The sequence below is a fragment of the Nomascus leucogenys genome, chromosome 1a (genome assembly GCF_006542625.1).
Source record: "Nomascus leucogenys isolate Asia chromosome 1a, Asia_NLE_v1, whole genome shotgun sequence".
NCBI classification, from domain to species: Eukaryota; Metazoa; Chordata; class Mammalia; order Primates; family Hylobatidae; genus Nomascus; species Nomascus leucogenys.
Genome location: NC_044381.1, coordinates 87,921,814 through 88,210,171, shown reverse-complemented (window position 1 = coordinate 88,210,171; position 288,358 = coordinate 87,921,814). Strand labels below are relative to the sequence as shown.

The 288,358-nt window shown below is 39.3% G+C and overlaps 2 protein-coding genes and 2 pseudogenes across 5 annotated transcripts; 3 read left to right on the top strand and 1 right to left on the bottom strand.

The window, feature by feature from the left end:
* Positions 1–61,911: 61,911 nt before the first annotated feature.
* PCNX1 (pecanex 1) lies at positions 61,912–268,954 on the bottom strand. Of its 3 annotated transcripts, none has more exons than XM_030812783.1 (36): positions 268,358–268,954; positions 228,492–228,700; positions 216,442–216,547; positions 210,550–210,595; positions 209,687–209,776; positions 199,375–201,081; positions 188,973–189,105; positions 181,599–181,783; positions 167,790–167,880; positions 165,648–165,705; positions 163,993–164,210; positions 157,889–158,042; positions 153,846–153,878; positions 150,677–150,848; positions 150,083–150,193; positions 148,162–148,253; positions 143,446–143,555; positions 142,939–143,044; positions 140,974–141,066; positions 134,032–134,182; positions 132,193–132,334; positions 131,314–131,491; positions 128,658–128,766; positions 127,425–127,554; positions 123,705–123,763; positions 121,495–121,710; positions 105,155–105,408; positions 102,557–102,787; positions 90,419–90,519; positions 89,500–89,650; positions 75,091–75,321; positions 73,647–73,921; positions 71,886–72,091; positions 68,238–68,680; positions 67,693–67,833; positions 61,912–67,490 (listed from the first exon to the last, which is right to left on the bottom strand). In XM_030812783.1, the coding sequence occupies exons 1-36, from the start codon at positions 268,508–268,510 to the stop codon at positions 67,350–67,352; spliced, it is 7,026 nt and encodes a 2,341-aa protein (XP_030668643.1). In that variant the 5' UTR covers positions 268,511–268,954; the 3' UTR covers positions 61,912–67,349. The 3 variants fall into 3 exon arrangements, with proteins under 3 accessions (XP_030668643.1, XP_030668652.1, XP_030668658.1); XM_030812792.1 differs by having other exon boundaries at positions 163,993–164,195; positions 268,358–268,906; XM_030812798.1 differs by lacking the exons at positions 181,599–181,783; positions 188,973–189,105 and having other exon boundaries at positions 163,993–164,195; positions 268,358–268,906.
* LOC100607682 lies at positions 78,575–79,026 on the top strand (annotated as a pseudogene). Its single transcript, XR_001115173.2, has one exon. The product of XR_001115173.2 is annotated as a 60S ribosomal protein L35a pseudogene (transcript).
* Positions 87,850–88,792, top strand: LOC100607337 (60S ribosomal protein L6). Its single transcript, XM_030812804.1, has one exon. The coding sequence runs from the start codon at positions 87,880–87,882 to the stop codon at positions 88,744–88,746; it is 867 nt and encodes a 288-aa protein (XP_030668664.1). The 5' UTR covers positions 87,850–87,879; the 3' UTR covers positions 88,747–88,792.
* LOC115835961 lies at positions 90,600–93,652 on the top strand (annotated as a pseudogene).
* Positions 268,955–288,358: the final 19,404 nt, after the last annotated feature.

Sequence of the window (288,358 nt, the reverse complement as noted above, 5' to 3'; positions counted from 1 at the left end):
CCATGTGCCCGCACTCCTCAGCCCTTGGGTGGTCGATGGGACTGGGCGCCGTGGAGCAGGGGGCTGCACTCGTTGGGGAGGCTCAGGCCGTACAGGAGGCCACGGAGCGGGGTGGAGGCTCAGGCATGGCGAGCTGCAGGTCCCAAGCCCGGCTCCACAGGGAGGCAGCTAAGGCCTGGCGAGAAATTAAGCACAGCAGCTGCTGGCCCAGGTGCTAAGCCCCTCACTGCCCCGGGCTTGCGGACCTGCCGGCCGCTCCAAGTATGGGGCCCGCTGAACCACGCCCACTCGGAAGTTGCTGGCCCACAAGCGCCGTGCGCAGCCCGGGTTCCCGCCTGCGCCTCTCCCTCCACACCTCCCCGTAAGCTGAGGGAGTCGGCTCCGGCCTTGGCCAGCCCAGAAAGGGGCTCCCACAGTGCAGCGGCAGGCTGAAGGGCTCCTCAAGCACGGCCAGTGTGGGCTCCCAGGCAGAGGAGGTGCCGAGAGCGAGCGAGGGCTGTGAGGACTGCCAGCATGCTGTCACCTCTCACCAGCACTTTGGGAGGCCGAGGTGGGTGGATCATTTGAAGTCAGGAGGTCGAGACCAGCCTGGCCAACATGGTGAAACCACATCTCTACTAAAAATGCAAAATTAACCCAGCAGTAGTGGTGCGTGCCTGTGATCCCAGCTACTTGGGAGGCTGAGGCAGGAGAATCGCTTGAGCCTGGGAGACAGAGGTTGCGGTGAGCCGAGATGGTGCCACTGCACTCCAGCCTGGATGAGAGAGTGAGACCCTGTCTCAAAAAAAAAAAAAAAGAACAGAATACTGATACTAGTACGCAGATAGACCTCACAAATATCACACTAAGTAAAAGAAGTCATATGCAACAGGACACCGAGTGAAGTGTATGCTTCCACTTAAATGAAGTGTCCAGAAAAATCAAAACTGCAGAGACAGAAAGTAGATTAATGGTCACCTAGGGTGGGGGTGAGGCTGGCACAGAGTTACTTTAGGGAGTGATGAAAATAGTGTAAGATCTGATTGTAGCTATGGTTGCACAGCTCTGTCAGTATACTAACATTATTAAATGGTACACTTAGAAGCTTAGAAGGAGTGAATTTACAGTATGTAAATTATACCTCAATAGAGCTTAAAATAAAATTCAAAACACAAGTAGAAAACCCTAAGCAGCAGCAAATTCCTTCACCTTCACTTGCCTTTCTGCGTCTCTCTAATGCCCTCTATGTGCAGAGCCTCAGCAGGAAAAGCTTTGCAGCTGGGAAAGCAGAAATTTGTTCATGAAGTTCCAGCCTCCGCCTTCCAGAGTAGGATAGAGCAGGTTAATTTGAAGCAGAAAGACAGTTACTTAATAACTGTTGCAGGAAGGTAAGTGCTGCCCAAAAGAAGGAGGTTTCCTGGAAAAGGGCTGGAAGATTTGCCAGGCAATCTGAACAATAAAATTCCACATCAGAGGGCCTGGCAGGCTGGGGAAAATGGGCAGGAACTCAGACTCAAAATCCTGGAGAAGTGGGAACCTGTAGAGTGCGAGAGAGACTCTGGTGACCCCGGGAGTCAAAGGGCAGGGCAGGTGCTGATAAGCAGGGAGTCAGGGATTGGGGGTGAAATGGTTCTGAATCTGAAGACTTTGTGGACAGGGAGCACCTTGTTCTAAAAGACATGACATCCTCAGAGTCAAGGAACATGCCAGTCTCACCCACGGCAGGGAAAACTCTTCTCAGTGGTGTGGGTTTGTGAGAGCTACTGGGTCTGAAATACTCCCATTTAAGAGCTCATTCATTTGAGATCACCCCTTTCCACCCTTACAAGATGCAAATACTCTTAAAATAGCAGCCCAGGGTTTTTTCAGTCTAAAGTATGTATTGCGTGACTACCATGTGCCAGGCACTGTGCTATGTCCGGGCATTCCTAAATCACTCCTTCCCCTGACAGGAGAAAACACCGGCAGATGAGAGGGATAAGGAAATCGAGATAAGGAAAGTTTCTGAACGCCAAAGCTTCTGGACACTCAGGAAAGACCAGCCTAGAGAGACAGAAAGTGGATCTGTAGTTGCCGGGAGTTGAGGCTCAGGGGGCAGTGACAGGAAGTGGGCATGTGGTTCCTTCCTGGAGTAATGGGAATGTTCCGAAATTAGGTGGTGGGGATGTTGCACAACCCTGACAATAAACTGTATCAGCAATCACAGATACAGTCATTGAACTGTGCACTTAAAATGGGTGAATTTTATAGTATATACATTATACCTCCATAAAGCAATTTAAAAAAAGAAAAGTATCTCAAAAGCAAGTGTTTAGGGACACATGAGTAGATAAGCACAAGACGTCCACTGAGGACTCAGCACTCAGCCAGCACAGGGGCTGCGGCCATGAAAGATCTGTGAAGCCGATTTCTGCTGCCACCCGCTCCCTGTTGCAGCTGTGCTGGGGCTGCCTCTGCCTGGGCCTTCCTGGTGGCCCTGAGGGAGAAGGCATTGTTTATCAGATTGGTCAGTTTCTAGACATTCATCTTCTCCCTTTACTGGTGAGCAGGATCATCGCATGCTCAGTCCCACATTCCTGCCTGTCTCTCCCCAGTATCGCTGTGCCTGTGAAGGATGGTGACTGAGAGTCAGCCCAAGGGCCGGCCCTGGCAGGGAGCTCTGCCCTCAGGTTCCTTTTTCCACGCAGCCTGAGACTGGGATTCAGGTGTAGGATGAGGCTCTACAGCTGTGGACGCCCACCCAGCTTTTACCACCATTCTGCAAAGAGGTTACTGGGTTCTGGCTCAGCTATTAATAAAATGGTATATTCATTCCTACTCTGCACTTGTCACCTTTGTGTGTGTGAAAAATAAGGCAGCATTTGAGCATTTCTAGTCTCTTGCTATAAAACAATCAAACACCATCCAACTCTCAGCTATATTGCCTTAGAGCATTCCAGGTTGAATTAACGATGTGCTTAATTGTAGCTGTTGCAAATTCATACACTGGTTTGCAGCAGTAGGGCTGGACACTTACAGATGAGCCTGGCTATTAACTGACCAGTGCTTCTAACACGTTAATGTGCATTCACATGACTTAGAGGCTCTCCCTAAAATGCAGGTTCTGATTCCGGAGTTTGGAGTGACACCCTGGATTCTGTGGGTCTAATAAGCTTCGTGTGTTGGTGTGCTTGCTGGTGGTTCATGGACCACAAGTTGAGCAGCTTGCATCTAGAGTTTCTCTGCCTACGCTACGAAGCTTCTGCTCCTTCTCCTGGAGCATCCACCTGCACAGGAAAGGCCAGGCCTTTTCCCAGCAGAAGCTCTTGGGACCCACTGGGCTCTCTGGGTGTGCACTGAGGGACTCTAGGCCTCTACGTCAGGTCCTGGCTCCAGATCCTGCAGCGGCTGCAGGTTAGAATCATCACCATAGCAAAAGCAGCAGCTGCCTCATTTACCACCCCACTCTCACCCCCCACCCCGCCTCCCACCAGCAGAGAATGTAAGGAGCAGCTGATTAAGCAGAAAGGGACATGCTCCAGCTGAGATCAGCCATTCACCAAGGACTCCCTTAGTCGGGAGAGGACAAGTGCCATATGTCCCCTGCTCAGCACCTTTGAGGTCTGACTCCTGCAGGTGATGGGCCCTGAAGTGCTGCCAACAGCAAACAAGACAGAATTTGCTGCCGAAGGCAGAAAAAGCCACCTCTGAGCTCACGTTGCCATTGCCTGAGCCAGAGAATATGTGCTTAGCATCACTAGATGCCATGGACACAGACACAGGTGATGAAGACCAGGTTCTTGTCTTTGGGAGCCCACTACCCTGGGCAATGTGAAGTGTAAATACCCGTGGGCCATGGTTGGGTGAAAAGGAGGCCCCAATACGAGAAAAACTGCTTGGGAATAGGGAGACACATGCCAGTAGGGAGAAGAAACTCCCTTGGAGAGGGTGGCATCAGAACTGTGTCTGAAAGTGTGGGTAGGATTGTAGTGGGTGGAGATGAGCGGAGAGAGAGATCACAGTCTATGTGGGAGGAAATGTGGAAGGGGAATGTTGAGCGCACGTCTGAGGAATGGAGGGTTTGTATGTATCTTTGATAAGGAAAGAGATGTGCAGTGCACCATGCCCATTAGCATCTGCTGTGTGCCCATTAGCATCTGCTGTGTGCCCATTAGCATCTGCTGTGTGCCCATTAGCATCTGCTGTGTGGCTAGACACTTGGTGGACATAGCAGAGGCTACAGGAAGTGAAAGAAAAGCAAATCCTCTGAAAATGACAACACATTTGTGCATTCTAAAATATCCAGAGGTCACAGGCAGAAAGGGCCATGAGCAAAAGACACAGCAGTAGAGTTCAGCGAAGTGATTACATTCCTTGGAGCCTGTTTTTGGAGAACTGTGGGTACCTAGGAAGCAGCCAGGCAGGCAGGCAGGCAGACTATCTGATTAACCAGGAACTGGCCTTCCTAGAGAACTAGAAAGTGTGGCCCTTTTCCCTTGGTGTTCTACCTCCACGTTCAGCACCTTCTCCCCACCTGCCTGACACTGAAGGATCTGTTCAGTATATCTGGGCTGTGCCCTGGATAAGCTGCTGTGGCTGTTAAGGGTGACCTGACACGCAATAAGGAAAACTATCCAAAGCCTGGAAATAAGGCCAAGAAGATATTTGTATGTCCTTTCAATGTTGTGCTGAAATATTAACAGGCTTGCCTAACAATTATTAATCTTCTGGGAGAATGTACTATATTGTTTGAGTATCCTGTTTACTATTAACTGAGGGCTCAAACTCTGAAGTTACATGTTAGCCTGCAGAGTTGTGTAGCTGCAAATGATTCCCATCCAGTAGAAAAGATAACCTCAAAGATCAGGGTTAATTGCCCTGTAGCATGTTAACCAGTTTTATATCTAACCTATGTATCCAATATTCTTTCTTTAATAGGACCGTGTAAACTCCAGTGCTTCAAATGCTTTTTGTTTGTTTATGGCTTTTAAAATTTTCTTTCCAACTATGTAGCTCCGGGCACAGTGGCTCGCACCTGTAATCCCAGCACTTTGGGGGTTGAGGGGGGTGGATCATGTGAGGTCAGGAGTTTGAGACCAGCCTGGCCAATATGGTAAAACCCTGTCTCTACTAAAAGCACAAAAATTAGCATGGCGTGGTGGGTGGGTGCCTGTAATCCCAGCTACTCGGGAGGCTAGGCTACAAGAATCTCTTGAACACAGGAGGCGGAGGTTGCATTGAGCCGAAATCTTGCCACTGCACTCCAGCCTAGGCAATAGAGCAAGACTCCATCTCAAAAAAAAAAATAATAATAAAAAATAAATAAGAAAGAAAGTAGTTTTAATAATGTTTTCTTCTTAATTCAAGCTATTATTCTCATTAACATCTGTTTCCTATAGCAATTTCCATTAGAGTTTTTTATTGTTATTGTTAAAATTTTAAATTATATTTTATTTTTTATTGATATATCATATTTATACATGTTTTGGGAGTACATGTAATATTTTGATACATGCATACAATGTGCAATGATCAAATACAAGTAATTGGAATATCCATCACTTCAAATATTTTTCTGTTGGGAACATTATAATTCATCTTTTCTAGCTATTTTGAAATATACAATAAATCATTGACTATAATTTCCCTACTGTGCTATTGAATACTAGAACTTATTTCTTCCATCTAACTGTATTTTAGTCCCCATTAATCAACTTCTCTTTATGCCCCATTCCTCCTTCCCTTCTCAGCCTGTGGTAATTACCATTCTAATCTGTACCTTTGTACGATCCACATTTTTTTTTTTTTTTTAGCTTCCACATAGGAGTGAGAACATGTGATATCTGCCTTTCTGTGTCTGGCCTGTTTCAATTAACAGAATGACCTCCAGTTCCATCTACATTGCTGGAAATACAAGATTTTATTATTTTTTAAGGCTGAATAATATTCTATTGTGTACATGTCCCACATTTTCTTTATCCATTCATCTGTTGATGGACACTTAGGTTAATTCCATGTCTTGGCTATTGTGAATAGTGCTGCAATAAACATGAGACTACAGATACATCTTTGATATACTTAAATCCTTACTTTTGGATATATACCCAGCAATGGGATTCCTGGATCATATACTAGTTTTATTTTTAGTGTTTTTGAAGAACTTCAATACTGTTTTTCATAATGACTGTATTACTTTACATTCTCACCAACAGTGTATGAATATTTCTCTGTATCCTCTCCAGCATTTGTTATGTTTTTTTTTTGTCTTTTTGCTAATAGCCATTTTAATTGTGGTGAGATAATGTTTCATTGCGGCTTTGATTTGCATTCTTCTGATGGTTAGAGATGTTGAGCATTTTTTCATCTGTCTGTTGGCCATTTGTATGTCTTCTTTTGAGAAATGTCTATTCATGTCTTTTGCCTATTTTTAAATTAAATTATTCAATTTTTTGTTATTGACTTGAGATCCTAATATAGTTTAGTGATTAACCCTTTGTTGGATAGATGATTTGAAAACATTTTCTCCCATTCTGTAGGTTGTCTCTTCACTTTGTTAACTGTTTCCTTTGCTGTGCAGAGGCCTTTTTAGCTCGCTGTAATCCCACCTGCCTACTTTTGCTTTTGTTCCCTGTGTTTTTGAGGTCTTCTCCAAAAAATCTTTGCTCAGGCCGATGTCCTGTAGCATTTCACCTATGTTTTCTTCTAGTAGTTTCAGAGTTTCAGGTCTTACATTTAAGTCTTTAATCCCTTTTGAGTTGACTTTTGTAAATGGTTAGAGATGGGAGGTCTGGTTTCATTCTTCTGCATGTGGATATTCAGTTTCCCCAGCACCATTTATTTAAAAGACTGTCCTTGTCCGAATATATGTTCTTGGCACCTTTGTTGAAAATCAGTAGGCTGTAAGTGGGTAGATTTATTTTTGAGTTCTTTATTCTGTTCCATTGGTCTGTGTGTCTGTTTTTATGCCAGTGCCATGCTGTTTTAGTTACTACAGTTTTGTAGTATAATTTGAAGTCAAGTCATGTGATGCCTCTAGCTTTTTTCTTTTTGCTCAGGATTGCTTTAGCTATTCAGGTGTTTGTGGTTCCCTACGAATTTTAAGTTTGTTTTTTCTATTTCTGTGAATAACATCATTGGTATTTTGGTAGGGCGGGCATTGAAAATATAGATTGCTTTTGGTAGGAGAGACATTTTGACAATATTAATTCTTTCAATCCATGAGCATAGGATGTGTTTGCATTTGCGTGTGTGTTCTCTTCAATATCTTTCATCAGTGTTTTACAGTATTCCCTATAGAGATCTTTCACTTCTTTGGTTAAATTTATTCCTAGGTATTTTATTTTTTATTTTTGTAGCTATTGTAAGTGGGATTGCTTTCTTGACTTGTTGTCAGCTAGTTTGTTATTGGTGTATAGAAACACTACTGATGTTTTTAGCTGAGCATGGTGCACACACCTGTAGTCCCAGCTACTGGGGAGACCAAGATGTGAGGATCACTTGAGCCCAGGAATTTGAAACTTCAGTTAACTATAATCACACCACTGTACTCCACTGTACTCCAGCCTGAGTGACAGAGCAAGATCCCATCTCTATTAAAAAAAAAAAAAAAAAAAAAAAAAAAAAAGATGGTCAGGCACGGTGGCTCACATCTGTAATACCAGCACGTTGGGAAGCCAAGGTGGGAGGATTGCTTGAGCCCAGAAGTTTGAGACTAGCCTGGGCAACATAGGGAGACCTCATCTCTACAAATAATTTAAAAAAAAATCTGGGGGTGTGGCGGCATGTGCCTGTGATCCTAGATACTCTGGAGGCTGAAGTGGGAGGATCAACTGAGCCTGGGAGGTCAAGGATGCAGTGAACTGTATTTGTGCCAGTGCACTCTAGCCTGGGCAACACAGCAAGACCCTGTTAAAAAAAAAAAAGGAATTACTGATTTTTGTATGTTGATTCTGTATCTTGCAACTTTGCTAAATTTGTTGATCAGTTCTAAGACTCTTTAGGTTTTTTAAACTTAAGATCATGTTGTCTGCAAACAAGGTTAATTTGACTTCCTCTTTTCTGATTGGATGCCCTTTATTTCTTTCTCCTGTCTTATTGCTCGGACTACGACTTCTGGTACTACGTTGAATAAAAGTGCTAAAAGTGAGCATCTTGTCTTGTTCCAGATCTTAGTGGAAAGGCTTTTAATTTTTCCCCATTCAGTATATTAGCTGTGGGCTTGTCATATATGGTCTTTATCATGTTGAAGTATGTTCCTTCTATACCCAATTTCTTGAGGATTAAAAAAAAATTTTTTTAGGTCCAGGCATGGTGGCTCACATCTGCAATCCCTGCACTTTGGGAGGCCAAGGCAGGCAGATCACTTGAGCTCAAGAGTTCAAGACCAGCCTGGGCAACATGGCAAAACCTCAACTCTACCAAAAAATACAAAAACTAGCTGGGCATGGTGTCATGTGCCTGTAATCCCAGCTACTCAGGAGGCTGAGATGGAAGGATCTCCTGAGCCTGGGAGTTTGAGGCTACAGTGAGCTGTGATCACACCACCGCACTCCAGCCCGACTGACTGAATGAGTGCAGCTGCAAAATCATAGCTCACTGCCTTCTCAAACTCCTGGGCTCAAGCAATCCTCCCACCTGAGCCTCTGGTGTAGCTGGGATTACAGGTGCACATCACCATGCCTGGCTTGTTGAGGATATTTATCATGAAGGGATGTTGGGTTTTGTCAAATGCTTTTTTAGTACCTACTGAAATGATCATATGGCTTTTGTCCTTGATTCTATTGATGTGATGTGTCACGTTTGTTGATTCACATATGTTGAACCATCGTTGCATCCCTGGGATGTATCTCTCTTGATCATGGTGACTGATCTTTTCAATATGTTGTTGAATTTAGTTTGCTAGTATGTTGTTGAGAATTTTGCAGCGATGTTCACCAGGAATATTGGCCTGTAGTTTTTTTTGTTGCATCTTCCAATGCTCTTTGAACCAGCCTTACCATTTCACTGTTTCCGTCATTAATGAATGAGTTGAATAAAGTTTTCAATCTGTGTTCAGTAAGAAAGTCAGCTTTTAGCTGGGTGCAGTGGCTCACACCTGTAATTCCAGCACTTTGGGAGGCCGAGGCGGGCGGATCACCTGAGGTCAGGAGTTTGAGATCAGCCTGGCCAACATGTGAAACCCTGTCTCTACTAAAAGTACAAAAATTAGCCGGGTGTGGTGGTGTGTGCCTGTATTCCCAGCTACTTGAGAGGCTGAGGCAGGAGAATCACTTGAACCTGAAAGGCAGAGGTTGAAGTGAGCTGAGATCTCGCCATTGCACTCTAGCCTGGGTGTCAAGAGTGAAACTCCATCTCAAAAAAAAAAAAAGAAGAAGAAAGTCGTGCTTTTAACTTTTGAACATTATACTTACCCAGTTAGAAATTGGGGGTTCTAAGTATTATGAGAGAAAAAACTGTGAATTGACATTACAACTTTATGATAGAGAGTCATTACTCAGTTCCACTGTTAACAAAAGGAACCAGAGATCCCAAGGGGGGATCTATCAGAAGGAAGAGCTCAGATAGACTAATTCAGTATGTTCACAGGTGAGGTTTGAGATTGCCTTGCTCATGATGTGTGGCTCAAGCTGTAAGCGCTCCCCAGACTTGGAAACCTTAGGAAACAACAGCAAAATATGTGAGTGTAACATTTAAAGGGCAGTCGCCTTGGTGCCCCCATGTGCAGGCGTCTGGACCAGGTTGAGCGTCATTCCAGCAGGGCAGGGCACTGGTCACACTGGTCTGTGTAGGACTAGTTTTCATCAAGGCACCATTAGCAGCAATGACAACGGAGACCTAGGTCCCATGCGTGTCTGATCAGATATTCCCACTCCAGTCCCTCTCTGCCTGATATTTGTACTCCAAACTGGTAAACTTGGTCACACCCATTATATATATATATATATATATATATATGCATGCAAGAGATTTCCTTTCAAATAAGAATTCCTGGCCGGGTGTGGTGGCTCACACCTGCAATCCCAGAACTTTGGGAGGCCAAGCAGGGTGGATCATCTGAGGTCAGGAGTTCAAGACCAGCCTGGCCAACATGGTGAAACCCCATCTCTACTAAAAATACAAAAATTAGCCGGGTGTGGTGGCATGTGCCTGTAATCCCAGCTACTCAGGAGCCTGAGGCAGGAGAATCACTTGAACCCAGGAGGTGGAGGTTGCAATGAGCCGAGATTGTGCCACTGCATTCCAGCCTGGGTGACAGAGCAAGACTCCATCTCAAAAAAAAAAAAAAGAGAATTCCTCAGCTAAAAAGGAAAAATTTGGAAAAGTCTTCTCTGGATCTGTAGGCAAGCATGAATAAACAACCAACCCCATGAAGGAGGAAAGGAAAACCCCAGAGAGCATGAGCGTCCTCCAGAGGTCACTTGGATCGGTCTGTGGGGCAGACCACAGCAGCCAGGTTGGGGTTATTTATCAGTTTTGCTATGTAACAAATCATCCCACATTAGTGGCATAACGTAACAATAATCATTACCACTAATCTGTGCATTGGCTAGATGGCTCCACCAGTCTAGGCTGGGCTCTTTTGGGTGGTTCTACTCCTTGCCGCAGACTTGTGGGTTGGCAGGCATTGCTCTGCTCCCTTGCAAGAAGGCAAATGGAAGAACATGAGGCCTCTTAGGCTCAGAACCATGCACCATTTCCTCCAATGGCATCATCGGCTAAAGCAAGTCACACAGCCAAGGTCAATGTCAAATTTTTGCCTATAATCAGGCGATGGCAAGGGTTTGGATGCAAGGAGGGGTGCAGGATTGGGGCCATCGTTCCTAGGAGAGGAAGGATTCATGTGAAACATGTGCTAGTGGCCTATGGAAGCCCCAGCCTCCTATGTGCTTGCCTCCTGCTGGTGCAGCAGGCAGGGCTGGGCTCCCTGTCAGCCGCACCTCCACGTGCCCAGCCAGTCTCCAAGAGAACCAGGGCCAAGTCATACAACTGAATGGCACTGGGCCTGCAACAAAATAATCATCGCCTCACTCTTTTTTTTCTTCTTTCCCTTCCCTCCTCTGATGAATATTTTAATCATTTCAGAGTCGGTTCCTACAGCCCATTAAATTGGTTCTTGTTCCACCTCATTGTGCAGTGGAAGTTTCAAATCAGTTTAATTACCGTGTTGACATCCAGGGACAACGCAACATATCAAGTGGATTCTAATGGAGGCCTTGTGTTTACGTGATGGTGTCTATAATTATCAATAAAATTTCTTGCAGCCCCTGTTGCCTTCTCTCATGAGGATGGAGAAGAATTCTAATGACTAGACTGTGGACTGTGAGTTGGGGCCTCAGGACACAAACAGATAATCACTGAACCAAACAACCACAGTTACTATTTATTGGGTGTGACCCAATGCCCAAGCCATAGTTACTATTTATTGGGTGTGACCCAATTATGTGGTGAGCCTTGGGAGGTATGTAATTGTGTGGGGGTCATGGGCCAGAATTCAGGGAGCTGGAGGGGGTGAGGAATTTCTGGATGTGGCTGAAGTCAGAAACTGTTTCATACGAAATTTACTGGCACTGTAGAAAAGAACTGTGTGTGTGTGTGTGTGCACGTGCATGAGCACACCTGTGTGCAGGTGTGTAAGAAAGAAAGAGAGGCGAGAAACGGTGCAGTGGCTCATGCCTGTAATCCCAATACTTTGGGAGGCCAAGGTGGGTAGATCACTTGAGGTTAGGAGTTTGAGACCAGCTTGGCCAACATGGTGAAACCCTGTCTCTACTAAAAAAAAAAATACAAAAATCAGCCAGGTGGGGTGGCGGGCACCTGTAATCCCAGCTACTGGGGAGGCTGAGGCAGGAGAATCACTTGAACTCGGGAGGTGGAGGTTGCAGTGAGCTGAGATCGTGCCACTGCACTCCAGCCTGGGTGACAGAGCAAGACCCCGTCTCAAAAAAAAAAAAAAAAAGAAAGAGAGAGAGGGAGGAGAGAGAAAGAGGTCAAAAAGCTGAGTAATTAGAGAAAACACTCAAGCCTTGGCACTTACAACCAGCAGCCCCCAGCCAAGGCCACGCAGATGGGGGAGGTGGAGTGGAGGAATGTGAATTCTGCACATTCTGCAGTCATGGCCACCCCGCCCCCATCCTCATTGTCCAGAAGAAACAGAGGCCATGGTGGACAGGGCTTGCAGCAGCCAGCAGGAGCCCTGGCTGCAGCGAGGTGCCTAGCTAGCTCTCCACCAGTCCACAAGGCAGGAGAGGAGGACAGTGCAGGAGCAGCCCAGAGTTCCAGTGCGACTCAAGTGACAGCAACCACCCAGATTCCTACTCTATGGCAAGCTGGTGAGATTCTGCAAGTTCCTCTCTACAAGGAAATTGCAATCAGGACCTGATGCCTTTAGCCGATTCTGACCCTGGGGGTAGTGGATTTATCAGGGAAGGACCCCCCGGGAGCAGAAGGTCATGATAGTGACACAGATGACCAAGCCATTTATTCTGAATAGTAGATGAAATGTGTCCTTACAAATACTGCACACTGGAGACATAGAACATAACAGTTGTACACATACTCTCCCTACTCCTTCACAACCTTGGGAAGTAGATATTATGATTTCTATCACTCCCATTTTACACATGAGGAATCAGAGGTTTAGAGGGGTTAAATAAATTGCCTAAGTCACATTTCTTTGATCCCATAAGGAGTTTTCAGTCCTTCTCCTCTTTGTTCTAATTCTCTGAGGTTAGACCCATTTTCATCCAGCAAGAGCTGTCCAAAGCCTGGTCAGTCCTGTGCATGGACAGAGCAGGGCAGCAGGCTGGGAAGAGAAAGCAGCCTGGAGCGGGGCGGATGAGCTGGCTGGAGATGATGGGGCAGGCTGCATCCCACTGTTCACTGCCTGGGTGACAACAGACACTCAGAGGATCTCTAAAGAGGCTCAAATGTGCTTGAAAGACACAGGGCTTCCTGAAGCTCCCAGGATGCAGGTTTAAATGACAGTTATCCAAATCTCTAAGGAATGATTGGCTCTGAAGGGCTGGGGAAAAGGGGATCTATAGAAACCTGGACTGTATGTGCTGCATCCCAGATATGTGGTAGGTGTCATGGCTTTTACATACATTAACAGGTTTTATCGTTGAATTTTTTTTTTCTTTTGAGACAGAGTCTTGCTCTGTCACCAGGCTGGAGTGCACTGGTGTGATTTTGGCTCACTGCGACCTCTGCCTCTCTGGTTCAAGTGATTCTCCTGCCTCAGCCTCCCGAGTAGCTAGGACTACAGGTGCACACCACCATGCCTAGCTAATTTTTGTGTTTTTTGTAGAGACGGAGTTTCACCGTGTTGGCCAGGATGGTCTGGATCTCCTGACCTTGTGATCCACCCTCCTCAGCCTCCCAATGTGCTGGGATTACAGGCGTGAGCCACCGCACCCAGCCTATCACATTCATTTTTAACTGCTGCATAGTGTTCCACTGAACAAACGTATCTCTCTTTCTTTAATCAGTCCCCTACTGATTAGCTTTTTATCTTTTGTGAGAGGGAAGAAGTAAATGTGGATGTCATTCATACTGTTACTAGGGTTTTTCAGTTACAAAAATGCTGCAGTGAGCATCCTTATGCCTACATCTTTGCCTACATATATGAGTGTCATATAATGTCTCTGAATTTTAGTACATTTATTTGAAATGCTTGAAACTAGAAGTGCTTTGGATTTCCATTTTCTTCTGGATTTTGGAATAGTTGCACACTGGTTGCATATCCCAAATCTGAAAATCTGAAATTCTCCAATGAGCATTTCCTTTGAGTGTAATGTGGGTGCTCAAAAAGTTTCAAATTTGGGGGCATTTCAGATTTCAGATTTTTGGATTTGAGATGCTCAACCTATAGGCACATGGCTCCCAGAATAAAGACTACATTTCTCGGCACTCCTGCATTCAGCTATGACCAGGCAACTAAGAGCTAGTCAATGGGACATAGCAGAAGCGATGCATGTAACTCTGGGATTGCTGCTTTACAGGGAAGAAGTGTGGCTGCATACCTTTCCCCATTGGCCCTGGCTGGAGTGTGGATGTGGAGGGGAGCTCTTTTATATTATGCAGATGAGGGTAGCAGTCTAGGATAGCAGAGCAACAAAATATGAACCCTGGGCCCACAACAACATGGAATCACACACTCCCACACCAACAGCTGTAGATTGATTAAGCTGGGCTACTATGTCCAGAAAGAAATATACCTCTGTTGTGTTTAAGCCACTGTTATTTGGGTTCTCAATTACAGCAATCAATCCAATACTCTAATTAAAATTAATATATTCATAGGATAAATTCAGAGCAGTGGAATTGCTACATCAAAAAGTATATGCATTTAAAAATTTGATTTCTAATGCCAAATTGCCTTTCACAGCTGCTGCACTAATTTATACTCCCACTAAGGGTACATGATGGCACCTGTTTTGCCAGAGCCTTGCCAACACTGCACATTATCAAGCTTCAAATGTTTGCCCATAGTTGAAAAATAGCTAATAATTAAAAATTTTATATTAATGTAATTATGATGGAAAGGCAGAGTCTATGCCTATGTTTATTATTTTTTGCATACATTATCTTCCATCCGTATGCCAATTCTATGGCATGTTATTATTATCACCATTTAGTTTACCTCTAAAATATTAACTGTGCAAGATGGCACAGTGCGTAAGTGATGGAGCCAGCTCTGAATTCAGGTCTGACTCACTCTAAAACCAGAGCTCTTTTATCTGCCTTGCCAGGGTTGCCACCTCCCTATCACCATCTGTATGTGTACTGAACAGGAACATGAGGGCCCAGACAGGCAGATTGGCCTCCATGGCCAGGTCCACCTGGGCCCACTGAAGCATTGATAAATTATGATCATCAGCTCTGACCTCAGGTAGTGGGACTTATGAACTTCTGCTTAAGACAGAGGTAGCTTTGAGGTCTTTTTCTGCTTTTCTCATTGAACGGCTACCAAGCCTGACCAACTTGTAAGCATCTTCAAAAACACTTTTTTCCTTTAGTTGTATTATGTCTAAAACCAGTAGAGAAAATTGCCTTTCAGAATAAAAGTTGTAGCATGATCATCAATAGCCTACATTCTAGGCAGAGAACAGCATCCTGACCGAAAGAAGAGGCCTTGGAGCTTCAATTTCCTCATCTTTATACTGAGAATAATCATTAGCTTTTTATCTTTGTGAGAGAGAAGAAGGAAATGTAAATGTATGCTTTGTATATAGTAGAAACTCCAAAAATTATACGTATTATTTTTTAATTGTTAGGACTTCTTTCCAATACCCCTGCAGCTCACAGGCCTATGAAGTACACACATTTATACTGATGTAACTAGGCCTCATTTACAAATTCATTCAGAAAATATGTATTGCTGAGTCTTGACATCTCTGGGCATGACATGAGGATAAGAGTCGTAACACCAGCTAACACACGCATAGTGCTTACACCAATCCAGGCACTCTTCTGTCCTTTTCATGTACTGACCCACTTAATCATCACAACCACAACCCTAATCTGGAGGATCCCCATCTTACGGATGGGGGAGTCTGAGTTGAGAGGGGCCAGTGAGCCACAACTCTCAGAGCTTTACCCCAGCGGTCTGGTGAATTTCTTACACCTCCTGTAGCTACACCAGGCTTCTCACCATTCTCACTGCTGTTCCCAGGTGTTCCTCCCCTTGGAGAATATCCTAGCCACCTATATGAGTCCATTCTCACACTGCCATAAAGAAATTCCTGAGACTGGGTAATTTATAAAGAAAAGAGCTTTAATTGGCAGGGCTGTGAGCCAATTAAACCTCTTTTCTTTATAAATTACCCAATTAAACAGGAAGCAAAGCAGCTTCTGCTTCTAGGGAAGACTCAGGAAACTTAGAATCATGATGGAAGGTGAAAGGGTAGCAGGCATGTCTTACGTGGATTAAGCAGGAGGAAGAGAGATAGCAGGGAGGTGCTACACACTTTTAAACAACCAGATCTCATGAGAACTCATTATACAGTACCAAGGTGGGGATGCTGCTAAACCATTCATGAGAACTTTGCCCTCATGATCCATCCAATCACCTCCCACCAGGCTCCCCTTCCAACATAGGGGATTACAATTGAATATGAGATTTGGGTGGGGACACAGATCCAAACCATATGATTCTGTCCCTGACCCCTCCCAAATCTCATGTTCTCATATTCCAAAATACAATCATCCCTTCTCAACTGTCCCCAAAGTCTTAACTGTGTCCAGCATTAACTCAAAAGTGCAAAGTCCAAGTCTTATCTGAGACAAAGCTAGTCCCTTCCACCTATGAGCCTGTAAAATAAAAAAAAAGTTAGTTATTCCCAAGGTACAATGAAGGTGCAAGCATTTGGTAAATACTCCCGTACCAAAAGGGGGAAATAAGCCAAAAGAAAGGCGCTGCAGGCCCCAGGCAAGTCTGAAACCCAGCAGGGCAGTCATTAAATCTTAAGCTCCAAAATAATCTCCTTTGGCTCCATGTCCCACATCCAGGACACACTGGATGCAAGGAGTGGGTTCCCAAGATCTCGGGCAGCTCCAGCCCTATGGCTTTGCAGGGAATAGCCCCTGTGGCTGCTGTCATTAACTGTTGTTTAGTGCACGTTGCTTTTCTAGGTGTATGGTGTAAGTTGTCAGTGGATCTACCATTCTGGGGTCTGGAGGATGGTGGCCCTCTTCTCACAGCTCCAGTAGGCAGTGCCCTAATGGGGACTCTGTGTGGGGCCTCCAACCCCACCTTTCCCCTCTGCACTGCCCTAGTAGAAATTCTCCATGAGGGCTCTGCCCCTGCAGCAGGCTTTTGCCTGGACGTTCAGGCTTTTCCATACATCCTCTGAAATCTTGGTGGAGGCTCCCAAACCTCAACTCTAGCACTCTGGCTACCCACAGGCTTAAGACCAAGTGGAAGCTGTGAAGGCTCATAGCTTGCACCTTCCGAAGCAGCAGCCTGAGCTGTACCTGGGCTGCTTTGAGCTAAGGCTGGAGCTAAAGCAGCCAGGATGCAGGGAGCAGTGTCTTGAGGCTGCTCATGGTGGCAGGGCCCTGGGCCTGGTGCACCAAACCATTCTGTCCCGCTAGGCCTTTGGGCCTGTGATGGAAGGGGCTGCCCCTGAAGGTCTGTGAAATGCCTTGGAGGCCCTTCCCCCATTGCCTTGGCTATTGCTCTTGCTTTCCTTTTAGTAATGCAGTTTTTGCACCTGGCTTGAACTGTTCCTTTGGAGATGGGCTTTTCTTTTCTACCACATTGCCAGGCTGAAAATTTTCCAAACTTTTACGTTCTGCTTCCCTTTTAAATATAAATTCCAGCTTCAAGTCATTTCTTCACTTGTGCACATGAGCATAGGTTGTTAGAAGCAGCCAGACCACTTGTTGAACACTTTGCTGCTTAGAAAATTATTCTGCCAGATCCATAAATCATCATTCTCCAGTTCAAAGTTCCACAGATCCGTAGGGCAGAGGCATAATGCAGGCAACCTCTTTACTAATGTATAACAAAAGTGACCTTTGCTCCAGTTTCCAATAAGTTCTTCATCTCCATCTGAGACCTCTTTAGCCTGAACTTCACTGTCCATATGACTATCAGCATATTGGTCACAACCATTCAACAAGTTTCTAGGAAGTTCCAATTTTTCCCTCATTTTCCTGTCTTCTTCTGATCCCTCAACACTCTTCCAGCCTCTGCCCATTATCCAGTTCCAAATCCGCTTCCACATTTTCAGGCATTTTTATAGCAATGTCCCACTTCTCAGTACCAATTTTCTGTATTGCCAAGACCAGCTCAGTCGTGGGGATCCTAACCCAGTGGCGCTAGAGGAATTAAAGACACACACACAGAAATATAGCATGTGGAGTGGGAAATCAGGGGTCTCACAGCCTTCAGAGCTGAGAGCCTTGAACAGAGATTTAGCCACATATTTATTGACAGCAAGCCAATGATAAGCATTATTTCTATAGATTGTAGATTAACTAAAAGCATTCCTTACAGAAAATAAAGGGATGGGCTGAAATAAAGGGAGGGGTCTGGCTAGTTATCTGCAGCAGGAACATGTCCTTAACGCACAGATCGCTCATGCTATTGTTTGTGGTTCAGGAACGCCTTTAAGCAGTTTTCTGCCCTGGGTTGGCCAGGTGTTCCCTGCCCTCATTCTGGTAAACCCACAACCTTCAGCGTGGGCATCATGAACATGTCACGGTGCTGCAGAGATTTTGTTTATGGCCAGTTTTGGGGCCAGTTTATGGCCAGATTTGGGGGCCTGTTCCCAACACTGTATTAGTCCGTTCTCACGTGACTATAAAGAAATAACCGAGACTGGTAATTTATAAAGAAAAGAGGTTTCATTGGCTCACAGTTCTACAGCTTATACAGGAAGCACAGTGGCTTCTGCTTCTGGGGAGGCCTCAGGAAACTTAGAACCATGGCAGAAGGTGAAGGGGAAGCCGACACGTCTTACATGGATGAAGCAGGAGGAAGAGAGAGGGGGGCAGGTGCTGCACACTTTTAAACAACCAGATCTCGTGAGAACTCACTTGCTATACAGTACCAAGGGGGGTGATGGTGCTAAACCATTCTTGAGAATTCTGGCCCCATGATCCAATCACTTCCCATCAAGCCTCACATTGGGCATTACAACTGAACATGAGTTTGGATGGGGACACAGATCCAAATCATATCACTGCCATTTCCTTCCTGGAGCACCTCCAGCATCACTTTCTCCTCCCTCCCTTTGTATTGTGTCCTACCCTGCTCCTGCCTCCCTTCAAGCCTTCTCAATTCCCTGCTCTATTGTAGGTCTTCACTGAGACCTATGACAGCCCTCAAGGGCAGGGATGTGTCTGATTCATCTGTGCATCTTGGGCCTGGTCTATCCAGGCAGAGGCAGCCAGAGAAGAACTAAGGGAACAAGAACTCAAAGGAACAGGCCAGGAGCTCCCTGGTTGAACGGAATTAGGGAGAATTTTATAATAGTGTCTGGATTCTTAGAGTACTAGCCCATCTCTGTACTTCTTAGAGTATAGGAGAGAAGAGTTGACATCCAGAGAGCCATGAGACCTTATTGAAACCGGGGGGAAATCTGCCATTTGGAAGGCATGGCAGGAACATCTCCCGCCCTGACTCCCTTTTCTGAGACAGAGAGAAGCATTCACAGGAACGTCTGCCCACACAGCCTATGGGAGCATCCACTTCCTGTAGACCCTGGTGAGGGCTGGCTGGGGAGAAGGGGAGGGTGGCAGCAGCCCAGCATGTTGCCAGGTGGCTAAACCTCAAGGACAGTATGTGCTCAGTAGATCCCTATGCTGATGTCTCCAGGCTGGGTTTAGGCTGGCCCCTCCTCTTGTGTTTGGGCTTTGTATTCTGGGAGAAATTTCCCATAGATTATGTCCTAAGACAAGAGAGTCAGGTCAGGAGAAAGACTTCCTGAGGCTCCCTGAACCTAAGCACCAGGTGCAGGGGCCCAAGTCTTCATGGCTGTGGGGTGCCATGTGCCCGCTTTGGCATGTCCAGGAGAACTAAAACCCATCCAATACAAAAAGGGAAAAGTCCAGGGGATTTCCATCAGACAAGAAATCATAAAGTTGTACATGTTTTGCCTGACTTGAACCCAGTTAGATTTCTAGGCAGACCTGGGGAAGAAGTCAGTGGGCCAGAAGGGTACTTTCTTATGGGACTTTGCCCTCTGACTATTGCCAGCAGCACTGGACCAGGAATGTCTTGAAGATGGGGATGGAGTGTGACTCTTTTTTGCATCCCTAGCCATTAGCACAATCCATGACATACACTGAGTTATCAATAAGTGTAGGGTCCAGCCCCATAGGGTTGGTGGGTTTTCTCCCCATGTGTGGAGATGAGAGAGTGTAGAAATAAAGACACAAGACAAAGAGATAAAAGAAAAGACATCTGGGCCCGGGGGACCACTACCACCAAGACGCGGAGATTGGTAGTGGCCCCGAATGCCAGGCTGCGCTGATATTTATTGGATACAAGACAAAGGGGCAGGGTAAGGAGTGTGAGCCATCTCCAATGATAGGTAAGGTCACATGGGTCACACATCCACTGGACAGGGGGCCCTTCCCTGCCTGGCAGCCAAGGCAGAGAGAGAGGAGAGAGAGAGAGAGACAGCTTATGCCATTATTTCTGCTTATCAGAGACTTTTAGTACTTTCACTAATTTGCTACTGCTATCTAAAAGGCAGAGCCAGGTGTACAGGATGGAACATGAAGGCGGACTAGGATGGAAGATGAAGGCGGACTAGGAGCGTGACCACTGAAGCACAGTATCACAGGGAGATGGTTAGGCCTCCGGATAACTGCAGGCGGGCCTGACTGATGTCAGGCCCTCCACAAAAGGTGGAGGAGTAGAGTCTTCTCTAAACTCCCCCAGGGAAAGGGAGACTCCCTTTCCCGGTCTGCTAAGTAGTGGGTGTTTTTCCTTGACACTGACGCTACCGCTAGACCACGGTCTGCTTGGCAACAGGCGTCTTCCGAGACGCTGACGTTACCGCTGGACCAAGGAGCCCTCTGGTGGCCCTGTCCGGGCATAACAGAAGGCTCACACTCATCTTCTGGTCACTTCTCACTATGTCCCCTCAGCTCCTATCTCTGTATGGCCTGGTTTTTCCTAGGTTATGATTGTAGAGCGAGGATTATTATAATATTGGAATAAAGAATAATTGCTAAAAACTAATGATTAATGATATTCATATATAATCATATCTAAGATCTATATCTAGTATAACTATTCTTATTTTATATATTTTATTATATTGGAACAGCTCGTGCCCTTGGTCTCTTGCCTTGGCACCTGGGTGGCTTGCCACCCACAAATAAGTTTTTATTGATTGAATTAATGAATAGAAGGATAAATAGATAAAAATGAATGAAATGAAGATTAATAATGGATCTTAATGATTCTAGTTTAAAATGCCAGTCATTAGCTAGACCACCCCTCCCACCACCACCACCCAGTAACTAACATCATCTTCTTTCCCAATAATTGGACATGCTTTATGATAACTTAGGTCGCACCTGCCAAGATGTCCCAAATTTTACCTACTGAGACTAGAGAACAAGAAAATTCCCATGTGTGCTTCTAGGATAAAATTATTAGACCTTATTAGTTGAGAGACTTTGAAGAACACTGTAACTTCAGTTTCCCAATCTGTAAAATGGGGGTAAAAAGCATAACCATCTCCAATTATCTCCTGAATTAAATGAGATAATTCATGTAAAGCACTGAGCTGAGTTCAGGGCATCTATTAAATTCTTAATAAATGCTAGCATCATTATTACCATCATTCCTCATAGTCCAGGATACCTTTTCTTTTCTTTTCTAATTTTTGCTACAGGGTCACCCACTCAGTCTGCTCCCCAGGCTGGAATGCAGTGCACAATCATAGCTCACTGTAACCTTGAACTCCTGGGCTCAAGCAATCCTCCCACCTCCGCCTCCTGAGTAGCTGGGACTACAAGCACGAGCTACCATGCTTGGCTAATTTTTAAATTTTTTTGTAGAGACTGGGTCTCATTTTTGTTGCCCAGGCTGGTCTCAAACTTATGGCCTCAAGCAATCCTCCTCTCTCAGCCTCCCAAAGTGCTAGAATTGCAGGTATCGACACTGCACCCGGTCTCAGGATACTTTTTCAACGGACTTTAATTCCTTCATACTTTCTGTTTTATAATATTTTGGAGAATGGGATTTCCCACCCTCAATGTTATTCTTGCCTGCCAAGTGCAGGTGTTCTGTCTTTGAAAAGGACAGAGGCTTCTCTTTGAAAGACAGAGTCCCAGGACGGTGGTGGCTCCTGCCTCCGGAATATGCTTTCCCCAGAGCAAGCTGGACTGTGAAGTCTGCCAGCCCCAGAGGGACTGAGCAGGAACTAGGTTGAGCAATGGCCTGGTGGCCATTCTGGATTTCCACATCCCCATCCCGCCACCCCCACCTGCAACGGAGGTCACTCCTCACTCCTCTGGGCTGGAGCTCCCCAGGTCAGCTCCAGGGGGAAGGTGCCCTCACTCTGCCCACAAGACTGCTGAACACTGTTAATTTCAGAGGCATAGGGTGGATTCTTTTTCAGGTTGTCAGCACAGCGTCTATCCCCAACACAGATCCCCTGTCGGCTCCTGCAGGCCTCATTCTGTGAAAGGAAATCGGAGACTCAGGGTCAAATCATTTGGAAATACAGGAGTTCAGGCCTTGACAGAGTGAGAAAGAGGTGAAAGCCTGAGTTACTAGCTCTACTGGGCTTAATTTCCACATAGGAAGGTAAGGCAAACACAGCAGTGTAGCATGTTGTTGCTGAACGGAACTCAGGTTGATCTGGTCTGACTTTTCCATTGTTCAGTTGAGGACACCAAGAGGCTCGGTAGTCCTGCCCAAAGTCACAGAGAGAGCTTGGGCTGAGCCTGGACTAGACCCAGGTCTCAGGCCTCAGGCTCGACTACCCTTTTTTGTAAGGTCTAGTTTTTGTCATAAGGGAATGACTACACTTTGTTGAGGCAGCCAGGGACTTATTGCTACTGGCATCTAGTGGGTAGAGGTCAGAGATGCTGCTGAAAACGGCACACATATGACAGCCCCACAATAAAGAACTGTCATGCCCAGAGCGTCAACTCAGCTGGCTCTGTCAGCGAGTGTAGGTAACACTCTAGGCTGATCACCCAAGCTTCCTGGAAGAGTGGAATTGCAAGAGGGGAAAAAATGCAGTGGAAATAGCTTGTAGTTTAGCATTTCCACTGTTTGGTGAGAAAACAGGTGTAGTGTCTTTTTTCTGACACTTCTGATACCAAGTGTGTGGAGAGTGTTCCACACTCGTGACCCGTGACTCTGACATCAACAGGAATCCAACAATCAATTCAGTTGTAACTCCTGGAGTTAGAGCCGACCATGCATGTTCAAGGCTCCGTCCCAGACTGCCCCCGCTTCAGATGCCAGCCACAAGTCCAAGAAGCCGCCCATACTTCTGACTATACATCTGGGAGTTTCTACAACCCCTTCTTCGGTTTTGATAATTCACAGCTCATAAAACTCAGGAAAACACATTAATTAACATTTGCCCATTAATTATAAAGGATACAATTCAGGAACAACCAACTGGAAGAGCTGCATAGGGAGGGTGGCAGCCACCACCATCCTGGGGCTCTGTCTTTCAGATGCACCATCCTTGAAGCACATCAATGTCTTTCTTTTATTTTTTAAACAGGGTCTCACACTGTCACCCAGGCTGGAGTGCAGTGATGAAATTGTAGCTCACTGTAGCCTCGACGTCCTGGGCTCAAGCAATCCTCCGGCCTCAGCCTTCCAAGTAGCTGAGACTACAGACACATGCCACTATATGGCTAAATAAAAAAAAATGTTTGAGGGGCTAGGCACAGTGGGTCACGCCTGTAATCCCAGCACTTTGGGAGGCTTAGGTGGGAGGATTGCTTAAGACCAGGAGTTTGAGATCAGTCTGGGCAACACAGTGAAACCTTATCTCCACTAAAAATAAAAAAAGTTAGCTGGGCATGGTGGCACAGGCCTGTGGTCTCAGCTACTCAGGAGGCTGAGGTAGGAGGATCACCTGAGCCCAGGAGGTCAAGGCTACAGTGAGCTGAGATTGTGCCACTGCACTCCAGCCTGGGCAACAGAGTGAGACCCCCCGTCTCTTAGAGGCTGGTCCTGAACTCCTGGCCTCAGGTGATTCTCTCACCTTGGCCTCTTAAAGCAATGTTTTTCTCAACCCAGAAGTTCTCTGAATCCCTGTCATTTAGGGTTTGTTCTTGTTTTTATTAAAACAAATTTTTTTAAAGAGATAGGGTCTCTCTATGTTTCCCAGGCTGGCCTCAAATTCCTGGGCTTAAGCAATCCTCCCACCTCAGTCTCCCCAGTAGCTGGGATTACAGGTTTCAGCCACTGCATCTGACTTCACTTAGGATTTTTTTGGGAGATTTTTATCTGACTTCATTTGGGAGCGTTTTTGCAGGGAGTGGGAGGGCGGGGGCGGGGATTTTAAACACAGCTATGCTGCTGTGCTTCTCTTACTTTCCTACGTGGAAATTAAGCTCACTTAAGGTAGTAACTCAGGCTTTGACCTCTTTCTTGCTCAAGGTCTGAATTATGCAGGCATGATTGATGAAATCATTGGCCATTTGGTGACTGGACTTAATCTCCAATCCCTTTCCTCTCCTTGAAGGTCAGGAGTGAGGGGGTGGGGCTGAAAGTTCTAATCCTCTAATCACATGGTTGATTTTTCTAGTGACCAGCCCCCATCCTGAAGCTATCTAGGGCCTCTCCATGACTCATCTCATTAGCATACAGGACTATCAATTCCAAGGATTTTGAGGTGCTGTGTCAGGAACCAGGGACAAAAACCAAATATTTATTTTGTATCATACCACAGCAAGCCTCGGATGGCTCAATGTCTTGGGCTGAAAGGGAGGGGCTGTTTGACTCAGGAGACAAGAGAACAACAGTGGGAGGTGTCCTTTGTGTTCATACTCTCCTGTGTGGTTTGGTGAGCCTCAGGCTTTACACGATGTAGGTGATGTGGGCCCTCCATTACCTCATCTTATACTCAGGCTATGAAATGTGTCAGATGCCAGCCTTCTTGTAAAAGTTGGGGAGAGGCTGCTATGGTCAGAATGTTTTTGTTCCCTCCAAAACTCACGTGTTGGAAACTTAATCCCCAGTGCAAAAGCATTGGGTGGTGGGGTTTACTGGGAGGTGTTCAGGTCATGAGGGTGGAGCATGAGTGGATTAAAGCCAGTCTAAAAAGGGCTTGTGGATGCGGATTCCCTCTCTTCTGCATTTCTGTCCTGTAAGGAACAGTGATTGCCCCTGCTCCGGAGGATATAATGTGTAAGGTACCATCCTGGGGGTGGCCCTCTCCAGACACCAAGCATGTTGGCACCTTGATCTTGGACTTCCCAGCCTCCAGAACTGTGAGAAATAAATTTCTGTTCTTTATTAATTACCCAGCAATTTTTATAGCTGCACAAAATGGTTTAAGACAGAGGTCATTCATAGCAAGCTTCAGTTTTTACTTTTTCCCCTTGCATCTGAACAATTGCAAGCAGAAAGAACAACTGAGTGCTTTATTTCTGCAACCACCATGCTGCTACTGAGTGAAGGGGAAGGAGGGATAAGAGCTTGCCTTCTTTCCTTGTGTTAATTGCAACATCTTCCAAAACCCAGCAAGGAAGGCATGAAGTGAGCCTACCCAGGCCAGTCTCCAGATGAGGGGACTGTAGCTACAGATTGCTATGTTTCCTGTTGGTGGTAGTAGCAAGATTTCATAGGGGCCTTTCTTGCCATTGCTCAAAATGAAATGCATTGACACCAAAGGAAGTGGTGAAACTGTGGGCATTGTATGCTTTAGAAATTTGACATTTGGAAACCTGCAGACCTGAAGAGGCAGTAACTTCTCCTGAAGATCTGATACCCAAGGGCTACCCAGACAAGGAGCTGACTTGTCAGGAAGTGTGGTGGACCTTGACGCAAAAACTCAAACCACAAATGTTTCACTTCCAAATTTTGCAGGCTTTGTTCTATAGACATTTTTGTTAAGCCCTGTATAAAACAATAGGATGACTGGGTTCTTTCCCCACCTCATGGTGACTACGTGCATCTTCTACGAACATTCCCATGTCATGTGGTCAGCTTCCAAGAAAGACTTTACCAATGAGTCTGTTTACAGATTCTCAACCAGAGGACTTACAGGAATGCACAGTATCTATTTGGGATGCAGAGGTCCATGAGCCCCAGACCTCATCCCCAATCAGGCAGTTGGGTAGGAATGGTGTGGTTACTGATGGTGGGAGGGCAGGGATGGCGGGGAGTTTCCTGTGGAGGTCCCACAACTGAAGAAATCTCTCTACCTCCTGATTTGATCCAGGCTTTCCAGGGATAAAATAAGAGGGGGAAACAAAGAAGTAATCATTCCCCAGCCCCCAATATGCCCCATCTCTGACTCAGCTCCCAGAAGAGCAGTAATAGGTCCCTGCTTATCAGATGGCATTGGAAGGGGGTGGGTGCCTGGGTGGGTGCCTTGCTGTGTGCAGTGAGGAGGTCTCAGCAGCAGCCTCTGAAGCCAACTGTTTGGCTGGAATCTAGGTGCGCTACTCACTAGCTGGGGAACTTACAGCAAGTTACTTCACCTCTTGTGCCTCAGTTTTCTCATTCGTCAAAAGGGAGTACTAATAGCAGCATCATTGACAAAAGCTGAAAGGGGGAAGCAAGCCAAGTGTTCATCCACTGAGAAATGCATAAATAAAATGTGGCCTAGACATACACGGAATACTATTCAGCCTCAAAGGAAGAGAATCTGGACACGTACTGCAACATGGATGAACTCTGAAGACATCATGCTGAGTCCAAGGACAAACACTGTATGATTCCACTTAGATGAGGTACTTAGAGCCGTCAAATTCGTAGAGATAGAAAGTAGAATGGTGCAGGTCAGGTGTTCAAGACCAGCCTGGCCAACATGGAAAAACCCTGTCTCTATTAAAAAATACAAAAATTATCCAGGTGTGGTGGTGTGCACTTGTAATCCCAGCTACTCGGGAGGCTGAGGCATGAGAATCACTTGAACCCAGGAGGTGGAGGTTGCAGTGAGCCAAGATCGCACCACTGTACTCCAGCCTGGGCAGCAAGAGCAAGACTCCGTCTCAAAAAAAAAAAAAAAGGAAAGTAGGACGGTGGCTGCCAGGGGCTGGAGGAAGAGGGGAATGGGAAGTTCTTGCTTAATGAGCATAGTTTCAGTTTCGCAAGATAAGGAGTTCTGGAGATGGATGGGAAGATGGATGCACAACAGTATGAATGTACTTAATGCCACTGAACTACACACTTAAAAATGGTTACGATGGTAAACTTTGTGTATGTGTATTTCACCACAATTTTTAAAAATAAATTAAGTAAGGAGAAATATTACCCACCTCAGGGTTGTTCTAGGATTAAATGAGTTAATTGAGTTAATTCACTGGTTCTCTACCAGGGAGCTTTTGTCCCCTCCACTCTGCCCCCCAGGGGACATTTTGTTCCCAGACCAAACTGAGGGTCAGGCTGCTATTTCTCACCACCTAATAATGAGATGCAGATGAACCGGGGAGGAAGAGAGGTTTTATTTTCTGCAATCGGTTATAGGGAGAAGGCCTGGAAATTATCGCCAGACCAACTCAAAATTACAGTTTTCCAGAGCTTATATACCTTCTAAGCTGTATGTCTACATGTAAGTGTGCATTCATTTAAAGACATAAGTGATTAACTTCTTCTAATCTATCACTAAGGTCTCAGTACTGAAGACCTTCCTCTGGGGCCTCAGTAAATTTGCTTAATCTAAATGGGTCCGAGTGCTGGGGTGATCATCCTTATCTTGTCTCCTGTTAAATCACGGAGGTTTGGGGAGTTCCTTTAGACCCCCAATAAACTTATTCGTGGAGGCCTGGGGAGTTTCTTCAGACCTCCAATAAAACTCATCTAATCCTAAAAGGGTCCTGTTAAGAATTCCTTTGTTATTTGGTCGTGCTTTAAGGCCCAGGAAAGGCCTAGGCAAGACTCTAGGGGGGCTTCTGTTACATTCCAGCCTTTGTATAAGGGCACTGGCTTTTTTTTAGCTTTTAATATGTAACTTAACCACTCAGTCAATACTGAAACAGTTGTTATGGAGGCCTGTGTTAGTGAGACCTGGCCTGCCACAATTTGACAAAAGTTGGTTACCACAACTTGTAGAAGGCTGGTTGGTGCTATTGGCATCTGGAGGGTAGAGGCCAAGGATATGGACGGGACAGTGCTCCACATCAACACACCAAAGACCTGTCCTGCCCAGGATGCTGAAGTTAAGAAGTTCCAGTGTAAAGTACCTGGTGCAGAGGCCAGAGGCAGTGGCTCACGTCTGCAATCCCAGCACTTTGGGAGGCCAAGGCGGGCGGATCACCTGAGGTCAGGAGTTCAAGACCAGCCTGGCCAACATGGCGGAACCCCGTCTACTAAAAAATGCAAAAATTAGCCCGGCCTGGTGGCGCAGGCCTGTAGCCCCAGCTACTCCGAAGGCTGAGGCAGGAGAATCGCTTGAACCCGGGAGGCAGAGGCTGCAGTGAGCTGAGACTGCATTGCTACACACCTGCCTGGGTGACAGAGTGAGGCTCTGTCTCCAAAAAAAGAAAACAAAATCTCCCTCGTAATTTCTATCCGTTGTCCTCACTAAGATTGGGTGTGTGCACACATCCCTCACCTGAGTGTGTGTCGGCAGCGGCACTGAGGCCCCTGCACCGAGAGGCTGGCTGCCCGCGATGTCCTCGAAACCCAGGATGCAAACGATCGTTGCGGCATATTAGAACACCAGACGCTAGGCGTCCTTCGCTGTAGCGCAGTCACCTTGTCGCCGTCAGCGGTCCCCCTCTGTGTGGATGGAAGCAGGGCAGTTTGCCCTTTGTTCTCTAGAGGCTGCCCTCACCTGGCTGTCCCCTGAGAGGAACGGGCTGGTGGCCGAAGGCAAATCCAGAGCCATCCTTACAGCCCCGCGTGTAGCCTCTTGTGAGAGCCAGAGCACTTGGCACACAGATTCTGCAACACCCCCGATATTTCCACCGGCGATTGTGATGGTAAGGTTTAGGGTGGCAGCGGTCATATTTAACCAGGAGAAAGAACTTACATGTGGCAAATGCGCAGAAGTATAGGAGTCATGCATAGATGTGTGCACGAGAAACGGCCAGTTGCCAGTAGTGTGCAAAGTCCTGGCTTAAACAGGTCCCAAGAGCCTTTCATCCGTTGATTTGTCCTTCCTCACCTCTCTTTTGGGATGCGTGCATGTCTTGGGGGTCACTTTTCCATTCCCCTGACCCCAGCACCCCACCGTCTCTCGCCAGCATCGGCTGAGCTCCTACTGCCATCTTGTGGCCGTTCACGTAAGGTGCACCAGAGAGACGGAGCCCCTGCTGTCCTTGTCCTAGGACTTGATTTGCAGAGATTTGGGAGCCTTCCTGACTCTGGGGTGCTCATTTCCTTCACGAACAGAAAGAAAAGCCACTCCTGGGCACATTGCTGTCATGTGTGAGGCTGGAAGCACTCCCTACGATGGGATTCTCTCAACTGTCCCTATTTGCATCTCTAGTCCTCACATAGTACAATTCACTGTGTGAGTGTGTGTGTGTGTGTGTGTGAGAGAGAGAGAGTGAGAGTGGGTGTGAGTGTGTGTGTGAGAGTGAGTGTGCGTGTGTGTGTGTGTGTGTGATTATTGGTAAGGGGAAGGTACAAGAAGCAGGGTAGGCACTGATGCTAGTACTGTACTTCAAAGTCCTCAAGGAAGAAGTTGTCTCGTTTTGAGCCAAGGATTTGGGTGTTTCTAGAGAGAGGAAAAACGTTGAGCTCCAGAGCTCATGAAAAGCTCCATCACAATGAAGGATTGTCTTGTCTTTTTAGCCACATCCTCCCATTCACATTGCAGCATATTGAGATCTTGGCACTGTCTCCACTCTTTCTTTGGCATATGGCTTCCAATTTGGGCTCCCTGAGGTGAAGAACCATTCAAGTCCACAACCTGCATCTCACACAGGGCTGAGCCTAGGGAAGGTATTAAATGTTTCTTGAATGAAAGAACCTTATCTTCATTCAGATGCTCTGTGGTCAGCATATCCTGCCAATTCTTCTTCCAGAAATCATTTTCCTATCCCTAGCCCCCTCTCTTTATTCCCAGTGTCAATGTAATGCATGCCATGTGCCATTCGGCCACTCAAATATTCCTTTATGATGAGGAGCTCATTCCCCTTGACTGCACAAAGTTAAGTCCCTCCCCAGGGATTGTCCTCCATCCAAAGGAAACTCATTCACCCAAGGTTAAATCTCCTCCTGGGGGTAGCCCACATCCCATAACTAATCAATGTTGGCGGGGTGGCCCCAGCCCCTGTACCTCAAACCCAGACAACTCTGAAGGACCATCAGAGACCCAGAACTTCCTGTGGGATTGGCTGAGGCCTCTCTGGTGACTGCATTGCAGTTCAGCTTCTCCCTCTGCCCAAAGTGCTTCCTTCATTCCTCACAGGTTGAGGGCTATGGTTGCACTGGAGAAAGACAGCAAAAGGCCGAGGGCAGTTACACTTTGCTGAGGACAAAGTGTCAAAGTCCAACAGGCCTCCTTGGTAGCATATAAAGAGATCCTCATCTTCTTCAACCAGAGGGCAGAAGCAGCTGAGGCTCAGAAGGGAATGGAGCTCCAGAGAAGGCTGGACTCTCCATTTAGATGAGTCCACTATGCCGAGGCCCCAGCTGGGAGGGAGACTTGAGATGGGAATCATGGCAGCTCTAGAGCTATCTGTGAGATTGGCTGAAGCCTCTGTCATAACTGCATCACAGTTCAACTTGAGGTTCTTGAAACCCCAGGTCCTCCAAACACTGGCCTGCAGATGTGACCCATACCCCTCTGCTTGAAGACAACTCAAAGACTCCTCATACCTTTCATAACTTACCCCCACCTTCCTGCGTGGCTAAAAGCTACAGTCAAGCCACAACACAACCAGGCCAGGAATGTACTCTCCCCTGAGGGAGAAGGAGACTATACATCAAAGAAGCTATAGCACCTAGCCAGCATGTACTGGCAGAAGCAGAGAGGATATATATCAGATGGGATCTGGAGGGCACTGAACCTAGAGAAATAGAATATAAAGTTGGATAATAGAGAGTTTATTAATATGAGGACATTCTTCTGATAAAAGATGAATATCCTGTTGATATGACAGGAGACAGGGAAATACTGGGTAGAAGAGGGCAGTTCCCTGGCAAAGGTCCCACCCTCAAGCCTGGATACCCATGGCCCTAAATGGGAACAGGCATTCCTGTTTTCACGTTCAAAAGTTGCCTTTTGGCCTGCCACACCCGTTTATCCTGTACCCACATAAACCCCAAACCCCCAGCTCCAGGAGTAGATGAGCAGATGAACAGAAGAGCAGCAGAGAAGGAGAGAAGAGAAGGAACATTGGGAGGAGTTCAGCTGGGGACATTTGGAGAGGAAATCAGCCTCAGGACAGCCAAACTGCAGGAGAAGATCACCTTCCTACTTCATCCCCTTTCCAGCTCCCTATCCATCCCACTGACAGCCACCTCCACCACCCAATAAAACCCCTGCATTCACCATCCGCCAAGTCTGTGTGTCACCTGATTCTTTCAGGACACAGGACAAGAGCTCAAGATACAGAAAGCTGTCACACTGGCCCTCTGCCCTTGTGAAAAGGCAGAGTCTACTACGCTGTTTAACACTTAAGCCATTGGTGGATGGCAAAACTAAAAGAGCGCACTGTAACACATGCCCACTTGGGCTTCAGGGGTCACAGGCGCCCACCCCTAGGTGCTGCTGTGGGGCCACAGCCCAGAAGCACTCGCCCCGGCTCCTGCACCTGCCTGTCTGTGTGCTCCCCCTCCCATAAGGGGTTTGAGCAGCGGCTGTGGCCAAACAGACAAGCCACACCCCTGTTGCACATCCCGTGAGGGGGGTCAGAGAACTCTCCCCTGTCACTCTCAAAGCTCCTATATGCAAATATGCTGCTAGGTTGATTCCTAGAAGCTGGGAAAAAGCACTAGCCCATACTAAGTGAAGTAGAAATGCCAGAATTGCCATGGCAAGTGATACAGAAAGGGACTGAAGGCCCAGAGAAGTGGGGTTGATAACACAGGCATTTTATATAAGGTGAGAAACCCACCAGCCAATTACATTCCATGGGATGGAGGCCTAGAAAGAATACTTTGACTAGCAAAGTGATCAAAAATGTGTTGATGAGAGGGACATCAGCATTATTGAAGAAGCTCAGTGGTGGCCATCCTTTGTAGACCAGGGCTGAGACTAGCAGATGCTGTTATAGAACTAGCTTTCCCTATAGCCACGGGATGATGGGGTTTCAAATTAACAGAGGCCAGGAAGCACGTGGCATCAGAAACCAGGTGTATGTAATTACTGTAATAAGGAGCAAGGTTGGAGTGGCAGCCAGAGCAGCCTGGCCCAGACAGAATGTGACAATTGTTAATAGAACATGGCATTCTGAAGGTCAAGATAGATATGTGGGCAGCCACCAAGGCTCTCACTCAATCTACACAATCAAGGAGGCTGAGGGAGGCACTCTTATAAAAAGTCACAATCTGTTGTCTAGTTTCTGGACCTGGGCCAGTTTTCAGACCTAGAACTTGGTAGCTGAAATAAGAGCTGGGCCCTCAGCAGAACCTTGCAACGCCACAGCAATGTATATGGTATGATTACCTTTATTTAGCCTTCCCCACAGGACCTATGGGCCAAGGGCAACATCCAGAAAGTTTGAGGACTGGTTGGACGCAGACACAAGGCCTGAGCTAATTGATGTTGGACACCCAAGCCACCACCAGGGAGAATGGAGGGTGAGGAGGCCATATGGGGACCAGCTAAGAAAGTCCTGGTGCAGTTCTCATGGTGGGCTTGCTAGGTCATAGAACTGTCCCGTGGTTATTTCCCATTTCCTTAAGCATATAAGCAGAATGGACATATTTGGCAGTTAGGTGAACCAACTAGTTAGTCAACCACATTGAGGAAGGCCAAGTGGAAATCTATGAAATTTCTCCCCACTTCCAGTCAAAATGGTAAATCACAAACAATACTATTAATATAGCCTGTGGGGACTAGAAGAGACATAAAGGAGAGGGTTGGTGGCCTCCATATTCCAACTGATTCACTAGTCATCCAACCGCCCAACAGGTTCACTGCCTAGACAGAGTGGATTTATCAAGACGGCAATTGCAACAGAGAAAGAGTAATTCACACAGAGCCAGCTGTGCAGGAGACTGGAGTTTTATTATTACTCAAATCAGTTTCTCCGAGCATTTGGGGATAAGAGTTTTTTAAGATAATTTGGCAGGTAGGGTCTCAGGAAGTGGGGAGTGCTGATTGGTCAGGTTGGAGATGGAATCATAGGGGGTGGAAGTAAGTTTTTCCTGCTGTCTTCTGTTTCTGGGTGGGATGGCAGAAATGGTTGAGCCAGATTACTGGTCTGGGTGATGTCAGCTGATCCAGGGAGCACAGAGTCTGCCAAATAATCTTAGGTTTTACAATAGCGATGTTATCCTCAGGAGCAATTTGGGGAGGCTCAGACTCTTGCAGCCAGAGGCTGCATGACCCCTAAACCGTAATTTCTAATCTTGTAGCTGGTTTGTTAGTCCGATAAAGGCAGACTGGTCCCTAGGCAGGAAGTAGGTTTTTTAGGGAAAAGGCTAGTATCAATTTTGTTTCAGAGTCAAATCATAAACTGAATTCCTTCCCAAGATTAGCTTGGTCTACGCCCAGGAATGAACAAGGACAGCTTAAAAGTTAGAAGCAAGATGGAGTCAGTTGGGTCTGATCTCTTTCACTGTCATAATTTCCTCAGTTATAATTTTTGCAAAGGTGGGTTTCAGTCAGGCCCCTGCAAAAAGCATACAAATGTGGTGTCTTTCTAACACTGTGTCAGGTACATGGCACACAGCCACTCTGGCAAGTGTATTCTTATCCACCCCTGTAGAAAATGAGGACCAGAAGTAGTTTGCATTCGTGAGGTGACTAACCCTATGCATTTGTAGGCTTGCCCCAAGGTTATGTTAATTCTCTGCCCTCTGCCAAAATATAGTCTGAAGAAAGCTGAACCTTCTGGACATGCTGCAGAACATTACATTAATCCATGACATTGATGACATTACGTCAGTCAGACTGGATGAGCAAGAATTGGGAAGTCTGGTGGAGATAAACGCTATCAAGACTCAGGAGCCTGCTGGGACATTGCTTTCAAAATAAAAGACCCAAAAGGAATCACATGTCCTGTACAATCAACCTGGGTTCTGAGGTCAGCGTAGTCCATTCATGGGAACATTATTCTGGCCCATTTGCCAAGACACATGGAAAGCTACCAGCATGGAGTGGGACCCAGGGGAGAAAATAGCTCCACAGCCAGTCCACGGTGTGATATAAGCAGCCTTGTCACTTGGTCCATACAATCTGGTATTCAAATTATCTGTGATTGAGAAAAAATGCTATATAGAGTTTATGGTAAACCTAACTGGAGAATCACAATGTAGACCCATAGGGTTCTGAAGTAAGGCAACAGAGAACTATGTGCTACAGTTTATGTATTTGCAGCAGAGAACTACATACTATTTAGAAACAGCTCCTGGTTTGCCCCTCCGGTTTGGTAAAGAGTATTTGATCATACAATTTGTCAGACACTCAGCCACACGTCTGAGGGGGCCTAGTAGGAATCCATCCTAAGGTTGAAGTGGTACAGAGGGCCTACGCAGACTGTATGAGCAGATGATGCAGACCCTCCCATGTCATTCACTACTGTCGCAGAAGAACTTTTCCTCAGCTCACGCAGATGGCCAGTGGGGTGAGGGGTGAATCCCTTATAACCAACTGATGCAGGAGGAAAAAAGCCAAGTTTGGCTCAAGATGGGTTGGTTCAATATGTATATGCAAACCATTAATGGACTGCTGCAGCCATACAGCCCCGTGCTGGTGGTCCTTTAAGACAGTAATGAGGGAAATCATTGTGAGGCAAACGTCAGGCTATTAGGTCATCCACTTTATGTGGAAAGAGAACAGAGGCCAGAAAAAAACATGGACTCACGGGAATAGCAAATGACTTGGCTAGTTGGTCAGGGGCCTAGGAGAAAGAAAATACTGGGGACAGGGGTAGAGGCATATGCACAGATCTCTAGGGAGTGGGCATGGAATGTAAAGATTTTTGAGTGCAAGTTAACTCCTACCAGAGAGCATCTGCTGTGGAGGAGGCACTCAACAACCAAGTAGTCCAAATCATTGGTAGTAGTCCAGCCAAGTAGTAGTCTAGTTGACATCAGCCATCTTCTTCAATGGCCACTCCTGTGCTGGCAAAATTGGGTGCATGAGAGGAATAGCTATGATGGCAGCATGGAAAACGTGTAAAAAGATTCCATTCACCAAGAGTGATCTAGCTACTTACTGATGCTGCCAAATATTTAACCTGAGTGCAACAGAAAGCAATGCTGAGTCCTGATATGATACCCATCCCTTAAGGAGGGCAGCCATCCCTCTGATGGCTGGTTGTTCACGCTGAGCCCCTTCCACTCTAGATGGGAGCAGTTGTTTATCTTGACTAGAATTTACACATGTTCTAGGTATGGGTTTTGCCTTTTCTGCTTGCATAGTTGCAGCCAACAGTACCATCAAGGATTTATAATGTGTCTGATTCACCAAATACATGACCATGGGACCCACTGATCCTATCACATACTGTAGAAGCTGGTGACTTGATAGTGCAATTGGATGGTCCTTTAAAAGTACAGCTGAGATGCCAGTTTGTAAATAATATTTTTTCAGGATGGGTAGCATCCCTTAGGATGTGGGGTACACCCTAAATCAATGAGTATTATTGTGGTTATGTGGCCCCAATGGGTGGAATTCATGAAACTGAGAACTAATAAGTAGAAACAGAAGTGGCCCCGTTTACCATCTTTACCAGTGACTCACTTGGAGAATTTGCTCTTCTTACTCTTGCAACTTTAGACTCTGTAGGTCTAAAGATCCTGGTTTCCACAAGGGAAAAACTTCTATCAGGAGAGACAGCAAGAGTCCCATTCAACTTTAAGCTATTGCTGTTGTAACTGGACCCAGGTTCAGCTGCTCACTGCTAGAAAGCCAGACATGAGAGGTGAGAGTTGCTGGAAAGAAAAGTTGGCTTTGATCAAGTGTTAGCAGGCTTGTGGAGCTGGTCTTTACAACTTGGTTATTTTCCCTTCCACCACCCTCACTTCTCATGTTTGGCTTTCAAGTGGTGAGCAGCCAAACCTGGTTCTGGTTACAAACATGGCACCCTATTAGATACGAACTGACCCCCAGTCCCTGCTCTGCTAGCCATAACTACAGCTTTAATTAGACAAGAGACTGATTTTAGTAACTTTCTCCTGATAAGAGATCATGACTATGCACTAGTTCTGGCCTGTTTAGAGAAATTGTGCACTTGTATGCCTTTGTGTCCTGAAAATAATTTTTTTTTTTTTTTGAGACGGAGTCTTGCTCTGTCACCCAGGCTGGAGTGCAGTGCACAATCTCGGCTCACTGCAACCTCCACCTCCTGGGTTCATGCCATTCTCCTGCCTCAGCCTCCCGAGTAGCTGGGACTACAGGCGCCCGCCACCAAGCCCAGCTAATTTTTTTGTATTTTTTAGTAGAGATGGGGTTTCACCATGTTAGCCAGGATGGTCTCAATCTCCTGACCTCGTGATCCGCCTGCCTCAGCCTCCCAAAGTGCTGGGATTACAGGCGTGAGCCACTGTGCCCAGCTGAAAAGAACTTCTGACATATAGGACCTAATTGTAATAGATTTAAATGTTAAGTCTCCACCCCAAACGGAACATGGGTCATGTTCATGTTGCATGCATATTTGTTTGATACACGTCATGAATACACCTTGATGCATATTAATAGCTCTTCCTATAACCTGTCACATATATATGTTTAGCTAACCTATCATCTTATCCCCACAGAAGCTCTGGGTACAATTGACAGAGGGGAATATGCACTATAATTAAGACTGAATGCTGTGTGTACATTCCAGATAACTCTGGAAATATATCCTCAACCCTACAAGACATGCACAAGCAAATTAATGCTACGTCTGATCCCACAATGGTCCTCTTCATGATCTAGAACAGGCCCCTCCTGGTGAAGAAAAAAAAAGGTTGCTCATAATTTTGTTACCAGAAAGGGGTCTTGATCCAGACCCCAAGAGAGGGTTCTTGGACCTTGCACAAGAAAGAATTCAGGGCGAGTCCATAAAGTGAAAGCAAGTTTATGAAGAAAGTAAAGGAATAAAAGAATGGCTACTTCATAGGCAGAGCAGCAGCATGGGCTGCTCAACTGAGTATACTTACAGTTATTTCTTGATTATATGCTAAACAAAGGGTGGATTATTCATAAGTTTTCTGGGAAAGGGGCGGAGACTTTCTGGAACTGAGGATCCCTCCCCTTTTTACACTATATAGGGTAACTTCCAGATGTTGCCATGGCATTTGTAAACTGTCATGGCTGGTGGGAGTGTCTTTTAGCATGCTAATGCATTATAATTAGCATATAATGAGCGGTGAGGACTACTAGAAGTCACTTTCACTGCCATCTTGGTTTTGGTGGGTTTTAGCTGGCTTCTTTACCACATCCTGTTTGATCGGCAAGGTCTCTATGATCTGTATCTTGTGCTGACCTCCTGTCTCATCCTGTGACTAAGAATGCCTAACTTCCTGGGAATGCAGCCCAGTAGGTCTCAGCCTTATTTTACACAGCCCCTATTCAAGATGGAGTCGCTCTGGTTCAAATGCCTCTGACAACTTTAGCCATGATTATAGGGATAAGTTTATTCTTCTGCTGTGGGCCGTATTGCTGTTACACACCCACTATGATGCTACAGCAGATCTCTTCTGTAAGCCCAGGGACTCACGAATACTTTCAACGCCAGGAAGACAGGTTCCATTCCATGGCCCCCTAACTATGCTGTTTTTCAGCAGGAACTAGCCAGAATGAATACACCATCCCTATTCCATAAAGATGGAATACAATTTGACAGTGGGGGAGTTTGTAACCAGGAACCTGTTTTAAAAAGTGCCCATTTTCTTCTTCCTTCCCTCCCCTCTCACCTCTTCATTCCTTCCCTCTGTAGGTACTCCCCTCTGACAATGCATGCTTATCTGATTATCCTTTTGCTTAAGAAATCCCGGAGGCTAATCTTGAAACAAACCAGGCATGGAGCTTCCATTGTGGAATTCTCCTGCTTAAGGGGAGTCACGAACAGGTGGAGGGCGGGTGGGTTAAGACAATGCCAATTAGATATTGAGAAAAGTGATGATCTAAGAAGGCCCTTCGAACAAGACACACAGATTTTATGCCCTGCGCTCCTCCTGCATGTCTCCCATACCAAGTTTCCCTTTCAAAGCCCTACGGTAAAATTTAAAATTTAAGTTGGTACTTCAGAAAACTAGTTCACCATCTTCTTGGTTTCATGCGCGTCCGTGTGAAGAGACCACTAAACAGGCTTTGTGTGAGCAATAAAGCTTTTAATCACCTGGGTGCAGGCGGGCTGAGTCCAAAAAGAGAGTCAGCGAAAGGAGATAAGGGTAGGACTGTTTTATAGGATTTGGGTGGATAAAGGAAAATTACAGTCAAAGGGGGTTGTTCTCCAGCGGGCGGAGTGGGGGTCACCAGGTGCTCAGTAGGGGAGCTTTTGAGCCAGGATAAGCCAGGAGAAGGAATTTCACGAGACAATGTCATCAGTTAAGGCAGGAACAGGCCATTTTCACTTCTTTTGTGGCAGAATGTCATCAGTTAAGGCAGGAACCGGCCATCTGGATGTGTAGGTGCAGGTCACAGGGGATATGATGGCTTAGCTTGGGCTCAGAGGCCTGACATTCCTGCCTTCTTATATTAATAAGAAAAATAAAACAAAATAGTGGTAAAGTGTTGGGACGGTGGAAATTTTGGGGGGATGGTATGGAGAGATAATGGGCGATGTTTCTCAGGGCTGCTTCGAGCGGGATTAGGGGCGGCGTGGGAACCTAGAGTGGGAGAGATTAAGCTGAAGGAAGATTTTGTGGTAAGGGGTGATATTGTGGGGCTGTTAGAAGAAACATTTGTTGTGTGGAATTATTGGTGATGGCCTGGATATGGTTTTGTATGAATTGAAAAACTAAACGGAATAAGAGAAGGAGAAAAACAGATATTAAAGGTCTAAGAATTGGGAGGACCTAGGACATCTAATTAGAGTGTCTAAGGAGATTCAGCATAGTCCTGCCAGCAAAGATTATTTACTTCAAGAGTTAAGAGTGGCAGTTTGGGGATAGCACTAGGAGATATCAGCTGTGATGGCTTGGAGAAACAGTGTAAACCAGCAGTGTAAACAAGAGCAGGGCATGTATGAGTAGTTGAGAACGGTGAATAGGAGTATGACTAGACAGAAGATAGTAGGGATGACAAGTTTTCTTGGGGCACAGTCTAAGTTGATCTGGTGTCTGGAATGAGACTGGGGCCTAATAAAAAGGAGTGTCTACACAGGAGCTCAAATAGGCTGTACTTTGTAGGATTCTGAGGACAGGTCTGCCTTCTGAGAAGGGAAAGTGGTAAAACTATGGTCCAGTCCTTTTTAAGTTGGTGGCTGAGCTTGGTGAGGTGTGTTTTTAAAAGACTTTTAGTCCGTTCTACTTTTCCTGAAGATGGAGGACTGTAAGGGATATAAAGGTTTCACTGAATACTAAGAGCCTGAAAAACTGCTTGGCTGATTTGACTAATAAAGGCTGGTCTGTTATCAGACTGTATAGAGGTGGGAAGGCTAAACTGAGGAATTATGTCTGAGAGAAGGGAAGAAATGACTGCGGTGGCCTTTTCAGACCTTGTAGGAAAGGCCTGTACCTATCCAACGCAATGTATACCTAGACTAAGAGGTTATTTAGTTATCTGACTCGGGGCATGTTGAGTAAAGCTAATTTGCCAGTCCCGGGTGGAGGCAAATCCTTGAGCTTAATGTGTAGGGAAGGGAGGGGGCCTGAATAATCCCTGAGGAGTAGTAGAATAGCAGATGGAACACTGAGAAGTTATTTCCTTGAGGATAGATTTCCAGGATGGAAAGAAAATGAGAGGTTCCAAGAGGCGGGCTAGTGGCTTGTACTATAGCATAGCCTGCCTTTGCTGGTGTGTGGCGATTAGGTCTGGTGGAACTACCATCAATAAATCAAGTGTGATCAGGGTGAGGAACAGGAAAGAAGTAAATATGGGGAAATGGGGTGTTTCATCCATGTCCGTGTGAAGAGACCACCAAACAGGCTTTGTGTGAGCAATAAAGCTTTTAATCACCTGGGTGCAGGCGGGCTGAGTCCGAAAAGAGAGTCAGCGAAGGGAGATAGGGTGGGGCCGTTTTACAGGATTTGGGTAGATAAAGGAAAAAGGGGGGTTGTTCTCTGGCAGGCAGGAGTGGGGGTCCCAAAGTACTCAGTGGGGGAGCTTTTGAGCCAGGATGAGCCAGGAGAAGGAATTTCACAAGGTAATGTCATCACTTAAGGCAAGGACCAGCCATTTACACTTCTTTTGTGGTGGAATGTCATCAGTTAAGGCGGGGCAGGGCATATTCGCTTCTTTTGTGATTCTTCAGTTACTTCAGGCCATCTGGGCGTATACGTGCAAGTCACAGGGGATGCAATGGCTTGGCTTGGGCTCAGAGGCCTGACATTCCTGCCTTCTTATATTAATAAGAAAAATAAAACAAAATAGTGTTGAAGTGTTGGGGTGGTGAAAATTTTGGGTGGGGTGGTATGGAGAGAGAGAACGGGCAATGTTTCTCAGGGCTGCTTTGAGCGGGATTAGGGGCGGTGTGGGAACCTAGAGTGGGAGAGATTAAGCTGAAGGAAGATTTTGTGGTAAGGGGTGATATTGTGGGGCTGTTAGAAGAAACATTTGTCGTGTGGAATTATTGGTGATGGCCTGGATATGGTTTTGTATGAATTGAAAAACTAAATGGAATAAGAGAAGGAGAAAAACAGGTATTAAAGGTCTAAGAATTGGGAGGACCTAGGACATCTAATTAGAGTGTCTAAGGAGATTCAGCATAGTCCTGCCAGCAAAGATTATTTATTTACTTCAAGAGTTAAGAGTGGCAGTTTGGGGATAGCACCAGGAGATATCAGCTGTGACGGCTTGGAGAAACAGCGTAAACAAGAGCAGGGCGTGTATGAGTACCTGAGAACGGTGAATAGGAGTATGACTAGACAGAAGATAGTAGGGATGACAAGTTTTTTGGGGCACAGTCTAAGTTGGTCTGGTGTCTGGAATGAGACTGGGGCCTAATAAAAAGGAGCGTCTATACAGGAGCTTAAATGGGCTGTACCTTGTAGCATTCCAAGGACAGGCATGAATTCTGAGAAGCGAAAGTGGTACAAGTATTGTCCAGTCCTTTTTAAGTTGGTGGCTGAGCTTGGTGAGGTGTGTTTTTAAAAGACCATTAGTCTGTTCTACTTTTCCTGAAGACTGAGGACTATAAGGGATATAAAGGTTTCACTTGTAGGGACCAGCCCCACAGGGTCGGTGGGTCTCTCCCCATGTGTGGCGATGAGAGAGTGTAGAAATAAAGACACAAGACAAAGAGATAAAAGAAAAGGCAGCTGGGCCCGAGGGACCACTACCACCAATGCGCAGAGACCGGTAGTGGCCCCGAATGTCTGGCTGCGCTGTTATTTATTGTATACAAAGCAAAAGGGGCAGGGTAAAGAATGTGAGTCTTCTCCAATGATAGGTAAGGTCATGTGGGTCACGTGTCCACTGGACAGGGGGCCCTTCCCTGCCTGGCAGCCGAGGCAGAGAGAGAGAAGACAAAGAGAAAGACAGCGTACACCATTATTTCTACATATCAGAGACTTTTAGTACTTTCACTGATTTACTACTGCTATCTAGAAAGCAGAGCCAGGTGTACAGGATGGAACATGAAGGTGGACTAAGAGCGTGACCACTGAAGCACAGCATCACAGGGAGATGGTTAGGCCTCCGGATAACTGCGGGAAAGCCTGACTGGTGTCAGGCCCTCCACAAAAGGTGGAGGAGCAGAGTCTTCTCTAAACTCCCCCGGGGATAAGGTGACTCCCTTTCCCGGTCTGCTAAGTAGCGGGTGTTGTTACTTGACACCTCTTGCTACCACTAAACCACGGTCCGCCTGGCAAAGGGCATCTTCCCAGATGCTGGCGTCACCGCTAGACCAAGGAGCCCTCTGGTGGCCTGTCCAGGCATAACAGAAGGCTCACACTCCTGTCTTCTGGTCACACCTCACTATGTCCCCTCAGCTCCTATCTCTGTATGGCCTGGTTTTTCCTAGGTTATGATTATAGAGCAGGGATTATTATAATATTGGGATAGAGAGTAATTGCTACCAACTAATGATTAATGATATTCATATATAATCATATCTAAGATCTATATCTGGTATGACTATTCTTGTTTTATATTTTATTATACTGGAACAGCTCGTGTCCTCGGTCTCTTGCCTCGGCGCCTGGGTGGCTTGTCACCCACATTCACTGAATACTAAGAGCCTGAAAAACTGCTTGGCTGATTTGACTAATAAAGGCTGGTCTGTTATCAGACTGTATAGAGGTGGGAAGGCTAAACTGAGGAATTATGTCTGGCAGAAGGAAAGAAATGACTGCAGTGGCCTTCTCAGACCCTGTAGGAAAGGCCTCTACCCATCCAGTGAAAGTGTCTACCCAGACTAAGAGATATTTTAGTTTTCTGACTCGAGGCATGTGAGTAAAGTCAATTTGCCAGTCCTGGGCAGGGGCAAATCCCCGAGCTTGATGTGTAGGAAAGGGAGGGGGCCTGAACAATCCATGAGGGGTAGTAGAATAGCAGATGGAACACTGAGAAGTGATCTCCTTGAGGATAGATTTCCATGATGGAAAGGAAATGAGAGGTTCTAAGAGACAGGCTAGCGGCTTGTAACCTACATGGAAGAGGTTATGAAATGACAACAGAATAGAATGGGCCTGTGAGGCTGGAATGAGATATTTTCCTTGGTCTAAGAACCATTTGCCTTGTGTGGGAAGAGACTGATAGGTGGAAGTTTCAGCAGGGGAGTAGGTGAGAGTGACCGATGTGAAGGAGAAAAACTGGCCGTGAGGGACAGAAGCTGGAGAGCTAGCTGCTTGTCTAGCCACCTTATCAGCATAAGCATTGCCTAGAGCAATGGGATCTGACGCCTTTTGATGCCCCTTGCAGTGAATGACCCCAGCTTCCTTTGGAAGTAAAGCGGACTTGAGTAGAGTTTTTATTAAAGAGGCATTAATGATGGAGGACCCTTGTGTAGTGAGAAAACCTTTTTCAGCCCATATGACCGCATGGTGGTGTAGAATATGGAAGGCATATTTAGAGTCAGTATAGATGTTGACACGTAGTGTTTTTGCAAGAGTGAGGGCTTGAGTTAAGGCAGCTAGTTCGGCTTGCTGAAAGGTAGTGGAGATGGGCAGAGCGGTAGCCCCAGTGATAGATGTGGAAGATACTATAGCATAGCCTGCTTTTGCTGGTGTGTGGCGATTAGTCTTGGTGGAACTGCCATCAGTAAACCAAGTGTGATCAGGGTGAGAAACAGGGAAGAAGGAAATGTGGGGAAATGGGGTGAACGTCAGGTAGATCAGAGAGATGCAGTCATGAGGGTCAGGTGTGGTATCCGGAATAATGTGGGAGGCCGGATTGAAGTCCGCGCCAGGAACAACGGTAATTGTGGGAGACTCAACAAAGAGTGAGTATAGCTGGAGGAGCTGGGAAACAGAAAGTATATGCGTCAGGTATGAGGAAGAAAATAGATTTTGGAAGTTATGAGAACTGTAGAGAGTGAGTTGAGCATAGTTTGTGATTTTTAGGGCCTCTAAAAGTATTAAAGCAGCAGCAGCTGCTGCACGCAGACATGAGGGCTAGGCTAAAACAGTAAGGTCAAGTTGTTTGGACAGAAAGGCTACAGGGTGTGGTCCTGGCTCTTGTGTAAGAATTCTGACCACGCTAACCATGCCTAGGAAGGAAAGGAGGAGTTGTTTTGCAGAAGGTGCTGGGGTTTGAGAGATCAGTCGGATACGATTGGCAGGGAGAGCACGTGTGTTTTATGAGAATTATGCTGAGATAGGTTAAAAGACGAGGAAGAAATTTGGGCTTGACTGAAGTAATGGGGGCTGTCTGTGAAGCTCTGAGGCAGTACAGCCCAGGTAATTTGCTGAGCTTGATGGGTGTCAGGGTCAGTCCAAGTGAAAGCGAAGAGAGGCTGGGATTAAGAGTGCAAAGGAATAGTAAAGAAGGCATGTTTGAGATCTAGAACAGAATAATGGGTTGTAGAGGCAGGTATTGAGGATAGGAGAGTATATGGGTTTGGCACCATGGGGTGGATAGGCAAAACAACTTGGTTGATAAGGCACAGATCCTGAACTAACTTGTAAGGCTTGTCTGGTTTTAGGACAGGTAAAATGGGGGAATTGTAAGGAGAGTTTATAGGCTTTAAAAGGCCATGCTGTAGCAGGCGAGTGATAACACGCTTCAATCTTTTTAAAGCGTGCTGCAGGATGGGATATTGGCGTTGAGTGGGGTAAGGGTGATTAGGTTTTAATGAGATGGTAAGGGGTGCATGATCGGTCGCCAAGGAGGGAGTAGAGGTATCTTATACTTGTGGGTTAAGGTTGGGGGATACAAGAGGAGGATGTGAAGGAGGCTTTGAACTGGGGGAAAAGGTGGCAATGAGGTGTGGCTGTAGCCCAGGAATAGTCAGGGAAGCAGATAATTTAGTTAAAGTGTCTCAGCCTAATAAGGGAACTGGGCAGGTGGGGATAACTAAAAAGGAGTGCTTAAAAGAGTATTGTCTAAGTTGGCAGTAGAGTTGGGGAGTTTTAAGAGGTTCAGAAGCCTGGCCGTCAATACCTACAACAGTTATGGAGGCAAGGGAAACAGGCCCTTGAAAAGAAGGTAATGCGGAGTGGGTAGCCTCCGTATTGATTAAGAAGGGGACGGACTTACCTTCCACTGTGAGAGTTACCCAGAGCATCTGTGATGGTCCTGTAGGCTTCCGAGGTGATTGGGTGGTGTCAGTCTTCAGCTGCTAAGCTGAGAAGATCTGGGAAGGAGTCAGTCAGAGAGCCTTGAGCCAGAGTCCCAGGGGCTCTGGAAGTGGCTGCCAGGTGAGTTGAACAGTCCGATTTTCATTGGGGTCCTACACAGATGGGATGCAGCTTAGGAGGAATCCTGGGCTGCGGGCATTCCTTGGCCTGGTGGCCAGATTTCTGGCACTTGTAGCAAGCTCCTGGGGGAGGAGGTTCTGGAGGAACGCCTGGCCGCTGTGGTTCAGGCGTTTGGAAGTTCTTGTGTGCTGGAGATATGGCTGGGGTTTGTCTCACAGTGGAGGCAAGGAATTGCAACTTTTTTCTATTATTGTACACCTTGAAGGCGAGGTTAAGTCCTGTTGTGGAGTTTGAGGGCTGGAATTTAATTTTTGGAGGTTTATTTAATGTCGGGAGCAGATTGGGTAATAAAATGTATATTGAGAATAAGATGGCCTTTTGACTTTTTAGGGTCTAGGGCTGTAAATCGTCTCAGGGTTGCTGCCGAATGAGCCATGAACTGGGCTGGGTTTTTTATATTTTATGAAAAAGAGTCTAAACGCTAACTGATTTGGGATAAGGAAAAAGGAGCATTAACCTTGACTATGCCTTTAGCTCCAGCCACCTTTTTAAGAGTAAATTCCTGGGTAGGTCGGGGAGGGCTAGTCGTGGAACAAAACTGTAAGCCAGACCAGGTGTGAGGAGGGGAGGTGATAAAAGGATTATAGGGTGGAGGAGCGGAGGCTGAGGAAGAATTGGGACCTAGCTCAGCCTGGCGAGGAGGGGAGAGGTCAGATGGGTCTGTAGAAAAGGAAGATTAGAAAGACTCAGCGACACTTGGGGTTGGGACTGAGGGGACAGGCGGGAGGGAAAGAAGGAAGATTTGGGATGAGTTGCATTGGGCACAGAGACGAGGAAGGGACCGATGTGTAAAAGAATGCCTGGATGTCAGGCACCTCAGACCATTTGCCTATTTTACAACAAGAATTATTTAGATCTTGCAGGATGGAAAAATTGAAAGTGCCATTTTCTGGCTATTTGGAACTACTGTCGAGTTTGTATTGAGGTCAGGTGGCATTGCAGAAGAAAGGCATTTAGGTTTTAGGTCAGGTGTGAGTTGAAGAGGTTTTAAGTTTTTGAGAACACAGGCTAAGGGTGAAGGAGGGAATGGAGGGGCGAAGGAGGGATGGAGGGTGGAAGGTTGCCTATAGTGAAGGAGGCAAGTTTAAAGAAAAGAGAGAGTAGAGACATGGAGGGAAGTGGTTCGGGGGTTCTTACCTTCCAGAAAAGAGGGAAAGGGGTCGGGGCATGGAAATAAGGGATAGGGCGCAGAGATATAAGAGGTTGGGGCGCGGAAATCCGAGTCATGGCACCAAACGTCATGCGCGTCAGTGTGAAGAGACCACCAAACAGGCTTTGTGTGAGCAATAAATCTTTTAAATACCTGGGTGCAGGCGGGCTGAGTCCGAAAAGAGAGCGAAGGGAGATGGGGTGGGGCTGTTTTATAGGATTTGGGTAGATAAAGGAAAAAAGGGGGTTCTCTGGCGGGCAGGAGTGGGGGTCACAGGGTACTCAGTGGGAGAGCTTTTGAGCCAGGATGAGCCAGGAGAAGGAATTTCACAAGGTAATGTCATCACTTAAGGCAAGGACCGGTCATTTACACTTCTTTTGTGGTAGGATGTCATCAGTTAAGGCGGGGCAGGGCATATTCGCTTCTTTTGTGATTCTTCAGTTACTTCAGGCCATCTGGGCGTATACGTGCAAGTCACAGGGGATGCAATGGCTTGGCTTGGGCTCGGAACCCTGACAGAGTGAATGTCAGGCGGATCAGAGACATACAGTCATAAGGGCCAGGTGTGGTATCCAGAATAATGTGGGAGGCCGGATTGAAGTCCAGGCCAGAAACAATGGTAATTGTGGGACTTAACAAAGAGTGAGTATAGCTGGAGGAGCTGGGAAGCAGAAAGTATATGCGTCAGGTATGAGGAAGAAAATAGATTTTGGAAGTTATGAGAACTGTAGAGAGTGAGTTGAGCATAGTTTGTGATTTTTAGGGCCTCTAAAAGTATTAAAGCAGCAGCAGCTGCTGCACGCAGACATGAGGGCTAGGCTAAAACAGTAAGGTCAAGTTGTTTGGACAGAAACGCTACAGGGTGTGGTCCTGGCTCTTGTGTAAGAATTCTGATCGCACTAACCATGCCTAGGAAGGAAAGGAGTTGTTGTTTTGTAAGGGATTGAGGTTTGGGAGATTAATCAGACACGATCAGCAGGGAAAGCACGTGTGTTTTTATGAGAATTATGCCGAGATAGGTAACAGGTGAGGATGAAATTTGGGCTTGACTGAAGTAATGGGGGCTGTCTGTGAAGCCTTGCGGCAGTACAGCCCAGGTAATTTGCTGAGCCTAATGGGTGTCAGGGTCAGTCCAAGTGAAAGCAAAGAGAGGCTGGGATGAAGGGTGCAAAGGAATAGTAAAGAAAGCATGTTTGAGATTCAGAACAGAATAATGGGTTGTAGAGGGAGGTATTGAGGATAGGAGAGTATATGGGTTTGGCACCATGGGGTGGATAGGCAAAACAATTTGGTTGATAAGGCGCAGATTCTGAACTAACTTGTAAGCCTTGTCTGGTTTTAGGACAGGTAAAATGCGGGAATTGTAAGAAGAATTTATAGGCTTTAAAAGGCTATGCTGTAACAGGCAAGTGATAACAGGCTTTAATCCTTTCAAAGCATGCTGTGGGATGGGATATTGGCATCGAGCCGGGTAAGAGTGATTAGGTTTTAATGGGATGGTAAGGGGTGCATGATCGGTAAGGAGGGAGTAGAGATGTCTTATACTTGTGGGTTAAGGTGGGGAGATACAAGGAGAGGATGTGAAGGACGCTTTGAACTGGGGGAAAAGGTGGCAATGAGGTGTGGCTGTAGCCCAGGAATAGTCAGGGAAGCAGATAATTTAGTTAAAGTGTCTCGGCCTAATAAGGGAACTGCGCAGGTGGGGATAACTAAAAAGGAGTGCTTAAAAGAGTATTGTCTAAGTTGGCAGTAGAGTTGGGGAGTTTTAAGAGGTTTAGAAGCCTGGCCGTCAATATGCACAACAGTTACGGAAGCAAGGGAAACAGGCCCTTGAAAAGAAGGTAATGCGGAGTGAGTAGCCTCCGTATTGATGAAGAAGGGGATGGACTTACTTTCCACTGTGAGAGTTACCCAGAGCATCTGTGATGGTCTTGTTTTTGTAGGCTTCTGAGGCGATCGGGCAGTGTCTGTCTTCAGCTGTGAAGCTGAGAAGATCTGGGAAGGAGTCAGAGAGCCTTGGGCCAGAGTTCTAGGGGCTCTGGAAGTGGCTGCCAGGTGAGTTGAAGTCCAATTTTCAGTGGGGTCCTGCGCAGATGGGACATGGCTTAGGAGGAATCCTGGGCTGTGGGCATTCTTTGGCCTAGTGGCCAGATTTCTGGCACTTGTAGCAAGCTCCTGGGGGAGGAGGTTCTGGAGGAACCCCTGGCAGCTGTGGTTGAGGAGTTTGGAGTTCTTGTGTGCTGGAGATGTGGCTGGGATTTGTCTCACAGTGGAGGCAAGGAATTGCAACTCAGAAATAACGTTGCTACTTGGCTGCCTCTACTCCATTATTGTACACCTTCAAGGTGTACAATAAGTCCTGTTGTGGGGTTTGAGGGCCGTAATTTAATTTTTGGAGTTTAATGTCGGGAGCAGATTGGCTGTAAAGCATCTCAGGGTTGCTGCCAAACGAGCCATGAACTGGGCTGGGTTTTTCATATTTGATGAAAGAGCTTAAATGCTCACTGATTTGGGAGAGGTCTGGTAAAGAAAAAGGAGCATTAACTTTGACTATGCCTTTAGCTTCAGCCACCTTTTTAAGAGGAAATTGCTGGGCAGGTGGGGGAGGGCTACTCACAGAATGGAACTATATAAACGGGACCAGGTGTGAGGAGGGGAGGTGATAAAAAGATTATAGGGTGGAGGAGTGGAGGCTGAGGAAGAATTGGGACCTGGTGAGGAGCAGCCTGGGGAGGAGGGGAGAGGTCAGATGGGTCTGTAGAAAAGGAAGATTAGAAAGACTCAGCGACACTTGGGGTTGGGACTGAGGGGACAGGTGGGAGGGAAAGAAGGAAGATTTGAGATGAGTCGCACTGGGCACAGAGACTAGGAAGGGATTGATGTGTAAAAGAATGCCTGGATGTCAGGCACTTCAGACCATTTGCCTATTTTTCGACAAAAATTATTTAGGTCTTGTAGGATGGAGAAATCGAAAGTGCCATTTTCTGGCCATTTAGAGCTACTGTCAAGTTTGTATTGGGGTCAAGCGGCATTGTAGAAGAAAATAAGGCATTTAGGTTTTAGGTCAGGCAAGAGTTGAAGAGGTTTTACGTTCTTAAGAACACAGGCTAAGGGTGAAGAAGGAGGAATGGAGGGTGGAAGTTTGCCTATAGTGAAGGAGGCAAGTTTAAAGAAAAGGGAGAGTAGAGACATGGAGGGAAGTGGTTCAGGGGTTCTTACCTTCCAGAAAAGTGGGAAAGGGGTTGGGGCGCAGAGATACGAGGTCGGGGCGTGGAAATAAGGGATCAGGGTGCAGAGATATAAGGGATCAGGGTGCAGAGATATAAGAGGTCAGAGCGCGGAAATAAGAGATCGGGGCACAGAGATACAAAGTTGGGGTACTTGCCTCTCCCCCAGAAAAGTGGGATTTGCTGCTAAGGGTGAAGGAGAAGGGGTTGTGGTACTTGCCCCTCTCCTAGAAAAGCGGGACTTGCTGCTAAGGGTGAAAGACTAAGGCAGGCGTCCTTGCGTGGTCTGACACCTCTGAAACCTGGGTGAATAATCAGAGAGGCGTCCCTGCAATGATTAAACACCAAGGGAAGGCTGCCTTCCCTAGTCTGTGACCGGCGCTGGAGTTTTGGGTCCACGTGTCTCCTTTGTCTCTAACAGAAAATGAAAGGAATTGAAATTAAGAGAAGGGAGAGATTGAAGTGTGGCGCCAAGATTGAAAGGAGAAAGAGGTTGAGGGATAGTGAGGGAGGTTGGAGAAGAGAATAAAAAGAGGCCGCTTACCGGATTTGAAATTGGTGAGATGTTTCTTGGGCTGGTCAGTCTGAGGACTTGAGGTCGTAGGTGGACCTTTCTCACAGAGCAAAGAGCAGGAGGACAGGGGATTGATCTCCCAAGGGAGGTCCCCCGATCCGAGTCAGGGCACTAAATTTCATGCGCATCCTTGTGAAGAGACCACCAAACAGGCTTTGTGTGAGCAATAAAGCTTTTAATCACCTGGGTGCAGGCAGGCTGAGTCCGAAAAGAGAGTCAGCAAGGGAGATAAGGGTGGGGCCGTTTTATAGCATTTGGGTAGATAAAGGAAAATTACAATCAAAGGGGGTTGTTCTCTGGAGGGCGGAGTGGGGGGTCACAAGGTGCTCAGTAGGGTAGCTTTTGAGCCAGGATGAGCCAGGAGAAGAAATTTCACAAGACAATGTCATCAGTTAAGGCAGGAACCGGCCATTTTCACTTCTTTTGTGGCGGAATGTCATCAGTTAAGGCAGGAACCGGCCATCTGGATGTGTAGGTGCAGGTCCCAGGGGATATGATGGCTTAGCTTAGGCTCAGAGGCCTGACACTTGGTTTGCTGGCTCTCCATTTAAACCTGCTTTTCCTCCCACCAACCCTCTGTCTGGCTTTTGCATGGTGAGCAGCTGAACCCGGGTCCGTTTACGCTGTCACCTAGTCACTTGTGCGGAGACAAGCAGGCAAGGAAAGAAGCTACCACCATGGCAGGGGTGACCCATCAGGATCACCAGGAGGAGGCGGGGCTGTCACACAGTGGGGGCAGGAGGGCACACATCTGGCACCCAAGTGATCCACTAGGGTGTCTCATGGCAATCCCCTGCCCAATTTAAATGGAAGACAGTCAGCCATGTAGAGCAGACACTGCCTGAGAATCAGGGCATGGGGACTAGAGGTCCAGAACTCTCAAGGATGAGGCAGCTTGGGTCACACCAGGAGGTAAGCCACCTTGACTAGCAGAGGTGCTGGCTAAGGGGAACTCTCAAAAGGGTAGTAGGGGAGGGAGATATGCAGAGATGAGCAGTGCAAGAACTAAAGGGGATGTGGTGGTGTTCTGCCCAGATTCCACTTCAAGAGGGAGGTCATCGTTCCCCTAGATTCCAGAAGTGATCCCTTCCCAGGTATCACCCTCAGCTCTCTTTTTAAAATCCAGGACATCTTAGAAGGGCCATCTAGCTCCAGGCCTTCCCATAGATTTTGACTAAAGCCTTTGTTGTAACTGCATTGCAGTGCAATTTCTTTCTCTGCCCTGTTTGCTTCTTTTACTCCTTCACACACATTGTTCCTAAAAGCACTCTACCCCAATAAACTTCCTCTGCAAAAATGTCAGGCTCAGTCTGTTTCCACAGAACCTGACCTACTGCAGTCAACATCTTAGTCCAGGCCAACATTGCCTGGCAGCTGAATTACTGTAATAGCCTTTAATGACTTCCTTAGGGTCTCCCTTTCAATGCAAATGCCCTTTAGGTCTGCAGTCTAGCTCCTAAAACTAAAAATTCTGTTCAATTTAGCACTGATAATGTCAATTATAAGCTTATCTTCCCAGGTGCAGAACAAAGACAGATGAGATCAATGTTGCATAATCTATTCTTTAACTCCCTTTTTCTTCTTCAAACACTTTTTTTTTTAGACATGGTCTTGCTCTGTCACCCAGGCTGGAGTGCAGTGGCACAGTCATAGCTCACTGCAGCCTTGACCTTCCCGGCCCAAGCGATCCTCCCACCTCAGCTTCCTGAGAAGCTGGTACTACAGGCACAAGCTACCACACCTAACTAATGTAAAACTTTTTTTTTTTTTTTTTAAGAGACAGGGTCTTCCTATCTTGCTCAAGCCTGGCCTTGAACTCCTGGGCTCCAGTGATCCTCCTAACTCAGCCACCTCAGTAGCTGGGACTACAGGCATATGCCACCATGCTCACCTAATTTTAAAAATTTTTTGTAGAGATGAGGTCTTGCAATGTTTCCCAGGCTGGTGTCAAACTCCTGAGCCCAAGCAATCTTCCCACCTTGGCCTCCCAAAGTACTGGGATTGTACGTGTGAGCCACTGCATCTGGCCTAAACTTTTTTTTTAAAAATTAGACTTTACTTTTAATGTCTTTTAAAGTATTTGCTCATAGTTTAAAAGTTATAAGAAAAAATTATTTGATATAATTCTCCCCCTGCCCCAAATTGATGGTGTATTTGGGAAAAATAATTAAATTATTCTTAGTTAGAAATGTAATAAAGTAGGAGGTCTCGTAAAGTGGTATCCTTTGAACTGTAAGATGAAGGGAATTTCCAAGGCTTAAAACTAGTAAATTTGACACCTAAGGTTAAGATCTATTCTCCCCAGACAAAGCAGGAAGGACAAGGGCTGCAGTAACCTAATTAAAGTGGCTAGGTGGAGGTAGGAGTTGAATATGAAAGCTGCAACATAACTCAGATATATGAGCATAACCAAAGCAAGAATTTGATAATGGAAGAAATGGGGTTGTTCTGCCTGGAGTCTTGCAAAAGGAAGTCAGGCTGGGCGCAGCGGCTCATGCCTATAATCCTGGCACTTTGAGAGGCCGAGGCAGGTGGAAAAGGAAGTCAACCAAAATTTTTGTGTTTGCTGGAGTAAGGAAAAAAAAATAGTTATTCTACTACTAGTGATTCAGTATGTTTCTCAGCCCCTTCATCATACTTGTAACGGGGGTTCCCCATTTACTCGGCCTGCCGCACTCAACCCCTTGTGGGAGGGAGCATGTGAGTGAGTGTGGCTCATGGTTTCTGTGAGACTTGCTGTGTGGCCATGGGCAGATGAGCCAGGAGAAAAGGTGTTATGCCGACCACTCTGGGTGCCAGCAGGAGCAGTCTCCGTGTGGGGGTGCCTGTGACCCCAAAGCCCCAGAAGGAATGTTACAGTGTTCTCTTAGCTACGCAGTCTGCAGACGGCTGTGTGTTAACAGCTCGGTTGGTTCCCTGCCTTGTCTCGGGGGGCGGCTGCCCTCTGCCAGCAAGGGCAAAGGGCCAGTGTGACAGCCTTTTTGGGTGCTTGCACTTGGTGGCTCCCAAGCTCTTGTCCAAGAAGAATGCAATTGCACAGATACTTGAAGGATGGTGAAGGCAGATAATTTTATTGAGTGATGGAAATGGTTCTCAGTCGAGAGGGGAGCTGGAGAGGGGACGGAAAGGGCAGTTAGTCTTTCCTGAAGTCCGGCCACATCTTCCCTGAAGTCAAGCCATCTCTCTTCTCCAAAGTCCAGTGTCTCTCCTCTCTACCAATTGAGTCTGGGGTCTTTATCGGCACAGAATGGGGGTGGGGCAGGCTGTACGTAGTTTTGGAAAACGCAACATTTGATTGGTAAAAAGACATTACTCAGAACCAATCAGGAGATGATAGGCAAACAGGAATATTAGTTCTCACTTTGGGCTGTGAGTTTCAGGCTAATTTGACTTGAAGGTGAGGTTTCTTCAGGACCTACCCAACTGCCTAAAATTTCTCTGTCTCCTGCCTCTATCACTAGAACAGTATTAAAATAGTAAAGCATGTGTTTCCCAACACAGGAAGAAAAAATGCACTTCCCTGTGCTCTGTGTTCATTAACTTCTGATGCCAATGTGGCCTCTCAGTGATCTTCTGACAGAAAGCTGGGAGTGCCCTAAATCTCTAGAACTGTAAATTAATAAACTGGCATTTTGATCAACATATTGATCTACTACTTTCCTTATCATTAGTTGCTTGTGAGGCTAATTTGGGTTCTCAAAAAAATTAAGTTTATAAAACCTTTAGGTTCTGAAAAAATCAAGTTTAAGTACTAACTCCTAACAAACCCTAAAAACAACCATATTTGGATAGTCAATCTGTCCCTCTCCATCCACATTAATTCCAGCTCTTATGTCAGCTTTCTCCTTTATCTAAAACACACCTTGTACTTTTGAGGAGGTAATGTTAATAAAAATTTCCTTATGAAAAAATACATCCCAAATTTGATTTTATTTTCCATGTTATCTAGAAGAGAAGAGACTGAGGATCTTGGATTTTTAAAGGCTTCATGTCCAGTTTCCATGAGGCTTGCTGTGTGGCCAGGAGAAAAGGTGAACCTTGGTGTTATGCCAAGCCATGTAATTACTGGAGACGCCAGTGCTTCCCCTATGTTTCACTAGCCATCATTTTTTTCTTTTTTTCTTTTTTTTTGTGAGATGGAGTTTTGCTTTTGTCACCCAGGCTGGAGTGCAATGGCACAATCTCAGCTCACTGCAACCTCTGCCTCCCAGGTTCAAGTGATTTTCCTGTCTCAGCCTTCCAAGTAGCTGGGATTACAGGCCTGTGCCACCATGCCTTGCTAATTTTTGTATTTTTAGTAGAGATTGGGTTTCACCATGTTGGTCAGGCTGGTGTCGAACTCCCAACCTCTAGTGATCCTCCCGCCTTGACCTCCCAAAGTGCTGGGATTACAGACATGAGCCACCGTGCCCAGCTGCCATCACTTTTTTCATTGGCCCTCTTATCCATGACCCACATTACCTGTAGGTTGCCTTTGTGACCCGAATTTCAAGGGGGTGACTTAATATAGGTAGAGAAACAGTGATGTTAATGAGGAACTTGTTGGAACTTATAGAACTGAATAGTTTTCTGGTTTCCAGAAAGGAAAATATTTGATCCCAGTGAAGCTATTTTTGGCTTCCTATTTTCTGGCCCCAAATCTTCCAAGAAAAAGTCTAAGGTCACACAAAATGAATCATATGCCTGTGAACTGGGTGGTTTTCAGTAGTTAAACCATTTAACTTTTCCAAACACTCATCCCACCAAGCTCAGGAAAAATACATAGTTCACTCACTTCTTTTTTTTTTTTTTTTTTTGAGGCGGAGTCTTGTGTCTTGCTCTTTTGCCCAGGCTGGAGTGCAGTGCCGCAATCTCGGCTCACTGCAAGCTCCGCCTCCCGGGTTCACGCCATTCTCCTGCCTCAGCCTCTCCGAGTAGCTGGGACTACAGGCGCCTGCCACCACGCCCGGCTAATTTTTTGTATTTTTTAGGAGAGATGGGGTTTCACCATGGTCTCGATCTCCTGACCTCGTGATCCGCCCGCCTCGGCCTCCCAAAGTGCTGGGATTACAAGCGTGAGCCACTGCGCCTGGCCCACTCACTTCTTACCTGAAGCCTATTTCAGTCCTTGGGTTACCTGTGGAGATTTTATTTCATTTAGAATGAATGGAAAGGTTAAGCTAGGGCTGGAAAAGCACCCTGCATTGGCTAAATCCTGTCTCTGCTATTGTTGCAGCTATAACTCCACAGGGGGTCATGTCTGAAATGAAGGAGAGTCAATAAGACCTTAGGCAGGCCGGGCGCGGTGGCTCACGCCTATAATCCCAGCACTTTGGGAGGCCGAGGCGGGCGGATCACGAGGTCAGGAGATCGGGACAATCCTGGCTAACATGGTAAATCCCCTCTCTATTAAAAATACAAAAAAATTTGCCAGGCGTAGTGGCACGTGCCTGTAATCCCAGCTACTCAGGAGGCTGAGGCAGGAGAATTGCTTGAGCCTGGGGGGCAGAGGTTGCAGTGAGCCGAGATTGTGCACTGCACTCCAGCCTGGGCGACAAAGCAAGACTCCATCTCAAAAAAAAAAAAAACAACAAAAACCTTAGGCCAGGAAAGTCACTGCCTAGAAAAGTAAACAGGAAAAAACTCACTGTGCTGTAACAAAAAACACTGATCTTGAAATCACGAGTAATGTGACTCTGTCATCTAACCAGAGCCTGCAAGAGTACAAAATGTTGGTCAGATCCTGTGTATGTGTCACTGGTCTAGACATCTGCTTTACCTGAGGTGTCTGGCCTACCTCTATGATACATTTTGGACTAGATGTGACACAGATTTCAGATAGCTGCCACACCCACACCCACTTCTGAGGCCACTGATCTTGTTTTCCCTCAGCTCCTATTATTCAAGTGGATTGGTTTGTACCACAAAACCCTGTGCACTCCTCTCACTACTCTAACCCTCCAATAGTGGCTGGGTACAATCAGTAGGCTAGCTAGCAACTAAGGCATGGCTGAATCTGAAATGAAAGAATATAGCAAGTAAAGTCAAGGCAAAGGCAAGTCAAAGCTTAAGTAATTAGATGTTGTAATAGATGGGTGAAGATGCCAACTGACATCAAGAAAAGACTTGACAAGAGGTTAGCTTGTTTCAGATCAACACTTCAATCAAAAATAATGAGGAAAGCGGTACAAAGCATAAAAATATACTTGAAGGTGTTGGAGCGCTACCACAATAACTAAGACTTTAGGGGCCAAGACCCCAGAGAGAAGGAAGCCCAGAGAGAGAAGATTGGTATTTGGTGTTGTAACAGGACTGCCAGGTTTGTATGCCCACTGGGCGACAACAGATTAATACTACACTGACAACAGGAACTGCAGCAACATCGGAATTTAATAATCCAAGGCTGCTGGATGAGAAAATGGAGGGGAATTCTCAAGCCGTGAATCTGTTCCCTCGAGGGGTTCTGGGCAAGTGTCTTTTAAGGGGATGGTGGAGGACAACAGGCTGGAAAATTGGGGTTGTTGATTGGTCCTGGTAAAGAGATGAAATCATAGGATATGGAAACTATTCTTCCATGAGTAAGCTTCTTATGGGGCCCTTCAGACCAGCTGGTGTCGGTAGTTTCGTTGGTTTGCAAAACCTAAAAGAGAAACTCTTAGATTTTAGCTATAGAACGAAGTCTTGTGACAAGGCCTACATTTTCCTGGGGTAGTAAGCAGTGGCCAGCTACAGGGAAGTAGGCCAAAGGGCAAGCTGGCTTAATGATTACTGCTGATTGTACTGCAAACCTAGTTGAATTTTATTTTCTCCCTTAATTTTTATAAAGTTTTCTTGGGGATGGTTTCAGTGCCACATCTGCCAATTTGAAAGCAGTGGCTGAGAAACTGAGCAGTGATTTTGGACTTTAACAAGGCTGGGGTGTTTGTAATTACAATTCAGGGCCTGCCAAAGATGAAACCCAGTCTTTAAGTTTGTGTAACTAAAGGGCTACACCCTAGGAGTAAAAGAGAAACAGATCAGTTCTCAGAAGGCTGAAGACCATCTTCCAAACAGCTCATTCCCTTATTTCCTACCTTGTTTGCCAAAAGTAAAAGTAGATAATCTTGAGGAAGATTATAACATCTACAGCCTCAATTATGTACAGATTTTCATATACACTGTCTGGCATTCAATCAGAAATACACAGGCAAACAAAAGGCAAAACAGAGAACCAAGAGGGAGAAAAAAAAAAACAAACCAGACAACAAACAGAATCACAGGAGACCCAGATGTTGGAATTATCATATATGAGCTTTAACTGTAGTTAATATGTTTAATAAATTAAATGGTATACAAGAACATCAGCAGGTAACTGGAAATATATTAGAGAATCAAATGCAAATTCTGGAACTGAAATATACACAAATTAAAATTAATAACTCAATAGATCAGTTTAGCAGAATATTAGATATAGATGATGAAAGAAAAAACTGGAGGATATGTAGAATAAAATATTTAAACTAAATATGGAGAGACTAAAGATAGGAAATTCAGAAAAGAACATGAGATAAAGGACATGGTAAAAAGGTGTAATATATGGTATAATTGTGGTGTGAGAGGAAGAGAAAAAAATAATATGGCAGAAGGAATATTTGAAGAGATAATGGCCAAGATTCAAGTGATAATAAAAAACACTTTGGCAAGATAAATACAAAGCAAACTACACACAGGCACTATATGGAAAGCTATTAAAAATCAAAGACAAAAAATAATTGGAGGATTAAAAATACATTGCCCTTAAAAGAGCAACAAGACTAAAAAAATCATGAAAGGTAGAAGACAATGGAATGATTCCTTTGAACTTCAGAAAGAAAATAACTGCCAAGCCAAATCTCTGTATCTCACAAAAACCTTCAAAAATGAAAACAAAAAGACACTTTCACAGTGAGAAAAAGAAAAACACAAGGAATTTGTCACCAGCAGACCAAGAAATGTTAAAGGGAGTTCATCAGGTAGAAGAAATATAATTCCAAAGAAACCACAAAGATACAGAAAGGGTTAAATACCAATGGAAAGAATAGGCCTGGGGCAGTGGCTCATGCCTATAATCTCAGCACTTTGGGAGGCCAAGATGGGCAGAGCACCTGAGGTCAGGAGTTCGAGACCAGCCTGGCCAACATGGTGAAACCCCATCTCTACTAAAAATACAAAAATTACCCAGGTGTGGTGGTGTGCTTGTAATCCCAGCTACTTGGGAGGCTGAGGCAGGAGAATGGCATGAACCCGGGAGGCAGAGTTTGCAGTGAGCTGAGATTTTGCCACTGAACTCCAGCCTGGGTGACAGAGCGAGACTCCATCTCAAAAAAAAAAAAAAAAAAAAGTATACCTTACATATAAAGCATACAAAAGTTGAAAGTAAAATGACAAAGCTATCCTATATAAACCTGATATAGCTATACTAACATCACACAAAGTAACTTTAGGGCAAGAAGTATTACTAGAGAAGAAGAGGGCATTTCATATTAAAGGGGATGCTCTATAAAAAAATCCTCCAAATTTATATGTATCTAATAACATAGCCTCAAATATATAAATCATAAATTAATGAGTAAAAAATGTAGAACTATAGACTTTTCCCAAAAAGTCTATAATATATAGAATCTGAATAACATAACAAAACTGAATTGATATACATATATATAAAATATAGAAGGCTATCATTGCAGAATATGCATTTTTTCCTCAATTGCCAATTGCAACATTTACTAAAATTGACAACATACTGAGCCAAAAAGCAAGGCTAAGTTCCAAAGAATTACTATCAGTTTATCTGACTACAGTTAAGTAATAACTAGAAAACAATATCTAGAAAATCATCCAATATTTGGCAACTAACTAATATGGGTCTAATTAACCCATGGGTCAAAGAAGAATTCATAATGGAAATTAAGTAATAGTTGAACTGATTGGTTTATTTTTTTTTTGAGACGGAATCTTTTTCTGTCCCACTGAGCCACCGCGCCCGGCCAAACTGATTGGTTTAAAAAAGACATATCAAAACTTGTCTAATGCAGCTAAAGCCAATGCTTAAACAGAAATTTGTAACCTTAAAATGTATACTGTAGAAAAGAACAAAGGCGGTCGGGCGCGGTGGCTCACGCCTGTAATCCCAGCACTTTGGGAGGCCGAGGCGGGCGGATCACGAGGTCAGGAGATCGAGACCATCCTGGTTAACACGATGAAACCCCATCTCTACTAAAAATACAAAAAATTAGCCGGGCGCAGTGGCGGGCGCCTGTAGTCCCAGCTACTCGGGGGGGCTGAGGCAGGAGAATGGCGCGAACCCCAGGGGGTGGAGCCTGCAGTGAGCGGAAATCGCGCCGCTGCACTCCAGCCTGGGCGACAGCGAGACTCCGTCTCAAAAAAAAAAAAAAAAAAAAAAAGGCTGAATACCAAAGAACTGAGTGTCCATCTCAAGAAGCTAGAAAAATAACTATATAAGAAAACAGAAGGAATAAATATCAGTGCAAAAATGAATAAAGTAAACAAAACCAAAAATGATCAACATAACCAAAAATTGGTTCTTTGAAAAGGCAAGAGAAGACAAAAATAACCAGTATCAGGAATGAAAAAGGGGACGTATCTATAGCTGTTACAGAAATACTGAGTTACTTTATTTCAATAAATTTGAAAATGAAAATGAGATGGACATATTCTTGTAACAGTGACTCTCACAGCATAGTTTACAGCCCTCTGGGAGTGTTCAAGACTGTCTTAATCAAGGAGGTCAAAATTATTTTCATCATACTACTAAGATATTCCCTTTTATTAACTGTATTAACATTTGTAATAATTGTGCAAAAGCAGCGGTAAAACTGCATAATTTGTCAGAGCCAATCATGGCAAGTCTATTTCTCCTGCCAGTGATTGGTTTAGAAAACCAGGGCATAGGAACAAATTAAGGATCTTGTATATGTCAAATGTTACATTAATGAGATGCAAGAAGAAACACCCTGTGGCTTCGGAGAAATTTTTCCTTTCAAGAAAGGTAACTGGAAGTGGTTTTTTCCTTTCTGCATGATGATGCGCGTGGAATGCAGCCCAGAACTACAGGCAACTGTCTCTTACCTGAAAAGGAAGCGGGCACACAAAGGAAGGTGGAGCTGAGAAAATTACAGATACACAGAGCTGAAGTAACATGAATAAACCCAATCCTGAAAGCTCAGTTTCATTTTGTAGTGAGCGAATTTTCTGTTCCAGCAACTTCAAGTTTTTGCTTTCTTGAAACTGTAAACAACCCAATTAAATTAACATGATAGAATTCACTACTTAAATAAATGCTGTTTCATAGTGCAAATGTAGAAAAGGAGTATCTCAAATTTACAAGCTAGGCAAATCTTTCTCTAAACAGAGGTGCACTTTAGACATTTGTACTACACTGTAGAGTTACCACTGCGACATTTGTGGAATTCTGTATTAATTGGTATACAACTGAGAAGTGGTGTGTGGTGCATTATTAATGAGTAAACTCATTAACTGTACAGCCGACCCTTTAAAATACACAGGTTTGAACTGCATGGGTGAACTTATATGTGAATTTTCTTCTGTCTCTGCGATAGTTGACAGTAACTCCAACTCTTCCTCTTCCTCCTCAGCCTATTCAATGTGAAGGCAATGAGGATGAAGACTTTTATAATGATCCACTTCCTGAATAGTAAATATGATTTTCATATTAACATTTTTTCTCTAGCTCACATTATTGTAAGAATACAGTATATAATACGTACACAATTAATCAACTGTTTATTGGTAAGAGTTCCAATCAACAGTAGGCTATTAGTAGTACGAAAAATATGAACCTGAATGAGCCAGTTCTTCAAGATGAATCCCAAGTGGCTAATTGGCCCTGGATTTAAAATGGAGCTAAGCAGTCAGAAACTCTGAGTTCCCTGAAAACCCATATCTTTTTTTTTTTTTTTTTTTTTTTTTGAGACGGAGTTTTGCTCTTGTTGCCCAGGCTGGAGTGCAGTGGCGTGATCTCGGCTCACCGCAAACTCCGCCTCCCAGGTTCAAGCGATTCTCCTGCCTCACCCTCTCTAGTAGCTGGGATTACAGGCATGTGCCACCGTGCCCGGTTAATTTTGTATTTTTAGTACAGATGGGGTTTCTCCATGTTGGTCAGGCTGGTCTCGAACTCCCGACCTCAGGTGATCTGCCCTCCTTGGCCTCCCAAAGTGCTGGGATTTACAGGCGTGAGCCATCACGCCAGGCCAAACCCATACCTTTTTATCTTTGGAACTATCGGAGCTCACCTGAGCCAACCAATCAAGGCTCCACTGTATTGACCAATCAGAACTAAGCAAGTTTCAATTCTTCATTCACATAAAAAGACCTGATTGGGAACCTTAGGAACTTTTGCTATAAAACCTCAGTCTTGGGCTGGGCGCGGTGGCTCACGCTTGTAATCCCAGCACTCTGTGAGGCCGAGGCGGGCAGATCACCTGAGGTCAGGAGTTCGAGATCAGCCTGACCAACATGGAGAAACCCTGTCTCTAGTAAAAATACAAAAATTAGCCAGGCGTGGTAGTGCAAGCCTGTAATCCCAGCTACTTAGGAGGCTGAGGTAGGAGAATCGCTTGAATCCGGAAGACAGAGGTTGTGGTGAGCCGAGATCACGCCATTGCACTCCAGCCTGGGCAACAAGAGCAAAACTCCATCTCAGAAAATAGAAAATAAATAAATAAAGCCCCAGCCTTCCCTTTTTTCTCTGGAACGTATCTCCATTTTACACCAAACGCTGCATCTCCCTAGTTTGTAAACTGTTCACTGAAATAAAGTCTCTTTCCTCCAAATTCAAGATAACCTTTGTTCACAGGAGTTGACTCAGAGGAATCAAAAGTCATATGCAGATTTTCAACTGTGCCGGGCGTTGGCACCCCTAATCCCTGCGTTGTTCAAGGGTCAACTGTATTACAAACACACAGAGGCACTACTGGGTACCTGGTTAAGTTCAGTGCTATCCTGGAATGTTGACTTTATGAGATAAAGACAGGTCAAGAATATTTGCTTTAAGATGAGGCCAGAGATGTGGAGTATTTTTATATGGGCCAGTTGCTTCTGTGAAACAGACCATCTTTTAACGTGAAGTATGATGTATGCTTTTGATCTATTGCAAGTTGAAGCACATGTTTACAGGCCAAAGCTTGTTTAAAATGATTTCAGAACCAAGTGTGAACATGCCATATAGAACTTAATAGAGTGTACTCTAATTTTTCTCAATTTGACAAAAAATGGACAGAAGGCAAAATGAAAAAAAATTTATTTCCTCAGTGTTTTATCCACTGTCAATACTGTATTTTTGATGCAATATATTTGCCAAAAAAACTCAGCTTTTATTTTCCATTTTAAACAACTACAATATTTACAAGCTGTTCAGAGTAACACTCAGACACACACACACACTCAGAGACACACGTAAGTACATATATCCTTATCTCTGGTTTATACTGAATGCTGGTAAAGGCCATGAATACTTTCCAGAGCCCATGATCAGAAAAGGAAAACCCATTTTCCTTCCTCACGTTCACTTTCCTAGAATCATTTTCAATATTCCTCCTTCCATTTCCTCATGCAGAGCTCACTGCCAGACTTGTATAGGGTTAATCAGTTTTTACATTTTACTTTTACTTAAACTATAACCTTTTAAAAAGCATAAGCAGACATGATCCCCCCCACCCATTTCTATTATTTTGGTTGTAGAATCAAGCTTCATAGATAAAAAATCTTGTTCAATCACAAGTACACTAAACCCAAGAGTCATCTGGAGCAGCCATCTTATGCTCTATCACTACTCTGTTGTGAATTCCAGGGCACCACCTCATTGTGCAGGTAAAACTCAGGAATTCATCCTCATCACAGTGTTAGATGACCTTCGTTCCTTCTAGCTTGGCTCCACTGAATCATAAATTGTCAGGTACAGAGCTGAGGCATAAGAAAAAAGGTATAACCCTATATAATAGGTATAAGTCTTAGAACAGAGTTGTCATATAACCTTGTGGTGACAATCAGCTCTAGTTCCACCAAAGAATGTAAGGCTGATTCCACAAAAGGGCAGATAATGAAGTTCAACTCACAAATATAAGTTATTTATCTTAATTCAGAAAGAGTATGTGGTATGTATGCAATAAAGATAAATTGTTATACATAATTCTTGACAGATGACTCTGGTGAGGTGATTCAAAGTAGAAAATATACTTCTGTTTCAAGCAAACTTACTCCACTCATATCCTACCAGATTTACTTGTATAATAATTAATTCCTTTCCAATCACAGTTCTTCCTAGACATTTAACAAGTAAAAATAAGACGGCCTGGGTGCATATCAATCAAATTAAAAACAAAAAAGATAAATGGAGAAAACGATTGGCTTTTTAATACTTATTTTTAAAAAGCCATATTCAATGTAATATTAGAATTATGCTGTCCCAATGCATGGTAGTATCTAATTTTCTTCTTCCTCAACACCAATGAAACAATATCCATGTAAGACTGAAACAGAATGTCCAACCTCTATTAGCAAGTTCCATGTACCACATTAGCCTTGACTGATGTTACTATCTCCACTAATCTCTGAATTAAAGGAAAAGCCTCTAGAATAAAAAGGGACATTTTATACCTTGTCTAAACCATGTATCCTATCAAAAGAGAAAATTAACTGAGTCTGTGTCCAAAGTAACTTTATATGATTACATCACACAGAAAAAGAATACGAATGAATAATGACGACTTAAAAAAAACACACACCCCCCCCCTCGCCCCCGAAAAGGCTTTGTCCATATTCATGAAAAATTAATTAAAATAAATATAAATGAAATTAACAATCTGGACAGCAGTTTATGGTTAAGTAACTAGTAAATATAAATTCAAAGAATTCTAACAAAATCATTATTACCTTTTTCTCAAGTCACATATTTATTTAGGAGGAAAGATGCTTGAAAGCTAGCTATAAGAAAAGGACAATTTTAGACACTGGGTGAATCTTCAGCTTAAAAGGCCCAGTGCTGGATGAATGACTCACAACAGCAATCCACCAAATGCAGAGCTGCTAGCAGAGGCAGAAGGATGCTGCTCAGAAGCACAGAGGAATTTACCAAGGCTAAGCTAACCTTGCTGAAAAATGTGAGGCTGATTTTTATATTTTGGTATGTGATGGAAAAATAAACTAATTCAGAAAGAAAAACACATCTTCTTAATGGGTTTCCTACACAAAAACTTACATTTTCATTGCCTGACATTTAGTATACAGAGTAATTTTCCATATCTCACTTAGGATACAAATATTGTCTGACTACTTCTGTTTTAAGAATTAGAAGTATTTCAGATATACTTGAAATATTTTCCAAAATACTTCGAATCTAATAGAAATAGATTATCATCCTCCAGTAACAAAGTCAAAGAAGGCAGAACACTGGTTAAGTTTGTTCACTAATTTCCTAAAAGGTAATCTCTTAAAAAATATACATACAGCCTCACCACTTACTCTTCCAAGTTCCTTAAATATCAACATCTTATGTTAATCTAGATTCTTGGAAAAATTAAAGTTCTTTAGCAAAAAGTCAACATTAAAGTTTTATCCAGTGTTGAAAATGGTGTAAAAAGAGAGTTCACACCAAGGTATAAGTTGGAAGATTAACCAAAAGCTTAGAGAGTTATAAAATGTTTTTTTTGCCACTGAATGAAAGAAATAAAGGGAAAAAAGGCAACAATTTATAACTCATTCCACGATTACCTTTCTCTCAAAAGAGGGGGTGGGGGAAGAATTAAACAAGAAAAAACAAATATTTCAATCATACAACCCCACTAAAAGGAAATGAATAAAAAAGCTAGTATTTTAGTTACATCTTTTAACTTTCATATTATGGAAATCAAAGCATTGGCAAATTTATAAACTAAAGACATTAATGTATGCTGAAGTCTTGTACATAACTGAAAAAAGTTGAGCAGAGAATCTAAATGAGTCACTCACTATTCTCTGGGGGGTGAGGGGTGAGGCAGGAACAAGAATTTATGATCAATTTAGTTAACGCAAGTATGTTTATTTCCATATAATAATTTAGATCAAATTATTCTTAAGAAATGGATCTTTCTTCAATTATCACCAATTCCCCGATGCAATTACTAGAAAAGTATTATGATTTTTAAAAGATTGTCAGTTTTAGACTCTTAAGAAAAACAACACGGCTTCTCTCAGGGTTCTTAATTTATAAACTCACTAAAGAATTATATATGTTAACAAAATTCAACTTGTTTTGAGAAAAATATATATCAATTGCTACACAAAATCAAAACCCAACATATATGTTCCATATAAAATCTAGTCTTGCATTTGAAATCTGACGTTTCAGAGTATGTGATGTGTTTAAAATTTTTATTGGAGGAGGGGCTAGAAATTAAAAAATTGTAGCCCTTCAGATTAAATCATGTAAAGGTCAGATTTTTTTCTGTGTGGGAAAATGAATTATCTTCCATCTAAGATTGAAAAGGCTCTACTTTTATCTAGGCAATGACCATGAAAAGATCATATTCACTTCAGAATGGGAACAAGCAGCAGGGAACATAGTTCCTTTCAGAAGATTTTAAAAATATATGTATACAGAGAAATAGATTATAAATTCAGTTTCAGGAAAAAAACCCTCCAAAACCAAAAACAACACTAAACTTTAATGGCATACTGTAGATCTGCCAAAATGAGGCAAATGCAGAATATAATGACAGTATCACAAAAATACATTTTTAAATGGTCAATTTAGAAAGGGTACTTTTGTATAAAGGTTCAGTAAATCATTTGACAAGTATTTTTAAACAGTAAATTTTGTAAAGTGAGAAGTCTATGGAAATGTCAACACAAGGCACATTAGGTTCTGAATGACCACAGAAGTTTAAAATTAGAAAAAGGGAAAATAAATAGGTTTTAAAGTGGAAATGCAGTAAGATCTGTATGTTCACTATTTACTTTCTTAGTTTTCATTCCTTCTACTGTAATGTTATGCTATAATGTGAGATCTACATCAGAATTAGTAGGAAAAACAGCTTCTCTCTTCTGTCACCTCAACAAAAGATACTTTAAATCTGTACTGTCTAATACAGTAGCCACTAAGTACATGTAGCTATTGAGTACTTGAAATATGGCTAGTGACACATGATGAAATAGTAATACTTTGACTATACTGGATTAAACAAAATGTATCATTAAAATTAATTTTACCTGTTTCTTTCAATGATCTATTCACAAGGGGTAGAAAGATGGCTGCTCCTAAATGCTCAGAGGAGATGCACAATTTTCTTTGGAGTTTCACACCAAAACGGAAAATTTTATCAAGGATTTAAAAAATGCTGAAAGTTGCAAATTAAATCTAAATTGAAGTTCCCATATTGCCCAATTGTAAATATGAGTAATATATTTCCCTGAATATGCATTTTTTAAAAAAAAATAAAATTTAAGTTATGAGACAACATATGAATTAAGTCAATTTCACAGTTATAAATATTTCAATTTACAGCTACACACTATAAATTACAGGAAATAAAATTCAAGTAACAGAAAGAGGGGAAAAATATAAAGCAAAATTATTAAAGAGGGATATAATAATAATAACTGCACCACTTGGATACTTTTATTTGAAAAAAATTTTACTTGATTAACTGAACTGCATGTGAATAACTTCAAGAGCTAGAAACTCATAAATAAAAGGCAATCGATCCTTTCTTTAAATTCCTGGACATTCATCTTCTTAAATAAAAGTGTTTTCTTCCCAGAAGCACACCCAGCAGAACTTGCTCTGGTGGAGAGAAGCAGAGCACATGGGCTCCTCTGAGATGTAGACACAGGAGCTGGCAGTGGTGTTCACATGACCGATCCGCTGACTATTGGCTCTGGGAAATGTCAATGATGAAGCTATGTATATCTTGAGATTCCATATTCACTTTAAAGAAAATATCCAATGTCCTGGCATGAAGTACACACTACTAACAGAAAAAATGAGCAGCACAGTTCCTGCTACCTATGTTTATAAGGAAAGGGAAGGGGCTAATCCCAAAGGCAATTTAAATAATGGTATTTTATTTTTATATATAAATAAATGTTCTGAGAAATCTCAGACTTTAGTGCATTGCTGTAAAAAATTAGTGCAGTTTTTTTCATTAAAGTTTTTAGCGCTCAAGGAATAAGATAAATCTATGTCTGTTCATAGTCTCTTTCACTGTACATTAAACTTTTATACTGCTATAAGTCAAACGGAACATTTCTACACTGGTCTGTTCTTAAAAATCAAGGTAAATGAATTTCATGTTCTATGACAAAACATGGCAATTATTTTTGGCAAAGAAATTAGAAAAATATGAGATCATAGTTTAGAAATGAAGAGTTTGTTGATTTAAAGCATAGGCAATGCGTAGGAAAAACTTTTTTTTAAGGATGAATTTTAACAGAACTTTATCCTTCATGCAAAATGTTTTCTTGGCAGCTAACTTAAAAAAATATTTCAGCTTTATTTGGGGATGGAGACAGTGACAGGAGTCAGGGTGAAGGGCAAAGGAGAGGCGCTTAACCAAGCTCATTCTATTTTCAGTCTCTCCCACATAGGATCAAAGTGATACCTGCAGGCATCTTCTGCTCGCTCATCTCTTTTTCCAATGCTTTGGAATTGAGAGGGAAAAAGAAATGTCTTTACAAAACACTGGCTCACACTTCAGCCCCAAGTTCTAGTACCCCAGTTTCAACTACAGTCACATATTTATCATCAATCTGGACCAGAAGCACTGCCTTGTCGATGTGGGATCTAGTACCTGGATCTCTGCTGCAAGGCACCCATCGGTGAATCACCTAATGATTCAGAATAAAACAAGAGGTTAGTACTGGAGACCTGGAATATACTCACAAACTCTTACCCCTACCTAGGATTAGTAGTAGCAATTTTGTCTGAAAATTATACGTTTAAGTATAAATCAGCTAAAACCATGCATCCAAGTGAGGCGGACTTCAAAAAAGGCAGAGCCCCAGACCGCTAGCTTGTAAAAGAACTTACATGGCCTTCCATGCCCTCCTGCGGACTCCAGTCTTTCCAGCTATTTCTCCCAGCTTTTAACCGAATTCCTTCATCAGGCCACTGTAGCTCTTTCCTTTTAGACAGGTTGATCCCTTCCAGAATTTGACTGGGATCCACAATCTACATGGTAAATAAAAACATTTCCAATTCATTTTTTTCTTGATGATGAAAAATTATGTAATCTCAAACAAAATGCTTTTCACAGAGAGGGATTACTTTTTAAATTCCTATAATGGAATAAAAAAAATCTTAAGAGCTACCTCTTGAATTCTTTTCAGCCCTCTGGTAGATCTCACTGCAATGTCCATGAGACAATGGCTGAACAAGGAACATATATCACCATCACAAAAACTGTTTGCTTTCAGTTTTTAAGTTTGAAGAAATTTTTCCCCAACATTCAAAAATATTCTAGTCTTGAGACTAAGTAAGATAAGGGTGTGTTTTCACAACAGTCCTTCATTCAACAAATAAGAAATAAAAACAAGTAACAAAAACAGCACAAGACCACCTCTGGGCTTACTTACTTGGACTCTGTAAATCACTTCTCCCTTTCTGGCGTGTGAATTGTTGGCAGGACTTAAGGTGTTGCCTGGCTGCGCATCAGTGGCACTGCTCTGACCTCCCTCTGTCGCAAGAAAGCCCACGAGAGTGTGATGTTTGCAGGCTGGGATGCTTTGGCTAGAGCTGCTGGAGGAAGGGAGGCCGTGCTGCACACAGGCCAGACCGCTCTGACCTGAGGGTTCCATTTGGTTCACCATCGACAGTCGGGATTGGATGGATGATGGCAAGTTTCGAAGCGATATCTGACTGGTAGAAGAGCGCCGGCAAGGCACAAACCCAGTGGTGGACATCCGGAGGGATGAATGCCGGCTGCTATAGCAGTAGGAAGACTGGCTGGCTACTGAGGCCCGGGCAGGAGACTGTCTGACCAGGCCCGACTGCACAGAGTGAGAGCTGTGGCTAGTGCCTAGGAGGAGAAACAGCAGCACTCACTCAAAGTAGAATGACTCAGACACAATACTTCTGTTTCACAGTTTCTAAGACTTTTTCCCCTAAGCAATTAATTGGTGAACTGATACAACTTAATGTTTATGCCTAAAACTTTTAAAGTTAAGAAAAAGAAATACGTATTTGAGATCTGTTTTCTTTTGTGGTTTTTGTAATGTATTTTTTATTTGCTAAAGTTTTTTAAAGTTCAAATTCTGTGGCATATGAAAGACTTAATAATTAAATATTTTACAGCAAATATCAGGACTTAAGGTTGGGATAAATCCTAAAATATGTTTCACAGAAATATTTTAAAATAACGAGAATACTTCCATAATATATCAGAAATGAAATATCTCACGGAAATGAGACAGTCAGAAGGATTTACTAAGAAACACTGCATGATATCACTTGTGGAATCTGAAAAGCCCGAACTCACAGAAGCGGAGAGTAGAATGGTGGTTGCCAGGGGCTGGGGAAGAGGAGGGGTTGGTCAAAGGGTACAAAGTTCCACTGAGTCAAGAGGAACAAGCTCTGGAGATCTACTGTACAGCCTGGGGACTGGAGTTAATAATAATGTGTTGTATGCTTAAAAATCGTTGAGTAGCTCTAAAACGTTCTTACCACAAAGAAATAAGTATATGAGGTGATGGATAGGCTAACTAGCTTAATTTAATCATTTCACAATATATTCACATATCAAAACATGATGTCGTATACCATAAATATATATAATTTTTGCCAGTTAAAAAAGAGACATATTTATTAAGGCCCTACTATGTGGCAAGCTCTATAACTACTATTTCTCAAAGTATAGTATTACTGCTCTTTCAACTTCTACCAAGGAAAAGCTACACTGCCTATAGAGAGACAGTGAATACCACGCTGTAATTTTCATATACATTTGGGGATCACTACTAAATAGGAATGATCAGTGGCACTGAAAAGCAGGTTCTTCTGCATCCTTTTTCAAGTGGCTTGATACGATTCTTCAGACTTGTCTTTTTCTTGACTTGTAAGAGTAATGTAAAATTAATTACATTGAAAACATAGCTACATGTACTTTTTACCTAAAAATAAAAAGAACTAATCAAGGTAAGAACAAAAAGTACATTTAAAGAACACTGAAAGTTTTAGGTTTTCACCTAAATAAAAAATATTTAATTATTAATTATGTCTTTCATATGCCACAGAATTTGAACTTTAAAAAACTTTAGCAAATAAAAAATATATTACAAAAACCACAAAAGAAAACAGATCTCAGATATGTATTTCTGAACATCCAAAATGTTGATCTATCAGGTCTCTTCACTTGAATCCCACTGGAAATATATATATATTTAAATTTAATAAATGTCTTTAAATTTAAGTAAATGTCTTAGAACTTTATCTGATTCATGTGAAGCAGTCAGGGGGGCAGTTGGGGAGAGGATCAATGTCTCCATATGGCTGGATCAACTGCCCAGCCATACGGAGACAGTTGAGACCTGATTCCTTCTGCATACCAGGTGGATTGTAGATCTCATGTCAAAGGGAAATTAATAAAAGCATACTTTGAGGGCCTAGGGACAGGGAAAATTTTAATTAGGACATAAAAAGTACTAATGATAAATGAATAGTAAGTTGTTCTCACTAAAATTAAGGACTTCTCATCAGAAAAAGGCAAGTAACTCTTCATAGTAAGAATGAAAAGACAAGGGACAGAAAGGGAAAAGATATTTGTGGTACAGAAAACTGAAAGAGCTCAAATCCAGAATATAAAACACAAATCAGTGAGAAAAAGATAACCAAATAGAAAAATAGGCAAATGATGTAACTAGGCACTTTAGAAAGAGGAGCTGCTGATAAATTCATTAAAAACTTCCATTCTTAGGTATCAGAGTAATGCAAATTAAAAGAATAAAATTAAAGACCACCCTTCTCCTGCCCGCGCCCCCCCCACCGGAGCAAGCAAGGAGCAGAGGCAGGAACTGACAATCTTCAAAGCTGGGAAGGTTGATAGGACTGGTGAGAGTACCAACTGCTTTAAAGGAAAAAAAAAAAAAAACAAAACAACCTTTCTGGAAAGATTTTTGCCATTATATATCAAGAGTCTTATTCTCATCTTATTCTCATAAGCTTTGGCCTAGTGATTTCATTTTTAAAGTCTCTAACCTATGAAAATAATAAATGATTACAAAGACTTATATACAAAGATTATTACAACATTATGTTAGAAGAAAAACCAAGTCCTTGTCCAACAGGGGAGAAGTTAATTATAACAGTTAAATATTATTAGCCTTTAAAAATTATATTTTCAGCCGGGCGTGGTGGCTCACGCCTGTAATCTCAGCACTTTGGGAGGCCAAGGTGGGCAGATCACGAGGTCAGGAGATCGAGACCATTCGGGCTAACACGGTGGAAACCTCGTCTCTACTAAAAATACAAAAAAAAAATTAGCTGGGCTTAGTGGCATGCACCTGTAGTCCCAGCTACTCAGGAGGCTGAGGCAGGAGAATGGTGTGAACCCAGGAGGCGGAGCTTGCAGTGAGCTGAGATGGCACCACTGCACTCCAGCCTGAGCAACAGAGTGAGACTCCGTCTCAAAAAATAAAAAAATTATAAAAATAAAGATTATATTTTCAAAGAATCCTTAATATATTAAAATGTTTATGTTGAATTATCAAGTTAAAAAATTATATATACAAATATATAAAATATATATTTGTATATATAAAATAATATGAACAAATGGAATAATGTACAACTTGGAATAAAAAAATTATATTTCTGGGCTGGGTGTGGTGGCTCACGCCTGTAATCCCAGCACTTTGGGAGGCCGAGACGGGCAGATCACGAGGTCAGGAGATCAAGAACATCCTGGCCAACATGGTGAAACCCTGTCTCTACTAAAAATACAAAAAATTAGCCGGGCGTGGTGGCGGGGGCCTGTAGTCCCAGCTACTCGGGAGGCTGAGGCAGGAGAATGGCATGAATCCAGGAGGCAGAGCTTGCAGTGAGCCGAGACTGTGCCACTGCACTCCAGCCAGAGCAAGACTCCATCTCAAAAAAAAAAAAAAAAAAAAAAAAAAATTCTATTTCTGAATTTCCAAGTGGATCACACGTAATCCTCTTTATACACATATACTAACCAGCCTCTATGGCTAAGAAGCTAACATTAGACATACAACTTTGTTTCACATTACCTAGTGTTGGAGGATAAGATGTGACAGGTGGGTGGAGTCCAGTTCCTGATCCCTGCCCAGGATTTCCAGTGCTTCCCTGGGTCACATTGCTGTGGGGATTGTTGGCAGTTGTTGCATTGTTACCAGTGCAGGAAGTCCCACCTCCAGTATCAGAATCTTCAATATTGCCACCACTGTTACATCCAGCTCCGCAACCTTTCCTAAGCCTAGGAACAAATATCAGAGTAGGAAGGATTATTCCAAGATCACTTCAAAATGGGTATCTTATTCTTTTTCCAGCTATTCTGAACTGCAAATGCTACTAATGTTCACCTTTTAAAGTCTTTATGGTGCAATCAATATTAGGAACAAAAAAACTCATTACGTTTTCAAAGAATGGCTTAAGAACTATACCCGTCATATTCCCTGCCTCAAATCTTTCATATACTCTATTATCTCTCCTGCACCATAATAAAGAACTGTATATAACTCAGTTGTACCATTAAGATCACAGCTGGAAATGGAATTTTTTTTTTTTTTTGAGACGGAGTCTCACTGTCACCAGGCTGGAGTGCAGTGGCACAATCTTGGCTCACTGCAACCTCCACCTCCAAGTAAAAACGATTCTCCTGCCTCAGCCTCCTGAGTAGCTGGGACTACAGGTGCCCGCTACCATGTCCAGCTAATGTTGTATTTTTAGTAGACACGGGGTTTCATCATGTTAGCCAGGATGGTCTCAATCTCTTGACCTTGTGATCTGCCCGCCTCAGCCTCCCAAAGTGCTGGGATTACCTAGTGTGAGCCACCGCGCCAGGCCTGGAAACAGAATTCTTACCAGTGCCAATGTCTGTTCAGTGACTCTGAAGTATGTAACCCCTGAAAACCTAATTTATTTATACTGTTAATATAGTGTACTTGAAGAGAGGTGCTGAAATCATTTTTCCTATTTTTAAAAAATGGAGAGTAACTAAGCAAACAAGGACAATTGGGCACTCTATATGCCATTTTTCTTAGGGGGAAAGAATCTCTTTACAGTAATTCCAGCATATTAGATCTTTTTTGGAAAGAAAACTTCTTTGAGCACTCCCCTGACTTATATTGTGCCTTCTGTTTGGGCAGAGATTGAACATTTGAGAGTTTGCTGCTTTAATTGCCAGATTTGGTTTTCTTAAGCTATATTTAAGAATCTGAACAACCCTTATGTTCTGCAATATTTCATCATCCAAACTATGATGTTCCTACACAAGACATAATTTACTAGACAAAAGACAGAGAAAAAAAATCGTGAATATTTGAAAACACTGTAGATTTCAGATCTGAGAATGTACTGTTAAAAAGGCAGTAGTATCTCTGCATTGCCATCAAGTCTCAATGTGTACAGAGTGCTCCCCCTAGTGTTGGAACAGAATGGTAAACTAGAAAAAGTAATCAACTTTCATGTTATGTTTTTCTCTTAACTTCCCGTTTGTACACAACAAATATCCAAATATTCTAATAGTGGCAATATACAATAGAAAGTTAAAAAAAATTAAAGGGAATTTTCCAAGAGTCTACCAAGTAATAGAGCAATGGTTCTTAACCACAGTTATACATCAGATTTATCTAATAAGATTTTGAAGATAAGAATGCTCAGATTCTACTTCTTGAAGTTCAGAAATAATGGGTTCATATTGTACCATGGCACCTGTAATTTTTTCTACAAGCTTCCCAGGTAATGCACACTGCCTAGATTAAGAGTGTCAGGAATACACCAGCACTGAATAATGCAACCCCTTGGCTCACCTGTGCCAGGTTGACACTATGAAGTTCCTGATATTTCCCAAGCTTATAGGACCCCCAAGAATGTCTTTAAGCTGTTCGTGGCTGTCAGAGTAAGAAGTTGTCAGGGGTGAGACAAAGATTGGGTAGCCAATAGGTTGATCACAAGATGAGTTTATCATGTTTCTCAGGGCTTGCTTTGCATTTTGGATGCTACCTCTCTCTGGGTTACGGTTACGTAGAAAAACAAGCTCCTGCTGTTGCCCTGCCCAAAGACCTCGGACACATTCCTTATTCACCTGAAAACCAGAACACAAGGGAATTAGGTTAAGGGGCCAAGAATAAAATTCACAGAAACAGAAGAGCAGAAATGGGAGGAATACAAAAGATATTATGATAACCAGTTGTGAAAAGCAGGGAACAAATATAAGTAGGTCACATTTAAATAGGAGGTAACCAATTTCCCTTTGTCATTAGCAGGTTGCTAAATAATATCTACAGAGCTCTTTCTTCATGCTCTGTATTTAAAGTATCAAGTAAAATGAAGTCAATTTAGTTTTTTAACTTGGCAAAGCACAGATAAATAAGACAATAGACATCTTTTACAGAAATGAGAGATAAATATGGTTGAATGTTTATGACATTTGTGGGTTGATTAATGTGAATTTAAGAAATAACTATAAACTATCAGAATAAAATTTCAGAAATTAAGCCTCTTAAAGCCCTGAGATGTTTAAAAAAACAAACAAGCAAAAGTTAGAATGAACTATATAACTTCTGATCTCTATTAAGTACATGGTATGCTATCATTTTGCAACCTAGAAATCGTATTATATTAGCAATATGGTGCTGACTTTTTAAAAAGAGATGCTGCCCAAATTGCATATATAAAAGATATAAGACCTGCCATTTAATGGATAAAAGACTGTCAAGACTGAAATAACCAAACATTTTAAGGCTTTATGGCACATGAGAAACTTTCAGAGGACAGAATAAAGTACTAAAAAAAAAAAAAAAGTAAAATTAAGTGCTCATAAACAAGAAAGACTAATGTAATATGGTCATCACATTTTTTTTTCTGTGAAAATTTCAATCACTTTTTAAAAGTTTACATCAAGGCTGGGCGTGGTGGCTCACACCTGTAATTGTACAGCTTTGGGAGGCTGAGTCGGGTGGATCACTTGAGGCCAGGAGTGTGAGACCAGCCTGGGCAACATGGCAAAACCCCGTCTCTACAAAAAACACAAAAATTAGCCGGACGTGGTGGTGCATGTCTGTAGTCCCAGCTTCTCGATAGGCTGAGGTGGAGCAAAGGGAGGTCGAGAGCCTGCAGTAAGCCCATGATCATGCCACTGTATTCCAGCCTGGGCCCAAAGTGAGACTCTGTCTCAAAAAAAAAAAAAAAAAGTTTAGATCAAGTTATTCAACTTCTATGTTTTGGACACAAATAAACACCTCAAACACTTACTTTAATGACCCTGAAGCTCAGGTAGCGTCTGTTGAGCATGATGATTTTATATTCATTGGTGCCATCATCCATGACATGCCGCAGAGCAAGCAAGGAGGGAGAGTTGGCAAGTACTGCACTCCGCCATGCAGGGTCCCCTTCATGGGCTATTACGAGGTTTTTCTCATGAGATACTATGGCTTCATAGAGCACAGTAGGGTCATCATATTCATCTGGAGATGTAAAATGATCCTAAATATAAAAATAATATATAAATTTTTAAGGAAAATAAGAGAACTGATAACTTCTACAGTTACAAAGTGAATGTTCTTAAAAACTGGTTTATTATGAATACTTCAACACGTTAATATTATTAGAGATAAATTATAGATTCTCAATCATAACCGGGTTAGGAATTAGCTCATTACTGCTATACTATTTTTGTAAATTCCTCAATCCAACCCTCTCCTCTAAGTTCTAGATGAATAAATATCATTTCTGGTTTTTATGTGTTTTGTTTTTCTCTTTCAAGTTGGTTTTTCATATCTTTATTCATGTTTTTTTTCTGTTGAAGGATTATGTCACTATGAGGTAAGGAAGGCTAAAACTATATAAAAGGTCTCTATGTTGTGTTTCTTTTTAACTAGATACTTTTCACATAAAGTCGTATCTCTAAAATGGGTTCTAATATAACACTTTATCCTGCCTCTCACCTAGTTAAGATACAGCTCAAAGCTAGAAGCTCTGAGCACAGATTTGGGGTCCTAGTCCTAGAGAAGTTGGTAAAGTTTTCTCTGAAAAGTATCTTGGTCTTAATAACTACTTATTCATTTGATAGTTATTCAGTATCTACCATGTACAAGACTGTCTGACAGGCAGCATGGATGAAACAAAGAAGATATGAAATGTATCTCCCTATTATAAACTTACACATTAACAGGGACAGGACATATACTGAAATAACTGTAACACAAATGTGCAGTTTTGAAATGGTATATTAAAGAAATGTAAATATGACAGGCTGCTTTCATATTTATAGTTGGGAGGTTGACAAATTTCTATCCCGGTAAAGTAATCCATTTGCACTCAAGTCAACTGACCAGAATTTGTGCTATGTGAAAGGAGAAGAGGGAGAGTAAGAAGGAATATCCTTAAGGATAGAGCCTGTTAGCTGGGGGGTTGAGATATGTGAGATAATACTGTACACATAAATAATGCTTCATATGTTTTACATTATTTCGCTGGAATCTTACAACAATCTTGTCAAGTAGGTTGAGTTGATAATACCTGCATTTTCCATGTTTAAAAACTGAAGCTTAAAGAGGCTTAATTGCTTCCTAAGTTTAGGAAGTTAGTACATGCCAGGCAGAAGATTTTGGACCTCGAAGACTGGTATTCTGGAATAACTCAGTCAGACAAAATAAAGAAAAAAGAATAAAAGAAAAGAACAGAGTCTCTGAGGAATATGGGATTATGTAAAGCAACTAAACTTACCAATTAATGACATTCCTGAGAGGAGGTGGAAAAGTAAACAACCTGAAAAACATATTTGAGGGAATAACTCAAGAGCATTTCCCTAATCTTGCTAGGTGGACATCCAGATACAAGAAATCTGAGAACAGCTGTGAGATACTATACAAAATGAACATCACCAGGCATACAGTCACCAGGGTGTCCAAGGTCAACACTAAAAAATTCTTAAAGGCAGCTAGAGAAAAAGGTCAGATCACATAAGGGAACCCCATTATAAAGTAAACTTCTCAGAAGAAACTTTATAAGCCAGAAGGGATTGGGGCCTGTTTTCAGCATTCTTAAAGAAATTCCAACCAAGAATTTCATATCCTGCCAAACTAAGCTTCATAAGTGAAAGAGAAATAAAATCTTTTCCAGACAAGCAAGTGCTAAGGAAATTTGTTACCACTTGACCAGCCTTAGGAGAGATTCTTAAGGGAGTTCTAAACATGGAAACAAAAAAATAATACCTGCTACCACAAAAACACACTTAACATAGCCCACAGAACCTATAAAGCAACCATACAGTAGAACTACGAAGCAACCATTCATGATACATGATAGGACCAACAACTTCATGATAGGACCAAAACCTCACATATCAATATTAACCTTAAATGTAAATGGTCTAAACACCCCACTTAAAAGACACAGAGTTGCAAGGTAGATTAAAAAAAAAAAGACTCATTTGTCTGGTCTCTTCAAGAGACCCATCTCACATGCAATGACACTCAGGTGCAAAGTAAAGGGCTGGAGAAAGATTTATCATGCAAACAAACAAAAAAGAACAGGGGTCACTATTGCTATATCAGATAAAATAGACTTTAACAACAGTAAAAATGGAAACAAAAGGTCATTACCTAATGATAGAGGGTTCAATTTAACAAGAAGACATAACTATCCTACATACATATGCACCCAATATTGGAGCACCCAGATTCATAAAACAAGGTTTTACTGGCCTACAAAAAGACTTAGCCACATAGTAATAGTAGGGGACTTCAATACCCCACTGACAGTGTTAGATCATTGAGGCAAAAAACTAACAAAGAAACTCTGGACTTAAGTTTGACACTTGGCCAATTGGATCTAATAGACATCTACAGAATATTCCACCTATCAACCATAGACTATACATTATTTTTATCTGCACACAGAACATACCCTAGGATTGACCACATGCCTGGCCACAAAGCAGGTTTCAATAAATTAAAAAATCAAAATAGGCCGGGTGTGGTGGTTCACGCCTGTAATCCCAGGACTTTGGGAGGCCAAGGCAGGTGGATCACGAGGTCAGGAGATCAAGACCATCCTGGCTAACACGGTGAAACCCTATCTCTACTAAAAATACAAAAAATTAGCCAGACGTGGTGGTGGCCCCAGCTAATCGGGAGGCTGAGGCAGGAGAATGGCGTGAATCCAGGAGGCCAAGCTTGCAGTGAGCCAAGATCACGCCACTGCACTCCAGCCTGGGCAACAGAGTGAGACTCTGTCTCAAAAAAAAAAAAAAAAAAAAAAATCAAAATAATAGTAACCATACTCTTGGACCACAGTGGAATAAAAATGGAAATCAATACCAAGAAGATCTCTCAAAATCACACAATTACATGGGAATTAAACAACTTTATTGTGAATGACTTTTGCGTAAAGAAATGAAGTTAAAGCAGAAATAAAAAAATTATTTGAAATAAATGAAAACAGAGATACAACATGCCAAAATCTCCAGGATGCAGCATCTATGACAAACCCACAGCCATCATACTGAATGGGGAAAAGATGGAAGCATCCCCCTTGAGAACCAGAACAAAACAAGATGTCCACTCTCACCACTCCTATTCAACACAGTACCAGAAATCCTAGCCACAGCAATCAGGCAGGGGGCAAAAAAAAGGCATCCAAATCGGAAAGGAAGTCAAAGTATCTCTCTTTGCTGCTGCTATGATTCTATACCTAGAGAACCCAGAAGACTGCCAAACTCTCTTCCCATCATCTTGGCTCCTGTGGAGGCCTGCTGGGGACAGGACTTCTAAAAGGAACTATGTCTGGAAGGCTGTGGTCCAAGGCCATTTTTGCTGGCTATAAGCGGGGTCTCCGGAACCAAAGGGAGCACACAGCTCTTCTTAAGATTGAAGGTGTTTACGCCCGAGATGAAACAGAATTCTATTTGGGCAAGAGATGCGCTTATGTATACAAAGCAAAGAACACAGTGACTCCTGGCGGCAAACCGAACAAAACCAGAGTCATCTGAGGAAAGGTAACTTGGGCCCATGGAAACAGTGGCATGGTTCGTGCCAAATTCCGAAGCAATCTTCCTGCAAAGGCCATTGGACACAGAATCCGAGTGATGCTGTACCCCTCAAGGATTTAAACTAACGAAAAATCAATAAATAAACGTGGATTTGTGCTCTTGTATTTTTGTTAAGTGGATTAAAAAACTTAATACCTTAAAAAAAAAAAAAAGACTGCCAAAAAGCTCCTGGAACTGATAAATGACTTCAAGTTTCAGCATAAAAATCAGCATACTAAAATCAGTAGCATTTCTATTAACCAATAATATTCAAGCCGAAAACCAAATCAATAATGCAATCCCATCTACAATGCACTCTCTCTCTCTCGCTCTCACACACACACATACACACTAATACATCTAACCAAGGAGGTGAAAGATCTCTACAAAGAGAACTACAAAACACTGCTGAAGGAAATCAGACATGACACAAATGGAAAAACATTCCATGCTTATGGACTGGATGAATCAATACTGTTAAAACAGCCATATTGCCCAAGGCAATCTACAGCTTCAATGCCATTCCTATCAAGCTACCACTGTAATTTTTCACAGAATTAGAAAAAACTCCTAAAATTATATAGAAGCAAAAAAAGAGCTTGAACAGCCAAAACAATTATAAGTAAAAAGAACAAAGCCAGAGGTATCACATTACTTGACTTCAAATTATAAGGCTACAGTGACCAAAATAGCACGGTACTGGTAAAAGACAGACACACAGACCAATGGAACAGAATGAAGAACCCAGAAATAAAGCTGTACACCTATAGCCATCTGAGCTTCAACAAAGTTGTCAAAAAATACACAATGGAGAAAGGACTCCCTATTCAATAAATGGTGCTAGGGTAGCTGGCTAGCCATATGCAGAAGAATGAAACCAGACTCCTATCTTTCACCATATACAAATATTAACTCAAGAAGGAATGGATTAAAGATTTAAATGTAAGACCTTAAAATATAAGAATCCTAGAAGAAAATCTAGGAAACACCATGTTGGACATCAGCCTTGGGAAATAATTCATGACTAAGTCCTAAAAGCAATTGCAACAAAACCGAAAACTGACAAGTGAGACCTAATTAAACTGAAGAGCTTCTGCACAGGAAAAGAAGTTGTCAACAGAGTAAACCAACAACCTACAGGATGGGAGAAACTATTCACAAACTATGCATCCAACAAAGGTCTAGTACCCAGAATCTATAACTTAATTCACTAAGCAAAAAACAACCCCACTAAAAAGTGGGCAAAAGATAAGAACAGATACTCCTCAAAATAAGACATACAAGCAGCAAACAAGTATGAAAAAATGCTCAACATGAATCATCAAAGAAATCCAAGTCAAAACCACTACCTCACACCAGTCAGAATGCCTATTATTAAAAAGTCAAAAAACAAGAGATGCTGGCAAAGCTGAAGAGAAAAGGGAATGCTTACCCACTGTTGAAATGCATGTTAGTTCAGTCACTGTGGAAAGCAGTTGGAGATTTCTCAAAGAAACAGAACTACCATTTGACCTAGCAATCCCATTACTAGGTATAAATCCAAAAGAAAATAAATTGTTCTACCAAAAATACACATACACTCTTACGTTCATTGCAACACTATCCACAATAGCAAAGATGCAAAATCAACCTAGGTGCCCATCAACGGTAAATTGGATAAAGGAAATGAGGTACATATATACCATGGAATACTATGCAGCCATAAAAAAGAATTAAGTCACTTCCTTTTGCAGCAATACGGATGTGGATAAGAGGCCATTATCCTAAGCAAATTAGGATAATTCTTAGAAGGTTCCTCTCTTCTAGGAATTGCCTTTAGCTAATGGAGCTGCCTGGGTAGGAGATGATGGTGCGGGGTGGGGAAGAGGGGGGAGGTACATCCTTCTCTGTATGGGGTGAGAAGTAAGGAAGTACATAGCATAACTTTTGGAGATATTGCTAACTCCACAGCTTCTTCTAGAATCCAGCTAAGGCTAGAATTCAGCTAAAACACACTTTACTGAGCTGCTTCCCTTTTTCCATGCCCCTTCTAACATTTCTTTACAATATAATTCTTGAGTGCACCCAATTAATCTCTTGCACAAGAATCTTGGACTCTAACCTGTTTGTAGACCACTTGATCTAAGATAGCATTCATAATATACTGATAAGCAGTTCTTAACTTCTGTATATCATACACCAACTCTCCTAATTTTTCTTTTAAATACTCAGTTCACATTTTCCTATACAAGCAGACAGCCAGATGTCATATGATGTGCTACCTTCTAGCAAATAGTTCTATTAGGAAAGGGATGCCATCTTTGTAGAGTAGTATTTTTACAATTCCTTGAATGAAAACTGAAAGTCCAGACACAGGCAATAATAATTTATTTTTCTACCTTTTAATTTTTGAGACAGGATCTCACTTTGTCACCCAGGCTGGAGTGCAGTGGTGTGATCATAGCTCACTGCAACCTTGACCTCCTTTGCTCAAGCAATCCTCTCGCTTTAGCCTCCTAAGTACAGACACACGTACCCCATGCCCAGCTCATTTTTTTTTCTTTTGAGACGGAGTCTAGCTCTGTCTCCAGGCTGGAGTGCAGTGGGGCAATTTCAGCTCACTGCAACCTCTGCCTCCCAGGTTCAAGCGATTCTCCTGCCTCAGCCTCCCAAGTAGCTGGGATTACAGGCACACACTGCCACGCCCAGCTAATTATTGTATTTTTAGTAGAGATCAGATTTCACCTTGTTGGCCAGGATGGTATCGCTCTCCCGACCTCGTGATCTGCCCGTCTCAGCCTCCCAAAATGTTGGGATTATAGGCATGAGCCACCACACCTGGCCCAGCTAATTTTTCAAAACTTTTTTGTAGAGACAGGGTCTTGCTATGTTGCCCAGGGTGATCTCAAAGACCTGAGCTCAAGCGATCCTCCTGCCTCGGCCTCTCAAAGTGCTGGGATTACAGGCATAAGCTACTACGCCTGGCCAATAATCATATTCTCAAGAAAATGAACAAAAAGCTGGAAATTATCAGGCATGCCCAAAGTGGAAAATGTTTCATCTTGTTTAAATATCTCTTTTCACTGGCATTAAAATGGTTGAATAAATATGTAAAGTTCTACATACATTTAAAACTGTGAGGTGCCTCTGTATGTGGTGATTTGGAAAGATGTCCATGTCATATTAAATGAAAAAAAAAAATAGCATGTTACAATCAATTCGTATAGCAAAATTACATTTTTAAAAAGGAGCATATCACACACATAGATGAAAACGTATGTGCTTAGAAGAAATCATAAAAGATATATCAAATTACTGGCAGTGATTGCTTTTTGGGGATACTGTACAATAATATGGAGTGATGGAAATATGTTTATTATTGAGCAGTTTACTTTTTAAGAATATTCAAGAGATGTTATCAGTTTTACTGGCAAAAGTTTTCAAAAGAATTTTAGAAATATACTTGAGATGTTATAAGCAGATGCACAGGATGCACTATTTTTTTAGAGCAATGAAACTCATTCATTAAACAAACATTTAAAGTCCACTGCACCAAGCAAGGAGAACATAAAAATTAATATGAAATTATTCCTTCCTCAAGGATATCACAGACTGTAAAATTTTCAGCATATATCATATGTAAACTCATTTGGATTTTGATTGGTTTTAGTTCTAATAACTATGTAATCCTCAGAGTACTAATAAAGGAAAATAAATAAGGAGGAAAGATATTTTACAAACGCAATTAAATAGAGGACAAGAAAGAGAACAGATGAAAAAAGCAATTTGCTTCATCTGAGTTTTGGTTAATCTTCTTCTACAAAATTGGGATTAAAATAACTTTCTGGGTTGTGGTGATCTAATGCATATGAAAGTACTGTGTACATGTAGGACAATATGCAATAATAAATACTGCACAGATCATAACAGTTTCTTATTGGGATTTTTTTAGAGACAAGGTCTTGGTCTGTCGCTCAGGCTGGAGTGCAGTGACGCAATCATAGCTCACTGTAACCTCAAACTCTTGGACTCAAGTGATCTCCCATCTCAGCTTCCCAAGCAACTGGGACTAAAGGCACGCGATACCTTGCCTGGCTAATATTTCTGTTTCTTTTTCGCAGAGACGCAGTCCCACTATGTTGACCAGGCTGGTCTCAAACTCCTGGACTCTAGAGATCCTCCCATCTTGGCCTCCCAACGGTGCTGGGATTACAGGCGTGAGGCACCACATCCAACATAACAGTTTTAATTACCAAAAAGTAAGCACATGTAATACATAAAGTTGGAGGGGGTGGGGAAAGAACTATAAAGAAAAAAGTTCAAAAACACCAATGAAGTACTAAAAGTACATCATCAAAGACTATGTCTGGAAGGAAAAGGTTAATAGAAATTTTATATTTTCAGCTCTCTGGAAACAGAATCTTCTTAAAAGTCAAGTTGGAAATATGATTTACAACAAAATGCACCCATTTTAAGTGTACAGTTAGACGCATCCTGACAAATGTGCCTACCCAGGTAACCACTGCTGCAATCTAGATATACAGCATTTCCATCACCTCAAAAAGTTCCTTCCTGCCTCTGGCATTCACTCTCTAAACTTCAAGTAACCACTCATCTACTGTTTGTTATTAGTTTCTTTTTATTGCTGAGTAATATTCTGTTGTGTAGATATACCATAATTTGTATGCCTGTCTGCTAATGGACATTTGAGTAGTTTCCAGTTGGAGGTTGTTATGAATAAAAACACTATAAACATTTGTGTTTAAGTCTTTGTGTAGACATATACAGTTGACCCTGGAACAATGCAGGGGTTGGGGTGCCTATCCCTATGCACTCTAAAATCCATGTATAACCTTTGACTCCCCCAAAAATGTTAACTACAAATACCTTACTGTTGACTGGAAGCCTTACCAATAACATAGTCAATTAACACATATTTTGTATTTTATACATATTATATACTGTATTCTTATAATAATGTAAGCTAAAGAAAATGTTATTAAGAAAATGATAAGGAAGAGAAAATATATTTACTGTTCATTAAGTAGAAGTGGATCATCATAAAGGTCTTCATCTTTGTCATCTCACATTTGGAACAGGCTGAGAAGGAGGAAGAGGAGGGGTTGGTCTTGCAGTCTCAGAGGTGGCAGAGGTAGAGGAGGTGGAAGGAGAGGGAAGAGAAGCAGGCACACTTGGTGTAACTTTACCAAAAAACATTGTACTTTTCTGACATTTTTCCTTTTTCGTTTCTTTAAAAATGTTTCCATATAGTACCAATTCTTCTTCTATCTTATGCTTTAGTTTTAGTGCCCATATCACAGAAGGGTCCATACTGTAAAAGAAGTCAAAATCAGTCTTGAATAATCCAAACCACTCTGCCAGACTGTGTAAAGTCAACTTGTTTTCTGGCACTGCTTCCTTGTCTTCCTCATCATCTGGCGCTGGTTTGGAAGCACTCATCTCCATCAAGTTATCTTCTGTTAATACTTCTAGTGTGGTGCTTAATACCTCTTGAATTTGTCCAAGAGCCACACCTTGTAATCCTTCATCCCCCCCTCCCTTTTTTTTTTTTTTTTTGCCATATCCACAATCTCATTATTTCCTTGGTTGGCTCTGTCATAAATCCTGTGAAGTCATGTACAACATCTGGACACAGTATTCTCCAGCAGAAATTTATTATTTTGTATTTGATGGCTTTCATGGCTTTTTCTATACAACAATGGCTTTTTCAATGGTGTAATCTTTCTAGACTTTCATGATGTTCTATCAGGGTTCTCTTCCATAGCACTGACAATCCTTTCCATTGAGTACCATGTGTAATGAGCCTTAAAGGTCTTCATTGTACCCTGATCTGGAGGCTGAATTAGAGACGTTGTCTGGAGGCAAACAGACCACCTCCACACCTTCAGTGTTGAACTCATGAGGTACTGGTTGGCCACAGGCATTGTCCAATATCAAAAGAACTTTAAAAGAAGGTCCTTTACTGGCAAGGTACTTCCTGACTTCAGGGACAAAGCATTGGTGGAACCAAACCAGGAAGAGTTCTCTTTGTCTAGGCCTTCTTGTTGTACAATCAAAATAGCAGTTGGTGTTTATCTTTTCCCCTCAAGGCTTAGGGGTCAGAGGCTTTATAGGTAAAGACAGTCCTGATCATAAACCCCTCTCTGCATTTGCACAAAACAGTAAACTTAGCTTACCCATTCTGCCTTAAATTTTGGTGCTTGGTGCTCTTCCTTACTAAAAAATGTCCTTTATGGCTTCCCCATCCCAACCCTCGCTGCAGAATAGGGCACTTTCACCTGCATTAAAGATCTGTTCAGGCAGATATCCTTTTTCCTCAATGATTTTCTTAATGGCATCTGGGAACTCGTCTGCTGCCTTTTGGTTGGCAGAAGCTGCTTCTCCTGTTATCTTGACATTTTTAAAGCCAAAGCTCTTTCTAAAATTATCAAGCCATCCTTTGCTGGCATTAAATTCTCCAGCTTTAGGTCCTTCACCTTCCTTATGCTTTAAGCTGCCATATAATGACTTCGCTTTTTCTTGAATCACATTAGTGTTTATAGGTATGTCTTTCTTATAGCAACCCTGCATCCAACATAAAAGCTATTATTTTCAACATGAGATGAAAAGGTATTTTGTAAAATGTGCAAGGTTTTCCACCTGCTGGTGTAGTAACACTGGAAGCTTCACGAATTTTCTTTTTTTCCACACTGGTCCTTAAGATGGATTCACTTATCTTGGAATGGTGGGCAACCACAGTTGCAGACCTCAATCTATGGTACATATCAAGCAACTCGACCTTTCCTTTTAATGTCATGACTTTTCTCTGTTTTGTGGGGGCCCTTTCAGCATCACTAGTAGCACTTTGTATGGGTCCCATGGTGTTATTTAAGGTTTATGGTACTGCACTAAACACAATAAGAAATACACAAGAACTGCGAGATCACTTTTTATTGAAATACACAATTTACCTGAAAGGAGAACTACTCACACAGAGATGATTAGTGCCACACGGCGTTTTAAGCATACTCCCAACATTTGAGCTCATTGCAATAGCAACAGAAGGTGATTACGAAATTACTGTAGTCTATAATATTAATATGTACCACAGTTGACTTTATGTAGTTACGATTTAATACTGCATCTTTGTTTACATTTCTTTCAAATGCAGATGGTGCCATGTATAGTCTGTGTTTTTGTACGTTTTGATAAATTTTAACTTTTTATAATAGATTTCTGTGTGTTTTATGGTAGCAAACAATAAAATAAACTAGTATCTATGTATATTTTATGCATTCATGACATACCTAAGTTTGTCTTATTTTATTGATATTTCTAGGCTTTGTAGTTCATCTTTTTCAAATTGTTGCAAATTTCCAAAAAAGTTTCCAATACATTTACTGAAAAAAATCTGTGTATAAATGTAGCTATGCAGTTCAAACCTGTGTTGTTCAAGAATCAATTGTACTTTAATTCTCTTGTGTAAACATCTAGAAGTAGAATTGTTGGGTTGTAAGGTAGATGCATATATCCTTTCTTTTAGTATATAAGCCTATTGTTCACTTTTATGGATTTTCATGAGCACATGAACTTTGGCAATGATCAGTACTAATTTACGCATCTAGATTTTCCTGCTTGAGAGATCCTCATAGACAACCTAATGTCTCGCTTAAAGTGATGATCAATATATGGCTGTTGTTTGTGACTTTATAGGTCAATCTCCACCCTCCTAGAAGGTGTATCAGAATTAAGGAACTTCTTCAGGTTGCATTACATTCTCCACTTCCTCTCCTCCCCTCAGCCCTCCATGGCTTCTTGGTTCCAATTCTACATTCTCACCTCCCTGTTTATAAATATTGCCAGTCCAGGCTAATGATGGGAGTGTGCTATATCCAAGTGTGTTGGGCCAGAATATAAAGTAAAGAATCACTGATATCCGCAATAATGCCACAGCCAAAGCAATATTTAAGGAAAGAGACCTGGCAGCAACAGGCAAGAGAGTCCTGTAAGGAGAGACTAGGGGCAGGCACCCAAGGCATCAGAGGCTTTAATTCTGTGCTCAGTTTCGTCTCAGACAAGTTGAGATAAAATATCTGTGATAACATTTAGAATTAATTGAAGAAGTTTGTCAGAAGCTATTACAAAATTATGCTATATGAAAGAGAGTATTTCTTATAAAGCAGATACATACTTGGTACCTTTCCAGAAATGTCTAAGTTTTAAAAACATTTTAATCTGAAGTAATTACCTTTTTTTGAAATGCACTGAATTTTGTCTCAAAACTCTAAAACTAGTCTGAAGATGGACAATTCTATTTGATCCCAAATTAATATTTCCCCAGGGCATCATCCTCAAATAGTATTCCATTTTTCACAGAGATTTTCAAATAATGTGTCCCTTATTAGCAATGTTCCTAAAGAATGTGAGGTTTTTAACTTAATTCTCACACTTTAGATTATATTATAATGACTTGAAGAGTAAGTCACATTTTATTTGGGGGCAAAAGATTCAATTAGATTTGAGCACTGCAGATACACTTTAATGAGTCTTATCACGGGGTCTCTATCATTAGATCTGATAACTACTGTCCAGTGGAATGGAGGAACAAGTGCCAGTACTTAATTTCACAATATATTCTTGCAATCATCTAGGGCTTTAGAAATGCATTGCGGGGCCTCACTTTAATGTTATTACCCTACTAAGATATTTAGCTAAGCCTAAGTCTGTCCTAACCACCTATTATTCTATATAACACATGGAATGAAATTCATCATTCAGTAACAGCAGCACGTTTAACATTCCTGAAGTGTTACTACACTACATTTAGAGTTGGCTAACATTCATACAGGGAATAGGCAGGCATTACAACAATATGAAGTAAATAAGTATTATAGGGGCCAAGGACCTTTACTTACAGCTTGTAAATAATTTTTTTCTTCACATATCATGCCTGTATCAGTCACTCTCTAATGTTAATATTCAAACTTACTATTAGAAATATAGGTTCAGGTTGCTCTTTCCCATCTTGCAAGATGGCGGGTGAAAAAGTTGAGAAGCCAGATACTAAAGAGAAGAAACCCGAAGCCAAGAAGGCTGATGCTGGTGGCAAGGTGAAAAAGGGTAACCTCAAGGCTAAAAAGCCCAAGAAGGGGAAGCCCCATTGCAGCCGCAACCCTGTCCTTGTCAGAGGAATTGGCAGGTATTCCCGATCTGCCATGTATTCCAGAAAGGCCATGTACAAGAGGAAGTACTCAGCCACTAAATCCAAGGTTGAAAAGAAAAAGAAGGAGAAGGTTCTTGCAACTGTTACAAAACCAGTTGGTGGTGACAAGAACGGTGGTACCCGGGTGGTTAAACTTCGCAAAATGCCTAGATATTATCCTACTGAAGATGTGCCTCGAAAGCTGTTGAGCCACGGCAAAAAACCCTTCAGTCAGCACGTGAGAAAACTGCGAGCCAGCATTACCCCTGGGACCATTCTGATCATCCTTACTGGACGCCACAGGGGCAAGAGGGTGGTTTTCCTGAAGCAGCTGGCTAGTGGCTTGTTACTTGTAACTGGACCTCTGGTCCTCAATCGAGTTCCTCTACGAAGAACACACCAGAAATTTGTCATTGCCACCTCAACCAAAATCGATATCAGCAATGTAAAAATCCCAAAACATCTTACTGATGCTTACTTCAAGAAGAAGAAGCTGCGGAAGCCCAGACACCAGGAAGGTGAGATCTTCGACACAGAAAAAGAGAAATACGAGATTACGGAGCAGCGCAAGATTGATCAGAAAGCTGTGGACTCACAAATTTTACCAAAAATCAAAGCTATTCCTCAGCTCCAGGCCTACCTGCGATCTGTGTTTGCCCTGACAAATGGAATTTATCCTCACAAATTGGTGTTCTAAATATCTTAAGAACCTAATTAAATAGCTGACTACAAAAAAAAAAAAAGAAATATAGGTTCAGGTTTTAAACATTTAATATATCTTGTCATGAAATCACATTTTTCTTTTATTCAGATCAGAATATTTCTCAAAAGGTTCCTTTTTTTTTTTTTTTCTTTTTCGGGAGAACGGGGTCTCGCTATATTGCCCAGGCAGGTCTCGAACTCCTGGGCTCAAGCTATCCTCCCGCCTCTTGCCTCCGTGAGAGCTGGGATTACAGGCGTGAGCCACCGCGCCCAGCCTCAAAAGGTTCCTAAGAAACATAACTTGGAAGCTGATATGGTGTGGTTGTGTCCTCACCCAAATTTCATCTTGAATTGTAGTTCCCATAATCCCCACGTGTCCTGGAAGGGAACCAGTGGGAGGTAACTGAATCATCGGAGCAGTTACCCCCATGCTGCTGTTCTCATGATAGCGAGTGAGTTCTCATGAGATCTGATGGTTTTATAAGTGGTTCTCCCCCTTTTGCTTGGTCCTTCTCCTTGTTGCCACCATATGAAGAAGGATGTGTTTGCCTCCCCTTCCGCCATGACTATAAGTTTCCTGAGGCCTCCCCACCCCTGTGGAACTGTGAGTCAATTAAACCTCTTTCCTTTATAAATTACCCAGTCTCCGGTATTCCTTACAGCAGCATGAGAATGGACTAATACTGAAATCATGTGACGAAGGATAAGTAAACACCAGTAATGAATTAGAAAAATCTCATCTTCTTACCTGATGAAGTTTAATGGACATACGGATCCCAGGGACTACTACTTTTCTTAGCAATTCCATGTCAGCAAAGATCCATTCATCTCGAATTGAAGAAATACGGAAATCTCCTTTAAATAGGGCATGCAATCCATAGAGGAATGACTCTAAATTACTGTTAAGATTGGAGATAAAAGTTCACGTTTTGACAAAGGTCTTCCATGACACTGATTCTTACATCTGCGTGTGCATCAGAATCACCTGGGAGTGTTTTGAAAATACAGATTCCAGGAACTAATGTCAGAACCCTGAACCAGAATCACAAGAGATAGGGCCTGTCCAACCTGGGACCCTTATTTATAAACCATTGTAATAGTGAGTCCATGAAAATAACAGGCAAAGAGCCTGTAAGTTAAAATAAATTAAGAAAAGCTTAATGGAAAACATGTAGTTATCACAGAAAAAAATTCAAAATATGTGGTATTTCTTAATTCTGATTCATTTGGATGTATATGTTAGGAAATTCAGTTTAGATTTAGAGTCTCCAAATCTAATATATTACTATATTAGAAATACAAATACCCTGGACAAAGACTGCAAGGAAATATGGAAAAATAGAAATGAATGAATTTATTAGAGAAATAGATGTAAACAGGAGGCCAATCAAAATTCATGGGGTGGTTATATTTTAAAATGTCTTAAATTCGTTATATTCTCATTATCAGTGGCTACCCACACATGTGTGAATTTTAAAAACCAGTTCTGTTAACCAGCAGTTAGGACAGCTCACCTATGTTCAAGAAAATGATATATAGAAATATAAAACCTAAAAAGACTTTACAATAACTTAGCATAGAATACATGCGTCCATGAAAAATGATTTTAGATTTAGGTTATACAGCTTCCCATACTCTCTTCCTCAGAACAGAAATGCCTTCTTTACCTGGACATATGATGGGATGCAGTCCCCAAAGCTCTCCGTCCCAGAACACAGAGTCCATAACAGAGAGTCACTAGGGATGAATCTTTGTCCACATCCACAGGCTTTAAAAAAACAAAAAACATTAGTTATCAGAAAGGTATGTGAGTATTTAACAAACCATAAATCTAAATAATATAGCGAAATGATAAAGAATTCAGAGTACATAAATTTCTCTCTCCTCAAACTTAAAACTGTATGAAATGAAGCATGAATGTGTATGGGGAGTTTCTTTGGAATCCTTAAATAAAATCTAAAATTTCATAATAATGGAACATAATAAAACAAATAAAACTGACTCTATTATAAAATATTAGGATTTTAGCTAAAGATTTCAAAGTACTAATTGGGATTATTGATATTACCCTCTCCTGAAAATACAATAGTTCTATCAGCTACTTATTTCTTTTCTTTTTTTCTTAACTACTTTTTTTTTTTTTTTTTGAGATGGAGTCTCGCTCTGTCGCCCAGGCTGGAGTGCAGTGGCGCAATCTCGGCTCACTGTAAGCTCTGCCTCCCGGGTTCACACCATTCTCCTGCCTCAGCCTCTCTGAGTAGCTGGGACTACAGGCGCCCACCACCACGCCCGGCTAATTTTTTGTATTAACTACTTATTTTTGACCATAATTTGACAAGCAGGCTATTAGTGGCAGGTGAGTTAGCCTATTAGTGACTATAAACATAGTAAAGAAAATCAAGTTGATATTCATAAAATATTGTTTCCCCTCAACCTTTTTATTTTTTAACAATTACATACCTTACAATTGAAAGAAGCTGGTAACTCTCCTCTGTTTCTCCCTCTAAGAAAGCCTAAATAATAATCACTGATTACCTTACATAATACTAAAGAAAATCTTGGTAGTATCTCAGTTACCAAAAAATGATCCAGGGCAGTGCTTCTCAAAGTATAGTCCTAAGACCAGCAGTATCAACATCACCTGGAAACCTGTTAGAAATGCAAATCTCTGGCCACTCCAGATCTCTGAAATAAAACTCTGGAGGTGGGGTCAAGCAATTACTCTCCAGGTGATTCTAATACATGCTAAAGGTGAAGAATCAATGATACAGGCTAATAATTAGCTTAATTATTCTAACCTTGCCAATGGTATTTATTTTTGGCTTTATAAACCATTAACTTATAAATACAATAGGGGAACAGTCTAAGATATTAACTTACTGTTGATAGGTTAATTACCATTAGCTTGATAATTTAGTTAATGGCAACTGTGTTAGAGATATCCTAGTTGCTTGCCAATTAGATTGTTTCTAAAGACATATTACCTCTTACAGCACATACTCTAGTTTCATCAAGTAGGCATTTTGAAAAAAAATTTGGGTCCAGGTTACAAAACAGTAAATAAAGAGTATGAGAGCACTAGTTTAAAGAAATACAAAAGAAAAATAAAGGAGAGTGGGTGCAGACTTGAAGTTGTATAAAGAAAAAATACTAAAGGTAGTTACAATGGGTGATAAAATGACAGGTGATCTTCATTCTTTTTTTCTTCTTCTCTACCTCCCTTCCCCTGTCAACTTTCTAGACTCAAAATGTATTGTTTCTGTGATGAGAAATTGTTTTTTAATTCAGATTTACCTCAGCCAAGATGATTCAATAGAGACCATATTTACCCCCCAGCTGAAACAGCCAAAGACTGGGCAGAATACATGACACAACAGTTTTCAGACACTGGACAATGGTCCCTGAGAGACAGGAAACAAATGAGGTAGCCCTACAACTGACTGAGCTTATTACCTAGAGAGTTTGCAGACCACAGCACAAGAAAGGCAAGCACAAATTGAGCCAGAGGCCTCTGAGTCAGCTGAAGCTCACAGGGCAGAGTGCTAGAGAGAGCTACTGAGAGAGGGAGGCGAGGGAACTTGGAGATCTGCAGCACAGTGCTGATCAGCACACGCAAAGAGGACCCTAGGCTGAGAAAAGAATCATCCAAACGGACTACAAAGGAGCAGCGGAAAATCTTGGGACTGGCTAGAACACTCAGGATGGCACTGTCTTGGTCATGGGGAAGAATTAGCCCCAGACTAACAGCTGCTCTGGTCCCTCCAAAGCAAGCCCTGAAAGGATCAAACTGTCCCCAAAGAATTTAACTGTCTCACAAAACAAAGTTCAAGAATTATTTACAGGAATACAGAAATATCCAGCACCCTTGAGGGTAAAATTCATAAAGACTGGCATCTAATAAAAAATCGACAGGCATGCAAGTAGCAGGAAAATAGGACCCATAATAACAATCAATTAACCACTCAATCAAAACTGACCCACAACTGACACTGATGTTAGGCTTAACCCACAAGGATATTAAAACAACTATTTTACCTATATTCCATAAGCTCAAGAAGGCAGAGGAATGACTGAGCATGTTGAATGAGACATTGGAGATTTGTAGAAAAGACCCAAATCAAACTTCTAGAGATAAAAATGAAGCAATGTCTGAGATAAAAAATATACTGAATGGGATTACTGGTATATTAATTCAGAAGAAAAGATAAATGATCTCAAAAACATAGCAATAGAAACTATGCAAAATGAAATACAGAGAGAAAAAAGACTGAAAATAAATGAACAGGGCGTCAGGGAGCTGTAGGACAATCAAGCAGCCTAATATAAATATAATTGGAGTTCCTGCAAAAGGGGTAGAGGAAAACAGAAAAAACTATTCTTAATAATGGTAGAGGGAGAGTCTTGGAGTAATCCAGAATAACTACTCTGATCCTTGTTGATAAGGAAAACAGAGAACCAGGCACCTGTGTGGCTCCTAAGGATGGGCTGAAGCTGGGGTCTGGGCCTTACGACTGAGAAGACTGTTAAAGCTAAAACCACGTCTATTCCTGCCTTGATGACACCTATCCAGAAGTAGAAAAATGCTCCCCTTTTAATCCTATAGACTTTGAGAATTTTGACTGCCTGAGGAGCATCAGATTGCACACCTCCCCTCGAATGGCATGCCTCTCATGGTTCTGGATGGGAGAGAGAACTGGAAAAGCTGTTACAGCTGGGGTTTCCCCTCACCAGTGAAGATGCCCTCTCCACCATAGGAATCCAATTTGTTGCAGTCTCTTTTGATCATTCTGTCGATCCTGAATGTTTGCTCACGACACAGATATTTATATTTCTTACTCCTTTATAGTTTGTGTGTGTTTGTATTAATAAAGCATGTCTTTAATAGATTTTTTAAATCATGAAAAGTTTCCAAATCTGAAAAAAATTATGTACTTACAGATTTCAAGAATCTCAATGAACTTCAAGAACAAGAAACAGGTGGCTGGCAAGATGGCCGAACATGAACAGCTCCAGTCTGCAGCTCCCAGCAACATCAAGGCAGAAAGCAGGTGATTTCTGCATTTCCAACTGAGGTACCCGGCTCATCCCACTGGGACTGGTTAGATAGTAGGTGCAGCCCACAGAGGGCAAGCCGAAGCAGGGTGGGGCGTTGCCTCACCTGGGAAGCGCAAGAGGTCAGGGAACTTGCTCCCCTAGTCAAGGGAAGCTGTGATGGACCATGCCATGAGGAACAGTGCAATCTGGTCCAGATACTATGCTTTTCCCATGGTCTTCACAACCCACAGACCAAGAGATTCCCTCGTGTGCCTACATCACCAGGGCCCTGGGTTTCAAGCACAACACTGGGCAGCCATTTGGGCAGACACCGAGCTAGCTGCCAGAGTTTTCATACCCCAGTGGCACCTGGAACGCCAGCGAGACACAACCGTTCACTCCCTTGGAAAGGGGGCTGAAGCCAGGGAGCCAAGTGGTCTAGCTCAGTGGATCTCACCCCTACGGAGCCCAGCAAGCTAAGATCTACTGGCTTGAAATTCTTGTTGCCAGCACAGCAGTCTGAAGTTGACCTGGGATGCTCAAGCTTGGTGGGGGAAGGGGCATCTGCCATTACTGAGGCTTCAGTAGGCGGTTTTCCCCTCACAGTGTAAGCAAAGCTGCCAGGAAGTTTGAACCGGGCAGAGCCTACCACAGCTCAGCAAAGCCACTGTAGCCAGACTGCCTCTCTAGATTCCTCCTCTCTGGGCAGGGCATCTCTGAAAGGCAGCAGCCCCAGTCAGGGGCTTATAGATAAAACTCCCATCTCCCTGGGACAGAGCACCTGGGGGAAGGGGTGGCTGTGGGCACAGCTTCAGAAGACTTAAATGTTGCTGCCTGCTGGCTCTGAAGAGAGCAGCGGATCTCCCAGCACAGCACTCGAGCTCTGCTAAGGGACAGACTGCCTCCTTAAGGGGGTCCCTGACCCCCGTGCATCCTGACTGGGAGACACCTACTGGCAGGGGTCGACAGACACCTCATACCGGAGAGCTCTGACTGGCACCTGCTGGCCTCTGGGATGAAGCTTCCAGAGGAAGGAACAGGCAGCAATCTTTGCTGTTCTGCAGCCTCCACTGGTGATACCCAGGCAAACAAGGTCTGAAGTGGACCTCCAGCAAATTCCAGCAGACCTGCAGCAGAGGGGCCTGTTAGAAGGAAAACTAACAAACAGAAAGGAATAGCATCATCATCAACCAAAGGAATGTCCACACAGAAACCCCATCCGAAGGTCACCAGCATCAAAGACCAAAGGTAGATAAATCCACGAAGATGAGGAGAAACCAGTGCAAAAAGGCTGAAAATTCCAAAAACCAGAATGCCTTTTCTCCTCCAAAGGATCACAACTCCTCACCAGCAAGGGAACAAAACTGGATGGAGAATGAGTTTGACAAATTGACAGAAGTAGGCTTCAGAACATGGGTAATAACAAACTCCTCCAAGCTAAAGGAGCATGTTCTAACCCAATGCAAGGAAGCTAAGAACCTTGAAAAAAGGTCAGAGGAATTGCTAACTAGAATAACCAGTTTAGAGAAGAACATAAATGACCTGATGGAGCTGAAAAACAGCATGAGAACTTTGTGAGGCATACAAAAGTATCAATAGCCGAATCGATCAAGCGGAAGAAAGGATACCAGATATTGAAGATCAACTTAATGAAATAAAGCATGAAGACAAGATGAGAGAAAAAAGAATGAAAAGGAACGAACAAAGCCTCCAAGAAATATGGGACTATGTGAAAAGACCAAACCTACATTTGATTGGTGTACCTGAAAGTGATGCGGAGAATGGAATCAACTTGGAAACATTCTTCAGGATTATTATCTAGAACTTCCCCAGCCTAGCAAGATAGGCCAACATTCAAATTCAGGAAATACAGAGAACACCACAAAGATACTCCTCGAGAAGAGCATCCCCAAGACACATAATCATCGGATTCACCAAGGTTGAAATGAAGGAAAAAATGTTAAGGGTAGCCAGAGAGAAAGGTCAGATTACCCACAAAGGGAAGCTCATCAGAATAACAGCGGATCTCTCTGCAGAAACCGCACAAGCCAGAAGACAGTGGGGGCCACTATTCAACATTCTTAAAGAACGTTCAACCCAGAATTGCATATCCAGCCAAACTAAGCTTCATAAGCTAAGGAGTAATAAAATCCTTTACAGACAAGCAAATACTGAGAGATTTTTGTCACCACCAGGCCTCCCTTACAAGAGCTCCTGAAGGAAGCACTAAATATGGAAAGGAAAAACCAGTACCAGCCACTGGTACTGTAAATTTACCAAATTGTAAAGACAATCGACACCATGAAGAAACTGCATCAACTAATGGGCAAAATAACCAGCTAACATCATAATGATAGGATCAAATTCACATATAACAATATTAACCTCAAATGTAAGCGGGCTAAATGCTCCAATTAAAAAACACACATTGGCAAATTGGATAGAGTCAAGACTCATCGGTGTGCTGTATTCAGGAGACCCATCTCATGTGCAAAGACACACACAGGCTCAAAATAAAGGGATGGAGGAATATTTACCAAGTGAATGGAAAGCAAAAAAAAAAGCAGGGGTTGCGATCCTAGTCTCTGATAAAACAGACTTTAAACCAACAAAGATCAAAAAAGACAAAGAAAAGCTATGGTAAAGGGATCAATGTAGCGAGAAGAGCCAACTATCCTAAATATATATGCACCCAATACAGGAGCACCCAGATTCATGAAGCAAGTCCTTAGAGACCTACAAAGAGACTTAGACTCCCACACAATAATAGTGGGAGATTTTAACACTCCACTGTCAATATTAGATCAACGAGACAGAAAATTAACAAGGATATTCAGGACTTGAACTCCACTCTGGACCAAGCAGACCTAATAGACATCTACAGAACTCTCCACCCCAAATCAACAGAATATACATTCTTCTCAGTACCACACTGCACTTATTCTAAAATTGACCACATAACTGGAAGTAAAACACTCCTCAGCAAATGCAAAAGAACAGAAATCAAAACAAACGGTCTCTCAGACCACAGTGCAATCAAATTAGAACTCAGGATTAAGAAAATCACTCAAAACCACACAACTACATGGAAACTGAAAAATCTGCCCCTGAATGACTACTGGGTAAATAACGAAATCAAGGCAGAAGTAAATAAGTGCTTTGAAACCAATGAGAACAAAGACACAACGTACCAGAATCTCTGAGACACAGCTAAAACAGTGTTTAGAGAGAAATTTATAGCACTAAATGCCCACAGAAAAAAGTGGGAAAGATCTAAAATCAACACCCTAACATCACAATTAAAAGAATTAGAAAAGCAAGAGCAAACAAATTCAAAAGGTAGCAGAAGACAAGAAATAACTAAGATCAGAGCAGAACTGAAAGAGATAGAGACACAACAAAACCCTTCAAAAAATGAATCCAGGAGCTGGTTTTTTGAAAAGATCAACAAATAGATAGACTGCTAGTTAGACTAATAAAGAAGAAAAGAGAGAAGAATCAAATAGACACAATAAAAATGATAAAGGGGATATCACCACTAATCCCACAGAAATACAAACTACCATCGGAGAATACTATAAACACCTCTATGCAAATAAACTAGAAGATCTAGAAGAAATGGACAGATTTCTGGACACACACACCCTCCCAAATATAAACCAAGAAGTAGTCGAATCCCTGAATAGATCAATAACAAGTTCTGAAATTGAGGCAGTAATTAATAGCCTACCAACCAAAAAAAGCCCAGGACCAGACAGACTGACAGCTGAATTCTACCAGAGGTACAAAGAAGAGCTGGTACCATTCCTTCTGAAACTATTCCAAACAACAGAAAAAGAGGGACTCCTCCCTAATCATTTTATGAGACCAGCATCATCTTGATACCAAAACCTGGCAGAGACACAACAAAAAAAGAAAATTTCAGGCCAATATATCTGATGAATATCAATGAGAAAATCCTCAATAAGATACTGGCAAACCAAATCCAGCAGCACATCAAAAAGCTTATCCACCATAATCAAGTTGGCTTCATCACTGGGATGCAAGGCTGGTTCAACATATGCAAATCAATAAACGTAATCCATCACATAAACAAAACCAATGACAAAAACCACATGATTATCTCAATAGATGCAGAAAAGGCCTTCAATAAAATTCAACAGCCCTTCATGCTAAAAACTCTCCATAAACTAGGTATTGATGGAACCTATCTCAAAACAATAAGAGCTATTTATGACAAACCCACAGCTAATATCATACTGAATGGGCAAAAATTGGAAGCATTCCCTTTGAAAACCGGCACAAGACAAGGATGCCCTCTCTCACCACTCCTATTCAACACAGTATTGGAAGTTCTAGACAGGGCAATCAGCCAAGAGAAAGAAATAAAGGGTATTTAAATAGGAAGAGAGGAAGTCAAATTGTCTCTGTTTGCAGATGACATGACTGTATATTTAGAAAACCCCATTGTCTCAGCCCAAAATCTCCTTAAGCTGATAAGCAACTTCAGCAAAGTCTCAGGATACAAATCAGTGTGCAAAAATCACAAGCATTCCTATACAGCAATAACAGCGAAATCATGAGTGAACTCCCATTCACAATTGCTACAAAGAGAATAAAATACCTAGGAATACAGCTTACAAGGATGTGAAGGACCTCTTCAAGGAGAACTACAAACCACTGCTCAAGGAAATAAGAGAGGACATAAACAAATGGAAAAACATTCCATGCTCATGGATAGGAAGAATCAATATTATGAAAATGGCCATACTGCCCAAAGTAATTTATAGATTCAATGCTATCCCCATCAAGCTACCACAGACTTGCTTCTAAGAATTAGAAAAAACTACTTTAAATTTTTTACAGAATCAAAAAAAGAGCCCGCATAGCCAAGACAATCCTAAGCAAAAAGAATAAAGCTGGAGGCATCACGTTACCTAACTTCAAACTCTACTACAAGGCTACAGTAACCAAAACAGCATGGTACTGGTACCAAAACAGATACATAGATCAATGGAACAGAACAGAGGCCTCAGAAATAATGCCACTCATCTACAGCCATCTGATCTTTGACAAACCTGACAAAAACAAGACAATGGGGAAAGGATTCCCTATTTAATAAATGGTGTTGGGAAAACTGGCTAGCCATATGCAGAAAACTGAAACTGGACCCCTTCCTTACACCTTATACAAAAATTAACTCAAGACGGATTAAAGACTTAAATGTAAGACCTAAAACCATAAAAACCCTAGAAGAAAAACTAGGCAATACCATTCAGGACATAGGCATGGGCAAAGACTTCATGACTAAAACACCAAAAGCAATGGCAACAAAAGCCAAAATTGACAAATGGGATCTAATTAAACTAAAGAGCTTCTGTACAGCAAAAGAAACTACCATCAGAGTGAACAGGCAACCTACAGAATGGGAGAAAATTTTTGCAATCTACCCATCTGACAAAGGACTAATATCCAGAATCTACATGGAACTCAAATTTATAAGAAAAAAAAAAAAAAACCCATCCAAAAGTGGGTGAAGGATATGAACAGACACTTCTCAAAAGAAGACATTTATGTGGCCAACAAACATATGAAAAAAAGTTCATCATCAATGGTCATTAAAGAAATGCAAATCAAAACCACAATGAGATACCATCTCACTCCAGTTAGAATGGCAATCATTAAAAAGTCAGGAAACAACAGGTGCTGGAGAGGATGTGAAGAAATAGGAATGCTTTTACACTGTTGATGGGAGTGTAAATTAGTTCAACCATTGTGGAAGATAGAGTGGCGACTCCCCAAGGATCTAGAACCAGAAATGCCATTTGACCCAGTAATCCCATTTTGGGTATATACACAAAGGATTATAAATCATTCTACTATAAAGACACATGCACACGTATATTTATTGCAGCACTGTTCACAATAGCAAAGACTTGGAACCAACCCAAATGCCCATCAATGATAGACTAGATGAAGAAAATGTGGCACATATACAACATGGAATACTATGCAGCCATAAAAAAGGATGAGTTCATGTCCTTTGCAGGGACATGGATGAAGCTGGAAACCATCATTCTCAGCAAACTAACACAGGGACAGAAAACCAAACACTGCATGTTCTCACTCATAAGTGGGAGTTGAACAATGAGAACACATGGACACAGGGAGGGGAACATCATACACTGGGGCCTGTCAGGGTGTTGGGGGCTATGGGACGGATAGCTTAGGAGAAATACCTAATGTAGATGACAGGTTGATGGGTGCAGCAAGCCACCATGGCATGTGTATACCCATGCCACAAACCTGCATGTTCTGCACATGTATCCCAGAACTTAAAGTATAATAATAATAAAAAAAGAAACATGAGAAAACTACACTAAGGCACATCATATTTAAATTGCTTAAAACCAGTAATAGAGAAAATCTTAAAAGCAGCCAGTGAAAAAAGATATTATATTGTACCTACCATTTTTTTCAGAGGAACAAAGAAAAGAATGACAGCAGACTTCTCATCAGAAACAATGCAAGCCAGAAGACAGTATAGCAACATCTTTAATTTGCTGAAAGAAAAAAATTAGTTCAAGCCTGGTAGCACTATTTTGTTACTGTTGGAGAAGGCGTGTGCCCTACTCCCTAAATTGCATTAGATATTCTCACCAAGAATTCTTGCTAATACTAACAACAAAGTGAAAGAAATACTTATCATTTGAAAAGTAGGAGAAAGAAACTGAGATGAATCTTTTCATTTTCCCATTGAAGGTAATTTTAATGCAGTTAGTTCAGGATCAATCTTACACTATCTTGAAAGGAAACTATGGAAGAAGGGTCTGAGGCAGCTTTTAAACATTCAGATGAGGGCACTACAGCTTAGAGTCAGCAAGTCTGGCCTGATTAATGTCCCCAGGAAAAGGTTATTCTGGGAATGTTGATTCAGGGAATAGCATGCAAGATCTTAAGGAGATGAAGATAATCTTGTTCAACTTAAAAGAAAAACTAGAGCAGATGGGAAGACTATATAGCTGGAAAAATACAACTGATAATTTTCTTCTAAACAGATTGTAAGAGTAGGAAACAAAACAGACCAGGATTAGTGAAGTAAGCTACCTGATGAGACTGGGGATACCCAAGTTTAGAGGTAAACCTTTTGAATATATGATTTATTACCAATCAGGAGCCATGTTCATGACTTCAGCAATAATCTCTAAGAGAAAGGTCCTTAAGGTAGGATGGAACCCTGTTCCTGAGTGGGTAGACTGTGAACTCCTAGCCCAAAACATCATGATTAAATCACAACAAAATAGCCAATATCATCTAAGCCAAAGAAGAGCTACAGAATAATATGACTGTTCCCATTACTCCCCCCAACAAAAGTCAGTTCAAGGATTTGAGAACAGTATGCAAAGCATTTTAAGTATATTTATGAAAAAATAAAACTATTTATTATATGTTTGGAAGAAAGAAGTTTAGCTTTGAGGTCCTCTATTTCTAGCCACTGTCAGCTGGTCTTCTGAGCCTTTTGTGAGGTTATTTTATCCAACTCACTATCCCTTCTTTTAAGATATACTACTCTGCTCAGTATATACTGCACGTCTAGTAAAAAAGCTCAAAGGCCACTGCTCAGAAAGGAAGTACAAGATGCTCCTGTTCTTATTGATGGAGTAAAAAGAGGCTGATATGATGGCTGTCTCACTCTAAGTGGTGGCAAAGGAAGGACTAAACCAAGTGCTAAATGTGAAGACGGTCGGTATGCACCTCCTAGACCATGACGAAGGCACCAGTTGTCAAGGCAGCTCACACTGCTCCATGACAGCAGGTACATCTGTACATACGACACTAGTGGTTCAACTACACAAGGCTTTTGCTTAAAAAGCAGCAGTGGTGGTAGGAATTAGCTTTGTAATCACAGGCCTTGGCATTGCAATTATGTTACATGGAGTCTGACCAGTGGTGTGATACTACCACAAAAATCATGAGACCTAGAAGGAAGCCGTAGTTGCTGAAGTCCCTAACTCATCTTACTTTTAGGATAAGACATGTTATCCTAATGTGTGGATTGGGAACCACCAGAATTAAAATCACCTAGGGTGATCCCCAGCCTAGACCTAGATCAGAGTCTTGCAGGTGGGGCCCAGGAATCTGCATTTTTACAAGTTCCTATGTCTTTTTTACTCACATTAACATCTGAAAATCAATGGTCTAGATGCACACTGTCCAATATGGTAGTCACTAGCTATATGGGCTCTTGAATTTAAATCAGTTAAAATTAAATAAAATTTACAATTCAGCTTTTTAGTTGTACTAGCCACATTTCATGTGTTTCACAGCCACATGTGGCAGTGACAGCACATTTCCAACACTGCAGAAAGTCTATCAGCCAGCACTGGTCTAGACTTTGTATTTGGGACAAAGACATTTAATTATCCTTAAGTGTGGCAGACGGAGGTAGAATTTCTTAAGGACTAGATTTTGGAGGGTAATGCATGGAATGTGAATGTGTGTGGATGCCTGTGCATGCCCAGAGTGGAGGAGGTGCTACCTGGACAGTGAGACTGGGACAATGAAAATGAAAGAAAGAGGGAGGCCACTTCCTTTAACCTGTTTTGGTAGAGCTGGTTTGGCCCAACCATAATGAACCAGTTAGGTTATCTTAACCAGAAGATCAGAAAGAGGAAGGTCTTGAAAAACTGACCTCATAAGAACTAACAGGGACTTCTTTGCATCTTTGGAAAAACCTGGATTCAAAGAGTTGTAAATGAAATAAACTCTACCTTTGCTCTTCGGGAAGAGCAGTACTCTATCCAGTTGAGGTAAATCACACAGAAACTCTCCCTAGATATGCCTGCCAGTCGGTGGTCATAGTCTTCATCAATGTTTGGATTAAAGGTTGGGTCCACATCGACATAATTGCGATCAGCACATAGACGAAGTCCTTCCTGCATTGTCTCATTAGCTAGCCACTCCTCTAGTTTAGAAGAGGTCGTAACATAATAAATGATACCCTGACATGGACAAGACAAAAAAAAAGAATTCAGATTAAATTACAATTTCAATTAACTCAGATTCCTCAATGAAATAAATTCCAATTATTTATAATGATAAATAGTAAAATACTTTTTAGTCTGACTAAAAAGTATTTTATTCCCCCTCAATATTCTACATATATATTTTAAGAATACTATAATAATATACCCCAGGCCTTACTGGATGAAAAAACATCTAATACTTTAAAATCACAACCATAAATTCAACAAAGCAACTCCAAAACAATTCTATTTATTTTATTTTATTATTTATTTATTTAGAGACAGAGTCTTACTCTGTCGACCATCCTGGAGTGTGGTGGCATAATCTCGGCTCACTGCAACCTCTATCTCCTGGGTTCAAGCAACTCTCATGCCTCAGCTGGAATTACAGGCACCTGCCACCACACCCAGATAGTTTTTGTATTTTTAGTAGATATGGGTTTTCACCCTGTTGGCCAGGCTGGTCTTGAACTCCTGACCTCAAGTTGTCCATCTGCCTCGGCCTCCCAAGTGCTGGGATTACAGGTATCAGCCACTGTGCCTGGCCCTAATCTATGGATTTTACATCTTTTGAACTTAGGATATTTCAAAAGAGGTAAAAAAACTTTACTGTGCTGCATTTATTTTGAATAATTTCTCATAGAGAGTTATTAAGGCCATCTGGTGGTCCTAGGCCAAGTTATAGAGATATATATTTACAACTAGAGATAGAAAATGCCACACGCACATACAAGTAAAAAATATTGTGAAATCAATCTCTAGCTTCTTGAGGTTAGGTTAAGCCAAACATAAAATGGAAGGCTCAATGTTCATCCCAATCAGCAAATAAGGTGGTGAGGAGAGGTAACAACATAAGATATGAAAATTTCAGGCTGGGAATGGTGGCTCACGCCTTTAACCCCAGCACTTTGGCAGGCCAAGGTGGGAGAACTGCTTGAGCCCAGAGTTTGAGAGCCTGGGCAACACAGTGAAACCTCATCTCTACAAAAAAATAAAAAATTAGCTGGGTGTGGTGGCATGCACCTGTAGTCCCAGTTACTCAGGAGGTTAAGGTGGGTGTACTGCTTGAGCCCTGGAGGTCAAGGCTGCAGTGAGCTGCAATTATGCCACTGTACTCCAGCCTGGGCAACAGAATGAAACCCCGTCGCAAAAAAAAAAAAAAAGAAAAAGAAAAAGAAAAATTCAGATGTTGGTTATTAAAGCTTAGCACACGTTTCCTTCTTAAAAATACTGGCTTCACCTGGAAGCCCCTAAGTGACAACCATACTGTATTTCTGTAAACTCTTTAGCAAAAATAAGAGTATCCTGTGCAGTAAAGGATTAACCTTGCCCAACGAGGGGTTTGGCCTTTACCCTTGGGTTCTAGGGGGTAACCTCTAAGCCTTGGGATGCACTTCCCGTTAAAGAGTCTTTGTTCAGCTGGGGACCTAGAGCCACACAGTATTAGCATGACCTCTGGACATCCTGGAGACTTATGTTGGCCATGTGGATGGTCAACCATGCCTACATGACAGGACACCAAGCTCGAGCAAGCTTCCTTAGTGGACAACACCCTGGGAGTACGGCCATGCTTCAATGCTGGGAGAAACAGGCGTCTGTACAACTGTACTGTGAGAGGACAACTGGAAGCTCCTTGACTCAGTGTCTCTGGACAATATCCTACGTACCTCTTCCTTTGGCTGATTTTAATCTGTGTCCTTCTACTGTAGTAACATGAGTGTAATGTGAGTATGACAACTTTGCTGAGTTCCGTAGGTGTTTCTAGCAACTTACTAACCCTATGAGTGGTCTTGGGGACACCAAAATTACAGCTGATGTCAGAAGTGAGGGTGGTCTTGGGGACCTCTTGAATTTTGCAATACTTTTATTCAGTTTGTTGAATGAAAGCAGTGGTCAAGAGCAAGGGCTCAAGAGTCAGACAAGCCTGGGTTTTAAGCCCCAAATTCTACTTGTTAGAGGATCTTGGGCAAGTTAACATCTGATCCTTAAGCTGCTTATTTGTAAAATAGGGAAATACTTCTTTACAGTATTAAGTAAGATACACATGTGTGTATGTATATTTGTGTGTACATATTCCTTAGCACAATGCCTAAAACACAAGCTACAAATGTCTAGCTATTATTATTAATGAATGAATGGAATGAATTCCAGTAAACAAAGAGAAAGCAAGACGTTAGTAGGTTTATTTTTATGGAGTTTTCTGGATCCTAGAGAATTTAAATAAGTACTTGGAAGCAAAGCATAAGTTAAAAGAAGTATATACATATATATATCCTTATATATATGTCATTCCCAAGAAGAAACTCTGATTATCTGAAGATCTAAGTAGGCAGATACTCTTACCTTGACATAGTAAGTGGTGAGTACTTTCCGAAGATCAAAGACTTGAAGCATAGAAGCAGCACTATTATCAGTGATGCTATAACCCTCCAGAATATACTTTGTGACTATCACTTCCCAAGCTAGCCATCGCTGGCTAAATGCAGCATTAAATGAAAGCATGTGAGGAATATGGCCAGGTTCACAACAGCAAAATCCTTCATCTTCCTCTACACCTTCAGTAATGGCCTCCACTTCCCGCTGTTGACAGTAGGTACCTTAGAGAGAGAGAGAGAGAGAGAAACCTTTACAAAGGGGGAAAACCAGAAAGTGGGAAAAATGAATGCAAGGACACATGAGATTTACAAAAAAATACATATTTTATTGCAATTGAAAGTATGTGATGGATTTGCCTTAGAATATCCATTAACGAATTGTAGCAAACTCCAGAAATCACGCATATTCTATATTCATATCCTGCAAAAACACAATGTGCATTAGCATTAGCACACTACGGTTTTTTTGTTTGTTTTGAGACAGAGTCTCCCTCTATAGCCCAGGCTGGAGTGCAGTGGTGTGATCTCAGCCCACTGCAACCTCTGCCTCCCAGGTCCCGGTTCAAGTAATTTCCTGCCTTAGCCTCCAGAGGAGCTGGTATTACAGGCATGCGCCATGAGGCCCAGCTAATTTTTGCATTTTTAGTAGAGACAGCGTTTCACCATGTTAGTCTTGGACTCCAGACCTTGTGATCTGCCTGGCTCAGCCTTCCAAAGTGCTGGGATTACAGGCGTGAGCCACTGCACTCACACTACGGGTCTGATAATTCGTGTGGTAAAGTAACTTTAATTTTGACTTAGTGATTTCTAAATGTTTCAAATGGGTTTACAATTGTGTTTATATCAAATGAAGGACCAAAGAGCAAAGGCACATCTCCTGAAGGTCTGAGTTAATTTTAAAAATACAAAAACCAATGGAATGTTATTGAAGTAAAAATACAAAAACAGATTAAATATAGAATGAGACCCATAGCAATCTAGTGCCAGCAAAATATCATCTGTTACACTAATGTTAATTTTTATCTTGTTCTCTGGTCTTGTTTCAACTCAATTAGTAAATTCTTTATATTATGTAAAGACTATAAAGTAATCATACTTAACTGTACAGAAATCAGGCTGCACAATAATTTTCTTTCTTTAAAAGTAATATTAATACATACATCATCCAGGTCTGAAAACCACTGCTTTGAGAGAAACTGATACCATGACACCTAGTCCCAGCTGATGGTGGTGGTGGTACAATGAAAGATAAGGCTAAAAAGGATTTTATAGCCAAGCTAAGGAGCTGTGCTGTTTAGCACTCTATAGCCCTCAATAATTCCATTATTTCATTTTCTTGTTTAATAACTGTCACCAACACTTCCATAATAATGTTACATAGTGTTGACAAGAAAAACCCTTGACTTGAACCTGACGCTGATAGGAATACATGCTGTGGGTGACCATTTTATATGATAATCCCTAAAAATATACAGGCATACCTTGTTTTATTGTGCTTTGCTTTATTGCTCTTTGAAGGCACTGTGATATCTACAAATTGAAGGTTTTTGACAACCTTGTGTCAAGCAAATCTATTGGTACCATTTTTCCAAGAGCATGTGCTCACTTCCTGTCTCTGGATCACATTTTGGTAATTCTCTCAATATTTCAAACATTTTATTACTGTTGTATCTATAATGGTGATTTGTGATCAGTGATCTTTAATGTCAGTGTTCTAAGTACTTTGGAGTACCACAATTTATGCCCATATAAGATGGCAAACTTAAATTGACAAATGGTGTATGAACTCTGACTGCTCCACTGACCAGCCATTCCCCCATCTCTCCCTCTTTTCAGGCCTTCCTATTCTCTAAGACATAGCAATATTGAAATTTGGGCAATTTATAATACTATAATGGCCTCTAAGTGTTTAAGTGAAAGAAACAGTTGCATTTCTCACTTCAAATCAAATGCTAGAAATAAGGAAGCTTATTTCTAGTGAGGAAGGCATGTCAAAAGCCAAATGCATTAGTCCATTCTCACGTTGCTATAAAGAACTACCTGAGACAGGGTAATTTGTAAAGAAAAGAGGTTTAATTGGCTCACAGTTCTGCAGACTGTACAGGAAGTGTGGCTGGGTAGGCCTCAGGAAACATAATCACGGTGTTAAGGTGATGGGGAAGCAGGCACGTTTTACATGCTGGAGCAGAAGGAATAGGGTTAAGGGGGAGGTGCTACACACCTTTTTTTTTTTTTTTTTTTGAGACGGAGTCTCGCTCTGGAGTGCAGTGGCGCAATCTTGGCTCACTGCAAGCTCCACCTCCTGGGTTCACGCCATTCTCCTGCCTCAGCCTCTCCGAGTAGCTGGGACTACAGGCGCCTGCCACCACGCCCGGCTAATTTTTTTTTGTATTTTTAGTAGAGATGGGGTTTCACCGTGGTCTCGATCTCCTGACCTAGTGATCCGCCAGCCTCGGCCTCCCAAAGTGCTGGGATTACAAGTGTGAGCCACCGCGCCCGGCCGCTACACACTTTTAAACAACAAGATCACATGAGGACTCACTATCACGAGAACAGCAAGGGGGAAAAATCCACTCCCATGATCTAATCACGCCCCACCAAACCCCTCCTCCAACACTGGGTATTACAATTCAACATGAGATTTGGGCAGGGACATAAATCCAAACCATATCACCAGATGGGCCAAAAGTTAGGCCTCATGCACCAAATAGCCAAGTTGTGAATGCAAAGGAAACATTCTTGAAGAAAATTAAAAGTGCTACTCCAGTGAACAAACAAAAGATAAGAAAGCAAAAAAGCCTTATTGCTGATATGGAGAACGTCTGAATGGTCTGGAGAGAAGATCAAATCAACTATAACATTCCCTTAAGCCAAAGCCTAATCCAGAACAAAGCTCTAACTCTCTACAATTCTATGAAGGCTGAGAAGCAAGCAAGCTGCAGAAGAAAAGTTGGAAGCTAGGAGAGATTGGTCATGAGGTTTAAGGAAAGAAGCTGTCTTCATAACATAGAACTGCAAGGTGAAGCTGCAAGTGCTGACGTTAAAGCTGCAGCAAGGTATCCAGAAGACCTAGCTAAGATCATTGATGAAGGTGGCTACACTACAAAAACAGATTTTCAAAATAGACTAAACATCCTTACACAGAAAGAAGATGCCATCTAGGACTTTCACAGCTACAGAGGAGTCAATGCCTGGCTTCAAATCTTCAAAGGACAGGCTGACTCTCTTTGATAGGGTCTAATGCAGCTGCTAAGTTTAAGCTGAAATGCTCATTTACCATTCCAAAAATGCTAGAACCTTTAAGAATTATGCTAAATTTCCTCTAACTGTGCACTATAAATGGAATAACAAAGACTGGATGACAGCACATCTGTTTATAGCATGGTTTACTGGATATTTTAAGCCTACTGTTGAGACCTTCTGCTCCGAAAAAAGGATTCCTTTCCAAATATTACTACTCATTGACAATGCATCTGATCACCCAAGAACTCTGATGGAAATCTACAAGGACATTAGTGTTGCCTGCTAACGCAACATCCGTTCTGCAGTCTGTACATCAAGAAATAATTGCAACTGTCAAGTCTTATTACTTAAGAAATAAATTTTGTAAGGCTATAGCTGCCACAGAGGGATTCCTCTGATGACTCTGGGCAAAGTAAACTGACAATTTCCTCGAAAGGATTCACCATTTTAGATGCCAGTAAGGACATTCATGATTCATGGGAGGCGGTCAAAATGTCAACACTAATAGGAATTTGAAATAAGTTGATTCATGGATGACTTTGTGGGGTTTCAAGACTTCAGTGGTGGAAGTAATTGCAGATATGGCAGGAATAGCAAGAGAAGCTGAATTAGAAGTGAAATCTGAAGGATGTGGCAGAATTGCTATAATATCCTGATAAAACGTAAACAGATGAAGCGTTGTTTCTTATGGTTGAGAAGAAAGCAGTTTCTTGAGAAGAAACTGACTCCTAAGTGAAGATGTTGTGAGTCTTGGTTAAAATGACAACAAAGGATTTATAGTATTACATAAACTTGATTAATAAAGCAATAGCAAAGTTTGAGAGCACTGACTCCAATTTTGAAAGAAATCATACTATGGGTAAATGCTATTAAACAGCATTGCATGCTACAGAGGAATCCTTCATGAAACAAAGAGTCAATAAATATAGCAAACTTCACTGTCGTCTGATTTTAAGATGTTGCCAAAGCTGCCCCAACCTTCAGCAATCACCAACCTGACCAGTTAGTAGCCATCAACATCGAGGCAAGACCCTCCATCAGCAAAAAGATTACAACTCACTGAAGGCTCAGATCATCCTTAGCATTTTTTAGCAGTAAATTTTTAAAATTAAGATACGTAGTACATTCTTTCTTTAGCCATAATGCTATTGCACATTTAATACACTATCATATAATGTAAACATAACTTTTATATGCAGTGGAAAACCAAGCAATTTATGTGACTTGCTTTACTGCGATATTTACTTTATTGCAGTGGTCTGAACCCAAAATGTAATATCTCCAAGGTATGCCAGTAATACATACACATGTTTTTCAACATAATAAGAACATACGCAATATTATAAAGTGTCTTTTAAACCAATAATAGAAATGAAATTTAATCAAACGTTTTCGGACATCTTTTGAGAGGATCATGTTTTACTACAGTGACCTTTTAAAATAGAATTCTATTAATTTGCTAATATTTAAATTGACTTTAAAAATGAAACATGGTTCAATTTTTTTAGAGATACTGATATGGTTTGGCTGTGTCCCCACCCAAATCTCATCTTGAATTGTAGCTCCCATAATTCCATAATTGTGAGAGGGACCTGGTAGGAGATAGCTGAATCATGAGGGCAGTTCCCACATACTGTTCTCGTGGTAGTAAATCTCAAGAGATCTGATGGTTTTACAAGGTATTTCCCTTTTTGCTTGGCTCTTATTCTGTCTTGCCTGCTGCCATGTAAGATATGCCTTTCACCTTCTGCCATGACTGGGAGGCCTCCCCAGCCACGTGGAACTGTAAGTCCATTAAATCTCTTTTTCTTTATAAATTACCTAGTCTCGAGTATGTGTTTATCAGCAGTGTGAGAACAAACTAATAAAGGTACTTATAAAAAAGGACTGCTAGTTTCTGCCTACTTTGCAATTGCAGGATTTTTGCATCTATAGTCACAAGAAAAATTAAACAATAGTTATTTTTAATGTGAACTTATATACATGTATACAAAATGTATATATACATATATGTATGTATGTGTATATATACATATATGTATGTATATAAGTATATAATAATGTATATAAAACATATATTATTTATATATGTATATATACATACATATATGCATATATATGTTCACATAAAAAATAACTATAGTTTAATTTTGCTTGTGACTATAGATGCAAAAATATATGTACATATATATTTATATATACACACACACACACACGTACATACAAACCTAAAAAGCCTACCAACCAAAAAGAGTCCAGGACTGGACGGATTCACACAGTATCTGTATACATTTATATACATATATATGTGTGTGTGTATATGTAAGTATATATATGTGTATATGTGTGTGTATATATATACGCACATGTGTATATACATACATATATACGTATACATACAAATACACATATACATATACATACATACATATACATGTATATATACACACATATATATATTTTGAGATGGAGTCTCGCTCTGTCACCCAAGCTGGAGTGCGGTGGCACAATCTTTGCTCACCGCACCCTCCACCTCCTGGGTTCAAGTGATTCTCCTGCCTCAGCCTCCTGAGTAGTTGGGATTACAGGTGCCCACCACCATGCCTGGCTAATTTTTTTGGTATTTTTAGTAGAGACGGGGTTTCGCCATGTTGGTCAGGCTGGTCTCGAACTCCAAACCTCAGGTGATCCACCTGCCTTGGCCTCCCAAAGTGTTGGGATTACAGGCGTGAGCCACTGTGCCTGACCCACTTAGTTGCATTTTGATATCAGTATTACATTAGTTTTTTAAAAGCTTGGAGAAATTTAGCTTTTTTCTCCATGTGCTACAATGAATTAGAAATTTCTAGAAGAAACTTCCAGAGCCTTTTTTTTTTTTTTTAATTGTGAATCTGAACAACCAGCTCCTGAATGACTACTATAATGACTACTGGCTATATATAACGAAATGAAGGCAGAAATAAATAAGTGCTTTGAAACCAGTAAGAACAAAGACACAACATACCAGAATCTCTGGGACACAGCTAAAGCAGTGTTTAGACAGAAATTTATAGCACTAAGTGCCCACAAGAGAAAGCAGGGAAGATCTAAAATCAACACCCTAACATCGCAATTAAAAGAACTAGAGAAGCAAGACCAAACAAATTCAAAAAGTAGCAGAAGACAAGAAATAACTAAGATCAGAGCAGAACTGAAGGAGATAGAGACACAAAAAACCCTTCAAAAAAATCAATGAAGCCAGGAGCTGGTTTTTTGAAAAGCTCAACAAAATAGATAGAACAATAGTCAGACAAATGAAGAAAAGAGAGAAGAATCAAATGGACACAAAAAATGATAAAGGGGATATCACCACTGATCCCGCAGAAATACAAAGTACCATCAGAGAATACTATAAACACCTCTATGCAAATAAACTAGAAAGTCTAGAAAAAAATGGATAAATTTCTGGACACATACACCCTCCCACATATAAACCAGGTAGAAGTTGAATCCCTGAATAGACCAATAACGAGTTCTGAAATTAAGGCAGTAATTAATAGCCTACCAACCAAAAAGAGTCCAGGACCGGACAGATTCACAGCCGAATTCTACCAGAGGTATAAAGAGGAGTTGGTACCATTCCTTCTGAAACTATTCCAAACAATAAAAAAAGAGGGACTCCTCACTAGCTCATTTTATGAGGCCAGCATCATCCTGATACCAAAACCTGGCAGAGACGTAACAAAAAAAATAAAATTTCAGGCCAATATACCTGATGAACATTGATGAGAAAATCCTCAATAAAATACTGGCAAACCGAATCCAGCAGCACATCAAAAAGCTTATTCACCACGATCAAGTTGGCTTCATCACTGGGATGCAAGGCTGGTTCAACATATGCAAATCAATAAACGTAATCCATCACATAAACAGAACCAATGACAAAAACCACATGATTATCTCAATAGATGCAGAAAAGGCCTTTGACAAAATTCAACAGCACTTCATGCTAAAAACTCTCCATAAACTAGGTATTGATGGAACCTATCTCAAAATAATAAGAGCTTTATGACAAACCCACAGCTAATATCATACTGAATGGGCAAAAACTGGAAGCATTCCCTTTGAAAACCGGCACAAGACAAGGATGCCCTCTCTCACCACTCATATTCAACACAGTATTGGACGTTCTGGACAGGGCAATCAGCCAAGAGAAAGAAATAAAGCGTATTCAAATAGGAAGAGAGGAAGTCAATTTGTCTCTGTTTGCAGATGACATGACTGTATATTTAGAAAACCCCACTGTCTCAGCCCAAAATCTCCTTAAGCTGATAAGCAACTTCAGCAAAGTCTCAGGATACAAATCAGTGTGCAAAAATCACAAGCATTCCTATATACCAATAACAAACAGAGAGTCAAATCATGAGTGAACTCCCATTCGCAATTGCTACAAAGAGAATAAAATACCTAGGAATACAACTTACAAGGGATATGAAGGAACTCGTCAAGGAGAACTACAAACCACTGCTCAAGGAAATAAGAGAGGACATAAACAAATGGAAAAACATTCCATGCTCATGGACAGGAAGAATCAATATTGTGAAAATGGCCATACTGCCCAAAGTAATTTACAGATTCAATGCTATCCCCATCAAGCTACCACTGACTTTCTTCACAGAATTAGAAAAAACTACTTTAAATTTCATATGGAGCCAAAGAAGAGCCCACATAGCCAAGACAATCCTAAGCAAAAAGAATAAAGCTGGAGGCATCACGTTACCTAACTTCAAACTCTACTACAAGGCTACAGTAACCAAAACAGCATGGTACTGGTACCAAAACAGATACATAGATCAATGGAACAGAACAGAGGCCTCAGAAATAATGCCACTCATCTACAACCATCTGATCTTTGACCAACCTGACAAAACAAGACAATGGGGAAAGGATTCCCTATTTAATAAATGGTGTTGGGAAAACTGGCTAGCCATATGCAGAAAACTGAAACTGGACCCCTTCCTTACACCTTATACAAAAATTAACTCAAGATGGATTAAAGATGTAAATGTAAGACCTAAAACCATAAAAATTCTAGAAGAAAACCTAGACAATACCATTCAGGACATAGGCATGGGCAGACTTCACAACTAAAATGCCAAAAGCAATGGCAACAAAAGCCAAAATTGATAAATGGGATCTAATTAAACTAAAGAGCTTCTGTACAGCAAAAGAAACTATCATCAGAGTGAACAGGCAACCTACAGAATGAGACAAAATTTTTGCAATCTATCCATTTGACAAAGAACTAATATCCAGAATCTACAAATAACTTAAACAAATCTACAAGAAAAAACCAAACAACTCCATCAAAAAATGGGCAAAGGATATGAACAGACACTTCTCAAAAGAAGACATTTATGTGGCCAAAAAACATATGAAGAAAAGCTCATCATCAGTGGTCATTAGAGAAACGCAAATCAAAACCACAATGAGAATACCATCTCAAGCCAGTTAGAATGGCGATCATTAAAAAATCAAGAAACAACAGATGCTGGAGAGGATGTGAAGAAATCGGAATGCTTTTACACGGTTGGTGGGAGTGTAAATTAGTTCAATCATTGTGGAAGACAATGTGGCGATTCCTCAAGAATCCAGAACTAGAAAAACCATTTGACCCAGCAATCCCATTAATGGATATATACCCAAAGGATTATAAGTCATTCTACTATAAAGACACATGCACATGTATGTTTATTGTGGCACTGTTAACAATAGCAAAGACTTGGAGCCAACACAAATGCTCATCAATGATAGACTGGATAAAGAAAATGTAGCATATATACACCATGGAATACTATGCAGCCATAAAAAAGGATGAGTTCATGGCCTTTGCAGGGACATGGATGGAGCTGGAAACCATCATTCTCAGTGAACCAACAGAAGAACAGAAGACCAAACACCACATGTTCTCACTCATAAGTGGGAGCTGAACAGTGAGAACACATGGACACAGGGACGGGAACATCACATACCCAGGTCTGTCGGGGGATGGGGGCCAGGGGAGGGATAGCATTAGGAGAAATACCTAATGTAGATCACTAGTTAATGGGTGCAGCAAGCCTCCATGGCATGTGTATACCTATGTAACAAACCTGCATGTTTTGCACATGGACTCCAGAACTTAAAGTATATTAAAAGAAAATTGTGACATGAAGTTGAGACTATTTCTTAGGTTTTATGTGTTATTACTTCATTTTTCTTTCTTTCTGGGAAGTTTATCAAAGATTTTTAAATGACGAAATAATGTAAGAGCTGTATTTTGTACAGATCACTGTTAGTGGTGGACAGAAATCATACGTGGCAAGAGGAAATGTAAAAGTTTGGACATTTACCCAACTGAGGTCCTTGTTCATAGCAGCAGAATAAGGAGAATGGGATACCTGAATTAAAGCAGAATGTTTTTACTCTACCATTCTAATCCCACGACTATTTCCACCCAATATGCCCTACTAATATATTTTGCTCAGAAAATGAAGTCAATAAGTATATTATTAATAGTTGAAAAAAGAATTTTTTCTGAGCAAAATATATTACTAGGAAATATTCTATTTTTAATTATTAATATTAATATTAATTAATAGGGATTCTATGAGGAACTATTACCAATTGTTCCCTGGATTACCTAAGTCTTCCAGCCACTTCACAGTGAATATTACTGATAAAACTAAATACAACAAACAATCATGAAAATAAGACTTCTTTAAACTAACTTGAGTAAAAATGGAAAGGAAACCAGTCAGCCGAACACACTATTGATGTGTAAAGTTTGACTTGTAAAACTGTACCTGGTAGTTTACACTTATCAGTAAAAAATTAACATGAAAGAAGGTGTAATCCGAAAATTCTGATATAGACAAAAAATGACTGATAACCCAAATTTTTCACATAAAGTTTATATGAAAAGAATCTAGAGTATCTGTAAAATAAAAATGGAAATGAGAAATATGAATGGGTTTAACTAAGAGCTATAAAAACTGATCAAGAAACTTGTTTCAATATTACTTAAAAGTAAGCATCCAGGATAGACAAAATTTAAAAATAATAAATTGGCTGAATGGAATCTGTCTTGGAAAGTAGATAAAATGCTCAGCAGATCCAAATATCTGCCTGGCAAAATAATAACACTTTTGATTAATATTTGGCAGAGGGGTAGGTGAGACAGGGGATCACACTATAAAGAAAAGGAAGTAACCAAAGATCACATCAACATGTGAGCAAGAGTATACTCATCCCTCATGAGAGCTCTGGAATGAACAGAAAGAAGAAAAGGCTATACACTTACATTATTTAATCAGTCTACGAAACTAACAAAATACATATTATATACTAATTGCTATGTGTAATAGGTACTGGGTACATAATGATAAATGAAGCACATGTGATTTCTGCCCTTGAGAATCTGCCTATATTCTAAAACAAAGATTGATCAACTTCAGCCCTGGGCCAAATCCAAGCTTAGAATGGTTTTGATATTTTTAAGCGGTCATTTAAAAGAAAGAAAAAACAACAAAGAATATACAACAGAGAATGTGTATGGCTCTCAAACCCTAAAATATTTGCTGTCTGGTTTCCAAAAGAAAAAGTATGCCAACCCTTTGGCTAGAGAAAAATAAACTTTAAACAATAAACACAATCACATGTTGCATAACTATGGGGATACATTCTGTGACATGCGCTGTTAAGCAATTTCATTGTGCAAACATCATAGAATGGACTTAGACAAACCTAGATGGTACAGCTTACTACACATTTTGGCTATATAATATAGCCTATTGCTCCTAGGTTAAACAGACCTGTACAGCATGTTATAGTACTGAATAACGTCGCTAACAGTAATACAATGGTAGGTATCTGTGTATCTGAACACATCTAAACATAGAAATGGTACAGTAAAAATATGGCAAAAAGATAAAAAATGGTATATCTATATAGGGCACTTGCCACAAGTGGAGTTTGCAGGACTGGAAGTTGCTCTGGGTGAGTCAGAGTCAGTAGTGAGTGAGTGTGAAGGCCTAGGGTGTTACTATACACTACTGTAGACTTTATAAACACTATACCTTAGGCTACATGAAATTAATTAAATTATTTTCTCCAATAATAAATTTACCTAAGCTTACTGTAACTTTACTTTATAAACTTTTAATTTTTTAAAACTTTTTGACTCTTGTAATAACGCTTACCTTAAAACACATATTGCATAGCTGCATAAAAATATTTTTTCCTTATATCCTTATTCTGTAAGTTTTAAAATTTTTTTAATTTTTAAACTTTTTTGTTTTAAAAATTTTTTAAACATTTTAAAATGTTTTAAAAATTTTAAAAATTTTTTTAAAAAATTTTTAAAATATTTTTAAAATTTAAAATTTTTTTACTTTTTAAACTTTTTTGTTGAAAACTAAGACACAAACACACACATTAGCCAAGGCCTACACAGGCTCAGGGTCATCAATATCACTGGCTTCCACCTCATCTTGTCCCACTGGAAGGCCTTCAGAAGCAATGACACACATGGAGCTGCCATCTCCTATGACAACAATGACTTCCTCTGGATACCCCCTGAAGGACCTGCCGGAACTCTTCTTGAGGAGGTATCACTCTTTCAAAAATTATGTCCACAATAGTTTGCTTGGTTTGTTTCTTTCATTCATCATAGATTTGCTTGTATGCAGATAATGCAGCAAGAACATTCCTCTCTATTAATGAAAACCTTTTGGTGTTATGGACCATGTTTTCAAATTTTTAAGGAGCTTGTTGAGGTCTGCAAAAGCTTCTGCTAAAACCCTTCACTGTGAATTTTCTTGGGGTTTCTTCTTTTTCTTTTCTAGCTGTTTCCCTCTCTCGCCTGTTCTTCAGCTATGCGTTCCTTTTCCAGTTCCAACAACCCCTCATTAGTCAGTTCCTCAGGAACCACCTCTAGGCGCTCATCAATGTCATCCTTGTCCACACCATGGTTAAAGTTGTTTGCCATCTCCAACCACAGCCATGTTGATTTTTGCAATCTCTTCATCCTTGGCAAATCCTTTGAAGTCACAGATGAACCTCTTGAGTGTCTTCTTCCAGATGCCATTCATACCCGCATTGGTGACATCACCCTAAGCAAGGTTCTTGATGCAGTCATAGACGTAATCCTTCCAGAATTGCATCAGTGTCTTTTCAGTGTCTTTCTCAGTTGCAGAAATAGCCTGGGTAAATGTCCTTCTCAGGTAGTAGGTCTGAAAAGCTGCGATAACTTCTTGATCCATTGGTTGGATCAGAGAGGTGGTGTTTGGAGGCAGAAATACCACTTTGATACCGGGATAAAGATCACCAATAAAAGGAGGATGTGTGGAGCATTATCAACAATAAGCACAATCTTGAATGGTATGTTATTCTCCAAACAGTACTTCTCCATTGTGTTGGCAGAGCAATTCAGGAGGGCATCTTGGAAGAAAAGCTGGGTCATTCAAGACTTCTGATTGCTCCTGCAATACACTGGCAGTGTGTGCTTAGTGATAAGCTTCAAGGCCCTGGGGTTCTCAATGGGCCAGATTACGAAGGGCTTCCATTTGTAACCTGCAACATTTCTCCCATGCAAGACTGTTATCCTGTCCTTAATGACTTGAAACCTGGCATTGACTTGGCCTCTTTATGGATGAAAGTCCTTTCTAGTATCTGTTTTCAGAATAGCAAGCTTTCATCTATACTGAAGATTTGCCCTGTGAAGTAATTTTCCTCACAATCAGCTTATCTAGAGTTCCAAAAATTCTTCAGCTGCTTTCACATCAGCATTTACAGACTCACCACTCACCAGCTTTCACATTATGCAATAAATAACAATTCTTGAATAAAATCACGCAGAGCTAGCAGAAAATTCAACACTGTAGTTGTGTTCAATCTTTTCTTTCAATATCGCAAACAAACTTTTTGTTTTGTCTGTGATTGTCGTGATGCTGAGAGGTATAATATGCTTCTGTGTCTGGTCTTCAGTAGTTTCTCCATATATGATTTAGGCCCTTTTCAAATTTTTGTTCATCTTTTTGTGTTCAATGAAGCAGATCCTTTAATGGCTTCTGTCACTTTGTTCTCGTTCAAGATCACAGCTATGGTGGAATGGGACATAATTACCTGACAACAACCATTGGTGATTTGCTACCTTCATAGTCCTTAACCACTTTTAATTTAACTTCCTGGTCAATCTACTTGATGTGGCCTCTTCGTGGCAACAATAGCTGTGAATTTTGCACATGTAGGGGCCATAAAACAAAATGACACAAGATCAAATCAAACACAGAGAAAATGATGCAATCAAGAGACACAGTAAATGTGAGATGTATGAGTCTGCCACTAGCATAACAAGACATGCCGTTCCAAAGTAAACTTTTTTTTGTAAGTACAAGGAGTACATTCTAACCACAAAAAGTATAGTATAATAAATGCATAGTTGTTTATTATCATTATCTAGTACTATGTACTGTACATAATTGTATGTGCTAGATTTTTATATGACCAGTAGCATAGTTTTGTTTATACCAGCATCACCATAAACACAAGTAATGCTTTGTGATAGGACAGAATGGCTACGATGTCACTAACAGGAATTTTTCAGTTCCATTATAATCTTATGGGACCATTGTGATATGTGCAGTCCATTGCTGCAGTCCATGACTGTGTAAGAATCTAACGATAAAAACATGGTAAAGTGAGATAATCATGTGGGACAGGTGGCTAGGGAAGGCTTCTCTGAGAAAGGGACATTCAGGCAAAGGAATTAGCCAAATGGAGGATTAGGGGAGGAAGAGAGATGGCTGGTACTTTCTGGCAAAATGAAGGGCAATAAGGAGTCCTTAGTAAAGAATTTAGCACATCTAAGAAACTGCAAGAAGGCCAGTGTGGCTACAATGAGCTCGGACAGTGCTGTAAAGTGAGGATGGAGAAACTGGCAGAGGCCAGATCACAGAGTACTATAGGATGTGTTCGGGCATGTGAATTCTTATGTTAAATGCAATGAAAAGTCACTGAAAAATTGTAAGCATGGGAATGCCATGATCAAATGTGTCTTTAAAAAAATCCCAGCAGGGTGTGATGGCTCGCACCTACAATCTCAGCACTTTGGGAGGTCAAGGCTGGAGGGTCGCTTGAGCTTAGGAGTTCAAGACCAGCCTTGGCAAGATGGTGAGGCTCCCATCTATACAAAAGTAAAAATTTTTAAAAAATTAGCCAGGAGTGGTGGTGTGCACCTGTAGTCCCAACTACTCAGGAGGCTGGGGCAAGAGGATCCCTTGAGCCCAGAAGTTTGAGGATGTAGTGAGCTGTGATCACACCACTGTACTCCAGCCTGGGTGACAGAGCGAGACCCCTGTCTCTTAAAAAAAAAAAAAAAAAAAATGCTAATGTCTGAGTTAAGAATTATAGGTATCCCTTGTTACTCAAATCTATGGGAGTTCAAAGAGTAAGGGTTGCTGTATTTTCAAATTTGAGCTTTGATTGGCAAATACTTAGCATTTAGATAGCAGATTTATCCAAAAGTTTATCTGAGTCTACTCAATACCAGAGAATGAAAATCTGGATAACTTTTCTGATTTGGAGAACTACTGATCAATATGATGGAGTGAGCAGATGGTAAGAAGAACGCCCCCTTTCATTTCACATATGTAGAAATGTTGGATAAAACAGCTTGCCATGCACATTTATTTTAAAAAATTAAATTAAAATTAAAAAACAAGGATGAAGTCTTCAGGTGCCAAAACTTAAAAAGGAAGCTAAAAGTCACAGCAGTAGTAGGAATGGTGGCAAGGGTATGCTAACTTTTGGATGAGCCTATTTGGATTAGGATTGAACAGCCTGGGGTTAAGATTCTGGAAGAGATGGAGTTAACATCCTAGGCTCCTGATGGAGAGGCAGAAACAAATATTCATAAGACAAGAATAAGATATTTTGAAGGACAAGAGAATATGAATGGATTATAAACAGATCACAAGTAAACATCAACATTTACTCCATCAATTTGAGTGCTGCATAGCTAAAGATTTATTTCTAGCGAACAACGTAACTTCTAGACTAGTACTTGCTCCACTGACATAGACACTCCATAGCTAAGGTGCAAGCCTTCTTACGCGATACCAGGATGAAAACAAAGCTAATGGGGTTATAGATCTGGCTTCCTTCTCTTTCTAGTCAAATGCTTTCTTATTTCTATTCCAGACTAAAACTACTCCAAAGCACTTAGAATAGATGAAAAACTCTCTGAAAACTCAAGTTAAAATGTTTCCCAGACTGGAAAGATATTCAGTGACAGGACTTGAAGCATCCTACGAAACCAGTTTCTACTTGTGCTTACATGTTATTCAGTTTTACAGGAATTGATAACATAAAGTTGATGTTTCTGAATGCATGATTTTCTGTAAAGAAATAACTTTATCAGTACATAAAATTATAGAGGGCTGATGGAAAGGAGAATGGCCAGTAACTACTTAATGGGTACAGCGTTTTATTTTTGAGTGATGAAAATGCTTTGGAATGAGACAGAGGTGGTGGCTGCCCAACACTGTGAATGTACTAAATGCTCCTGTGATTTCTTCGCTCTAAATATTAATTTTATTTTATGTGAATTTCACCTCAATTAAAAAAAAATTGTTGGAAGACAAAGGCATGGTGTTTATATGAATGTAACTCAGTTAACTATTCTGCCTCACACAAAAATTCAGCATTCCATGCTGCTAGCTACCTAATAAATTTATGCAACTGGTCACAAAAGGGACCAGCAAGAGACCAAGCACAGAACAACAGAAATTCAACATATCTAGGAAAACAAATCAATTATACACTAATGCTACTACCTTTACATATAAAGCCATACTACAAACATGATTCTTCTTGGATTATGGAATGTGGGGTGAAAAAATCTAATACTTAGTCTTTAACAACTTTTCTCATTCCACAATCCCAAATATCTAATTCTATGACAACTTCTGGTTTGAGATAGAAACATGTAAAACTAAGGTGCCACAGGAGTATGCTACAGAAATAAAAGGTGAATGAATGTCTTACCTCTGAATTCAAGTCCCCGCAGCTGAAAAGTGACCAGACCATTGCCTATCTCTATAAGGTGTACTAATGCATTGAGATAGTCAGAGGCAAGGATGAAACAGTCCCCTGTACTGTAGTTTCCCCACCGTCCTAGGAGCAAATCACCACAGAGGCTGTGTTGTAGGGATCTAGTTAAATGCTCATAAAAGATGGAATTCAGATTGTTGTCATCTGATCCTATAAAAAGGGATTTAAAAAAAAGTTAAATTTAACCTTAAGTCCTCTTGACAAACAAGATTGTTAAAAATATTAAAAACTTCTAGTACAGGGTTATATTCATTTGACAAGGAAAATAACATTCATACCCTTAACAGTTTCTATATAAAAGTAAAACAGGAAAATGGAAAAGGTTTCTGAATTTAGATTTAGAAGTCACATAACCTCCCGGAATCTATGGTTCTCATTCACAAAATGTGAGAATTTGATTTGAAGCAATCTAAGGACTTTTCGACCTCTTCAACAGTTCGTAATTATTCAATAAAATATGGTTTATAATTAAAACCATGTAAGAGAAATGAGAAAAATAAAAGAATTCAGAAGAACAAAAAGACTATTTAGTAAAGGAAGTAGATAAAATAATACAAGATTTGAACAAATAAGACAATCAAAGAGAAGTTGGTTAGTCAATATTAGCCATATTGAGATGGCTAATATTAAGCAGAAATAAACTGTATATAGCAACAGAGAACCTTAAAAAAAAAAATTAAGATAGGCTGGGCGTGGTGGCTCATGCCTGGAATCTCAGCACTTTGGAAGGCTGAGGTGGGCAGATCACTTCAGGCCAGGAGACTAACCTGGCCAACATGGCAAAACCCTGTCACTACTAAAAATACAAAAATTAGCTGGGCATCATGGTGCATGCCTGTAATCCCAGCTACTTGGGAGGCTGAGAAGGCAGAATCGCTTGAACTTGGGAGGTGGAGGTTGCAGTGAGCCGTGACTGTGCCACTGTACTCCAGCCTGGGTGACAGAGACAGACTCTGTCTCCAAAAAAAAAGAAAAAAGAAAAAGAGAGAAAAACATTAAAATAAACATCACTTAATACATTATATGACCATCTCTAGAAGTAACTCATGCAAAGCAATAATCTGTAAATGCATGCCCCAAGTATAGTATTGGAGAATGGTAACATATTCAGAGCTTAATAATTATTTTAAACCCAGTCTAATTGAATAAAATAATGAAAGGGAAACTCCAAATTCTAATGTCAACAAAATGACTTTATCAATTCTATGTCAGCACAACACAAAAATGTATATACTGATTCAGGGCATGGCCTTTGGTTATGCAGGATGGCATCATCAGCATGAGAAATCTAGCCCTTTACAAGCACATACTAGAGCTGAAATGCTTATTTTCTCTACCAGAACATGATGATGATGGTCATTAGTATCAAATAACTAGTTCTCCTTAGTCCAATTTTATCACTGAGAATTAATCAGATTTGAGGGAATTTATGAGTCAAATGGATACAAATATTCCAGTGTATTTGGGAGTAATATTTATTTTAGTAAATTAATACACTGAGATTCTGGTTGATATGCTAATCTCTGATTCTCTGTGACAGATTACTATTGGGTGGGCCAATAAAATGATGTTTCCCAAATGACAAAACTAAGAACCAGACTTTAGATAATGGTAACACCAGCAAGGTGTCACCCACTGAAGCTCTATCCTGACTGGCTATATGCCCCCATTTGATGACATCTCTGTAAACAACAAATTGAATCAAATTAAATTAATATTGACCTAAACATTGAGGGAAGGGTGGAAGAAAACATACTAATAAAATATGTGTCAGTCTGACTGCAGACCCTTCAAAACATCTGACCAGTTTTACTTTAACCGTTTTTCTACATTTTAACCTATGTAAGAACAATCTTTGAATGGAATTTTTCATTCTTATAAGCATTCTTAAGATGCATTTTATAAAAAGATGGGTACATAAACTGTAGTTACTGTAACTTATATATATTTTGCTCAAGTAAAACAAATAATATTTAGTTTTTAAAAGTGAATATTTGGGATTCATAGAGGATTCCCAACAAGTTAGGAGTGAATATAAACATATATATGTGTGTGTGTGTGTGTGTGTGTGTATGTGTATATATATATATATATATATGACAAATCCTTAGACTTGCCTCCATATTCACAAACAGAGCTATTACCTGGATTTCTATCAAGCTGGGAAGCCAATCTGGTGTTTGAATGATCCACTCGTTTTGTGCTGAAGAAAATAAAACATTTTTAGTAACTTTCTTTACATTAAAAAATATTTAACAATTTAGAGTGAGGGAGAAACTATAGGAAACGTATAAAATAAAGGTTACCACTTTATGAAAATCTCTGGAAAAAATCTGATTAATATAATGATAAAATGCCTTGTTAGCACACTTTTGGGAATTAAAAAAAAATTCTCCCCCCTTCACCACACATGAACATAGCAGATTTTTTTTTATTGTACAGTGTATGGAAAGACATCTAGGCATGCACTGTGAGAAAAAAGCTGACCAGGATGAAAAAAATATATACTGTATATGGTTCTTAAAAATTCAAAGAGGTTAGAACATTCTTTGCCAAAGGAAGGTGTATCTATTAAGGCTCAGTGATGCAATGTTATTTGGAACAGTAGTTCCCAAAATGTGGTCCATAGAACCTAAGGCTCTTTCAGGCAGTTTTCCAGATCAAAACTATTTTCAAAGTAACATTGAGCTGTTATTTGCTTTTTACATTGTGTTGACAATTGCACTGGTGGTACTAAAGCAATGTTGGGTAAGACTGCGGTGCCTGGGCATGAATCAAGGCAGCAGCACCAAACTGTTCTACCCTTCGCTGCCACATTTGCACAATAAAGCAAACAAAAAATCCAAGTTTCACAAAAAAATGTCCCTAATGAAGCAGTAAAAAGTATTAATCTTATTAAATCTCAACTCACAGCAAAGGCCTTTTTAATACTCTGTATGGCGAAATGAGAAAATACATATGAAGCACTTCTGCTGCCTTCTGAAGTACAATGGCTGTCATGAGGGAAAGTATTTGTGCAACTGCTTGAACTCCGAACTGAACTAGCTGCGTTTTTTTTCTTGGAACACCATTTCTACTTAACACTGATGGAAAAATTATGAGATTATTTAGATGTGGTCATTTAACAGATATTTCCCCAAAATAAAGAAAGAGCCTGTTATTTCAAGGAAAACAACCGGCAATACTTGTTGACAATAATAAAAATCTGGGCTGGCCACTGATCCAGCCTGGGCGAGCGGACAAGAAAGAAAAAAAAAAAAAAAAAGCGGGTGGGGGGGGGGGGGGGGGGGGGGGGGGGGGGGGGGGGGCGCACTGCACTCCAGCCTGGGCGACGGAGCAAGACTCCGTCTCAAAAAAAAAAAAAAAAAAAAAAAAAAAAAAATCCAAATTTTCAAACAAAAATTAAAATTTGGGAAACTCCTATCTACCACCATAAGCTTGACAGCTTCCCAATAATTAAAATTTCTTTCCAATTGGTGGTGATACCAATGAACATATTTTAAAAATCACTACATAATAAGATGTATCAACATTTAGAAAATCTACATTATTCAGTGAAGCAGTATTTTCCAAATGACCAACACAAAATGTTACAAAATTATGCATGGGTAAAAGATCCATTCAGGGTATAAGACAGATGAGTGGATTTTGATGTAATATAGTTCCACAAGTTCACAGATATGGTTTTAGATTCCATATTCCAAGTAGCTTTTAAGAAGCTCCCATTTCTTGGGTTTCAGTGAAAGATCAATGAAAAATATCCATGATTGTCTTAAAAGGCTATTAGAATACTTCTTTTTTGCCTGGGCAAGGTGTCTCATGCCTGTAATCCCAGCACTTTGGGAGGCCAAGGCAGACGAATCACTTCAGATCAGGAGTTCGAGACCAGCCTGGCCAACATGGTGAGTGAAGGTGAATTTTTTTTTCCAGATACTTCAATCAAAACAATGTACTGCAGCTGATTGAATGTATAGGTAGATACAAGAATCCAGCTGTCTTTTAATAAGCCAGACATTAAGAGATTTGCAAAACTATATAACAATGCCACTCTTCTAATTTTTGGGGGGAGTGGAAATATAGTTATTCTTAACTTTAAAATGTTATTTATGCTAATATACAATAGATACGACATTGTTATTTTTAAGTTAGTTAATAAGTAAACATTTGAAATTTTTGAGTTTTTCTTTCCACTCTAGTACATATTAGTAGATAAAATCCGTATTTTTAAAACTCCGGTGTTTCCAATAATTTTTAAGACCATAAGGCCAGGCACAGTGGCTCACGCCTGTAACCCCAGCACTTTGGGAGGCCGAAGCGGGTGGATCACCTGAGCTCAGAAGTTCAAGACCAGCCTGGTCAACATGGTGAAACCCCATCTCTACTAAAAATACAAAAAATAGCCAGATGTGCTGGTGGGCGTCTGTAATCCCAGCTACTCAGGAGGCTGAGGCAGGAGAATTGCTTGAACCTGGGAGGTGGAGGTTGCAGTGAGTCAAGATGGCGCCATTGCACTCCGGGAGGCGGAGGTTGCAGTGAGTCGAGATTGTGCCATTGCACTCCAGCCTGGATGACAAGGGCAAAACTCTGTCTCAAAAAAAGAAAAAGAAAAGAAAAAAAAAGAGTATAAAGGGGTTCTAAATTCAAAAAGTTAAGAACTGCAGCCACTGAACATTACTTTGGGCTAATTGGTCCAGAGGAATAATAATAAATAACACCGAAATTCACCAAAATGGGAAATACCATGTGTGGTTTTAGATAAAGGACCAGAGTAAAAGTTTCAAACCTACAAACTAGCCCACTGTTTAAAAGGTGAGATTACAATTTTCACCTATTAAATATGCGAATTTGTGAAAGTATAGAGAGAAAGGCAGTCATGGAGATGGTCAGTAGAATTATAAATTAGTACAAGCTCTTTCTAAACCAATGTGTTTATATTAAAAGCCTTAAAAATGTTTATGCTCCATAACTCATAACTCCTAAAAGTGTTCCCTTTTAGGAATGCTTTCTGAAATAAAATGAAATTTGGAGAGATTACATACAAGGATAGTTACTAAGCTTTAGATTAAGTAGCTAGCCCAAGGAACTAAGCCTAAATGGAGAAAATACTTCATGCACAAAGATGGTCATTAAAAACTTATCTTCTCAAAATAGCAGAAATAACCTATAAAAATTTAGCTTTAGAAATAGCCAGGTGTTTCTAAGAAAACTGTAACTCATTTTGACTGTTATAATGATATTATATAGCATAAAGTTGCAGAGTATTATTAATGTGAAATAATTCTAATATTACTGAAAGAAAAAATATAAACATGAACATACTGAATCAGAACAATGTTTAAAAAGATCTTTTAAGTAGGAAAAAATGGCTGAGCACGGTGGCTCACGCCTGTAATCCTAACACTTTGGGAGGCTGAGGCGGGTGGGTCACTTGAGTTCAGGAGTTTGAGAGCAGTATAGGCAACACGGTCAAACTCCGTCTCTACAAAAAATACCAAAATTAGCCGACGTGGTGGCTCAAGCCTGTAGTCCTTGCTATTCAGGAGGCTGAGGCAGAAGGATCACTTGAGCCCCAGGAGGTGGAGGTTGCAGTGAGCAGAGATGCACCACTGCACTCCAGCCTGGGCAACAGAATGAGACCCTGTTTAAAAAAAAAAAAAAAGAAAAGAAAGAAAAATAAAAAGTAATTTCCTCTGGCCTCTTCTTTTATACACTTTTCAAATTTTAAGACTATTTATAAAGTTCTAGCAAAAATAAATATTTCAACACAATAAATTATGAACCATAAATTCTAATAATAATGCTGTCAATAGTTTTTCCCAGTAGGAAAGATAAAAATTGTTTTCCAAGTGTTTTACTTTACTCACTTATAGTCTCTCTCCCAGAATTTCACAGGTCGGACATATGAAGTGATGAAGATTGCACTTCCCAGAAAGGGGTTCAGTGGAGTAGAGAAGAAGGCCGAGACAGCAGCCTGAATAAACAGCATGGCTGAATCTATGGGAAAACTAGTTAAGGACACTGACGTTCATCTGAGCACAGATGCCAAAAAAACCCTCGCAAAAACCTAGCAGACACATTTAGATTACCTCAATTAGAGAACTGAGGTTCACCAGAAGAATACAAAAGAAGGTATCACTGGGCAGTCATTAAGGGGTTACCAACAGAAAGACATACAGAAAGTACAACCTGGTATGCTGCTTTCAAAGGAGCCAAATCAGTATTTGCTAATATGTATTTGGTAAAATTCATATATTAATCTTGGGAAGAGATGTTAGAGTTCAATTTTCCACAAGGGTAAAACTAAAACTTGCAGATACCATAAGTCTGTCTTTCCATATCAATGTGGTTACTAACCCTTACTATTATTTAGAAAATATTTCTAAGAAATGGTGGGAGTAGAAAATTTTTTACAGAAGTTTAATTCTATAAATTTCATAATCACATTATGAAAAAGTTTTGTACCTTCATTTATTAAAAAATAATGCTAAACATTTCTCGTATTAAAGATTCCTGGACTTTAATATTCACATATGCAAATATAAGATTTTAAATCAGCATTACTCTTACAAAACGTGAATAGTTTTCTTATGTTCAGATGATCTGTGGGCCACAGATTTAAGTTAATACAAGTTAAACAATCAACAATATAGGTGTGGATATAAAAGGTTATGTTTTTTTTTTTTTTTTTTGAGACAGAGTTTTGCTCTTGCTGCCCAGGCTGGAGTGCAATGGCGCAATCTCAGCTCACTGCAACATCTACCTCCTGGGTTCAAGAGATTCTCCTGCCTCAGCCTCCCGGGTAGCTGGGATTACAGGCATGTGCCACCACACCCGGCTCATTTAGCATTTTCAGTGGAGATGGGGTTTGCCCATTTGCTCAGGCTGGTCTCAGACTCCCAACCTCAGGTGATCCACCCGCCTCGGCCTCCCAGAGTGCTGGGATTACAGGCGTGAGCCACTGCGCCCGGCCAAAATTATGAACTTTTGATAATTCATTACACAGTAAACTTATGCCTGTGAAAGATCATGCCTACAAACCAACATTCTTATCAAGGATATGACTGTCCATTCTTATTAAACTTTAATTAGAAGGATACGAGGCACTGCAAAAGGCTGAGCAAAAGCATGGAAAGCAGAACCCCATGTGATCTGCCACGGGGCAATATAGGTATATACAAACTGCAATTTATAAAGGAGTTCCCAAAGCTGCAGGAGGAAAAGAATAGTTGTCAGTAAAAAAAAAAAACACTTATCAGATATTTGAATTAGAAAATGAAAAACCTATAAAATGTATTAGAAGAACTGTGTTCCCTGTGTTCTCCTAATAGGGAAATGGCATTGAAATTATTTGCCATTTGCATAACAAGAAAAGATATATCAACTGCCTAAAAACTGCACTTATTTCTGAGTAAAGATACTTTCTAAGTAAAGGTAGGTAGCTATATACGGATTTATGTTTCATCTGTTTAAAAAATTCTATGCCCTCTACTGGCCATATTATGCTACTACAAGCAAAACAAAGTAAGGTAGAAAGCAGCCAAATAATTGTTCTTGAAAAAAAAAAAATCAAGATGTCTGCAAAGCTTAAGTAATACATATATTTATTTTATTCTAAGACACATTTTCCCCAAATTTTAGTGCTTTGGAAACTATGTTTTAAATGTAATGTCAAAAGGCATGTGAAAAACAGCAGTTGTAATACAGTTAGTTGTCACTGCCAGTTTCCATAGAAATTTAGTTATGTATACCAGGCGTCTGTTCATAACCTTAATTGTTGTCAGTGGAAACAGGATACACATTTTAATTTTATTTAAGGTTGGATATGCTTCAGTTGAACAGTTCTTCAATGCTGAAACAGAGTTGCTGTACTTGTCCAAGATTGCCTCTGCATGATTAAGCAACAATCACCTCATCCTTTAAAATACTTTAACTGATTTACAAATGAACTTAACTTCCAATTTAAAAAAGACATCACAACTCCAACCAATTAAAAAATGTAGATGAACTGCAGTATTTTTGCCATGACTCAAAATTATTTTTGCCATGACTGAAAATTATGCAATCCTCAGCACTAATGTAATCAGGATCACGGTAAGTAAAGGCAGCATGTATATCATCACGATGCCATTATAATGACTTAAAAGCAATGACTCAGAAACCTCTTCAGAATCTAAGTGTGAAACAAACTGTATTACAATTTTGACTATAATATTAAAGAAAAGAGCAATATGTAACAATATGTAAGGGATGGTAGGCAAAGGGATTTTTGTATACATTTAATTTTTCTTAAAAGGTTATTAAATCCATGATGTACCTTACAATGATATCTTAATGTAAAAAATATATCTGAAGAAATTGCTTGAATATTACTGATTATCATTGTTAAAGTCTATCTACTGACCAATTTAAATACAAACTCAAGGGGAAAGCTTTCTCTGTTTTGTTCATTGGTGTAGCCTAAGCATCTAGAACAGTTCTAAAACAGTTTTTTGTTTTAAAAAAATATATTTATCACATAAAAAGTATTAAGAAAATCCAAACTAATGCAGAGTTAAGTGTAGCAACTACATTCCAAAGATTATTTACTTTATATTTTACTGCAACTTTCACTTTTTTTCCAACCAGTATAAGATGAAATACAATTTTCAATCTAAATATTTGAGTTTGTGGGAAACCACATGCTTCTTTATACAATTCTCTGATTAACTTTCTGGCTTCCTCCTTTGGTTAATAACCATACTCACTAGAAGAGGAAATAAATGATAAAAATGCAAATTAGTGACTGAACAGATATAATATTGAAATATTTTAGAAGCTACTTATCACAATACTGAAATTGACTATCAATGAAACTTTGTTCAAATTAATGGCTTTCCATTTTTACTGTTCCCCATCCTAGATCAGACTACTATCACATCTGAATTACTGTCATTATCGCTTAAGCTGTTCTCCGTACCTTTAGGTTCTCTCTTCCCCAAATGAAGCCAAATGTGGCTGACCAGGCTAACTTTCCTAAAATTGGAATTTCATTATGTTTTGTGGCTGTTCATTTGCTTCAGCTCTCTGTTACCTATCAAATGGGATAATATATGTCAAAGTCCTTTGTATGTGGTCAGTGTTAACATGAAATTTAATCACTATTTCACTGACAAATAATCTGACTGTACAGCCTATTTCACCGAGAAAGGTAGTGTGATTCAGCAAAAAGATTCTTGGGTTAGGAGGCAGAGGACCAAGGTTTTACCATCTTATTTGTAAAAGGCCTAGAACATCTATCTTATGGGTGGATAATGAATTTTAGCAGAAGCCTATAAAGTTCAGAGTATTCTGCAAATGTCACATCAAGCTAATTTCTGACTGCTCCCACCTAGCCTCAGTCTCCCCAGTCTCTACCTGCTTCATTGGGCTATGTCAGAGCCCAATTCAATTATTACCACTTGTTTCTAAAATTATTCAAAACTATATACCTTTTGAGAGATTCTATATATTTTAAAATATATACTTATTAATGTTTCTCTAACTGTTTTATATAACTTAATCTTATCTTCTTAGCTATAGCAAGAAATATATCTTTTATAAATCACAGTGACTATCTTTGTTTAGGGATTCTAATGTGCTCCTAAATAACTGGTTGAAGAGAGATATTACTTAAACAATAATAAATCAAACGAAATATAAGAAAAATTCTGACTAGCATATAACTCAGGGAGATAGTTTTTATAGATAAGGATATTACTTTCAGTGATAAATTACCTTGTTGAAGAGTATGGACATAAAGAAGAGATCCAACAGCATGGTCTCTGAAAAAGCTTCATAGTCAAATTTGAAAAAGAGCACAGTAAAGATGACTGTGACATACTGATATGTAGGGCTGCTAAAAGAGGATCGTAGCAACTTCAAACCAGCAATGGTGATCATTAAAGCACCTAATCTGTGACACAAAGAAAACACAAATCAGCTCATGACTGAAAACATTAGAAGAGACAGTAACTTAAAATAAAATTCACCATTTACTTTACTAAGCTTATAATATATACATTAAATGTAAGCTTCCAAAAATGATGTATATAGCTAGGTAAATCACATCCTGAAAGTATCTGACTATTCCCTTTTAATACTATTCATTATGATTCTTATCCTTTATATGAAGGACTATGTTTTAAAAACAATAGTATTGTAATTCTGACATCTGATTCTCTAGTTTCTCAATATTTCTATTACTTTAACACCAACTGCATTTAGCAAATGAAAAACATACTAATGCTTGACTCAACAATAGGTACCTACTCTATTGAGCAGGCTCATCAGATGATTATGGAGGCAACTAACCATCTATATGGTGTAAGTTACATAGTGCATCAAAATAGCCATATAATATTAAAAATTAACCTTAATTTAAAATGTCCTCTCATAAAATATCAATTGACAATGAGATGTCTGGAGTAGAAAATATGCCAACAGCAGAAACAAATGTTTAAAAAAGGTAAGTCAAGGACAAAATGTTACCTAAATTTTTAATCTCACAGTGCCTTGCATGAAGGAAACAATTATTTAATATTTGATCAACAACTTAAGACATTGTTTATAACAGCCCCCAGTAGTCAGACAATATTAGAAGACTACTATACTTACTCTGTATCCAGTTTCTTTGGACTAGCAATTGTCTCTGCACTGCTGCTCAGTTCATTAAGAACAATTAATGGATAGATTATATTCTTCTCCACAAAAAGAAGCCACACATGAAGTTTCTCAAACCACATCATAGTGGCTGCATCTAACAAGGCAGTATAAATCAAGACTACATGTCATCAAATGTATAAAGTAGTTTGTCAATGTGATGAGAAAGAAAAATTTTACAACTCAAATTTAGTACCAAACTACAAATAAAATGTTTTAAAAAAGCCAGTACTTTAATCAACTGTCAACTTCCATGAGCTCTGAGATACTTACAAATTTGCAACTTAGACATGATTTAACGTTTAGATGAGTTTCAAACTTTAATTCTTGAAACCTCAGTTTTTAACCATAACTTTTCTCATTTATGCTTATAACTTATCAAAAAAAAGATTACTGAAGATCATTAGATTGCTCCTTCCACCCAAAATAAATAAAAAATATGGTATGATTTGAATTCACATACTTAGGACCAATTTTCATTGCCAATAATATTTTTTTCCAATGCTACAATATTATTTCATTGGGGAAAGTGTCTAGGATAAACTAAAAGATTTAAAACATGGTTCTTTGGCTATCTGAAAATAGTATCACCTGGCTTTAGGAAGTTCTCTAAGAAATAATATTTTTTTTCTTTCAGTTGCTAAAATCAGTACCAGAAAAAAAAACAACTTTGCTGTTAGTACTATAAATGTCAAAATGATATGTTGATTCAAAACTTGTAGACTAAATGTTCTAAGATTTAAAAAATAAGATCAATAATTTATTTTAATGAAAAGTGTTGGTCTTTAAAACAAACTAGATGTGTGTCATCATTTATATATAGAAAGCAGTAATAGTTCACCATTAAAAACATATCTCATTCTGAGTTATTTTCCTGATGGTATAAATGGGCCAATAAAGATTCTTATGCAGTTTCATGTCATTTTTATTTATTAGGAAGCTTTCAAAGGCTTCAGAGTTCTCTAAAAAAGTTATCTTCAAGCAACTGAATGATTTACTCTGTAGTAATCTGCTAACTGAAAAAAAAAAAGTGTGAGAAAAAAGTTGGCTTATTTAATCATTGGTATATAATAAATTATGACATAGGTATGAACATTTATTATTTCTCTAAAATGAGGAGGTACAATATATTACAGATAATGGGGCCAATGAACAAGAACTGAATACTTACAACAGGAAAGAAATGTCAGGGTTTACAGTGGTAAGGAAGAAGCTTGGCAAGTGAACTAGCCTATCTCTTTTCCATCATTTTATACTTTATTGCAAATCTGAACTAATAACAACTATTAAAAATGTTTTTAATTTCTTTTTACTTTGTCAACTCTTTTACACTTTTCTCTGGTAGGACACAGTGTCTCTGGCAGAAACAGGAACAAAGACCTTTCTTCCTCCCTACGTATTAAATTAAAACTATTTCAAATAGACAGGCCTTAAAGAGGACTGGATTGCCTGTATATGGCACTGAAAACTAATTAGGGGGAAGAGTAAGGTCAGGAAAGAGAAGTAATGGACACACAAAGGAGGATTCATCAATGAGAAGTCTGTGAAGAACAATTTAGAGAGGGGAGAAGTAAGTTTCTTCTGTGGAAAATTGGCACTGTAGCACTGACACTCATATTTCAGCTAAATTAAAGCATCCTGCAAGAGATTAGATTCATTAACAGCTTCAAACTTAAGCAAAAGAAACACAAGCCAAATGTTCTGTGATGATACTCATTTAACTCAGTCATCTATCAATACAGCAAAGGGAAAAACTCATAGTATTAAAAAGAAAAGTGCCAACGAAATACTTACTTCGAACTTCATATTGATTATACTCTAGTGTCTTTAGCAGAGGATGAGAGAAACAGTGCCATGGTAGCTGTTTTCTAACTTGAGGCAGCACATAATGGGTTATAAAACCCACAAAGCCAACCAATGTATACAACACATACTTAAGGGCAGGCTAAAAAAAATAATAAAAGTGATAAAATTAGGAGGGATTTTGAGACTCATTGTAGAAATTCTAATTTGTCAGTTCAATTTTCCATCTGATAATGGACAACGTCCATTTTAGAATATAAGAACTAAACATTTTTCTACAGTTAACATTTCTAAATTATGTAGTTTGGTTGAAAGTTAGTGACTACTCACGTATCACAGATATTTTGAAATGGGTTAACTACTTTCTCTGGTGTCTTACACTATTGTATAATGAGAGAGTGGCCTAAGGTGTATTGCCTATTACATGAATGTTCTATGAGATGTTCAGGGCAATGTATTAAATTGTTTTCAGTAGCAGAGATAATGGGGTAAGGTGGGGTCCACCCGCAGCAGTTGGCTGCATGCACTGGTTCACAGTACACGGCTTAGCACACGGCTGTGTGGCTGTCCCACAGCATGGAGGCCCCAGTGCCCTGCAGCCGCTGGCTTTGGTCACTGTGGTGGTGTCATCTATAACCATCACTGACCTGTTCATCACAGTCAGCAAGAGCCCAGTATCTCCACTGCTACCCTTCAAGCTTAGTAGGAGGGTCATCTGTTCCTTCCTGGATTGCATCACCAATCACAACAAGGCCTAAAAGCTTGATGCATACCTGTGCAAGTGCACAGGACAGAGACCATTTGTGACTATGAAGGTTGTGGCAAGACCTTCAACAGGGATTGCCATCTGAGCTGCCATATCCTGATTCATACTGGAGAAAAGTCATTTGTTAGAAAGATCTATGCATCTTAAAATTTTTCTTCCCTGCTACCACCAATAGCCAAGTGTGCCAACTGGAGACCAAAGGACCAGCCTGCCCAGACCCAACATCACAGGCACCCATGTATGCCAACCCATAGGCCAAGGACTAGCACGCCCAAGCCACTGCAGCCATTACTGGTACCTGAGGACCAGCCTGCCTAGCATCTGTATCCCTAGCAATGCCTCACCACAGCCTCTATTAACAAATGCAGCCTAAGTCACTAAGGAATTCACAGACATCACTATCACTGATTACAGCCAAAGAAATCATATGGAGAGTACACTACCATGCACAACCAGAATCAAAGCCAAAGCATCCTGTCCAATCAACACTATAGATATATCTAAAGGAAACAGTCTTTCTTTCCAAACAACAATCCATACAATTGGAAAAACTGTTGTATCAGATGTGCAGATATCAATGTAAGGACACAAGAAACATGAAAAAGCAAGAAAATGTAACACCTCCAAAGAAACATAATAATTTTCCAGTAACAGATACCAAAGAAAAGGAAATCTATGAAATGTCTGAAAAAGAATTCAAAATAATGATATGAAGGAAACTCAGTGAGATACAAGAGAACGCATATGAATAATACAAAGAAATCAGGAAAACAATTCATGACCTAAATGAGAAACTCAACAAAGCGATACATCATAAAAGGGAACCAAACAGAAATTCTGGAACCGAAGAATTCAACAAATAAAATAAAAAATATAAGCAAGAACTTCAACAATAGATTAGATCTAGCAGGAGAAAGAATTTCTCAACTTTAAGATGGATCTTAAAAAAACAAACCAACCAACCAACCCCAGCAAGGAAGGAAGGAAGGAAGGAAGGAAGGAAGGAAGGAAGGAAGGAAGGAAGGAAAGAAGGTAGGGAGGGAGGAAGGGAAAAGCTCACATGATATATGTGACACCGCAAAAATGACCAAATATTTAAATTTTGGAGTTTCTAGAAGAAATGGCAAAGGCATAGAAAGCCTATTTAAGGAAATAATAGCTGAAAATTTCCCAAGTCTTAGAGGAAATACAGACATCTAGATACAGGAAGCACAAAGTTTCCAAATACAATTCACCCAGTAAGGTCCTTTCCAAGGCACATTATAGTCAAACTGTCAAAAGTCAAAGACAAAAAGAGAATTCTGAAAACATCAAGAGAAAAGGGTTAAGTTACATACAAGGAAACCCCCATTAGACTAACATCTAATTTCTCAGTAGAAACCTCACAAGCCAGAAGACAATGAGGTGACACATTCGAAATGCTGAAAGAAAAAAACTCTAAAGCTAAAAATACTATATCAAGAAAAGCTTTATCCTTCAAAAATGAAGGAGAAATAACATCTTTACCAAAAAGCAAAGACTAAGAGAATTTATTACCACTAGACTGGCTCTACAAGAAATTATTGAGTCCTATAATTAGAAGCAGAAGGATGATATCTACCATCATGAAAACACATGGAAGGATAAAAACACTGGTAAAGAAGATAAACAAATGTTTTTTTTAAAGTCAAATGTTATTACTACAAAAAAAAAAACAATCAAATTGAGTTAACAATAAAAGAGGAAGAAAGGAACAAAGGATATATAAAACATTCAGAAAACAATGAACAAAATGATGGGAGTATGCCTTCACCTAGCAAAAAAACCCTGAATGTAAATGGCTTAAATTCCCCAGTTAAAAGATATAGACTGTCCAGATGTGTATCCTGATGTCAACAAAAATAAATAAATAAAAATACACTCTGATTATTTTTTTTTTTTTTAAAACAGCCAATTATATGCTGACTACCGGAAACTAACTTCACCTGTAAACACACACATAGATTGAAAGGGAAGAAATTTAAAAATATATTCTAGGCATATAGAAACCAAAAGCATGCTGGCGGAGCTATACTTGTATCAGACAAAATAAACTGCAAGTCAAAAGACATGAAAAGAGACAAAGAAGGTTGTTATATAATAATAAAGGGATCAATTCAGAAAAGGGTATAACAACTATAAACATATATGCACCCTACACCAGAGCACCCAGATACATAAGGCAAATATTATTAAAGCTAATGCGATAGACCCCAATAGAATAATAGTTGGGAACATCAACACCTCAATTTCAACATTGTACAGATCACCTAGACAGAAAATCGACAAAGAAATATCAGACTTAGTCTGCACTACAGAACAAATGGACCTAGCAGACATTTATGTCATCCAATAGCTGCAGAATATACACTGTCCTCATTAACACATGGGACATTCTCCAAGACAGACTATATGTTATGCAACGAAACAAGTCTCAACAAATTTTTAAAAATTGAAATCATATAAAGTTATCTTCTCAGACCATGATGAAATAAAACTAAAAATAAATAACAAGAGGAACTTTGGAAACTGTACAATTAAATGGACATTAAACAATGTGCTCCTGAACAAACACTGGGTCAATGAAGAAACTGAAAATAAAATTTAAAAATTTCCAATACAAATGAAAATACAACATACTAAAACCTATGGAATACAGCAAAAGCAATGCTAAAGGAAAGTGTATAGTATAGTATAGTATAGTATAGTATAGTACAGTATAGTATAGTACAGTACAGTACAGTATAGTAGCAATAAATGCCTCCTTCAAAAAAGTAGAAAGAGTTCAAACAACCTCATGATGTACCTCAAGGAACTAGTAAGAAAGGTAAGAGCAGAAATAAATGAAATTAAAATGAAGAAACAATACAGAAGATCGAGGAACCAAAAAGTTGGCATTTTGAAAAGATAAATAAAATTGACATACCTTTAGCCAGAAAAAGAAAGAAAGACCCAAATAAATAAAATCAGAGATGAAAAAGGAGATATAACAACTAATAGCGCAAAAATTCAGAGTATCATTAGTGGCTACTATGAGCAACTATATGCGAATAAATTGGAAAATCTAGAGAAAATGGATTAATTCCTAAACACATACGACCTAACAAGATTGAACAACGAAGAAATACAAAAGTTGAACAGACCAATAACAAGTAAAAAGATCAAAGCCATAATAAAAAGTCACCCAGTAAAGAAAAGCCCAGGACCAGATGGCTTCACTGCTGGGAATATAAATTAGTACAACCACTATGGAGAACAGTTTGGAAGTTCCTGAGAAAACTAAACATAGAGTTAACATATTATCCAGCAATCCCAATGCTGGATATGCACTCAAAAGAAATCAATTTTAGTCAGGAGATCGAGACCACGGTGAAACCCCGTCTCTACTAAAAATACAAAAAATTAGCCGGGCGCGGTGGCGGGCGCCTGTAGTCTCAGCTACTCGGAGAGGCTGAGGCAGGAGAATGGCGTGAACCTGGGAGGCAGAGCTTGCAGTGAGCCGAGATTGCGCCACTGCACTCCAGCCTGGGCGACAGAGCGAGACTCCGTCTCAAAAAAAAAAAAAAAAAAGAAATCAATTTTATTGAAGGGATATCTGTACTCAATGTTTGTTGCAGCACTGTTCATATTAGCCAAGATTTGGAGGCAACCTAAGTGTCCATCAACAGATGAATGAATGGGTAAAGAAAATGTGGTACATATACACAATGGAGTACTATTCAGCCATAAAAAAGAATGAGATTTTGTCATTTGCTATACCATGGATGGAACTGGAGGTCATTATGTTAAGTGAAATAAGCCTAGTACACAAAGACAAACTTCACATGTTCTCACTTATTTGTGGGAGCTAAAAATTAAAACAAATGAACTCATGGAAATAGAAAGTGGAAGGAAAGATGGTTATCAGAGACTGGGAAGGGTAGTAGGGGTGGTGGGGGGAGGTAGCAATGGTTAATGGGTACAAAAAGTAGTAGAAAGAATGAATAAGATCTAGTATTTGATAGCACAACAGGGTAACTATAGTCAATGCTCATTTAATTGTACATTAAAAATAACTAAGAGTATAACTGGATCATAACACAAAGAACAAATGCTTGAGGGAATGAATACCCCATTTACTATGTGATTATTACACCCCATTTACCATGTGATTATAACACACTGCATGCCTGTATCAAAGTATCTCATGTACCCCATAAAAATACACACGCATTATGAAAAAAATGAAGAATGTCTAGAATAATGGCTAAAATTTTCCAAATTTAATGAAAACTGTAAAACACAGATTCAATAAACCCCAAGAACAAAGACATGAAGAAAACTATGTGAAGGTACATCACAATCAAATTTCTAAAAACTAGTGATAAAAAGATAATCTTTAAGCAGTACAGAAAAAAAGTTATCTACATAGGAATAAATTCAGTCAGAAGCAACAAAAGGGAGAAGACAGTGGGGCAACATCTTCACGTACTAAAAGAGAAAAAACCTGTCATCTTAGAATTTTATACCCAATGAAGTATCTTTCAATACCAATGGTGAAATAAGGACTTATTCAGAGCTACAAAAGCCAAGGAAAGTTGCAGATTTTCACTACAAGAAATGTCCTAGGACAGCAAGAAAAGGGGATTTTAAACTGGAGAGGAGGCAGGGTGCAGTGGCTCACACCTGTAATCCTAGCACTTTGGGAGGCCAAGGCAGGAGGATCACTTGAGCTCAGAAGTTCTAGACCAGCCTGGGCAACATAGTGAGACTTCATCCCTAAATAAAAAAGAAATGTCCTAGGAAATCTTTCAAGCAGGAGGAAAAATGACACCAAATGGAAACATGGATACGCACAAAATAATGTAGGGCACTAAACATGGTAATTACATGCCCTACAGATGAAAGAAATAGTCCTTGATGAGCTGTACTTAAGGAACAACACCTAAGAAGCCTTACCCATTACCTGAACCTGATTTAGATAATAACATTCTAGACTTCCAACTGTACTGGAATGAGACTTTTGGGGGTTTTAGGAGAGGGTATGTGCACTTTGCATATAGAAGGGATGTCGATCATGGAGGTCTACTGATGGACTGTGGTAGTCAGCTTCTGAAATGGTTCCCATGATCCTTGCCTCTTGCTTTTTATACTTGAGTATATTCTCTTCTCACAACGTACCAGGGTTAGTCTATGCACAACAGAATATGGAAGAAATGGTGGCATGTCATTTCCAATACCAGATTATAAAAGAGTACAGCTCCTGTCTTGGGCTTTCTCTCTCAAGGACCACTTGCTCCGGGGGAAACCAGCAGCCATTCTGTGAGTACAGTTAGGCAGCCTATGGTGAGGACCATATGGAGGGGAACTGAGGTCTCCAGCCAATAGTCGGAAGGAACTGAGGCATGTAAACAGTGAACCTCAGATGATTTTAGCATCATGAAAGATCCTGAGCTAGAAGCATCCAGCAAAGCCACTCCCAGATTCATAACCCAGAGAAATCATGAGAAAATAAATATTTGTTGATAAAAAAACAAATAAAAAGTCATGTATTTCAGCACTACGGACAAACATTAAAATCAAATCAGAAATAAGTCCAAACAAAGTTATAGTCACGTGCTGCTTAACAACAGGATACGTTATGAGAAATGTGTGGTTAGGCAATGTTATCATCGTGCAAACATCACAGTGTACTTACATAGATAGACAAGATAGTATAGCCTACTATCACTGAGGCTATGTGGTAGAGCCTATTGCTCTTAAGCTACAAAAATGTATAGCATGTTACTGTACTGAATACTGTAGGCAACTGTAACACAATGGCAAATATTTGTGTATCTAAACATATACAGGCTGGGTGAAGTAGCTCACATCTGTAATTCCAGCACTTTGGGAGACTGGGGCAGGAGAACTGCTTGAGCCCAGGAGTTTGAGAACAGCTTGGGCAACACAACAAGACTCAGTTTCTACAAAAAAAGAAAAAAAAATCTTTAAATTAGCCTGCTGTGGTGGTGTACATCTGTAGTCCTAGCTACGTGGGAGGATCACTTGAGCCCAGGGGTTTAAGGTTACAATGAACTGTGATCACAACACTGCACTCCAGCCTGGGTGACAGAGTGAGACCCTGTCTCAAACAAACAAATAAATAAAAGGAGAAAATGATTCCTTACCTGTAATACTGTGAAGACTGTGCTTACATGAATAGCAAAATACAGCACACCAATTACAATGCATACTACCAGGTCAGACTGTAATCGCTCACTCTGTGGGGAAAAAAAAGAATTATGAAACAATTACATAAAATTTTTAAAAATCTTTTTCCTTTATTCCCAATTGGCAAAGTTTAAGAATTAATTTTTTGCCTGGCTAGCTCAGTCAGTATTAAAGAAAAAAAAAAAAAAGAAGTTTTCACTGATACTTTAACACTTCTAGATTCTCTCTCTCTCTAAGATGGAGTGCAGTGGGACAATTTCGGCTCACTGCAACCTCCACCTCCTGGGTTCAAGCGATTCTCCTGCCTCAGCCTCCCAAGTAGCTGGACATGCCAACACACCCCACTATACCCGGCTAATATTTTGTATTTTTAGTAGAGACAGGGTTTCACCATGTTGGCCAGGCTGATCTCGAACTCCTGATCTCAAGTGATATGCCCATCTTGGCCTCCCAAAGTGCTGGGATTACAGGTGTGAGCCACCACACCTGGCCACACTTCTAGATTTCTTACACATAATAATTAACCACAAAAAATCTTATTTTCTTCCTCAGTTTCCTCATATTTTGGCTTTGACACTGTAATACCAAGGAAATTCAACAACGTATCTAGTTCTGCATGCCATATAACATATTGCAATAAAGTCTTTTAGAATGAGGATTTTATTCCCCCATTGGTAAGTTTTACTTTCACATATGGGGAAAGGAAATAAGGTACCTTAAGTTACTGTAATTTTTTGTTTGTTTGTTTTTGAGACAGGGTCTCACTATGTTGCCCAGGAGTGTCTATTCACAGGTATAGTCATTGCACACTAGAGCTCAGAACTCTTGGGCTCAGGGGATCCTCCAGCCTTAGTCTCCCAAGTAGCTGAACTACAGGCACACAGCACCACTCCCGACCACAGTGTCATTTATAGGAGTGTATCTCTTTGGATATTTTATATTTTCATTGGTCTTTTGACATGTGAAAACTGTGTGCTTAAGTGCTATTTTACTTACTAGATTTTGGTTCTATCAGTGGTTATAGAAAAACCAGAAACCTCTTGATATCTTTGGTCATCAACTGACCTCTTAGATTTATGCTTATAAGCCAGATTCAGAATATCCTACTATACGTAACATGAAACATCCTCTGCCAACATGGAAACTAAAGTTAGAAAAAAGTCATTCTAATATCTTGATATAGTTTTGTATTTCTAAAGTTTCTGAAAAAAATACGTGAACAGGTCAAGTGCACTGAAAGTAAATGCGTCTAATTCAACATCTATATAAATTCAGTCTTTTGCAAAGGAAAATGACCTAAAACTGAGAAAAAAGATTTTGTTTTATTCCACAGACACAAATTTACAGAATTCATTTTTCAAATAATTACTAAAAGAATAAAAGCAACATTATAATTCACCAAATTAGAAAATTTTAAAAATTATTGCATTTACTTAAGTACATTAATACAGGTTATTGTTCTCTCCTTCAGCCTAGAATACACACACAGTTTTCAGATTGGCCTTGAGAAATAAAACAACCTAAAAGACTAATAAATGACTTAAAAAGAAATATTTTTTTCAACAACAAGATGAACAACAACAAAAAAATCAATCTAATTTGTGTTAATGCTAATCTTTCAGATCCTAGTCTAAATCAAATAGGAGTAAAAATTCTATGCCCAACGAAATGACTTAATTTCACCTGACCTAAAAATAAATGTTTAGTATTCTGTTCTACACACAAACCAAGTCTGAGGAATGAGCATTTCTTACATGTTAATATTTGGAATAAAGACAATCAACAATGTACGACGAATCCTATAAATTATAATTATACATTTTTCTCCAGTTACTAATGACTTTCAAAAAGTGTTCCTCATATACCATGATCAACTGTCTAAGATTTAAGTCTTTTAGGTGATTCTAAATGTTAAAACTTACAACAGAATTTCTAAGTTTTTCAGGCAGTGGATCTTTTACTTCAGATAGAGGGTCTTCTGGATTTTTCTCTTCTGTTTTTGGAAAAATCTTGGATTGCACTAAAGAGCTTTATGTGAAGAAAAAAAAGGAAAAAAAACAGAAAATACACAGATAATCTGAAAACCAGTAATTCAAACGGGCAATGAAGTTTGTGATAGAAAACCAAATGATTCGAGTACATTTAATCATTACCAAATGAGAAATTCTAAAATGTTTAGGATACCATAAATAAGCATACAGTGAAAATATTTTTATTAAAACATAGTTCCAATAACTGGGAAGGAAAACACTAATATTCTCAGCCAACCTGATTAGAATAACCCAAAATTAATACATTTTGAAACTTAATACAGATTAGGCCAAAGCACTTTGGAAAGGCATTGGGAAAAAGAGATCTTTAAAGTTATTTGGAGAAAACACCAACTTACTTAAATTTCTTTTAATTCAATAACAATTGAGTTCACTTACAAAAGTACAGATGGATCACTGCTTTGTCGGCTGAGATGGTAAGACACTGCCACTAATAAACCACAAAAAATGGAGAAAAGTACTGGAATATGCTGGCCGTCCCAAGAATCCTATGGAAAAATGAATTTAACAGAATAATATGCTTCTAATTTATAATACATCACATAATCCTTTTATGTCAGTATTTTGGAAAAAGACAATGAACTTAAATTCAACAAAAGTTTTTAGCCATGTTATTAATTGCATTTTATTACAGAAAAATTTAGATTTATTACTTTCTGATGAGCTAGAATCTGGCCACTAGATGCCTTTGGTACTAAAGCTACAGATGTTTTTGGGGGGAGGGCACTAAAGCTCTACTCATACATGAGGAATAATTTGCTTTTGATGCATGAGGCTATCAATTCTTTCACATTTTAAGTGCTATTAAGTTTGTAGTAAACTGTGTTCCTTTTGGAAGAATAAGATGTCTTGGTATAGTAAATTTTAGGTACAATAATAGAGTAGGAAAAGACAACACATGATACATTAGGCAAAAGAAAAGTCTGACATTTGGTGTGTTACTTTCTTGATGCCTTTGCCCATGTAATAAACTACTATGTCCTCCACAGCACTGAGCAGGCATTCAGTAACTGTTTTCTGAATGAATGACTGCATATACCCAGAAGGAAATACTACAAAGGCTATCTTCCAAAGCCAACCACACATGTGGTCACTCCATGTGAGCTCTGCTCATTGTAGCATCTCTGGAGCCTATCAGCATGATACCTGGCAGAGAGTGGGCAATACGCTAACTGGAACAGGTAACAGTTCTTAAGTATGTCCTGTGAGGTAGACACTACTCTAATCCTTCACTGTTCTCTGGAGATTCAGAAAGGAAACACGGTAACCCAAATGGCAGTTTTTAATACAACTTGCCTTTTTCCCACTTAAAAGTAGATTTGGGAATTGTTTCACATCATAACACAGACATTTTATTTTTTTAATAGCTACATCAAAACCTTATCATCATATTGAACACTGTGTAGAGCTGCATCCTTAGATCTTTGTATTTCCCAAATAATTTTTACAATAACCTTGAAAATATGTACTATTACCCCCTAATTTATAGATGAGAAAACTAAGGCACAGAAGAGGGTTTAAGTAATTTGTCCAGTTAAGTGGCACAGCCAGAAAGTGAACTCTTGATATCTCTGAATGTACTGAAAATAAAGTTAATATCTTAAGAGCTTGAGAATGAAAGGGAGATAAATATACACGAAAGCAAAGTATAGGAGGAAACAAAAGATATGAAGGAAGAGCATTTACACAGTGATAATAAAGCAAACACATCAGGTATATGAGGGAGACAAGAGAGGCTACTTGTGCAGTGCAGGCTGGGGTGAGAGAAAGTAAGTCAAGCCTCTGGGAGACCCTCTCTTGAGCGACCCGCTTTCTCAGCATGAGGAAACTTTCTCTCTCTCTCTCTCTCCTTGTCTATTAATCTTTCCACTCCTAAACCCACTCCTTGTGTGTGTCCGTGTCTTGAATTCTTTCTTGGCAAGAGACAATGAACCACAGTGCCTAGAAAGAGCCAGGAAGTTTGCCTTTGAGGAGTTCCGCCTGTGGTACCAGTTTGCTCTGTCCCTGATGGCTGCCGGAAAATCTGCTTGTGCTGTGAAGGTGCTGAAACAGTGTATCTACCTGAAGCCAGATGATGCCACCATCCCTCTCCTTGCTGCCAAGCTATGCATGGGCTCCCTGCACTGGTTGGAAGAGGCTGAGAAGTTTCCCAAAAATGTCGTTGATGTGAGAGAGAAAACATCAGAGTTCAAGGCCAAAGGCCACTTAGCTCTGGGGCTCATGTACAGACGTGAGCACGACCTACTGACGGTGAGAGACGTCCCACCCACAGAGCTGCTGAGCTGCAGAGCTGGGCTGCCTAAGTCTATACTGCAGGATTACCACAGTTCCCTTCTGTCTCAGGAGGTTGAAGCTGGGGCATTCTGTGTGCTGTCCTGTGGGGCCCTAGGTGCTGCTGTCCTCTTTGTTTGGTCTGGTGGGAGAATGGGAGGGCAGGAAGGAAGGTCCTGTGCCAGGGCTTCTGGACCTTGTTTTCAGGTGCATTATGCTGTTGGTGCACTGGGCACCTTGCTGGGCTTTGAGGGATGATTTGCTCACTCAGCCTTGCACCTGTACCTGTCCCAGCACTTGGCCTGGGGTCCCCCATGCCAAGTGCTAGGAAGGGATGTTGGATTTGAGGTATAACAATGTAGACGAGTCAGGGTCAGACACTTCCAGGGAGCTTCCCTTGACTGGTCAGGAAATGCCCCTTCTCCATTTGCACATTTTAATTCGCAGATACGTACATGTGCAGTGTAGCGGCTCACCAGACACCCAGGGCTCTTGGACGCAGTGATTTTGGGTGTGCTTAGAGTTTTTGTGGAAGGGCTTCTGGCTAAGAAAAAAGTATTGTATACTTGGTGAAGTTTTCAGTGATGTTTGCAGAAAGTTTAAATTAACAACCTTTTTCTGAACTGTTACTATTCTTTAATAATGTTAAATATAACACAAATGTAAAAAAAAATCTCAGAAACAAATGGATAACTTAATGAATTTGGATTAGTATAAGGCAAAATATCCTTATAACCATCACCCTGCTCAGGACCTCATTTATAATGATGAGGGAAGGAATATGGGAGACAAAAGCCATAAATTCCTGGACATAAGCAGGGAATTTGGCTTTGAGCTGCTTAATGGCCAAGGAAAATTTTAAAAATAACACTGGTTATACGGGGAAAAAACAAAAAGCCAAAACCAAAATGCATTCCAGATTTCTTAGGAAAACAAACAAGAACTGGCTGTCATCAAGATTTAAAAGAAACATCTTGATTGAGTCTTTACAGAAGGGACACTAAACAAAGCACTGAAGGACATCAACATGACAGCCCCATGATAAAGGGACCGCCGTTTTCTTACACACACTCTTGGAAGGCGCCTCTCTGCAAATGGCAGGCATAATGCTGAAGGGAAACGTGGGCAAGGAAATCCTAGAGGTGGCCAGACAGCCTGGTCCAAACATGCAGCTCTCGGACAGTTTAACCTAATCTAGGGACGTAAACTAGAATACTCTGAGGAATAAACGGACCACATGCATTCTAAACTAGCTTCTAAAAAAAAAGAAAGAAAGTCAAGCCTCCAACTTTCATAAAGGGCAGTCCACGGGTTCTGCTGAAGATGTCAGAAAATACAAGAAGCAGAAATGAAAGGTAGATCTATGGAGGTAAATGCCAAAAAGAATCAGTTAAAAATAGTAAGTTTGAGGAAGGTAAAACAGGTTAGGAGATTGCTGTTCTTGCTATAAGTCTTGTAAAACTATTTGACGCTGTGATATATGAATGTACAACTTTGATAAAAATTAAAACTAAAACAAACAAACAAAAAACTAAAATATCCAGCACAACCACTTTGGAAAACTGTTAATTCCATTTCTAGGTATTTACCCAAGAGAAATGAATACACATGTCCACAAAAAGACTTGCAAGATGATGTTCACAGCAGGCTTATTCATAATATTCCTCAACTAGAAACAACTCAAATGAGCATCTCTAACACAGCAGGTAAACTGTGATATAGTCATACAATGTGGGTAAGAAGAAATTAAAACTAAATGATCCAGCCTTTGCTTACCTTTCTAGCCTTAGAGGAATGACCTTAGATGTCATGTTTCCTCATGTACCCAAACCTCCAGAAATTCCAAATCATTTGCCATTTCCTTTACACAACACATTTTCTTTACAAGTCCATGGGTCTTCATTTCTTGTTTCAATTAGCTAATGCCTATTTGATCTTCAAAATCTGATTATATCACCTTCCTAGAAAATTGTCTTTAATCCCTTTTGGCAGAATAAAGTAGTCTTAATTTGTATACCCACAGAACTGTTTTCATAACCTTCGTTACGCTGTACTGAACATGTTGGCTGACTTGTTAATCGTAGCTAACCTACAAGCTCCTTCAAAGCAGAAAATGGTTTAGCATAGTACCTGGTACACATAAATGCTCTATAAATGCTACTTAAATGAGGCAAGGAAGGATCTGTGAGTCACTTGTCATAGTCCTTTCAACCCTACCATTCTCTGATTGTCTTGCACTAGTCGCCAAACAAAAAACAAAAATAAACCACAAGTATGCATGAGGAGCTGAAAGCTGTCTATAAAAATTTTTAAATTTTTATGTTTACAACTTGTCGACAATCTTTTAAAGGAAAGTTCATAAGGCTCATCCAGATCTTCTAACCCGATAATGATGTTAAATTTCAGTATATTACTTTTTATTAGCATGTATCTTAAATTGCAGTCCTTGAACTTGTTTTTATAAGTTTAAAAAAACTAACATGAAAAGTAGTTAAGTTCTTAACTAGAATTTTAAAATTGATTTCATATTCTATAATTATTATGCCTACCCTTATACCAGATGAGCCTAGTTTTCAATAATCTGTTTCTAATATTAACCTATGACTACTGCAGGAAAAATAATTTTCTTTTAGTAATGGTTAACTATTAAACTGCTTTCAAATTCAAAGTAGTTGAGAATGAGAATAATGTTTAACATATGAAGACTATGAAAATTAATGCTAAGTGGCACCAGGGGAAGAAATCATTATTAGTTGATTTTAAAACAACCTTCATATAGAAATCTAGCCTTAAAGACAAAACATACTATAATTTATTGCTCACCTTTAAAGCTCCATAACATAATCCATACAATAAGGCTACTGCAACAACGCTACAGATAAAACTGTAAAGTGCTGCAAGCAGGCTTGTAGTGGCTAGACAGGAAAAGAAAAAGGTAAGAAATATTTTATAAAAATATAAGAAAAAAATTAAAAAGTCACTGAAAAGCATTTAAAATATTATAATGTCAATTATCATTAAATATCTACTAATCTGAATTTCAAAAATTCAGTTACTTCATTCAGTTTCTTTCAAAAAGATTTTGACATGACAGAGATTTGCTATCCTGAATCTTTGTTATGAGATAAAATATATTCATCTTGGAAGTAATAAACATTTATATGTAGTTAAGAAAAAATTTTACCTGTATTATGCTTCAAGAATATATCTTATATTAACAAAAAATGTGGAAAAATGAAGTTTTCAGAGGCCTGAACAGGAAATGGAGATGTATTAAGTGTTCACTGAAAAATATTTATCTATGTAAACAGAACCTGTGTTACCCACAGAAGTAAATCTGTATTCCCACGTGTTAATTTTCAGAAAAAAAGTGTATATCTAATTGCTAACAGTAACAACAACAAAATAGATAATTTAGATCTAATAATAGATACTTTAGACACCGTAGATCTAATTGCTAACAATAGCAACAACAATGAAATAGATAATTACTAATATTCCAATGGGAGTTATTAGTAATAAGGAATACGGGATGGCTAAGATATCTAGACTTTATTTTTAAAACATGGGTAACAGATTTTCTTTAGTAGTAATTTCATAATAATAATCATAAAAGAAATCTACAGAAATAATTCCTTATGAGATATCAGAAACCTAATACCTTGAGTTAAGTTTGTAAATTATAGTATGACAAAAGCTCATTATCATAAATTACCTACACTAAGCCCTCCCCATAGTATTTAGGGTAATATAACACGAGTAATAGTCCCTAAATATTCAAACTGTCTTCTACCCATTAAGCCATGCTGATTGATGAAACCAGTTCTGTCTTAATTCACACCCCTTCAAAAAATTTTCAAAACATTAAAAATTCTCTAGTATGATATACGGCAACATAGAAAAAACTCAGTTTCTATTTAAAATTAAAGCCGTAATATCGACAGTTTATCAGCAGAGAGGATTTCAATGCATATGCTTGGAAAATAAATGAGGCCCGAAAATGTGAAACGTGTAGAGAAATGAACTATAAAGTTACAGTAATTTCTTTCCCTTTCATTTTCTCTAGTTGCAAACTCATCTTTCAGTAAAATTTTAAATGGTTAAACTAAATAATGGTATATTTTAACCACGGTGTATGCTGATATGATTATTTTCAAGTTCTACAAACCATTATCTATTCTGGGGTAATATGGAAATAGATTTTCTAAGTATATCAATTCATAGCCACATATTCTACTCAATGAACAGAGACAGTTCTTAAAAACTTATTTATTAGTAAAATGGTTTTAGATTCTGGTTTTGGTGTTACCATTCTAAGGATAAAACAAGGCTCTGAAACCAAATATGAAGACCTACTAAATGCACGTAATAGTTTAAAATCCAAATATAATGCTAAGTATCAAACCTCAATCTACTCAGGATAGATGATCTTTTACAAATACCTCTTAAGTATATATAGGTTCCATGTAAATTCACTATAACTTTTAGTTGCAGACATTATTTTATAACTTCTTACACATATGCTTCATTATATCTGGCTCTTTCTCTAAAGTAGCAGACTTGACTATTTTTTCCTACCCACAAATTAATTGTTTCCCAGTCTTCAATTACTTAATGTCTTTTTTTTTTTTTCTAATTTCAAGCCTGAAGTGAAAACTGGAAAAGCATTTTAATGGTCAGTTTATTACTTCATGATCTATAAAGGTAATACTGTAATCTATAATTTTTATAAAGAAGTACTCACCATTACCACCAAAAATATGAATATCCAATTGTTCACAAAGGTACATTACAAATGTATTCACCTGAGGCAGGAGACCAATGAAAAACACTATTGGGAAACAGAGTGTAAACACTATAAAAAGAAAGAAAAGTATATTTTAAAATATTATACTGTATCCATTCTTGTGTCCACTGAGAGGTCATAATTTTTAAAAATCCCAAATTAACATAAACTACTAAGCAATTTTTAAAAGACAGTATTTTAAATGATACCTCTCAACGTAATTGCTTGGGTAGTAAATAACATCTTTTCAATCATAAACAATACTTTTTAAAGTTATTTCAACCATTTTCACATAATAGAAACCTAAGATAACAAAATCAAAAAAACTTCTCCATTATATCTACTCCAAGAACAAAAGAATTACTATAATATTTGTCCATCATTAGCTTTATTCACTCGTAATAGTCCTATCACTTTGTTCCTCAGAGCAGGTAACAGTAAAATAAGCTTATTAAAAACTATTTAAAGCTGTATAACTGATATATTTATCAGTAAAATGCTGATATACAAATAAATTAATTTTAAGATTAGAGATATTTTAAGATGACTCACCTATAACTAAATCCCTGGCTGATATAAACACCAGTGGATTGGTGAAAGTTATTCCATATAATTTGAACTTGGTTGCAGTCAGGTTTCTGCTACCATAATCCAAGAGCCAAATAAGACCACAACATATGCAGAAATAAACTGGTCTACTGTAGGCAATGATACGATTATGACCCTGAAAATGATATTTTTTAAAAGTCAGTTTAGTTAATTTTAAGTCACAACTACTGAGATCACTGATGGCTTTATTCTAAGGATTCAAAATTTTTCCACATGGAAGCCAGATTTCTGACAATCACGGAAAGGATTAACAAATACAGAAAGGAGGAAAAATAACAGAATGAACTCTGAGATACTGGACTGAAACAGAAGTATCAGTGTGAAGTTTTGTGTTTTTTATTGTTTGTTTATTTTTTTGAGACAGGGTCTCACTCTGTCGCCCAGACTGGAATGCAGTAGAGCGCTCACAGCTCACTGCAGCCTCAACCGCCTGAGCTCAAGTGATCCTCCCGCCTCAGCCTTCCAAGTAGCTGGGACCATAGGCACACATCACTGTGCCTGTTTAATTTTTTTAGAGATGGAGTTTCGCCATGTTGCCCAGGCTGGTCTCAAACTCCTGGTCTCAACTGATCTGCCCACATTGGGCTCCCACAGTCTCATTATTTTTAATATGCATATAAATAGATATAGGAATAGGTAATATATATGTATATATGTGTGTATATATGTACATACATACATACACTTCCTAGCTTTATCCACTAAGAGGACCTAGATGCAATGAGATTCTACCAATAATGATTACTAGCAACCAGATCGTACTTTATAAATACCATTACCTACCAAAAAGGGGGCGGGGGGCTCCATAGAGAAAAGACTGGTTTCTGGCTACAACAGGGAAAGTATAAGATGACCCTGGAACATATTGTTGTGACAAAAAGGTAGAAAGTACTTAAAGAATGACAGAGATATGTCAAAAGGACACAGAAAGCTGCGTGATGGACTCCCAATGGCTAAATCAGGGACAATTTGAGCATCAAAATAAATACTACTAGTAACATTATAGTCCATTGAATAAAATCATCCATTTATCCACACCAATACATACCTACATATATAAGACAGAAGGGAAAGCTCTTCCTTACAGTATTAATAAATGATCAACTAATAAATGTAGAAGGAATGATGGGATGAGAAAAATCACCATTTGGCAACCAATAAATGATAACTGAATCAGGCAAGAAACATCAGGAGATACTAAAAAAACTGGATAGAAATTTATGGAGAAGGACCCATATACAGTCTCAAGGTATCTCTCTATGAGGTATTTATTTTATTTATTTATTTTAAGTATTTATTATCTGTAAGAGAAAAAGGAAGTGGGAGGGGGTTTTGCTCCCCAGTGCACATATGTGAATATCTGGACACATTTCTGTTGTCACAGTTGGGGAAGTGGTGCTACCAGCATCTTGTAGGTAGAGGATGCCAAACATCCTACAATGCATTGGACAGCACTCCGCACCCTCAAAAAAAGAATTAGCTGGCCAAAATGTTAATATTGCAGAAATTTCAGACACTCTGCAGACAATACCCTTAACCAGAAGATCAAAATTAACATCACTAGTAACAGGATAAATCAGTATGTGCTTCCTAATATGATGCACTTTTGCAGTATTCCTACTTTAAAAAGCATGGCCTTATCAAATCAGAAACATCATCAGCACCATAAGACAGGGTGAAAAAATAAAAAAATAAAAAAATAAATTTTTTTAAAGAAAAAAACATCAGACAAACTCAAATTGAGGGATGGTCTATAAAATAACTGGCCTATATCTATCAAAAATTTCAATATCATGAAAGATAGCTTCCGAAGAATTGCTCCAGATTAAAGGAGATTTAAGAGACCAAACATAATCAAGGACTTTCTATTGCCAGTGAAGACAATGGGCAAAACCTATTTGAATAAGATCTATATATTAGAAGACAGCATTGTATCAATGTTAATGTTCTAATTTTGATAATTATCTTGAATTAACTAACATAAAGGAATATCTTTGTTTCTAAGAAACACACACTGAGATATTTAGAGGTAAAGGGGCATCATGTCAGCCAGCAGAGAGAAAGAAGGAAAAATGATCATGTGCTAGAAAGGGATTAAGCAAATATCGTAAATGTTAACATGGGGATCTGGACGAACGGTATCTGAAATTCTTTGTACTACCCTTGCAACTTTAAGTTTGAAATTACGTCAAAATAAAAAGTTGAAAAGCAATGTTTCCGTATATCATTACGCTTCAAAAATATTTATTCTTACAAAACAGTAAACATAATCAGTCAAAATAAAAACACATTTGCCTCTTTGTTTTTTTTTTTCTTTTGTTTTTTTTTTTTGAGACGGAGTCTTGCTCTGTCGCCCAGGCTGGAGTGCACTGGCGCAATCTCAGCTCACTGCAAGCTCCGCCTCCCGGGTTCACGCCATTCTCCTGCCTCTTTGTTTTATTTTGCTCATCCATTCCCATTATTCATTATTCCAGTGAAAGGATTAAAAAAATTATATTCAAGGAAAAAAATCATAAACTATTCCTGAAGTCTATTTTTGAACTACTTTAAATAGAATATCCTCTGTTCTATTAAAACCTCAATTTACATCTAAAATTGGATCCCACTTCACAATAAATAGTGCTAGGCAGATAATATTTTTATCTAAAGTCACGAAGTGAATAACGAAGTTTTTCTTCAATGGTCTTAACACCAGACTCATGTATTACTGCTTTATTCTTGCTCCTAATGGTTACTCAAGTGAAATAATATAAAGTTTTTCCTACTTCAAAATTCTATTTTCAATACCTATTATTCAAAATGTATTAAACACAAATAATCATGAGTTTATAAGAACCATGTCTACTCCCTGAAACAGACTATCAAACAGTGAATTATTATGCTCATTTTCAACCAAGATTTAGAGTCCACAAGTACAATGTCATTTTATTTCAAGCTAACAAAACACCTATATTTCTAGTAGTGTGTCAAAACATAGATGAGGAAAATAATAACATAAATTTTAGTTCAGTCTGATGCATTCCAAACAAAACAAAAAAACAAAAAACAAACCACAAATGTTATGATAAATGTTAAGGACCTATAATGTGCAGCCATATTAAGAGTGACTTACATGTCTGGGAGAAGAAGAATCTGGCTGAACACTCTAAAAATGAAACAGAAAGACAAATTACACTAATTTTACAACCAACTTTCAAAATGCCTGAAATGATTTTAAGTAAATATTCCACAACCACAAAATGACCTATATTAATAATTCTGTTCCACAGATGAAACATCAGCTCCAGATACCAGTGTCACTGTGATATTAAAAACATATCAAATCTTTCCTGATAAGAGTCAGGAAATAATTATATGAATACATATAATACAAATAATATGTATTTATTTGTATCTATCTTCAATAGCATATGATAGACAGAGCCATCTTACTGTTTGGCTTATTGCTATATACAAGTGCAGTTAAGGTACACTAAATACAAGTATAGTATTTCTCACAGGACATCATTCATTCAAGAAATATACAAGAATAGGGGTTCACTTACACCAACAATTCTAGTTCTGCCCATAAATTCCAAGCTTACTAAACAATACAATGGTATTTGTAATAAAGATATTATCTGCATTTTCATATCAAAATAATCAAATAAGTTAAGCTGTATCCTTTTAAGAGACTTTATTAACTTCCCATAAAAATGTTCAGAAGGTATTATGCAGCTGCTTCCCTACTCATGACTTTTCTCCCAAGTTTCAGTTCATTTCCAATGGCATACCATACAATTTCACTGGGACTGTCTATCACCACCCTACCATTCGACACTGGGCCGAGCTCACTGAGTTTGGCATTTGGCCCTTGGCTAGCTTTGACTCCAGATAATCTTTAAACTCTTTTAACCACAACAACTATCTTCTAAATGCTTCTGTTCTTGTCTTTCTTATCCCTGTTTATGACATTATTATTCTTCTAGTCAACCAGTTGCAAAAATCCGTCACCTTTTACCTTTTCCATATTTAACCACATTAACCTGAAAGCAGTGGACAAAATTAATTGGACCATGGAGACACTAGAGCCAGAAAATGAATTTAAATGATTTAAGGCACTAAAGGTATAGTGCAAGAATGACAACCAGTAATTTTAACATAGAATCATTAAATGTCATCAAAGGGACTGGGTTATTGTTATTAGGGATCAAGGAGGAAGGAGCAGAGACTCAAAGATTTTTAGCAAGTATATCACTGCCAAAAGCAAAGATATTGGGAAAGAAAAATTAACCAGGAGATGATTAATTTGCTATTTTTAAAATGTCTGTTGATATATAGGACTAAAGCTTGCAAAAGAGGTGAAGACTTTGAGATATAAATCTGGACATAACTCATATACAAAGGCAACAAATAAAGTAATAAAAAAGGATGACTTCATTGGAAAGGAACCGTAAACCGAGAAGATAACCACATAAAATCCTAGAGAATTCTCATAAATTAAGCAGTTGAAAGAACAAAGAGGGATCAACAAAGGAAAAGAGAGTCATCTGAAAAGTGAAAGAAACATGAGGGTGGTATAAAGTCACAGATCAAAAATGAGGAGAATATCAAAATGGAAGAGTATACATAGGTATTAAATGATGTAGCATTCACAAAGCATGGAGACTTAAGAAAAGCAATTTAGCAATTAGAACGATCATTAGCAACCACAAAGACTATAATTTCAGTACTGCAATGAGGGAAGTATGGATGAGTCTTAAAGAAATAAAGCAGATGACCTAGGTGGCTTACTCCACATGTCTAGCTACAAATGGAGAGAGAAAAAAAGGATGGACAGCTGTTAGTAAAAACAGAACTATGTGAATGGTTTTCCAGCTGTGGGGGGGGCTTCTCTTCAAGGAGAACTACAAACCACTGCTAAGGAAATAAGAGAGGACACAAACAAATGGAAAAACATTCCTTGCTCATGGACAGGAAGAAATCAATATTGTGAAAATGGCCATACTGCCCAAAGTAATTCACAGATTCAATGCAATCCCCATCAAGCTACCAATGACTTTCTTACAGAAGTAGAAAAAATTACTTTAAATTTCATATGGAAACAAAAAAGAGCCCACATAGCCTAAGCAAAAAGAGCAAAGCTGGAGGCATCACGCTACCTGACTTCAAACTCTACTACAAGACTACAGTAACCAAAACAGCATGGTACTGGTACCAAAAAAGATATACAGACCAATGGAACAGAACAGAGGCCTCAGAAATAACACCACACATCTACAACCATCTGATCTTTGACAAACCTGACAAAAACAAGAAATGGGGAAAGGATTCCCTATTTAATGAATGGTGTTGGGAAAACTGGCTAGCCATATGCAGAACACTGAAACTGGACCTCTTCCTTACACCTTATACAAAAATTAACTCAAGACAGATTAAAGACTTAAATGTAAGACCTAAAACCATAAAAACCCTAGAAGAAAACCTAGGCAATACCATTCAGGACATAGGCATGGGCAAAGACTTCATGACTAAAACACCAAAAGCAATGGCAACAAAAGCCAAAATTGACAAATGGGATCTAATTAAAGAGCTTCTGTACAGCAAAAGAAACTATTTTCAGAGTGAATAGGCAACCTACAGAATGGGAGAAAATTTTTGCAATCTATCCATCTGACATACGGCTAATATCCAGAATCTACAAGGAACTTAAATTTACAAGAAAAAAACAAACAACCCCGTCCAAAAGTGGGCAAAGGATATGAACAGACACTTCTCAAAAGACATTTATGTGGCCGACAAACATGAAAAAAAGCTCATCATCAATGGTCATTAGAGAAATGCAAATCAAAACCACAATGAAATACCATCTCAAGCCAGTTAGAACGGCAATCATTAAAGTCAGGAAACAACAGATGCTGGAGAGGATGTGGAGAAACAGGAACACTTTTACACTGTTGGTGGGAGTGTAAACTAGTTCAACCATTGTGGAAGACAGTGTGGCGATTCCTCAAGGATCTAGAACCAGAAATACCATTTGACCTAGCAATCCCATTACTGGGTATATACACAAAGGATTATAAATCATTCTACTATAAAGACACATGCACATGTATGTTTATTGCAGCACTGTTCACAATAGCAAAGACTTGGAACTAACCCAAATGCCCATCAATGATAGACTGGATAAAGAAAATGTGGCACATATACATCATGGAATACTATGCAGCCATAAAAAAGGATGAGTTCATGTCCTTTGCAGGGACATGGATGAAGCTGGAAACCATCATTCTCAGAAAACTAACACAACAACAGAAAACCAAACACTGCATGTTCTCACTCATAAGTGCAAGTTGAACAATGAGAACACATGGACACAAGCAGGGGAACATCACACACTGGGGCCTGTCAGGGGGAGATGGGTAGGGGAGGGATAGCATTAGGAGAAATAGCTAATGTAGATGATGGGTTGATGGGTGCAGTTAACCACCGTGGCATGTGTATACCTATGTAATAAATCTGCACATTCTGCACATGTATCCCAGAACTTAAAGTATAATAATGATAAAAAAAAATACTACTATTGAAAAAAAAAAGAATGCAAGTTCTTATTTTAACAAATACAGTTTTCTTTTAGGCCAGGTGCAGTGGCCCATGCCTGTAATCCCAGTACTTTGGGAAGCCAAGGCAGGCGGATCATGAGGTCAGGAGTTTGAGACTAGCCTGACCAACATGGTGAAACCCCGTCTCTACTAAAAATACAAAAATTAGCCAGGCATGGTGGCATGCACCTGTAATCCCAGCTACTCAGGAGGCTGAGGCAGGAGAATCACTTGAACCTGGGAGGCGAAGGTTGCAGTGAGCCAGATAGCATCATTGCACTGCAGCCTGGGCAACAGAGCAAGACTCCATCTCCAAAACAAAACAAAACAAAACAAACAAAACAAATACAGTTTTCTTTTAATACAAAAAACTTGTTTTTAGGAAGTGCTAATTTACATACAATTATTTTTAAGGTTTATATTCCCCTTTTGCTCTCTACACAATCTTATGTAAACATCCAAGAAAAGTAAGCCAAAAAATAATCATCTTACTATAATTCAGTAATTGCTACAAAATCCTCTGCCTTTTAACACAAATATAATTCCGTAGCATGAAAAGAAGAGATGCTAGTACCTTAAGCAGTGAGTATTGACAGCTGGCTATGACAAGGCAGAACTGGAAGACCCAGATATCTCTGAAGAATCCTTGTATGAGAAGAATAGATCCCAAAAAGGCCACGAGAATAGCCAGGATGACAGCTAACACATTTTCCAGGATCTCACGATTTCTACAGATAGAAAAACTTATGAGTAAATATATCGTAAGTATAAGAAATTAACCAAATGGAAAAAAGGGAAGGGAAGACATAAATATGAAGTTCATAGTATGCCAAGATGTCTTTTTGGTACTGAGTTTGAACAAGGTTTTAGATCATACTGAAAACAAACTAGTTTCATGTGGACACAACATGAATTCTTATATACAAATAAAACATGCTATAGTGAATTGTGGAGTTTCAATTACATAATATAGTTTTAAATTTCTATTTTAAAAATGTTACTCTCCTTAATATCTGCTTTTCTATTCTATTTGTTGCAAAATAGTTAACCAACTTGGATGGCAAATAAAATACGTATACAAAGAATCACATTATGTTCAAAAAACAAAACCTCAAAATAGTTTCTAGAAAATTAAATTTAAAACATTTGTTATATGGCAAAATTGTAACAAAATTCTGGCACTAAGTGATTTTGCTTCCCCCATCTCGCAGTCATCTGAAAGAATTAGAAAACTCACTTACTAGAATTACTTAAATATGGGCTCTTACATATCTTGAAAATGAAGGTAGTGACAAAGACCTCTATCTGCTTCTATCAAAGTTGCTAAGACAATTCTATATTTATTAAACTGACATTGTAAGAGAAACAATATGATGCTCGAGATACAGATATATATATATCTATCTATATATATATATAGATAGATAGATATAGATAGATATATATATATAAAATCAATGAAGATTATTTTTATGTCATACACGCACAAGAATCTATCTCATTAATTCTTGGGAAAATTTTATTCACAAAATCTTATACAAATACATCCTTTAGTATTTCCCTAAAATACTTTTAAATCATATTTTTAAAGACTATTAAAAATGAAAAAATGCTCAGCACATCTCATACATACAGAAAGCAGGACACAAAACCATGGGCATAGGAGGATATAAGTTCTGCTATTAAAAAATTAAACATATAGGTTAAAAAAGACAATACCAAAAATGATATTACTAATAATGCTTCCCTCCATGGAAGAATTATGGTTTGCCTCTGTCTTCAAAACTTTGTACATATTTAAATTTTCTACAATAGGTAAGGAATTACTTTTATAATCATAAAAAAACTTAACAAATATATTAACCCAATTCCATAGTTATCACAATCAACTGGGCATACAAATAAAATTCATAAACATCTTTGTACTATTTCATTTAATGGTTCTACCAGATAAAAAAGTTCAATAGTATTTCCAAATCAATAAATTACTGGCATTTCCATTTGATTTTAGGTGGTAGTTATGCAATTTCAGATTTGCTAAATCCAATGACCTCTTTTCAATCCTGGGCCTGCCTGAATAGTGCCTCCCTTGTCATTGAACATGTCTTGTCTTTGGATTTTTAAGGATTTTCAATTTTGATGAGTCCAATGTATCAAATGTTTTTTTAATGATCTTGTTTTTGGCGTCAGAGCTAAGTAATTTTGCCTAATCCAAGTTCATAAAAGTTTTCTCCTGTTTTTTTTCTAGAAGTTTTGTTTTAGGTTTCACATTTAAGCCTATGATACATTTTCATAACATGGCACAAGGTAAGGCTACAAATTCTTTATTTTTGTTTTTGAAATGGGGTCTTGCTATGTTGCCCAGGCTGGCCTCAAACAATCCTCTCACCTCAGCCTCCTGAGCACACACCTCTGCGTCCATCTCTACTTTTTTGCATATGGAAATCCAATCGTTCCACCACCATTTGTTGAAAAGGCTATCCTTTCTCCATTTCATTCATTTGAATATTATTTTGATGCCATCTGGGCCTAGAGTTTTCTTTGTGGGAAAGTTTCTAAACTATAATTTCCACTTATTTAATAGATGTAAGACAATTAAGGTCATGCACTTCTTTGAGAATGGAATTTCATAATTTGTCTTTCAAGAAATTTGTCCATTTGTCCAATGTTGAACTTATTTGCATATAGCTGCTCATATCATTCTCTAATTATCCTTTTAGTACGTGGAGAGTCTGTAGTGATATCATAACTCACATTCTTGATATTGGTAATCTACATCTTTCCTCTTCTTTTGTTTTTTTCTGATCAGGCTGGTTAAAGGTTTAGCCTTTAGCTATTTGTATCACTTGATACAATTGATGTTCTAAAACTTTTCATTTCCTTGATTTTCTTATTTCTCTGTTTCCTCATTGAATTGTTTTGTTCCTTACTACTAACTTTCTTTTGTTTACTTGGGCTTATGTGCTCTTGTCCTTCTAGTAAGTGGAAGGTGAAGTCACTGATTTGAGACCTTTCTTTTCTAATCTAGGTGTTTAGTGCTATAAATTTTCCTAAGTACTGCAAGTTAGTGGCATTCCCAAAATTCAGATATGGTGTGTTTTCACTTTCTTTAGCCCAAAATACTAATTTCTCCCTTGACATCTTCTCTAATCCATGGGTTATTTAGAAGTGTTTAGTTTCCAAATATTTGGGGATTTTCCAAGTTCTATTTGTTATTAATTTACCATTTAATTCACTATGTATGATTGGATAGTGGACCTTTTAAAATTTACTAACTCTTGTATTATGGCTCAAAATGTGATCTATCTTAGTAAATGTTCTGTGAGCACTTAGAAAAATGTATATTCTCTTGTTATGGATGCAGTGTTCCATAAATGCAACCAATTTAGGTTGGTTGATAACACTGTTCAAGTTCAGTACATCCTCCTCACTGATTTTCTAAATAATTATTCTATCAATTATTTAAAGAGAAGTGCTGAAATCACCTATAACTGTGATTTGTCTATTTCTCCACTTCTATTAGCTTTTGCTTTATGAATGCTGAAGCTCTGTTTCAGGTGTACAAACATTTAGGACTGTTAAATCCTGTGGATTAATTAACTCCTTATCACTATGAAATGGGCTTTTTTATCCTTGGTAATATTCTTTGTTCTGAAGTCTACTTTATCTGACTTTAATACAGCCAGTATAATAAGCCTTTTGTTAATGTTAGCATGGTATATCTTTTTCCATCTTTTAACCTATTTGTTTTTATTTTATTTTGGTAGAAACTGGGTCTATGTTGCCCAGGCTGCTTTCGAAAACTGGGCCTCAAAAGATCCTCCCACCTCAGACTCCCAAAGTGCTGGGATCATAGGCATGAGCCACCACACTGTCCTCTGTTTTTATATTTAAAGTACCTTCCTTGTAGGCAGCTTGGAGTTGAGTGTTGTTCTTTTTTATCTAATCGGCCAATTTCTGACTTTTTCTGACTCTGTCATCTTGTCATGTGTTTCCTATTTGTCTCATCTATTCTTTGATCTTTTTCCACCTTATTAACAGTAATTTTTATAATCCATCTTATCTCCTTTTTGACATATTAGCTACAACTCTTTTGTTATTTTAGTGATTGCCTTACAGTAGGTTTTGGTAAGAATTTTTAAAAATATGTTTGTAGAGACAGGGTCTCACTGGGTTGCCAAGGCTGGCCTCAAACTCCTGGGCTCAAGTGATCCTCCTGCCTCTGCCTCCCAAAGTGCTGGGATTACAGGTATAAGCCACTGCATCCAGCCTAGGGTTTACAATATACGTTTATGACAGTCTACCTTCAAGTGATGATGTATCACTTCACATATAAGAAACTTAACAATAGTATGCTTTTATTTCTCCCCTCTCTGCCTTTATGCTATTATCATAAATTTTACTTTTACATGTTATAAACCACAAAAAGCATTGTTATTTTCTTTTTTTTTCTTTTTTTACAGTAGCAAGATTTGTTGCAAAGAGCGAAAGAACAAAGCTTCCACAGTGTGGAAGGGGACCCGAGCGGGTTGTCCAAGCATTGTTATTTTCATTTAAAGTTATCTCTTAAAGAGATTTAATTAATAATAAAAAATATTTTACATTTATCCATATAGTGACTTACCATTTCCATTTATCTTTGTTCCTTTGGGTAGACTTATATTTCCATCTGACATCACTTTCCTTCTGCCTGAAAGACATCCTCCAACATTTTTTGTAGTGTGGGTCTGCTCATAAATAATTCTTTCCATTTTTTTTCTGATTTGAAGATGTCTTTATTTCACTTTGATTTTTAAAAGGTATTTTTGCTATGTATAGAATTGTAGGTTGACAGGGTTTTTTTCTTTTCAGTACTTTAAAGATGTTCCTCTATTGTCTTTTCACTTTGTCATTTCCAACAATAAAAAGGATGTCTTCCTTATCCTTGCTCCTCTTTTTTTCTTTTGCAATTTTAACAATTTTATCACTGGTTTTGAGCAGTTATGTGCCTTGGTGTAGTTTTATTCCAAGTATTTTATGCTTGAGGTTCAGTGGGCTTCCTGAATGTATATTCATAGTTTTCATCAAATTTGGAAAGTTCTCCACCCTTATTTCTTCAAAATCTTTTGTCTCCTTGTTTCCTTTTGTAATTGTCCCACAGCTTTTTCTCATTTTGTTTTTATACTCTTTTCACTGGGGACAGTGGACTCTTCTGTTTCATTCTGGATAGTTTCCATCATTATGACTTCGAGTGAGTTCAATAATCTTTTCTTCTACAAGGTGCAATCTACCATTAATCCCATCCAGTATATTTTTCATCTCAGGGATTACAGTTTTCAACTATGTAAGTTTGATTTGGGACTTTTAAAAGTATCTTCTATGTCTGTAGTTAACTTTTTAAACATATGGAAAGCAGTTATAACTGTTTTAATGTCCTTGTCTGCTAATTCTAATATCTATGCAAGCTACAGTTTGGTCTCAACTGATTATTCTTGTTATAGGTTGTTTTCTCACTTCTTTGCACACTTGGTCATCTTTGACTGAATGCTAGACATTGTGAATCTTAACTTGTTGGGTGCTGGGTATTTCTGGATTTCCATAAATCTTCTGAGATTTTATGTTACTTGGAAACAGTTTGATCCCTTCGGGTCTTGGTTTTATGACTTGTTAGGTGGGTGTGAAGTAGTGCTCCTGCTAGGGCTAATTATTCCCCACTTTTAAAGATCTTCCTGAGTATTCTACACAAGGCACCACAAAATATGAACCATAAACATCTCCAATCTGGCTGGTAGGGACATCTTCTATTCCCAGTGCTGTGTGATTGCCAGGAACTGTTCCTCTGTTCCTTTTCACATGGTTCTTTCCCTGGCTCCAACAGTTTCCTCACATACAGGAACATATCCATACTCTGCCAAACAGTCAAGGTGACTCAGTGCAGATCTCTAAGGTTCTCTCTCGAAGCAGCTCTCTCCTCTCTGACAGTCTGTCCTATGGGCTCTAACTGCCATAGCCTCCCTGGAATCCCAGTTCTATCTCCTTAACTCAGGAAGTTGGCTGGACTCTACTTCAGTTCTCCCTCCCTGCCTTGCGGCCTAGAAACTCTCTCAAAGCATTAAGCTGGGGCAATTGTAGGGCTCATGTTATTTGTTGTCATCTCTCAGGAATCACTGTCCTTTTTTTCTCATCTCCAGTGTCTTGAAAACCACTGTTTCATGTACTTTGTCTATTTTTGGTTGTTTCACATGGGATGATAAATCCAATCCTGTTACTCCATGTTGACTGGAAACAGCTATTGGTCACCAAGTTTGTGTTTGCCATTAAGATAGTAGTGTTAAGAAACAGGGAAACAGAAGTTTCCTCTTATAACTGTTATACAGAACTTTGCATCATATTACCTATAACTTAAAGATCATCAACAACTCATATTCTTTGGCTTTTGAGTAGCAGTTGTATGAGTCTCATTGATTAACAAAAATAATTTCTTTGTAAAAGATACTGAAATTGCAACCAAAACACTTTTAACGGACTTAAGATAGTCAATGTTTAGAAACCCATTACCTTAAGTTTTATCTCAAGAGGACAAAACCAGAAAACATTTCCCAACATGATAACCAGGTAAAAACCTCAGTGGGTAATTAAAGACTCTTCATCTTAAAAATAAAATCTGCACGAATCATTAATATCACACTATAATCTCACCTATCAAACAGGGCCAAAAGTGTGAGTCTGTCAAAGTTAATGCCGATCCACAGCTGGGGTAGGATCCAAAAACGATAATAGTGTTTAACCTTTTGGGCAGCTTCTTCTGTTGGGCCGTAAGTAGCTGCCAAGTCAGGGCTTAGATCAATGTCCTGTTGCTCCAACAAATCTGTATCAATGGTCAATAGTCTATTCAATCGAATCTGTGGGAGAGAGAGCTAAAAGAAAGTCAGCATTGAAAGGCTTAAAATATCTTCAATATTTATTTAATATGTTTATTCAAAATAAAATATCTTCATAATTCAACAGTTACTCAATTAGCTTATCAGTTATCTAAGCCCTTTAATTTTCTTCTCTAATACTTTTTTTTTTTTTTTTTTTGAGACGGAGTCTTGTCTGAAGTGTAGTGGTGCAATCTCAGCTCACTGCAACCTCCGCCTCCCCGGTTCAAGCAATTCTCTGCCTCAGCCTCCCAAGCAGCTGGGATTACAGGCACTTGCCACCATGCCCACCTAATTCTTTTTCTATTTTTTGTAGAGACGGGATTTTACCATCTTGGCCAGGCTGGTCTTGAACTCCTGACCTCGTGATCCACCCGCCTCGGCCTCTCAAAGTGCTAGGATTACAGGTGTGAGCCACCGCGCCCAGCCTACTCTTTATGAATATCTTATGATCACCAGAAACTATAGAAGGTGACAATAGGAAATGAACTACAACAAAGTTAATTAATCAATAAACCTTTTGTAAATAATTGACTAGAAAAGTGTTTAAAATCTTAAGATTTTTCTCAGGGAATGCTTAAGAAAAAATCTTAAGATTTTATAACTGTATAGCTAGCGAATCTATTAAAACCACTTAATGTGAATCATTAGTGGCTTCTCTTCTCCCTGTCACATTTATACTCTTTTCTCCTTAAGCTTTGAACCTCATTTATCAGTGTTAAATCTGATAATGCAGCTCCACTGCATTGGATCTGATGGCAGCAACTCTCATTTCTTCCCATAGTCTCAGCATTGTTGTAACTATATTTCCAAATCCCTCGCCTGTTTGTTTGTTTGTTTGTTTTGGCAAGCTGCTCACCTGAGGCTATACAAATTACTACACTACATTTAACTTCAACTCATCCACACATCAGTTTACCAGTTTTCTTTTCCTCAGAAAGCATCAAAAGTTGACTGTATTTGGCACAGTACTAGGCAGCATTTTGCTATCTCAAGGTTCCCATACCATTTAAAAGTAGAAAACAATAAAACAATCATCTTCCCATGTTTGCTTTCCTATGCAGTTTCCAGGAATACACTATAGCCAAAAAGTAGGGAGGGTTTTTACCTTTCAAACACATATCTGGGTATAGTTGAGAAAATTTACTTCCTATATATAACAGCCATTTCTATCTCTAAGCATTGACGAATACTTTCCAAAATACTTTTTAAAATACTCTATCCCAGGGTTTCTTAACCTTGTACTTTTGTTTCTTATCAAAGGACTTAGAAAAAGAGAGCCACTGGAGGACAGCAAAGTGATTTTGCCATAGCTTTCAAAAAATTTTTGTGTAACTTCATCAATTTTTATGGCTTTTATAGCTATCTATATAAATACATATTTCAGATTTAATCTGAAAATTTATCATGTTGTAAAAATAAAGAAAAACCTACCACATCATGTGGATAAAATCGAACTGAGGTAGAACTGGATACGTGAGAATCTGTGTCACTAAAATAAAATAAAAAATAGGGAACAAACAGTTTGTCAAACAGAAAGAAAAATATATCCTTTAACATTCAGATGAGATTCACATATCTTCACTTTTCCATGTTAACTTCAAAATGAAAAATAGCATTTTCCTAGAGTTGTGATAAGAGCATAGACTCTGGGTCAGTGACTACATTCAAATCTCTTCCACTGAATGAGATCTTGGACAAGTTACCTACCCTCTTCATATTTCCGTTTCCTCTTCAGTAATATATGACAATAGTATCTGTATCACAAGGTTCTTGTGAAAGTGTTTAAATGAGATAATGCAAAGAAAGCAATAAACATATTGCCAGGAACCAGTAAAGACACAATAAACTTAAGCTATAATGTAATAACCTACAACATAATTCAGTTTCCACAGTTCAGTCATGTTTGGATTTCAAAACTTGTGGCTTTACCACATTTATGGTGTAAGGAATTGTTCTCTTGAACTACATTAAACATGGTAACAGCATTTCTATCCCTCCCTCCTCCTACTGTTTCCGTTGTTACAGAATCAGGGTAACAGTCCAATTTAATACTTTTTTGAGAGGGTGAATTCTGAAACTAGACCAAAGGAGCTTGAGGAGCATAGTTATCTATATGTTCTACTTTTTCAGCATGTGGAGCTAAATGACTGCAATATTTTATTGCTTTAAATGGTCCCTCAAAACAAAAAAATAAGTAAACAGCCCACAGATGTCTAACATTTAAATAGATGTGATCTATCATTAAACAGAAGTCCTAAAATAAGAATCGTTAACTCTTAGGCTGGGTGTGGTGGCTCACGCCTGTAATCCCAGCACTTTGGGAGGCTGAGGCAGGCAGATCATGAGGTCAGGAGATCGAGACCATCCTGGCTAACACGGTGAAACCCCATCTCTACTAAAAATACAAAAAATTAGCCAGGCGTGGTGGCGGGTGCCTGTAGTCCCAGCTACTCAGGAGGCTGAGGCAGGAGAATGGCGTCAACCTGGGAGGTGGAGCTTGCAGTGAGCCAAGATCACACCACTGTACTCCAGCCTGGGTGACAGAGCAAGACTCCGTCTCAAAAAAAAAAAAAAAAAGATTCAGTAACTCTTGAGGGGAAAGAAAGCTAATTAATCAAGAATAGGCTTCAAAGTGCAATTTGAATAAATAAGCAATATGATCAAAATTTTAGAAAACAAAAGTGTTAACACCTTCTAAAAATATAATTGATGTTATATGATCAAGATTTCTAATTTATTTGCTCTTCTCCTGACTTCATTATCTTACAAATTCCTTCAGATGGGGGGAAAAAAAGAAGCCAAAGGTAACATATGAGACATATTTTAAGAAATTCTTCCTTAAAGCCAGTAAAAGAAATTTTAAACAAAATGAAAGTTGATTATTTAAAAAGGTACTTGACCAAACACTTTGAAGGAAATAAAATTTTAAAATTATATAAAGAAAGAGAACTGATAGGTTTGAACTTAGTTATGTAAGAACTTACATGAAGAGTAAGTCCTGATTAGCTTTTATACATTATACAATATATCGAGAACATGAAATTTACAATTAAATTTGACACTGTGGGAAAACACTGTGCTACTGTAAGATCTTAGGGATTTTAGTTTTTAAAACACAGAATAGCTTTTGTTTTAAAAACAATACTTTTTTTTTCCAGAGCAAAAAAAATTCTACCTTAAGTTTTTAGAAACAAATGCACTATGACAAATTATTAGAGTAAATATAAAGATGTTTTCAAAATAACTTTTATATCTGACCTGGTGACTACAGTTAACAATGTGCTGTATACTTGAAAATCACTAAGAGAGTAGATTTAAGTGTCCTCACCACAAACAAGATTATAAGTATGTGAGGTAATACATGTCAATTTTAGCTCAATTTAGCCAATGTATGCGATATTTCAAAACATCAGGTTGTATGCCATAAATATTTATAATTTTTATTTGTCAATTAACAACATTAAACAAATTATAAAAAACAAAAAAATTAACTTTTATAGTTCTAGGCTTAAAAACATTAAACATGGCAAACATATGAAAGTACACACACTTCTAATACGACTTCACACATACCAGATATTGGATGCTCTTCTTGCTGCTGGTTCAAAATTCACAAGTGACATATCACAGCCACCAGTCTCATACAGCGTAGAAGAGAACTTACCTAGCAAATAAATGATTATTTTAAAAAGCCATTAGAATACTCAAAATTTTTCCTTCATGATATACTAAATTTCATAAGTTTTTACATCTTAAGAAAATACACCGTAACCTTTTTAAAAAATATTTTTAAAACAATGATCTGCATGTAATTCAGCATGACGTGAGTTGAAAAGGAACATTGGACAGTAGGGTAGAACATCAACATACATAATCAGGTATTAAAAGGAAGGGACTTAAGTCAGCTTTGCAATACCAATCTCTTTTTTTCTTCTTCCCACAGCACATTCTCTATTCAGGTGATCACATGAATGAATTTAATGTTTAAAAACCACCTGACAACTACTTGCGGGGGGTGAGTAGCCATTTGCAAAGCTTCTTAAGTTTGAGATAGCTCAAACTACAAGCCCACAAAATTGTGTGACTGCATTCTGAGCTGTGTTTCTTAAGAAGAAAAGTGTCCAAGTGCATCTAAGAAAGGTCAGTGAATTGAAAGAGCTAGTACTGTTGGTGATAATTAAATTATATTATTTAATGAATTTTATTTGTTGTATGTTTCTACCACAAGAGTGCTATGAAAAATTTAGAAACAGCAATTGCTACATCCAAATATCACTATGAAACTGATAAAAGGTTTAGAAATCATATTGGTTGCAAATGTCGCAAATGAATATAGATTTTCTGAATTCTCTTAATATGAACTTTATAATATAAAATGATTTCTGATAATGAAATGTTAAAACTCTACATACTGCCTGAGATGTATTCTTCCCCTTTGAGGATCTATGGTAGCCATATTGGTGATGAAAAGGGAGCATAAATTAATTAATATACATTTCCACGAAGGCAATGAAATGAGGTATACAACTCTGCAACCATTTGGTCTAGTCCAGGGTGTTTTCTAAGCATTTATGAGGTTTTTATTTTATTAGCTGGAATTAAAGAGGTTAAAAACAGGAATCTTTTTTTTTTTTTTTTTTTTTTGAGACAGAGTCTCGCCCTGTCACCCAGGCTGGAGTGCAGTGGCGCAATCTCGGCTCACTGCAAGCTCCGCCTCCTGGGTTCACCCCATTCTCCTGCCTCAGCCTCCCGAGTAGCTGGGACTACAGGCGCCCGCCACCACGCCCGGCTAATTTTAGAGACAGGGTTTTACCGTGTTAGCCAGGATGGTCTCTTGACCTCGTGATCCACCTGCCTCAGCCTCCCAAAGTACTAGGATTACAGGCGTGAGCCACCACGCCCAGCCAAAACAGGAATCTTAAAGGTCAATGTTGACTTGATGGTAAGGCTAAAAGTCAGATATTCCCATGCCTACAATGCAGAGTGTACAATAAGGGTTTTTTATTTAAGTGAAATACTTGAAAAAATGCTAATAAAAGGACTCCATAATATACTAATATGACTAAGAGTTTACAGAACATCTCAAGCATTACTTCATTCTTTAAAATGACTAGAACCAGGAAAAAAATAACAATTTGAATTATTTGAGTACATTCTATGGATCATAAAAGTTATGGTGTTTTCTGTAGCCACATTTTTTTTTTGTCGAATAATATACTCCTGAGGTAAGTTAGGGAAAAAAAGGTTTTCTGTGAAGTGCTCACTTCATTTGCTGTCTTTTTTCAAGGTATTCAGCATGTGAATTATTTAAGACACTCCCCACCCCCATCTTTTAGTCATAAGTCATTCATCCTTAGCACCTCTAATAGAAACTGGATTAATGAGCTAAAATGAAATGATACAAGCTGTCAACTTGGCTACTTCACAGATGTATCACTGAAAGTTTTTTTAAAGTGGTAGGGTGAATTACAGAAGTTGCTACTGAAAAAAAAATTAAAAATACTGGCTCACTTAAAATTAAAAAAGTTTTAATTTTAGTTTATAATGCTCTGTTCTGTATTCATTTATTGGATAATCAATGATTAGTGGTGCTATCATAATTAAACTTACATTAAGAGAAAAAAATATCTGCTCAAAATCATGGATTACATAAATGCAGAATTATTATTAACTACATAAAATGACTAAAATCATAGATTAACAAAGAGCAAAGAGGGCTTGGTTACTGCATGTGAAACTCAGTAAGAACAGAATGCATAAATGTATTGTCATAATATAATTTATACATATTTTAGAAATAAGTTAATTCTGTATTCAATAGAACTTAAATTGTTGCAGTATTTCTCAGCATTTAAGCTTTACGAATGATTTTTATTAATATATAAGTTCTGTTCTTGGTATATTAAAAATAATATGTATCTGTAACAAAATCAACTAAAGATATTATCTTTGTAATTTTCAAATGAAACAGTAAAAGAATATGATGTCATTATACTACCATGTTATCTTTTATGTATAAATATCTAATATTAAATTTATATAGAAATAGTTGCATTTTAAATAAACATAAAGAATGCAAAAAAAGCTTTTCTAGACAGACATTTGGAAAAATTGAGTAGTTCTATTACTATGTAAATTTACAACTCTGAATGATTCTATGCAAATTACTAACAAGTAATAAAATCTAAAAATGTAAGCAGAAGCATAAATATGTCTAAAAGGGAGGCTATGATTTTAACAGAAGTACATGACTTCAACAGTGCTTTTCTTTTTTTCCTCAAGAAGCTTTTGTCTATTAAACTTCAGAAGCATGTTTAGGTTCTTAAAAATACACATGGGACTTGTCAGAACAAACTAACATTGTAATAAGGCCTCATGGTGTAGTCCCAACTTCACTCCAAAAGAACAAGTCTATGTACTTTAGAAGTACCAAATTTTACTCTGAAGATAAACACATCAGAAAAAAAAAATTGCTAAATGTAATTTAATGTGCTAATGTAACCTACTGAAGGCAGCTTAAAAAATAACCAACGAGAAATAAACATATATTACTATTGGTTTATAAAGATTATGTTAAATTTGTACAAGTTTTCTTGGCATACACAGCAATTTTACTATTTCTTTTGAGATTAAAACCATCATATTTAAACTTTAGATCCAAAGTAAAATATGCCGTTACAATACCCCTATTTTAATATTATTCTGCATTAAGAAAAATACTGCAATACTAATTTTTTCTAATAAACAGAGCAGAAAGCAGAGCAAAGAAATATGTCCTTCTCACATGAATTTGGATTATAAACTAAGCCATCTCATCATGATTCAACTGTGACCAATTAATTATACCTGATAGAATGCCTCTGTCATGACTTAAGGAGAAAAAAAAAATCACTTTCTAACAAAATAAACAAGATTAGAAACTGGAACTTCAGACTTGTAAAAATTATACTGGCCAAGGGATTGCATCTCTAAAGACACATACACAAAAAGCTGATATGCCAGGCGCAGTAGCTCATGCTGGTAATCCCAGCATTTTGAGAGGCAAAGTGGGAGGATTGCTTGAGCCCAGGAGTTCAAGACAAGCCCAGGCAACATAGTGAGACCTCATCTCTACACACACACACACACACACACACACACACACACACACACACACACACCAGGCAACATAGTGAGGCCTCATCTCTACACACAGACACACACACACACACACAGACACACACGTACTAGCTGGGTGTGGTGGCATGTGCCCATGGGCCTAGCTACTTGGGAGGTTGAGGTGAGAGGATCACTTAAGCCTAGCAGGTTGAGGCTGCAGTGAACTGTGTTCATGCCACTGCCCTCCAGCCTGGGCAAGAGAGTGAGACCCTGTCTCAAAAAAAAAAAAAAAAAAAAAAAGTTAAGATACCTAGTATTTCTTAGCAGTCTTATTGAATACTCAATCGTGACTGTTATTGTTCATAAAATTTGTTAATTACACACAACCATTCTTTTGAAGTAATATTTCAAAGTAACAACTACAGGTCAATAAATAAGTGATGAGCAACAGGAAGATGAGTAAAACTGGATACTGTCTTAACACCAAGAATACTTGAAGCATTTGCCTAGAGCCATGAATGGTACAGCAGGCAAATTCTGATAAACATTCACAAGATACTGATAAAAGACATGGGAAATTAATGGGATTCTCTAACTTGTCCTATCAGTAAAAATCCTCACCATACAAAACGAAGTTGAGCACATCAAGAATTTTAAGAACAGTACTCACCTAAGAAACTCCAATGCATTCCCTTTTTTTTTTCTTTTTTTTTGAGGCAGAGACTCACTGTCACCCAGGCTGGAGTGCAATGGCACAATCATAGCTCACTGCAATCTCCAACTCCTAGGTTCCAGCAATCCTCCCGCCTCAGCTTCCTGAGTAGCTGGCGCTGCAGGCACACGCCACAGTGCCTGGCTTACTTTTTTAAACTTTTTTGTAGAGATGGGGGTCTCGCTATGCTGCCCAGGCTGGTCTCGAATTCCTGGGCTTAAGTGATACCTCCTGCCTCAGCCTCCCAACGTGCTGGAATCACAGGTGTTAGCCACCGCGCCCAGCCTGTTGCATTCTTGACATCACTCATTTTTCTAAAGATACCTATATGTATCTTGGAAGGAGGTAGTTACTAGAACAACAAATCATCCATACGGTTTTTCTAATTTTCCAAGTATCAACAACAAAAGAGGTTTCTTAAATTTCTTGGATAATTTTCTTCTTTAACCACCTACCTCCCCAACATTCCCTTCATTCTGTGTCCTCCAAGCCTGGTGCACTGTCTACACTGACTTCTCTTTTTTTTAGTATTACTCATAGGGCAGAGAGAGGCTATAAGAACAAAGAGAGATGTATGGGCAGTAAATGTATAAAGTGAGTTTTTAAAAGACATTTGGGGGACCACATACATTCTATATGACTGAAGTACTCAATAATAGAAATGTTATTCAAGAAATAATCTGATGGAGATAGCACTGTGTTCATAATGCAATCTCAACGAATATATTATACTTTTAAAGAGAAGGACTTTAAGATCAATTCTAATTTCTTGGATAGCACCCCGCTTATAATCATAAGTGGTGACTCAGTTTTCACCCACACAGAAATTACTCACTATATTGCTGCTTACTGGTTAATGCAGCGGTCCCCAACCTTTCTGGCATAAGGGACCAGTTTCATGGAAGATAATTTTCCTATGGATCCAGGGGATTCGAGGACGGTTTCAGGATGAAACTGTTCCACCTCAGATCATAAGGCAATGGATTCTCATAAGGAGTGGGCAACCTAGATCCCTCGCATGTGCGGCTTACAATAGGGTTCATGCTCCTATGAAAATTGAATGCTGCCACTGACCTGACAGGAAGCAGAGCTCAGGCAGAAATGCTCACTCCCCACACCCTGCTCAACTCCTGCTGTGCAGCCCGGTTCCTAACAGGCCACAGATCCATGCCAGTCCATGGCCTGGGGGTTGGGAACTCCTAGATTAATGGACTTGTTTCTCCCTAGATTAGGGGAGAAATAAAGGGGTCACAAAACTTTTCCTGTGAAGGGCCAGATAATACATACTTTAGGCTTCATGGGCCAGATAACCTCTGTTGCAACAATTCAAGTCTACAACTGTAACATGAAAGCAGGCATAGACAACACAGAACATAAACACAAATTTTATTTATTTACAAAAACAGGTAGGTATAGAGCTGGACTTAGCCCACAGGCGGTGGTTTACCAACACCTGTCCTAGACCAAGAATCTTAGGCTCCAAAAACTTCTTTAATCCTCATGATACAATGGAAATCAGGTCACTATGTCCTTGTAACTTCAAGTTTCAATATTTAGAACACGTCTTTTTTCTTAGTATGTGCAATGCTGTTCTAGCTTTTTAAATCAGAAGAATAAGGAAAAGGGTAGGTATAAGAAGAAAGCCTGGTTTAGAACACAGCTTTGGGGACTGGTAAGGAAAGACAGATATCGCTATTGCTTGGCAACTATAAGAGAGATTTACATACTGATATATTTTACTGACATGGCTATCTGATTATCTAGTTCTTAGTTAATAAAACATGCCTTAATTAATTGCTAAAAACTCCACTCCTGCTTGCTAATCCCCAAATCGGCTGAACTTTCCAAAAGTGAATGTACAAGTTCATATTTTGCTGTGATTTCATTATCCACTCACATTTTATTTCAAAAAGACAAGTTCTTCTTACTTGGGTAAAATAATCTATAATAACGATATTGATGACATTAAGGCTGCTCAGGTAAACAAAAAGACAAGCCACAGAATGGGAGAAAGTATTTGTAATTTGTATCTGACAAGTTGTATTTAAAATATCAAAAGAACTCATACCTCAACAGTTAGAAGACCAACAACCCAGGCTGGGTGCCGTGGCTCATGCCCGTAATCCCAGCGCTTTGGGGGGCCGAGGCCGGCAGATCACCTGAGGTCAGGAGTTCGAGACCAGTCTGACCAACATGGCAAAACCCCGTCTCTACTAAAAATACAAAAATAAAAAAATAGCTGGGCGCGGTGGCATGCGCCTGTAATCCCAGATACTTGGGAGGCTGAGGTAGGAGAATCACTTGAACCCAGGAGGCGGAGGTTGCAGTGAGCCAAGGTTGCACCACTGCACTCCAGGCTGGACAACAAGAGTGAGACTCTGTCTCAAAAAAAGAAAAAAAAAAAAAAGGAAGATGAAGATGACCAACAACCCAATTTTTAAAATGACTAAATTTCTGGACACACTTCACAAAAGAAGATATATATGTATGTGGCCAATAAGCACATCAAAAGATGCTTATTATCTTTAGTCATAAGAGAAATTTACATTTAAACCACAATGAATTACCATTCTATACCCATTATGTCTACAATTCTAAAGGCCAACGAAAGCAAATGTTGGCAAGAAAGGGAACTACTGGAACTTGGTGGTGGGGATGTAGAACTCTTTTCAAAAAGACAGTTTAGAAATTTTATTCACGACACCAAAACGGGAAACAACACAACCATCGCCAGATGAACAGATAAGCAATATACAGCCTGCTCATACAATGGAATTCTCAGCAGTAAGAAAGAACAAACTACTCACACATGCAAGCAGTACGATGAATCTCAAAAAGCATTACACTACAGGAAAAGTACATACAAAAAAGGCTGTATACTATATGACTCCATTTATATCAACTGCTAGAAGAGGGAAATCATAATGATAGAAAGCAGATTAGTGGTTGTCTATGACCAGAGGCAGCAGAGCAATGGACTCCAACAGGGCACAGACAATTTTTTGAAGGTGACAGAAACACTCGCATCTTGATTAAGGTATCTGACGGGTATACACATCTGTTAAAACTCCTTGAATTGTATACATTTAACAGATGCCATTTATTGTACCTAAATTATATATCCATAAAATTGATGAAGAAACAAGAAAATAAAGACTGACCAGGTAAGAGTCTGATGAGCATGTAACAGCAAACAGTCAGTGAAATTCCTACCAGATACTAAGGTTTGGGGGAATTACATTGGTATTTGCCATTCTGTTTCATGGTTTCATTTAAAAATTATTACTCGTCAGAAAATTAAAAAGTAGTATATAAAAAGAAAGTTCCTCACTACCCAAAGATAGCCACTGCCAAGAGTATTTTCTGTGTTCCTCTGAACAGAATCTTCCCCTCACTGAATTTCTGCTGGGCTTTTGTCCACCTAGTTAGAGACATTTTTCAGCCTCTCCCACGGCGAGAAGTTGTCACATGATTATGTATGGCCAATGAAAGGTGGGAGAAAATGAAAGGCATGTTTTCCAAATCTGAATCAGGAAGATAAAGGCTAGATGTCCTTGACCTTTTCTCCTCATTCCTGTTTGCTGGAAAATGTCAACAACTACGGCAGGCACTTTGGACAAGGCAAGAAAGCCACATGTGAAAGGTAACATCATTCATCCATCATGACAGAAATAGATCCCATTAGACTCCCAATGGTTTTCATGAGAGAAATAGAAACTTCTCTTTCATTTCAATGATTTTGGGAGGGTCTCTCCTTGAAAGAATCTAACATATATTCCAACTAATGCATATACTAACCAGCTTTAATTTAGAATCGTAAGAATGATTAATGTTAGAAAGCAGATAATCTAGTCTGGTGATTCAATGAATTCTTTACAACATACTAGCAAGAGACAAATTAAATATGTCAACCTGTCCCTGTAAGTTTCCGTAAAATTCCTAGAGCTGTTCAGGCACCCAAAACTATTTGAAATAATATTCTAGTAGTCTTCTCAAAATAACAATGATAAACTTCTGAGCATTATCCAGGGGACGAAGATAAGAGTAGATAAAATTCATCTAGATTTACTTTTAACTTGTAATATTTGTGGCAATCCTCCCAAACTCTACCAGATAAAGTATAAACTAGAGCTTTCCATAAAGCCATTAACAATATATATCAAAGCCCCAAAAATGTATATTCCCCTTGACTGATAATTCCATTTCAACATTATTTATCCTAAGAAAATAATCACAGCTGCTGTACACAAAAACTTATGTAATGGACATTCAGCACAGTGTTCACTACAATAGGAAATATCAGGAAACAGTGTGAAGACTAACAATGGGGTTAGTTAACTGATTAAATAATGATATAATATTTTATCAATAATGACAAAGATGATTATACAACAAGTTTACAATTGTCAAGCACTGTTCTAATTGTATGCTTAATAAATATAATCCTGACAATAAACCTATGAAGTAGGCATTATTTTTGCCATCCTTTGATAAATGAGGAAATTGAGGCATAAGACAAGACAATAACTTTCCCAAGATCGCATAGTTAATAACTGGTAGAGCAAAGATTTGAAGCCAAGAAGTCTGGCTCCAGAGTCCACTATATTGTACTGAGTTTCACATACATCTAAGTGACAAAACATTATGCAGCCACTTAAAAACAAATCAAAGAGGCCGGGTGTGGTGGCTCATGCCTGTAATCCCAGCACTTTGGGAGGCCGAGGTGGGTGGATCACTTGAGGTCAGCAGTTCCAGACCAGCCTGGCCAACATGGCAAAACCCCATCTCTACTAAAAATACAAAATTAGACAGGCATGGTGGCGCATGCCTATAATCCCAGCTACTCGGGAGGCTAAGGCAGCAGAATCGCTTGAACCCAGGAGGCGGAGGTTGCAGTGAGCCAAGATTGCACCACTGCACTCTACCCTGGGCGACAAAGTGAGACTCCGTCAGAGAAAAAAAAAAAAAAAAAAAATCAAGGAACAGCTAATAACATGAATAAATGTTCAGACTGTTAAGTGAAAAAAGCAAGATAAAAAACTCAAACAGTATCACAAAAGTCACATAACATGATCCTAACTCTATTTTCTTGAGTGTATATACACATGTACATTTTAAGACTGGAAGGAATAAATTACAAAATACTAATAGTGGCTATCTCTTAGTGATGAGATTGTAGATAACTTAATTTTCTTCATGGTATTTTCCAGTATTTGTCAACTTGTATTTCTGTTGTAAGGATGAGAAAAGCACATTCTAATTTTACCAAAACGAAGTAGAATATAGCCCTTAAACCTCTTAATACTTCTTCCTTTGAAATATAATGAAGTATTTTTATTGTTTTGATAAAAATAAACATTTTACTTTCATTTATATATACTTTGTTGCCCCTCACCCCCCAAAAAGGATCAAGGAATAGAATTTATTATTTTTTTGTACTCAAAACAATAATAAAGGACAAAATCAAGGTTGCTGCAAAAGGATGTAACTTTTTTGTTCAGATGAATGAAAATAATCTACCATAACATAAGGAACTGATGTATTAACTCTAAGACCCCTTACAGTCCTCTGACTCTGTATTAATAGTAACAAGGAAAAGTACTAATAGCCCAAAATGCTACAGAGTAGTATATATAATCTTTTTTAAAACACAAAGACTAACTCTAATAAAAGTCACTAAAAGTACTGTAGATCACCTGAGTCTCTGCTTTTTAAAGTAGAAAATTTAAAAGCTTCCAAATTATATTTCTGCTATGAACTGCTTAATAGGAAGAGCAATGTTGCCAGGTTTCCTTCAATAATTCTCCTACAGCCAACTACATTTTCAAGTTAACAAGCTCTAGAATAAAGCAGATTACCTCAAAGAATACCTCCTTTGTCAATCCTTATACAGTAATAAAACAAATGAAAGCCTAAGGAAAATCAATTCAAGCATCACTTTTTAAAAATCAGATACATTAAGAAAGTCTTAATCAGAGAAATACTACTCATGATATATACGTGCTTTGTAATTACGTCTTGATAAATATAGAACTCTTGTCATTTCTTTAAACATTGTAACAGTAATTTTTAAATTTTTCACATAAAGACAAAATAATAGCTTCATATACACTTTCAAAGCATTTCCTCACCCCAACCACTAATTTCATACACAGAAAAAACCACAGGCAATGTTTCCTGTTCTATCTGATCTCATCTAGAACATTTTGTTTAAGGTGTTGTGTTACAAATTAAAAGCAAAACTACCAGCTATAATGGCAAGTTTCATCATTGCATCAACTTATTAGTCTTAATTTATAAGAGAAAACTAGGATTAGTAACTGAGAAGTAATTGCCAAATTCTATAGAAAAGATTAGCAGATACAAAACGGAACTTTAAGGCTACCTGATTCAGAGTCTCTTGTGTGACTTAATCTGGGCATTACTAAGTCGCAGCTTGTTTTATTTAGAATTTTTGTAGTTTAATTCAGAAAACAGTATAAAATCAACAACAAATAGCAATTCCAATAAAAGACCAATCAGAAGAAAATTAACCCTTAATATGTGGTCTTTAAAATAAAGAGCAACATATTACATTGAAGAATTTGAGAAATTCTGATAGAAATATCATTTCCAAAGATGTTAACTTCCAAAACTCATCCAACACTTAAGTCATTTGAACCCAATTTCTTTTTAATTAGGTACACATGGAAACAAAAGCTATAAATAAGAAAGAAAACTACGTAAGTTTTTCCTTTTTTTTTTTTTTTTTTTGAGATAGGGTCTCACTCTGTCACCCAGGCTGGAGTGCAGTGGCGCAATCTTGGTTCACTGCAACCTCCACCTCCCAGATTCAAGCAATTCTCACGATTTAGCCTTTTGAGTAACTGGGATTACAGGCATGCGCCGGCACACCCGGCTATTTTTTGTATTTTTAGTAGAGCTGGGGATTCACCATGTTGGCCAGGCTGCTCTAGAACTACTGACCTCAAGTGATCTGCCCGTCTCGGCCTCCCAAAGTACTGGGAGTACAGGCGTGAGACACCGAGCCCAGCCTAAGTTTTTCCTTTTAAATTATGCCACTTATAATTCAAATTCTAAAATTAATCATGTTTAACAATTTTGCTTGCTGAATACAGATGATACAAGTACTTTTTCCTCTTCTTAATAAGCTACTAATAAAATCCTCATAATACTATTTTTAGTGAATTTTTCCATGATGTCTAATGTTCTCTGGTAACCTTAAAATGCCAGAGAAATAAGGATTCTCGGGGTTTAGTACAGGAAATGGATATGGTTACCTATTGTGATACCACAAAATAAAGATGTAGAAAACACAGTTTAGGAAAACTATCTAGGCTTAGAATTAAACAATGTCTGATTCAGACTTTTTTTTAATGCAAAACAGCATACGTACATGTACATACACAAACATATGCAAACATGTATGAGTGCATATATATGCATGCTTTACATAAATAAATTATGCATATGCATATACCTTCACATGTAAAAACTGGTTAAAAATTTTTAATAGAAGAATGTAAATTTGGAAGGAAGCAATCCTGTGTAAATACTCCACTTTTAGGGAATATCATAGCTAACTTTAACATATTAGAGTATAAAGTACCCAAATTCATTCACAAATTTTCATTCACATAATTCACTGCTAATTAAAATCAAGTAGAAAATTAAACCACACAACAAAAATATTCTAGCTTCTCTACCAATTCCTTTAAGTTCAGTTGCAGTTCATTTTCAGAATCTTTTTTGGCCAACTTTACAGGCTTTGGAACAGGTATACACTCCATTGATTGTTTTGTGCTAATTATTACTAACTATTCAATTTGGCACCATTCAAATACAATAGAGCAAGACCTAGTTTAAGGTGGCAGTTAACAGAAAAGATAAAATCCACATTTCAAGAGAATATCCTGAATATCCACCAACAGATGCTAAAGTCGTCTCCAATCAGAAGAGGTTTTTCCAATCTTCAGAACTGGAAAGGCAGTTCATATATAAGTATTTTCAATAATTGGCATGTGGATTTAGAATGAGACTTCATCATTAAAGCTTGCTTAGCAAATTTTTTTTAGTGAACTAAGAATTCTTATGGAGGAAAATCATCTACTGTTTCATTTTATGCTTGATCTGATAAAAGTCTAAAACTCTGAAAGGGATTAAAATGAAGCCTTTTATTTTAGCTGATCTACTACTATAAAGCCAATGAACAATGAGATGGTGACTGTAATTTTATATTCGCAGATTCACAAAAATCCTTTGGGTTAAGCAAAGAGAAATAGCAATATAAAGTTATTACATAACTGAATGTATTTGCAACTAAAGAAGTATTGCTTACAACTAAAACAAGTAGCTAAATTGGAGTCTACCTCATTCTCCCTCAAGCAGCAGCCTCCTTATAAACTTTCTTGCCTCTACAAATTACAAACTCAAAAGCAAAAGCATTCCACATTTAAAATGTTTTATTGCTTTCTCATTTTATTTAGAATCACCATACATTCTAATGTTATAAATATCTCAGATTACCATTTTCAAGTGTCTGTGAGATCTGAAGATGACACTTTTCATCGATATGCATACCTACTTAATACCTCTCTACAACTCAGCATTTTTACAAAATAGAAAAAGGAGTCAACATACAAAATTTTATTAAATCCTAATTTGGGCAACTTATACCTCATATCCTTCCAGTTAAAACAGTAACTGGATTATCATCTTTATAAGTAAAAAGCAATTATAACATGAATAAACAAAATCACAATGAGTAAATGCTTTCAAGTGAATTATTTCTGAATAACTAGATTTTCTTCATTATTTTTACTTAAACCATTACTAACCTGTATTCTGAGAACAAGACAGCTAGATTATACAGAGACACAGAAACCAAAGTAATATAACGCATCATCCTTAAATAATGCATAAGACAGGTATCTAAGTAGGTATGTATCACTGATGTTTAATGATACCACACTTCTGACAATTATTCAATAATTTATATGTTTATAGATACATTGACAAGAACAAGAAATAAACTTTATAAAGTTATTATGTGACATTAGTACGGAGCCATGATGTCCTTAGAGTACTGTATTTTGAAATAAAATAGATCCCACTACAGATAACGAACATAGTGTGAAATACAGACTATCTTAAAGAAAGATTCTATAGTGGCAGACAATTAGAAAGCACTTTTCCCATTCCTAAAGCACATTCAAAATATTCAAAGAAATTAAAGTTCAGTAAGGAACTTTTTTTTTTTTAAAGTCAGCGTTTTCTCCTACATGGTACAAATGCCTGGGAAAAACAGAATTGAGTGTGAACATATATTAACACTTTAACTACCTATTAAAAATGGACATGACCAAAAGAAAATGCAGAATAAGAGTAGAGAGAAACAGAAAAGGAAAAAGCAAAAAGTCACATTTTCCTAACACATAGGGTAAATCCTATATAAAAAGTGCTCCTATGCATAGTTCCAAAATGAAGCTATCTCAAAAAAGAACTGCAATCATTACCCATCACCTGCTGCATTCAAGTTTTTGTATCATCAAGATTATATAAGGCCTGCATACCAAGTTCATCGTGCAAACTGCTACCGCCTACAGCAGATGCATTGTCATGTGATGCTTCTAAGTGGACACTCCCATTTCTCACCAGCAAGGAGGCACTAGCACTGAGCACTGCAGCCTGGGAAGGGGGGCGGGACTGGACTTTGACCTGGGCTGTGGACTGCTGGCCTTGCTGACCATCTTGAAGGCTAGGAAAAAACATGGATTGGGGAGACATTACAGGGAAGAAAAGAGAAAACAATACCTAGAATGAAGTCAATACAGAAACTGATTTCAAAAAGGCACTTTTTTTCAACATAACCTAAGAAAGAGCCAACAAACTTTATAAAATATACAGATTACATTGCCAACTTAAATCTTCTGGTCCTTACAAATTTGATTTGAAGAGACAAATGCAGTCAACATTAAAGGTACATGTAAATTGGTCAATCTGCGACTTTTTTTCACCTCAAGCCAACTAAATTCTACTGTAAGGAAAAAGAAAGCAGCAAAAAAGAATCATAAGTACATTCAATACATGTGTGCTGCAGCTGGTCCCCAACAGATAAGCCCTATGTTTCAGTTAAATATGCACTTTCATTTATAGCCTTGTAATAACTCCAGAATTGTTCTTTCAAATATTCTGAGATCTCAAACTCACAATAAAACAAGTTTATAGGTACTTGAAAACCAAATAATCTTTATCAAATGCAACCAAAATAACAATCTTGAATAAAAAAAAAATCAGAAACTAGTGCAAGAAAACCAGAATAACTGACTCAACCAATGAAATACAAATTGCCATGGAATATAGTCAGATATAGAATTAATATAAAGTGTTATCTATAAAAAGCTTACATCTTTCTGAAATAAGGCCACGTGCTTTATATACAAGGTATTAGTAATGTTCCCATAACAAATTTTGCTATTTCTTCTTCCAAACCATATTCCAGTCTCATTTACATGGATCCATCATTTTAGAAAATCTTTAAAATAATTGGGAAACTAGTAATTTCTCAAAGGATATTAGGCCTAAGTTTGATAAAATTTTTAAATACTTGGTATTTTGAGATTAAAATTTATTTATTAGAAATTTTAATAAAAATTATCCAAATTGAGACTATATTAACTCATTTTATACTTTCATATTTTTAGGATACTATGAATTTTAATGTTCTTAGTATAATATTTAGTCAAATTTAAACTGACAAAACTCATGAAAAAATGTTTGGAGTATAATTATTATTCTCTACATGATGTTCAATGCAACTCTGCAATCTGTCGATTGAAGTTTACCTTTAACAATCCCAGAGTCTGCAACTAAAATTATTAGACCTCTAGAATGAATAAGAGAATCCTACTTAAGATGGCCTTATTCAGTTACTTTATCATTTTTCATGAGTATCAACATCTCTCTAATCCTTTGAATTCAATGTAATTGTTTCTCTGGTACACATAAAACAAACTCATGTACTGCAGAATGACCACGAAATAAAAGGCTATGTTGAAACTTTTATATATATATATATATGTGTGTATATATATGTATATATATATGTGTGTATATATATATGTATATATGTATATGTGTATATATATATGTATATATATATATGTGTATATATGTATATATGTATATATGTATATATGCGTATATATGTATATATGTATATATGTGTATATATGTATATATATGTATATATGTATGTGTACACATACATACATGTATCTTAATCCTGTGGTCATGATAATAGAATATATTCTGGAACTACACTGTCTGATACAGTAGCCTGTGACTATCCAAATTAACGAAAACTTTAGTTCCTTGGTCCTGCTAATATTTCAAATGCTCAGTAACTACATAACATACCTAGTGCTACCAGAGCTAATAGCTACCAAAGCAGGCAGTAGTGAGTAGTTAGTGTCTACCATATAGAACAGGGCAGATTATAGAATATTTCCATCATCCCAGGAAGTCCTATTAACCCGCACTACTTCATTTCACCAATGAAAAGTACACATTCTAGGCAGAGGATAGGAATGCACACAACATATGAAAAAACTAAGTCTACAAATGTGGATTTGTCAGTCCTTAACTGGCATTATTTTTTAAGCCATAATGATAAAAGTATTTATTTAATAATTTCTTCAGACTGGAATATTTGTAGAATAGACATAAATCAACAGATAATCTTGGGAACTAATATAATCAGATAAGGCTTTTATCTTCCATACACACATAATTTGTTACTCTTCCTCAGAATCTATCTAGACTTATCCACAAACCTTACCAAAAAGGACAAATTTCACAAGGAAGAAAATACTGAGAAAAAAATGTTTAAGTAGTTCAGGTACCATGTCCCTGTGTCCCTTCAGATTCAGAAGACACAGAATTTTACAAAATATGTACTCAACAAATTTTTCTATCGATTTTTTCACTTGACATCATAAGCCAAGTTGCCATATGGTAGCTAGACGTATTTTGGCATGAACGCATTTGAGTATATGCTCATCTTCAACACAGAGATGCACAATGTATATCTAATATACAAAAAGGTTTTCAAGATATTAGACAATGCATAAAAATCAACTCCAGAATTAAAAATAAATAAATAAAATCAGACAGAATCCATGTGATTATAAACATCAGGGTTTTGACTATCAATTTAATTTTTATTAAATTAATTTAGATAATTTGGCCAGGCATGGTGGCTCACATCTGTGATTCCAGCACTTTGGGAGGCCGAGGCAGGTGGATCACAAGGTCAGGAGATCGAGACCATCCTGGCTAACACGGTGAAACCCTGTCACTACTAAATATACAAAAAAGAAAAAAAAAATTAGCCGGGCATGGTGGCAGGCGCCTGTAGTCCCAGCTACTAGGGAGGCTGAGGCAGGAGAATGGCATGAACCCAGGAGGCGGAGCTTGCAGTGAGCCGAGATCGTGCCACTGCACTCCAGCCTGGGCAACAGAGTAAGGCTCTGTCTCAAAAAAAAATTAATTTAGATAATTTTTATTAAAATTTCTAATAAATAAATTTTAATCTCAAAATACCAAGTATTTAAAAATTTTATCAAACTTATGCCTAATATCCTTTGAGAAATTACTAGTTTCCCAATTATTTTGAAGATTTTCTAAAATGATGGATCCATGTAAATGAGACTGGAATATGGTTTGGAAGAGGAAATAACAAATAAATGTTGATGTCTCTTGAATTCCTATTGTCACAAGCCTTTAACAAAAATAAAAAAGTCCATTATTTTCATATAACTTGTTAGAAAACATATTCCTGGAGGGCTGCACTTTATCCTAAACTAATAATGGTACAAATAAATCCTTTTTTACACTTCTAGTCAAAACTACCAGTTTGAGTAAGGGTAGTAACTATTTTAAACACTGCAAAAGAAAAGGTAGAAATTTAGGTCTAAAACTATCAGCTATCACTAGCACCACTGACATGTAATCTTAATTGTTCTACTATGAATGACTGAAAAATAGTTGGTCTTCGTCTTTCCTTCTTCTGTATCACTTAATTGGCACTTGACACATTCTGCTTATACTGCTAGTTACCTTTCTATGTGTCTCTCCAACTAAAATGTAAAGTCTAAGAGTATGATTATATTATTCTTATATATCTCTATATTCTAGAAAAACCCAGAAGAGTGTTTTGAACAAAGTACCAAAAAAAAAATAGTTGGATTCATTTCTGAGCACCACAAAGGGACCCCTACGAATTCCTAATCATGAATTCTCAGTTATTACTATGACCTTATTGTATTACAGATTTTTTAATCTTGTATTTTAAAAAATAAATTTTAAGAATACACTAAAGCGTTTTTCCCCTTCCCTGAAATGCATTGATGATTTCATTCCATTCCAGGCAATTAACTAGAATTAAACAGATATCACATTTAGGATGATAAATGCAGAACTCTTAATATTTGTATTATAAATATTTTAAATATTTATCTTTTTTAGGCCTACTAACTGGGAAAAATTAGCAAAGGCCAACAAAACCTACCTATAAAGCGAACAATTTTTTAAATAAAACTTTAAAAAATAATTCTGAAACAGTATATTCTTGTAAGCATTATAAAATAAATGCAAATTCTCTTTGTAAGAAAATTGATAATTCACTCCCAATCCTTGGGGACATATATTTTACCAAGTTGCCTTTTGGATGGTCACTTACATATTCATTAAAGTTTAAAATAAATTAGTATATTTACTAGTATTTATATAGCACTTGTAATGAAAGTGTTGCCACATCTACCATTTCTTTTTGATTTTTCCAAATTTTTCCAATTTTTCCAAATTTTAAATGACCATATCATTCTATATTAATTTAAAGACGAGATTACTATTCTGTAACTCACACTGAGGAATAACACCAATATACTTTACCTGAATTTTTTTACAGTTACAAAAGATGAATAAATTGGTGTTTCTCCCTAATTCCCCATAGATAAATTTTATTTTACTTTACCCATGATGAAGTCAGCTTATTTAAGATATATGCAACCTTTGTACTAGGAATATCTTGGAACCTCAACAAAAACTAAAAAGCTGATTATTAGACTTTTCAAAAACTATGTGAACCCTTTAAAAATAAGTAGTAGGGGCTGGGCGCCATGGCTCATGCCTGTAATCCCAGCACTTTGAAAGGCCAAGGCGGGTGGATCACGAGGTCAGGAGTTCAAGACCAGCCCAGCCAGCATGGTGAAATCCCATCTCTGCTAAAAATCCAAAAAATTAGCTGGGCATGGTGGCGGGCGCCTGTAATCCCAGCTACTCAGGAGTCTGAGCCAGGAGAATGGCTTGAACCCAGAAGGCAGAGGTTGCAGTGAGCCGAGATCACGCCACTGCACTCCAGCCAAGGTGACAGAGCGAGACTCCATCTCAAAAAAAAAAAAAGAAAAAAAGGTAGTACACAACATCCTCATTTGAATGGTAATGTATTTCAAACCCTAGAAAAACATGGGAAAATTGTATGTGATTGGCTGGAGTTAGAACACAGCTCTTTAATATTCCACCTAGTAGAGGACAAAGAACTAATTTGTCTGCATATGTTTGCTAAGTGGTATCCAGCAGGCTCATTAGTGGCAAAGAATTAAATAATTTTTAAAAACTGAAAAGCGAAAGTTAAAGTTTTATATAAACACGGAGTAAGAAAGCAAAAAAGTTGCCTTTGGCAAGTATTATTCAAGGGGCAAAAAGAAGAGGTTAGAAACAAAATAGAAAAAGTAAAATAAAACGCTGAGCTCTTTCTACATGTTGAGACTATGTCCCAAATCCATCAGCAGAAAGAAAAGTTACTTCAGGCAGGAAAAGGCAAGGTAGAAAGGAAAAAGAACAGGAAGGCTCACAAAAAGCAAAGGGCTCAGAAAAGGTTTCTAGAACAAGTGTTTCTGTTAAATTGATTGTCTTCTCATTTTTATATTTTAAATATTGGTTTAATTAATCCATATTACTTTTTATAGAATTTTGACTTACTGAAGAATTAATTGGGAACATGATCTATGAAAGATGAAGTTCTTTTTTTTTTTTGAGATGGAGTCTCCCTCTGTCACCTAGACTGGAGTGCAGTGGCATGATCTTGGCTCACTGCAACCTCCACCTCCTGGGTTCAGGCAGTTCTCCTGCCTCAGCCTCCCTGAGTAGCTGGGACCACAGGTGCGCACCACCACGCCCAACTAATTTTTTTTTATTTTTAGTAGAGACGAGGTTTCACCATGTTGGCTGGTCTCAAACTCTTGACCTCAGGTGATCTGCCCACCTCAGCCTCCCAAAGTGCTGGGATTACACGCATGAGCCACAGCACCCAGCCTTTTTATTATTATTTTTTTTAATTTAAAGGAGGAGTTTTAATTGAGCAAGAACAATTTGTGAACTGGGCAGCCCCCAGAATCACAGCACATTCAGAGATATTCCAGGGGTGCCTCATTAAAGACAAAGTTCTTGACTGTAATGTAAGATCTAGGAAAACAAGCAAGTCTTAAATCTCAGGGGAGTATGAAATAAAATATTTTAAAGAAACAAGGATTTTGCTTGTTTTGACAACATGGTTTTAACAAGAGAAGGAGTTTATCTGTTCCAACCTACCATGCACTTAACAGCAATTCATCAAATGTTCTTCCTTTTGAATTTGAAATTAAAATGTAGCTAGAAAATAATTTGTAAAATGGTACTTTTGGGACACAGAGGCTAATAAATTTTGTATAATATATGCACTGCTTAAGCAAGCACATGTAAAGTATTTATATCCATTTTGGGGGCAGAACACAGTGGCTCACGCCTGCAATTCCAGCGCTTTGTGAGGCCAAGGCAGGCAGATTACTTGAGGTCAGGAGTTCAAGACCAGCCTGGCCAACGTGGCGAAACCCTGTCTCTACAATAATACAAAAATTAGCCAGGCAGGGTGGTATGCACCTGTAATCCCAGCTCCTCGGGAGGCTGAGCCAGTAGAATCACTTGAACTTGGGAGGCGGAGGTTGCAGTGAGCCAAGATCACGCGACTGCACTCCTGCCTGGGCAATAGAGTGTCTCAGAAAAAAAAAGTATTTATATCCGTTTTTGTATTTTTAAAATAAAGTAAAGCCCAAGTCTTTTGGATAGATTTTTATATTTCTAATTCAGGGCATGGATTCATCAGATTTGATGTAATTAAGAATAAAGTAGTTACTGGAATTTTAATGAAAAATTATCCACAATTTTATGAATGGATGCTTTCTTACTTAGAACTACTGGAAAAAGTAATGATGTTTACTACAAAACAGAGCTTGAAAAATTTAATAAAGATATACATGTACATATGTATCTCTCTCCAACTGACCACACTTCACATAAATTATATATGTTAGTTCTGTCATTTACCAGATCCTGGTGATTATAAAGGGCACCAAGTTTTAGGCAATATAAAATAAATCATATATTTTAGTGAAATAAAAAAATCAAACTGGCTTATCAAGTTTAAGTGAATTATTTGTTATTCCTCAACAAGCTCACCACTCAAGTTTGTATTTGTTCATATTATAGTAAATATTGTCAAAATATTGGGGAAAATGTAGCATGATTATTAATTTGGAGTGGGAGAAAAAAAAAGGAAAGCTGATTAAGGCCTACTATATACATCCTATAACTGCCCTCAAGTGATTCTGCAACTTAAAATTGACTAAACCAATCTGATCATTTTGCTTAAACAGTGCAAGATAAAGCATGCATAATGCAACAGGCTCATGGTCACATGCAGAAAAAGCCAAAAAGGGCTTAAATGTATAGGAAAGAAATAGAAAGGAAAAGAAAAACAAAGCTCTTCAAATGCTTTCTTGGGACGGGCGGAACAGATTAGAAGGGCTGTTACATGCATGCTAAACTTGGTGGAATTGAAAATACCATACCTTAGGGGTGATCCGATGAGCAATGTAGGAGGGATAGGGTTACTCCCTGCATTGTGCCGGCGCCGTACTGCCTGGCGCCTAAATGTGCTGCGTTCACGGCGAAATGACACTGCCTCCTCGCTGGCTTGTGCTGCTGCATCAAGACAGACTTAGGTCAAACAAGAGCCTAGGTCAGAGATGTAAATAGCAGCTGAGCCTGGCTTTCCCTTGACTTCCCACCCTCATGGGTAAAGTGAACTTACTAATCCAAACTGTTTTCACATGTATACTGTCAATCTATCATATCAGGCAATACAAAAAAGTATCTGTCATTTATTTAAAGATAATTGTTTCTTTAAAAATAAATGTTTTTGACTTATTATCTAGCCTCGCCATCTTCTCTTCAACCTCAATTTCCTATTTTTAAGATCTCTGTTGTTTTAAATCTTTTCCTGAAAGTTCATTTATTTTGGTACCATATTCCTCTATTGCCCCGTTAATTAAGTCAACCTTAAAAGCACAGTATTGATTACTTTCCACTAATGGGAATAGGACATTAGTTTCTTACATTCATGAGTATTGCAAAAGCAGCAAAGACAGTACATTTCACTGTTGATGACAAGTAGTAAAGCAGTTAAGTTTATCTCGCAGTACCCTGTGCCATAATTTTGGCAGCATTAAATGAAACCTCTGGTTGTGAAGCTGCAAAACCAGTATGTTACTTCAACACAGCATGAATATATTTTACTGCAAAGGTACTTCATTACCATCAAACTTTATTCAACTCCATGCCCCTGGCTCTGGTCCTCTCAACTTTAGGAAGCAAATACTGGCAAATTGGCAAGCATAGGAACTCATAGCTTAATCTACAAACAATAAAGTACAAACAACAATAAAGTACAAACTTGTTTGTACTTTATTGTTTGTACTTTTTTTAGTTTGTAGTAAAGCCAAGCATACAACATGAGAACATCACAACAATGGCTTAGTAGAACTACATAGATCTTAGAAAACCACAAAAATTGACCAATTTGGGTTTCTAAAGCAAAATGTAAAATGATTTTCATCTATTTAAATATAAAACAAAACAACTGTGTGATCTAAATAATTTGGGAATCATTTTGCTCTTGAGAAAGGGCATTTTGATGCTAAATATGAATAAAAACACAAGTTAGCACAGAAACATTCTTTCCAAACATGAAATTTCCTTTAAATTCCTTTACTTGTGGGGTAAAAGTCCATGTATACAAAAATTATATATGGCCTGTGAGAGCAAAAGATGCTGATTAAATCGGTCATCTACAACTGTTGTCCAATGCAGTAGCCATTAGCCATATGTGGCTATTTAAACTTAAAATTAAATAAAAATAAAAATTTAGTTCCTGAGATTCATGAATCATACTTCAAGTGCTCAGTTGCTACATGTAGCTAGTGGTTACCATTACTGGACAGTGCAGATATAGAACATTTCCATCATCACACAAAGTTGTATTGAACAGTGCTTATCTAGAAAGATTAAGGTTGCCTTTTTGTGACCACAGCTACAAGGCACATTTCATACTTTGCCAATTCCTGATAACCATGACTTCAATGAAATGAAAATGCAATCAGCATTGCCACAAAGGAGAAAACATGTATTAGGGCAGGGCAATCAATGGACGAAGGATGAAACAAAGCAAAGAAGAAAACAAGCCAATTGAGGGAAGAGATGAAAAATTAGATGAACAATTGGCATACCTGCTAACAGTTCTTAGACACCAATAAGGTTTAACTCAGGTTATGGAATTTAAATCACTATTTAAAAACTCAATTCAAGAATTATTTTGCGAAATATTATATTAAAGATTTCTATTCTACAGTTGTTACAAACTATTATGCTATTATTTATAAAGCATTATTTGTAACAAACTACTATGCTCAATTTACAAGTCAATCCAACTACATCAAGAAACTTTCAAACATTTTTTCTAGTTGTAGATACTGTTTCAACCAAAATAGCAGAGTAAAATTTACCCAGACATAATTTATAGAAGATAATTTAATCCATAAAATGTACCAAAATTATTCAGAAGGATTTGGGAAAAGAGCAGTATGTAATCACTGAATATTGAGAATAGGATGAAGAGAAATAGGAGACGGTTTTCTTTACTATATTCCTTCTACTGAAGACTTAATGGTGTTAATCTTAAGTAAAAGCTAATTATTCCATAGTACTGGGGTGAAAAGACAAACTACAGTGTCCACTTTTAGTCAAAATGTTTCTTGGTTTCTTCAGAAAACAATTTTTTTTGCTAGTAATACACCATTTATATTTTGTTATCTGCAAAATAGCTGCATATTGTATCACTTACTTTCTGAACAGTCTTGGAAACACATCAAGATGAAAGTTTAGGCATCCAGTGAACAATGTTAAAGTGGAATTATGATTACTGTCTATGCTGTCTCTTATAATATTCAGGGGGGTAAATACCTACTGTTACAAGAATTTTCAAAATGTTGACTATGGCAACTGCTTTAACAGTATCACACATTCAAGTGAAAATGCTATACTACAATTTATGGTCACAGCATGTAAGATTAAGCCATGCCCCTGGGAATGTGCTACTTACAGAACATCTCTATTTGGAATAGTCGAGTAGGGGTCCAGTTCTATTCCAGCCAAAGGAGGAAAATGTGTCTTTAAAGCTTAACATAATTTGCTGTAAGCACATACAGTCACATATGTTATAGCCATACTTGATAAAAATTCACTTCCAGAATCCAACTGTAATAAACTCTTTTTGAATCATTTAACTTTATAGAAGAAAAACAGTAAGCCAAAAAAAAAGTCTAATCTTTTAACTAAGGAATCAGAGAGAAGGGAGAAAATACTTTAAAAACTGTTTTTGGAGTTGACATTTTGATATTGCTTAAAACCCAGTATCTCTGGCAAAGAAGAATGAAATTAACTAATTCAATAGTAAGAGCATAAAATGCAGATAGTGAAAAATTAGCACTCCAGTACAACTAAACTTTATGCATACGTAGGTAAAAAAGAAAAAACATGCAAGCAATTCAAAAACCGTGAATGACAGGAAGTATATAAAATACTTCCAAGGGTATATATCCAGAGAGTTGTATATTTTTAAATGTATTTTTTCAAACATACAAGTCTCGACTTTCTAATCATTTATTTGTGTTAAAAAGACCGACTTCACAATCATAATAAGTTTAAGAGGAACCTTCAGGCTGGACGCAGTGGCTCACGCCTGTAATCCCAACACTCTGGGAGGCCGAGGCGGGTGGATCACCTGAGGCCAGGAGTTCGAGATCAGCCTGACCAACATGATGAAACCCTGTCTCTACTAAAAATACAAAAATCAGTGGGTGTGGTGGCAGGCGCCTGTAATCCCAGCTACTTGGGAGGCTGAGGCAGGAGAATCACTTGAACCCAAGAGGCGGAAGTTGCAGTGAGCCAAGATCATGCCACTGCACTCCAGCCTGGGCGACGAGAGTGAAACTCCATCTAAAATTAAATTAAATTAAATTAAAAATAAATAAATAAATAAATAAAATAAAAATAAGAGGACCCTTCAGATAATTTAGCTTTTTACTTTTGTTATACTGACACAATCACTCAATTAAGTTTAAGCATTTACTAAGTGCCTAAGTTCAATTCATGGACAAACCAAAAATATCCTCTGACATTTTAGACAGCTGTGATCTGGTCCATTCCTGAAGATAACAAAGAAAGTTTAATCCATAATACATACCTCCCACCTCAGGAGTTACTTCACATTTATCTCAACGAGATAAGGAAAATTCTACACGTTCTAAAATGAATTATTTTAGTGCAACTATTTATTTTTTATGGTAGTATTACAATTACAGACTATCAGTTGCTTTTACTCTGTGAATGAAAGCATAGAAAGCATTAAAGGCACTAATATACTTCTAGAATAGCTGGGATGCCCAAAGAGCAAAATTTAATGAGGTAGGAGGTAGTGGCTATCCAAACTCTATCTCGAAAATTGGAAGCTGTGAGTATAAATACACACAGATAAAGATGCTATTTAAAAATGATGTTGGCAGGGGGCAGTGGCTCACGCCTGTAATCCCAGCACTTTGGGAGGCCGAGGCAAGTGGATCACGAGGTCAGGAGACCGAGACCATCCTGGCTAACACGGTGAAACCCCGTCTCTACTAAAAATACAAAAAATTAGCCAGGTGTGGTGGCGGGCGCCTGTAGTCCCAGCTACTCGGGAGGCTGAGGCAGGAGAATGGCGTGAACTTAGAAGGTGGAGCTTGCAGTGAGCCGAGATCGTGCCACTGCACTCCAGCCTGGGCAACAGAGTGAGACTACGTCTCAAAAAAAAAAAAAATGATGTCAATCATATACCTGATTAATTTATGAAAGAAATAATATGTAATAAATTACTTTCTAGTTGTCATGTACTGCTATGGTTGGCATCTTGCAACAGCTCAATTTCAATTAAATTAATAAAAATTTAGACAGAGGAAATTGCTCAAGTGTTCTTTTCAGTGAGAAATGTTTATTGTGGGGGGAAAAGGTGTAAATCTGGAAAGATCATGAAAATAAAAATAGGCATTTAGTACTTCAAAAAGATCAGGAAAAATGCTGTTAGGAAATTAAATTCTTAAGAAAGATGAAAAAGTATGAAACAAATAAGTATATATATATCTCAGAAAAATAAAAGGCATCTGCAAACATTCTGAAATACATTGTAATGTTTAGGATAAAAAGAATTTTACCTAACAACAAAATTACTATGTAAAGACATAAACATTCAAGGAATGTTTTAGTCTAGGCATGAAATCTACTTTATCTAAACCATTTTTCCCTTTCTTAGTTTCTTTGTCAGCCAAGAATGATGCTACCATCAACATGCAAAGATTTTGTTCCAATGAAAAAAACAAATGCTTTCCAAGCTCATTCTTGTTGGAAATAACAAAAAATAAATAAGTAAATAAATAAATGTTTTTAAGTGTCATTTTCTGGGAAGCCAAAGAACACTGCCCAATTTCTAAGCATCAATTCTGAATTAAAATAATTTCCATCTGTGAAAACATTTTAAAGGACTGGCCTACTTTTTGACAAGCCAAGGAACCAGAGCAAACAGTAACAAAATTATTAGCTATGCTTGGGCGTGGTGGCTCATGCCTGTAATCCCAGCAGTTTGGGAGGCTGAGGTAGGCGGATCACAAGGTCAGAAGTTCAAGACCAGCCTGGCCAATATGGTGAAACCCCATCTCTACTAAAAATACAAAAATTAACTGGGTGTGGTGGCGGGCACCTACAGTTCCAGCTATTCGGGAGGCTGAGGCAGGAGAGTCACTTGAACCCGGGAGGCAGAGGTTGCAGTGAGCCGAGATCACACCACTGCACTCCAGCCTGGACAACAGAGTGAGACTCCGTCTCAAGAAAAAAAAAAAAAAATTATTAGCTGAGTTTTGCGTTAAAGATAATTTGCATATCCTTACTGATATTTTCCACAAGTCCACCAGCCAAAGAAATATAGCTTAAGTATTACTTACTTTTATAGGTAATTTCTAATCCTTTTTAGTCCTTTGTGAATGGGATGAAAGATATCAATCCATTAGATATAATTTTGCACCCACTTTCAGGAGAGTCCCTTAATAAAGGGTCAGTAGTGATGAACACATGTATTTGAAGTGACATTTCTGAGAGGGGACACATCCTTACAAATGCAAGACATCACTGTCTTTGTTTATATAATGAACCTACAATACATAAAGCATTTTCACATTTCTACAGTCATTAGGTTTAAGCTCATTGGAGTCTGATAGTTAACTGTGACTAGATGGTTAACAGGTCTAGATGGTTATTATTCCTGTTTTACAGTTGAGGAAATTGAGGCACAGATTTAATGGCCTGCCAGAATATTAAGACAGTAATTAGAGGTGGTATGAAAATGTAACTGTTTGATTCCCAGAACTTCACTGCTGAGAGAAAGAAAAACACTGTAATGTTTGTTCCTACTTGACAAAATCAGGCATGGGCTGTTTTTGGGAATTCTATATACAAACATTTATTTGCTTCACCAATAAACACCTCTTTTCTTGATATTGTTATAAAGGAAGATAATTTCGCCAAACCTATTTTGCTGTATTTAATGAGCATTCTTCTGTGCAGTTTTATATATGTCTAAGCTTTTTTTCACAGTAAAGAACATCTTTCCTTAATGAAATCAAGGTCAGCCACATATACAATGAGTATAGCATTATACTTTAATACAGTATTAAGTTATGCTATTATGATGTCTCTGAACACTATTAAAATTAAAACAATAGTCTGCCCCTGCATTTAATGACCACACACCGCTGGGTTTCCTGCTTTGGCTTGTACAGTTATTACAGCTCCTCTTTTAGGGTTAGCTGTGTATTTCTTCTGCTGTCATTACTTCAGCTTCTATAAGTACCCATCCCTTCTACTAATTTGCTGCTTCTAACTTTCCATGTGGACTGGGAAATCAGAAAATTAAGTTTATTAGACTTGAGAGTCCTTCTATTTAGTAAACTACAAAAGCTATAATTTGTATTTTCTTGTCTGTTTTCTGGTCTTTATCTTCTGTCTAATGCTCAATGATATTTGGGTACAAAATAACACACCTTCAATTTATGTGTATAGCACAAACCCTCATAAATTGTTTATTGAAAAGATCTGACTTTTCTTTAAATAACTGTTTCTTTAAAGATTATTTTTAGTTCCCAACACCATATTATATTGGAATCCTATTTCATGCTTACAGAATAGTGACTCAAACATTATATTTAAAATAAATTTCACAGAGAAATAGAAGTTAAACAATTCACAAAAAAGCACAAAGAATAATAAGTAAACACAAACCTCTCCACTCGGGCTATTCTTTGTAATCCATTAAGTGACACAGAAAATAAGCTATAATAACAGTATTGAATCACACAGGAAGTAAGTTTAAATGGTCCAAAAGAAAAGGACTTCCTTTAAAGTAATACAGGCTAGAAAACACAGGACATTTTTCTACCATATAGCTTCTATGTCGTTTTCATTTCTTAAAATATTAGTCATAAAGATATGCCTCATAATTTAAAAAGAAAAATTAAGTACAAAACAAGAGATCAACAGAAAATGACTTAGTTTAAACTTAAAACATATTTCCTGTCTCAGTAATCACAAACCATTATTGATGAAACTCAGTTTTAACCAAAGAACTTGATTAATGACTACAGGGCGTATGAAAACAATCACTTGTTATGTGACTAAAAAAGATAAGTTATATGACATATTACTGCCAAAATAAGGTCTGTGTCACTAAATTGATGTTAATAAAAAATGTTTTTCCTATTGGCATTACTTAAACTAGGGAATCAGATATTTTTTATTTTTACTATTGAGTTTCACAATGGCACACTTAGACCATCTCTAGTTTATTTCTACATTTAATCACTTTCTTCTACTTTAATTTTATACCACTGAATTAGTAAGGTTAAAGGACAGGCTACATTGTGCAGCATAACTAACTGGCCTTGAATAGTCACACCAGCACTAGTAAGCATTTACTGTGTGCCAGGAACTTAACTCCTTAGTCCTGACAACAACCCTATGAGATAGATATTATAATCATCTCGTTTTAAGATAAGGAAGCTGAGGTTTATAAGTAGCTTTCCTAGAGTCACAACAGTGGAGCCCACATACTAACAAAGGTATCCGACTCCATGTCACTAAACTAGATTACCTCCTATTTTAGAGTACTTTACTTTAGTACTTTAAAGTCTATTTCCTAAATTCCATCTCTCCACACTACCACCACCACCTACCTTAAAATAAAACGAAAAGAAATCGTTGGAGAACTTATCAACACCTTCATATTCTTTAGAATAAAACCTACCTATGGTTTATGCATAGGTATATGAATGGCCAAGCAGTAACATGATGGTTGACAGGTTTCAGTAGTACAGTATGTGAGGGAGGATAGCCCAGAAACATTTCTTCTAAATTGTCAGACAGGACTGTAACAGGTAATGTTAACATAAACAAATATCTTTGAACAGTATTTGAGAGTCTCTGTAATTTTTAAATAATAAGAACCAAAACAAATCCCCTTCTACCACTTCCAGCCTTTCAAAAAGCCCAAGTAAACTCCCAACAAAACCCCTATATTTAGTTATGATAAAAACCAATTAAAAAACCCCCAACACATTTAAGTGCTTTAGTTTTGCTCTTATTTGTATTCTAAACCCAATGAAGCTCAAATAAAAAAAGCCTGTGCAGTGCCTGCCCTAGGCAAAAAAATGTTTTTAAACAGCCCACAGACTATTACATTTCTTCCACCAAAGCAGATATTATTTCATTATTTCTTATTAACATTTAATTGAGTTATTTAAATTAAAAAAAAAAAAAGGAGTACAAACAAAAGAAAACAAAAGCTACAGCCTGGAAAAACGAGGGCTAATATAGCTTAAAGAACAGCACTGAGAAGCAAATAACACCTTTCAGATAACTTTTCCTAAAAAACAGAACACCTCACAGTCCCCATGAAAAGGAAATGACATTTTAAATATAAAGGCATGAACTTACTACATACTTTTGTACATATTTTTTTCAGTATTTACATTTCAACAGTAATCAGAACAGCAATATTTTTCTATCATAGCATGTTCACTTAAAATTCATTTTGATAACTTTAAAAGTTAAGCTATATTTTAAAATCCAGTGGTTTCTTGCATACTGTGAACATATCTGATATGATTTGTGTGAGAAATCACTACAAGCATTTCAGGTTGTTTACAAAAAAAAAAAAGAGAACTATATCCAGGTCAAAGACTCGAGGGAATTTAATTGCTCTACTGTCACCAAATGGTTATAACCACTTCAGATATAATTAGTTCTCAATATTTAGGTTTGATAAACTATATTCTTCTTTAGGTACTAGACAATTTCTTTATGTTCCCATTAGAAATTAATCTGGCTAGAAACTTCACCCCCAAAAAAATCTAAGAAAATGTTTACCGCAATATGGACTTTTAAAATACTTTCGGTGAAATTAACATCTTTGAGAAAAAGCATATATTCATATGTTTCATAATGTTTGTACAAACAAAATGCAGCTTAACTTTTAATAAGTGACTGAACATTACTATATCAAACAGACTAAACTTTAAAACTAATGATACGAGCATAAATAAAGGGAATAGGGGTAGAGGCTAAAAATGCTAAGGTACTAACAACGAAAGACCTGATTTTTCTGATTCTATTCAAGAAGCAGATTCCATAAAAACCAGAACCAAATAAACAAACTATCTTGGGCAGAAGAAAACAGCAAGAAATAACAACTCTGAAATAAAGAGGCCAACACACACTGACAGAATATAAAATCACCTATCCAAATTTGCACAATTCTCCAAAAACCTGAAATAAATAAGCTATTACATTAACCAGAACACCATCACTGTTATTATGGGGGCATCTTACATCAATTAATGGATACCAAATGTCAATATAAACTACAAATCTGAATTTAATAAACTTGAAGAATAACGTAGGCCGGGCGCGGTGGCTCACGCCTGTAATCCCAGTACTTTCGGAGGCCGAGGTGGGCGGATCACGAGGTCAGGAGATCGAGACCATCCTGGCTAACACGGTGAAACCCCGTCTCTACTAAAACTACAAAAAATTAGCTGGGCGAGGTGGCGGGCGCCTGTAGTCCCAGCTACCCGGGAAGCTGAGGCAGGAGAATGGCGCGAACCCCAGGGGGCGGAGCCTGCAGTGAGCGGAAATCGCGCCGCTGCACTCCAGCCTGGGAGACAGCGAGACTCCGTCCCAGAAAAAAAAAAAAAAAAAAGAATAACGTGTGAAATTATAGAAAAAAATAGTATTTTCGTAACGCCTAAAACTTGAGTAAGCAAGAAATAAAACCAAAGATACAGACTTAAAAAAAGAGCCACAATTCTCAATGTACATAATCAGATCTAAAATAATATTTGTAAAACTCTTATATAATAGGCTGAGTGATCTAATTTTGAAAGTTCAGTGTCATACACTGTATAAGAGTTGATTAAAACTGGTTTGGTGCCCTTAAATAATTATATATTTTATTGTTGCTATTGCTATAAAAAGGAAGGGGGCTAATTTTTGTTATTCCCAGCAAAACATTAACAGGTGGCAACTGGCTTAGAAACTGGTGTTCTTGACACCATCAAGAACAAATTGATGTATTCAAGTATTGCAACCAAAAAAATATGTTCTTGGCGTTCACACCAAAACCTTTTCTAAGATAACTACCTACTTCTTCATTCAAGAAAGCTTATTTTAATAACACAGTGGAAGGGGGAATATTAACAGAAGCATATTTTAGTAAATATTACTCTAATAGTACGAAAAAGCAGTGAGTCTTAGAGAAATCTCTCCTTACAGTTTACTTACCTCCACCGACTGCATCTTGCTCTTCCCCTTCAGGAAATGCAACCTGGTTTGGCAAGCTATTCCTAGATCGAGTGACTGTCTCTAACTGGGAAGCCCGTCCTAATAAAGATAGCTCATCTAGCACCTCTCCCTCTTTGGCCTCAAGATCTGATTTTGAAGTGGTTAAGGGCTTTATACTTTCAGGTGTCATTAACCTGTTTGAGTCATTCAAACATGCTACTGTGCCACTGTCCAGGCTCAACACTCGGGCACGAGTCTTGGCACTATTTGTGCTAGAAGTCCGTCGTGTTGCACGCTTTTTGCTGGTTCCTTCAGGAACCAAATGAGCTTTGTGTGTGTGTTCAGAGTCTGTGCCCCTTTCTTTATGAGTGTGTTTGGTCTTTAGAGCACTGTATCTGCCCTCAGGAGACTGACAGGAATGAGAAGTGGTGCTAGAAGAGCTATCACTGCTGAACTGGTGAGCAGACTGAACACTTGATGCTCTACTCAAGTCACTTTGATCACTAGAGTCTTCGTCATGACAAAATATAGCACTGTGTGGCTTGGTACCAGAAACACCTCGAAAGCAAACATAGTCCCTATGCCGGCTTGAATCAAAACTGCTAGCCCGTTTTTTTCCTGTCCGTCTCCTGCCTGTCTTGTGGGCAGAAGCTGTCCGATGGATTACGCTAGAAGATTTAGGTCGAACATCCCCTTCCTTTTGCTTTCCACCAACATCTTTACGCACTTTGGAATCCACAGAAACAGCTGACTTATCACTCTTCTCTTCTTTGTTTTCTGCAGTGTTCCCAGGTGGTCTGTCCCCTTGAGAAGTAAATTCGTTTGCATGGGGATTTTTATTGGCTTCTTCAGATGCAGGGGTGCTGAGACCTCTCTGGTTGTACATCTCATCGGAGGGGGTAGGGTCCTTGGCCTCGTGAACCCCACTGTTGGTACTCGCTTCCATAGCAATCTTTTCACTGCTAGTCCTTTTGTCACTGGCACAGCTATTCTTCTCCTCTGGGCCTGCACAGCACTCTTTTTTCCTCCCACTTTTTGTTCCTGCTTTAGGAGACTCCTCATGCTCTGACAGGATGCTCTCTATGTGAGTTGAGCTGGTCTGCTCGCTTTTATAGCTGCTGACAGTACTGTTAGTGTCCCGGTCCATTCCACTGCAGTAGCTTTCTGTTGACCCACTACTCCGTGTGCTCAGACTTCTCAAGCTGTCCATGCTTTTGTCTGCTTTCAAAGATTTGCTCTTCCCACTTTTTGTGGGTGGCTGAGAAGTATTGATTTTCAAGTCACCAGCAAGCTGAAATTCCCCAGATAAACCAGAATTTTCCACCAAGGATTCTTTGGATCCAGAAAGAGGCTTGGAAGATTCTAACTCACTAACTGGATCTAACCCACGTCTTTGCTGATAAAGAGGAAAATCATTCAGTGAAGTGTCTGGAAAAGCCACAGCAGAGCTAGAAGTCCGTGGTACACCTCGCGGCCGGTGGTCTTTTCTGTAAGAGTGTGAGTGTAAAGGTACAAGAGAAGCTACTTCTGTGTCACAGGCGCTGGACAGAGACTGATCAATATGGTGGTGGTGGTTTTGACTTGGCAGGCTCACTTTGTCACTGAAGTCCCTTGGCAAGTCCTGTCCACAAGAGGATAAGGAAGGCTGAATAGAGATGAAGGAGTCATTGGAGACAAGACGAAAGAGCTTCCGATCAGTTGCCAAATCTGTTTCAAACACATATTTTGAAATGTTAAAATAAATGTATGATCTGCTTTTCTACTGTTTAACAAAGGAAAGAATTCACTGCATACAGTAAATCAAGTATAAACAATTTCTCAAGTAGTTCTCCAAAGAGCTGCTTTCTGTTTCACAGCTGCACAAAGAAAGCATTCTACTCATGAAATGAACTGAACTTCCAAATCTTTGAGTTCTTCAACTGGCCTCAGAAAGAGTTCTATAGACTATCAACAATAAAATAAGAGGAAACAAAGGGGCCGGGCACAGTGGCTCACACTTGTAATCCCAGCACTTTGGGAGGCCGAGGTGGACGGATCACGAGGTCAGGAGATCGAGACCATCCTGGCTAACACTGTGAAACTCCGTCTCTACTAAAAATACAAAAAAATTAGCCGGGCATGGTGGTGGGTGCCTGTAGTCCCAGCTTCTCGGGAGGCTGAGGCAGGAGAATGGTGTGAACCCAGGAGGCGGAGCGTGCAGTGAGCCGAGATCGCACCACTGCGCTCCAGCCTGGGCAAAAGAGCAGGACTCTGTCTCAAAAAAAAAAAAGACGCAACAAAGGATTATACTTAAAATAGGCCTGGATTTCTATGCAAGCTCTATCTCCAGCTTACTAACTTGGTAACTTTGGCTTACCCCCTGTAAATCAGTTTCCTCATCTGTAAAATGGGACATCAACTTCACTGAGTCATAGGCAAGGAATAACTGAGTTAATGACATATTTTGCTTGACACAATGCCATCACAATTAAAGGTGGCTATCATTATTCTACCTTACTAACACAATATTAAAATCCTTTCAAAAAGCTAATACGATTATTTTACAAATCAAGAAAACCTAGAGTAATCAGAAACAAACAAACAAAAATAGGCTGACCAATGCCCAAACAAGATATAATGATGTAAGACATCCTCTTGCTGTTCAGAATGGTAAAAACAGCAATAATTACAGAGCAAAATACTGCATTTTATCTTTCATTATTGGTATAGCAATTAAAAAATACTTCATGAAAAAAATACTTATCTTTGTGTATCTGTAAGACCACTGCTTTAACCCTCCATCCAGACCAGTGATTAGTGACTTATCATACATACTATATATATAAATGTAAATATAGATATAAATCAATGTATCTACCTACCTACCTACATTGTAATTTATCTTGGAATATAGCTTGACAACCAAACTGCAAAATAGCTGATTTTTAAATATATGTTTTGACAGACAAGGATATTTGAACCTGCTGTTAGTTCAATAAAAAGAAAAATTATTGTCTTGTCATAGCTGGATAGACAAAGCAAAATAACAGATTCTATAGCAAATCTGAGTCTTCCCAGTAGAATCCCAATGACCAAAGCAGACATTTCCCCCTAAGATTAAAAGAAAGGAATGAGTTATTAAAAATGTTTATGTACTTTTTAAAAATCTAAATGTAGCTTTAGCTATGATTAGTTAATTAAAAATTCACGGACAGCCTCTGGAGTGTACCATAAAAATTATAGTTTATAAATGTCCAATTATACTTTATCTTACGTTTTAAAGTTTTCAAGATAAGTAAAACCCATGTTCTTATTTTCCCAACACAGCTGCTACTGTAGTTGCGTTCTTATATCTTCTAAATATCAAAATTTAAAAGCTAGCATTGTATGTTTTGTAGTATTAAATTATAGTGTTATTTCTAAAAACTATCTCTAATAAACAATTATTGGTTGGTGTGATATTCACATTTCAAGGATATGAACTTTACAGAAAACTTATCGACTCTGAGCAAGTAGTTGAAAATCACTAAATCTAAGATAACAAAAGATTTTTTTTAATGCTAATGATCAAAACCAACTTCCTTCTGATAAATTAATAAAACAGAAATGTAAGTTTTTCATTTTAAAAGACACAGCCAAACTTACTTTAATACATACACTTTTTTCAATACTGCTAAACAAACATACCACAAAAGGTTTAATTTTGTCAGAAAGAATTTAGGTGGTTTCAGGAAATTTTCAAGTAAATATATTTTTTCTTACTGTTACCCATATGAAAAAGATTATATCGGCCGGGCGCGGTGGCTCACGCTTGTAATCCCAGCACTTTGGGAGGCCGAGGCGGGCGGATCACGAGGTCAGGAGATTGAGACCACAGTGAAATCCCGTCTCTACTAAAAATACAAAAAAAATTAGCCAGGCGTGGTGGCGGGTGCCTGTAGTCCCAGCTACTCGGAGAGGCTGAGGAGGAGAATGGCGTGAACCCAGGAGGTGGAGCTTGCAGTGAGCCGAGATTGCACCACCGCACTCCAGCCTGGGTGACAGAGCGAGACTCTGTCTCAAAAAAAAAAAAAAAAAAAAAAAAAAAAAAAAAAGATATGAAGAGGCTAAAATCAACACAAAAAGATACATTTTTCATCGAATCAAACTTTTTTTTAATAATTGTTATCAGTGGCATTTAGAATAAGAAAGGCATACTGCTCACGGTGGTACCAACTGGTATAACCTTCTTAAAGCAATCTGGCAATATGGCCAAGAAACTTGAAAAGGTAGTCTTACCTTGAAGGTAAGAAATTGTTGCTAAAGGATAGAGTCAAATATGCGTACAAGGTTTTTAAGCACAAAGTTGTCCATGTCACGTTATTATAAAAGTTCTTAAAGCACAAAAAGTATAACAATGTCCTTTAAATAATGATTGAATATGTGGTCCACTAATAACTTCATACAGGCACTAAAAACATTTTCAAAGATTATGTAATAACATGAGAAAATAATTAAGTGAAAAAGGCGGCACTGGCTGGGTGCAGTGGCTCACGCCTGTAATCCCAGCACTTTGGGAGGCCGAGGCAGGCGGATCACGAGGTCAGGAGTTCGAGATCAGCCTGGCCAACATGGTGAAGCCCCATCTCTACTAAAAATACACCACTACACACTCCATCCTGGGCAACAGAGCGAGACTCCGTCTCAAAAAAAAAAAAAAAAAAAAATTCCAGTTCTGTAAGTTTAAATGAATGCTAATAGTATATGTGTGTATATTTTTATAAATGTGAAAAGTGATATACCACAGTTAGCCATAAAAAGAAATAACATCCTGATACATGCCAGAATAAGGTAAGTGAAAGAAGCCAGACACATTTAAAAAAAAAAAAAAAAACACATATAATTGTGTTTATATGAAATGTCCAGAATAGGCAAATTCAAAGAAACAGAAAGTAAACTAGAGGTTGTCAGGGGCTGCTTGAAGGGGAAATGAGGAGTGTAATGGGTGCAGGTTTCTAACTGGGGTAATGAAAATGTTCTGGATTTAGATAGTGGTGATGGATGCATAATATTCTAAAAAACACTGAATTATATCAAAGCAAAAAAATATGAAAAAGTGATAAGCAAAAAAAAGGTTTGTCAGTGGCAGAGGTATAGATTTTTTCTTCATACTTAACTATATTTTCTAAAGTTAACACATATATTACTTTTATAAACAAAAATCATACCTTCTTTCTCTCTCTGATCATCCCTATCGATTATGGATAATCATCAATCATAAAAACATGTTGTTATTTCTCTTACAACATCTTACAAAATCGAAATCCCTCCCTTATCTTTACTTCTCCTGCTTGCTATCACCTTTACAAAAATTCACTGAAAGAGTTGTCTGTATTCACTGTCTGATTGTTCTCCTCCAATTCTTTGTATTCCAATTCAACTCCCCTAAGACTGTGCTTATCAAGGTCACCAACACCCCCTACATTGTTCAATCCAATGGTCAAGTCTCAGTCTTCATGTCACCTGACCTATTGGCAGCACTTTACAAAGCTGGTCAATCCATTCTCCTTGAACACAGGGGGTAACAGTCTTGGTTTTCCTTTGATCTCACTAGTTGTTCCTACTCAGTCTCCTGGACTTCTTAAACTAAAGAGGCTCAGGGTTCAGATCTGAAAACTTTTCACTTTTTCGTTGTTTTTTTTTTTTTTGAGACAGAGTCTTACTCTGTCGCTCAGGCTGGAGTGTAGTGCTGCAGTCATGGTTCACTGCAGTCTTGATCTCCTAGGCTCAAGCAATCCTCCTGCCTCAAACTCTCGGGTAGCTGGGCTACAGGTGCTTGGCACCACACCCAGGTAATTTTTTGTACTTTTTCTTAGAGGCAGGGTTTCACCATGTTTCCCAGGCTGGTATTGAACTTCTGGCCTCAAGCGATCCTCCCACCTTGGCCTCTCAAAATGCTGGGATTACAGGTGTGAGCCACTGCACCCAGCTAGAACTTTTCGCTTTTCTACCTATACTCCCTCTTTGTAAATCTCATCCGGTTTTCTATCCCCATGACAAACTAAAATTCAGAAATACCTGTAACTAGTTCCTCTATCTTCTACCCAGCCCTCATATTCACATGGGGACGGTCTGAAGTTCTGATCTTGGATAGGGAAGGCATGAGCGAGAGGTAGGGAAACTGTAGATTATCTTAGAAGTGAAAAAGTTGAAGATACACCCCAATATCCTGTTTTCCCCAGTCATCCTGAATCATGTGACAAAATGAGTGCCAACTAATCAACTAACTGTTAACCAACTAAAGGCTATTGTCCTGTAAATCCAAACCGGGGGAGTTAAGAGTAACAAATGATATTTAAGCCAGCATGAACATTTGCCACTAGGTGGCGCCAAACCACAGCCAGGAAAAGGGATTTGGATCAAGAAGTCAGGCCACATAAACCCCAAGCAGCTAACAAGTATTCTTGCCCTGATACTTCATCAACTTCATAATACCCAACCCCTTAACTGACATGACTGATTTTTGTTGTTGTTTTTATTTATCCACTCACAACTCCTGAATCTAAAACACCCAACCTAGACCTCTTACCTGAAATCTGGACCTCTCTATCTACTCATTGCTGCTTACAGGTCTAACAGCACCTGATAGGCCCTGAACTGAACCCTCTAACTTACCCCCCTTGCTCTCCCTACCCTGAATCTGCTCCTCCTCAGTCTTCCCCCTTTCAGCTGGCGGGCCCCCATCCTCCCTGATGCACAACTCAAAAGCCTTCGAGTCATCTATGACCACTACTTCTCTCAAACAGTATATCCAAATCCATAACCTATCTTCTTAGTATCTTCTACACACACAGTCAGACTACTTCTCACTACTCTGATCTGTGCTCTGGATTGTTGCAATAATCTGCTGAGTGAGCTTCCTGCTTCAACTTTTGCCCCTTTTAATATATTCCTCAAAATAGGAGCCGGAGTGATTCCATGGAAATGAAATACAACCCTTTAGCAGTTCCTCATCTCACTCAGAATTAAAATTAGCACCTTTAAGATGGCTTGCAAAACTCCATACTGTCTGGCCCTTCACTTACTCTGAGCCAGCCACAATATTTCTCAAACCTGACAGGCATGCTCTTGCTTTAGGGCTTTGCCCTTGCTGTTCCCTCTGTGTGGAGGGTACCCCTCCGCTCAGATATCCTGAGAGCTCACTCCTCCTTCTTCAGGTCTTTGCTCTCAGAGGCTTGCCCTCAACTACTCTATTTAAAATTAAAATTTCCCTAGTCCCCACCAATCCCTATCTTCTGTCTCTACTTACTACAGTATATGTTGATTGCTACCAGTATGATTCCATATTAATAGTATGGAAGCCACATGAGGGTGGAACTTTTTGTCTTTTTGTTCACTGATTTATTTCCAGTACTTAAAACAGTGCCAAGAATACTCGACAGTATTTGTTAAATGTTAAACATATGGAAAAATGTTGCATGATAAAAGCAAGTTTTAAAATTATATGAAAGTAGTATAGCATAGATTTTAAAAAGCATAATTCAAAACTAGATTTGAATTATAGGACTGTCACTTTGTAGCTGTGGGAATTTGAGCAAGTTTCTTATAACGTCTAAGCAATAACATGCTCATCTGTAAAGTGAGAATGGTAACAGTGCCAACTTCAAACGTTTATAGTGAAGATTAACTGGGTAAATGCATATAAAATGCTTAGAAGATGACTTAAACCAGGGGTTGACAAACTAAGTCCCATGAAGCCAAATCCAGCCCTCAAACTTGTTTTTGTAAACCAAATTTTAGGATGGCACAGCCATGCCCACTATTTATGTATTGTTTATGACTCCTTTCACTCTACAATGGCAGAGTTGAGTAGCTGAGTAGCAAGAGAGACCACGTGGCCTACAAAGCTATTTGGTCCTTTAGAGAAAAGTATGTCGACCCCAAACTTGGCCAATAATATGCACCCAGTGCACGTTAGACATCACTGTCTATGTTAATGTATAGTTGCAAGGGTAGATTTGTGTGTATATAATTCCCAACCTGCCAGACTATAAAAATCTTGTTTGCATATGGTACTTTCCAGATATAAAATAAGATATATAATCCCTAAACACAAGGGCGCCAACCCCTCTGAGATTATTATCTAGTTGTTGAGACACTGTGATGGTCTCATATTATAGAAAAGGATATTATAATTCTCAAAGAAATTGATATTTACTGATTGATTGGTTGATTGACTGAAAGAGAGAGAAAGGGTCTCCCTCTGTTGCTCAGGCTGGAGTGCGGGGGCACTATCACAACTTACTGCTGCCTCAACCTCCTGGGATCAAGCGATCCTCCCACCTCAGCCTCCCAAGTAGCTGAGACTATAGGCACACACCAGCACATGCCTGGCTAAATTTTTTTTATTATTTTTTGTAGAGACAGGCATCTCACTATGTTACCCAGGCTGGATTCAAACTCCTGGACTCAAGCGATCCTCCTGCCTTGGCCTCCCAAAATGCTGGGGTTACAGGCATCATCCACCACAGCCAGTTGATTCACCTTTAATTTTTTTAAAAAAGTTTCCATACCACACAGTACATACATACATACATACGTACGTACCTATGTGTGTGTGTTTGTTTATTTATTTGAGACAGAGTCTCGCTCTGTCACCCAGGCTGGAGTGCAGTCGCACGATCTCAGCTCACTACAACCTCCGCCTCCCAGGTTCAAGCGATTCTCATGCCTCAGCCTCCTGAGTAGCTAGGATTACAGGCGTGTACCACTACCCTGGATAATTTTTGTATTTTTAGTAGAGACAGGGTTTCACCATGTTGCCCAGGCTGGTCTCAAACTCAGCCCACCTCAGCCTCCCAAAGTGCTGGGATTACAGGCATGAGCCACTGCAACCGGCCCACACAGTACATGTAAAGGTCTTTTCAGTTTTTTAGGAATGGGGTATAGGGTTAGATACGGCAGTCCACAGAAGCAAAGAAACAATGATAGGGTACTATAATTCCAAAAAAGCAGAGAGTTACAATAAAATTCCAACTAACAGTAACAAAATATGCTTGTAAGAAATGAACCTGGGTAAAATATTAAATTAATGGGCAAATGTCATAATTTAGTTATGTTTGTAGCTTCATAAACAAGTTTCATAATTAAAAATAAAAAATTTGTCAGCCTGTCTGCCCACCAAACATCACCCATAGGTTAATAAAAATAACAGGGTTATAACAGGGTGGCAATAGTGAGAAACGTTTCTAACCTAGTTCTGGCTCATTGATTATAGAACCTTGGACAATCTCCATTAGAAAATGGGGATGACATATCTGTTGTTTTATGTTTGAAAATTAGAAATCAAACATGAAAATGTGGTAGTTAAAAAAGACTCAATAAAATTCAAAATATTCATTTACAATTGAGTTGAAGAAAAAAAAATCACAAATAGCCAAAATTTCTATTAGCAATCTGCTACAGGAAGGTACCATGTTGGTAACAGATGCACGGTTTCCCAGTAGGTCCAACAGCAACTTATTTCTCTGTGATATGGTTTTGGCTATTTGTCCCCCTCCAAATTTCATGTTGATCCCCAATGTTAGACATGGGGCCTGATGGGAGGTCTTTGAGTCATGAGGGTGGATCCTTCATGAATGCTTGTTGCCACCTCTGCAGTAATGAGTGAATTCTCAGTTTATTAGTTCACACAAGAGCTGACTGTTTAAGAGAGCATGCATGGCACCCCTCCCCTCTCTCATCACGTGACATGCCAGCTCCCCTTCCTCTTCCATCATGATTGGAAGCTTCCTGAGGTTCTCACCAGAAGCAGATGCTGGCACCATGCTTCTTGTACAGCCTGCAGAACCGTGAGCCAAATATACCTCTTTTCTTTACAAGTCACTCAATCTCAGGTATTTCTTTATAGCACTGCACATGGACTAAGACACTATGTCAAAACTTATTGCTGTTTTTGCAGTTGGCAAGAGATGAAGCAGCTGGCATTTAGAGATCGTACTGAATGGAAAGTAACAGTTTTACATACTAGGTTATCCCTAAGCTGGGCTAGTTGGTCAGACCAACTAAAAGAATAGCAGATTCTCATCTCCCATCTCATATTCACTCTGGGGCATATGCTCATAGAATTTCTCTCTCCATGTTTATCTGACAGAACATGTATAACTGAGTTCAAGTAAGCTAAAATCATGTATAACTCTGTATTACTACTATCCCAGTAACATTTTATGTTAATGTTTCCTTAAATACCATATTAAATTGTTATAAACTTCTGCCAAATTGTATGCAGCATATTCTACAAATTAACTCTGGTCACCACAGTATATGACATCATGGTAAAGTATAATGTTCTTACCTTGTTCTTCACTTCCTTCTTTACAAAGACTAGAACTTTGGCCCAGACTTAAACTGATATCATCAGAAGTCTTAGCAGTGTCTGTATCTCCTACAAAGTTAAGAGAAACATGTGAGGACCTTATATTAACAGTAAGGCTGTAGGGTGGCATAACCAAGGAAGTATTAATACATCAAGGAGTACTGATGTCCATCAACTAAAGTAGTTTTTGTGTATCAAAGGTTACAATAATGGAAGATGCACTGAACTAGCAGGAAGTATCATGGACTATCAGAGCACTTAATTATTCTCACAGAACTACAAACCAAACAATACGGAAAGCTTCAAAATGTAAACTAAAAAAACTATTTCTTTAAAAACAAGTGGATTTTAAAAAGGAATGCAAATTACATAACTTGACCCAACATGAATTTCCTTCCCAGGGAAAATTAGTAACCTAAAAAACTGTAGGGTAAAAACAATATGAATTTACCTGAATAGATCAAATAGCAGAAAATAACTTGCTCTTTTTTGTTGTTTCATTTGTGCCCACATTAAAAGGTTTCACATCAAATTACTTAGTTTTCCATGAACCCCACTAAAACCCACAAAAGTGTTTTCCCTCAAAGGCAAGGAAGTTTCTTATAGATCAAAACTTATGTAATTCACACAATGTAAGTGGTCAAACACTTTTGTGAAATTTGGATGATGAAAGAGAACACAATTTAAGTCAAGCAACCTTTAATAAGATAAATAATTTTATCTATAAAAGAATTTCAAGAATGATTTTTTTCATTACATTTGAATGTACAGTACTGTTATCTTCATTACAACCAAAATGAAAGGGAAAGGCAGGGACAACTTTTAAGTTAGATCACACCTACCTTTAATAGTTGCTGCTGTTCCAAGACGCGAGGAACCAGATCCAATCTGAAAACATGACATGAAGTAAATAAAACTAATTAAAATGCTAGCTATGTCATTATCAATACAGACTAGCAAGATTATCAAACAAAATTATATGATCAAAACATGTTATCGATCACTTTTATCAATATTAAAAGATACCTGTTGGACAAGCTCTATTGGAGCCACGCAACCTGTTGGCTGTGGCACAGGCTGCGTGTGTCTTACTGATGTGCGGAGCTACCCAATCCCTCTTCATGCTCAGGACTGATGGAGCCCCCCTAGAGCCAGATCCTCCAATCTCAAGCAACTCATGTCATACAATTATTTTTATACTACATCATGACATGTTCATAATGTTGTTATAAACAAAAGCAAAACTAGGCTTTATGTCTACCTGAAATAAATTTAGACTTCTTAGGGTATAAAAGGAAGGTTTGGCAGACAAGCATTAACATATGCTACAAAGTGCAACATAAGTCTAACCATCGAATTGCTAGTGTATCATTATGCACCTTCTTTAGTTGGAGACAAAAGTAAGTACTTCTTTATAGACAGAACATTAAAAAATAAGTCAATAAAAGTCTAAGGCATCCATGAAAAATGAATTTTTAGCACAAACTATAAGGAGAAAATTAAAACCTGATTGTTGAGCTTTTAGTGCTTATATTCAAGATAGTTTAACACTTCCCTAAAATTTCACAGCCATTATTTATTATACTACCATGAAAATCATATAAATAAATACCACAAATTCCACAAACACATTAAGGAAACCAAAGATAACATAACAGTTACTAAATCAACAAGTCTTAGCAACTCTTCCTGTAACTCGTTTTCATGGATTCAAAGAAGAAAACACTCAAGCAAAGTTAGCATTGTAAAATAAAATTAAGAACATTCATATAATACTTTATACTTTACCAAGTCTTCCTCTTCATTGGTTTGATTTAGTAGGTGTATATCACAAGAAATACACTCAAAATATAAGTTAATGTTGACTTTGAAGGGACATGAGGGCCCTTCTTGATCTGGATGGCAATTGAATGGGTGCACACAGATGTAAAAATTCACTTAGCAGTACACTGAAGGTGTGTACTATGCTGTGTAAGTTACATGCCAGTGAAAAAGTAAATAAAAATATGCATATATATATACAGGTCCAAACTACAAATAAACTCTTGAGGTAGCCAATAAAAAATAAGCTTTGTAATAATTTTGAACTATTTTATTAAGCTTGGTTCTTCTAGTTTTTCCTAATTTCTGCTTTCAATTAGCCATAAAAGACATTGCAATTTGCCAGCAAGAAAAAAACCAAAAAGCATTTTATTGCAAAAGAAAGTTTCATTCTTACGACACCTGCTACATAAGTTACAGAATTAACATATGCTATTTTTCTGCTAGAATTAAACATAACTTCCTAGACAGAAATTTAAAAACAAACAAGAAAACAAAAACACCATTTTATGCATACCCATCTGGGAATTTAAACTTAAAAAAAAATTTTTAAATACAGATATGGTAGTCATTTGCTCAGAAGCTCAAACTATTCCCTTTCTCCTTCTTTAACAATCTCCCTATTTTGTTCCAAAATTGGTCATACACCTTCTGATATATGAGAAGTAGGCCCAGTCCCCAGTCTAGAGGTAGGTATATGAACTAGTTCTGGTGAATGAACGTGTGGGAGAATCTGCTGGAGAGCTTCAGGAAAACGTCTTTGTGTGTCTGAGAAGAAAGTGATCAAGGAAAATCTCTGTCCCACACTACTGCTTGCTTCCTAACTTTTCAAACAGGGTCTTGATTGAAGCTGCTGTGCTCATCCTGCAACCCTGAGAAAAAAGCCTAGAGAACTGCAGAGATGCCAATCCAGAGGCCTAACATTAGGCTGCTGAACACAAATGCCACACAATCACCTCCAGATTTAGGTGAAAAACAACTATTTCTTTAAGTCACTATTAGTTGAGTATTCTATTACTTGCTAACGAAAACATTCTTAACAGGTATAATAGAGTGGTTATATTTTATTCTTCATACTTTTCTGCATTATGCTTCCCCTCAAAATATCTAAGAATCATGACTATTTACATGTGAAACAACACGGCATCCAGAATATAAACTATAGTACATCCAAATGCAATGCATTCCCCAAAGTGTCACTGTAGAAAAACACTTAATGATATTAATGCTCATGATACAATCAATTATGACATTATGGATTATTTTACTTTTCCTGTTTACCCTCACTCATCAAATTTCCTAAAAATGAAAATGTAAAAATTAAGAAAAAATAGTATCTTTTTACACTCGAGGGTGAAGTTTTTTATTTAAGTGCTTTGCATAAACTAAAATATTCCACTGTTTCTTCTCTATGACAAGTGCCATAGGAAGGATTATGGATACCAGGGAAGAAAGGTTACCTCTAACTAGAGAGCATATCAGGCAACGCCACCTCCCCCCCAATGCCTGTCTCTCCAGCTGGAAAAATTATTTTATCCTATGAAATCGTTAACTCTTCTTCTGTACCATTCCTATGGCAATTTTTACTTCATTATCTTTTTTTTTTTTTTGAGACGGAGTCTCGCTCTGTCACCCAGGCTGGAGTGCAGTGGTGCCATCTCGGCTCACTGCAACCTCCACCTCCCGGGTTCAAGCGATTCTCCTGCCTCAGCCTCCCGGGTAGCTGAGACTACAGGTGCATGCCACCACACCCAGCTAATTTTTTATATTTTTAGTAGAGACGGAGTTTCACCGCACTAGCCAGGCTGGTCTCAATCTCCCGACCTTCGTGATCTGCCTACCTCAGCCTCCCAAAGTGCTGGAATTACAGGCGTGAGCCACCGCGCCTGGCCCCTTGGTAACATATATCACATCTTTATCTTTGGTTACTTATATCACATCTACTATGAGATCACAATCTCTTTCAGTATAAGACCCACTCCCCAACCCACACTAAGTAGAATGCCTTGAATACTATTGGGCACTAAAATATTTGAAGGTAAAAAAGTGACAAAAGGAAACAGAAGGAGGTAAGGAGAGGAATAAAGGTAGGGAAAAGAAAGAATGGAAATGGTGGGTAGAAGATGAAAGGGAGATAGGCAGAGGTGAAGGAAAGAACAGTAACAATGACCACGATGTAGGTACTATGGTCAGCAGGTTCACTGTTTAGTACCCAAGAAATTTACATAAAATATGACAATGTGTAGCAGTATCTTACACATTATATAATAAAATACACACAAGAAACAACAGTATGTCTATAATGGTAATATCTCCAGCAATATGCAAAAAGCCAGACTCTTCCTCCTCGCTTCAGCTTTTCTAAAGGGCAAGAATAATTATGTCAACCATTTATTTTGTCATAAACAGTATAAAACGAAAACACTAAAATCCAAGTAGCACAATAGCCTCCAATATTTGCCCATTTTTATTAAAAAGTTGTTATTTTAAGTAAAAGGTATGCTGTGTTTAACAACATGCACACATACTTTAATCAGTCAAAAAGGGACTCCCTCCCTAAAACAAACAGGCAAGTTCCAACAGATATGATGCCAAGGTCACAGGATCCAAAAGTGCCTGGCCACTGCTGGCCCTTTCATCTTTCCTTTTTGTAAAAAGGAAAAAAGGTCTCCAAAAGATGACTGGAGAAATGTAGGCTTACTCTCTGGGGGTCTGATACTACCTACATCTGTCAATAAGAAGAAAGCCCATGGTTAATTAAGAATACAAGACATGCAGCCATATTCAAGAATTGAATTATTTCATTCTATAAAGAGACAGAGAAACACAAGGCCAAAAAAAAAAAAAAAAAAAAAAAAACCAGGATCAAGGATAGTAACCCTTGTCTTCAAACAGGCATTGTAAAATTTTAAACAAAAAGTATCAATCTAAGGCTGGGCATGGTGGCTCACATCTGTAATCCCAGCACTTTGGCAGACTGAGGTGGGCAGACCACCTGAGGTCAGGCGTTCGAGGCAGTCTGGACAACGGGAGCTGGGGGGGGGGGGGGGGGGGGGGGCGAGTCGGGACAACAGGTGAACCCGTTCTACTAAAATACAAAAAAATTAGCCGGGTGGGGGGGGTGGGAGGGGGGGAGGGCGGGGGAGAGCTGGTGGAATCCCCTGCTCACTAAAAATGCCAAAAAAAAAAAAAAAAAAAAAAAAAAAAAAAAATTAGCCAGGTGTGGTGGCAGACACCTGTAATCCCAGCTACTTGGGAGGCTGAGGCACGAGAACGGCTTGAACCTGGGAGATGGATGTTGCAGTGAGCCAAGATTGTGCCACTGCACTCCAGCCTGGATGACAGAGCAAGATTCTATCTCAGAAAAAAAAAGTATCAATCTAATTAATATGTCATAGCTCTTTTCACATTCTTTAAACAAACAAACAAACAACAACAACAAAAAACTCTGACATCTCCCATTCCATGAGCTTGTTATGGAAGGAAGACAAATTTAAGAACCTACATGTTCTGTATTATAATCGATCACAACCAAAACTGTTACCTTTAATAGTTTAGTCATTCACTTTAACTTTAAATCATGAACATGCTAATCAAATAGAGTCAAATCTTCTATCAAAATATGTTAGAAAACAAGACGCTGTTCAAGATTTTGATTCATAGAGTGTTTTTCATAACATTGTTCTTAGGGCTACCAATGCAGAAGAATAGAATACTACAGGACAGAGTTGGCAGAATTATATCTGCTATTTACTCATTTGTTAAATGAGAAGCTAGGTCTGATCTACCTCTAATATTTTATTGCCTAGACACATAAAGATAATTAGCAATCATTAATTTAAGGTCAACTGTACACAAGGCAGTATATAAGACAGAAGAAAAAAAGAGGAAAATCTACTCTGTAGAGCCTTATAAAGTGCCATATAAATAAGTACTCACCTGCAAAAGAAAGGGTCAACACCATAAGGTGTTTGAAAATCTTGAGAAATGTAGGATAGTTACAAGAAGAGTTAGTTAGACCAGAAAATAAAGATGACTAAGTCTGTCTCCAGAACAGAAAGGAGGGAGAAAAGAGAAGAATGGTTTCAATCCACAAGCTGTGTCGTATTGATAACAAGAAGACTGGAGTGAGAAGTGAGGTCTAGTCCAGACCCTGAAATAAATCAGCTATTTCTTCTTCTATATAATGAAAAGACTGACATAGCAACTACTAAAACCTATAGTTATGTAAAGGTCTGCTAAGAGAAGACCGTGAACGTTTCCAACAAAGTTCATAGAATTTTACTCTACCCAATGAAATCATCTGCTGAGAAGGACAGCAGGAGTAACTGGGACTTTGATTAGTGTACAGGTATTTAGGATGAATAAGAGAACTAGAGCAGCAAAGGTCCAGCTAAGTTTTGAAATAATACTTCAAGAGTTACCATTTTAAGTTAAAAGTTACATAGTAGAAAGACATTAAAATTGGTAAAAGCAAATTTGTATTTTACTTTTAGCCTTACCATTAAACATCTTGAACACTGAGAGATTTTCAGCATTTATTTTTATTTTTATTTTTTGGCCACGTTTAAACCGGAGGTAACCACAGACATCTACACCTCTCCAATACAGATGACGTGAAGGTAAATAAGATAGTGCAAGCTGGAAGCTAAATTTCCTAAGGGTATTCACAACTGTCATAATCAAAACTATACACCCAAAGATGAGTCTGTGGTAATGCTCAACAAATATGTAATTAATCAGTGTGAAAAGTAACTTAAAAAGAATATTAATAAAAGATGTTATTAATAAGCAATTAAAAATAATAATCACAAAGACATGACAAAACATCAGCTGACTTAAAGACATGAGAATAACAGAGACCACCATCAGGAGGAGGGAAAAAGGCAAAATAAAACAGCACAGGTTCCTACCTGATTGCTTGGATCTAGACCAGCATAAGAATTTCTGGAACTGCAACCAACTGGGGGTGTGGCCTCTCGGATGAACTCAGACATTTCAATCCCTCCACCAGGATCACTGCGGAGAAAAAATGAGAAAAAGAGTAACTCATTATTCTGACTCCAATGCTTTTCCTTTGTTAATTTTTTAAGTTATATTTTTTTCTACAAAACTAAGAGGTTCTGATTTTTAATCAAGCAAATAGCAAAAAAGGTAAACAATGATCATTCTTCATTTACAAGTCTGATACTTGGAACTATTTTATAACCACAACACTTCTTGAAAATATGTAAAACTCTCTTATGCCAAACTGTCTACATCCAATCCAACATTAGAAACTGGCATTAATTACAATTATAGCATACTAAATATGATATATGCCATCAAACCACTCTCACAAAGAAATGATTGCCTTTTGCTTCCCTAGAGCAAAGAGAAATTGTTCAATTGTAAACACAGAATGTAATCAGATATTACATTAACGAATCCCAGCAAGATCAGTCCGAATGAGCCACATGATATAGTGATGAACACAGAAGAGAACAGTCGCCCTGGTCAAGCTATTTGTATCTGTATTCTTTAAATAAACAGAATTTAACTAGAATACTAACTTGTTTTACAGAACTGGAAACCTAAGATTTTAGATCTGTACATGTTTAGAAGGCCAAGGTTAAAAAAGGAAAGTGATGTTATGTAGTAACGACACAGAAAGACAAAAGAGAGAAAAGTACTAGGTTCAAAGCACTGGAGAAGCCCAAGCACAGTACTTAAAGATAACAGGAACCCATATTTACGGGGAAACAACCACACACCAAATTTCACAAAACTTAGAAAATGCTACATAAAGTTCCTCAGGAAGACAACTCTTAGAATAAGTCATAATCCTACTTTTTGCCCAGAGTTTTTTACTCATTCTACCTGGTATAAACAGAGTAAGTAGTCAATATTTTTTTTTTTTGCTATTATCTGGATAAAAGTTACAATATATGTGTTGGACATTACAGAGGATATATCTTGCTATCTGGCATCCAATTCAACCTCCTATTTAAAAAAAAAAGCAACCCCAAATTCTTCAGGTGAACCACCTCATCCCAAACTCTCATAGGTTTTTGGGTAATGTTGATCCCACCCTCAGGTTTAGGGGTGGGCTCTACTGTCCAAAGTCATCAGCATATCCCATTGTTCTGGTCATTGAGATTAGCTCTAGGATAATCACAGGACCCAACCCAGGCTAGTATGGATCAGGCCAGGAGTGTCTTACTGGTGAGAGGAAATTTCTCTATATCTGCTACTCTTAATTTTGAGACTTAAGGCCTGGAGGTGCTGCAGCCATCTTATAACCATTAAGGGGGAGCCTGTTCTAAGAAGCCAAAATAATAGAAAAGAACAGAGCCTGGCTAGAAGAAGAGAAGCAGGGACATGAAGTGACAGTTTGAAACGTTGCATCCTGACACATCTGAAGACATCCCTCACATGCAGACTTTTTAGTAATGTGAGTAGTAAATTCCCTTAAACTTTTTTGGGTAGAGTATTCTGACAGCTGCAATCAAAAGATATAAGCAACATATAATTTTCCATTTAAGTATTTAACATTATAGCAGTTTGAACTCGTGTGTTTTTATTATCAATGATCTCATAATTATAATGTCCCTGTTTGCTTCACAGGTTCCTAACTCTAAGCCATTGACTACAGTCAGCTAACTAAGGTTCAACAAAGAAAACTAGCTTTCTAACTTACTATCCATTTATAAAAATAAAATATATTGGAACTCAGGTAAACATATGGCCAATTCAGTATACAAATACTCAGGTGTGAGAAATGTAGAACATGTTCATATTTATAAGCTGTCTGGTGTTAACTCATACAAGCTATGTAGGCCAGAGGAGAAATTTTTCTAAATTGGAAAAACTTTCAGTGTGTATATAGAGGCACTATCACCACACTGAATTAGTAATGAATATTCAGCAATATTACGGTTTCTCCACTAGAATGCATACTCTAAGTGAGATCCAAAGAAATCAGAAGATGGAGAGCAAGGTACAGATTAAGAAATAACAACACAGAAAGGAGAGAGAGCCCTCATCTTGCCTAGTCTATACACACACACACACACACACACACACACACACATACATACATATATATCAACTTTATTGAAATATGATTCACATATCATACAGTTCACCCTTTTAAGCTGTATAATTCAATGGTTTTTGGCATATTCATTAAATTATGAAACCACCACCAAAGCCAATTTTAGACCATTTTTATCACCTCTAAAACAAACCCCTTTAACCATTACTACCCGTCCCTTTCCATCCTCCTTAGCCCTAGACAACCATTAATTTACATTCTGTCTTTACAGATTTCCCTGTTCTGGACATTCTATATAAATGGAATTATATGTGATGTTTTGTGTCTGGCTTCTTTCACTTAGCATAATGTTTCCAAGGTTCATCCCTGTCGTAACATGCGTCAGTATTTCATTCCTTTTTATAGCCAAATAATATTCCACTCTATGGATAAACCACATTTGTTTATCCAGTCATCAACTGATGGATAATCTTGCCTAGTTTTATACATCACTTCTGATAGCAAGTCCAAATTATTACAATCTGAACATACAGTTATTATTAGTAATACATAAAAACAGGCTGGGTGTGTGGTTCATGCCTGTAATCCTAGCACTTGGGAGGCCAAGACGGGCAGATCACTTGAGCCCAGGAGTTCGAGACCAGATTGGGCAACATGACAAAACCCCATCTCTACAAAAACATTACCCAAGCGTGGTGGCATGTGCCTGTACTCCCAGCAACTCAAGAGGCTGAGGTGAGCAGACAGATTTAGCCCGGGAGGTAAAGGCTGCAGTGAGCTATGATTGCACCATTGCACTCCAGCCTGGGCAACAGAGCAAGACCCTGTCTCAAAATAATAATAATAATAATAATAATAATAAAATATTTACTAAGTACTTATTATATCCAGTCATAGCAGTATGTGCTTTATTTGCATTTTCTGATGAAACCTTCCCTAATATTTATGATATGATTCTCCTCTTACAGTTATTATTCTCCTCTTACAGTTGAAAAAACTGAAAACCAAAAGGCATAAAAACTTGCCTAAGGTCTCAGGGGAGGAATGAAACATAAACTGAGTCACTGGTACCTGGAGTTCACGTGGGAGGGGAGGACAGAAATAATACCTCCTCAGCACTCTGCAAATAAGTTATCATATCTGTTTTTCTTTATTTCCCACACACTTGAATACAGGTACTCATAACCAGCATGGCCTAAGATAAGGCTCAAAAACCAGGTCTGTGAAACTCTAAGGCCCACATTCTTGCTTTTTTTGTTTTTTTAAGAGACAGGGTCTCGCCCTGTCACCCAGGCCGGGGTGCACTGGTGCAATCATAGCTCACTGCAGCCTCAAACTCCTGGGCTCAAGTGATCCTCCCACCTCAGCCTCCTGAGTAGCTGGGGCTACATGCCCATGCCACCACACCTGGCTAATTTTTTTTTTTATTTTTATTTTATTTTTTGTAGAAACAGAGTCGCACTGTATTATCCGGGCTGGTCTCAAAATCCTGGCCTCAAGGGATCCTCCCACCTTGGCCTCCCAAAGTGCGGGAAATACAGGTGTGAGCCACTGCGCTTGGCCCTCATTCTTTCTAAGAAAACATACTGCCTTACACCCAATAGGCACTAGTCTCTTTCCAGGTCAAAACCAAAAGTAAACACCATTATTTAGAGCAGGAATTTTTAAACTCAGTACTATTGACATTTTGCGGGCAAATAATTATGGACTGCATTGTAGGATGGCTAGCAGCATCTCTGGCCTTTATCCACTAGATGCCAGCAGCAGCCCCTCAGTGTGACAACCAAAAAAAGCTCCAGACATTGCTAAATGTGCCCTGGGGGACAAAATTACCCCCAGTTGAGAAATAATGATTTAGAACTAATGGTCAACAAACAACAATGCGTGGGAAGAAAGGAGATAGCAAAGGAACAAAAATGATGAAGAGAAAAAATGAACAGGTGTTTTCATTTAAAAAAAAACCCTCTAGTAAAATTTCTGCAATTTTTTCTTCTCTATAAATTCAGAAGTAAAACTCTTAGCCAAGCTGTAGATGTTCTAAATATAGCTAAACATATAAAATAGCTGAGTAAGAGTTTTCTTTATTGGCAACACTTGCAGGTATGCAGCAATGGAGATTTCAGCACATACCTGGAAAGCATAGTAGTTTATAATTCTCACAGTAGCAAAGTGGTCTACTGCAGTAAGCAATACACCAAATTCAGGTAATATCTACCTTTATGCCTTAACTTCCTCATCTGTTAAGAAAAAAAACAAACCAGGTACAGGGAAAGGCAGAAAAGCAGAAGGGATCTAATCTGAATTACAGAGAAGTCTTCACAAACTAATTTGTTAATTATTAGTATCATATTTATTGCTCATGCTCAGGCTTTGATCAGAAACTTTGCAACACCATTACAGTACCAATTTTGTAAATCTGGAGTAAAATGATGCCCATAAAAATAAGAATAGATAAAATTCCTATATTCACAGGAACAAAGTTCGTAAATTCACAGGAACAAAGTTCCTAAACAGAACAATCTCTCTCAGAAAACAACCTAAAATCCAGCTTCATACAGTTTAAATTGATCCATAGTTTACAATATCATAAGCATTACTGCCATGAGAAACATACAGAAACCATGGTCTTTCTTCAAATGTTTGTATTCAAATCCTAAAATTCAATGTTACTTCCTGAAGCATTAGAAATGTAAAAAAAAATTAGTGACTGATTCTTTCTCTAAAAGATTGAACCATTTTTTACCTGCTGTACCACATAAAAGAGAGACCGATGAAAACTTTCAAGCTCAAGTAGTTCTGCTATATTTATTCATTCATACAACAAACTAAGAGCCACAGTGTACCACGCACAGTGATAGGCTCTAGATATACAAGTATTTATTTTCCTATTCACTTCTTTTCCTCAGAACAGAACATGAGATTCACAAGTGTGAGGGTGAGGAAAGGAGATGTCAAAACCAAAAACCTACAACAAAGATCTTACTTAATAGTGAAACTTAAAAATATTAAAGATTAGAAAAAAGACAAGGATGTACACCAATAATATTTCAATTTAACCATGTGCTAGATAACATAGCCAGTGGAAAAAATTAAACAAGAAGTATAAGGACTAGAAAGTAAGAAATAATTGTGATCATATAGACAAGGGAACATCATTAATAAGGGGGTTTAATAAGATTGCTAGACACAAAATAAAATGCGACATTTTAGGGGGAAAAACAAAATTATATTTTATAGTAGCATAAATACTATAAAATCATAAATTTCCTTTTAATGGGGAAAATGAAAAATCCTTACTGAAAGGTATTTAAAAAGACTAAATAAATGGAGAGATTCAATATTGTAAAGATGCAAATTCTCAGCAGAGGGATCTACAAATTTAGTGTAACTCCAATAAAAATACCAAGTTCCTGCAGACTTTCTCTAGCAGACTCTAAAGTTTACATCAAAAATCAAAGAGTCAAGAATAGCAAAGTCTCTCCTAAAAAAGAATATGGTGGGAGGTTTACCCCACTGGCTATCAAGAGTCATGTTTTAAAGCTGATAAGGATGGTATGGTAATGGCACAGGCAAGCAGATCAACAGAACAGAACAGAGAGCCCAGAAACAAGCCACCAGAAACAAAAATTTAGCGTATGCCATAGAGAGTGCTGCAAATTACTAAGGAAAAGATAGTCCACTTAACAAATACTGGGTAAATCAGAGATTCATAAAGAAAAAAATAAGCCTTAAGAACCTACCTGATACTACAGACTTAAATAACTTTGGGTAGAATTGAAATGTGAAAACAAAAGAAACATGAAACTTCAAAAAGACAATACAGAATACCTTTCTGATCTCCGTGTAGAAAATAATTCAGACACAAAAATGCTAGCCGGGCGAGTGTATCACGCCTGTAATCCCAGCACTTTGGGAAGCTGAGGCAGGTGGATGACCAGGAGGTCAGGAGTTTGAGACCAGCCTGGCCAATGTGGTGAGACCCCGACTCTACTAAAAATACAACATTAGCCAGGTGTGGTGGCACACGCCTGTAATCCCAGCTACTCAAGAGGCAAGGCAAAAGACTTGCTTGAATCCAGGAGGCAGAGGTTGCAGTGAGCTGAGATTGTGCCACTGCACTCCAGCTTGGGCAACAAAAGTGAAACGCTGTCTCATGAAAAAAAAAAAAAAAAAAAAAAAAAAAAAAAACACAGAAAACAAAAAACCTGATCACTAAAAAGTGGTAAATTTCATTGTTCTAAATTTAAAAGTATATGATAATCATAAGAAACATTAAGGAAAGCAAAATGACAAGCCACAAGTGGGAGACGACTGTAAAATATACATAACTAATAAAGGAATAGCATGAATATATAAAAAAATAAAAAATTCCTATTAATCATTAAGAAAAAGCTCCAAAGAAAAATGAAACAAAACATAAATGAGCATTGGAAAAAAGAAAAAACCTAAATGGACCATATACAAAAAAATAAAATGCTTAACCTCAGTAGTAATCAGAAAGGTTAACTGAAAGTCACAATCAGAAAGGTTAACTGAAAGTCACAATGAGACATCTTTTACACTTCATGAATGGCAAATTTTTTCAAGACAGGGTCTTGCTCTGCCACCCAGGCTGGAGTGCAGTGGTGTGATCAAAGCCCACTGAACTCTTGAACTCCTGGTCTCAAGTGATCCTCCTGCCTCAGCCTCCCAGGTATCTGGCACTACAGGTGCGCACTACCATACCTAGCTAAAATGTTTTTTTATTTTTTATTTTTTGTAAAGACAAGGTCTCGCTATGTTGCCCAAACTGATCTAGAACTCCTGGCTTCGAGCTGTCCTCCCATCTCTCCCTCCCAAAGTGCTGGGATTACAGGCAGGAGCCACACTGCCCAGCCAATTTTCTTTTTTTAAATCCCAAATCAATAGCTAAGTGAATGGCAAATTTTTAAAGTTTACCAGTATCAAATGTTGATGAAGATGTGGAACAATAAGGACTTTCATACACTACCGGTGAGAGTATAAACTGGTAAAATCATTTTGGCACATAGCTTGGAATTGCCTGATAAAATTGAACATGAAAATGTCCTATAAACCAGCTTACATAAACTAGATATACACATGTACCACAAGACAAAAAACACTAGAAATAATCTGAATGGCTATAAATAGAAGAATGAATAAATAGACTGTGGTCTATTCTTACAGTGGCAGACTACATGTAGGTCAATATGAATAAACTCTAGCTACAAACATCACCATGCATGAGTCAATAAAGTATAATATACTGTGCAAAAAAAAATCTCTCATAGAGAAATGCATACAGTATGATTCTCTTAGGATGTCCTAAAGCAGACAAAAATAAATAAATATATTCAGGAATATCTACGAAGAGTGTTTAACAATAAAGAAAAGCAAGGGAGTTATTCACAAAAAATTCAAGATTATGGTTACTCCTGAAGGGAAAAGTGGAATGAAATGGGAGAGGAATGTCATGGTATTTTTATAATGTTTTATTTCTTAGGCTGTGTGGTAGGTAATGAAGTAGTCACTTGATTATTGCTAACATAGTGTTTGGAATACATATTTCACAATAAAAAGTTTTAAAAGTAAAAGAAAATGGAAAAAACAATTCAGAAGCAATGACAAATATACATAATATCCAGAAATAATTAGAACAATTATCAAGTGTTACCATGTGTCAGGAATTATTCTAAGAGCTCTCTATATATTATTTCATTTATTCATTGTAATAATCCTATGAGAGAGTTCCATTATTTTCCTCATCATTCTGACAAGAAAGCCAACTCATAAAAGCTTAAGTAGCTTCTCCAATGTCATACAATTAAGAAGCCTTGGCTGACTGAGTGTGAAGTCTACATTCTGTTTGCTTATCCACAATGTACAAACATGCATTTCTTAACAGAAATGGAATAGGCCTAGGAAATGTAGAGAAACCATTTAAAAAATGTGAAAGGTTATAAGACATAAAAGATAAGTGCATAAAGAGATGATAAATAAAAACATAAGAAAATAAATGGAAATCTCTCATCTATATCCCTATTGTAAAAGTTGAGTTTCTACAAATTTAATAGAATTGTCATCAAAATTCTAATGAAATTTTTTGGAGGATAAGCATACATGAAGATATCTCACAAAAGTAAGTATATGCATGAGAATAATCAAAATAATATCAAAAAAGGTCAGGCGTGGTGGCTCATGCCTGTAATCCTAGCACTTTGGGAGACCGAGGCAGGCAGATTACCCGAGGTCAGGAGTCCAGCACCAGCCTGGCCAACATGATGAAACCCCGTCTCTACTAAAAATACAAAAATTAGCTGGGCGTGATGGTGCATGCCTGTAATCCCAGCTACTTGGGAGGCTGAGGCAGGAGAACTGTTTGAACCTGGGAGGTGGAGGTTGCAGTGAGCCGAGATCGCACCACTGCACTCCAGTCTGGGCGACAGGGCAAGACTCCATCTCAAAACAAACAAACAAACAAAACCACCCCCCAAAAAATAATAACATCAAAAAAGAAAAATACTGGAGTCACTCACAATGCTAAGTATTAAACATATTATAAAGCCACTATGATAAAAACAGTATGGTATAAATGAAAAAAGGCAGAAAGATGAAGCAGAAAACTAAGTTCAGAAACTAACATAAGTATATACAGTATACTACATGAAAAAGAAAGCATTTAAATTTACAGGGAAAAAATCTGTTACTTAATGAATGGTGTTGTGATACACAAACCTAAACAAATTAAGTTAAAATGTTTTCAAACTGACAACAATTTAAGAGTAAAAAGTAAAATGATAAAAATACTGAAAGTAGATACAAAGATCTTAATTTATTATATATTTATATAATTTAAGGGAAGGAAAATCTTAGAAAACATGTTTATCAAAAGCAGAAATAACAAACATACAAAATTGGACCACAGAAAAATAAATTACAGGATATAAAGACAGTGACAAATAAAATGCTATAAACTGAGGAAGAGTATTTGACACAGAAGAGCTAGTATCTTTTGTTTAAAAAAAAGTCCCAAAATCAATAGCAAAAAAAAAAATCCACCAACAGAAAAATATACAATTCACAGAATAATATAAATGGCAATAAGCAAAATACCTCCATTTCACTAGTAATTCAAAAACAGGAATATTAAACAATAATTTAATTACTTACATATTAAACAATATTAAACAATGAGATATCACAGTTTTTCAAAATACTAAATACTCAGAGTTGTCAAAAGTGCAAAAAAAAGAGGCAGCTGAATTTCTGGTCATAGTCATTAAATGGTAAAATCTTGGGAATTTGGCAATACATATTGGAAAACTTAAAAATGTGCATAGCATTTCTAGCAATTCCACCTCTGAAAAACTATAGTAAAACATTTAATCATTTAAAATTTAAACATCACAGTTATCTAATATTTAAATTTCAAAATAATTGATATAATTTAAAATAGGATAAAATACATCGACATAATGAGATACCGTGCATCATTAAACATAACATCACAGAATAATTGTTTTCACTACTTCAAATATTTGCTGAGTACCTATCATTGCCAGACACTGATTTTGGAACTGGGACTACAATAGTTCATAAGAAAAATAAGGTCATTACCTTCAAGAAGTTCATCAATGCAAATAAATGTTAAGATAATTTCAGACAGTGATTAAGGCAATAAACAAAAATTATGAGGGTAAAATATGTGTTTAATTAACAAACAGGGTACTCATGTTAAGAATAAGGAAAAAAATGGAATTGAAAAGGAATAAACAAAGGCTTTCAATGCCCTGGAAAATATATAGAAATATCACCAGTCTTAACAGAGGAGTGCCCACTTTTTGTTATATTATTTATGTCTTGATGTCTGAAATATTTCATATTATGCTCAGTGGAAACAACTGCTTAGATTATTTGATCTTTCTCAACTTGGTTTCCACATCTGTAAATCAGGGATAATAACAGCATCTACCTGCTAGAATTGTTTTGAGATATGTCAAGTGTTCACAAAAAAACTTTTCCAAGAGTTATATTAGGGGTACCTTTTATTTTCTGTAAGGTCACAAACTTTTGACTATGAATAAAGTACCTACTTCTGTCAAATAGGTAAAGTGGAAAGTGGGCAAGGCCAAGGTCATGCTACAGAATGTGACTGAGCAACAGAGGGATCACTTCAGCTGGGATGGGAAAGGAAAGCCTCCAGGAGGAGCTGACATCAAATCACAGTTGAATCCTAAGAAGTCAGTCTTGCAAAGATGTAGGAAAGAAACAGCTAAGTTTCTAAGGTAAGAATATACAATTGAAAGAAATTTATAATAGGTTAAGTAAAGTATACTACCTATAAATGTCAAGTAAAATATCACAATTTGCTTAAGATGTGTGTGTGTATGTGTATATATATATACATATGTGTGTATATATACATATGTGTACATATACATATATACATGTCTATATATACATATGTGTATACACACACACACACACATTTTATTTATACGAGTAAATAAAAATAAATGCTGAGATTTATAAGCCATGCTCAATAATTTCTTTAGGCTGCTGGTTTTGGTTTTTAGTGTAAGTAACTATCATACGGTAGTGTATTTTCAGGGGAACCAGCCCCCAATATTTCAACATAGGTTCTTTTCTATTTTCCCTAAGTGTCGGCCGGTCTGCGAAATAAAGGGAAAGAGTACAAAAGAGAGAAATTTTAAAGCTGGCTGTCCAGGGCAGACATCACATGTCGGCAAGTTCCGTGATGCCCCCTGAGCCGCAAAACCAGCAAGTTTTTATTATGGATTTCAAACGGTGAGGGGTGTATGAATAGCGTGTGGGTCACAGAGATCACATGCTTCAAGGGCAATAAAACATCACAAGGCAAATGGGCAGGGCAAGGTCACAAGGCCAGGGCGAAATTAGAATTACTGATGAGGTTCACTGTCCCGCTGTGCACGCATTGTCATTGATAAACATCTTAACAGGAAACAGGGTTCAAGAGCAGAGAACCAGTCTGACTAGAATTTCGCCAGGCTGGAATTTCCCAATCCTAACAAGCCTGGGGGCGCTGCTGGAGACCAGGGCATATTTCATGCCTTATCCACAACTGCATAAGACAGACACTCCCAGAGTAGCCATTTTAGAGGCCTCCCCCTGGGAATGCATTCTTTTTCCAGGGCTGTTCCTTGCTAAGAAAAAGAATTCAGCGATATTTCTCTTATTTGCTTTTGCAAGAAGAGAAATATGACTCTGTTCTGCCCGGCCTGCAGGCAGTCAGACTTTATGGTTATCTCCCTTGTTCCCTGAAAATCGCTGTTATCCTGTTCCTTTTCTAGGTGCCCGGATTTCATATTGGTCAAACACACATGCTCTACAAACAATCTGTACAGATAATGCAATCATCACAGGATTCTGAGGCGACATACATCCTCAGCTTACGAAGAAGACGGGATTAAGAGATTAAAGTAAGGACAGGCATAGGAAATTATAAGAGTATTGATTGAGGAAGTGATAAACGTCCATGAAATCTTCAGAATTTATGTTCAGAGATTGTAGTAAAGACGGGCATAAGAAATTATAAAAGTATTAATTTGGGGAACTAACAAATGTCCATGAAATCTTCACAATTTATGTTCTTCTGCCGTGGCTTCAGCTGGTCCCTCTGTTCGGGGTCCCTGTCTTCCCACAACAGTACTGTTCTAACCTGTCTAGCAATGAGGCCAAGAATATTGATTTAATCCCCCAAACATGCCAGTTAGCTTAGCTCTGTTCTAATATTAAAATACGTACCCATCATTGTATCTACAGTGGTAAGATCTAACACTGCCTTAAAACCATATAAAGAAAACAAGTACAACATAATAATCACATCATTATACAGATAACATGATCTAAATCATTACAATCAATCAATGATATAGGTTTCCTTACCTCGGTCCATTGCTGTCTTTTCTCCTGGTTGAACAGTTGCCTTGTTCAGCTTTGGTTCGCTGATCCGTGAACTCATTTGCAGTCCTATCTACAACTTCTCCAGCATCAAGTGCTCTGTGTAGTCTATAGTTGACCATCTTCAGAACAATGAAAACAGCAGCTATCACAGGACAATAAACTGCTACTATAATCATGGTAGAAGGAAGGGCCTTTAAGAGAAAGAAATTAAGGAAATACATTTTAAAATATTTTCTACTGTAATCAATTAGATAAATCTGTATCTAAAATAATAAACACATTTACACACAAAGCAACAACTATGTTACCAGCGCTAAGCTGCAAAACTTAGCAGCTTCAATGCCCAATGCAAAAGACACTAGCTACATGTGGCTACGGAGTAATTGAAATATGGCTAGTTTGAACTGAGATGTAAAGTGAGAATAAACACCGCATTTTAAAGATTCAATATAAAAAAATGTAAAATATCTCCATTTTTATGTTGATCACATGTTGAAATAATACTTAGATTATACTGGTAAAATAAAACATTATTAAAATTAATTTCATGTGTTTCTTTTTACTTAATGTGGCTACTAGAAAATGTTAAATTACATATATGGCTTTCCTGCATTACATTCCCACTGGACAGCACAGGTATATGGTCCATGCCAAAAGCCTTATTATACAATTGCAGAACAAAAGTATCACATTACAGTATATGTGAAGAAATCAAGGTTGTGATCCAAATATAATGTCTGTTTATGGGCTCTGTGCAACCATTTTTTAGGATACAGTCTTTGTATTCCCGAAAATTGGAAGTTAAAACTGTCATGAGAATGACCTTAGAACTGTGACTGTAAAACTAGGTAAGATATGGAAGACATGCAAAATCCAGGTGGGTTTTATTTTAAAATAGTTAAACATTTAAAATACTTAAAAATTGTAGCCTGCCAAACAAAAAGAATAAAAGAACACAGAATAGAATCAAGTAACAGATTAAATAAAATAAGTCAGCCAAACATCCTGGGTGTGGGGCCGAAGGCCCATCACACAGGAGGATTCAGTGATGGGGAACTTGAGTCCACAGGTGGCAGGCTTGGAGACCAGCTCACTGGGAAGGCAAGGCCTAGAGTCACTACTGGCAGAGGTAATACAACGAGGCTCAACTTATCCCAATTTCATGAGAAAAATCACCCAGACATCTATAGCTCTAGACCCCACATGTTTTCACAAGATTCAATCTCAGTTATCTGAGAACATGACCCCAAATTGGCTTTAAAAGAGTAACCTCTAGCCAGGTGTAGTGGTGGGCACTTGTAATCCCAGCTACTTGGGAGGCCGAGGCAGGAGAATCACTTGAACCTGGGAAGTGAGGTTCTAGTGAGCCAAGATCATGCCACTGCACTCCAGCCTGGGTGACACAGTGAGATTCCATTAAAAAAAAAAAAAAGTGAACCTCAAATCACTTGAGACAAAAATAAAAAGGTCTTCATGAGCCAGGCAGGTTTAGAATACAGATAAGATCAAAGTTTCTTTTTTTTTTTTTTTGAGACGGAGTCTCGCTGTCGCCCAGGCTGGAGTGCAGTGGCGCGATCTTGGCTCACTGCAGGCTCCACCCCCAGGGGTTCACGCCATTCTCCTGCCTCAGCCTCCTGAGTAGCTGGACTACAGGCGCCTGCCACCTCGCCCGGCTAATTTTTTGTATTTTTAGTAGAGACGGGGTTTCACCGTGTTAGCCAGGATGGTCTCAATCTCCTGACCTCATGATCCGCCCGCCTCGGCCTCCCAAAGTGCTGGGATTACAGGCGTGAGCCACTGCGCCTAGCTTCAAAGTTTCTTTAAAAAGAAAAAAAAAGTTTTTGAGAGGGAAAGAGTGTGGGTTGAAATTAGGATGGAAAAACATAAAGTCCACAAATTAATACTTCTGTGTTGAGTGTGGGCATAATAGGTATGTATTAAATATTTGTTATTTTTAAATACTTGGATTAAGAAGTCCTGCATATTAATGTATCTAAAAAAATTAAACTTGTGATTCCAACTTAAAATGTTACTGAATAACTTGTTTGGGCTTATAATTTTAAGTTGGGAAATATATTTAGAAGTTTACAAAATACATTAATATCAGATTTGCAAGAGTTGAGTACTTGTATGATATTGTGAAATATGTATTTGGTCTTCATCCCCATTTTCTGGCATAAACTCTTAAAATCCTTGGAATCTCCAAACTGGTAAGTGTCTTTTTGTTCACTATTAGCTTGACTGGTGCCTGAGGGCTCCTGGATAGCCTCAGGAGCCAGGGCTGGTTTCCAGGAGAACCAACCTCCTGATTAGAGGGTTGGACTGAAGTCCCAACTCTCAACCTAAAGGGAGGGAAGAGGGGCTGTAGGATGAGTTGATCACTGTATTAGTCCACTCTCATGCTACTATGTAAGAAATACTCAAGAATGGGCAATTTATAAAGAAAAGAGGTTTAACTCACAGTTCCATATGGCTGAGAAGGCCTCAGGAAACTTACAATCATGGCAGAAGGCACCTCTTCACAGGGCAGCAGGAGAGAAATGAATACCAAGTGAAGGGGAAGCCCCTTAAAAAACCATCAGTTCTCATGAGAACTCACTAATTATCACGAGAACTGCAGGGGAGAAATGCCCCCATGATTCAATTATCTCCATTTGGTCCTACTCTAGACACATGGGGATTATCGCAATTCAAGGTGAGATTTGGGTAGGGACACACAGCCAAGCCACATCATTTCACCCTGGCCCCTCCCAAATCTCACATCCTCACATTTCAAAACACAATCACGTGCTTCCAACTGTCCCCCAAAGTCTTAACTCATTCCAGCATTAACTCAAAAGTCCAAGTCCAAAGTTTTATCAGAGACAAGGCAAGTCACTTCCACCTATGAGCCTGTAAAATCAAAAGCAAGTTAGCTACTTCCTAGATACAATGGGGATACAGGCACTGGGTAAATACACTCATTCCAAATGGGAGAAATCAGCCTAAACAAAGGGACTACAGGCTCCATGCAAGTCCAAAATCCAGCAGGGCAATCAAATTTTAAAGCTCTGAAATGATCTCCTTTGACTCCATGTCTCACATCCAGGTCACTGATGCAAGACGTGGGCTCCCATGGCCCTGGACAGCTCCATCCCTGTGGCTTTGCAGGGTACAGCTCCCCTCCTGGCTGGCTCATGGGCTTGCACTGAGTGTGGCTTTTCTACGCACATGGTGCAAGCTGTTCGATCTACCATTCTGGGGACTGGAGGACAGCAGCCCTCTTCTCACAGCTCTGTTAGGCCATGCCCAATGGGGACTCTGTATCGGGGGGGTCCAACTCCACACTTCCCTTCCACAGTGCCCTAGCAGAGGTTTTCCATAAGGGCTCCACCACTGCAGCAGACTTCTGCCTGGACATCCAGGTAATTCCATACATCCTCTGAAATCTAGGCAATGGTTCCCAAACCTCAATTCTTGGCTTCTGTGCATCCACAGGACCAACACCACATGTAAGGCACCAACGCTTGATGCTTGCACCCTCTGAAGCAACAGGCTGAGCTGCACATTGGTCCCTTTTAACCACAGCTGGGATGCAGGGTACCAAGTCCAGAGACTGCACAAAGCAGCAAGGCCCTGGACCTCGCCCAAGAAACCATTTTTTTCCTCCTAGGCCTCTAGGCTCGTGATGGGAGGGGCTGCCGTGAAGACCTCCGATATGCACTGGAGACATTTTCACCATTGTCTTGGTGATTAACATTTGGCTCCTCGTTACTTATGCAAATTTATGCAGCTTTCTTGAATTCCTCCCCAGAAAATGGGGTTGTGTTTTCTATTGCATCATCAGGCTGTAAATTTTCCAAACTTTTATGCTCTGTCACCTCTTGAACACTTTGCTGCTTAGAAATTTCTCCCACCAGATACCCTACATCATTTCTCTCAAGTTCAAAGTTCCACAGATCTCTAGGGCAGGAGCAAAATGCTGCCAGTCTCTTTGCTAATAAAGCATAGCAAGAGTCACCTTTATTCCAGTCCCTAATAAGTTCTTCATGTCCATCTAAGACCATCTCAGCCTAGACTTCATTGTCCATATCACTATCGGCATTTTGGTCAAAGCCATTCAACAAGTCTCTAGGAAGTTCCAAACTTTCCCACATCTTCCTGTCTTCTTCTGAGCCCTCCAAACTGTTCCAACCTCTGCCTGTTACCCAGTTCCAAAGTCACTTCCATATTTTTGGGTATCTTTTCAGCAGTGCCCCACTATCTGGTACCAATTTACTGTATTGGTCCGTTCTCATGCTGCTATGAAGAAATACCCGAGACTGGGTAATTTATAAGGAAAAGAGGTTTAATTGACTCACAGTTCTGCATGGCTGGGGAGGCCTCAGGAAACTTACAATCATGGCAAAAGGCACCTCTTCACAGGGCAGCAGGAGAAAGGAGTACCCAGTGAAGGGGGAAGCCCCTTATAAAACCATCAGATCTGGTGCGAACTATCTCAAGAACAGCATGAGGGAAACCACCCCCATGATTCAGTTATCTCCACGTGGTCCTGCAGTTGATATGTGGGGATTATCACAATTCGAGGTGAGATTTGGGTGGGGACACAAAATCAAACCATATCAATCACCAAATGATGTCATCAATCACGACTACATAATGAAGCTTCTATAAAAACCTAAAAGGCTTGGATTCAAGAGCTTCATGATACCTAACACATGAAGGTTTCTGGAACTTCCATGCCCAGAGACAGCATGGAGGCTCCAGGGCCCTTCCCACATGCCTTGCCTCATTCAACTTTTCATTTGTATCCTTTGTATTAATAATATCTCCAGGTAGACAGTGTCAGAATTGAATTGAATTGGAGGATACCCAGCTGGTGTCTGCTGAAGCACCTGCTGCAGAAATTGTTGACTGCTTGGTGTGTGGGGACACCCCCACACATCTGCTGTCAGAAGTGTTCTGTGCTGTGATAGCAAAGTAGGAGAATAGAGTTTGTTTTTTCTATAGCCTCTCAACTTGCAAACATTTGTCAGATAATTTAAATCCTTAAAAATGAATACTAAATTTACAAATGCAATTTGATAAGATCTTATTTAAAAAAACCTTTTTAAATTATTGTTAAAATATGTTAGACCTGTAAAGAGTTGAGTTTTAAAATTCTTAGTTGTAAGATGGCCGAATAGGAACAGCTCCAGTCTACAGCTCCCAGTGTGAGCGATGCAGAAGACGGGTGACTTCTGCATTTCCAACTCATGTACCGGGTTCACCTCACTGGGGCCTGTCAGACAGTGGGTACAGCCCACAGAGTGTGAGCTGAAGCAGGGTGGGGCATCGCCTCACCCGGGAAGTGCAAGGGGTCGGAGAATTCCCTTTCCTAGCCAAGGGAAGCTGTGCCAGATGGTACCTGGAAAATCGGGACACTCCCACCCTAATACTGCGCTTTTCCAATGGTCTTAGCAAACAGCACACCAGGAGATTATATCCCACGCCTGGTTCAGAGGGTCCCACGCCCACAGAGCCTCACTCACTCCTAGCACAGCAGTCTGAGATTGAACTGCAAGGCGGCAGCAAGGCTGGGGGAGGGGCATCTGCCATTGCTGAGGCTTGAGTAGGTAAACAAAGCCACCAGGAAGCTCGAACTGGGTGGAGCCCACCGCAGCTCAAGGAGGCCTGCCTGCCTCTGTAGACTCCACCTCTGGGGGCAAGGCATAGCTGAACAAAAGGCAGCAGAAACTTCTGCAGACTTAAACATCCCTGTCTGACAGCTTTGAAGAGAGTAGTGGTACTCCCAGCACGGAGTTTGAGATCTGAGAATGGACAAACCGCCTCCTCAAGTGGGTCCCTGACCCCCAAGTAGCCTAACTGGGAGACACCTCCCAGTACGGGCCAACTGGCACCTCATACAGCCGGGTGCCCCTCTGAGACGAAGCTTCCAGAGGAAGGATCAAGCAGCAACAATCGCCATTCTGCAATATTTGCTGCTCTGCAGGCTCCGCTGGTGATACCCAGGCAAACAGGGTCTGGAGTGGACCTCCAGCAAACTCCAATAGACCTGCAGCCGAGAGTCCTGACTGTTAGAAGGAAAATTAACAAACAGAAAGGACATCCACACCAAAACCCCATCTGTACATCACCATCATCAAAGACCAAAGGTAGATAAAACCACAAAGATGGGGAGGAACCAGAGCAGAAAAGCTGAAAATTCTAAAAATCAGAGTGCTTCTTTCCTCCAAAGGAATGCAGCTCCTCGCCAGCAACGGAACAAAGGGACGGAGAATGACTTTGACGAGTTCACAGAAGTAGGCTTCAAAAGATCAGTAATAACAAACTTCTCCAAGCTAAAGGAGGATGTTCGAACCCATCGCAAAGAAGCTAAAAACCTTGAAAAAAGATTAGATGAATGGCTAACTAGAATAAACAATGTAGAGAAGACCTTAAATAACCTGATGGAGATGAAAACCATGGCATGAGAACTACGTGACGCATGCACAACCTTCAGTAGCCGATTCGATCAAGTGGAAGAAAGGGTATCAGTGATTGAAGATCAAATGAATAAAATGAAGTGAGAAGAGAAGTTTAGAGAAAAAAGTAAAAAGAAACAAACAAAGCCTCCAAGAAATATGGGACTATGTGAAAAGACCAAATCTATGTCTGATTGGTGTACCTGAAAGTGACAGGAAGAATGGAACCAAGTTGGAAGACACTCTTCAGGATATTATCCAGGAGAATTTCCCCAACCTAGCAAAGCAGGCCAACATTCAAATTCAGGAAATACAGAGAACGCCACAAAGATACTCCTCGAGAAGAGCAACTCCAAGACACACAATTGTCAGATTCACCAAAGTTGAAATGAAGAAAAAAATATTAAGGGCAGCCAGAGAGAAAGGTCAGGTTACCCACAAAGGGAAGCCCATCAGACTAACAGCTGATCTCTCGGCAGAAACTCTACAATCCATAAGACAGTGGGGGCCTATATTCAACATTCTTAAAGAAAAGAATTTTCAACCCAGAATTTCATATCCAGCCAAACTAAGCTTCATATGTGAAGGAGAAATAAAATCCTTTACACACAAGCAAATGCTGAGAGATTTTGTCACCAGGGCTGGTGACAAGAGCTCCTGAAGGAAGCACTAAACATGGAAAGGAACAACCAGTAGCAACCACTGCAAAAACATGCCAAATTGTAAAGACCATCGATGCTAGCAAGAAACTGCCTCAACTAACGGGCAAAATAACCAGCTAGCATCATAATGACAGGATCAAAATCACACATAACAATATTAACCTTAAATGTAAATGGGCTAAATGCTCCAATTAAAAGACACAGACTGGCAAATTGGATAAAGAGTCAAGACCCATCAGTGTGCATTGCATTCAGGAGACCCATCTCATGTGCAGAGACACACAAAGCCTCAAAATAAAGGGATGAAGGAAGATTACCAAGCAAATGGAAAACAATAAAAAGCAGGGTTGCAATCCTAGTCTCTGATAAGACAGACTTTAAACCAACAAAGATCAAAAGAGACAAAGAAGGCCATTACATAATGGTAAAGGTATCAATTCAACAAGAAGAGCTAACTATCCTAAATATATATGCACCCAATATAGGAGCACCCAGATTCACAAAGCAAGTCTTTAGAGAGCTACAAAGAGACTTAGACTCCCACACAATAATGGGAGACTTTAACACCCCACTGTCAACATTAGACAGATCAACCAGACAGAAAGTTATCAAGGATATCCAGGAATTGAACTCAGCTCTGCACCAAGTGGACCTAATAGACACCTACAGAACTCTCCACCCCAAATCAACAGAATATACATTCTTCTCAGCAACATGCTGCATTTATTTCAAAATTGACCACACAGTTGGAAGTAAAGCACACCTCAGCAAATGTAAAAGAACAGAAGTTATAACAAACTGTCTCTCAGACCACAGTGCAATCAAACTAGAACTCAGGATTAAGAAACTCACTCAAAACCGCTCAACTACATGGAAACTGAACAACCTGCTCCTGAATGACTATTGAGTACACAACAAAATGAAAGCAGAAATAAAGATGTTCTTTGAAACCAGTGAGAACAAAGACACAACATACCAGAATCTCTGGGACACATTTAAAGCAGTGTGTAGAGGGAAACTTAGAGCACTAAATAAATACCCACAAGAGAAAGCAGGAAAGATCTAAAACTGACACCCTAACATCACAATTAAAGGAACTAGAGAAGCAAGAGCAAACACATTCAAAAGCTAGCAGAAGGCAAGAAATAACTAAGATCAGAGCAGAACTGAAGGAGATAGAGACACAAAAAACCCTTCAAAAAATCAATGACTCCAGGAGCTGGTTTTTTAAAAAGATCAACAAAATTGATAGACTGCTTGCAAGATTAATAAAGAAGAAAAGAGAGAAGAATCAAATAGACGCAATAAAAAATGATAAAGGGGATGTCACCGCCGATCCCACAGAAATACAAACTACCATCAGAGAATACCATAAACACCTCTACACAAATAAGCTGGAGAATCTAGAAGAAATGGATAAATTCCTCGACACATACACCCTCCCAAGACTAAACTAGGAAGAAGTTGAATCCCTGAATAGACCAATAGCAGGCTCTGAAATTGAGGCAATAATTAATAACCTACCAACCAAAAAAAGTCCAGGACCAAAGGGATGCACAACCAAATTCTACCAGAAGGACAAAGAGGAGCTGGTACCACTCCTTCTGAAACTATTACAATCAATAGAAAAAGAGGGAATCCTCCCTAACTCATTTTATGAGGCCAGCATCATTCTAATACCAAAGCCTGGCAGACACAACAAAAAAAGAGAATTTCAGACCAATATCCCTGATGAACATTGATGCAAAAATCCTCAATAAAATATGGGCAAACCAAATCCAGCAGCACATCAAAAAGCTTATTCACCATGATCAAGTTGGCTTCATCCCTGGGATGCAAGGCTGGTTCAACATACACAAATCAATAAACCTAATCCAGCATATAAACAGAACCAAAGACAAAAACCACATGATTATCTCAATAGATGCAGAAAAGACCTTTGACAAAATTCAACAGCACTTCATGCTAAACACTCTCAATAAACTAGGTACTGATGGGATGTATCTCAAAACAATAAGAGCTATTTATGACAAACCCACAGCCAATATCATACTAAATGGGCAAAAACTGGAAGCATTCCCTTTGAAAACTGGCACAAGACAGGGATGCCCTCTCTCACCACTCCTATTCAACATAGTGTTGGAAGTTCTGGCCAGGGCAATCAGGCAGGAGAAGGAAACAAAGGGTATTCAATTAGGAAAAGAGGAAGTCAAATTGTCCCTGTTTGCAGATGACATGATTGTATATTTAGAAAACCCCATCATCTCAGCCCAAAATCTCCTTAAGCTGAAGCAACTTCAGCAAAGTCTCAGGATACAAAATCAATGTGCAAAAATCACAAGAATCCCTATATACCAATAACAGACAGAGGGCCAAATCATGAATGAACTCCCATTCACAATTGCTTCAAAGAGAATAAAATACCTTGGAATCCAACTTACAAGGGATGTGAAGGACCTTTTCAAGGAGAACTACAAACCACTGCTCAGCGAAATAAAAAAGGACACAAACAAATGGAAGAACATTCCATGCTCATGGATAGGAAGAATCAATATTGTGAAAATGGCCATACTGCCCAAGGTAATTTATAGATTCAATGCCATTCCCATCAAGCTCCCAATGACTTTCTTCACAGATTGGAAAAAAACTACTTTAAAGTTCATATGGAACCAAAAAAGAGCCCGCACTGCCAAGACAATCCTAAGCAAAAAGAACAAAGCCGGAGGCATCACACTACCTGACTTCAAACTATACTACAAGGCTACAGTAACCAAAACAGCATGGTACTGGTACCAAAACAGAGATATAGACCAATGGAACAGAACAGAGCCCTCAGAAGTAATACCACACATCTACAGCTATCTGATCTTTGACAAACCTGACAAAAACAAGAAATGGGGAAAGGATTCCCTATTTAATAAATGGTGCTGGGAAAACTGGCTAGCCATATGTAGAAAGCTGAAACTGGATCCCTTTCTTACACCTTATACAAAAATTAATTCAAGATGGATTAAAGATTTAAATGTTAGACCTAAAACCATAAAAACCCTAGAAGAAAACCTAGGCAATACCATTCAGAACATAGGCTTGGGTAAGGACTTCATGACTAAAACACCAAAAGCAATGGCAACAAAAGCCAAAATTGACAAATGGGATCTAATTAAACTAAAGAGCTTCTGCACAGCAAAAGAAACTACCATCAGAGAGAACAGGCAACCTACAGAATGGGAGAAAATTTTTACAATCTATCCATCTGACAAAGGGCTAATATCCAGAATCTACAAAGAACTTAAACAAATTTACAAGAAAAAAATCAAACAACCCCATCCAAAAGTGGACAAAGGATATAAACAGACATTTCTCAAAAGAAGACATTTATGCAGCCAACAGACACATGAAAAAATGCTCATCATCACTGGCCATCAGAGAAATGCAAATCAAAACCACAATGAAATACCATCTCACGCCAGTTAGAATGGCGATCATTAAAAAGTCAGGAAACAACAGGTGCTGGAGAGGATGTGGAGAAATAGGAACACTTTTACACTGTTGGTGGGAGTGTAAACTAGTTCAACCATTGTGGAAGACAGTGTGGCAATTCCTCAAGGATCTAGAACTAGAGATACTATTTGACCCAGCAATCCCATTACTGGGTACATACCCAAATGATCATAAATCATGCTGCTATACAGATACATGCACACATATGTTTAATGTGGCACTATTCACAATAGCAAAGACTTGGAACCAACCCAAATGTCCATCAATGATAGACTGGATTAAGAAAATATGGCACATATACACCATGGAATACTATGCAGCCATAAAAAAGGATGAGTTAATGTCCTTTGTAGGGACATGGATGAAGCCGGAAACCATTATTCTGAGCAAACTGTCGCAAGGACAGAAAACCAAACACCACATGTTCTCACTCATAGGTGGGAACAGAACAATGAGAACATGTGGACACAGGGTGGGGAACATCACACACCAGGGCCTGTCGTGGGGTGGGGGGAGGGAGGAGCGATAGCAATAGGAGATATACCTAATGTAAATGAGGAGTTAATGGGTGCAGCATACCAACATGGCACATGTATACATATGTGACTAACCTGTACGTTGTGCACATGTACCCTAGAACTTAAAGTATAATAAAAAATAAAAAATAAAAATAAAATTCCTAGTTGTTTAATTTATAGCTTTAATAAATCTAATATTCATTATGAAAAACAAAAGTACTCTGAATAGCCTTTTCTGAGCAAAATGGCCACTCTCAAACACACAACACAAACTGCTTTGATACATATAAACACATATACATCTCAGAGAATTTACAAAAATTGTGTGACACTGGTTTCCATCTGAAATATTTGTCATAAAAACCAGAATTCCTGGAAATTATTTAGTTCAATACCTTGATTTCCAGACAGGAATTTTAATGACTTAGCCAAGATCACCCATCTTAATACCAATATTAAGGGAGGCTTCTTATGCGTATTTCAGTGCCCATTTTGCTATATACCACATTGCCAATTCCATTTTCAAATGTAAAATGTCGAAAAGTAAGAGTTCCATTGTAATTCACTGTAGTCCACATTAAGATAAAAATGACTGATATTAATTAAGTGGACAGAAAGGCAACAACCCCAACATTATTACTCAGTGTTAGACAAATTCATTGAAAATGGCTCTGCCAAATGGGAAAAGATAAAACAGAGTACTTAACACTGAATGGTCTACAGGATCTGCCTCTACAAAAAGAGTCAAAGATTATGAATGCTTAAAACACACCTAAATAAACTCTCTCCCCCTACTATTATATTGCTAAGAGCAGTGGCCAACTGGGTGCCAAAACCACACTGAAATGTGCAAGATGTACATATTAAGTGTAGAACTTCCTTTTAAAAATAGGGACAGTGTCTTGCTATGTTGCCCTGGCTGTTCTCAAACTCTTGGCCTCAAGTGATTCTCCCACCTCAGCCTTGCAAAGTGCTGGGATTACAGGCATGAGACACTGTGCCCAGCTCAGGATTTCTTTTTTAAGAGCACTGAACAGTGAAAAGACTTAGAACAAAATAAAAATTTAGGTGACCATTAAATACTGGAAACCAGTACCTGATGAACAATACTTGTATTTTCTATTCAAATTACAAAAGTTACCCATTTATTTTCCACTATCTGATTCAAATGCATAAGCCCTGCCAGTGATTACTCTTGAGGTTTCTGGGTGACAAAGGACAGCTGTGCTCTAACAGTTTAACTTTTCCCAAAGGGGGTAAAAGTGCATAGACACACACCGGTCTGTCTGGTGACTTAGTTTAAACTTATTCTCGACTCTACTTGGATTACGTCACTGGACTCTCAGCTGATTCCAGAGCAGCTGACAATATTACCAGCAGATCATAATAGATCACAAACCCTTCCTGTAATTGTGATTCACATTGTCATGCAACTTATCTGCAGAACTTTTTCATTTTACAAAATTGAAACCCTCTATCTATTAAACAACAACTTCCTTTCCCCTATCCCCCGGCAACCACCACCTACTTCGTGTTTCTATAAATTTGAATACTTTAATGTTTTATTTTTTCAAGTCCAAGGTGAGCAAGAAGATCTGGGAAAGTTTGGAACTTCCTAGAGACTTGTGTAATTTCAATGTGAATATTTTAACACTGACACTACTGAAGAGTACACTTAAAAATGGTTAAAATGTCTGTACTCAGTGGTTATGACTGTAATCCCAGCTACTCACAGGAGGCTGAGGGGGGAGGATCAAGTGAGCCCAGGAGTTCAAGTCCAGCCTAGGCAACATAGTGAGACCCTGTCTCTGGAAAAAAAAAATTTTTTTTAATGGTTAAGATAATATATTTTATATTATGTGTTTTTTATAATTTTTTTAAGCTAGATGGATAAATATGTCACTTTGTTTTCTCTCCAGTAAGGGAAGAAAACCAAATGTTGAGAAACAAGCTGGGAAACCGAGCCATTTACCCCACAGTTTAGTCTTCTTAAATTCTGACAGCTTATCCTTAACACCAAAAATTGCGCAATTTCATCCAGGAGTGATAGGTTCAAGCTATTCAAGACACCAAATACATTTCTAATAGGACTCGAAAACACCACTTGGCATCACAGAAATGGTCATACCAGAATTAACACATCATGAGGTAACCTTATTATTTCATTTAAAAACTCAAGTGAATAATTTGGCTGGCAGTTTGCAAGGTAAAAATGCAATCTTTTACACAATACTCCTTTCCTTGTGCAGCAATGTAAAGGTTTTGTTTTGGATTGATAACTTTCACTATCTCCTTCACCACTGGCTCAAGATCTGAAAGTACATTGTAGCAAAAGATTTCTTCCTTAATATGCTTGTAGCTGTTCTCCATCAGAATGGATTTCAATGCATCTTTTCCAGTCTAAGTTACAAAGTGATTATCAATTAAATCTAACACTTAATGTCAACTAACTTCTAATACTTAGTGATTATGATGTGCAAGGTACATTTTAAAGTGCTTTAAGTATACTAACTCATTTAGCCCTCACAATCACCTCATGGCTCTATTATTCTTCTCATTTTCAAGATAGGGAAACTAAGGCACAAAACTAGATATTAGAGAGCAGTTTGGCTACACAGTCAGGATCAGCAAACTTTTTTCTTACGGCCAAAACAACATATACTTCAGTTTGTAGATGATCTGTTGTAACTACTCAACTCTACAGTTACAGCATAAAAGAAGCCATAGATATATAAACAAATAAACATGCTGTTCCAATAAAACCTTATTTATAAACACAAATCCAAATTTCATATAATTCTCACACATCACAAAATATTACTTCTTTTGAATTTTTTTTCAAGCATTAAAAATGTAAAAACAATTCTTAGCTCATGGGGCATTCAAAAACCTCCATGGGCCATAGTTTGCTGATCTCGACTCTAAATGAAAAATTGTTTTCTTCTCTAACCAATAACCCAAACAAAATGTCATCAAGCTCTTCTCCTTCATGCATGCCAATTACAAATCTATCACCGCCAACACCACCAGTTTCTTCCAACAGTAAAGCAAGTAGCTGCTAGTAAACATAGGCCAGTAATTGCTCTTTCATAATGTATGAAATTAAGGCACATTCAACAGTGGCATTTAGTAACAAAATTCTGAAAATAGCTCCTCTAGCTTGTTCTCCAAGCAAAATAACTATAATTAATTTTTAAAAGTAGTTTTACAATTTTGGATTATACCTTTATGTTTTTTGGTGTCTTCCCCCTCAGTGAGAAAATGTATCAGTTTACACTAGAAAACAATGGTTTAGGATTATTGTAAAAAATGCAGTTGGTTCCATAAAAATCCCTAGAAAAATAATAAAAACTTCTTGGCCGGGTGCGGTGGCTCAAGCCTGTAATCCCAGCACTTTGGGAGGCCGGCGGATCACCTGAGGTCGGGAGTTCGAGACCAGCCTGACCAACATGGTGAAACCCCGTCTCTACTAAAAATACAAAATTAGCCGGGCATGGTGGCGCATGCCTGTAATCCCAGCTACTCGGGAGGCTGAGGCAGGAGAATCGCTTGAACCCAGGAGACAGAGGTTGCAGTGAGCTGAGATTGCACCACTGCACTCCAGCCTGGGCAACAAGAGTGAAATTCCATCTCAAAAATAAATAAATAAATAAAATTAAATAAATAAATAAATAAAATTAAATAAAAAAAACTTCAATAGACATGTCACTATTTGACATAAAAGATAACTGACTAGGGACTAGGAACAGAGTCTGTTAGCACAATAAAGGAAAAATTTAAAAACAGATACAAACATGAAGGCTGTGTCTTACTGTCTCTCTAAAAAGGTAGATTACTTGTAAGAAAAATTATAGAAAGTAAAAATAAAACAATCTAGATTACCCTTTCAAAACACAAAGATACCCCAAAGTTTACATTTCTTCACATCTCCTTGTACTAGATGTTTTTTCTCAAAACGTTTAGCTATAAATGTATAACAAATAAATACAGTTGTCTCTCCCCGGAAGCTGTTACTTTGCTGCCTCATAATACGCTATAGTTTCATATCCAGCTATTAGAAAAAGTTGAAAAAGTTTCGTTTCCAAATTTAAAACACTAAATTTATTTAGATTATTCGATTATTCTTTTTGTTTTTTTGTTTTTGAGATGGAGTTTCGCTCTTGTTGCCCAGGCTGGAGTGCAATGGCGCGATCTCGGCTCACTGCAACCTCTGCCTCCCAGGTTCAAGCGATTCTCCTGCCTCAGCCTCCCGAGTAGCTGCGATAGATAACAGGCATGTGCCACCACGCCCAGCTAATTTTGTATTTTGAGTAGATACAGGGTTTATCCACGTTGGTCAGGCTGGTCTGGAACTCCCGACCTCAGGTGATCTGCCCGCCTTGGCCTCCGAAAGTGCTGGGATTACAGGCATGAGCCACCGTGCCTGGCCCTAGATAATTCTTAAATCCATGTTTCTCTTTGTGTGGTTTAAGATCTCTGAATGTTCCCAACTACCAAGTTAAGAAAACGGTGCTCCTAGTGAGCTATGGCAGAAACAATCACTAGCATATTTATTAAGAGAAACTGAACTTAATTTTTTGGCTTTAAAGTTCTGTCTGTTCTGCTAATAGCATCTTGTAGAAAAATAACTAAAAATTAAATAATACCAAAAAAATCTGGCAGATGAAAACAAAAATTAGCAGAATTTGAAAGCAGTATGCCTTATGCCCTAGACATGGGGAAAACACACACATGCACACTAATCCTATCGTAAATCGTAAGTTCCATCCATCAATATATCTGGACTAACTTTTCTTAACACTCTTTCAGGAGATGAAAACTAAACATTTATAACAATAGGAGTGCTGCCTTCTTTCTACTGTCTGCCTAAAAATCAGTCCGTCCTATGGCTGTTTACATTGTGGGCAATTTACTAATGGGAAAAAGAATTAACCATTTTTTTGTAAAGCTCTAAGATGGCCAATTGGCCTCAAGTTTTAGCTTTTCTACTGGTACGCCCGAAGGGGTGGGGAGTTGGGAACACCTCTACTTACTCACAATGATAGAAAAACCCCCTTTGGCTTTTTCCCAGAGAAAATGGGCACGTTAATTCCTGCAGTGTTTGCAATTCAGTTCCACAGCTCTCCCACCTTTCATTTTTGGTGGATGGAGAGAATGTTGGTGAGAAGGGAGAAAGAAGGGCTTAGTATTCAAATATTGCCTATAAATTTAGAAAATGTTAATTAGGCCGGGCGTGGTGGCTCACGCTTGTAATCCCAGCACTTTGGGAGGCCGAGGCGGGCGAATCACGAGGTCAGGAGATCGAGACCACGGCGAAACCCCGTCTCTACTAAAAATATAAAAAATTAGCCGGGCGTGGTGGCAGGCGCCTGTAGTCCTAGCTATTCGGAGAGGCTGAGGCAGGAGAATGGCGTGAACCCGGGAGGCGGAGCTTGCAGTGAGCCGAGATTGCGCCACTGAACTCCAGCCTGGGCGACAGAGCGAGACTCTGTCTCAAAAAAAAAAAAAAGAAAATGTTAATTAAGAGGGATCAGAAAGAATATGAATGTTTTTAATAAGGCTTACAGTTTTCCATATACAAGCTGCCCCCAAAGGACTCAGAAAAGGCCCTGATATCAACGGCCATGGCTCCAGGGATTTAGCCCTCTTGCCACAGTCTCCCCTTGCGGATTGAGGTAAAGCATTCCAGTTAAAAGTCTCCTTTCAGAGGACAGAGCTGCAGAGGAAAAGGAGAAAAGTAATCTTAATGTTGAGATTCAGGCATACTTTCCCACAGGAAAAAAAAATAATAATAATATTCTATTGAGCTAACTACACAGGGCCAAACTAATTTCAGAGGGCCAGCTGGTAACCTGTGTAACAAACTCACAGTGCATTTTCCCCAAAGGCAACTGGTTTACAAGTGAGCTATTGGAACTTGAGCCTACCTGTATTTCTGCAAATGTCTGCTACATAAATATTTTCATATAAATAGAATAATTAAAAATAATATATATTATCTTTTAAAAAAATCTGTATATATCTTTAAAAAATCTGTTTATGTCACTCCATAAGCTACATTTGTATTAATATTTAAAATTTTTAGCTACAATAGAATGCTCTTCTTGGGAGGTAACAGTCTAAATTTATGCCGCATCACCCAGCTGAAAAGAGACTAAAATAATGTAGCACATGCAACTCATCGGCAACAGGTATTGAATCTATTACTCCGGGCAGAAGTCACTATGCCAGGAGCTAGAGATGAGCAGCTTGATCCATATGAAGCCAGGTACAGTGACATTCGCCTGTAGCCCCAGCTCTTTGGAAGGCTGATGTGGGAGGATTGCTTGAGCCCAAAAGTTCAAGGCTGCAGTGTCCTATGACTGTACCTGTGAGCAGCCACTGCACTCCAGCCCAGGCAACATAGGGAGACCCTGTCCCTTAAAAACGCACAAACACATACACACACAACATATGCACAGGCACGCACACACGCATGAGAAGAAAAAGCACAGACATGAAAAATAAGGGATGAAGAAAAAACCCAACAAATAAATGTGAGGATGTACACTGATGGACTAAAATAATCCTATGTACATTATAGAATTTTTCCCGTACTTTTACTTAAAGAAAGAAAATCATTTATACAATTTGAATCTATAAATTCTGGTGAAAGTCAATGTCCTCATAATTAAAATGTCACATATATCTTTTCTACTCTATTTCATGAAATGATTTTGTCCAATTTATTCACATATTTTTAGCAACAGAAGTTTCTTCATCACAGAAGTCATTATGAGTTATCTAACACAGGTTTATATAGCACATCTACATCATCATTTCAGTATAAGTTTGAGTTCTCACACTTTCTGAATGTATGTATGATGCTGTTCCTAGGAATTCTGTGTATCCAAATGTCCATTTGTACTTAATTAGGACAACTTTTCTTTTTTTCACTCATCACATAAGTTCATATTCGTATCTCCATAAGCTACTTTTTAACTTAAACTTTAACAATTTATTATGACATCCAACACTTGCAAATTACTAAGTTATAACCCTAGTAACAGTTAGGATTAGCTATGCTAAATTTTAAAAAACTGTTTAAAAAATCAAGTCATGTTGCTACAAACACACACAAAAAAAACAACTGGATGAAAAACAGTAACTGGGCAAGTGGCAAGTAATATGAAAGGTTTTGTAATAAGTCAGATAATATAATTCTTTCTTGGCTGAGGGATACTTTTGGGTCAGGGGGCACCTAGCCTAATAATCAAATATATATAGTCATGTGGTAGACTAGAGATAGAATGCTTCAAAACAAGAGCAAGATGGTAAGGGGGGGGAAAAAAAAACACTGAATGTACAGCAGAGCTTTCCCCCAGTTTCCAAAAGCATCTTTACTGTAGAGAAAGAAGTAATAATTTTCATGTAATCCCAAAAGGGTATCCAAACAATTCCTATCTAGAATAATTTGTTAAAGATAGCACACTTTGAAATTTTTCAAAAATGAAGGTAACAAAGAGATAGGCCGCAGAATACAACATACCCAACAATCTAAACTTTATAGACAGAAATGGTGATTCACAAAAACCTTTTATAAAACTAACTCATCCTATCCTACGTGCTGAAATGGTTTTCTGATGAGATTAAGGTACCTATTCCCAAACCATCAAGTAGCAGCAAGCCAAAAGTGTAATTTTTTTAAAAACTGCTATGTCTGAGAATTATAACTGGTTATTAAAATAAAGCAGAAAGGTAGAGGTATGTATGCATATTAAAGAAATAGTCTGGTACAGATTTGTCTCCCAGCATTATCCAGATGGTATCATCTGGAGACTGCATGCCATTCTTTACCCCAAAATTCCCAAAGTAAAAACTGAAAGAATGGCTATATAAGAATATAACTTGAGAGGCACTAACAATGTTTTGATTTATATGTGATTTTCTTAGTAAACCTAACCATTCTGGAAAGAGGAAAACGTGCCCTACACTAGGAACTATCTTAATTAATATTTCCTTTTGTAAATTAGTAACAATAATAATTCAGAATTACTATGCAATTCTGAAGAATAGCAGCTAGGTTATTGTTTTAACATACCTCACAAAATGCCAGTTCAGGATACATTTAATGGGATTACCTTATGAGCAAACACATTAAAAAAAATGAGATTTTCCTTGCTCCTATATAAAAGTATAACTATACTCTTATGGACGTAGTATAATAAGCAAGCACAAAATAAGTAATAACACAATAGCTCAAATTTAAAGCTTTTAAGAATCAAAATAAATCAATAACGAAAGTATTAGGCCAAAGGAAGAGTCAAACTATGAGAATTAAGTAAAAATAAATATTTTAAAATGAAATATTAATACATACAGAAATTAGATCAAAAATTATTTTGCTTATATTCTTTTCTGTTTCACTAACATTTAGTAGAAGAAATCACAAGTTGAATTCCTAACACAAGAATGAAAATCAGGCCGGGTGCAGTGGCTCGTGCCTGTAATGCCAGCACTTTGGGAGGCCAAGGTGGGAGGATCACTTGAGACCATGAGTTTGAGACCAGTCTGGCCAACATGGTGAAATCGTCTCTACTAAAAATACAAAAATTAGTCAGACTTGGTGGTGCACGCCTGTAATCTCAACTACTTGGGAGGCTGAGGCAGGAGAATCGCTTGAACCGGGGAGGCAGAGGTTGCAGTGAGCCATGATCACACCACTGCACTCCAGTCTGGGCAACAGAGTGAGACACTGTCCCCCAGGAAAAGAAAAAAAAAAGAGAGAGAACGAAAATCAATAATATATATAAACTGTAAAAAGCATATTAGATCTCATAAGAGCATTACCAGAACCCAAATATCATTTCCATCACACTTGCCCTGAGCTCAGTTTGCTTGAAACAGAATGATGGTATTGCACGCTGTATAATCCATTTCTACCTTTAAACAAAAGTACTACAATTACGCACGTTTAACATACTATATTTAAGGTGAAGTAAATGTGAAAGATGCCTAACAGAAAAAAAATAAAAAATGTAGACGAGCATATCCTACTACCACCATAAAGGCAACTAAGACACACTTAAAGAACAGGAGCTTGATCCATTCATGCAACAATTTACCGAACACCTATTAAGTCTCAGATATTTTACTAAGCAATGATAATACAGAAATAAACATGATCCTTTCTCTCTTTGAGCTTAAGGAGAATGACAAATTTAGTGTTTTACCAAGTACTACACACACTGGATTATATTGCCACAATCCTTTGAAGAAAGTACTGTTATCATCTTCATTTTAAAGGAGAAAACTGAGGCTATGAAATCATATGCCCACAGCTGGTAAGCGGCAGGAAGTGAAGCGATACCCAGTCTGACTCCACAGCCTGCGTTTTTAAGCACTAAACTATACTGTCTCCCTCCAATGCAGTGTTTCTCACTCATTTTCATTATTGTCCTCCTAAGTAGCCTTTTCATTCTTTTCCTCATCATGCTCCCTGTGAAATTTTAATACCAGATACACTGCACACTTGTTTGTGCTGCATGTACATCTGTACTTTATATGTAAAAAGAATAAGTTTTTTTTCACATATGCATCCCTCAAGAGCTAATTTCTGCCCCCTTGAGGGTAACACCACTCCCACTGAGAACATAAACTCTGGGGCAATGTTCCTCGCTGTGGGCACGCTTGACACTTTAAGCCAGACAATCCTTTGGTGTGGGGAGCTGTCGTGTGCATTACAGGAGGTTTAAAATCCCCTTGGTTTGTACCCACTAGAGGCCTACAGCACTGCTGTTTCAAGGTTAGGTTAAAATCTCCCAAAAGAGGTTTACATTCCTTGAAACATGCAGCTAAGTGGCAGCAAGTGCTTCTCTTGCTGCTATTTACATATTCATAAGGACTATAGTACAAATTTTGTTCATAATGAACTGGAATGGGCAAGATATACACAGACTGTAAATGCTGCATCTCTGCAGTGAGAGTGAAGGAGCAGGTGTGATGGCAGGGGCAATGGCAAGAGAGTATCTGATATAAGCACAGCAAGGAAAGAACCCCACATTAGACCAGTAAGTGAAAGCACATAAAAGTTTAATGAAATCCATTTATAATGTGTGCCACAGAACAAGGCTAACCCTGGCCACAAATGACCAGTGAGACAAATTATCTCACTTTAAGTATATGCAAGAACCATAACTAAATCCCTGGGAGAACACTGTACTAAATGGGCTTCCACTGTAGTCACATAATACGTTGGTCAAGAAGGAGAGCCAAGATTAAGGATATAACTAGATGGAGATGGGAAGGACAGCTCTGAGTTCTGGATCCGGAACACACTGCAAATGATCAGGAGATGCTCAGTTCATGTCAAATCAATCACAAGTAGGCTTTCAAACACAGACTAATCAGAAAGAAGCATCTTGTATGATGGTGAAGGGTGATGGAAGGTGGCTATGGCAGTGGTCCTGAGGTCAAAAGGAAAAAAACGGCAGGGGCAATCAATGTAAACATGAGCCAGTGATTTAACCCCTAGGAGCCTCTGTTTCCTCATCTGTAAAGGGGGATTTACAGTATCTTTATCTCACAAAGCTATGATGAGGATTAAATGAGAACATCTGAAAGCATATGGTGCATGAGTATATAACAGCACAATAAATATTTGATATTTTTAATAATGTTTAAGCAGTGTAGTGACAAAATTAAGACAAGCAAATAAAAAGACCTGAGTAGATACAGTTCAGGGCAAGCAAAGATGAGCTACATTAAAAAAAGAAAAAAGAAAAAGATGAGGTAAGTGAGATTTATGAGCCCTCAGAATACAGAGGTAAATATTCGTCTGATAGTGAATGATCAGAAGTCACTGGAAAATGAATAGAGAAGTATTTCTGTAAAATGGGGGAAAAAAGAATCTATTTTTCAAACAAAAACAGTACGCTTGACAGTAAAACACTAGAATTCCCATTAAAGTAAGGAACTAGACAAGGCTGTCTTCATTTTCAACATTATTTAACACAGACATAAAGATGTAAAAGTACCATGCAAAACAATTACATAAGATAAAAATGCAAGCCGGGCTTCGTGGCTCATGCTTGTAATCCCAGCACTTTGGGAGGCTGAAGCAGGCAAATCACTTGAGGTCAGGAGTCCAAGACCAGCCTGGCCAACATGGCAAAACCTCATCTCTACTAAAAATACAAAAATTAGCCAGACGTTATGGTGTACGCCTGTAATCCCAGCTACTCGGGAGTCTGAGGCAGGAGAATCACTTGAAGCCAGGAGGCAGAGGTTGCAGTGAGCTGAGATCGCACCACTGCACTCCTGTCTGGGCAACAGAGTGAGATTCTGTCTCAATAAAAAAATAAAAAATAAAAAAACAAAAGTGAAAACTGTTATTTACAAATATAACTGCATATCTGAAAATGTCTTTAAAATCAACAGAACAATGTAAGAATAAACTAGTTCAGGCCAGGTGCAGTGGCTCATGCCTGTAATCCCAACAAGCAGTTTGGGAGGCTGATGTGGGTGGATTGCTTGAGCCCAGGAGCTCAAGACCAGCCTGGGCAACATAGCAAAACCCTGTCTTTACAAAAAATACAAAAATCACCCAGGCGTGGTGGGGTGAGTAGCCCAGCTACTCAGGATGCTGAGGTGGGAGGGTCACCTGAGCCCAGAGAAGTAGAGGGTGTGGTGAACTATGATCACGCCAGGTACTCCAGCCTGGGTGAGAGAATTAGACCCAGTGTCAAAAATAAAATAAAATAAAATAAAATAAAATAAAATAAAATAAAGGAATAAGCTAGTTATGTAAGGTGACTAGTTCAAAATTAATAAACTAAAATCAAAAGTTTTGAATGGAATCTGACAGAAAAAGGACATTAAGTGAAAACTAAAGAAATCTGAATAAAGTATTAACTTTAAGTTAATAATGATGTATCAGTATTGGCTCACTGGTTGTGACAAATGCACCACAGTAATCTAAGAAGTTAACAAGAAGAGAAACCGGATGCAGTGTATATGGGATCTCTCTGCACTATCTTCGAGACTTTTCTATGCATTCTAAAATCAGGTTTCTTTTAAAATATCTAGAGGGCAATTAGATAGCTTTTTTCTTTTCTGTTTTGTTTTTTTTTTTTTTTTTTTTTTGAGACAGTCTCACTCTGTGTCACCCAGGCTGGAGTGCAGTGGCACAATCTTGGCTCACTGTAGTCTTGACCTCCCAGGCTCAGTCAGTCCTCCCACCTCAGCCTCCCAAGTAGCTGGGACTACAGGCATATACTAACATGCCCAGGTAATTTTTTGTACTTTTTGTAGAGACAGGGTTTCCCCATAGTGCCCAGGCTAGTCTCGAACTCCTGGACTCAAGCAATCTGCCTGCCTCGGCCTCCCAAGTGCTGGGATTACAGGTGTGAGACACAGTGCCCAGCCTAGGCAGTATCTTTTAAAACTGCAGAAGTATTAGCCCTTTGACAAAGCAATCCTATTTATAGGAATTTATCTTAATAATGTACCTGGACACATGTGAAATGACTGCGCAAATTATTTACTGCAGCATGGTTTGTGTTAGCAAAGGCTGTTAAAAAAAAAATCTGTCAGCTGGCAACAGGTTAAATAATACATCCAGGCAATGGAATACTATTCACTATTAAAACAACTCAAGAAGCCCTTAGCTACCGATGGATAGATGTTTAAGATATATTAAGTAGGGGGTTGGGGAGCCCGTATATACACTAGTATGGTAGGGGAGAGGCAGACATATATTTGAATTTTCATCTTTATGCTATAGTGGGATTCACAAGAAACTGTTCATAGTGGTTTCTCGTGGGAGGTGGTACACGAGTGGACAACAGGAGGATCATGTGCAGGTAGAGAACGGCAACCTTTCATCATCTTTTGGAGTTTTGTTGGTTTTTAATCATGCAAATTTATTGCCATATTTTAAAAGTATTGGAAGAAAACATGAATTTTTAAAAAAAAATCTTTAATAGATATCAGACAAAAACATGAATTTTTTTCTTCCAAGTCTTTAATAGGTATTATATGAAAACATGAATTTTTTTACAAACCTTTGATAGAGGAGAATTTTACAGCATGGAGAAAACTGGTAAATGTGAATACTATATATTTTAAGGTTATATAATAAAAATAGGGGAAATCTTTAATAAACCACAATAACTAATTTTTACATATACAAAGAACTCTCACAAATCACTTAGAAAAACGTTTCAAAAAAGGACAAAATATACAAAGGGCAGTTAAAAGAAAAAAGATATATATGTGTGTTTGTCTACTAAGCATATGAAAAGATACTCAAAGAATTCATGATTAAGGAAACATAGATTAAAACAAGATGCCATTTTACACTATCACATTGAGAAAGATTCATAATAACCAATGTTGGTACAAACAAAAGGAAACAGATCCTTTCACATCCTGGAGAGAATATAAATTGGTGGATTTGTTTGAGGTATTATTTGGCAACATCTAGTTTGATTTTAAATGTGCATACCAGGCCAGGCGCGGTGGCTCACGTTTGTAATCCCAGCACTTTGGGAGGCCGAGGCGGGCGGATCACGAGGTCAGGAGATCGAGACCATGGTGAAACCCCGTCTCTACTAAAAATACAAAAAATTAGCCGGGCGTGGTGGCGGGCGCCTGTAGTCCCAGCTACTCGGAGAGGCTGAGGCAGGAGAATGGTGTGAACCCGGGAGGCGGAGCTTGCAGTGAGCCGAGATTGCGCCACTGCACTCCAACCTGAGCGACAGAGCGAGACTCCGTCTCAAAAAAAAAAAAAAAAAAAAAGTGCATACCGTTTGACCCAGTAATTTTTATAAACTAATGCTACAAATCCCACAAGTCTTCACTAATGTATTGCCCAGCATTGTTTGCACTAGCAAAAAAAAAACAAAAAAGCTAACGACCCAAATGTCCCCCACTAAGGAACTAATAATTTATACAATGGGTTACTCTACAAATGGTTCAAAAAATGAAGAAGAGTTATATGTATTTCAGTGAATCCTGCAACACAATATAATTCCACTGGCTATTTCAAGTACATACATATATGAATATATGTTTGTATATATACACTACCAAGAGGTAACAACCGTTATCTCTGAGGCATGTGAACTGGTAGGGTGGATGATAGAGAACAGAAGACTTCTTATTTTATTTATAAGATTTCCCCTATTTTTATTATATAACCTTAAAATATATAGTATTCACATTTACCAGTTTTCTCCATGCTATAAAATTCTCCCCTATTAAAAGTTTGTAAAAAAAAATTCATGTTTTCATCTAATACCTATTAAAGGCTTATAAGAAAAAAATTCAGGTTTTTGTCTAATACCTATTAAAGATTTTTTTTAAAAATTCATGTTTTCTATATATACTTAACTACTGTCTGGAATAATTTCTACAACTAGTATTATTTTCATGACAAAAACTTAACAAAGGATTTTAAACTTAAGGGTGAAATGCTCCAGAAATACACTATACTGGGTAAAAAGCACTATATAAGTTGTACTATTATCCATACCATAAAAGTATACATTATTGCCAGAATCAGTTACTCAGCAATTTCTTCAGTGCTGAAAAAGGGAGATGAGTTAAACTAGAACCTAAGTAGGAAATAATAAGGTGTTTTCAGGCATTCACAAATAACAGACGTCCCAGCACAGTGACTGTTAACTTGGAATGGCCATCAGAATCACCTATCCTGACGTACCATCAGAATCACCTATCCTGACGTATATTTTGAAAAACAACTCCCCCTCCAAATGTACCAACAGACAAACTTAAAATATTGCCTGATGCATTTAGGGGGTAATGTGTCAATGTTTGCAACATACTGTCAATTGAGTCAGATATGTGTGTGAGAGAGAGACAGTATGTACAGATAAATACCGTGGGTCTTTATATAGTTGAAACAAATGTGATTTTTCAAAAAGGTTCATAATAGTGGAATCTAGATGAAGCATTCTTTCAATTTTCTTGTACATTTGAAAATCTTCATATTCAGAAATTGAAAAAATATCACTTCAAGTGTATTTAAAGTATTTTAAGTGTATTTTTCAATAACACATCCTGGTATTCTTCAATATTCCTGTGACATTCAGGGAGTAAAGTAAGATTTTTGATAACAAAGCATATTTTTGTTAATATTAGCTATCTTTATTCTCACTTTGAAAATATCTTTACCAGCCTGGGCAACATAGGGAGATCTTATCTCTATAAAAATTCAAAAATTATCCACGCATGTTGGTTCACACCTGTAGTCCTAGCTACTCAGGAGGCTCAGATAGGAGGACTGCTTGATATATAAATCAAATATATATGAAATTGAGGATTTCATTAGTAAAATGCCAAAAACAACCCAAAATTCCTCTTTATTCCCCATCCAAGTTCATTTCAGTTTTGTCATGAGGGTCATGAGGGTCTGTGAGGCTTGTGGAAATTATGTGTAATGTATATTTGTGGCATAAATACTGCTGAGTGAAAATGAAATTGGTTTATTTAGGTTTTCCGAATTGTTTGTTTTTACATCATTTCTTTTAACCATTCCAGATACATACCAGGAATGTTATAAATAATATTCTCAGAAGTTAAAAAATAACTCACTGAGAAACCCTTAACGTGTTAGATAAATTAGAATACTTAAGCAGAGCAAAACACTACATCCAAGAACATACATTCTTTTAACTAACAATCTTTTCCCCAGAACAAAGATTGATTTGCCCAGTGGGAAGATCATGGAAACGCTATTCCAGCACAAATAACCTCATAAAGGTCCCACCATAAGGCCTACCACAGTGCCCAGCACACAGTAAAGGTTCTGAATGCACGAATATCCTCTGAATAAAGCATTCTAGGAAATAATTACATCCTCCTTCCAATTCCTGAGCACTTTATGACACATAAGGCATTAGTCATATTCTACCTTATAATATGGCTGTGTACTTGTCTCATAGCCTCAATTTATAAATTAGGAAAAACAGCATTATACAGGGAGCCAAGAGACAGGTGTCCATACTGTCATAAATGAGGTCTAGTCTTTTTCATCTTACAATTATTTCATTTTATGCAATTTGTCATATGTAAAATACCTCAGTTTTAAAATAGCCTAATATAGGTTAATGGTTAGCCTGTATTAGGTTATTCAAAAATATTCAGAATACTCTCCCTCTCTTTTGTCCATCTAAAATGTATCTATCATAGATGTAAAATCTTTTGCTAATTTTTCTCATAAGATACATTTGACAAATTGTTATACATTGTATACATCCTCGAAGAACAGAATTCTAGCTTGTTAGGGGAAAAGAAGAAAACCATACTAAAGATGATACGAAATGCAACACAGTGTCCTGGACTGAAGGATCTTGAAACAGAAAAAGACAAGTGATGAAATCCAAATAAAGTCTATAGTCCATTAATAGTATTGCACTAATGTTAATTTCTTATTTTTTGAAACCATGGTTATGTAACATTTTAATATTAGAGGACACTGGGTGAAGGGTATATAGGAACTCTATCTTTGCAACTTGTCTGTAAATCTAAAATTATAACAAAATGTAAAGTTTTAAAGATGACAACTGTGATAATTGGATCTGTTGAGTATATGTCCAGACAACACTCAAACAACGAGTGAGGAGGGGTAGGAAAAGGAAAACAGCCAGACACGTGATTCAAGCTTCTCAGAGTTGTGACTAATCTTCCTGCCTGTTCTCAGGGCAGCTGGTGCTCAGGGTTCTATTTGGCTTGTTCAAAGCTCTACAGAATGCAACTTTTTTTCCCCTTAAAACCTCAAAGGAAATGACTTCCTTTTCCCTAGGTTTTCTTTTCTTTCTTGTAACACAAAGCAACTAGCACTGACAGTGCAAGTTATAAAAGATGCAACTGCTCAGGTTCCAGGGATAAAAGAAGAACTCTGAACTGTTTTACAATTCTACCAAATAAAGCATTTCCTATTTGGGGGGGACAAGCAGAGAAACCAGAGGAACCAGAATCAGTAGCTACTTATTTCATCTATAGTATTTAGTAAAGTTCATCTATATGGATTTAGTAAAGTTCATCTATATGCTAAAGAAGTCAACAGCAATCAACTCTATAGAATGTTTGTTGTAATCTTCTCTTCTTCATAATTATTAGTTTGTGCTAGTCTAGCGTTATTACTCTCAGGTGTCTCAACTCACCTGCCAAAAAATTCTTTCCTAAGAGACACAGGAAAATCACCTGATTTAACTCAGATAAGTAACAGAAGAAGGCACTCAGTCTCTCTCAAAGAAACATTTCTGCTTGTCAGTTGCTTGCTGTGAAAATTAATTACAAAGAATAGGAAAAATCAGATCAAATTTCTTATGCAATATATGTTAGTGGAGTACACATCCTTAATTTGGACTAAAAAAATTGAAATTTAAAAAATACTTTAAGAAAAATTCTGTCTACTGTCAAGGACAAAATATTACTGATACTTATTACTGAATGTTTTATCAAATAGTCCATTGAGTTGGGTGCAGTGGCTCATGCCTGTAATCCCAGTGACTCTGGAGGCTGAGGCAGAATGATTATTTGAGGCCAGGAGTTTGAGACCAGCCTGGGCAACATACCAAGACCCCCGCCTCAAAAATAAAAAAAAAAAAGTAGCCAGGTGTGGTGGCACAGGCCTGCAGTCCCAGCTACTCAGAAAGCTGAGAAAGGAGGATCCATTGAGCCTGTGAGTTTGAAGCTGAAGGGAGTTATCACACCACTATACTCCAGCCTGGGCGATGAACAAGATTTTGTCTTAAAAAAAAAAAAAAGAAAACCACCAACAAACACTCCATTGAATAAGAAATTGATAACAATAACACCCTGTTTTGGAAAAGTGTTGTGTGAGAGTGGGAAAAGAAGTACTCTCAATACTGTTGACAGAGATTTAAATTAGCACTACCTAGTCCTAGAAGGCAACTTGGCATTTGTAACCATTCTCCTCTGCAAAATGCAGGCAGATCTTATGTTGTGCTTAGCTTTATGGTGCTTCACAGATACTGCATTTTGTATAAACTGAAAAGCTGTGACACCTCTGTGGAGCACGTCTCTATCAGCACCATTTTTCCAACAGCATGTGCTCACTTTGTCTCTGTGTCACATTTTGGTAACTCTCTCAATATTTCATACTTTTTCATTATTATATCTGTTATAGTGATCTGTAATCAGTAATCTTTGATTTTACTATTTTAGAATTAAAATAGTGTAAATTCTAAAATAAAATAGTAAAATCAAAGATTTGTTGATGGGAGTACCATCAACCTTGCCCACAGACGATGGTAAAGAGTGTTCAAGTGAAAGGAAGAGTCACACGTCTCTCACTTTAAACAAAAAGCTGGAAATGATTAAATTTAGTGAGAAAGGCACATCAAAAGCCAAGACAGGTAGAAAGCTAAGCCTCATGCACCAAAAGTCAAGTTCTGAATGCAAAGGAAAAGTTCTTGAAGAATATTACAAGTGCTACTCCAGTGAACACACAAATAAATAAAGCAAAACAGCCTTATTGTTGATATGGAGAAAGTTTGAGTGGTCTGAATAGAAGATCAAACCAGCCACAACATTCCCTTAATTAAGCCAAAAGCCTAATCCACAGCAAGGCCCCAATTCTCTTCAATTCTATGAAGGCTAAGAGGTGAGGAAGCTGAAGAAGAAAAGTTTGACTCTAGCAGAAGTTGGTTCATGAGGTTACAGCTGTTGCCATAACATAAAAGTTTACATGAGGCAGCAAGTGCCGATGTAGAAGCTGCAGCAAGTTATCCAGAAGATCTAAGATAATTGATGGTGGCTACACCAAACAACAGATTTTTGGTGTAGATAAAACAACCTTCTGGAAGGATACGCCATCTAGGACTTTCATAGCCAGAGAAGGTAAGTCAATATCTGGCTTTAAAGCTTCAAAAGACAGGCTGACTCTTTTGTTAGTGTCTAATGCAACTGGTGACTGTAAGTTAAAGTCAATGCTCATTGGCCATTCCAAAAATCCAAGCGCCCTTAAGAATTATTCCAAATTTACTCTGCCTGTGTTCTATAAACGGAACAGTAAAGCCCAGAAGACATCACATCTGTTTACAGCATGGTTTACTAAATATGTTAACCCCAACTTTGAGACCTACTGGTCTGAAAAAAGATTCCTTTCAAAATACACTGCTCCTTGACAAGGTACCTAGTTATCCAAGAGCTCTGATGGAGACATAGAAGAAAATTAATGTTGTTTTCATGCCTGCTAACACAACATCTATTCTCCAGCCCCATGGATCAAGGAGTAATTTTGACTATCAAGTCTTAGTATTTAAGAAATACATTTCATAAGGCTGTCAGACAGTGATTCCTCTGATGCATCTGGATGAAGTAAACTGAGAACCTTCTGGAAAGGTCTCACCATTCTAGATGCCATTAAGAACATTCATGATTCATGGGAGGTCGAAATATTAACACTGACAAGGTGTTTGGAAGAAGTTTATTCCAACCCTCATGGATGACTTTGAGGGGTTTAAGACTTCAGTGGAGGAAGTCCCACAGATGTGGTGAAAATAGAAAGAGAACTAGAATTGAAGTAGAGCCTGAAGATGTGACTGTATTGCTGTAATCTCATGATACAACTTGAAAAGATGAGGAGTTGCTTCTTACGGGTGAGCAGAGAGAGTGATTTCCTGAGATCCAATTTGCTCCTGGTGAAGATGCTGTGAACACTGTTGAAATGACAATAAAAGGTCTAGAATATTACATCAACTTAGCTGACAAAGCAGTAACAGGATTTGAGACAGCTGACTCCAATTTTGAAAGAAGTTTTACTGTGGGTAAAACGCTATCAAGCAGCATTACATGTACAGATAAATCTTTCATGAAAAGAAGAGTCCATTGATGTTGCAAACTTCATTGTTGTCTTATTTTAAGAAATTGCCACAGCCACCTCAACCTTCAACAGTCACCCCCTGGTCTGTCAGCAACACTTAGGCAAGACCCTTCACCGGCAAAAAAATGACAACTCACCGAACCTTCAGATAATCTTTGGCATATTTTTAAGCAATAATGTATTTTTTAATTAAGGTATATACATTGTATTTTTAGACACAACGGTACCGCACACTTAATAGACTACAGCATAATGTAAATATAACTTTTATATGCACTGGAAAACCACAAAATTTGTGACTCATTTTATTGCAATATTCGCTTTATCGCAGTGATCTGGAACCAAACTTGCAATACCTCCAAGGTACGCCTGTACTCTCTTTCCCTGGCTCTTTTTTCGTCTTCATTTTACGACTCTGTCTTCCTTTGCTGATTTCTGAATGCTGTTTAGACCTTGGAATTCTGTCCAAGGCCATTTTCTTTTTAATGAGATAAACTTTCTTCCCAGAAGATCTACATGCTGATAACTTGCAAGTAAATTTTACCACAAATTTCTCTCCTGAACAATCCTCTTCGACACTCTGAATTCATGTTCTCCAATCTCAAAGATACCTTCAAAATTGTTCAACAATCCTACCATCCCTTGATAGTTCACTTTTCCACTCACCAAAAGTAAGACTAGCAGGTCACATTTGGGGGATCTTCCTCAAACCTTAAATATCCTCCTCACCTCCTCTTTCACTCTCAACAGAACACACTCACTTTGTCCTTTAATGAGATTACATAAATGATAAAAGATGAACCTCAACCTTTCCCATGAACTGTTTATCCCTTCCTCCATGAGCATTCATCATTGCCTCCTTCCTTCCTGCTCTGAGGATAATCCTTTAACACATGTGCTTTATGGACCACAATCCTATTTTGTATTCCAGGAACCCTGCATTATCTACCCATTTCTCATTCTCATATTTATATTCTCTCTCAATATAAAGATTCACTCAATATTTGTAAAATGAGTATCTATCAAAGAATATAATCCAACAAGTCTATTTTTAGGAATTTATACAAAATACTAGTACAAATATTTAACTACAAGAGTATTCACTCTACTGTTTTCTAAATAGCTAAAACCTGGAAATGACTTACATAACCAGTAAGAAGGAAATGATTAAACTGTAACACATATGATCTACTACAGAGCTATTAAAAAGCCACTTACCCCCACCCATGGAAACACTCATAATTTAAAGTGAACATAGGAGACTTGAAAACAGTATGAATTCTATGAGCCCATTTTTATAAGCAAAGAAGTATTTAAAACTCCAAATATGTTTGGTTACTAAAATGTTCTACAGACAGGGGTGATGGAATTACCAATGGCTGTATCTTCTTTTTACTTATTCTATAATTTCTGATGTAGACAAATAAATCAGAACAATTGAACAAAAAGATTTTTAAATTAAAAAATGGTCTTACTTGGAAAGAGAAAAGGGTTTTGAGATTCCGTAAAGTTTTCCAATGTCTTTGAGTTCTGATAAAACCTATCCTCATGTTGACATCTTTACATATAGTAGCCAAAAACTGGGAAGAGCCTAGCTGCTTATCTACACAGGAATGGATAAAAGTGAGCAAACTGTAGCACAGTCATACAAAGGAATATTACTCAGCAATAAAAAGGAAAAAAACTACTAATACAACACCATGGATTAATCTCAACCACGTTACTCTGAGTGAAGGTGGCTTACACAAAGCATGTGCCACATGATTCCATTTATATGAAACTCTAGAACAGGATAAACTAAATTATAATGAAAAAAAGTCAGAACAAGGATGAGAGGACTGACTTAGAAGGTCAAGCAGAAACTATCTGGAGTGATGCTGATATTCTACAACATGCCAAGTCTACACTACGCAAATGTGTGCATTTATCAAAACTCATCGAATGGTTCCCTGAAGATTGTGCCTTTAGAACCCTACCTGACAATGCACCTGCTGAAGAGTTTAGGGGTGATTTGTATAGAAGTGTAACTTACTTTACATGCATCTCCCTAAAAAAGGATGGATAGAGGAATAAAACAGAGACACAATATTTAAAAACACAGAATCCAGGTGGTGGGTACAATTTTCTCAACTTTCATACATGTTTGAAAATTCTTGGCCGGGCGCGGTGGCTCACGCTTGTAATCCCAGCACTTTGGGAGGCCGAGGCGGGCGAATCACGAGGTCAGGAGATCGAGACCACGGTGAAACCCCGTCTCTACTAAAAATACAAAAAATTAGCCGGGCATGGTGGCAGGCGCCTGTAGTACCAGCTACTCGGAGAGGCTGAGGCAGGAGAATGGCGTGAACCTGGGAGGCAGAGCTTGCAGTGAGCTGAGATTGCACCACTGCACTCCAGCCTGGGCGACAGAGCGAGACTCCATCTCAAAAAAAAAAAAAAAAAGAAAATTCTTTAATAAAATGTTGAAAAATTTAACTCTCAGTAAAGTCAGCTAGAGAAAGCAAATTACCTGACTGTGTATGCAAAGGCTGGAAAAAAAATAGAATCTTTCCTAGTTTTCCAATTACCAAATGATTTTATGATTTGGAGTAATTTTCAAGTGGGAGAAAACACTCCACCTTTATGTAACAAAAGACAGAACATTTTATAAATCAACTGCTTTTTTTGTAAATTAATACACTTTTCTACAAATTGATAAATATGGCTGCTTTCTTGGAGTCCTAATTTTCTTTTTTCTTTTAGATTCAGCAAGGTACATGTGCAGGTTTGTCACATAGGCATATTAAGTGATGCTGAGGTTTGGCTTCTAATGGTCCTGTCACCCAAGTAGTAAACACAGTAGCCAATGGATAGTTTTTCAACCCTCGCCCCCTACCCGCTTTTGGAATCCCCAGTATTTATTGTTCCCTTCTTTGTATCTGTGGGTATCCAAATGTTTAACTCCCACTTATAAGTGAGAACATGTGGTAGATGGTTTTCTGTGTAAACCATCTTTGGATAGTGTACCCTTAATTTATTATAGGTAATATAATAGATAAGAGTTATATCTGTGCCATGACCAGTTATGGAAATAATTATTCACTTTGATCCTAAATATTGAAAATACTGGTAAAAGGCACAGGCTATAGATCTAAACAGGCCATCCACTAGTCATTAACCTTTCCCTGAAGGATGCAGAAAACAATACTTAAAAATCATATGTACAATATGCAATAGCAATATAAATTGCTAATTTATAGCACAGTAACTTTTCTAGCTTGATCTAAACTTTTAGAGAAATATAAATTTTAAAATATGAAAATCCCTGTTTTAGTCATCTTAACTAAATCTTGTTTAAAATGATCTTTAAATACTTTTAAATTGGGGGAAAGAAAATGACCTGACAGCTTTAGAGTAATCCTCACTAATAAAAGATGTATCATTCTAAAGATGACAAAGATCAGTTACAGAAAACAATGAAGACAACTAGGAAGAAAATGTTGAAACCTTTATAAATTTTGTTAATGATTTAGTCTGAATATAATCTCTCCACAGATTTATGTGGTATATATTACTGAACATACCATGTATGTATGTATAACTTCACAGCTATATGCACAAAAAGCCGTACGTGCTGCACTTTCAATGATTTAAGTGTTTTTCAAGGGTCATTTTGTATTTGATTTTTCGGTAATTTTATATTTGATTTTTGTCTTAGAGACTGACACGGAACCTAACCCCTAAGTAAGCAGCTCCACCATATAATACAGACTACCACAATCCTCCCTCCACCTCCAACTATTCTACATCAGTTAACAAGTCTAAAAAAGCTTCACATGTATAATAAAAAAATTCACTCAACAAGTACTTCTTCAGATCCTAATATGAGCCAAGCAGTCATGCAGACACTTGATAAACACTGATGAGTAAATCAGACCTGGCCCCTGCCCTCATGGAACTTATAAGGTATGGGAGTGGAGGATGTTAGGGCAAACAAGTAAACGAACAAAAAATACATGTTTGTGGTAAGTGCTATGGAAGAAAGTTATGGGATGGAATGATGAAAAAAAAGAGAGGGAACCTATTTATGGTTATCAGGCTCGGCCTCTGTGAGGGGATAATACTGAAGTCCAGCCCTAAAGATTAAGTAGCAGCCAGCATTGCAAAGAGCAAGAGGGAAGAGTATCCTTTCAGAAGGCACAACACGTGCAAAGGTCTCACAGGAGGAAAAGGCTCAGTGGGCTAAAGTAACAGAAAGAAGGCCAGTGTGACTACAGCACAGTGGGAAAACTGCACAAACTGTAAACAAAGGCAGAATAAGCTCTGGTGGCTTGATAAAGATTCTGGATTTTTTTCTAAGTGCCAAAGAAAATCTTTAAAGAATATTTGAAAGAATGACACAGATTTATGTCTTTTCCTCTGAGCAGAAAGTGGTAAGATTTGCTCAAAAGCAAGGGGTGGGGGCTAAGCAACTAGATACAAGGCAGTGCCATTAACTAACATGACAGAGTGAGGAAAAACGTTTTGTGGCAGTGTTGTTTAGGGGGGAATTCAGAAGCTTTTGGGCATGATACTTTTGGGATGCCTGTGACACAGCCAAGAGGCATGCTGAGTAGCAGCTGGATGTCAGTCAAGGGCTGGGAGTTAGGAATATTGATCAAGTTATTTAAACTTACGTAGAATGTTTATAAAATACAAATCAATAGGCCACACTCCAGATCTACTGAATAAGAAAGGGCTTGCACATCATTAACATTGTCAAGTGATTCTGATGTCAACTGGAGTCTGGGAACCACTTACGTAATAAATTTTAATGTTTTTTTTTTTTCTTTTTTTTCTTTTTTTTTGAGACAGTCTCGCGCTGTCGCCCAGGCTGTAGTGCGGTGGCGCAATCTTGGCTCACTGCAAGCTCCACCTCCCAGGTTCATGCCATTCTCATTCCTCAGCCTCCCAAGTAGCTGGGACTACAGGTGCCCGCCACAATGCCCGGCTAATTTTTTTAGTACAGACGGGGTTTCACCATGTTAGCCAGGATGGTCTCGATTTCCTGACCTCATGATCTGCCCGCCTCGGCCTCCCAAAGTGCGTGAGCCACCGCGCCTGGCCATAAATTTTAATGTTCTATTTCATCACCTAGGGATATACTGCTTTATAGAGGAAAACAATATATTGAGCAATATGTTATGAAAATGATTTGACTTAATAATCCAGAGCCATTTAGTCTCCTCCAGTCATACAGCGTTGTAGAGGAAACACTTCCAATTAGCCATTTTTTCAAATGACATTTACTGAAGGCCATTCTGAAGGTAAATAATTTCTTCTATTTCATAAATATTTTCTTGAAAAACACCCATGAAATATCTCACAAATGAGTAAATCAAGGTTCAGAAAGGTGGAGTCTTGCCCACGGGACACACAATCAATAACAAAGCCAAGATTCAAAAATCAAGACACTAATTCCAATCTGCTTTCCACCATACAAAAATGCCACCCACCCCCAAAAATCTCATTATCTGTGACATGTACAAAAATCACTGTAACTAGATAAAAAAGAATGAGTACCTTAAGGGAAACAGACAGGACAACCAGAATTAAGAAGCAAAAATTGTTTCTTCATTTTCACTACTTAAAAGATTTTTAACTAGTTGATATATATATAGTTCACCTTTCAAAGTATCCACAAACGCTCCTAAATAGACACCAAAAGTGTTTGAATCCTATAAAGTCCTAAGACTGTTTCCTAACTTAATGTACGATCTCTCCACAGATTTAGGCACTTTTTGGGGGGAATAAATAAAAGGCAGCCTGTACAGTGACTTTGCCTTCAGAAAGCTCTGTGTAAATCCCAGCTCACAACTTGCCTACTAACAGCAAAACCTCATGAGGTCACGGGGTTAAAGAACCTATACATGTACTTTAAAAACAGTCATTATCACTTACAGTTATTATCGTAAGAGCATGCAAATAATAACCTATGGCTGTCTGAGATTTTAACACAAAATGTTGGATTTTGCTTTATTTTTGGTGTATACTTCAAACTATCTCTTTTACTAGTACGTTTCCTAAAATGTTTACAAATCCTCTGTCCTGACCACCCCTGGTCTAGGATTCATCCCCTGAGTATAAGATCAGGGTCCCTCTTTACTTATCCTTTCCTAGCAGTTCTAACAGTGGTTCTAACAGTAACAACTCATTACCCCCAGGCTAGATTTTAAGTTCTCTGAAAGCAGAAGCTGTGTCTTGTGCACTTCTCAATCATTCATCGGAGTACTACCATGTGCTTTACACTAATCTAGGTCCTAAAAACACAGCAGTGAACGAAACTAAGTTCCTGCCCTCTCAGAGCTTATATTCTAATAAGATAAAGACATAAAAACAAATAAATAGATATCAGTTAGGAATAAATACCATACTATTTTAAAAGGTGGGCTACAGAGTGTTGTGAGAGCTGGGGAAGTTGCTATTTTACACAGACTATCAGAGAAAGCCTCACGTATACGAGAACCTGCAAAAAGTGGAGCAGCCACACAGGTATCTGGAAAAGAGGAGTCATCCAGACAGAGAGAAAAGCGCAAAGGCGCTGAAGCGGGAACATACTTCTTGGCAAGAAGAGTAAGGCGGCAAATGTGTGTGTGGTTGAGAGAACAGAGACACACGAGAGAGAGGGCAGGCTCTGACAGCAGAAGAATGACATGATCTGAAAGAATCACAGAGGCGTCTGTGTGGAGAATAAAGAACAAAAGCATTGAACCTCATTAAAGCACTGCAATAATCCAGGAGAGAGAATGGTGACGAACCAAGGGAATGATGATGGCCGTGATGATGATGGTGGTGGTGAGAGGAGGAGGAGGAGGAGGAGGAGGAGGGAGGAGTCGTCGTCGTCAGTCTAGTCAGGTTTTGAAGATACAGCCCTTATTGCTCATAAGCAGTAAGTGGCTGAGCACTCTAAAACCAGCAGTCATGCTAACTGCATATACTGAACTTTGGAAGTTCATTTCTCAAGGCTCTCCACCTTATTATCCGTTTCAGGTAAAAGTTTGAACTGAATAAGAACAGCTCAGCACCTTCTGGCTTGGGAAGAGTGGGACTGCCATTAATTGACATAAGGAAGTCAGAAGCAATCTCAGAAAGTGTCTAGTACATGGTAGACACTCAAATATGTGAGAATTCAGTTTAACTTAACTCCCAAAACGAAGGAAGTAAACTCAATGGATTGGTTTCCATTTGCTCTAATATTCTTTCAGTAACATTTGCTAATTACACAGAGACTTAACCATGACCACACAGTTTACTACAAATGTTAAAAAAGAAATCTTACACTGGACCCAGCAACTAACCCTTACCTCTCAAAAATCATTTTGTTTTAAATCTACAATTCTTCTGGACATAAAAGAAATCTGCTTTGAAAATTTTGTGACAACCTGAGGATTCTTAAACCCAAAGTAATTAACCTGTTCATTAATGATGTCATATTCCTGGAAGGTATAGCAGTGCAAATAGAACTCCCTAGGCCAGAATTAATTGAAAATTATAACACTCCACGATAAATTTTCAGAATGCAACAAGACTGAACAAGTCCCCCTAATAAAATAAGCCACAAGCCATCAGCATTTCTTAATGGCTTTTTTTTAACCTCAAACAATAAGTCCCTTCAAAACAATTTCAACGAAAAATGTGAATCTGCTTGAGAATGTGAAATTTAGCACATCTTCCCCCAAGCAGACACTTTTCCTGCCAATTAGTGAAACCGAATTTCACTCAGGGAAGAATTGTGTGTCCTCACCTTTTGCACTTCTCATAGTGGTATTCCGGGATTTTCTAACTCAGCACCCTGTCTCTAGCTCCACGAAGAACCTCAAAGTTAGCAGAAATATATTCAAAGGAATTCTCCTAAAACAAAAAGTTCAGATCCTTTCCTCCCCTCTGACTACTTTAAAATTGTATATGAAGCTTTAAGTATCATCTCTGTCCACACGAGTTTCCCTAATGCCCCACCCTAACCTAAAGTGCTTTAAAAACTGCGCTTAACAACTTTCAGTGTCGCTTTAAAAACACAGATGATTCAGAGAAGCTGATCGCACCGAATTCAGCAACAGGCAGTACTCTCCCTACTCCTATCCGCCAAAGGCCTTGAACCAACCCAAACAAATCCGCTGAAATGCCAGCCAGATTCCCCGTATCTCCCCGCTCCCTCCCCCAGGGAGGCCAGGAAGCACCACGGCCACCCGCCACGGGGCAGAACAGAGAACCGCTGCGAAGCACAACAACGGTTTTTTAGAGGCAAGAAGGTTCCGAACCGGGTTTTCAGCCACCACCCAGGACCCCTGGAGGACGAGCCCGGACGACCCACACACACACTCAGAGCAGAGCCGCACGGTCCCCCGCGCTCCTGGGGCTCCGCACGCGGAATAGCGGCGAGGCGGCAGGCGGCCTCTCCCGGGAGCCCCGGGCGAGGGCCGCGGCGGGGGCGGGCAGTGCCGGGTGCCCGAGAAACCCAGCGTGCCAAGGATGGATGCGACTTCCCCTAAAGGCGCAGGGCGTTTGGCGCCTGCCACACAGCCCCACGGGCGGGGGGCCCCGGCGGGGACGGCCTAGCCGGGTGGCCGCGGGAGAGAACCCCGAGAAGGGGCCTAGGACGCTGCCGCTTCCCAGTGAGCGGACGGGGGCGGCCGGCGCGGGCTGCCGTGGGCTTATTGCTCGTGTCACCGCCGAAACCGGGAAAGCCCCGAAGAGAGGAGTGGGAGCACGCAGTGGGGGCGGGGAGCCTCACACCGAGAGGGTGGCGGCCCCCGGGGGACGAGACCCCGTGGAAGAGGAAGAGGGCGCGACCCCAGCACCACCCCACCGGCTCGCGGGGAAGGAGCCACCCGCTCCCCGCCCCCACACTCACCATATAGAGGGTGAAGGGCAGGCCCAGCAGAAAGAGCCACAGGTAGAGGTGCAGCGCGTTCACGAAGGTGGCCTGGTGCGGGTCGTAGTACCAGCCCCCGCTGAGCGCGGCCCACACCCCCTGTCGGAGGATCTGCAGCGTCTGCGACCCCATCCCCACCCGGCGCCGCCGCCGTCGCCGCCGCCGCCGCCGCCGTCCCCGCCCCGGCCCCAGCTCGGCCTCGGTCGCCGGAGCCTGCAGCTGCCCCGTCTATCCCCCTCCGGAGCTCCGGGAGAGCGAGCCGGCGCCTCGGCGGTCGCTGGTGCTGCTGCAGGAGGAGGAGGAGGCAGCGAACGAGGAGGAGGAGACCCGGGAGGAGGAGGCGGCGAGCGGCGGGGCGGAGGACGGCGGAGAGGAGGAGACCGGCCTCCTGAGCGCCGCCGCCATTTTGTCTCCTAACACCCGGAGCTGCGGCCCGGCCCCCGCCACCCGCGGCCCGCCAGCGCCCCCGCTGCCGCCGCCGCGACCCCCGCCGGCCACCAGCCCTGGGCCCGGCAGAGAAAGAGGCCCGGCGCCCGGGAGCTAGAGAGGAAGCCGCGCCCCCTCCAGCTCCTCCTCTCCGCTCCCTCCGCCCCCTGGGCCGGCTTCCCGCGGGTGCGCGCCGCGCCTGGGCCGCCACGGGCGCCTCCTGCCGACGTCCGGGAGAAGCGCGCGCCAACGCGGCCCGGGTTCAGGGCCCCGGGGGCTGCGGAGGTGGCTGAGACGCGGCTGACGGGTCCAAGGGACCCCATTCTGCCCCGGTAGACCCCCTTGCAAGTTCACCTGCCAGTCTCTAAACGGGGTCTTTCTGACTCCGAAACAAACAGATCTTGACTCCAGAAAAGCTTCCTGCCTGTCATTTATGATATTTGTGAAAGACCTAGGAACAACTGAAGCTAACACCTGAGATATTGAAGGCCTGGAAGAATTAGGTATGGCTGATGACACTGTTGAAAAGTCGTAAACGCACACAAGTTGAGCAAGAACTGTGTTGGCCCGTGTGTGAGAAAAAATAGCCACGTCCAGATTGGGAGAATTTACTACTTCCAAAGACAAGTTAATAGAAGCGGCACAGGACATGGAAGTATGGAGTGGACAGGTTACCATTTGTACGCGGTGATTGTATTTTTAAATGTGCTGTAACTAGCAGCCATTTTTATCAATGGGCCAATCTAAACAGGGTTGAAAAAGATTAACCGTGACTCCACTCCAAATTACAATAGGGTCTTGTAGGTCTCTTTTTATAGCTGTAAAAACGGAATCATTCTTGGCTCTGTGTAATGTTTATAAGGCGTGTCTGATCTCACTGAATAAAATTTTATAAAAAAGAGTTTGAAATTTGAGTTTATTGAAGTTTGGCTTTTATGGCAATAAAAGTACTGTGTATTCCCAGATTAAAGTTGCTGTAATGAGGGAAACAAGAGCCAAAGGAAACTGGTGATATTTTAAGAAGAGTAATGAGAAACCGTTACAATACCTCCCAGTGCCATACCACTTTATAGTTGCTCAAACACTACCATACCCATTTCATGCAGACCTCAGGACAACCCTTTGAGGGCAGCATAGCAGCTATTGTTATTTTATGGATGAGAAAACCTGTAAACTCAAGTTAAGTGATTGGCCAAATGCTTATGGCCACTTATTATTGCTCATAAGCAGTAAGTGGTTGAGAACTCTAAAACCAGCAGTCATGCTAACTGCATGCACTGAACTTTGGAAGTTCATTTCTCAAGACTCTCCACCTTATCCATTTCAGGTAAAAGTTTGAACTCATTAAGAACAGCTCAGTACCTTCTGGTTATCTGTGACCAGCTTAAATACATGACCAGTTTTCATCAAAGTGCAAATTCTTAGGGCACCACTCCATAGAAACTCTGTGGGGTGGGACCCAGCAATCTGTTTTAACAAGTTGTCCGGAGGATTCTAATGTACCTTACCACTGTAGAACACCACACCATCCCTAGCCTGGATTTATTTATGTCCTTATAACCACAAAGCCACTGAGTTCCAGTAAGATACCTTGAAATTGAGAGCTGTGAGTAAACACTGGACAAAATATACTTTAAAATATATTTGTATATCTAAAAGCAAAGTTATGATTAAATGATGCAATTTTACAATTAAAATAGTGGCCTTGAAGCTAGTGTCATAGATACCAGCTATTGTCAAGTTTTCATTTGTTTCCCCTAACGGAGACAGGAAAGCTCTCTGGGAAGGTTTTGGAAGTAATCCCAACCCTTCCAACACAAAGAAAGATGTAAACAAGGATAAAATTCCAATACCACATCAGTTTCCACAACAGCAAAGATCCGCTATGGTTTAATATAAAAGGATTAACCGTAATGAGGGTGAGGTAGATGGGGAGAAATGGAAACTAGAACCAGATACATCCATGGAATCGGAGGCCAACCCAGCTGACGTGATAAATGTTCAGCCAGAATGCGGTATCTGGAGGATATGGAACCGGCAGCAGGCCAGGAAGGCAGCCGGCATCAGTCCTGTTAAACAGAGAATGTGGGTGTTGTAAGCCAACAGACAGCTGGAACACACAGCCTTGGAAAATCCAGGAGTGGGCAAAAATTGGGAAATCATGGCAAGCCTTGAGAAAGTGTGTTGCTTATAGCAAGGCCCCAGCTTCAGTGCTGGGGTTTTCTAGGTCTGCCCTTTCGTTTCCACAGGGAATTGATGAAAACAAATAGAATTCAGATCCTTGAGCTACTGAGATACTCACTGGAGGCCCAAGTTTGAGGACCCAACAGGACGTAACAAATACTCAAAGGCTGGATCTGGGGGGACAGAGTGAGATTTACAAACAAAGCAGGAGCCTAATACCTAGAACTAGGACCAAATTTCACACTGAGCATGATTGCCTTACGTTGAAGTCCCAGAGTGTTAATATAAAGCTCTAGTTGCCCTCCAAAATGACTGGGATTGATCCCAGAACCTAGAGGTGGGAGTCACACGGCAATAGCCATTGGGTGAAAAGGGGTTAGCAGGATTGGCAGGCTCAGAGAGTAGAAAAGGCAGTTAGAGACTACATCTTTCAGCTCTGGACTGGTAGAAGCATTTTAGAAAAATACTAATTAACTGACTTAGGGAGTAGCAATTGAAAGTATCCAGTGAAAAAGCTGATCTTTCCAAATGACTGACTCAATCATTGGGGTGAGGGGGAGAAAGACAATCCTACAGTGCTCTCTGTAGCTCTCAAAATGTTTATGAATGCTGCCACAACAAGCTTCCTATTTTATAAACTAGAAGCTAAGGCACAGAGAGGTTAAATGGTTTGCCCAAGGTAGCACATTCTATCATGCCCATAAAATATAAGAGCAGGACAAAAATCTAGGGAACTAATTTTGCTAAGTGTTAACCCTCTTAGCCATGCATAGAAGCCATTAATAATGTTACACTTAGCATGTCAAAGTTAGCAGCCATGACATACTACCAAATCACCATTTGACATTTGCTCATCTCTCAGCTAATCCTATTAAAATTATATTTTCTGACTAGCTCATAGGCCTCCTGGGGACTGAGAGTACTCGACAGCAGATGCTTTCTCCCACCTGAAAAGGACAAAGCTGAATGTACAAAATCAAATAACCCCACCCAAGCCCACCTTGGAGCAGAGTCATGCAAACTGCAGCTCTGATCCATTTTTGTGTGGCAATTATCTACTTGAGACATTATGGCCCACATGTCCTGCCAATGATCCAGATGCAGTAAGTATCCATGTCTTCCCCCAGGCCTGCCCCTTTTCTTTGTCTTAGTGAAACCAACATTTTCCAGCTCACTCAGACTTGGAACCTCATATATCCTTCCCCAGTGTCTAGTCTCCACAGTCTTTCTCCTGCTCAACCCTTCCCTTACGTTGCCAGATCAACCGTTCTGGCGAATCCCCTCATCAAGTCATACCCAGCAGTCTCCTATTACCACCAATTTCTCCTCTTCTAAACCATTCTACCTTCCACTAACAAATTAATCTCCCTAATCCACTTTTCTTAAAAGCCTTTAATTCCCTTCAGGACTAAAGGGATACTCCTTAGCCGGGCAAAGTCCCCAGCAACCTGAATCACTATTTTCTCCAGCTTAACTGCCGCTACTCCCCAGCATGAACCCTTTTTATTGGTGAATATCAGTATAACTATTTATGTTTATCAGCCCACTCATTTATTAATTTCTGCCTCTGTGCTTTTACTGATACAATTTGCCTTACTTAGAAAACACTACCCTTCCACCTGCCTGCTAAAATCTACTACGACTACTCCAAACCCATTCTTCTATTTTTTGAGCAGCCTAGAGCACTCACATGTTCTACTCATTTAGCACTTAATTATGTGCTACTTCAAATCCCTCCATCTAAACTGTACATTCCTTGAGGGCAAGGCACTTCTCAGCATGTTCCACAAGGCCTAGCAGAGAAAGCTGTTAGCATCAATTAACACTCAGTTCATATACATTGATTAAACAAAGCACAGAAACCAATGGCTTTCCAATTAGAGATTTTAATCTGTTTTTTCTTTTTTCCTTTTTTTTTTTTTTTTTTGATATGGAGTCTTGCTCTTGTTGCCCAGGCTGGAGTGCAATGGCGCAATCTCGACTCACTGCAACCTCCACCTCCTGGGTTCAAGCGATTCTCCTGCCTCAGCCTCCCGAGTAGCTGGGATTACAGGCAACCGCCACCATGCCCAGCTAATTTTTGTATTTTTAGTAGAGACAGGGTTTCACCATGTTGACTAGGCTGATCTTGAACTTCTGACCTCAGGTGATCCACCCGCCTCGGCCTCCCAAAGTGCTGGGATTACAGGCATAAGCCACTGTGCCCGGCCTAATCTGTTTCATCATTCATTTGGTAACTCTTCAACATTTCAAAGCATTTCACCAGTTTAGAATAGCAGTTCAAGGAAGGAAAAAATAATATGAAATGAAGGTGAAGAGAATTTGGAAGAGGCTGGGCATGGTGGCTCACACCTATAATCCCAACACTTTGGAGGGCCTAGCTGGGAGGATCACTTGAGCCCAGGAGTTCGAGACCAGCCTGGGCAACATGGCAAAACCCCATCTCTACAAAAAATACAAAAATTAGCTGGTCATGGTGGCGTGCACCTGTGGTCTCAGCTACGCAGGATGCTAAAGAAGGAGGATCACCTGAGCCTGGGAGGTCAAGGATGCAGTGAGCTGTGATTGCACACTCCAGCTTAAGTGACAGACTTAGACCCTGTCACAGAAAAAAGGAAAGAAAAGAAAAAAAAGAAGTGCCCTAGAATTCTTCCGTGGATCTCTTTTAGCCATTTGCTGTGTACTGCTTTAGATCACATCAGGACAATAAATATCAAATGGAAACTTCCCAAATCTTGCATAATATAATTATAAAATACCATCATCTGGATATGAAGCTAAACAAGTGAAAATAAAAGACTTTCTTACTAACTAGGAGATGATTCTTCTTGGAAATCTCAACCCAATCTCCTTTTTTTTAAATGTCAACTCCGTATGGGTAATTTAAAATATGTTTTTAGTGACACCAACTACTTTAGTAATTCTTGTTATGGTTTTGTGTCATCCTGAGAGTGTCTTCTGTCATGTCACAAAAAACCAATTCATTTTTCTTAAACTTACCACACTTTGGGAGCAGGGCAATGAAAGGAAAGGGAAAGCATACAAGATATTGCAAAACTCCCCAAATACTGTGAATCCCTAAATTAAAAATAATATACACATGAATTGTTTTTCATCTTTTGACATTAAAAGATTCTTCTATGTCAGTCTGATGTCTAATGTGCATCACTATATCATATGAAAGAGCTTGTTTATCTTTTTTTTTTTTTTTGAGACAGGTTCTCACTCCATCACCCAGGCTGGAGTGCAGTGGCGGGATCTCAACTCTGCAACCTCCGCCTCCTGGGTTCAAATGATTCTCATGTCTCAGCCTCCTGAGTAGCTGGGACTACAGGAGAGCGCTACTACGCCCAGCTAATTTTTGTATTTTTTGGTGGAGACGGGGTTTCACCATGTTGGCCAGGCTGGCCTCAAACTCCTGACCTCAAGTGATCTACCTGCTTCAGCCTCTCAAGGTGGTGGGATTATAGGTGTGAGCCAGCACGCCCGGCCTTGTTTATCTTTCTATTTCAGCTGGGGTAGCATAATTCCAACAGGATCTACTAGGCCAACTGATGTGGCTGGATGATTCTCTGAAGAGTTCACCCCCTGTATTAGTAGCTACCAGTGTCATCCAGAGCGCCTCTCTGTAGTTAAGTAGAAGTGAGAGTTGTCACCTTTGGAGGCCAGATGTCTGGCTCCTCTGGCAAGGAACACCAGGAACATTCCTTGGTGAGAAGGTGGTGTTCATAATGGAAAGGGCCTGGGGGCTGGAATCAGATGAACCTGTGTTTTAATCCACCTTCTGCTACTTTCTAATTTAGTCCTAGCCCCTAGTCAAGGAATCCAAGCAGAATTGAAGAGTCCTGGGGAATTCAAGGCTGCAGACTCATTGCATTTCATTTTGATGGCTGGAGCTTTTATCTAATGACAAAAATAACATTCCAATGACATCATAAAAAGATCTTTCCCTTAGAGATTTTTCACTGCTTTCTTTATGGAAACCTTGACAGTACCTGGGAACATACTTCTTATCAGTTGTTTTTTTTTTTGTCCGTTTGTTTGGGGTTTTTGATTTTTAGCTGGGTTTTTGTTTTGTTTTGCCTCACCTACTGTCACCAGGATTCAGTAGCTGTTAATATACATAAGTATTTTCTAATTATGTACAAATAATATGTTTTGTATATACATCATAGGAGGGCGATACATATCGTATAAAATCTCTCAAATCAGTAAAGATCAGGACGCAAAGTAAAACCTCCCTGTTCTTCCAGTTTTCTTGCTCCGTTTCTCTCAACATTTCCTTCCTGTAAACTCATTATATTCTTAGGTCCTATGACAAGTGTTTCTCAATGTGTATATAGTCCATGAATGACCCCAAGTCAAAATCTTCTATTAAACACAGAATCCTGGCCAGATGTGGTGGCTCACGCCTGTAATCCCAGCACTTTGGGAGGCCAAGACAGGCGGATCACGAGGTCAGGAGATGGAGACCATCCTGGCTAACACAGTGAAACCCCATCTCTACTAAAAATACAAAAACTTAGCCGGGTGTGGTGGCGGGCACCTGTAGTCCCAGCTACTCGGGAGGCTGAGGCAGGAGAATGGCATGAACCCAGGAGGCGGAGCTTGCAGTGATCCGAGATTGCGCCACTGCACTTCAGCCTGGGTGACAGAGCGAGACTCCATCTCAAAAAAAAAAAAAAAAAAAAAAAAAAAAAAAAAAAAATGCAGAATCCTAGAGCCAGGTCCCATGGTGCACGCTGATATTCCCAGCTACTTGGGAGGTTGAGACGGCATGATCACTTGAGCCCAGGAAGTTGAGACCAGCCAAGGCAACATAGTGAGACCATATCTCCAAAAACAAACAAACAAACAAACATATAATCTAAGTTATGGTGCTTTATACACAGGGTATTGAAAAACTCCCTCAGTGTTGAGTATCTCTGAAATAAAGAATTAGTATAAACACCTATTGTTTTCTATCTTTTGATATTAAAAGATAGAATTCCAAGCACCAATAGAATACTGAAGTATCTTTTAATTAACTAATAAGGATTGATCTTTAAAATATATGGTGAAGTGGCTGGCTGCTGTGGCTCACGCCTGTAATCCTAGCGCTTTGGGAGGCTGAGGCAGGCAGATCGCTTGAGCTCAGGAGTTCAAGACCAGCCTGGACAACATGGTGAAACCACATCCCTACCAAAAAAAAAAAATACAAAAAATTAGCTGGATGTCGTGGTGCATGCCTGCAGTCCCAGCTACCTGGGTGGCTGAGGTGCAAGGATCATGTGAGCCCAAGAGGTCCAGGCTGCAGTGAGCTGAGATCATGCCACTGCACCCAAGCCTGGGTGACAAAGTGAGATCCTGTCTCAAAAAAAAAAAAAAACATATATATATATATATATATGTGGAAAAAAGTATATAACAGCATGTGTCATAAGAGAAAAGAATATATTTTATGTGATTATCTGTGTACTGAATGTCCCTAGCAGAATATGTGAGAAAATGGCAGCAGGAATTATCACAGGGGTGAGAGACCTTACTTTTGATTGTATATCTTTTTTCTTAATGAATTTTACATTATGCACATGTTATCCTTTTTTTTCTTTTCTTTTCTTTTCTTTTTTTTTTTGAGACACAGTCTCACCCTGTCACCCAGGCTGGAGTGCAGTGTCAGCCCCCTCAATCTCCGCCTCCTGGGTTCAAGTCATTCTTGTGCCTCAGCCTCTCGAGTAGCTGGGGTTACAGGCAGGCACCACCACACCAAGCTAATTTTAGTAGAATCAGGGTTTCACCATGTTGGCCAGCCTGGTCTCAAACTCCTGACCTCAAATGATCTGCCCACCTTGGCCTCCCAAAGTACTGGGATTACAGGCCTGAGCCACTGCTCGTGGCCCATGTTACCCATTTTTAAAAAGTAATAACCTGGTGGAGAAAGCTGATTCCTACCTTGTACCCAAGACTTGCTAAATTGAAATCTCTCACGTGGAGCCTGGAGACATGCATTTTTAACAAGCTTCTTTATTCTTCTGCAAACTGGTATTGAGAAGCACTGTCCTTGGCCTTTCCTTTTTAAACACTTCTTTCCTCTTTTTTTTTCCTCTGAGCTTCCTACCATCACCACCATCTCTTCTCCTCCCTCATTTCCTCATCCATGGTGGATCTCCCAGTTTTGCAATTCAATCATTCCACGGCTAGTGATTTTTCACTCCTTTCTCCCCAATCTTGCCATCGGCCAAAACCATGGCACTGGATGGATTTGCTTTCTCTGCCACCAGCATGCAGGCTAGCACTTTCCAGGTTGTAACCCTGTTACCTGGAGTCCTCCTGGCAGTTCTCCAGTTCTCACTCAGCACTTATTGTGTCTTTATTAATGACTTTTAAAATCTCACCAATGTCTTTCACACAACCCACACCACCCTCGCTCCCACAGAAAACATAGAGGGTATCAGACTGTAATTCCTCAGTTTCCTGCCCCCCAACTTATAAATTTATTCATATATACAGTCATCCTTCATTTTCTTTTTTCCTTTTGAGGTGTTGTTCTGCCTAAGAAAATGGCTTCACCTGTGTTCTCCACCCCACCACCTAAACCCTACTGGGTTTGTTAACTTTGGTCCCTCAGGTGCCACCAGCTTTCCCTTTCTGCTGGCACTTTCCTCCAGCCCAGAAACAGGCACTCTTATCCTCAGGGCTACTTCCTCCTCTCCCTCCCAGCCAACTTCCTTAAGAGTGAAACAGTGTCTTTCACCTGCCTTGACCTTCGCTGTCATCCCTGCTTGTGCCCACGTCATCAGTGATTTCCTAGTTGCCAAATCCAGCAGGCATTTTTCAGTTCCCGGCTTATTTAATCTCTTTGCTTCCAGGTCACTGCTCCTTCTTCCTGGTTTCCTCCTCTCTAATTACCCTAGACTTGAGTCTCCTTTATGGAATCCTCATCTTCCCTCTACTTCTCAGGGTTGTCAGAAAATAAATAAGGGGAAAAAATCCCATCATCCACTTCAGGATTCTGAAGATGATGAGACAGCCTCCCAACCTGAATTATGTAGTGACCCTCAGCCTGTGGAATGACTAGGAAATGAAAACAAATTCCTTATGAGGGGCGATTAGAAATATGACACCTCAAAAATATTGTGAAAAATCATTGTCTGAAGAACAGAAAAATGAGTTCTGCTTTAAACATGACAGCTGTATTCTAAATTTGCTTTTTGGGTTTTGTTTTAAATCCGTCAGTCCTAATAGCCTCGAGTTTACTAGGAATTCTTAAATTTCCTTATCTCTAATTTATGCAGAGGTTTTATGAGCATTTATTTATTTATCTGTGCATTCTTCCTTCAGACTTGTATTTTGAAAACCTGACAACTTATTGAGAGTTTGCTTGAGCCAGCCTCTCTACCATTTTACATCCAATTGGTCTTTTGTATTTAGTTTTTCATCCTAAAAGTAACACATTCATGGTATTTTTATCTGAGAAAATATAGGAAAGAGAGAGAAAGCTTAGTTAATAGGCCCACTACCCAATCACAACCAGTGTAAATGTGTGATAACTTTTGTCCTGGTCTCTCCAGCCCTTCCTGCCTCTGCTTCTGTACTATATTCTAATTGGAGTTCAGAGCCTGATTTGGAAAGTTTTTATATCAACACATGCCATGTGCTTTGGCAGTTTGCTAAGTCTGAGAAACTTCAGAGACATTTTTTCCTTCTGACTTACCCATGTGTTTCACTTAGATTCTTGGAAACATTCTCTGTGCTACATGGCTACTAGCCTGCAGCTTCAAGTAACAGAAAATTCTATACGAACTCACATCGACAATAAGGAAAATGATTGCTTCATACAACTGGAAGTCCAGGAGGCAAGCAGGCTTCAGGAGCAGTTTAATTTTGTGGCTCTGGATCTGTCTCTCTGCAATGCCCTGTGATGACCTATGTGTGTTGGCTTTGGCCTTGGGTGGCTTCTCTCATGGAGGCAAAATGGCTATAGCCATTACAGGTTTCACATAGTAATGCCATCAATTAGAAGTTCACCAAAGAGCAAGGAAATTTCTCTCCCAGGAACTTCCAATATACTTTTGGTTACATCCCTTGAGTCAATCCGTGTCCTCAGGGCACTGCCGTACACTGACTCATTCTGGCCAGGGTTCCTGAACCAATTACTGCCCGGGGGAATGGAATTACCCTTAGACCAGTCAGTCCCAAATGTGAACTGAGGCCTAGGGGATACACTGGGAGGGATAAATGCCTACATAAAACTGGATTGCGTTAGGAATCAGAGAGGAGGCATAGATGTTGAATGCCTGTTTCAGAACACCGTCATCAACAAAGCATGTTGTCAGATTTTTGGATCTTTGGTAATTTGATAATTGAAAAATGGTGTCTCCATGTAGCTTTAATTTGAATTTCTCTATTGTGAGTGAGGCTGAGCCACTTGCATGTGCCTAGGAGTCATGTGTACTTTTTTTCCTCAGGTCCTGCCTGTTCATATTCTTTGCCCATTTTTCTTTTCTTTTTTTAAATTTTAACTCTTATTTTACATTCAGGGGGTACATGTGCAGGTTTGTTACAAGAATATATTTCCTGTTACTGCAGTTTGGTATATGATTAAGCCTGTCACCCAGGTAGTGAGCATAGTACCCAATAGTTTTTCAACCCTTGCCCCTCTTTCTTCCCTCCCCCCTTGTAGTCCCCAGTGTCTATCGTTCTTGTCTTTATGTCCATGCGTACTCAATGTTTAGCTCCCACTTTTAAGCGAGAACATGTGGTATTTGGTGTTCTGTTTCCGCATTCGTTGGCAGCTGTATCCATGTTGCTTAAAAGGACATGATTTCATTCTTTTGTGTGGCTGTGTAGTATTCCATGGTGTATACATAGCACATTTTCTTTATCTAGTCACTGTTGGTGTCTTTGTCCATTTTTCCATTGCATTGTAGGTCTTTGCTTTCTTATTTGTAGGAGCTCATTATATGCTAGAGAAATAAGTCTTTGGTCTGTAATAGAGCTAGGCACATTTTCGCAGTTTGTCATTTTTTGACTGTTTATGGTTTTTTCTAGGCAGAAAATTTTGATGTTGAAAAATTGAATATATCAATCTTTTCTTTTATAATTCTGGATTTAATGTCATCATTAGAAATGACTTCTCCACTTTAAGGGAATAACTGTCTTTTAGTTTCTTCTAATACCATGATGATATCATTTTATGAATTTAAATATTAATATCCACTTGGAATTTATCCAGGTCAGGTGTAAGGAATAAATTCAACTTTGATATTTTTCTCATTTGATTGACTTTCATTTTATACTGTTCCATGATGATGGCTGCTTCTTGCTTTGTGACACTCAACGTTTTGCCAATATTCTCTACAGTTGTTTTAAAAATCTAAGTATTCATCGACTTTAATTACCAAAACAGTAACTCACAGAGTTTCTGTAAGTTACCGTAGGCCATGATATATTTTAGAGGTTGGGGAGAGGATGGAGTAAAAAGGTCTTGAAATCACACAAAGAATAATGCTTGTTGCATTTTAATAATCATTGCTTTTTGGAAATGTGCTTACCCAGGTCCTTTACTCACTATGCAAATAATTAAAAACAATAACATGTGGTTCAGTGATTTAAGTTACTTAAAATTGGCACATTAAAAGTTCCACTTATCAACTTAGGCCCTTTTTAGATGTGGGATGATGAATCTTTTTTGCCCTCCTATAGGATTGGGGAAGGTAGTTTGTCCTTGGTTGCATTCTAAGATGCTGATGAGCCCCAAAGTCTTTTGTTGTTGTTGGAGGCAGAGTCTTGCTCTTTCACCCAGGCTGGAGTGCAGTGGTGCAGTCTCAGCTCACTGCAACCTCCACCTCCCAGGTTCAAGAGATTCTCCTGGCTCAGCCTCCCAAGTAGATGGAATTACAGGCATGCATCACCATGCCTGGCTAATTTTTGTATTTTTAGTAGAGGCAGGGTTTCGCCATGTTAGCCAGGCTGGTCTCGAACTCCTGGCCTCAAGTGATCTGCCCGTGTCGGCCTCCCAAAGTGCTGGGATTACAGGCGTGAGCCACCTTACCCAGCAAGCCCCAAAGTCTTAATCAAGAAGAAGCCCACCATGGGGAATGAAGCCCCCTTTAAGACTATACAGGATAGGGGAGCCCACCAGCAAAGACAAACAGAGACACATCTCTGTTCCTTAAGCTGTGGATTTTGGCAGTGGGACTGGCCAAATCCAAACACTCAGAAACACTCTACTTAACTACCTTTCACTGCAAGGAGAATGCAATATGCATTGTGATTCTCTAGTGGGATAGAAACTAACACCACAACAACAGGATGTCATGGTCATTGCTGAGTAGAAATCTTTTGACAAGTATAAACAGACCTCTGCTGTAGCACTGTCACATTGCATTATAGTTATTTGTTTACTTTTCTGTCTTTCCCAGGAGCCTGGGATTTTTTTAAGAGCGGAAGCTCTTTTTCTTCTTTGAACCCTATAGCTTAATATACTCACCCCTGTGTGTTGGAACGTGCTCATTGCATGCTGTTTCTCTATGTGGGCAGTCTGCTTACACATCCCACTCTAGTACTCACTGTTGAGCAGCCACCATGTGTCAGCCACTGAATGAAGGCACTCCACATCACTGCCTTTTAAAAATTCTCACAATAGTTCTCCGAGGTAGGGACTACAGATAGGTCAAGTAACTTGCCGATGGTCATGGGGATAACAGATAGGTCAAGTAACTCGATCTAAGGGACAACAGATAGGTCAAGTAACTTGCCCGTGGTCATGGGGATAACAGGTGATGGAACCAAGACTCAAACCCCAAGTGGTCTAATTCCAGTGCCCACTGCTCACAACAGCTACACTACATTGTTTCTCCCCAGTGTGTTGGGAAGAAAATAAATTCTATGTAAAACAAGTACTTACATTTTGCCTTCTAGAAGAGTGGCATAATTTATCTCCTGGGATATGAGTTGTTTTTGTGATTGCTGTTGTTTGTTAGAAAAATGCTTTGATGTTCCTATTTCAGTAATCCCACTCCCACTCCACCCAGGGCAGAGGAAGATGAGAGTGAAACAAAGAAGGCTAAATTAGTTTGTATGAGAAAGAAATAGGAATTTGTGGGGTTTTAGCTGGCTGCTCAGAGAGATAGCCTAAGGATCGGAAAAAGAAGATTGAGATATGAGAGGGTAGAGAACTCTGGCCACTCCATGGACCAGCTAAATCCTACACAAGTTCAAGGGCAGCAGGAAATTTCCTTTGCTGAGGAAGACTTGAGAAATTCAAAAACAACCCTGACCTATCAGCAATGGTTTGCAACCCACAATAAGCATATGTAAGAGGGATTTTTCAGGGAGGAAGAAAGAAAAATCATATCCAAAGTGAAACAGAATAGTCCAGGGAGTTGGGGGGAGGGCAGCAGAGGCAGGGGCTGAAAGCAACAGTTTGGAACAGGCAGTAGCAGTGAATCAAGCAGAGTCTTTCAGCCCACAACTAAAACAAAGTCACGCATAAGCCTACAGGAAATATTGTAAGTAACTTTCTACCATGGGCTGGGGGACTTAAACAAAACTGTCTCCCAGATCAGGTGCGGTGGCTCATGCCTGTGATCTCAGCACTTTGGGAGGCCAAGGTGGGTGGGATCACCTGAGGTCAGGAGTTTGAGACCAGGCTGGCCAACATGGTGAAACCCCATCTCTACTAAAATTACAAAAATTAGCCGGGCATAGTGGCACATGCCTGTAAGTCCAGCTACTCGGGAGGCAGAGGCAAGAGAATTGCTTGAACGCGGGAGGCAGAGGTTGCAGTGAGCTGAGATCACACCACTGCACTCCAGCCTGAGCAACAGAGCGAGACTCCGTCTCAAAAATCACCACCACGACCACAACAACAACAACAAAACTGTCTCCTAAAATCTGAGGACATGGGGATATCTGGTTATAGTAACCCTCTTTTTTTCCCTTCTATAAATGAACCCCGTTGCAGTTTGCTCAGCTGCATCAGATAACAATTTCTACCAACGTGCTTAGCATTTTAGTGTCAGTGTAGATTAGGGCTTCGTTAACCTCAGACCTGTTAACATTTTGGGGTGAATAATTCTTTACTGCAGGGATAAAGGCTGGGCATTGTAGGATGTTGAACAGCAACAGCATCTCTAGCCTCTACCCACTAGATGCCAATAGCTTTAACACTCTAGCCCTAAGTTGGGAAAATCAAGAAGGTCTCCGGATATTGCTGAGTATCTCGTGGAAGATAAAAATCTCTTCTCCTCCCCGCCATTGAAACCTGTTGTGTAGATGTAGATCTTTATTTAGTGAGAACTCATATCTTGTGTTCTTGCATCAAAACATGCCTTTTTTAATGTTAAAAAAAAGCAACAGCACAAGTTTGTGTGAAAATGACTCCCAAACATTTTGAGTGTTTCTACTATCACACTAGGTTGTCCAACCTCTAAATTTCTGGGGAGTGGCCAGGAGTGATGCTGCAGCAAATTCCCAGTTTTTCAAGAATGTTTACACTGTATTTGTGTCATCAGAGTGCTTCAGTTTTCTATTGCCTATATCTACAGACATTGTAGTGGTATCACCGTTAACAGAACACTGTAGTTTTGACCTTACATACAAATAAGAGTTGAGAGTTGGTTATACAAGCTTTCCCTATAAGCAAGAGTCCATTAGAAGTTTCATTATAAGTGAAGGGTATGCGTTAGGGATGAGTACCCAGCTTTGATACACAGCAGGGCTTAAAGGTAGTATGTGCACTACCATAGTCAGATCTATCGGGAAGGCTGCATGATGAGCCACATTCTCCACTGATGTCTTTTGGAGATATTCAAAATGGATGGTATTCACACAAGCAGGCACGCTGTCATAGGAGAACTCAGATTCAAACTTTGGTGAAACCCAGTATTTTCCAGGGAGGAAAGCAAGGCAATAACTTATAATCACAACAACTATTATTATTATCTCCACCAGCCATGGTCTTTTAGTGCTACTGCGCAGATATAACTGATGTGTGTGATTCCCCAGATAGCTTGCTGCAATTTGACCCATTCTTTCTGCTCAAAAAATGCACTTCAGGCCGGGCGCAGTGGCTCACGCTTGTAATCCCAGCACTTTGGGAGGCCGAGGCGGGCGAATCACGAGGTCAGGAGATCGAGACCACGGTGAAACCCCGTCTCTACTAAAAATACAAAAAATTAGCCGGGCGTGATGGCGGGCGCCTGTAGTCCCAGCTACTCGGAGAGGCTGAGGCAGGAGAATGGTGTGAACCTGGGAGGCGGAGCTTGCAGTGAGCCGAGATTGCGCCACTGCACTCCAGCCTGAGTGACACAGCGAGACTCCGTCTCAAAAAAAAAAAAAAAAAAAAAAAATTAGCCGGGCCAGAATAAGACAGGAAAAAAAAAAAAAGTCTAAAAAAAAAAAAATAGCCGGCGTGATGGGGCGCCTGTAGTCCCAGCTACTCGGAGAGGCTGAGGCAGGAGAATGGTGTGAACCTGGGAGGCGGAGCTTGCAGTGAGCCGAGATTGCGCCACTGCACTCCAGCCTGAGTGACACAGCGAGATTCGTCTCAAAAAAAAAAAAAAAAAAAAAAAAATGCACTTCAGGCCGGGCGCGGTGGCTCTCACCTGTAATCTAAGCACTTTGGGAGGCCGAGGCAGGTGGATCCCCTGAGATCAGGAGTTCAAGACCAGCCTGGCCAACATGGCAAATCCCCGTCTCTACTAAAAATACAAAAATCAGCCAGGCATGGTGGTGCATGCCTGTAATCCCAGCTACTAGTTCTGAGGGGGAGCTGAGGCAGGAGGATCGCTTGAACCCGGGAGGTGGAGGTTGCAGTGAGCCGAGATTGTGCCACTGCACTCCAGCCTGAGCAACAGAGCAAGACTCCATCTCAAAAAAAAAAAATGCACTTCAATACAAGAAAATGAGACACTCTTGACTTACGATTCCAAATTATCACCATCAAATATAATTCTTTTGTTAATGACGAATTCTTGTGTGAAACATCTCACAACTGAATGCCATACAGTGGAATAGAACCTGTTTACTGGGAAGGATGTAGGATTGGGATTCAGAGAGACTGTGTTCATTTCTGGATTGTAACTCACTGCCTGTTGCTTAAGAAAGCAAGTCTATTTCCTTTGCATAAAATGACCCCTTTATCTCAGGTTTAGTGAGAGAATTAAATCAGGTTTGAAACAGTATGCTGTAAATTGCCAGGCAATTGTCAATCACTGTCATTGTCTCCCACAACTGCCAGTTCCTTGCATGGGCCACCATGTCTGTAGCATAGCCCCATAGAGTGTCTGGATTTTTCCTGCTACAAGCCCACAGAAGAGCCTCCTCAGTGATGCAATATATATGTTAATTTCTTAAGGTTAAAAAATAATTTCTCTAAATTGAGGTGAGTTGATATACTTTTCCAACCCAAATATCAGGTCTACTTCAGCAGCTGCTAAAGGAAAGAAAGTACCCCTGCTCCTATTTCTCTCTGCTCCTGCAGAGTAAAACAGCAGCTAAAAACCAAGATCTGACACTATTTCCTTTCTCAGCATTATAGGCCAGTATCCTGGGATCTGACATTAACCATTAGGAATTTCTTCAGCAGCAGCAGACTGGGAAAAGCAGCTGCCAGTACTAAAGGAATACATTAAAACTCTTTAAAAAAAAAAAAAAAAGTCACAAAGATAGATGGATATGCTGAGTTGACTCACACTCTTCAATATAGAGTAGTCATCTTGATGGTGACATTCATCCTGACTATGCTAAACAGGTGACCTATTCTATCAGCAATGGTGTCCAGAGCCATTGAAACACAATGTACATCATTATGTCATATACAAGGGGAAAGTTGACTAAGGTTCTAAGATCCCAAGGGTTTTAATTAATAGGAAAATTTGATTCAATAATAGTCATTTAAAGAAACGGAAGGAAAACAAGGGGAGGGAGTGATAAGGGTGGGAAGCATAGACAGGAAGCTGTACAAAATGCCCTGAAGGCTTGAAGTTGGCACTATCATAAGTCAGGGCCAGATTAGCTAGGGGACTGAAACAGCCGCAGAGAAAGAGTCCGGGAGCTACCAACACAACCATTCTAATCATGTTCTTCTCTTATCAAGCAAACTCCACTTCCTTTCTTTATCATCTACTTTCGAAGTGCTCACTAGTGGCTCCACTACCAGCTTCCCTTGCAGAAATGAGAGGCTCAACTATTCCTGTTGGGGTAAAAATGATGAGAAAAATATCTCAGGATATTTCTGACTCTCTTCTCTCCACCCCCATGAACATCTCCCACCCCCAGGGCCCCAATTCTGCTTTTCTTCACTTAAAAAAACTTCAAGCCAGGCCAGGTGCAGTGGATAATGTCTGTAATCCCAACACTTTGAGAGGTTCAGGTGGGCAGATCCCTTGGGCCCAGGAGTTCGAGACCAGCCTGGGCAACACGGCAAAACCCTGTCTCTACAAAAAATATAAAAAATGAACTGGGCATGGTGGTGTGCATCTGCAATCCCAGCTGGGGCTACTCAGGAGGCTGAGGTGGGAGGATCAACTGATCTTGAGAGGTCAAGGCTGCAGTGAGCTGTGATCACACCACTGCATTACAGCTTGGGCGATGGAGTGAAACCCTGTCTCAAAAAAAACTTTAAAAAACCCTCAAATCATCCCTCTTCTATGAAGCCTTCCTTGACCTCTCCAGCACATACTAATTTTTATTTTTCTTAATACCTACGACTTGTATATAACACAGTAAATGGACACAGAAGACATATTTCTGTCTCATGTGTGCTGACCTTTTCTTCCCAAATAGATTATAAACACTTTGAGGATGGGACTCATTTTAAACTTCTTGAAATCACCTGCCGAATTCTGTGATTTGGTGATTAGCCCAGCTAGGAGCAACTTAGGCCCTAGAGTATCTCTACAGTCGGGGAGAATGTAAAAAGCTTTGGAGGTACTAAAAACACAAAAATGCAAAGCACAGTATGAGTTTCTCAACATGATAGCATCAAATCAGCCTTGTTACTGGACCTACACAAACCTTTTCTCTGATTCTAGTAGCCAGTCTTATTCCTGAAGATCAAGTCCCTAACAGCCTGTCTGTAGGTCCCTTTTCAGTGATGCTTGTTGATATCTCATTTGTTCTAGATTGTGTGCTTTCTCTTGCTAATCCTTTAAAAAAAAAAAAACCCAAATTCTGCCCCTGAACCTCACCCTCGAAGGTGCAGTCCCTTCTACCCACTATCCTGAGCAGCCCACTTGGATTTCATGCCTGCCCAGACCTCTGTAGTGTGTGGGCTGTGCTCCACCCACCTGTAGTTAATCTCACACCCTACCTGGCACTGGTTGGCCAGTCTGCTTCTTTGGTCTGACTCTTTCTGCCAAGATCTTCTGGAAACGCCTGCCTTGCTCCTGGGCTCCTGGCTGGTCTCTGCATCCTTTCCATTTTGCCATCAACTGAGCCATCATTCTCAGATTTAAGAAAAAAATTCCCCTCAATATTAAAGACACAGCAGAGACATACACGTGCAAATACCCATACTCATAAGTTCCTTTATCATTGAGAAAATTTTTAATACCTTCCTAAATTTATATTCTCCCTTTTCAGGCATTTAGCATCATCTCTAGGTCTTCCAATGTTATGCTTGGAATTTTCTTTAAATACAAGTGGCCCTTAGAGGTCATTTACTCCAATCTTCTTATTTTACTCCTGGTCTCTACTACCCGACCTTTACGCATCTATTTAGAAGCTAGTGGCACAGGATTTTTGCTAATGATGCCTTTATCGAGGGATTTTCTTTGTCTGTTAGTAATTACCAAGATGCTAGAAGATTTTATAGAAAGTCTCAACTTAGTAATCAGCTACCATCAAAATACATTTCTCTATTATTAAGGTAAGACAATTTCCTTCTCAGCCCCAGAAGGGAGGCACATGCACACAAGTATGCACACACACACACACACTCACACACACTCACAATGTGATCAGCCAGCTCTCTGTCTGGAACAATCAAAATACCCCCAGCTGGAATGACAGCATCATTTTATTGACGCTGAAATAGGAGGGTGATAAAGCAAGTCTCAGCAGGCATAGCAGAAATGCACTGCTTTTATGATTCATATTTCAAAAATGATGCCATGGGACCAAAAATGCAAAGCAGAGCTTATTATGTGCTAGCAAAAATGGAGTGAAGGGTAGTCACCTCAGCTGTGCCTTTTAAGCTCTAAAGGAAGCAACACCGCTACCAATTTTCCCTCCTCACCCTGAGGTTGCAACAGACACTTGGATTTGTCTACAGCCATTACTTCATTGTTCTCTATGCTGTGAGTGGGCTAAGAAAATGATGTTTCCTGTGTGATGATCTTGCTAGAGCTTTGGAGGTACTAACGAGAATCGCAAAGAAACAGA

Coding starts and splice junctions, on each gene's coding strand:
- LOC100607337 (XM_030812804.1), top strand. CDS start 87,880: ATGGCGGGTGAAAAAGTTGAGAAGCCAGATACTAAAGAGAAGAAACCC.
- PCNX1 (XM_030812783.1), bottom strand. CDS start 268,510: ATGGGGTCGCAGACGCTGCAGATCCTCCGACAGGGGGTGTGGGCCGCG. Junction 165,706..167,789: donor AGAAGAGCATCCAATATCTG/GTATGTGTGAAG, acceptor ATTTTATTTTAG/TGACACAGATTCTCACGTAT. Junction 128,767..131,313: donor TGTCCATACTCTTCAACAAG/GTAATTTATCAC, acceptor TTCCTCCTGCAG/CTTTGGGAACTCCTTTATAA.